Here is a 224,332-nt window from a genome sequence, read left to right as displayed (position 1 = left end):
CGAGAACCCTTTTGCAATTATGTAAGCACATAATGTAATCTGAAAACTGCTGACCTGATTAAAAAAAACAATGTAACTGATCTCAGCTGGTGTTCTGTCTGTAATTGAGTGGAATGGATATTTCTAAGTGACTCCAAACTTTTGACCGGTAGTGTATTTGACAGCTCTTTTGATTTTTCCACTGAGAACGTGTTGCTTGTATTAAATATATCTCTGAGAAAAGAAAACACTCCACCTCTGCTGTACTAACAGCTCCCTCAAGTGGTCACAGAGTTGACCACATAAATGTTTTGTGTGTGTGTCCAGGAGACTGCAGGTGTCCAGACCCATGGCTGGGCTGTATCATGGAAGACACAGGGTATGCACTTTTTATGTTACAATAAATAATTGTACATTAAGAAATATTTCTCAAAATTAAAAAATAGAATTCTGTGTAAATAAAGATGGACATATTCTGCCCCATCACTTTTTGTGAGTGAAATATGTCTCAGTAAAGCATCCAAAGCATATTAATGTAGCTTGTCAAAGTTACCAAAGTACCCAACTCCATCTTTATTTGGATGATATTAACAATATTTAAGTTGACAGGTTAACAAATTGTTTTCACACTTTGGAAGGTTTTAAACAATATTTAAAATTCGTCCAACAAATGTAACAGTGAGTCATTTCTGTACTTGTTTTTGTATCACTTAGTTACTACCTACCCAGGAAGTTCTCTCGCTGCAGTATAGACGAGTACCTGCGCTTCCTCCAACAGGGAGGAGGCAGCTGTCTCTTCAATAAGCCCAGCAAGGTGAGAGATGGTCAGTCATCATCAGAGAGGCTCTGCTGAGGGGTTTAATCACATCGATAGATCACACTGAGGCTTCTGCTATCTTCTTTCATTTGCTCCCTTAACTCTTGACATTAATTTTTTTGTTCCATTATCAACAAACAAAGCAACTCCGCTTACATTAAAGACCTGTTTTACATCGGTTAAACATTTTCAGTTTTGAAAACACACCAAGTTTTTCCAAATCCACAATACAGAGCAAATCTTCATCATCTCCAAAATAACACACACACACACGTATGCATGTATGTATGTATGTATGTATGTATGTATGTATGTATGGTCTCTGTGTAAATATATATATATATTAAATTGGTTTGAATGTATTTTCATTGTCTCTTCTGGTGATGTGCATTGTTTGACTCTATGGTTACGGTGCATACCCCCCCTTAGTTGTTAGACCCACCCGAGTGTGGGAATGGATATGTGGAGCTGGGAGAGGAATGTGACTGCGGATCACTAGTGGTGAGCACATTTGAATTAACTACTTTATTATTGTTTGTCTTATACACAAAGAGTTTAAGGACTAATTTTAACCCATTGATTTAATCACTGTTTTAGCCTTAAGCCTGTTAGTTTGTTATCCCGTCAGCAGGTTTTTGTAGTAATTTTTATAGGAATTTATTTAACAAACTGCTAAACTGTGAATTCTACTGGGGACTACGTTTATCCCACAACCCCTGTCTTTGCAGTATGTCGGATTGTAGTTGGATTGTTAAGTGTAGTCAGTTGTGTGTTCAAAACACCCTGACACTCATGATCTACAGATGTACTATAAACATCTCTCACCCATAGGAGTGTGCACGGAGTGGCGCCAACTGCTGTAAGAAGTGCACCCTTACCCACAATGCCATGTGCAGCAACGGGCTCTGCTGCAGGGACTGCAAGGTGAGCTGCTTTAATACATCACTTTAACTGGATAGTTTGTCACTGTTTCTATATGCTCTGACTTGCTCTGTTCCATCCCCTACTTCTTTCTCTTTTTCCTTCCGTCGTCTTCTATGGTTGTTGGTGATAGTACGAGCTGAGAGGGGTGACGTGCCGTGACGCTGTTAATGACTGTGACATCCCTGAGAACTGCATGGGAGACTCCAGCCAGGTACCCCAGACACATATGTTCCTTACAGAATCTAAACCTCTGATACCCACCGGGATGGTGAACTGACGGAGAATGTTCTCTCTCTTGCAGTGTCCTCATAACGTCCACAAACTGGATGGCTACATGTGTGATGCTGGACAGGTGAAGTCATACTATTTAATTAATTAATTTAATACATTTAATTAGTTGAATAAAACATATTTATCTTTTTGTCTGTCCTCCTCAGGGTCGGTGTTATGGAGGCCGCTGTAAGACCAGAGATGGCCAGTGCAGGACACTGTGGGGCTACAGTAGGTTTGGATTGGATATTGAGCTTTATATCTCCATGTTGCATTGGCCTTTGATGGTTAAAAGTTCGTGGCACACATTTTCAAACTTTTCTATTTTCTGAGAAGAGCTTTGTAACAATGAAAGCAAGGCCATGGGTTGTCGTGCAAAGACTGTGTTCTCTCTTGTCAGACTCAGCTGACCGGTTCTGCTATGAAAAGCTGAACTCCGAGGGCACAGAGAAAGGAAACTGTGGCCCGGACTCCAGTGGTCAGGGATGGGTGCAGTGCAACAAGCAGTGAGTGAACAGCATGGCTTCATAAAATAAATTTTGATAGAACATACATGTTTGTTGCTTTATTAAATTTAATTCGAGTTGAGTTTTTTGTTCTTAATTCTTTTTTTTTTTTCCTCCATTGTCTTCATCAGAGACGTCCTGTGCGGTTTGCTACTGTGCACCAATCTGACAGATAGGCCGAGGTTTGGTGAACTGCAGGGGAGACTCACCAGTCTGACCATCCACCATCAGAACAGATACATGGACTGCAGGTGAGGCAGCTTTTCTGTGGCAAATTGGCTGGTTTCAACAACAAGTTGAGTTAAACAAATACAGTAGGCTGCTTAACCAAATATAGATTCCCTACATGTGGGAAAGATGACAGAATTTGAATTTGTGGATTTGCATTTTTCTTGTTTGATTTGGTAGTCACACAGAGAGTAGTCTGGCATTGGCAGAAGTAGCTGTGTCAGTGCTGCAGTATGGTCTGGCTACACCACTTATCTATTCTGGGATAGGGAAAAAAAGCTCTGGCGTGTTTGTATTTCTTTAAATCTATCACAACTGCCCTGGGTGATGGTGCCCCTGCAAAATAGATAGTAGAAGATAGCGGAAGGGGAGGGAGATGGCCAGATGTCAGGCTTTATCTCAGCAAAGTACAGTCTATAAAAAACAAATGAGGGATGATTTTATGTGACCACCGGACCTGCAGGGGTGGCCATGCAGTGCTGGATGACGGCTTGGATATGGGCTACGTGGAGGATGGGACGCCATGTGGGCCAAACATGATGTGTTTGGAGCGTCGCTGTCTCCCCGTCACCACCTTTAACCTCAGCACCTGCCCGGGATCCTCGACCTCACGCATCTGCTCCCACCACGGGGTGAGTCTGTCACTGCTGTCTGACTTTTGCTGGTGGAAACAAAGCTTTGTGGGTAGTAAATAAGATATTGAATGCGTCCACTCAAGTTTCTCCTCTCTGTCTCGCAGACTTGCAGCAACGAGGTGAAGTGTATCTGTGATCCAGACTACACTGGGAAGGACTGTAGCGTGTTTGACCCTATCCCCATCCCCACCCCGCCAGAGGGCCCAGAGAAACACAGAGGTAACTACACTGAGCAGTTTGCCTCCACATAGTCCTTTTATCACACAGCCACAGTACAGTTACTCCGCACCTCTGTAAAATAACCTGCTGTGACAGAAAAATATGAACAAAACAAAAGTAATTTGTTTCCTCATGTTTTCCCCCAAAACACACACACACACACACACACACACACACACACACACACACATATATATATAACTTGTCTATACAGGATGTGCTGGAAATTTCCATCTGCATCTCGCTACAAAAGTAAATAACGCTCGGTGCCCGGATAGCTCAGTTGGTAGAGCGGGCGCCCATATGTAGAGGTTTACTCCTCGACGCAGTGGGCCCGGGTTCGACTCTGACCTGCGGCCCTTTGCTGCATGTCATTCCCCCTCTTTCTCCCCTTTCATGTCTTCTGCTGTCCTATCAAAATAAAGGCTGAAAATGCCCTAAAAATTATCTTTAAAAAAATAACACTAAATTACTAGATAATAATTTTTATTTTGTTACACTAATATTTACATGGCACACTGAATCAGATTTTTTTTTTTTTTTTTTTTAAAACTTGAACAATGCCCTAAGGCTTCTGGGTGGTTGTAGTGCAAATGGTAACACAAGTAGAAATCTCTTACATCTCATTAGCAAGTCTAAGAACATTTAAAAAACAAAATAGAAATATGTGAATGAAAATGGTTTAAATATATGAATTACAGCATGTTAAAGAATTTAGTGAGACACAAAATAAATGCATAAAAATACATAAATATAAAGCATAAAAGCTTAAACAAACAGCATATTAATGAAAAATTTCAACAATATGAAGAAAAATGAATTGACAATGTGCAAAATGAGCATCATATTTGGCAATTTGCAGGCTGCTGTTGCACAAGTCACTTGTTGTGCATCTTTAAAGGGGTATTTCACTGTATCTTTTGCCTAGGTGACAGTATTCTATATAAATGGTGCAGGACATGGGGCTGAAGGATCTTTTACCACCTAGGAATCTAGCTTTCACAGATCTAAACTACTTTTTGATGCTCGACAGAGATACAAAAAATACAATACAAAAAGATAAAGTATTTCTAATTTTTGGCACTCTCACATGTTTTTCTTTCTTATTTTTTCCCCCTCACTGGTTGATTCCATCACTCCCACAGGTCCCAGTGGTACCAATATTATAATAGGTTCGGTTGCTGGTGCAATTCTGGTGGCAGCGATAGTCCTGGGGGGAACTGGCTGGGGATTTAAGTAAGAGCTCTGGCATGTCTCCATCTGTGTGTGCCTGCTGTGTTCCTCTGTCAGCTAACACACATGCCTGTGGCTCGCTGCTGAATGCTCCTCTGCTTGCTGTCTGATCCATACTCACAACCTGAGACCATGGGGGTTTATTGTTAATGCTGGTGGTGGTATGGTAGGTGGGTTTCCATCTGTGGGTTTTGTTCGAGGAAGGGAGTTTGTATGATAGTACTTACAAACCCTCATTAGTCCTTTTGGCTAGTAAGCTCCTTGATGGCATTCCCATCATGGCATGAGATGATTGGCCACTTTGCTATATCTTTTTTTTTTTTTTTTTTTTTTTTGCTGAAAAAGGCTAGACTTTATAAGCTAAATTGGTATCATTGTAATGAGCTAAATGCTCTTTGCTGACATTTTATGGATCAAACCATTAATTTATTTATAAAGGAAATAATCATCAGATTTGTCCGTAATGAAAATAGTTAGTTTCAGCCATATTCAAGTATTTTCTCAACCAAAAATGCCAACAAGTCTCTGGCTCCAGCTCCTCTAATGTGATGATTTGCTGGTTTTCTTTGTTTTATATCATTTTGGATTAAATATCTTTTGGGTTTTGGACGGATGTCTCTTTGATCTCTGGAAAAAATGTGACGACTATTACCAGTACTCACTATTTCTCGACATTTTATAGACTCAAGATTAATCAAAAACACACAAGTGAAACTGCGATAAACTCTCACGCCATACTGTGCATCTGTTAAAGGAGAACTGATTTTACACATCAATCTTGAGTCGGCGCTGGTTGGGGACTAAAAGTTTAAAAAATAAAAAAGATGTGGAGTTGGAGTGAAGTAAGTTTACCAGACCTCTGTAGCCCGCTTCTAATCTCAGCTTGAAGTTAGCAGCTCAGGGCTACATTAGCCGCTACTGTCTGTGGTAGAGTTGCATTGTGGGTAATGTAGGCGCCAGGTTTTGACAAGGAATAGGAATATGTGGCATAATGAAACAATCTATATATTTTTTGAATCTGTCCCTCGTGAGTTTGACAGTGTTATAGAAGTGCAGTGATGCAGATTTCCTACAAACTCAAATAAAAATATGAATAGATTAATCAAGCTCTTTCCATGTTTTTCTCTGCACTACTGCATCTTCTTTCTGCAGTTTGTTTTTTTCACTCTACAATGCTGCCTTGCCTCGTGTTAGCTTTGCTGTGGCATGCCTGCAGAATGCAAAGAAACTAAAAAAAGGCGTGTCTGCAACTAAAATCTTTTGCCTTAATCTCATGACTGTGTAAAAGCTGCCTGGATACTGCAGTAAGTTGCTTGGTAGTAGAATTTCTGGATAACAAAAGATACAGAAGTTTCAAAAGCTACTTTAATGCTTTGCTTTTAAGGCCTTGGGTTCATTGCATGTTTTTGTTTTCTGTCACTCTGCTTCTTGCGCATATGAAACAAGAGTTGATGGTCTCGCCTGTCTTTCTACTTCACTTGTCACTTTTTGTCTGCTCTCTCCATTGTTCCTGCCTCACTGCGGATCCAGAAACATCCGAAGAGGAAGGTACGATCCTGCCTTACAGTGATGATCCTGAAAACGTTATAATCTTGAATCACCGTTCATTATGTCAACAGAATGCCATCTGTTTTATAAGAATCCTCTGCTTCTTCTCCGCTGAGCACCTTCAAGATATTTCTAAGTCCACACACATATATCAGTCACCTGCTTTATGGCCTTTTTTTTCATCTTTCAAACATTTTTTTTATCTAATGTTAATTTGTAAAGGGACAAGTATATAGCATGAACCAATGCCACATACCACACCATTTTTATAGCCTATGCTACTGTAGTTTGCAATACCCTTCCATAGACAGGCCTTTAAAATACACAACAATTAAGTCAATCATGATTTTACAATTTTATTTTAGAAAAATAACTATTTATATTCTATAATCCTTGTTTCATTATTATTTGTACTGCATGTCCCATAATTAACTTGGCTGCCATTTATAGAATATAGCTGCAGTGTCGCCTTTGTAATATTCATTTCATAAGACTTTCAATAATAAAAGGTGAACGCCTCTTTTAAGTTTTTGTTTTTGGTTATTTTTGTTATTTTTTTATGATCGATCTGCATTACAGCTGCAAAGATGAGTCGATTAGTCAATCAAAAGAAAATTAGTCTGCAACTAATTTGAAAATGAATTCATTAAAGTCATTTTTTTGTCAAACATTTGATGGTTCCAGGTTCTCAAATGTGCGAATTTCCTTGTCTTGCGTTGTAGTAAATTGAACGTCTTTGGGTTTTGGACAGTAAGTTGGATTCCAGGAAAATGGTCATGGAAATTTTTAAGTTTTCTAATGTCTTATGAACCAAACAAGTAATTCTAAAAGAATCATTCATTGCAGCCCTAATCAATCTTTTCCATGTTTTAATACATCTTAGCTGCTTATCGGTTCTGTCAGATTCCTCAATGTTTCTCTTTCTCTTCCCCCTCCTCTTTTTCTCTTCCCCCTTCTTATTGCCTCATCATTTTTCTCTACTACATTTCTCTTTATTTCCAGATCCTCGGGTTGAGTCGTATCTCTTTGCTGTCCTGTCTTCCTTACACTGTGTCCAGTCCATTCTGAGGAGACAAAACAAAGATGTCTTGCACTTACAGGCCCTCAGACTTTTCCGGTTTCCTTTTCTGATTTTATTAACGTTGTTTCAGTTTGTATTCTCCTCCTGGAAAGACTAATTATTTTTTTAAACTGCGGTATGGAAGCCCTGAAGACACATTCCTACCAGATATGAAAGGCTGTCCAGGATTGTCAAGTTCCAGAAGTTAACGACCGGTATCACCTCCTCTTTTGTGCTCTTTATTTATTTATTTTTCTGCTTCATTTTTGTCCTTGCAGGACTTACACACACAGCCCTTAACTTAAGTGTGTTTACTCAACTTTTCGGTTTTCTTGTCCCTTCCACTGGTTACAGCTGATCTTCTGCCATATGGACTGTTATTGTGCTTGTACCCCTTGAAGTGATTTCATGGAAGAAGGCCATGTACTTCTCCTAGTCTGGACTTTTTTGGGAAGCCTTCTGTTTTAAAACATATTTAACCTCATGGAGAACACACACCTCTCAGTGGTGTGACTTAAACTGCAATAGAAGTGTATAAATCATCAAATAGTGAATGTTGACATTTTATCTGTCTTGATGAGGGTTATTCTTTACATTTACATTCCACAGTAATAGCCATACTTTCTCCTTACGCTGCCTTTCATTATCAAACAGTAATCCATACTAAATCAATGCTTCTACATAATATGCATTAATGTATGAATGTATAGCTCAGGCCTGCAAGGAAGCTAGTTGTGTCTCTGTGTCAATGACATCCAAGTACTTTTCTGTACTACACACCAAATGTTTTCTCCCGCTGTATGATAATGTAATCCACATACAACTAATAATATGCATACAAGTATGCTGAATATGGGTGCTGATGTACATAGTGTATAATAAGGTTGACTCATTTAGACAGCAGTGACACACTGCCGCTATGAATGGAAGCACAATTCTGGAGAGAAAAGACTCTACCTGCCTCTCAGCGTAAAACTGCTCATTTTTGAAGATTTAATTATCTAAAGAGGATTTTGATCTTTGCAGTTTAGGGAAGTTTGAGCTCCTCTTGGTGTCTAAAATTGTTGGATGCCTGCTCATTTGGGCTACAAGAGAAAAATGTGCGAGTGTTGTATATTTCGTATATGCCTCTGAGCAAGATTCTCAAGCTGCGGAATTATGACACATTACAGATTTCCAAACTCTGATTTAACACAGGATATCCTCCAATGACACACATGCACATACATTATAATTTGGCTTATGTGTGCTCAGTCAAGCTAAGGTAATAGTAGAAATGTCAATCTCAAATGTGCTTCATCTCTAAATGGTGTCGGATAATTTATTTCTGACGGAACAGATCCATATGATAAGCAATAAATGCTGTATGCACATTTAAAAAATGTCAGAAAAATATTATCTTTAGAATGAAGAGTCGTATTCTGCAGCTTTCGTGTGCATCACTCGCTCTGTTTATCCTCTCTGGACATCTGAGAGTCTTAAATCTTAATGGTTTAGAAGATGTCCTCTTCAGATGTCCTTTGGTTGTTATTATGTACAGACTGCTTGAGAAGCTTGGTTTCACTAAATAACAATAAGGAACTGCACAATAGCACAGGTGCCGCAAGAGATGATCCAAGTTACACTGCCAGTGAACCTGCAGTAGCATTAAGGGAATATGTTGACATTTTCTCTGTCTCTAAAACAATAAAAAAAAAAGCTTAATGATATTCCTAATTGACAAAAAAAAGATGCTTAAAAAATGTCAATGTGCATCCCTTTTAATGATCTTAATTCCGTATACACGCTGTATAAAATCTAATGCTCAAGGACCGACTTGGCTGAAAGCTCAGGTCAAACTGTGTTTACCGCCACATTGCAGTTGGACTTATCAAAGGATTTTGGCGCAACATTGTTTAGTCTCACAGGAAGGTAACCAGTATTAGTTTATAATGTAAATACTCTTATTATTGTATATTAAATTACATATTAAAAACATATCTGAATAACTGTGACTGTGTGTTCCATTGGACGTGTGTCTGTTGTATAAATCCAGTTTTTTTTTTTAAAAGATGGTTGTTCTGCAGGATGTTTGTTGTGGAAACACTGTTGCTATCCGGATAGCAGTTTATCTCTTTTAGATCTGCTAAACTTCAGCTTGTTAGCATTTCCATTGTGTGCATGTTGCCATGTTAGCATTAGCATTTAGCTCAAAGCATCGCTGTGCCGAAGTACAGTCTTGCAGAGCAAGCAAAGACTCTTTAATTATTTATTTTTATCACGTTCAGTGAACTGAACACACGAGTTGCACTTAAAGGTGCAATATGTAATATTGTATGTAATACTGGCAGCTAGCGGTTAAAATTGTTACTGCACTACCAATTCAAAATACTGGAGAGTCGTTTCCCCCGCCCCCTCCTGCCCAGACTCGAAGATCACGGGGGTTGCCAGGCTGAGACCGCAGCATTCACAACAATGTTGCTAGACGCTTTTCTCACATAGCCAGACCTTACTCCACAGCACAGCGGAGTAGCTAACGGTAGATGCTAGTATCACATAGCCAGACATTACTCCACAGGTGGCTATATTGACAGTCATAAAAGCCCGTGCTCACGCGGAGCTCTGTAACCAACTGACAAACACACTTTTTCGGCTTAAAATTACAGTATAAACCGCTAAAAACACAACAACCTCACTGTCCTCTCCACACGCCAGTCAGGCACACTTCCTCGGCTTAGAATTACAATACAAAACGCTAAAAATACCACTACCTTGCCGACGGAACACACTTCATTGGCTTAGAATTACGGCAACAATCGCTAAACACACTGCAAAATCACAGTCCTCTCTTTCCGATTTACAGCCCCCCTCTCGTGGCTTAAAATAACTCACCTTTGTCGGCTCCAGCTGCTGAACTATACGTTGTAAACAGCCATGGGCTGCTTGCCTGGTCCTCCCGGTAACGTTAGCAGTTAGCAGGGTTAGCATGGCGGCGTTAGCCAGGACCAGTCGGGATCACTTTACTGGCTGTCTCAATTGTTTTTGCGAGTAACCAACTCAGGCACTCTAGCTACATAATTCAATGTGAGTACACAAATGTTGAAATGACAAAAAATGCCCATCCCTAGTAGCTGTGATAAATTAGCCTGAAGCTAATGCTTACCTGTTCAGGAGGAAATAAGCCAACTCTGCGTCATTTTGGGATCCAAGCTGTCTCCATCTTTCAAATACATTTCCAATATTTATCAGGGGGTTGTTACGTCTCTGGTCACGCAACTGCTGGAAACATGCTGTTTTCTTTTTTTATGTCATGTAGAATCTATCTCCGTTGATCCTGTTCGTTTGTTTGCTGCTTTCATGGCTGTACTACCGTTACAGCTGTAGCGCGCTGGGTTTACGTTTTTTACAGGTATATCTGGCAACCCGGCCTGCCTGTCAAACTGGGCAGTTGATAACAACACACAGATCAAACATAAACATAAATTCCGTCACGGAATGTAAATTTCAAAAAGAAACAATACTGACATTAGCATTGTTGTCAGAAAACATAGTATTTCAGTTTAACATGTTTCCTTAATATCTGATGAGGCATTGGTGTCATTTTTGGATTTATTACAGTACAAATATTACATATTGGACCTTTAACAGTTTTGTACAACATCTGCTGTTAAAATTGCTCATGAACAATTTCTGAGAAACTCACAATAGTGTAATAGTTCCATTAACATGTAACCTGTAATTAAAATATGACCCTGTTTAGCACTTAAAAGTAGTAATTACGGTAATGTCACAGTTTACCACTAAAATGAATCAAAAATGTAGTTACTGATCTGTTGATGTTATAACATATTCACAAACTTCACCATGATGCCATATGTGAGTATGTAAGTGTGTGTCTGGAGAAGGGTTTGGTCATGTCTATGCATGAAGCTATTATGAAAGTTCTCTTTAACCACTAAACGGTAATGATTATTTGTAAAATATTTTGTTGGAATTGATTGGAAATGTATTCCAGGATTAACACTATTCGATTCTTTATCTGCATTACATTAATAGTTACTTGTTATGTTTAAAGATGAAAAAGCTCTCATTTTAAAGCAATTAATGTAAGTTTATACTGTATGTTAAGGAGTCTGTGATACTAAAATAATAGATCCACAGTATAACAGTGATCATCAGCAGTGATGATCCTGAAGTGGTGAAGAGTTAACTTGAAACTGGTACTTGTAGTTCTTCCCACTTAGTATTCAGGTTGTATTTGTAAATATTTCTAAATATTTACAGGACGTCGGTGATGTTTCTACAGGTTGTGTGGCGGACTGGAATGGTATCTGTGTATCTGTTCCTCTCGCAGTAACCTAAGTATTTTGTTAATAAAAGTACAAACAAAATTCATGCTTAGTTTGCCATATGGAAGTATGAATTACAGCAATTCACAAGTTAAACATGCTTTATAATCTACTAACTATATACTATACTTAACAGCATAAAGTAAATACAGTGCTTCTGATAATTGTGCAACATTTTGTTTTGAACTTTGCCAAGTAATTCACCTTTATGTACATACAGTATGTATAGGTTATTCACTCATCTGTATGGTAATGTACAGTATTTTACTTTGATAAAAGTTTTCCATTTGTGAGCTTGTTGATTTGTTACAACCTTGAGCACTTGTATAGAAGACTCTAGTTTGGAGAAAGTGAAAACAGTTATTGACTTTTTCTTTTATTTCTTAAAAACATAGATACAAATGAGAAGAAGTCATCCAAACTGTGAGGACAGATTAGGGTTAGACCAGCATTTCTTTTTGTGGTAACTCGCTCTAAAATTACTGACTAACGAAAAATCAGACATTTTTCCAATCTACTGTCCTCACTCTCAGCTCTCTTCAGGTAGTTGACTCCCCAGCATCTCCTTTGCCCTTCGGCTGCCTCCAGTCAGCGTAGAAGGATTCCTCGTAGTCTCCCATCTCTTCAAACTCGACATCGGGAGACTCAGAGGCCAAAAGTGCAGCTTCCTCTGTACCAAAAAAATCCTGAGAAAAAGGATTTCTCTTTTTAAGTTTTCTTTATTCCAACATTTAGCAAACAAGCCTTTTGTTTTCTTGTCACTAATGAATAGCAGTGCTACTTAAAGTCATTCTAAGGTTTTTTTCCCCTTCATTTTTGGGAAATCACATGCATTTTTTAAAAGTAATGTAGTTTTCCTTAATCTCACCTCGTCATCCAACTCTAAGTACTTCTTTGCAGATGTCAGCATCTGCTTTTGAGTGACTGTGCGGTTGTAGTGTTTGAGAGCCTCCTGTTTAAACGGAGACACATCATCGACACACGACAAGAGTATGAGAACAACAAACTCATTTTCAGTGCTTGTCCCAGCTGCTGCTTCAAAGTAGCTGAGAACAAATGTTTAATTAGTGGCCTTCAGCAGACACAGTAGTTTAACATTTAGTATTGTTAAACAGGTTGAACTTACCATTTTTACTCTAACTCGACAGTTTAAGTTTTTATCTCGGCCATGTTCTTTCTGTTGTAGTGTTATGATAGTACAACTGGCAGATGAGGGTAAACTGTCTATGGTTACTTAGCTTGTTTTTTTGGGTAGGGGTTGAAGTTAAAAAAATCATTAAGAGTTCCTGTTTTGAAAGTAATTTTGTTCACATAAAACTCTTGGCATAAATACAAAATCAGGAGCTGTTGAGTTAGATAGTGATATTTCCTCTCACCGTCCTGGGTGTGAAGTGGTTGTGCTGAAGGCCCCACTGTTCACTGTAGGCTTTATAATACAGCAGGTTCTGCTTCATGACCTGGTCCTCAGGTTCAAACAGGAAGTAGCTGTACGCACAGGGCAACGCACTGCGGCCATCGTTTACTGGTCAGAGAAAAAAACAGCAGATACACAGATGAGTGTTGGTATTATTCAAGAGCGGTGATGGAAAGCTCAGTTGTAGTTGTAAACTTACACTTATAATAGGCATACTGGAGGTAGTGGTAAATAGTGGCCACAAATTTCTCCACAAAATAACCCCCAATGTTAGGCAGCAAGTTTTCTTCACACTTCAGCTTACAGTGTAATACGTCAACAGAAACCTCTGTGGAAAAGCATAGCAGAGATTATTTATTTAGTAATAAAATGAAACCAGAGAAAGTGGTGGAAGTATTCACATCATTTACTTAAAAGTAAAAGTAATACATCAGAATCGGAATCAGCTTTATTGGCCAGGTTTGCGTAAACAAACAAGGAATTTGACTCCGGTTAATCTTTGCTCTCAAAGTACAACACTCACTTAACCTATACATAATAAAAACAAAGGACAGTATATAAAAAATATACTGTTAAGTATACAGTATAATAATACAATAGAATTTACAATTTTACAAAATAATTACAAAAGAGAGGGAGAGAATACTGCAATATCGGTCAATAGACTGAGATTTTAGGATTTAAATATGAGTACAGTGCAAGGCAGATCAGTGCAATGGTAATATATTAACAATATTGTAATTGTAGGATTGAAATAGACATGAGGAAGATGAGCAGAACAGTGGTGGTTGGCTTTGTTCAGTGTGAGGGTGGGGGCTATTTCCAAGTGTTCAACAGAGTGACTGCTTGGGGAAAGAAACTGTCTCTGTGTCGGCTGGTTTTGGCAAACAGTGCCCTCCCTGTATCGCCTACCAGAGGGAAGGAGGTTGAACAGTTTGTGCCCAGGATGTGAGCGGTCTGCAGAGACTGTTGCTGCCCTTTTCCTGACCCAGGACCAGTACATGTCCTGGATGGAGGGAAGGTCAGCTCCAATGATCCTCTCTGCAGCCCTAATTGTCCGTTGCAGTCTGGCCCTATCCCGTTTGGTGGCTGACCCAAACCAGACAGTGATGGAGGTGCAGATGACCGACTGAATGATGGCTGAGTAGAAAGTGGTCAGCAGATTAAACTTCCTTAGCTGTCGCAGGAAGTATAACCTCTGCTGGGTCTTTTTCTGGACAGAGTCAATGTGGGGAGACCATTTTAGGTCCTGTGAAATGGTTGATCCCAGGAACCTAAAGGAATCCACAGTGGACACTGTTAATCTGGATGGTGAGGGAGGGGGCTTCTCCTAAAGTCCACTGTCATCTCCAAAGTCTTCTTGGGGTTTAACTCCAGGTGGTTCATTACAAGTAAAAGTTATGCTTTCAAAATCCTACTTAAATAAAAAATACTTGTTTTGCCGAAAAAATAGCCCCAGTGACTGATATATTGGTATGTATCAGGTGAAGCTAGTATTATTTACTAGATAGTTTAGTCCTGTGGTTACCAATATAGGGGTCGTGCCCCTCCAAAGGATCACAAGATAAATCTAAGGAGTTGTGAGATGATTTATGAGAGAGGAAAGAAGAAAAAACAACTAATAGACATCTGAAACATGACGATGGGAACCCAACTAGACTGTTCACTCTTGTAAGGGCTCTCGAGCCAAAAAGGTACAGAACCACTGGTTTAATCTTTGACAATGTGTTGTATTTTATAAGCTTGTCATGTCTTTATGTTAAAAAAGTAACCAAAGCTGTCAGGCAAATGAAGTGGGGTAGAAAAGTACAATATTTTCCTTCCAATTCTTAAAGTTTTCATCTTAAATCCAGTTTTGCTCTCTTTTGCATCTCTTTCAGAAGTGTTTTCTCTTCATTTTGAAACCATTTTTAACATTTTACAGCATACTAACCTGCTATGACTGCATAGAAGTCACTGTGTGGTGAAAGTTGACAGATCCCTTCACAGTCTGCCTGACAGAGATCATACTCCTGGAGGTAGAGCCTCAGAGCTTCCTCCATGTGTTCAACACTGCTGCTGTAGTCACCTGAATTGATGAGTTTCACTCCTCTCAGAAAGGAGGCCTAGAAAGGACATGATTGATCCACTTTTTCACTTCAGAAACTGAGATGGGAAAATTTGTATTGCTGTTAATTCAGTATTAAACTGTGGAACTCTATTCTGTTGTGTATTCTCAACAGAAAAAAAATTGTAACAAAGGACCGAGGCTAGGTTGTCTGCACCTCAAATGGTTGTTCCTCATGGTCGGTGAGGTAGCCGCTCAGGTCGTACTGGCTCTTGTACGTCTCCATCAGCTGGTGCATCTCCTGGTCTTCGGGGTTCTTCTGGAGGTAGGTGTAGGCACATGGGACAGCACTCTGCAGGTCATTCAGCTGAAGGAAAAACACTGATTTACCTTGTGATAAATACATTCAGCATTTTGTTTCTCTTGGCCTTAAACTGGGTATGATGCTACAGGTTAACTGTCAAATATAGGAGCCAAGATTATCAAGTTTGTTAATTCTAATAATCCCTACAAATACCTCAATCAATGGTTATTTGGGGGCACTTTGCCTAGTATAGAGGAACTGGAAAAAGACTAAGTGATCATAACAGCCCTGAGCCAGTAAATATAATGTACTTTGTGTTAATTTATCCTTGCAGAGATGATGTATATAATTTAAATCAATTTTGTTTTTAAACGTCCTTTAAGGTTGAACATCTTTCAGGGATGATGATATAAATATGGCTGTGGCATGTGACATATGTGTCTCACCCTGGAGTGCGCAAAGTGCAGGTGTCTGTAGGGAGATCTTCTGCTGAAATCCTCCAAGATCTCTCTGCCGGGAGGAGGGAGCTGCAGTGCGGGGAAGTGCGCTCTGCACTTCTTCTGACAGGACGCTGTCATCATAACGTGCCAGTAGAAGCGGAGGTCCCGGCTTTCTGTAAAGGACGGTTCTTCGCGTTTGCTACTATTGCAGTGCCTCATGCAGTATCTTACACTCTCTTTAAGAAGCCGGTGCAAACGCAAACTCAATTCCAAATACGTGATCGACTCCGTCCACTTCTCTGCTGCGTAATTGTCCAAAGCCAATCCATACGCAGTGGTGAGGGGCATGAGCTCCTCTTTGGGAAAATTTCTGAAATTGTAGTTTTCATATTGCGCGGCTGTCATAAAGACTAAGGTCGAACAAAGCAACGTCAACAACGCGTCTCCTTTAGCGCAAAATGCAACCATGATGAGATGATATCCCACATATTAGTCTGCTTCTTCGGTCTGCTCCTGTTGGTTTCCTGTGTCTGTGTGGTGGTCTGCTGAAGTGCTTAGGGGTCTGTGGGAATTCCGGGATTGGGCCTTTCAGAGGCTACTGTCTCGGGTTTCTACAGCTGACACACTGCTGTGTTTCTATATTTGGCACAAGAAGCGTGCGTAAAAGTGACCGTTTGTGCGCTTTGTCCTGTTTGTTCTGGTGTTGATTGCTCACTAATGCAAGCTCACTTTCAACAAATATGATTAATAAAACATCAGATGAGATTTATAAGCGTAAATCCCATAATTATGAATGGTTTCTATCGGGTTTTATGATTAATATAGATTAATTACGTGTTCTGTGTAATGTAGCGGATTAAAGGCTTATTTTGTTTTAGCAGTTCTTGCTCTGCCCACAAATAGTTTGGGTTATTCATATTGAGACGGATGCTTGACAGGATGCAAATTCCCTCGCAGACTAGACTGGCCCTTTTAATCCTCTTCGTCGCTACTTGAGATCGCTTCTTTTTCAGAAATCTTCACGGCATTAGTGGAAAAGCTGAAACTTTGGGGGCTATCTCGGGCCACTTTACGGCTCCGAGAGGCTGATCCAGAGAGGCGGGTCTCTTTGTGATCTGCAGAGGTGATGAAGAGTAAACCAAATATAACAATCGGCGACTTGGTTTTCAAAATAAAAGCGGAAAATTGGCAATTTTAAATAAAGAAAAAAAAAAAACGAATCCAGTCATAATTATCGACCTCAAAATAGGTCTGCGTTAAAAAAGATTACATAGGCTACACCTATTGTGTATTAGAAATACGATTTGAGTTAAAACTGCAAAAAAACAAAACAAACGTTTTGAATAGTTCTGTTCAATTTCTTCTATTGTGATTTTATTTTTTTAAAGGAAGTAGTACTCCTGCATATTGTGGTTAACTCGACAAGGCGCTTCCCTTTTCCAACTCCGACATTCCTTCCCTCTGGTAAAAAGTCCTCACTGCAGCCTGGAGATTGTCCACGTTTACAGCATTCAGACAGACACTGCTACCCAGATCCACATCTGCAGCCTCGGCCCTCTGCGAAAAGAGCGCATACGACTTTAGGCCTTGCGTCTATTTTGTGGCTTTTCTTATTGTTACTTGTTTTGAATCCCTCTATCCTGTAAAGATGTTTGCCTGTTGCATTGTTTTTATCCTCCTCACTACGTGGTCTCCCGTGGAATGTAATCCCAGTCCCGTGTTAGGAGATGTAGTCGTGGACAGATCCTTCATCCCCCAAATCTGTGCAAGAGAAGCGAAAGAGGGAGATTATGTTCGCTATCACTACAACGCCACATTTGTCAACGGGAAAACATTTGATTCCAGGTAAGTTAAAACGCATTTTATCTGAAATTCGGAATGCATTAATTTCACTTTAGTTTTCTTTACTTTCAAAGTTGGTAATTATGCTGCAAAGGCCATACAACTCGATGCAGTTAGGATAGTGTTAGTTAAGAAAAGTAAAAAAAAAAAAAAAGATTAAATATAGGCCTATCTAACGTCATCAGTTTGCAATAATTTATTAATATATATCTACACGCATCTCCTACAAACATAGTCCTGCGTTTTCCCCCAGTGTACAACTTCTTAAAGCTGACCAAGTTCTGACATTTCCTCGGTATTTGTAAACTTTTTGGTTTCCCTCACAGCCATCAGAGAGGAGACGCCAAGGTGGGCCTGCTCGGGGAGGGCAAGCTCATCGCTGGCATTGATAAAGGTCTGCAGGGCATGTGCGTGAATGAGCGCAGAACAATCACTGTCCCGCCCCACCTGGCCTATGGAAGCACCGGTGCAGGTAAATGCACATTTAATACCGCTTAATACAAACGTTTAACATGAATAAAATGTTCAAGTTTTTGAAATAACTCGATAGGCTACCGCACAGCAGTTTTTCTACAGCAATCATAGTATTTGAGTTTCCAAGTGGCCCCAGACCCTCAGGGCCCCCGAAGGCTTCATGTTGTCTATGTGGCAGTTACTTGTTACCCCCCCTCCACCCCCACCCACCCCATCCTCTGGCAGTGAGAGTAATTACACAAACACTGTCGACGTGCTAGGCTGTACTTTAGGCACAGTGTTTTAATGTAATGTTGCCATGTTCACCATCTTAGTTTAGCATGTTATCATGATAAAAAAAATGTATTAGCAAAATGTTGGCCTGGTAATGCATTAGAAGTGATCACCAAACCTAACCTCATGGTGGCGCTGGAGGAAAAAGTCAGGGTATCACCAGTCAGAGGGGTTAATCCTCTGGGGACCATGAATGTCTGTATCCAAATTAGTGCTAATCCATCCTGTAGATGTTGAGATATTTCACATATAGGTGAAAAAATTGACATGCCGGTGATGCCCGATGAAATGTCAGGTAATCACCAAAGTCAACAGACCAACATGCTATGAGCCATGCTGCTACTTGGCTAAAAACTGTATTGATATATCATATTCCAATTATTACCACGTAGATAGCACATTAAGTTAGTTAATCATCAAGTACCAGTAAGCATAAATACACTCAGATGTTTGAGTGATCTTTACTGCCATTACAACCCTATCCCAAAATCCTGTTTCAACTGGGGTGCTCATTTAAGGAAATAAGACGACTTAAGGTGTAATTTCACAAGCTTTCACTTAAGGTGGATGTGGATTATAGTGTTGCGTTTCCAAAAAGTTGGTAACACTGATGTCTTTGCTGTGTAATGCCACATAGTTCATCTAACCATGTTTACAGGCGACGTGGTTCCTCCAGACGCCACCCTGGTGTTTGACATCCATTTGTTGGATCTGTGGAACAAAGCCGACCTGGTTGTCACCAAAACCATCACCACTCCCAAAGACTGCCAACGCTCGGTGATGCGCACTGACTTTGTGCGTTACCATTTCAACGGCACTCTGCTCGACGGCACCGTCTTCGACTCCAGGTGAATTATGGCTTGGATGACTGTTGGCGTCCAAAATGCTCTAACAAAATTCTGACCTTTTGATTAAACAATATAGAGCGTGATGAGCAGTTGTAACCCTAAAAATAGTAACTAAATAAATCAGTGACCAAAGAGGTCCTTGTTTGAAGCTAAATCTCATTCTCATCTCTATGTTTAGAAACAAAGCCCTTTCCAATTGACTGCTCTTTGTTGTGTTTACTGTGTCATCCAGGTATGTTGTGTGTTTGACTTTGCGCTTGTATGAGCCCTACTGTATGTAGCTACACCAGGAAGCAGACCCACAACTCCTTAGTGGGTGAGGGTTGGCTGATTAAGGGTCTGGATGAAGGCCTGCTGGGCATGTGTGTGGGAGAGATCAGAAATATCGTCATCCCGCCCTTTAAAGCCTACGGAGAGAAAGGATCAGGTAAACACAAATGATGGTTAACTAATGGCCCTGACACACCAACCCGGTAACCGGCCGTCGGACAGTCTGGCGAGGTCAGTGACTCGAGTCTGTTCGGTGTGTTCCGTGCCGTCTTCCGTCGGTGGAGCTGTCGGCCTTCATTTTGGTTGACCTGACTTGCACAAGTACAGCATAACGTATAAATACATTGAAATGTCCATTTATTCTGTATTTAATCAGTTAAGTTACTTCAGCATCTTGTTTTGTTTAAACGTACACATCTTGTACCATTTTCCATCTTAAATTTCAATATTTAGCTCTGATTCTAATTTGTTTTGGATGTGTAACGCTAAGCATCCTCTGCTTTCCACCTGAGGCTTGGCAAAACACAAAGAGATGGTCCGAGGTCTAGCATGGTTATATACATCCAGTCATTTTAGTTACACCTCTCATATCTGTGTGGAGGTCAGTCCTCACTCGTTTTAAAAATAAAATAACTGAACTGTAAGTATCCTTTCCAGACCATATTTTACCTTTAGTTTAATCAGTAATTCTTATTTTATACTTTGTTATATAAATTGATCAGATTGAAATAAGAAATTAAGGTAACATAAATAATAATACTTGTCTTTCATGTTAATGTTGCTAAGATGTCTGTCAGTGTGAAACTCTCCGCCCTCTGCTCACCAGGTACAGAGATTCCCCCCCAGGCGACCCTGGTGTTTGACATCCTGTTGGCTGACATTCATAACCCAAAGGATAACCTCACCATTGAGAACCAGGTGGTGCCGGAGACGTGCACACGCAAGTCTGTGGTTGGGGATTACGTCCGGTACCACTACAATGGTACCTTCCTGAACGGAGTCACCTTTGACACCAGGTGAGCTGAGGTCACACTGACATAAAGCTGTAACTCAGTTGCCAGTTATATTGCAGCCTGTAGGTACACACATGCAATCCTATTTTAAGCCCTTTTCTAAATATCAGCCCATCACTTCAGTATAATCGTGCTGCACCAATACTGACACATTTTGAGTCAAACACAAAACATGTCATGATGTGTATTTTTGGCCTCAAGGTGTAAATTTCCTTTAAGTATAATTTTAATGAAAGCCACGTTTATTTTTTTAAAATAAGCCATTCTTGTTACTGCCAACAGCTACCAGAGGAACAGCACATACAACACCTACATCGGGATGGGATACGTGATTGCAGGCATGGACCAGGCCCTGCTGGGAGTCTGCATTGGAGAGAAGCGGAGGGTCATCATCCCTCCACACCTGGCGTACGGAGAGGAAGGAGCAGGTGAGTTACTGTAGCTTTATTGCAGCTTGCAGCCCAACATAATTTAATTGATTGCATTGACACAAAGCTAAGGTTCTGGAAAAATAACCCATTAAAAACCAGGAAAAATGTAATTGGATTATGATATAAATATACAAAAAAAGATTGTTTTGTTTTAGCAGTTGTTGAGTAAATATTAGTGCTGACAGAAAATTCATCAACCAAAGTTTTAAGAATCTCTTCACCATTCATTTATTAAATGTAAGGAATTTCTGCTTCATTGCATAATATCATTATAAATGAAATACCTTTGGACTGTCAGTCGAACAAAAAAAAACAATTTGATTTGACTTGTAAAATTGTGATGAACATTTTTCCACAATTGTCTGACATTTTATAAGAAATATCGAATAATTAATTAAGAGATTAAAAGATAATGACAATGATGAAGAGCCTGATAATCAGACTAAACTATGTTAATGTCAGGAAAAGCTGATGACATAACCATAACGATTTGCATACTTTCATGGTCATACTTTAGGTGCATCTGAATTGAATTCAAATTGAATCTTTTATATATATGTCTAATTATATATATGAATATTTCACACTGTTGTATATTAATGTAACACTGAGAAACTACAGAGATTAAATAATTGTGTGTGGTCTGTCCAGGTGGCGTCATCCCCCCTTCTGCTGTGCTGGTGTTTGACATTCTGGTCATCGACTTCCACAACCCCAACGACACGGTGAACATCCAGATCACCCACAGACCCGAGGCATGTAACGAGACCACCGCCGAGAACGACCTCGTCCGCTACCACTACAACTGCACCCTAGTGGACGGCACACCGCTCTTTTCCTCGTGAGTCATCCAGACATCCCATGTTTTCAATACTGATATTACATAATCACTTTAGTAATCATTTTAATTTGACCAATCAACCTTTTCCTCAGACACGACTATGAGAGCCTTCAGGATGCAGTGCTGGGGTCGGACAAGGTGATCGACGGGCTGGACGAAGGCTTGCGAGGCATGTGTGTGGGAGAGAAGAGGGTGGTAACGGTGCCACCTCACCTTGGCCATGGAGAAAAAGGAGGTGAGACTTACTCTAAATATCAGTATTGTTTTTATTTATTATAATTTTATTTTCGAACCCTCTCAAAGGCCTCTTTAAGTCCTGTGCTCTTAAGTTTAAATTCACTAAAATACTATTTTTTTGCTTTCTATTCATCAGCTACTGGTGTGCCAAGCAGTGCTGTGTTGGTCTTTGACATTGAACTGGTGAGCTTTGAGAAGGGAGTGCCACCTGGTTACCTGTTTGTGTGGCTGGAGGATAGCCCTGCAGACCTTTTTGCAGCCCTGGATTTCAACAAGAACGAAGAGGTGCCACAGGAGGAGGTACGTTCGTTTTATTTCATTTCACAAGGGCCCTCAAAAGTAATTATTTACCACATTATAACGTATGCTATGTCATGTCACAAAAGTAATTGTATAGTATGCCATAAAATGATCAATGATACTCTTTTATCTCTTGACACATTTTAGTTTGGGGAGTTCATCAAGCTGCAGGTGGCAGAGGGCAAAGGTCGGATAAAGCCTGGACAAATCATGGAGCACGTTATTAGCGACATGTTCCACAACCAGGACCGCAATAAAGACGGAGTGATCACGGCCGACGAGCTCAAACTGAAGGTTGATGAGGACAAGGAAAGGGAAGCTGCGAGGCATGAAGAGTTGTAATGAGGACAAATGCTTTTATTCTCTCAGGGATCAACCCCAACACCTTTTTAAAAAAAAGCAACGAGAGACTTTTTCCATACATCATCATGGTTTAAACATTTCTATACCACATTGGACAGTCTTCTTAAATGACAAGAAAATATTGCAAAGGGTCTTTTTTGTGGATTTCTGTGTTGTATGATTGTTTGTTTTTGATAGATGTATTTCAAAATATTTTCAAACCAAACAAGCACCTTTTATTTGTCCTTGAAAGTCACATGAATTAAACTGTTTGTAAGAAAACGTCTGACATCTGAAATAACTGCACATGTATTTATGACAAAAAGAGAGTTGCATATACCAAAAAATTTTGGTAGTGGCTGAGTTTTTAAAGCTTCACTTTTTGGTGCAAGATGCAGCCAGGAAAAATCTTAAGGCATAAAAATGTCATACTATAGGATGTCATGGAATGTTTTTTCCCCGACATACTATACTATTACTTTTTAAAACTTTTTTTCGACATTCTATGACCTTTTTTCGACATACTATACTATGACTTTTTTATGACTTTTTCAGACATACTATACTATGACTTTTTTCGACATGCTATATTATGACTTTTTTCAACTTTTTTTGACATACTATAATAGGAATTTTTCGGACATACTTTATTATGACTTTTTTCGATATACTACTATGACTTTTTTCAACTTTTTTCGACATACTATATGACTTTTTTCGACATGCTACACTATGACTTTTTTCAACATGCTATAGTATGACTTTTGTCAACTTTTTCGACATACTATACTATGACTTTTGTCGACTTTTTTGACATACTATACTATGACTTTTTTTTTCGACATACCATAAAAAGTCATAAAAAAGTCATAGTATGGTATATTGAAAAAAGTCATAGTATAGCATGTCCAAAAAAGTCATAAAAAAATCATAGTATAGTATTTGCAAAAACAAATGTCATTAAAATTCATAGTGTAGCATGTAGAAAAAGTCATAAAAAATCATAGTATAGTATTTGCAAAAACAAATGTCATTAAAATTCATAGTGTAGCATGTAGAAAAAGTCATAAAAAAGTCATAGTATGGTATATCGAAAAAAAGTCAGTATAGCATGTCGACAAAAGTCATAGTATAGTATGTCGAAAAAGTCGAAAAAAATCATAGTATAGTATGTCGACAAAAGTCATAGCATAGCATGTCGACAAAAGTCATAGTATAGTATGTCGAAAAAAGTTAAATAAGTCATAGTATAGTAAGTCCAAAAAAGTCATGGTATAGTATGTCGAAAAAAAGTCTTCTATATTAAAGTAGTGTCACACAGGTATCATGAGACCAAGTTTTATTGTATGATGGTGGGAAGTGTCTGTCTTGTGTGACTTTTAAAAAGAAGTACAAACATAACACATTTAAAAGAAACACATTTTTATTGACACATTATTGCAAAAACAAATGTCATAAAAAGTTATAGTATGGTATGTCGAAAAAGTCATAGTATAGCATGTCGAAAAACAAGTCATAGTATAGCATGTCGAAAAAAGTCATAGTATATTATGTCCGAAAAAGTCATAACAAAGTCACAGTATAGTATGTCCCAAAAAGTCGTAGTGTGTAGCATGTCGAAAAAAGTCATAGTAAAGTATGTCCGAAAAAGTCATTAGTATGTCGAAAGTATAGCATCTCAACAAAAGTCATTATGTAGTGTGTCGAAAAAGTCATAGTATAGAATGTCCAAAAAAGTCATAGTATGGCATGTCAAAAAAGTCATAGTATAGTATGTCTGAAAAAGTCATAGTATAGTATGTCAAAAAAGAATTGCAACATAAAAAGTCCTAGTATAGCATTTCGGTATAAAGTCATAGTATAGCACAGTATGTCACTGTTTCCTGGTTGGTTGGAACTGAAGGTCATCAAGGAGGCAGCTTGCCATTAGACTTATTTGAGATGAGCTGCGATTGACGGTGATCGATTCTGCACAGGCCTGGCTCATCTCGAAATAGCCTGTTCCAGCCTACAAGACCCGCCCCATCCTGGTTGTCTGTGTGCTCCCTATTCCCTGGCAACACTTTTTGTGCTATGTTGTACTTTTTAATTTGCTTTATACTATTGATAGCCTGGCAGGATGTTTCCCTGCCAGTCTCATTTGTTAGACTTTATATTCTGTTACATTTCGTAAATTATGTTAAACACAGTAGTATTCCTTTAACATGAACCCTTATGTGTGTGCTTCCTTTATTTACTGTGGTCTTTAAAAATGCTGCAAAAAAAATAATTGTATGGGTCGCAATAAAGTCACAGTATGTCAAAAAAGTCATGGTATGGCATATTGAAAAAAGTAAAGAAATGAAGTCAAAGTGTAGTATGTTGAAAAAAGTTACAAAAAGTCATAGTATGTCAAGAAAAGCAAAAAAAATCAGAGAATGTTGAAAAAAGTCATGAAAAAGTCATAGTATAGTATGTCGAAAAAAAGTCATGAAAAAGTCATAGTATAGTATGTCGAAAAAAGTTATAGTATGTCGAAAAAAGTCATAGTATAGTACATCGAAAAAGTTGAAAAAAGTCATAGTGATGTCATAGTATAGCACGTCGACAAAAGTCATTGTATAGTATGTCGAAAAAAGTTATAGTATAGTATGTTGAAAAAAAGTCATAGTGAAGTCATAGTCTAGCATGTCGACAAAAGTCATAGTATAGTATGTCGAAAAAAGTCTTATATTACAGTATTTCTGAATTGCTAAAACACTAAAATCCATTTGCAAAACCAAAGTTGCAAGTGTACAAACACCTTTATTGATTGAATCACACAGTTTGCAGAACTTTAAACACTTCTCATGTGGTTAGACACAACTAGCAAATCAGAATCACTCTTTGTGCAAAACTGTAAACACATTGTCATTCACAAAGCACATGTAGCATTGTGTTGCACTTCAACTCAAAATGGCACAACACAGCCCCCAAAAATGAAACACAAGCAACACACTGTTGTCATCGGTAACACACAAACACTCAAAATTGAACACACCTGTTTCAAATCAGTAATCAGGATATAAAGCCATGTCAAATCCAAATGGCATGTGTGATTTTCACAATGGAGGGCAGGAGAGAAGGAGGAAGTGGAAGAGGACGAGGACGAGGACGAGGACGAGGAGGAGGAGGAGGAGGAGGAAGAACAAGAGCCATCATTTCCAATGAAATTAGAGCAACAGTCATAGACCATGTTCTGGTTCATGGAATGAGTATGAGGGAAGCAGGACTACGTGTTCAAATATAAGCAGGTTCTCTGTGGCCTCCATTTTTAGGACATTCAGAGAAGAGAACAGGTAAGTGTACCATCATTTGTGGTCCCTCAAACTTACAGTACAGTATGTGCAGTCGTGGAACGTCTCAGTAAATTACTGTAACATAGCAGAGCATCCCATGTATGTGGTAATCTGGGACAATGTGAACTTTTACCATGGTCCTAGAATTCGTGAGTGGTTAGAAAATAACCCACGTTTTATAAATGTGTGCCTCCCACCATACTCGCCCTTCCTCAATCCCATTGAAGAATTTTTTTCTGCATGGAGGTGGAAGGTCTATGACAGAAATCCTTATGCACAGGAAAATCTCATTCAGTCAATGGATGCAGCATGTGACAACACTGGAGTGGAAAGGATTCAAGGTTGGATTCGGCATGCTAAAGGATTCTTTCCCCGTTGTTTAGCAAGGGACAGGATTGCCTGTGACGTTAATGAGGTCCTGTGGCCTGACCATGCCCAGAGGCATGATGCTGAGTCAGAATGATTCCAAGACAGTGCTTGCTATCGATCTGCTGCATATTTTGTTTGTGACTACATTTATGTGTGCAGGATTGTGCAAGTTCTTCATAATAAATATAATTTTTCCCCTGCTCTGCCCTGAGTGCAGTGTTTTGCATTTATCTCTGTAGTGTGTAATGACTGCTGTGTAGTGTTTATGCATTAGCTGGATGTGTGTGTGTGTGTGTGTGTGTGTGTGTGTGTTATCTGAAAACAGTGTTTGGTTTTGGGTAAAGATAACATAGTTCTGAAGCAATTGTTTGATATAGCAAGACAAGTCAAAGGTTTTGACAGTGTAGCTTAAGTTTGGTGATTTGTGTTTAAGGTTTTGAGAAAGCAAGAGAAACAAATGTGTTTTAGCAATTCAGAAATACTGTAAAGTAGTGTCACACACAGGTATCATGAGACCAAGTTTTATTGTATGATGGTGAGAAGTGTCTGTCTTGTGTGACTTTTAAAAAGAAGTACAAACATAACACATTTAAAAGAAACACATTTTGATTGATGTGTTACAAATTATTGCAAAAACAAATGTCATAAAAATTCATAGTGTAGCATGTCCGAAAAAGTCATAAAGTCATAGTATAGCATGTTGAAAAAGTCATGGTATAGTATGTCAAAAAAAGTCCTAGTATAGTATTTCAAAAAAGTTGATAAAAGTCCTAGTATAGCATGTTGAAAAAAGTCATAGTATAGTATGTCAAAAAAGTTTTAAAAGTCATACTATAGCATGTTGAAAAAAGTTTAAAAAGTCATAGTATAGTATGTCGAAAAAGTTGAAAAAAAAGTCATAGTATGGCATGTCGAAAAAGTCATAGTATAGTATGTCCGAAAAAGTCAAAACAAAGTCATAGTATAGCATGTCGAAAAAAGTCATAGTATAATATGTCAAAAAAGTTGACAAAAGTCATAGTATAGCATGTTGAAAAAGTCATAGTATAGTATGTTTAAAAAGTCATACTATAGCATGTCGAAAACAGTTTAAAAAGTCCTAGTATGTCCCAAAAAGTCATAGTGTAGCATGTCGAAAAAGTCATTAGTATGTCGAAACAAGTCAATGTATAGCATCTCAACAAAAGTCATTGTGTAGTATGTCGAAAAAGTTAAAAAAAAAGTCATAGTATGGCATGTCGAAAAAGTCATAGTATAGAATGTCCGAAAAAGTCATTAAAAGTTCATAGTATAGTATGTCGAAAAAAGTTGAAAAAAAGTCATAGTATGTCCGAAAAATTCATAAAAAAGTCATATTATAGTATGTCGAAAAAAGTCATAGTATAGCATGTTGAAAAAGTCATGATATAGTATGTCAAAAAAAGTCCTAGTATAGTATTTCAAAAAAGATGACAAAAGTCCTAGTATAGTATGTTTTAAAAAGTCAAAACAAAGTCATAGTATAGCATGTCGAAAAAAGTTTAAAAAGTCATAGTATAGTATGTCGAAAAAAAGTCGGTGTATTAGCATCTCGACAAAAGTCATAGTATAGTATGTCAAAAAAGTTGACAAAAGTCATAGTATAGCATGTTGAAAAAAAGTCATAGTATAGTATGTTTAAAAAGTCCTACTATAGCATGTCGAAAAAAGTTTAAAAAGTCATAGTATGTCGAAAAAAGTCAAAGTATAGCATCTCTACAAAAGTCATTGTGTAGTATGTCGAAAAAGTTGAAAAAAAAATCACAGTATGGCATGTCGAAAAAGTCATAGTATAGAATGTCCGAAAAAGTCATTAAAAGTTCATAGTATAGTATGTCGAAAAAAGTTGAAAAAAAGTCATAGTATAGTATGTCCGAAAAATTCATAAAAAAAGTCATATTATAGTATGTCAAAAAAAGTCATAGTATAGCATTTCGAAAAAGTCATAGTATAGTATGTCCAAATAAAAAGTCATAGCATAGTATGTCTAAAAGTCATAGTATATAGGATATTGAAAATATTCAAAAAGTCATAAGTATAGCATGTCGAAAGTCTTCTATATTAAAGTAGTGTCACACACAGGTATCATGAGACCAAGTTTTATTGTATGATGGTGGGAAGTGTCTGTCTTGTGTGACTTTTAAAAAGAAGTACAAAAATAACACATTCAAAAGAAACACATTTTATTGATGTTACACATTATTTCAAAAACAAATGTCATTAAAATTCATAGTGTATCATGAAGTCATATTATAGTATGTCCAAAAAAGTCATAAAAAAATCAGTATAGTATTTGCAAAAACAAATGTAATAAAAATTCATAGTGTAGCATCTCAAAAAAGTCATAAAAAAGTCATAGTATGGTATATTGAAAAAAAAAACATAGTACGTTGACAAAAATCTTCTATATTAAAGTAGTGTCACACACAGGTATCATGAGACCAAGTTTTATTGTATGATGGTGGGAAAGTGTCTGTCTTGTGTGACTTTTAAAAAGAAGTACAAACATAACACATTTAAAAGAAACATTTTATTGATGTACAAGTGTTAACACATTATTGCTAAAACAATTGTCATACAAATGTGAACTATACCTTCAGCTGAGAAGAGCACACTTGCACGTCCATATTATGTCCATTTTAATCTTTACTCTGACACTCATAGTAAAGTGCAACTAGCTCAATATTAAGTCCTAATTTCTAGCAGCCACCGTGTTTCAGTTGTAAGACAAAATACTCATTAAGTATACTGCAGCATTGTGTTTGATGCTGGCATTAACATGTTTGTCTTCACTGTAACAGGTAAAGAAAATGGCTCTTAATAACTACAGTAGCTTCAAGACCGATAGCATCACTGTCAAGTTAGCTGCACCCTGCAAGTAAACTAATAATACTACATTATAATGTAATATACAGTACACACAAAACACACCAGAACAGCATCAATATGTAGTAGAACGCTTGGCAGATAAAGAGACATTTACAAAAAGTGTTTTACATCTTTGCTGGTACGCAAGCTTAATGTAAAAGATATTTAAAAGCTATCCTCGCACTGTAAACCAACAAAGTAAAAATTAGAATTTGCTTTTGTGCTGAAAAGAGGACAGACATTTAGAAATACACCCTGTGGATATTTTTAAAAGGTTGCTGAATTGTTTTCAGAGGGGAGGGCTGCTGGTACCAATGTATGTTCTTTTATGCATTTGAAACAAGACCATATAAATTATCCCTGCAATAAGTTCTGTTATGGTTGTACGTTGCCATTCTGGCAGTAAAGTTTTCATCAAAACATTGTGAGGATTCCATCAAACAAATTAAACAGCAGGAAGAAAAGAGTTTTACCCAGCCCTCTAATAGTCTGAGAAATTGCAATACTGGCACAAATCCTAGATTCTTCTAAACTAAGTTGCAAATGCATGACCTAATTTAGATCTTTTAAACATCTGGACTTTGGTAGGATGGTTTTGATATACAGTAAAAACACAGAGTGTAATAATAAAAAGTTTCAAGTCGGGATTTGAGGTAAGTGATGATGTGCAATTGTCCAGCATGCAGCATGGTGAACGGAGTGACCAAGTCCATCTGTGTATGTTGTCATGAAGTCCCTCCTTGTGCCTCTTACTTCCTGTATCTTGATGAGGTAATGTATCGAAGGATGGCATTGGGAACGTCCATCGTCTCATCCTTCACCAGCACAATGTCAAAGGAGTTCATGTACGACTCTTTTCTCTCGTCTACCTGAGACACAAAACGCAGACACTGACAACCTAAATTCTAAACCTCAATGTGTTGATATAAGGAATAACACCATACATGAGTCTGACCTGGTCGTTGAGGAAGCCGATGGTGAGGAGGTTCTGGTGCTGAGACACGCCGTCAGCCATGGTCAGGTCTCCTAAAGAGTCTCCCAGCAGCAGCACGTTGGGTCGACCCTGCAGCGCCCTGAGGCCAGCTGCATGTGACAGAGCACCTTCCCTTTTGTTGAAGGTGTGGATCAGTTGGCCTTTAAAGGCTCGCAGGACCCCCTTATTAACAACACAATGTGCAGTAAAGGTTACTGTAACTCTCAAACAAAGACTGAAGCTGGTGGAGTAAACTCATGTATGTTTCAGGACTTTTACCAATCTCTATTAGCAACCAAGAGGAACTGTAATGTGCTAAATAGAACAGATCAAAAAGAGACATAGAAACGTAATATCATGAAGGAAAATACCAGTATTACTGCTTGCTTTTATTAGCTCCAAATTAGCTTGATGTAATTCGTGTATTCTGTTACTATGTTCCATGCCTTGAAATCAATAAACTGATAAGGTTTAAGGGCTCAGTGACTGGCCTGTATTTTTTTTTTTTTTTTTAAAAACGTTTTTTTTTTTTTTTTAAAAAAAAAAAAATGCAGGGCATTTCATACAATAATTCATATGACACAAAATCCCAGTAAAGCTAGGTGTGGTCAAACTCACAGTCTGGTCAAAGTCCATGTAGTTGGAGATGACGTGGACATTGGGAAGGAAGACGTGGTTCTGTCGAATCACCTCCTCCAAGACGTCTCCAACACCAGCCGAGAAGATCAACAGAGGGACCTGCTGCTCTGTCAGACGGTCAAAAAACACTTTGTAGCCGTCCCTTGAGAAATCACAAACACACACACACACACACACACACACACACACCACCCATTAGATACAAGAACCAGTGACTAATTGAGAAAACATTTGAATTACTGCATGGGAGACATTTTTATTATCCTGAGCAAGTGTTCCAGAACATGTTGTCAAATAGTAAAACAAGACGTTAGATTGGTGTAAACTATGTTCAACATGTATTTGTTTTCACTAATGCACAACTTATTTTTTATCAATTATAACCAAGACAATTATCGTGTTGTAATGTTTTCAGTTCAGAGTTGTTTTTGTGCATGACAATGGAATAAACTTAACATGTTCACTGGTAGAAATCCTGCATTCAAAACCTTACTTAAGTAAAGGTATGTACGTATTATCAGCAACATGTATCAAAGTAAAAGTACTAATATGTGCAGACAAATGTTCCCTGTCAGTGATTTCCTATTACATATGATGTCATTGGATTTATATCACTGTTGCATTAATGTGTATGTTGCAGTTTACTGCTGTAGATGTTTAAGGTTGTGCTAATTTTGACTCCTTCATATACTTTAATCTACAGCAATGCATCATATTCTATAAGATCATCATATGTTTGTAGCGTCGCTGTCCTGTGAGAACAACGTATCTCTAAAAAGTCAGCTTTTCATGAGCACCGAAAAACATTCCTATTTTCAGCTTTGTGACAATACCAATAATAGTTTATTTAGCTTTAAAAGTAGGAGAATTTTCTCAATCAATAAAGGAACACTTCATCCTTCAGTTTATTGGAAAAATTCCAAATCGCCATATTTGGAGATACATGGTTTTTACTGGACAGGAAGGTCATGACAGTTTGTAATATAATAAAGCTGTCAGACAAATGTAGTGGAGTAGAAAGTACAATATTTGCCTCTGAGACATTGATGAAGTACTCAAGTAAAGTTCAAGTCCCTTAAGTTTGTACCTAAGTACAGTACTTGAGTAAATGTACTTGGTTACTTTCCACCATTGGAACCAGTGAGATTTGAGCATAGTGCATACCTGAGCATAGCGCTGGATTCCCTGACAGCCTGGGCCAGCATGTCCTTCCTGATCCTCTGCGAAATCAGCAGCTTGTGTACTTTAGTCCACCTGCAGAGAGCAGCACAACACAAATGTAACATCTCAATCAGGCTTTGGGTTTTTCACTTTTCTTTAGTCCTTTCAGGAATTGGAGCTTTAAATACTGACAGTTTGACAGTTAAAATGTTATCATGTCTGAATTCAACTGCTCCACTGAGACAAATCACAGTGCATGGTTTGTCATTGTGAAATTAGACTTTAATCCAATTGAAATAGACGGGTGCTATTAATTAGATCGGTCTCTTTGTTTCTTACCACTCCACCATGAGAGGCAGCTTTTCTTCAGCAGTCCTGCTAGCATCAATCTCTATGGGATAGTAGGTGTTCAACAGCTCCCTCATCTGCAGTGGACCAACAAAACATACTGAACATATTTACTGACCTCCTGCAAAGGATGTATCAGCATGGACTTGCTGAGAGAATAGCAGTCCAGCGAACATTAGTTTATCTCATGGTCTGAATTTGTAAATATAATTTTGCATGTCACTGCACAAGCACACACAGCTGCAGTTACTGCAGTGGGAACAATTATACAAGTGTAAAATGGGCCCTTTATCTTTCAAATTGTGCACTTATTAATGACATACCATTTACCTTTTTAGTGCAATCTTCATCAATCAACAATTGGTTATCCAGGATGTCTGGTTAAATGAGGGGAAACCGGTTTGTAACAGTTTCAGAAAAGCACTCAGACAAAAAAGTACAAAATAATGAAAAAAGTAAAGAATGCACAAATGCAAACTGAGTCAATTAACAAATGATTTGGATCTAATAATGGAAATGTGCAGATTCCATCATAAGAACACGATTTGGCCAAGATGCAAAAAATATTTTCAAAGAGCTAGTTATCTGTGTGCTTACTGTGCGTGGTGGGAACTCTCTTTCCGTTGTGGGCAAATCTGGTCAGCGTCATATCAAAGTCTGAGATTACCTGTGGAAATATAACTATTTAGATCAGAAAAATAGTACTCTTTTACTCGGCTAACACACATGTATGATACAATCGCACATAAAGTGCAAATTGATTTAGTTGAAACTGAGCAAGGTTTACTTTTGCATTTTGTATTTATTCATAAAGGCTCTCAACTCTCAGTTATTACTAAACCGTTTATGAACAAAATTCAGTAATGTGTCTTTCTGTGAGGTCTAAGATTTTGTCGATAGTGCAGTTAGTAGTCAAATCTAACTTCAGTCCATATAAATTAATTCTAATGTAATGCGCTTTTTTTGGACTCTATACCATAGTCTCTTCTCTGTTGGAATGCTGGCTGGATGATATACCCATTATGTATACCTTGCTAGTAATATATGTTGATATATTCTCTTATATATTATACACCACTTAGTGTACTATATTATACTTGCTATGTTATACTGTTGTACTACATATTATGTTATATTACATTAATACCTTTCACCTTTTACTATACTGTATGTTATATCCCATACCATCAACCTTGATTCATTTTATTAAAGTAAACTTTCCAAGCATGTGTAACTGTTGGCTATATGTGTCACAGTCCACCTCTTATGTTTTGCTGTTATGTTTAATATGTTTAGGTGTAATTTCCTGTATTTGACTGAATTTTGATCTGAAAGTATTCTTACTGCTGATGAAATGCTGCACAGTTTACTCACCTGCAGGCTGCCTGCACCTGCTCGCTGCATGGCGTAGATTGTTTCCTCCACTCTGCTGCGCTCCCTCATCAGCACCGAGCACTTGGCCAGCTCTGGGATCTGAACAGAGAAGAGTTTAGTCTTACAGTGCATGTTTATCCAGAGAGCAGAACAGTAAGAGAGCGATGGGAGGCAAAAGCAGACTTCAGAAATATGTTACATGCTTGCACTATAGTTAATATCGAGTTCATGTAAGTTTTAAGACATGTGAACAGGCATCTTTTTTGACTGTGTGCACATAAATACATTAAAGCACATAAAGTATTTGTGCTCAGTGCTCCTAAGCACAGATACTTTCAAGCCAGAATTACAGTGAAGTTTCTGAAATAAAACTCCATTTGTTTTTATTCATGAGAGCTTCATCACCTCAGCCTTCGTCAGCTGGTGCCAGATTGCCAAGACGGACCGCACCGGTGTGTAGATCGAGGGAATATGGTATATCTGCATAAAGCCAGGGAGAAAACTCGTTTTGGTAATGCTTTATTTTACAGGTCTGCATTTTCCTAAGATTTTTCCTGGACAAAAATGGTAATTTGGTACTCATTTTAACATAACTCATTTAATGTATTGGCTTTAAACAGTGCTCATACCTGAAAATATTTTAACTTTAATAGCCTGTTTTGACCTTTGAACACTGTGACCACAATGATTAGCTAACAAGTACGTTTACAGCTGGAAGTTACAATTTACCATTTTCAAACGGAGAACGGACGCGTCCGCGAAGTGTTCACTGTTATTCGGAACAACCGTTAAAAGTGCATAATGTTAAACAACAAGCTGTGTGTATCTACAAAGATATATCATAGCGTTAGTACTGAAATAATATAAGTTTACAGTCGACTGGCAGTTTGGCTTATTTGTTTACGTTCTGTGTTTGTCGGACGCGCACGCAGCATTCCACCGCTTCAACGTAATAAACACAAAGGTTCCGACGCACTTTCGTTCCTATTTAACTGAGGACATTTTCGCCCTAGTACCGCATCACATCACATTATTAGTTGTCACTGAAATAGTCTTGCATTGACATACCTATCCCCACAGCGCTGAAAGTATATTGAAATTAGCCATTGGCTAGCTTAGCGTAAATATGGCACATTTAGCTACATCACATTTATATTCTTCTTCTTCTTGGGGTTTTATGCCTGTATCTCTATTTCAACATATATTATGCTGTCTAAATTACTGTGCTTCAAGCTGGTTAATGATGAACCGGAATCCACATTGATATTAAGGATTGAGGTCACTGATAAATATTGTAGCTATTTTTGTGCCGAATCCTCAGAGAGGGACATAGATTATCATTACAGCTGCAATGAGGAATATTTTTTTTTTGTATTGATAGTCAGTTTCCCCAAAGTTCTGTAATAACATTAAACTATATCCATATTATGATTTCCTAAAGTGTATTGTAATATTACTTTTAATTTTTTTTCTTTTGAATTAGAAACATTTTGTCTCATGAAAATTATTTGTACATATAGACCAATGAAATCACCATAACTTGTCATAACAAAGTTGAAGATATATAGATTCAGAGATGACAACTGATTTCATTTATTTCAAATGTCTAGGTACACTGTCTTGCTCTTGCACATACATATGGAATGGCACCATATGTAACAGTCATACTTTAATCAAAATCAACTCTCCAATGATCAAACTGGGACCAAAATCTGAACTTGAAAGCTTGATCTAAAATCTGCCTGTGTCTGCTCTGTTCCTGTGAATTTGTGCACATTACATTACATTAAGTTGTTGAAAAATTCAAAACTTCAACATACAACTGATCAAATTATTTCTATTGGTAAGTTAGTAAAACATGTTATTGATAACATTCATAGAGAGCTTGGCCGGGGATACCACAGGCACTAGCAATTTCAACAGACAATGAACTCAGCAACTGTTCCACACAACACTGTTTTGAGTCAGAGGATTGTAGTCAAAAAAGCAACACTGTATAATGTTAAAGTTAACATTCAAGGTCATTTAGTGCAGGAAACAGTTAATTCAACTGTTGTAATAAGGGGCAGGTGGGATTTTATGGCACATTGGGAACATGGTGAGAACCATGCACAAAAACATGTAAAACTCCTGATTTGATGCGTTTCACACATTTCATAGTACAGCGAAACAAAGTAAGAGGCAGAGCTAATTCTGCCAGAAGCACAAAGGCAGAACAAACCAACCCACTAATACAGTACCAATTAACAAAATAACTCACCGTCTTTAAGCACTGGAGTCATTAGTCAGAGTCCTAACAACATGAAATGGCATAACATATTTTTTGCCAAAAGGGACATCTCATTATTATGGTGGTTTATTTTTCAAGCTATGCAACAACTTTGAAATAGATAAATCAAACATTCATACACATCCATTGGAATGGTGAAGTAGTGCACATATTTTAGTCCAACACTATAAGTGGGAGCTTGTTTTAATGAGGGGGAAACATAATCACTGAACACTATACTTTCCCCAATATGTGCTTGGCTCAATACTTAGATCTTGCTACAAAAATTCTGATACATGATTGTCTGTTTTTAAGTGGGGCAAACAACATAGTTCAACATTTAGATATTTCAACCCCCACAGTGCAAAAAAGCATGACAGACACTGGAGGTAGAAGAGAAATTAGATGCAAGTAGTGGGGAGTAAAAAGTTAAAGCTCAGCTCAGGTTGTTACAGTAATTTATCCTTGTTTTTCCAACTTACATCACAATAAACACACATAATTTACTGTGCTACGTTGACATCCCAACACTGAACTTGACCTCACTTTTATTCTAACTTGCACCACAACATATGCTAACATCATTGGGTGTTAACACAGACCACATTTAAAAAGCTAAGCTAAGTGGTTTAGAAATGAAATCAACAATCTTACCAGACAATGTCACAGAAATCACAGTTTCATTTACAAGCAGAATAAAAGACATACGTTAATAAATGTAAGGCCCAAATTATAATGTAATCAATTTACTAGTAGCATGTCTGGCTAATTCTTTTTTTTATTTTAACCAGCCCCAGTTAGCCCATGCAGACATTTCACCTAAATAAAAAGGCAAAAAAATAAGATCAAAGTTTTGAGGTAACAACAAGGCGTTGATCAGTAGATTAAGTGCTAACAAGACAAAGCTCTCAACATTCGATTTGAGACTGCAGCTGTCTGCGCAAAGTGAGCGTGCGGCGATGGAGCTGCTGCATCTGTTGCATGCGGTCTCGCTGGCGAGCCAGGTTCTGGGGCATGGGGTAGTGCTGGCAGCCGCGAAGATAATGGTATGGGATGCGAACGTGGCAGGCTGCGGCTCTGCAACGTGGCTGAGGTAGGGGTGGCAGCAGCATCCAGCGCTTCCTCTCAGCACAGTAACTGTAGGCCTCCTTGCGGTACTGCTTGTCCATGTTGTTGCAGTTCCTCCACCCGCCAATGATGAATATGTCTTCACCCAGGTAGCAAACAGCAGTACCTTCCATGCTGAGGACCTCTGGAGGGAGACTGTCGAGGATGTCGTCAGAGATATTTCTGCTTATTTTCTGCTGAGCGGCCTCAGCTGTTACCTTGTAGCTCTTTGCACAACAAGAAGCTGTGTGGTAGAAGTTGGTGGATGCAACAGCCATTTGAAAACTACAGTAATTATCGATAAGCGGTAAGGACTCCACTTCCTGCCACTTGTGACTCTCTGTATCGTAGCAGGTGGTCACAGTGCTCAGTCCATCCTCATTGTCCATGTCTACAGGAGTCCTGGCCATCACGTATATGTACCGGTCCTCCACGCTTACCGTTTTTACATCTCGTAGTATCTTCGGTGCTGGCTCGAGATTGTGCCACTCATCCTGCTCAGGCTCGTAGACAGTAACATCCTTAAAGCCTGGACTGAAGTTGCCATGACCACCGATGCTGTAGAGTAAATCTTTGACACACGTGAGGCCGAAGGAGTGCTTGCGGGTGGTCAGGCTGCTGACCTGCTCCCAGGTGTTGAGGCTGGGGTTGAAGCGCTCCACCGTCTTGGCGAAGCCTGGCTCCATGGAGCCTGCCACATAGACATGGCTGTCACTGACTGCGATGGCATGTCCGTCAAGGTGGTTGTGAATGTGTGGCAGGTTTACCCAACGGTCCTCAGCAACAAAGTAGCCCACACACTCACTCAGATAGTCTCCACCTTCTGAAACACCACCCACCACCATGATTACATCCATGTTCTGGCCAAGACGGGGCTGCATCGCTGCCATGTAGGACGCACAGAGCTCTAAATCAGCTGACTTGAGGTTCTCGAAGTGAACAGCGTGGACCTCAAGGGCGTCAGAGACCAGCTGCTGACAAGCTGCATTGTTTGCCACAAAGGGTTCTTTTCTCACCACCTGTGTCAGGTAAGTAGGAGAAATCTGAGGCAGCCTTAAAAGTCTGAACAGCTCGTCAAAATACTTCTCTCTCTCCTCTGCGTTTTGGTGCACCCATTTTACTATGGCCTCAAACAACTCCTGTTCAGAATCCACAGTGATTCCTGAGTCTGACAGCCAGTCCCGTACCAGGTGAAATGGCAGCGTGAAGAATTCCTCGTTGCGGATTATTTTGTGGAAGTTTCTTCTAATCGTCTTGGCAGCTCCCTGGGCCAGCTGGTCCAAGGTGTACATGTGGGCGAGGCTGTGCACTGCTACACAGTTGGATAAGTTCACCTTCTTCATCAGAAACTCTCCGCAGAAGTTCTTCAGCTGCGCCAACAGGAACCTGTGTGAACATGTCGTAATTATCAGACCAGTAATGTATAAAAACTTGGGAGTAGACAGGATTAAGGAACTAAGCATTACAAGTCGATGGGATAAAACCTAGTACACTAGGTTACACACAGTACACTGAAACTTTAGTTATCCCCTTGCCATGTAAATGTAAATGTTCTGTAATAAACCGTTTAGAAACATGGATTCCCAAGAGAAACCAAGACACTATCTGCTAGCAAACCTTTTATGTACTGTGGTGGTTTACCTTTTAATTTTTGCACTGGCGAGACATCTTGCCTTGCTGTTTCTTGAAGTACTATGCTTCTTTAACCTTAATTGCAGGTCTTAAACTGCTGCTTAAAAATCTCATTAAAAGTGCAGTATTATCAAATAATCTCTTGATGATGCAATCAAATATTGTAATCCATTACATGCATCGTGGCTCAATAGAGTTTTTTTCACATCAGATATTTTCACTTGTCATAGAAGGAAAAGCACTAATACCATTAACAAATGTCCCAATAAGCCATGGCAGTATGACAGTGAGCCAGCATGCACAAAACTGAAGTAGCTAAATGGAATTGGAGCCTTCGTTAACTTCATTATTTACACCTGTGCTTTTCAAAAGTCCTATTATTTATTTAGTTTTCAGTTATTCTGGCTGATTAGACATTTCAACCCAGGTTCAAGAGGAGTGTAGCAACAATGGGAATAATGTGAGTTCAAAGTCTTGTATTAACAAAATAATGAAAATTGTCCCACCTTAACAGGTGCAACAAGACAGGAGAACAAGGCGTTATCAATCAAGCACACCCTAATCAGTCCTGAAAATAGGTCTAATTAGGCAAAAGTGAAAACACCTGTGTGGGCATACCATGTGTATGATGTGTAAGGCCCTTAACAGTAAAACATAATGCGTAACTTGCAAATATTGATCTATTCCTAGTAGGCTCACTCTGGTAATAGTATGGTCATTTTTTGGGATTGAAAATAGTTAACTTCAACCCTAAATCTTTTTCTGATTTATTTACATACATTGCTAAACCATGGGCTGCCAAGTTCCACAGGTGTGTGAAATCCAAACATGTCACACCTGCTGATGTAATTAGGAAACAAAAACCTGTTACTGCCCAACACTTCCGTTTATAAGGAAGTTAATGTTCTTACTCTGATGTATGGTTTAAAAAACAAATACCTGTCGGCAAGTTCCAACACTTCATGCACATTTGCAGTGGTTACCCCGATTTGTCCAGTGTACATGAACTGTAGGACACTTTCAACAGTTTCTGGGTCGGGTCCCGTTGACGAGCTCCATCCTTTGAGCTCCACTCGCCCCGACAGAGACTCTGAAAACTGTCCGCCCAGCAGCAGCGTGAAGTACTGCGACGCCGCGGATAACACTGAGCGGTGGGCGGTTAAGGTCTGGACCCTCTCCTCAGACACCCCACAGGAGCTGAAGACCAGTGTCACGTCACAGAACAGCCCCGACTTCCTCTGCTCGTTCTGCCTCCGGGAGAGCTCCGAGCAGTAGGCCGAGCAGGTGAACTCCTCGGCCTCCTCAGGTTCCCCGTCACCTGTTAGCGCTCCCTGTGCGCCGCTGCTCCGGTCCTCTGGCGCTTCTGCTGCCGCTGCCATACCGCAGCGTGATAGACTCAGAGGCAAATGAAAGCTCTGAACTATCTTCGGGAATAACTCATAGGCATATAGAACACACGTAAATAGACATTCAAAAACGGACATACATGCGCAGCGTTCACAGCCGCCCTGGTCGGAAAGCAGGACTGCTCACTTCCGTCTTTAAGAATTTTCCAAATGTACTCTATTTCAGCTGGAGAGTCAAGGGGAGTCTCTCGGATTCACGCCAACACAAGAGATCCATATCCCGGACGCAAAAACCGAGAAGTCCGATCTATCCATCTATCAACAAAATAAAATGTAAATGTTATGACGCATTTACACGTCTTTATTTTAGCGAAATGTAACTTTGTTTAAAGGGTGCATCGTATTTGCGCATGCGTGTTGATTTTACCTACAGTAACTGCTGGGGATGTGCACTGGGTTGTTGCATCCTAGAATTACACTAAAATCATCTAACTGATACATCTGACTTACGCCCTACCCTGGCGAGTATAAAGCATACATTCAATGTGTTATCAGTTATATTTAGTGTTATTATAGTTTGATAAGTCACCTCTGGCAAACGCCCCTAACCTTTTTTCACAATTTTATTTTGATATAGGATGCTACAAAGTTGGTATTTATGCAACACACACCTTATTACATTGTTATTGCAGTATAAAAAGTGTTGCAAATACCTATATATGAGAAACTATACTTTCAATAAACCTTATGAGTCTTGCCAGTGTAAGCCATATTTATAACATTACTATTTATTTTAGGGAGTTTTAAGCCTCTACTGTATTTTTAATCTTGAATTAAAACAGTCCCTATTCCTATGTGCATTTAATCTGGGTGATGACTCTTGAATCATAGACCCAGACAGTTCATTAGCAATTATTTTCTGACTGAAGATCAAGATTGAACTAACCTAAAAATAATTTCACAAAAGGGCATTTGAGAAAAAAAAAATGTTCACGTTAATGGAATGGGGGGTTGCACTATGGTAGATAGTGGCTATCACAGACAGGTTGTGTCCTTGCCTATAGCTCCTCGATGATGCTCGCCCCCTCGGGACAGAAATAAGAGCTTTGAGACTTCACCAAGGAGGGACAAAACAACTTCCGGTTCAGCAGAGGACAGAGGAGATGAGATGCAGCTATAGTTTCAGGCTTAATCACCTCTGTTCAAAGCTCACACTTCTTCACCTAGAACAGATTTAGACATTACACACTTCAGCCAAAATGAAAAGTTAAACAATACGTTCTTTATTATTATTTTACTACTATGACAGCATTTTACAAAAAACAAAGCATTTTTTTCACAGTTAAATAAAAACAGGAAAACAAAGATGAAACAGCAGGCCTTACAGTGGGCGGTTACAAAGCGTTTTGAGTTTGTGTCAAATCTTTAGTGATAGTTTGTGACAATTATTTTACAGAGCCGTATTATGATCAATAATTTCCCCAAGTAAAGCAAAGTGCTTTCATGGTCCCTCACCAAAAGATGCTTTCAAAAGATTCAAAGGGCTCATTCATGAAGCATTTTGTTTGTCCCCTTTTGTCCCCTACATTTTCCTGTTTTTGAAACTGTAATACAGAATAGCAACAGAAGTAGTTCCATTCATACTGGGTGTGAAAGACTTGTTTACAACCAGGGTTGTTCTAGGAAAGGCAATAGTGAAGTGACACCTAAATTAGTTTAATTCCTTTATCCCATTACAATGCCTCCATTTTCAAAACATAAGATCTAGATAAACTCTGTAATATCAACCACTGGACCGGTTTTATTTTTTTAAACTTTTAACAAAGACAACAAATTCCTATAAATAACTTTGGTTTATCTTGTGATGACAATGGTCTTTTTTTAGTGGGATTGAAACTTGGAATTTAAAACTGACATTTGCTAGTGTCACTAATGTGCAATACTCAGAGACATAGCATAATTGAGCACACTTTATGGCCTAAAATAGGCAAATGCTGATTAAAAAAAAAAAATCAATTTTTATACATTTTTGCAAGTAGAATAAAAGAAAAAAAAGAAGATTGAGCTTGAACAAATTTTTACATCAGCAGCGGTTACTGCAGATTACCTAATCGGACTCCTTAATGCAAGAGTCAGTTTTTAAAATGTGCTTTGAATCCTGCCCTTTTTTTAAGTACTAATTAATTTTGTGCTTCTGCAACTGCTAAAGTTTGTATTGGTTTGGGTCTGTGGTCAAAACTGAATTAAGTAACTCAGACTTAAAATAATTAGTAAGAAAATCAAAAAATGTACTTCCCCTTTTTCTCCGTAAAAACAAGATTGAAAACTTCTACCCAGATCCCTACTTCCATTTTCCAGAATCACCCTGCCGCTGTTGTCATAACCGGAGAGTACATATAGAGTGAGTGAGATGCGTAATGCTGCCTGACCTATTTGGGCAGTCGCATCTGAAAGTGCGTCCCATTCTGTAATGTGGAGATCACATGGACATATGTTCAGGAAGCACATAGGAGATGTCATCCCAGGGGTGGCGGTACAAACCCTGTTTCAGCCTCTTCTGGTCCAGGTAATGTCCTAATGCAAGACAGACACTAGTTAGAGGTCTTGCTTTAATAATACTTTGAATCTTAGTGTCATGGCTCTCTCTGAATGGGACTCACCAATAAAGCCCATACTGCGGCCAAGGACAAAGATCCCATTTAGTGCACCAATCTCCACAAACTCGTCAGCCTCGTCTCTGGAACCAGTTCAACATTCATGTGAGAAACAATACTGAACAGTGTGCTTGCTATCAACAGTATGCTTGCTATTATACCACACTGTAATATAAGTCGTAAGCACATAAGTCTTCATTTGTCAACTACTTTAACTCCTCCTGTGCACTCATACGTGGAAGGTGGTGTATTTACAGCTAATGAATGACAATATAGTAAAACAGTTATAATATGAAACATATCTTGGAGTTTGATTCTTACCTTGTGAAGCCCCCACACGTCCTAAGCAGGTCTACAAAGGCAACACCAATAAAACCGTCTACATTGAGGATCAGGTTGGGTTTCTGAAAATAAGAAAGGAAAACTAAATGTCAGAGGATTATCAGTAAGCCAACCAACTTGCCCAAAGGTCCAAAGATGTCACATTGAAATGTTGCGTGTTTGACAGTAAAATGTTCTCATTGGAAGATTTGGACACTATGCAGTATCCTTTACTTATTTAATTGTCCTGATGCTGGCTTTTGTGACAGACCTATCCCTCATGACCATTTGATTTTATTGGTTTTATTGAGAATTGATTGAGTTGTCACTTGTTGTGCTTCACTCCTGCTAATTAATTAATGAATAGATAGATAGATAGATCTTTATTGTCCATATACACGGAAATTTGTCTTGCAATACAAGCTCCAACAATCACCACACAACAACCGAAAAAGATAAAAACAGAGGCATCAATAAAACATGGATAATTGATATGAGGGGGGCCCTGCCCTGCGAGAGTAGTCTTAAATAGCCATAAATATATAGATAAAGGTAAAAATAGATAAAAGTAAAAATAGGGGGGGGAGAAACTATCACTTCTTTGCTTTTGTGTGTTGATTCAGCAGAGATATTGACAGAGGAACAAATGAGTGTTTATATTTGTTCTTTCTGCAGTCTGGGACCCTATAGCGCCTCCCGGAGGGCAGGAGTTGGTACTCCCCATGCAACACATAGGAAGAGTCCTGGGACAAGTACCTTGGAGGTAGTGATCTTCTCTACATCTAGTGCGTAGTCGAGGAGCTGGGTGGAGGGGAAATGCTGCTTAACAAAGTCCTTCAGAATCTGCACCCGCATGTCTGGGTTGTTGATCTGAAAACAGAGACAAACTGTGTTACGGCTTTGTGTCTTGTTTCTTGTAATTAAAGCTGTTAACTGTAAGGTATCCATTTGTTTTAATTATAATCCAAAGAAGAATTATTCAGATGTATGATTTTAGCAATTGTCTACTATAATCTAAAAATGCCACATCATTTATGGATCTTGATAATGCAACTTGAGGTAGTGTAAAAACTGAGTGCTGCCTACTGATTTGACTCTGTGGCCAATGCCCATGATCAGCTTGCCGTCCTTCTTCATCTTGTTGACAAACTCCATGGGCAGCATGCCACTATCAAATGCCTTGCTGAACTGCTTTGCAGCTGCATCCAGAGCACCTCCAAAACGGTCCCCCTGGAATTTATGAATAAACCATGATTCAGTAGAAAAACAGTTTTAACCATGTGGTCCAAGCAGTAAAAGACAGCAGATAGATAGAGAAGTGAGCATTTTCATAATTTCTGTCCTTTTTTCTGGTTAAAGATGGTGGCACAGCGTATGTACGTTAAGTTTGTGTGTGAGCAGTACTGACGATAGTAAGCAGGCCGGAGGTGAGGCTTGAGATAAGGTCCTTGCCAGCACGAGCACAGACAATGGTGTTGTGTGCACCAGAGACGGCTGGCCCATGATCAGCAGTCACCATCAGGCACATCTCAATGAACTGGCAAGCATAGCGCGGCAACCTAGACAGAAACACAGCACAGCTTATTCCACTGAAAATATATTTGTATAACACTTTCTTGTCTCAGTAACCGATTAACACCAGTTGTTGTCTAGTCGTCATACCAACCTGCGTTGGAACCAAAGCAAGCCCAGCACTCCTCCTAAACCCATCTCCTCTTTGAAGACCTCGGTGATGGGCATGCCAGCGTAGATGAGCTCCTGGCCTCGCTCGTCACAGATGCTAGTCATGAATGAGGCTGGCTTACGGATCAGGCCCAACTCCTGGAGGAAATCCAGTGGAAAGTAAAACCGATTTAACACACAGGTAATAAACACAGTGTGAAAATGTTTCTACAGTGTGAAGGAGAGATCAGTATCAGGTATTTGCCAGCTGATAAGTAACAGTTAAGTGAAATGCCACCGATATGTTAGAGGTAATAGAAACCATGGCACCATTACATATTCTCTCCACCAGAGAAGACGTAAATACCTCGATCACAATTCTTTAAAAAAAATAAAACAAGTGTACGTCATGTGTATGCTTAAAAAATGAATATTAGCCAATACACGTAAATAGTTAGTGGCCTTAAAAAAAAAAAAATGTATCTGTCGGTCGCTAGTTTTAATAATAAAAATAAACAATGCATTTCCATGAAAATCATAAGCCCTAAATTGTTACTATACAAGACTTAACTATTTGATTCTTCAGCGGCTAAGACAGATACTGTTGAGGTTTACGAAGGAGTAATGATGAAGTTTCTTACCCTGGCCCAAGAGTAATCCATAGGCACTGTTGGGGGAGGCACCTCGTTGGCAGGAATGATGGTACCATTGGCCACCAGTTCATCATAAACGGTCCTGTTTCACCATATATTCACAGTATCAGTGAAAAACCCTAAACATTTCAATGACAAACTCTGGCATGACTATGTGATGAATTTCTCACTTAATGACATCCCCCAGCTCATCAAAGCTCTTTGGTACATAAGCGCCAGCGTCCCTCAGAGCCTGATTCTTGGCTACTGCGGTCTCTGAATCCTGGTTGGCACAGGCCCCTGCATGGCCAAACTGAACCTGAAAATACAGTATGACAGGTTGAGATCAAAAACTCTGTGTAAGATACAACAACAAAATCCAAAGCAAGTTATTTCAACATAGCAACCAAACCTCTGAAGTGAACATGGTGGCGCAGGTTCCAATACACCAGCACACCACAGGCTTGGTTATCCTGCCCTCTTTGATTCCTTGGCAGATCTTGTACTCCTCTGTGCCTCCAATCTAGGTTGACAGAGTGAAAGAGAAGCATATGGCATAAATTAAAAAAAACGATGTGTTGTTGTCACGTTAATGTGAAAATATAAACATCCGTGGAGCTACTCCCACCTCTCCCAGCACTATTATCATCTTAACCCCTGGAGTGTCCTGGTAACGAAGGACGTGGTCCATGAAGGTGGAGCCTGGATATCTGGACAAAGAGGAGAAAAACAATGATTTCAAGAGTCTTTCAGACGACAACGCGTTTCTGTGGAGCAGGGAAAAGTAATACTAAAACCAACAGTTTCACAACAGGCTTTAAAAAGGACAACGTTTCTCACTGCTAAGCAAATAAATTTGCAAATAAGTTCTTGTACCTGTCGCCTCCGATGGCCACACCTTCACAGACGCCATCTGTGGTACGGGAAATGATGTTGTTCAGCTCGTTGGACATGCCCCCAGAGCGCGACACATATGCCACGCTGCCAGGACGATAAAGTTTCGAAGCCAGGATGTTGTCCAGCATGCCACCTGTGTTACCGATCTTAAAACAGCCAGGCTTGATGCCACCTACCTGGGAGACAGAAAGAAATGGGTATCAAATTAACTTATGTGTGCCGGTTGAAATTGATCATTTTCTGCTTACATACATTGTTGATTAAACACATATACACTGTCGCTCTCTTTTATTTAATTTTTTTAAATAAATGGTCTCTGTTGGTAAGAAATGACTGCATACCGTAGCGGGGCCGATGATAGTGACACCTTTCTCATCAGCCACTTTAATTATCTTCCTTGTCTGAGCTTCAGGAATGCCCTCAGCTATGATTGCGATAGTGTGGATCTGAAAACACAATCGGATAAGAAAGCAGACTTTCATGTCTGGCTGAATCTCACATTTTTATGCAGTGTTGTATGGGCTTATATGTTAACATATTTTACAGTATGTCTTTCTACCTGTGGGTACTGCATGGCCTCCATAGTGCTGTCGAAGGCTGAGCGCAGTGAAGCAAAGCTGATCAAGACGTCCACCTCAGTGTGCTTCTTCATGGCATCGGCCATGTTCTTATAGACTGGCACCAGGATCTCCTTGTGGCCCCAGTAGAACTTCTGCTTATGATCCCCCCTGTGCAATACAGAAATGTAAGGTAGAAGAAAATAATAATAAAAAAACTAAAATTGTATTTGAACCAACTCAAGAGCAGTCTGATTTACAAATTTGGAAAACTACTGTCACCACTTCCCGACAAAAAAAAGGTGCGAGTAGGATAATAAAGTTCTTAGGTTTGGTTTCCTACTAAAAGTAGGAAAGTTGAGCTGAGTACAGGTTACCAAGTTAGTTAGGGTTTTTTTATTTTATTAAAATCAGGATGAAAAATGACAAAATATGATAAAAGATATGGAGTCTTGACAAGTTAAAGCAAGTAATGAGGATACAAATGTCACAACTAGAAGTTATTAGTTGCTTAAGAACTATCGTAATACTGGAGAGATGTCCTTAATCAGTGAATATCAAGTGAATTTAACTCATTTCAGACAAACTTGAGATCTTGAGGAACCTACGTGAAGGGGTAGACCATGGCTGCCACAGAGGGTTCGTCCCGAGAGCATACATAGTCGAAGTCCAGCATGCCCTGCACGGCACGTGTCTGCATGCCCCAGACAATGGTCTTGGTTTGTTTTCTGAAGAGTGTGGTGGCTTTGGCTAAATGAACAAGAAGGCAGAGAGAGTCGAGTCAAGTCACAGCTGGAAGCAGAAATACACATATCACAGGCAAGAGACGAGGGTCAGGCTCAGGAAAATAGCAGGAATGGGGATGGCAACAAGCAGAGTACAGATAGAACTCACTCTGAGGAAAGAGATACAGGAGGTAGAGAAAATAACTTTTCACCACTGCAAACACAGCTTCAAAAGGAAAGTCATCTTTCTCTTTGTTGAAGCAGTTTGCCTGCATTAAGCATATGGCAGGGGTTTTTACCGATGCTTTATAATCTGGGAACCAAATGTCTGGTTTTAGTGTTGCTATTGTATTTAACCTAATATAATTACACACATTTTTAAGTGTAACCAAGTTACTCTGAAAGTCCATTTTTATGTTCACCTCACAGTTAAAAAGGATACATTTGGTGTTTTAAAATGGAACCACTGGTTGTGTGGTAGAAGATTTGGAATTGGGGACATATTGTTTGAAGTTAGATTAAAAACTCTTTCCGTTCTCACATGACACTAACAACTCTAGGTTCTGCACAAGGCCTGTGCAGTTGCATTGTCTCAGATAGACAACTGGCAACTTGGTTTGACCATCAAGGGCCAATGTATTTTTACAGTGTTTTTCTGACCACATAATACAATACAAGACATTTCCCTTTTGTCAATGCATTTAATATTGCATTCCAATAGTAATTTTACTTTACCCTTTTTTAATGCAATAAGCTTTTTCTACTGTATGTTTGTAAAGTGCTCCTAGAAACCCTACTAGCCCATTACCAAGCAGGAATACCACATAAGCCTTGACAAAGCTTCTACTAGTAATTCAATAAATAAAATGCAAGGCAAGGTTCAGACAACAAAGCAACCTAGCAGTAGAGCAAGAAAAAGATCAGATTCTATGTCACGTATTCCACTTAAAATGCAGAATGTCATGTTAGTGTACAATATGGTTTGAAGCATTTGTTAAGTTAATCACCATCTTGCCACACATTTGTTCCAGTCCTCCCAAGTCTCTCCTCTCTGTCCAGACTGACTGCCTTCTGTGGTTCTATGATCTGATCCAAAGAGGTTGTGCACAGAACTGTCAATTGTCCAACACTATTACTGCCTTTACTTACTTCACAGAGGGCTGTAGAGTGACGAGTAATGTTTTACAGGATTTCTGCAGGGTTCACGATAGAGATTTTAATTTAATACCTGTGAGACTATCATACCGGTCAAATTATGACACTAATATGGAAAACCAGTAGGATTCTTTAGACTTTTCAAGACCTGCAGATACCCTGGTTTTAGGATGAAGCTGGTCTTAAAGGGAAAGCAATGTTGAAATGATTGATACCCCTACAATAAATTTTTTATAATATTAAAAAAATGTCTGTCCTGGTTTATTTTCACAACATATACCGTACCAGATGATTAACCAATGTCATTTTGGATGGGAATGGTCTTTGACGTTTAAGTTCAAAGACACAAAACAGCACCCCTTAAAGTGAGTAAGCCACTATAAAAATGTGCAAAAAGAAGGACAGACAAAAATGGGAAGGCAGGGGGAAGTGGACAGAGGGTGGAGAGGGCAGGAGGACAGGTTTTTCACACCCTTCCATACCTCCGCTGCAGCCTGAAGAAGCTTGCGCTTCTGTGACCCCACGGGACGGGAACACAAAATACGACATAGTGAGCACAGAAAAAGAGAAAACCATGAGTGTAACTTTATCTTATTTATTGAACAGACTTCAGTGCATTCTGTAAACTGCGTGTCAACTCTAAAAACACTTCATAAAAAGCACACCAGTGGAAAGACCATGCACATCTCAGCTGCTACAGAGAATGCCTTTACTGTGAAAAGCAATCTAAAAAGTATGGTCTCGCCACAATCTAAATTTCAATCCACATAGCCTGTGCTGAATGTTCTAATACTACAATAAAATTTGCCCTACAAACAACACACTACTCTGTCTAAAAGATGACAATTCTTTTCTAAAGATCCTAGTATTTATGAGTCTTAGCATTAGAAAACAGATATGCTAAATTTGTGGATTATCTACAACTCTTTGTACAGTTTTTATTTATTCCAAGGATGAAAAAAAAATACAAAACTCTTATTGCTAAAGAATACAATGTCCCCACTGGACCACTGAGGTGATGCAAACGTGTAAGCGACACACACACAGTGCGTTTCACTATCTTTATGGGGACCCGTCATTGACATAATGCATTCCCTAGCCCCTTACCCTAACCTTAACCATCACAACTAAATGCCTAACCTAATTCTACAACCAAGTCTTAACCCTCAAACAGCCCTTTAAACTTGTGGAGTCCATTATTTTGGCCCCACAAAGCTGTCTGGACCCCACAAGTATACTGGACTCCCGGTTTTTGTACCCCACGAATATAGTTAAATGAGCATGCACGCACACTCGCACTTCTAAATTGGGAGGGTGAAGGGTAAGGCCAGATCAGTGTGGAGTGGGTGAGCAGCCGAGAGCAGTGTGGGCATGGCACACCTATCACTTACCTTTCCAATTGCCTGTGACCACATTCTTCAGAGGCCACAGTATAGAATGAAGAGAGTCTTAGAGAAACGAGCATGAAAAAATAAGGGGTGAGTGGACAGTTTGTGCAGCAAAACAATAAGAGGAGGAAGGGAAAAATAGAAAGAATATTAAAATGCAGAATAGCAGCATTTGGGGGAGGAGAAATACAGGATGCAAGGATAAGTGAAATGAAAAAGCAGAAGTGTATAAGTACATATGGAGTCTTGCTGATAAGACGCACTAGAGAGGTGAGTGCTACTATGTTAGTTATCTGCTGGAAGACCTGCTTTAGACTTTTTGGCTGGGGTGACATCGTTAGATTTCCTTGATTCAGAGAATGAAGCTGTCCTTGTTGTAGCGGGAGTCTGGTACAGAATGTAGAGAGAAACAAATATGTTATTTAAAGCTATACAGAAGCTTCCAATGAGCATTGTTAGCAGTAAACTAACAATTTCCCTCTGATAAATAATATTTTCAAATTTTTACTATACACGTCTTGCCACATTTGAGCTTATCACCAGTAAAACATAGCCTCGACATTTATGCATTGTTTCAAAGAATATCAAGGACCACAATTAATAAATAATAAAAAAAAAGACTAAAAAGCACACAGACTATATACAAAGAAACATGTAATGCTATACAATAGAGTTAATCAAAACAAGTTCCAAAATCCAAACCTTTCAAAGCTAAAATAGTGTTTGCAAGTATATGCAGTTTTTGTTCACATGTAGCAAGAGGTATTGCAAGTTTAAAGGCATTCACTTACCTGTGATACAATACAGTCATGCATGTTCAATCTCTAATGTTAATGCATCTTAGAAAATTAATTATTCAGCAGTAATAATTTTCTTTAACTCTCACAAACCGTAAAGAAGTACTAGTTCACAATTTAAATGTCTATCTAACTCAGCGGACAATTAGCACATGAAAATGTGGTGCCTGTCTCAAACAATAGGACATCTGAAATGTGTTTAAAATAGAAGCAGAAGACCTGCAGACTATCTTAATATCCCCTTAGTGTGTGACTGAACGAAAATACCATTGCACTGCTGCTGGCATTGAGGAGGAAGTTCGCCGTATGTGCGTCCATTGGAGGCTGGTTAGGGATTGGCCGGTGGCCCAGAGCCATTCCAACAATGGCCGTCATATGGGTCTCAGTACCAAACACATGGATGGGAATACCTGTGGTCTTCCCTGCAGAAAGAGTTAAACAACTCAATTTAAAATACTTGCTAATAATTTGACATGCATTAAAAACATTATTATCCATCTTTAAGGGTCATGTGTAGTCCAATAAAATCACCTGAAAATAGTTTGACACCAATTTTTTTCCCATTGAACAAATTATATAATACAGTCATCCAATTCTCAGACTGGGCATTTACTCCTTCATCTCACTCACCTACTTCCCCCATGACCCTCAGCCCCTCCTGGTAGTTGGGCCCGCCACGTCGAACAAAGATGGTGACCTCGTGCTCCTTCAGAGGACCTTGGTAATCTTTGATGGCCCTGACAATGCCCTGGGAAGGGAGACAGGCAAGTCAGCTATGTGGTTCAAAAACCATGAATTCTTTAAATATCTGCATGGGTAAGTCAGCCAGTAAGAGCTGCTTAGAGACAGGAATGCCAGTGTTGGTTTAATTAACACCATGTATACTGTATGTCCATATTAGAAAGCAAGATGCAAAATCTTAATATGTATGTGCATCAAAATAAGGTGACATTTTGTCATTATTTGGTCTCAGTGTGTTCAGACCAACAACCACCGAGTGTCCCATGTAAGATAGCATCGTCAGTATTTAACATAGGGGCAGTACTTAAGGCATACTAAGTAGCGTTTCCCTAATAAAACAATGTATAGACTTATACAAATGTAATCCCTCTCAATCCTCCACTATAAGTGTGTGGAGGTGTATCTGCCAACACCAACCGACAATGCTGCTAAATATACCTTTAATGTTGTCTTCTATAAGTAAGCTTAGGATGTTGTGTTTTATTCATGGCTTATGGTGCTGAATTAATCAAAGGAACATGGACAATGTACTTTAATATCTTCAGGGGGAAAAATGGTGTTGAAGTTTTTTTTTTTTTTTTTTTTATTAAAAATGATTGACGTTTCAGATAATTACGTTAATGTGTTTTACCTTGAATGTGGCTGCCACATTGGTGAAGTTGGCAATACTTCCTCCGATGATCAACACTTTCCCTGCAGGATACAGAGAGATGAGTGTTGATATGTGCAGAATATGTTATTGACTGAAATGTGACACCCCAGTAACATAGTTTGGTGACAGCCAGGAAGTCTATTGCTGGCAACATGCACACAGTGAACAGGGGCCTTGGGACACACTAAAGGCGAATGAGCAGGTCCACATTGCGGAGGAATGATCAAACACCAACTTCCATGCTTCAGGCAAACTCTGTCAAGTTTATAAGAAATGTCTAATTGAACTGAAACAGTCAAGATTGGTTTCCACAAGTGTGTGTCTCCCCCTACGTTCACCTTAGTGTTGGCTGTACCTACCTTGAGGATGTTTCTCCCGTGTCATGAGAGAGAGGATGGTTTTAGCGTAGTCGTAAGTCTGCTGTTCACTGGGAGCGCCAGAGTACTCGCCATAGTTGGCCAGTTCATCCACACCGCCCAGGTCACAGATAGTGTCGCTAAAGAAGAGGGATGGTGGACAGTTATAGCCTGACAAGCTAGACCCACATCAAGATGTTGGGTCTGGAAACTCACCATTGACAGGACTCAATCCGAGGGGCAGGATAAACGGTTGTCTATCAAATTCCCTCTGCACGCAATAGGATAGTGCTACAACCAGGCAGAGCAACGGAGAAGGAAGAAGAAGCTAGTTGATAGATTAAACTTTTGCCGTATCCGGTCGACAAAACTTTTTAAAGAAAGATTTCTGTGCCGTTTTTTGTTCTTTTCTCCAAAAAAAGCTTAACTCCAAGTCTTCCAGAAGACCGCTGTTCCCAGCAGCAGCAGCCATAAACCCGCCCACCAACTCTATACACAATGTGATTGGCCTGACCAGAGTTTGGTTTTTCCAGCTCGCAAGTCAACGGAGAGTGCCTAGACCCCCCTGGCTGCAAAATAAATTTGCTGCTGCTAGGGTGTGACTAGATTTCTAGGCTAGGACAGTTAGGTACTGTGTCCTGATTCTAGTTGGCGTTTTTAGTTTTAATCAACTGTGCCCTGTGTAGTTTTCTTTACATTCAGTTTCTCACCAAAACACATTATGCGTATCCTAGAGTCTAACAAAAGTCGCAAAGCCTATTTTTGTTTTTTAAAGAAAGTATTTTAAGTCTTAAAAAAATGGTTTATATCAATGTTTACTAGCTTGCAGTCTTCCTCTTCACTTGCTTTGTTGGCAAGTTACTGCCACCTATAAATCAGTGGAATAAGGGGAAACCATTGGCAGGAATATGTATCGCGTCAACTGAACACACAAACGTCTCCATGTGTGTGTGCACAGGACAAACAAAACAAGGACCCACACCTAAAAAAAACACCACTCCATAGCCTTTGTGTCAACATGAAACAAGATTTCAAATTTCAAGGCAAAGAGCAACACAAGTGGCACACAATATTGAATATATAGTATATCCTTCATCCAAAAAAACACTTTGAATGCTTCTGTTACCTAAAAAGGCTTGCTATTAGTATAAACCCTTGTTAACAAATGGAGTACCTGTAGACTACTGAAGCCCCTCCTCCAGCCACCATGGTCCAGATCCTGCCATTTGGGTTCAGCAGGGTCAGCTTCAGACTGGCACCACTCTTTGCATCCAGATCAGCTATGTATGCCTCCTGCAATGGACAAATTGTTGTAATAAGGCCAAGGACGGATGCATAAACTGAGATCAAGTTTAAAAAGGTGCCATTTCAAAAGGTTGGGCTGAGACTATATAATAATTGTTCTTAGTCAGTCCAAAAAAAATAAATAAATAAATAAATACTGTTAAATTACTATGAAGGGGTATGCATTAGGGATGCAGAACAAAAGTTACTCCTCCAAAACATTGAACTTGTACATGATTCAATTGTGTAAAAGACCCTTTTACTTAAACATGCTGCATTATTATAACCCAATAAACCTTAATACACACATACATTAAAAACCTGCTTTATCGTGCTTCAGAACTCACCTCTGGATATGCTTCTCTGCCAAAGGGTGGTGGAAACTCCACATCACCCCATTTAGCCTTGCAGATGTAATCTGCTGTGGCATCAATCTTGGCTGCCATGTCGAGGACGTACACTCCATCTTTGGTGACGACTTGTTAAGAGAATAAAAGTTGTGTTATCCATTCGTTTGACATTTAAATGTTTTTCTCAGATACAGATGTTACAGAAGAGAATGTAACCGTAGTAAACTGTTAATTTGAATTTGATCATAAATATGCACACATTAGTAACTTGTTCCCATAAATTAATAATGAATCCCCTCAAAGTACTTAATTCATTCTATTGAATTAATAATGCACAAATGGAGCCATTATAGTGATGAACAGTTCCCATCTTCCTTCCCAGACTAAAGAATAACCCTTCTGAGAGTCATAAAAGGAGAAATTAATATAAATATGCCCAGTTGAGCATGGGTCTTTCAAGTTAATAAAAACATACCTATAGGGTTGATCTCAAGGTAGGTGAAGTAGAGGTCCTCATAGAAGTTAAAGAGTCCAACTATAAAATTGGCCAAGACTCTTCAAGAAGGAAAAAAAAACAACAACAAGTCAACTAAACTCACTATTCAAGAGAGGACAACAAGTAATGAAATCTTACTAGAAAACCACATACAATAATAGAAGTGTAGATCACACTTTGCTTCTAAGCTTGTGAGAAACTAGTCCCAAACAGAAATGTTATGCTGCATAAAAGAGAAATCAGCATGATCTCTGCACACAGGGGAGGGTATTTGGAAAAGGGAAAAACTAAAAACACACTACTCAAGGTCACACAACAGGAAAAGACTAACAAAGTACACTAAAGACAGAGAGCTTCTTTGATTCACTGGCACGCAAATATAGGTAACGTCAACAAATGAAATCCAGCAAAAAGAGGTTTCTACTGTGTATTTGTAGCAATAACAGCCTAAAAGACATGAGGGAGGGCACCTCTTATCAAAGTCTCTCTGAAGTTGAGTTAAGTTGACTGCTGTAGATCTTTCAGTGTGGATAAAAACAAATAAAAAAGGATGTGTCCGTACTCTTTCTTTTCATCAGGAACGTGTGGGAGGAGCTGCTCTGTGATTTGGTCCTCACTCAGCTTCTCATCCACTGCAACCATCAGCCTCTGGGCCTTGGCGTCCACATCACCCACTTCCACTCCTCCCTCGTGGTGGAAAAGCACATGGTCGCCCTCACGTGTGGCATAAATACACACATAAAACTCCTCATCCTGGGTGGACCAGTAGATGTTAAGGTACACAAAACACATATTTACAGATTTATTTTGCGAATTGCAGAGTTTGCATTTTCACTTATTTACAAAAGGCTGACAAGCTTGTTTGAATGTCCAGAACATACAGTTCTCTATTTTAACAAAAGGCACATTTTTCTCAATTCACAAATTTTCAAACAATTCACACACATAATGCAACACTATTCACCCTCCATTTGTTCACTTCACAAAACTGTGAGGAAATCAATTAATCACATGCACACTGACCTAAATACAAAACACAACAATATTGTTTGTATCCTGGCCCTGGAGGTTTCAAAGACCTGCTGAATGGGTTGACTATTTATTTCTTTAGTTAGCCTGGGTTAAATGGGCTACACAAATAAACTTAACATGGCTTTCAAACATAACAAACAGGATGTGGAATGACTTAAGAAAACTAGCATACATTACCTGTGGGTGTGGAACAAATGGCTCAATGAGGAAGTTCTTCAGCACACCCTTGGTCTTTCCAACCTATTCAAGACAAACACAAACCAAAAGCACATTAGACTAACCTAGTTATAGATTTGGAAGTGGAGTCTGCAAATTACATTCTGCTTCCAAGGTTTAATTCTTATCACCATCTTTACACACCCTGTTTATATTAGGGCTGCTCGATCATGAAAAAAATAAAATAAAATAAAGAAATAATCACGATTATTTTGGTCAATATTAAAAATCACAATTACTTGACTTTTGGAAAGATGTTGCAATTATTAAATTTAAAAACAAAATGAAAAAGAAAATTCTTAATACTTTTCCCTTCCCCCCCACATTCAGAATACCAGACAAAATAAGAGTTTACTTGCCAAACACAAATAATAATTTTGTATAATAAATTAAATAATAAATATGTTTTTGTGATCATTAATTATATTAAAAAAGCAACAACTAATTACATGGCTGATGCGTATATTCCCTTTCGTATGTACTGGAAGTTTGGCGGCAGCCTGTTTGAAGTACAGCACAGCATGTTTGGTGGACCAGAATAGACCACCCTCCAACATTAACCTCTGACCTGGCAAATCTAAACATAAGCCCATGGCCTCTGGCACTGGACACAGCAACCTTCTACAAGCCGGTCCATAGGCTGGGACTAACGGAAAAGGAACTGTAGCTTACATTCTCTTCAGATGCTGTAAAAAAGTCAATGTGGAAGTCATGTGATTTACTACACTGGTCAGACTGCAATGTTATCTTTATTTATGACATAATTCGTCTGAACAATCACACTGAGGATCAGGGATCCTTTGCTAAACATATCTAAAATGCAATGCAATTTGATCATTTAAATTAGTTGTCTTTGTGGTATTTATAACATCACATATATAGGGTTGGGTATCGTTTGGGTTTTTCCCCCGATTCCGGTGCCAAAAACGGTACTTTTAAAAACGATGCCTGAACCGATACTTTAAATAAAAAAAAATAAAAAAAAATGGGGAAAAAAAAAAAGAGGGAATTTTACAATAACTTTGAATGCACCACAAGGCTTACTAGTTTCAAGCGAATGCACAATTTGTGTTGTTTTTCCGACAATGGCAGCTGTTTGAATCCTCTACAGTGAATTACAGTCACACCGTTTTGCAGTCAGCATTTTAACTATGTTTAATCCAGCTGCTAGCTAACGGTAGGCTAACGTTACCTGCTGTGAAGTGATAACTAGTGTCACGTGCAGCGATGCTTCTGTTGCCTCCAACATCTGTTTGAGCATCAGAGAGCAGCGCAAAAGGCATTTAATTGGCACCGAAATTTGCCTTGCAATTCGTTCCGGTTGATACCGGTCGGTACCAAACCCTACACATATACCATTAATGCTGTCTGCTGTTATATCCCAAATTCCCTTCATGGGGGATAATTAAGTTGCATTTCAAACAGATGACAAAGATTAATAAACAAATGAGGAATGTGTTTTAAAGTCTAGAGAGATGGAGAACAAATTAACCGTAAGTTATTGGTGAGCTGGTACACTGGCAGAGTAAGTATCGGGTACTTATCTGAGCAGATTCTGAGCAAATTAAAAGAATGTCATTTTGAATGGGGATACGGACACAGAATGCTGTCCCTTCACAAAAGACAGACTTCTGTCCTTTGTCTGGATCACAAGACAGCTAAGTGACCAGTAAATCAGTGCTCAGAACGGTGTGAAAAAAATGCAGCGCATGTCAGTATTAGCCAATGAAATACATCCAAATAAATTTTTCTGGTAGATTACTTTGCAACAGCATAGTTCTACTGTTTTACGTGCCGATCATCACAACAAACAATAACCTAACAGATATGTAAATCATTTATCTAGTATTATCGGATAGGTTTTTGAATCTAGTATTCGTAGGTGTGATTGGCAAAGGACAAAAAAAAGCAGGAAAATATACGGCGCACCTACCATGACGCGGCAACTGCATGATTTACTAGAGCCTCATTTTCAGGTCGGAAAAGCCGGATTTATCCGGAAGAATCACACCCTTGAGTATTATAAACAACTGTGCTGCGTTTTGTTGTCTGATACACCTTCAATCTCTTGGATCAGTTACTTCCGCTGGACTTCCTGGATTTCATTGTCTTAAGGGTAATTCTCAGCTGCTTTTGGTCTGAACGCTCACTAAGACAGACAACTCACAGTGGTCTCTCTCATGAGACGGTCTTTGAGCCACTCTCGGACACCCTGCAGGTCCAGGTTGATGCCGACCAGACCGAGCTTCCCACGCCGCTTGATTAGTTGATCTGGCTTTACCACCAGCCGCTATAAGGGAAGCAAGTGAAAAAACAGACCAGCCACATATTAAACATAGACCACAGATTTGCAACAATACTGATGTGACAAACAAAACTCATACCAGGCTAAAATATGATACTGGTATCACAAAATGTTCCCACAAATAATATGACACGCTCTCCGTGTGAAGATATTACTTGCTAGTAAATTTTAATAAAAGTACACGCACACACAAAGGTATCCTTGTTTCAGCTGTATGTTAATGGCACTCTTTATCCATTCGTTCACCCTGGTTCAAACTCTGCCTTCGATATGTGGTATCTTCTAGTATGCTACTAAAACAATTTTGAGTATCATAAAAGTTAAACGCTCTAGCGTAAAACATTTCCACAAGTACACACACTATCATAACAGTCACTCAATGCATCCAACTACAAAGTCACATGCCACTGTGATGGTAATTAAATACTGTCCTGCAACTCATGCACACAGCGTTTCAGAGACATACAGTACATAATTAACCTCATGACTTAAATATAAATTTTGCCAGCAGAGGAAACAATCTAAAACTACGACAGGCTGAGAAGAAGGCTGTTTAGGTTGTGTTGAGTCTGACGCAGTAGCTTCACCTCTGTCAGCAGCCACGGATGCTCCTGTGAGAGGCGGTCCCAGTCAGTCTCAGCAGTGACACTGGCATAGCGGAAGCGGTTCTGCACAGCCGCTGAAGTGCAGATATACTTATACAAGAACTCTTTTCCTGTCTGCTCTGAGATGGCTTTCGCCGACATGGTAGCACTGGATGGCACAGGACCTTTGGGAGAGGGAGGTCAACAGTTAATTTTAGAGTTACAACATTGTATTGTATTGATGGACAGAACAAACAAACTAAGCATAGGTGCATTTTAAGCACTTAGAAACTACAGGCCAAGTTAATTCTGATTTTAAACCAAGATGGGGGCTATTGCATGCCTGTCAAAAAATCTGAAGTCTCATCCACATGTTATGTGGGACACTGGATTAAATGATATGCATGCTACTGGACATCTTTTGGTTTCCTTGGCTTGGGGTTAAGATGAATTGGGCATACTTGTACCTCTCCCCCCCTCCGTGTATGTGTGTATGTGTGTGTGTGTGTGTGTATTTTGGGTGTTGATTTTTATTAAGTTGTCAAAAAAAAATCTTTAAAAAAAGCCAGTCTGACTAGCCTAATGGCGTTTTTCCATTACATGGTACCTGCTCGGCTCGACTCGACTCTACTCGACTCTACCCGCCTCGACGTGCATCCGTTTTCCATTGCAGATTTTAGTATCGCCTCAGCGTGGCTGGTCGTCATAGCAACTGCCGTGGGCGTGGCTTAGTAGCTTGCTTTCCCATTGACATATCCCCGACGCATTTCCTGGTTCTCCGTCTCCGTAAACAACATGATATCAAAGAGATAGTTAACGTTTACTGCTCCAGATTTCCCACCGTGGTCACATATATATGACTCTAGAGTCGCTACTCGCTTTGTTTCTCTCACATATATGACTCTAGAGTCGCTACTTGCTGCGGAGATAATCGCCGTCCCTCTCTCACTTCTCCCTCGCTCACTAGCTCCCCACACACACACACGGCGAATCGACACACACATATCACACATGCACACACCAGTGCACCAGTATAACCATCAGGCCACTTGTATGCTACGGAGAAAGCTCTGCGTGGAGCCTCCGGTTGGCCTTGACCAACTGCCACTTTGCTTGTTTGAAAGCCATGATGTCTCTCTCTCTCATGGGTGGGCCAAATTCTCTTGGCGGGCAAAGCAGAGAAAGGGGAGGTAACCTTGCTCCTTTTGACCTCATAAGGAGCAAGATTCCAGATCGGCCCATCTGAGCTTTCATTTTCTCAAAGGCAGAGCAGGATACCCAGGGCTCGGTTTACACTTATCACCTTTTCTAGCCACTGGGGGACCATAGGCAGGCTGGGGGAACGCATATTAATTAGGACTGGGACGATTTGTCGACGTCATTGATTACATAAATGCATCAACACAAATAATTTGCGTCAACGCGTCACTAAATAAAACTGCAAACTGCATGCAAATTAATTAATGTAATGCGGAACTAATGTAATACGGTACTACTGTTAGATACGCCGGTTCTAGGGACACCCGATCTGTAGCCCGGCCTTAGCTCTGAAACTAGCCAAGCTCCTCTGCCTCATGCTCCGCCTACATGCAGTGTTTTGTCAGGTCGATGGTCCAGTGAGCAAGTCAAAGATAGCAGCACGAAAAGACGATTATGGCGAGTGGTGGCGACCCACAAGATTAAGATCCACTAACGCCTATCAGACGCCATCACCTAGATGTACCAATCACTGGAACGAGACAAAAAAACTGTCCAACTTTTCCTCCCTACAGTGCTTAACCAGCCTTTAGATACAAATAATTAAAGTTAAATTAAAAAGGGAAAAGAGCTTGGATGTTAAACAAAAGCTTATTCATTATTTTACCTACTGTTAAAAAAGCAAATACAGGTTAATCTTTCATACACTACTGTTTTTGCACTTGCTCCGTTTACTTTAAGTTTGTATTTCCCCCTATTTTGTGGTTGGATTGATAGCCTACATCTGGATTCAGGCTGCACTAAAAATTTATTTTACTTGAACAGTGCAGTGTTAAACAAGTTTATTAAATAGAGATTTTAACCTTATTGAAATTTGTTTTGTGTAAATTGTTAATTGAGCAATGGGAAAATAATCGCTCATTGAAAAATGAATCGTTAGATTAGTCGACTAATCGTAAAAATAATCGCTAGATTAATCGTTTAAAAAATAATCGTTTGGGCCATCCTTAATATTAATGTTAAAAAACCTCAAAGTGATATTTTGATGCCATGGGACCTTTAACCTAGACACAGTTATGGTCCAAGATCTACAGATGATTTTATACACCAGAACTGCTGAAAATGAGCTCAACTTAAAAACTGCATGAACTAATATCCTTTAGGCATAATAAATCCTAAATTTACCAACTCATCATAGCTCCTTTATGCTTGGTTAGTAGTGAGCATAAATGCATAAATTATGTATCCTCCACCATGCTTAACTATTGGTAGGGTGGTCTTTTCCTTGTAGGCTTCATTGCGGCATTTGTAAACAAACGGTTTGTGTGCATTGCCAAAAAGCTCTATTTTTGTTTCATCTGTCTACAGAACATTTTCCCAGAAGAACTGCGGTTTTTCAGGCGCTCTTTGGCAAAGATCACTCGTTCCTTTTTATGTCTTTTCCACAGCAATGGGGTCTTCCTTGGCCTTCACCCATGAAGCCCTGTTTGGTTTAGTGTGCGGTGTATGGTACTTGTTGAAACCATGACCCCAGACTGTTCCAGGTTGGCCTTTGGATGTTTGACGTGGTGTTTTTTCCCCCCATTTGCACCAACCTTCGAAGACTTCTCTCATAAATTTTTCTCTTACTCCCCACGTCCAGGGAGGTTCCTGACAGTTCCATCCTTGGCACACTTCTTAATAACATTACGCACTGTTGAAGCAGGGATACCAAGGTCTTTGGAGATGGCCTTATACCCTTTGCAGGTCTTGTGTATACTAATAATAGCCCTTCTGATGTCCTCAGGCAGCTCATTTGTCTTCACCATTGTGACAAAGGAATAGGAAATAACAGGTGGCTTTTTAAAACAGTCAAACAGAAGTCCTTTTTTGGCTAATTCATGTCACATGGGCACAGACAATTTATCACAGGTGATTCTCAGTTGTAATTTACCACTGGTGAGTCATAATGTGTTTCCATACTGATTTACAACAAATTTACAACACTGTGCTGAGTTTTAAGGTTCTTGTACGTGATGGATGACAGCTCAATTACTCTTTCTTCCAATCCTAAAAAGCCTGAGATCCACACTGAATTTTTTTTCTGTACCTCCTCAGTATTGTTGAATGTTTACCAACAGAGCTATAGATTGGTGTCAGTTCACTAATGATGTCAAACTGTCATGTAATCACATACTTTCATAATCGAGAAGGTAAATATTCAAAGTGATTAGTCCAATTCCTTCAATTAACAAACTAGCCTTTGTCTAACATGAGGATATCAGAAATAAAGGGGGAAACCGAAAAAGACAAAATCCCAGTTAGTACTCAGAACAAAAACAAAACTAGAGCCGAAATGATTAGTCATTGACCAGAAAAATTAATGTGAAAATATTGGTTAGCCTAATTGTTTCAGTCATTTTCCAATCTTCTGCTTCCAGCTTCTCAAATGTGAATATTTTCTGTTTTATATCAGTGTAAATTGAAAATCTTTGGAGTTTGAACTGTTGATCAGACAAAAAATAAGAGACATCAAGCCAAAAAAGGACACTGAGGCCAAATTCAGAGGCATGTTCACACTGTAGCAATTAAGTTGAACCAGTGACCACAGCAAAATGTGATCCACAATGACAGACAATAAGATCCCCTCTTACTACTATACATTTTCATCCAAATAGATAGTTTCACATAAAAAAAAAAAGCTATTAAGACTTGCCATTTGACATATTTTGGAATTGTACACTGGATAGAACACTATGTGTATTTGAGGAGAGAAAGTGAAGGATAAGATGAGCACATGTTCTACTGTTGTCTTGACATTACGGTTATTAACACCACTGCATGTTGTCAGACCTGCCCATGCTGATTCAGATACTTACACCCATGCATTTACAGATTTCCTTTAGCCAAGTGCCTGAGGTTAAATCTTATGAAGCAGTGTGTGGAAAAGCCCAAACACAGGTCCATGAAGTACCTTTACTACAAACAGATAAGCAGTGATCATTGAAAAGCACGCATCCTATCTTCTTTGCCTTTGTACAGCTGATAACATTTTATGGTGGTTTTATGTCAGCTTCTGAATTACCAGCTTTATGGTAGCAGCTTCTGCATCAGCTGCTGCACTTCAACACAGAAATACAGTCTGCATGATGTCTGTGATGATCTAGCCAGGGGGAGTCTGGCTAGGATTTAGCTTAGCAATGCTATTCTGTCATGCTTTCAGAGCCAGATGTCCCAGTATTTAGCCGGCCATAATCCACGGGTACAGTCCATTGTTTAAAGCTATCTGGCCGTGAAATATGTGTCACTGTACAGTGTAAAGGCTCCAGAGATGGAGGAAACTGGATTTGGAGGCGGCAGCATCAGAGGGGCCCGAAAGGTGGTACTGCTTCAGACACAGCTGCTGTTTGATGAGCCTGACAGCACTCCAGCATCACTTTTCCCGTGCAAACTTCCGTGCCACACCATGCGAGTCAGGCCAACACAACTGAATAAAGCTCTTTTACCAGCTACCACACCCACTCACAAACTGTTCACTAGCTAGCCAAACAAGTTCGATAACTTTCGCTTGGCTCGCCGTGCGTGAAGGAAGAACAAGTTCCTTGCAAGGAAACAAGATAGAAAAATGTAATAGCTAAGCGTAGACAAACCTACGGAGTGATATAGAAAAAGGAAAACACAAGCTTCATGAACATGCTATAAAGGTTTAGCCTGCGTTAGTGATTAATATGAGCTCTGTTTTTCTCCACCGGCGACTGATGAGTCTATTTAAACTCTGTTTCAAAGAATAGCAGCTAAGGCAAACGATGTAGGAAACAGTGTTATATTGTCTGACTCTGGCAGGGTGACGGCAGTTTTAGCAGACAATCTCACACCTGACTGACTGGCTAACTGCTGTAACGTTAGCCTCATACTGCTGTCGCTTGCTAACGTTAACCGGTAACGTTAAGGAGAAGCTACGTTGGCGTTTAAAAAGAACTCAGCGCAAATGGTTACCTTGTCAATGAAAGTAGCACCTCCTCGAAGTACAGGAATCGTTCCCCGGTCAAAACGACACAGCTAAAAGTCACTAACGTTACTTGTTCTTGTACAGGAGTCTGCTGCTGATGCCAGTTGCCCCTTCACTCTCGTCCTGTCTGTCGCACCATAATCTGACGAGCGATTGCACGACGATACCGGCGCCTGATTGGTTTAAACTTGGTCACGCGGTGATGTCAGTCACACCCACAACTTTAAATGAGTACTTGAGTAATGAATGTACTTAATTACTCACTAATGGAATCTGGGGGAAATATTTGATCATATTTGAGTTTTTAAGTGTTTGAATATTTTCTGTTGTATGTGTGTTTAGGGCCCAATCCGAAAAGGTTTTAGTAGCTCATTTGGGGTTCCCCATTTCACACGGACTACATATGATCATTGTACCTTCTGAAAGTGTGCTTTAATGATACGATGACGTGAATAAAAAAAAAAAAAAAAAAAATCAGAGTATTTCACAAATAAATTTCAAATAAGTCCAACATTACAGTAAAAGACGAGCCTTTATTTTTCGCATTAAAAAAAAGCATGTCGATAATACTGTGAAAAGTTTTACAAAATGATACATAGTTCAGTGAAAGAACAATTAATAGAAGCGTCCAACCTACTATCTGTGCCCCTTTAAAACAGGTAGAACAAGTAGGGAAAGGGCTGTATTGACAGAACGTGCATGACAAGTATGGCTGGATAACAGCTACTGTAGGTGAGATTGACGATGACATAAAAGTGTTTTGTGTTAGACGGATGAAGAATTAACTTGCAAAAACTCAATTTCATTCACTGGCCAAATATGACAAAGGTCCTGTGAAAGACCATAAAAACGTAAACGACTTGCTCTGCAGCTTTTGATGTACTTACTGATTTGTTAATTCAGGTAAGGCACCACTTAAATTTGAATGGGACAGTGGGACAGATGTTTGGTCGGTGCTTTCAAGAGAAGAAAATCTCTAGGTGTAAGTGTTCTGATTTTAGCCTGTTTCAGGAAAAAATATACTTTGCACAATCTGAGAGCAAAGATGATGTGTTAAACGTTTACAAATGAGTCTCTTAAAAAAGAAGGAAGACGAACACTTGCATTCTGCTGTATACAGGTTAGAATATGCAGTACAATAAATATAAATAGACCAAGGGAAGACTGAAGAAAAAAAGATTTATGGACACAAACCGCTTTACATTCAAATCAAATATACAATGCAGCATGGAGAAAAAACAAAAAACCCTGCATGTCTATTCTATCTGACAAGTGAGCCAATAAAACCTGAACAAACGCTCCCAAAAGACTGGCGTCCTAAACAGGCTGTCCTGAGGTCAGTTTTGACATTGAACTTCCACAGTACATTGACACGCTATAGAGACATGCTATCCCAGGAGAACCTTAAAAAACGTAAGCCATGTTATGTCTTCTAAAACTAATCAACCATGATGTTTACACTTCCAATGTATTTCTTCCTACTGATCACCTTTATGAAGGTTGAGGCAGTGTTACAAGATTTTATTTAATATCATTTTGATTTTGGCAACAGGGACATGCTCTGATCAGCTGATCCAAACCTCTTAAATAAGACTTCTTAAGAACCTTTTTTTATTTACAATGATAATTCTTAACTTAAGTCTCTGAATTATCGTTCCCACTGTTTGTTAGCATCAATGCGAGGAGTAAATTTAGAAGTGAATGTAATAATGAGAAACCTCTTGAATAAGAATAGTGGGGAGATTTTGCAAGACACTCAGGAGTATGAGCATCAGGAGATGACTGTGGGTCCATTTTAATTTTGTCCACTGCGGGGCTGCATGTTCCAACATGCTCCTTTACTTTAGCCAAATTGAAAAAAGAAATTTCCAGGTCCAGAGTCTTGAAAAAACACACAAACAAAAGTTAGTTAATATGATGCATTTTCTCTGATAGATTTTTCCATGATTCAATAAACTAGTGTTTGTCCAAACTGGAAAAAAAGAAGAAAAAAACATACCTGGACTGGAATCAAAACTATATCCTCCTCCTCCTCCACCATGGCCGCCAAAGAAGGCCCTGAAGATGTTGTTTGCATCAAAATCTAAAGAAAAAGCAAAAGGCAAAAATATAGCGGGATTAGCTGGTGATGATGAGGTTCAGTAAGAAAAAAATGGAGCAAAAAGTTGGAATATCCACCAAAACTTCTAATTTATGGATAAAAAAATAAATAAAAAAAGCTATGATGCATGTTATGATATTATGTGTACATATGTATTGTGAATAATCTGTGAATCTGTTTTGGTTGCAATTGAATATATCCTTTTGTAGTTACTGGAGATTTAGATTTATTCCTGCCGACATAATATGCTCACATTGCAATTTAACAACAAGTAGAACTATTCAGAGGTTATTGGGCCCGTCCAGTTTAACTCCACATACTGTTGTGTTGATGTAGTTTGTTGTCAAAACGTTCGCTTTCTTCAGAGTCAACTATTACGACTATCAACGACCAGCTCCACCAAAAACGTCACCGCGGGAGATGGCTTTGAAACGCAGACACCAAAATTAAGGTAAGAAATAAATAACTAAGGCTAACATTACACGAAACATAAACAGGCTAGCTAGCTAACAGTTATCGATCTCACGACATGACTAATTGTCCGAAGACAGCATTGTTGAGAGTGAAATGGGAGACTAGAAAAAGGCGTTCAGGTAGTGTGTTGTTAGGATGGCTACAGTACATCATAGGCTCCTGGTATCTAAAAGATTTTCAATGTAATGGCTCAGTATCTAAATGATTTCAAAAATGTGGATGAGATCGTTATAATTGGATGGCCTGCAGCTTCAAGCACAATTCATTTGGATACAAGCGTTACATTTTGGAAGATAGACCGAATTCTGAACAGCAATGCCCGCGCTGCTGTGAACAAGGTCTATCAACTAAGGGTCTTTGTCATCTTTAAAAACACCTAATAATTAACTCTCTAGAGAAGCATATCACCATGTTTACATCCGCCAAGCAGGCTATGTTTGCCCATTTGTTTGTTTGTTGGATTGTTTGTCAGGAGGATTACAGAAAAACTTTTGGCCTGATTTTCATTAAACTTGCTGGAAGGGTGTAGCATGGGCCAAGCAAGAACCCATTAAGTTTTGGAGCGGATTTGAATCACGGGGCGGATAGATGAAATATCTTTCATTAACAAAACGAGATAGACAGACCTATTAGATAGATAGATATAGATTATTGTGGTGCTGGAATAATCAGAACAATGTTCCAGACTGGGAAGATTTACACCGCATTAACATTGTGATGGAGCATGCCTTAGCAGAGGTATGCACTCTCAAGTGCTTTTTTTTAGTTTGAAATGTATTCCTTTAAAATACCGTAAGTAATATAAAAAAAAAACTGATATGTTCTCTTTCATCCCACCAATGACCTACAGGCGGAATGTAAATCTAGCCAAATAAAAGATTAAAAGCAGTCACCTCCGCCATCACAGGAGCCCTCATCTTCCAAGTCGTGTCCACTATCGTAGCGCATCTTCTTCTTTGGGTCAGAGAGCACAGTGAAGGCCTCGCCCACCTCCTTGAATTTCTTTTCCTCCTCCTTCTGCACCTCTGGAGTTGCCGCACTGTGGCGGTCTGCAAGAAGATGATACAATTAAGATTTTAAAACATCATCAAACGTAATCAAAGTTGGTAACCTGCATGTCTGTGCAAAGACCAAGAGGTCTACCTGGGTGGTGCATAAGGGCCCGTTTGCGATAGGCTTTTTTTATCTCGTCCTCAGTGGCGTTCTTGCTGACCCCCAGCACCTTGTAGTAATCTTTCCTTTTGCTCTTCTTCAGCTCCAGCTGTGCTGTCTTCAGCAGATGTTTGTGATCTAGAGGGATAAAATGTGTGAGTGTGTGAAAACCTGACCAGCTAGTGTATCAGTTAAGACGGGTGAAAATGTAGAAAGACGCCAGCTTACCTGATGTTTTTTCTGTCTGGTAAACTTTTTCATAGTCTCGTACGGCCTCCTCATACTGCTCCGTGTTCATGTAACTATGGGGTTACACAAAGTCACTCAAAAACTGCACAATGTGGAACACACACACACGAGGAAAAATGTACTCCTATTGAATGTGTATCATACCACTGAGCTCTTCTTAAGTAGGCCTTGATGTAAGTGTCATCTAGTTTGATTGCGCTGGTGCAGTCATCAATGGCTTGATTAAGTTTCTTCAGCTGTTGATGAGGAAATAAGTAAATGTATGAATGAATGAGTAAGAAGAGCCCAAGCACTATGCAAGGTTGCTACTTTTAAACAAATAACCAGACAGCATTATTGATCAAATGCCTGTGACTAGCAGTTTGCTGATTTGTTGCCTTTCACCTTTGCTCCTGCCGTGGCTCTGTTGCAGTAGAGTTTAGCGTTGGTCTTGATGTTGTTGGGGTCTATCGTCAGGGCCTCGGTATACAGCTGGTAGGCGGCTTCATAGTTGCAGTTCTTAAATGCTTGATTGCCCTCCTCTTTCTTGGCTTTTAAGGCTTTGGCATTCTGATTTAGAAAGAGAACAAGTCATTATGTTTCTCCTACAACAATTTACTCACACTTGAAGTGAAATTTAAGCCATGTTAAAAGATGTTCTCTGTATTTCAGCATGTCTCGAACCGTGGATTTACTGTGTTGAGCTGCCTTGTCATGTATGTGAGCTGTAGGAAGAGATTTTTGTTTTTGTCTATTTGTGTTAGCCTTTTTAAAAAGGTGCCCTGTGGAGTTGTCTTTTAAACAAACAAAAGTTCTGATTACATTCAGTGTTTTGCCTCACGAAAACGCATTTTGTGTATACGTCAGTGTCGACATAAAAAAATGACAATCTTACCCTGCAGGCTAGCCGGGCCTTTTCGTGGTCAGGTGCCATGCGCAGAGCCTGGACGAAGAATTGTACAGCTTTATCGATGCAGTCCTCGTAGTAAAGACACAGGCCTCGGACGTAGAGTGCGTCTGCGTTCGTGGAATCCATTCGCAGGATATCGCTGTAAAAGAAAGTTTTGTTTTCATCTGCTGTGGAGAATCTGCAAATCAATTCCATCCTTCTTATTGGAAAGCGACTAAAGCAGACCCTGTACTCATATTAAAATCTTATATGAAGCCAAGAGAGATTTGCATAACTGTAACAAAACAATCATACACCATGAAGCTAACACCAGTTGTTCCTACCTCGCTACAGACTGGGCTTCGGGATAGCGTCCCAGCAGAGCCAGACACTCGGCCTTGAGGATTTTGAAGCGGTGGCAGGCAGAAGCCACAGCTAAGGCCCGGTCCATGCAGTACACCACCTGGATCAGAACAGAGCCAATTCACCTGTTACACTATTCATTTCATTCATTCATGCAAGAAATGCAGATATTTGGAGCTTTGAAAAAGCTAAATATTTGTTTTATTATTATTCAATGTAAAAAAAAAAAAAAAAAAAAAAAAAAAAAAAAAAAAAAAAAGCTGTTCAGTGTAACTTTGAGAAATTTCGAGAGACAAAATGCATGTGTGTGTAATAAATTAAGCACAATTTAACAGATTTTTCTGTCATCATTTTGATTAGTTGATATATCATATTTTGATTAATTGATATATCATATTTTGATTAGTTGAGGAAATCTCTCGCTCTCTTATATTTTCCAGCTGACTGACCATAGAAATAACTTGGAAAAAGGTGAAAAAAGAAAATGGGTGTAAATACCTTTCTGAAATCCCGCTTCTCAAAGCCAAAATCTGCCATTCGTTCGTACTCCAGTAGAGTCCCTGCAGTCTTATTCTAAAATACGACAACAATCACCTATCAGTCAATCTTTCTTTACAATGTTAACAGACGGGTTTGAATTGCATGTCTTTAGCTCCAAGAATGTAATTAGTACGCAATTCAATTCAATGCTTTCCTATACTGTAATTACATGAAATAAAATGCGAAAAGTTCAGGTGATCCTCACCTCCTGCTCGGCCTCTTTGTTGCTGGGCTCAAGCTCCAAAACCTTTTGAAAGCAGCGATTGGCCGCCATGGCATTTCCCAACAACAGGTGGCACTTGCCCTCACGTAGATGACCCTGTGGGACAGGAGGGGCACAAGACTATGTAAACAACTGTACATGTTACTCTCTATTCTGCAAGTGCAGAAAGGGGTTTTGAGACAATTAGTGGCGGGCAAAGCTGAGAATGTAGAGGATGTTCAAACCGACCTTCATGAAACAGTCATCCAGCCGCACAGCCTGCTGGGAATCTTCTAGGGCCTCTCGAAAGCGACAGAGCATCATGAGGGTGGCTGCCCTGTTGCCATAATAACTGGCATTTTTGGGGCTTACATCTTGAGATGAAAGAAGAAAAAAATGTCGCAAACTGAGATGCGGGTACAAATTACAGATAAATATACTCTATGTCCATACAAATGGCAGAAGTCAAGTCTTAAAGTAGATGTGAGACAAGATGAAATCATCAGCATTTCTCAACAGGACAGTATAAACAAAGATTGGTCAATGGGTTAAGAGAAGTTGGTGGTCACCTATGGCTTTAGTATAATAGTTGAAAGCCTCAGAGTATTCTTTCTTGCTGTAGAATGCATTTCCTTGCTCTTTGAAGCCTTCAGCCTGACTGCAAAGAGAAAAAACAGAAACCAGACAGTAACTAGCTGATGCAGTATAAAACAAACTGTTCTGAATTTTATTGAAATTAAACTGGAGACAAAAGGCACCTTAAAAAAGTGCAGTTTTCTACTGATAATCTCTTTCAGTTAACTAAAAAAAAAAAGTGTCTCTTCACAATGTCTTCATTACGCAAGTTTGATTTACTGTGCAGCCCTACTACAGACTTAAGGAAAAATCTTTGTTTGGTACAGATCAATCAATGATGCAAAAATGATCATTCCCTCCAATATTGTGATTCATATTACAATATTAGTTGAAATAATTGCAATGAGATATATTTTCCAAATTGTTTAGCCCTACAACCAATTAAAGGCACGGTTGTTAATATTTTCCAATATACAGTATGTACACTTTTTAATATATTTTTTTAAATGGTCTTTACACACCGACAGCAATCAATAACGTATGGGCTTTGAAAATGGAGTGAAAAAGATCTGTCATCTGTAGCTGCTGTAATCCTTTAAAAACGTCCACCAATCAAACCGAACGGACCGATTTTTATGAACAAATGGTTTGCTCATACTCATTTGTATCCTTAAGAGAATTTCTTGCAAATGAGGCAGAGCCTGAAAGGACTGGAGTGTGGTGTGTTACACTTGGAACTGGGACAGCAGAGCATAGCACATACTGTACAGTCCTGATAGCTGTAGTACTAAACATAGCAGTGAAATTCACCTGCTGCAGACCTTTCAAAAAGTGCCAAATGTTAAAGGGCAAATCAACACTGATTCACATACGGAAAAAAATGCTGTGCTGCTCACTGTGGGATGAAGCATTTAAAAGTGTTGCTATTTAGGCCGCAACTCAGTCAGTGACATAACAGTGAGTGTGTTCAATCAGCCAAAAAAAAACTTTAACTAAGGTTGGGTGCAGATTTTGTTTTGTTTTGAAAAATGCATTCTGATAGATCGAATTCAGCGGTTAGTCTAAAAAAAAAGTCAAGAAATGGGAAAAAGCAAAGATTTCTTAGCATGACTTGTTCGTTTTCACATGCTTTTGCCATGGCAGATAACAAGCACATTCACCCTTAGTGTGTATAAACTTTGTTTGAGACAATAACATCATTTTAATACATAACATTGTCATAATTCTGAATAGCATGCTGGCACAGGAATTAGAAGATAAGTAGGTTTTAGCTTAAGATGACTAGAACACTGTACAACAATGTTCTATTGTTTATATTTCCTTTATATAACAGCAGCATTTTGTTTTGTACAAACATTGCAGCAATGCAAATCTTTGAAATAACTAAATTAACAGTAGAACATATAGAGAGCCGAAGTCACGCCCTTCTACTTCCGGTCCATGGGACCTATCTTTTAAAAAAATATGGACAAGGGCCAATGGAGAGATAATAATTATTTTTTTATCCCGTTTGAATTGAGCCATGGATTACAAATATGATGTTCGTCAATTTAAAACATTATTTTTCAACCGAAGAAAGTCTCAGTTTATTGTTAAACTGTGAAGTATAAGACTGTGAAAATACGTAATTAGAAAGACTACAAACTTCATGGATGACGTCTGGCTGAAGCTACAATGTCTGTGTATCGTACCGGGGATGTAACGTTACTCTAATGAGCAGAGGATCTCACTTGTTCTTTTGCTTATCTGCTGAAAACACTTCACTGGATAAAACCCAGCAGGTAAGATAACGTTACATGTGTTGTGGAACAGAGCTAAGCTAGCTAGCTAGCAAGCAAACCAAGCATCAAGCTAGGTGAGGTAGATTGTGTGAAACGGGGATGTAGTCCACGGAGTGGTTTCACACAAAACTAAGTGGTACTATGACAAACCTACGGGTAACTAAGACTTTCTTCGGTTGAAAAATTATCTTTTAAATTGACGAACATCATATTTGTAATCCATGGCTCAATTCAAACGGGATCAAAAAATTATTTGCTTCTCGCCGTTCACTACCGTTCATATTTTTTCCGAGTTTAGGTCCCATGAGGTCCACCAGAAGGGGCGGGACTTCGGCTCTCTATTGCTATTGTGTACATCTCTCTATCTGCAAATATAGCACTAACAGTTTGAGACATTGCCAATTTACTTATTATGGTACTTTGTATTATTACATCTCAAACAACTGGAAAAATCACTCATACAATGTACTGATTGCTATATTTTATCTTTCATATGTGGCATATTCTAAGCCCAGTAAATACTACCTAATATTCATTAATAATTGTTTTGTAGACACATTATACATGTTAACATTTTATACATGTGTAACATTTAACACTCTTTTATTAGAACATGTGTTGCTTCAAATTTTGCACAGATCACATTGACAGTAATGTTACATTTTGCATTTAATTCTGAGTGTTTGATTGCCTACCAGAGAGGTACATTTTTGGTTTGCTTTAAAAGGTCCCATATTGTAAAAAGTGAGACTTCCATTATGTTTTTGATTATTTGATTATAAAGCAGGTCGAGGTGCTATATAAGTACTTCTACAGTATTAAAACGCTCAATCCACAGAGAAATGCACACAGCCCTTATTAAGAAACTGTGCTTTTAAACAATCTGTCAGGACTTCTGTACAGTTGTGATACCACAACACACACTATATCTTTTTTTGTTTTATTATATAGGTAGAAAGTGCCACTACAGTGCCATCACAGTCATTCCCCAGCTGCAATTACGGTGCAGATGTGGAAGACGGTAAACGTTGACCAATCAAAAATGTGGTTTTTTTAACATTAAAGCATGTAAACATGTTATAGAAGAAAACCAAAATACAAGTATGACCCTGATGAGGGTCATATGAGCATAACATGGGACCTTTAACTATTGAAGACTGTCGCATCACAACCCTGAATATTATAATAATTGAGACAGTTTAAAATGTTTCGGTAAGTTTTGAAAGTTTACTTAGGGAATTACGGTAACCCTGATGGTGATGGTTTGAGCCTCTTGTGGAACTTTCTTGAAAACGGACTGCTACCTTACGGTCCAGAAACAGACTGTAGTGATGCTTTATTCTCCGTACAAGCAAGTCTATTGACCCAAAAAGTCTCAAAATACAATATAGCTGTAACGTTAGCTGAGGAGCATGTGCCAAGACACGCTAATTATCTTAGCTAACGTTAGGTTTTCTTGACGAATAAGTTGCGAAGCAAAGTCAATTTGAAGAATCCACAAATTGTGGTCTAATTTGAACTGTCGAAACTATGATAACGCCAACACCTACTAATCAAATCTAAGATTTCGCTAAATGTTCCGTTTTCCCCGGACGGATAGGTAACGTTAGCCTGGTTAGCTTGTCTCCAGGCTGATCGCGCTGTTGTTCCCGAGGCTTGTCAGGTAACGACGGTTGAGTTCAGTCAGTGAATCCCCGGTTATTTTCATATTATACACGCAGCACAACAAAACACAGCGGACAATTATATATATTTTTACCGATCCATGTCCTCTGGATTGTGGATTTGAGGTTCTGTGTCCACCGGCACGTCGATGTCAACAGCTGCCATTTTTTCTAGAAAGAACGAACACGAACCAACGTCATTTCCGGGGCCTTTTTTTTTCTTCCTCTTTTTTTTGAGGTCTTGAGAACCATAGATGAAAAAAAGTAAACGTTGCATCAAAATATTACATGTTTTAATATAACTTTCTCAAAGCAGGACTTGTGTGGGATGCATAATTTTCTGGCTTTAAAACGTACATACATTAGCTAGCTTTTCAAAATAAATGTTACAAAAAATGAATAAAAAATAAATAAAACAGAAATGTACTGCGGTTTTAACCAGCTTCAAACCTCGCCTGAGTCTTTGAAACATTTAACTTCATTTTAAATTACCCCATAAGCTTCTACTTGTAATCATTTTTCAATCAACTAATGATCAGGCTCATATCACAAGGATTTACTGGATGATTCACAAATGAACAGTTGGACATGCTGTGGCTATTTGTGTATATTAGACATTCTCCATATCAAGAGCTGAAAAAAACACTTCTAACTCCTTAGCATGTTTTTCGTTAAAAAAACAAACATTTACACGTTTTTATTTACAGTTAATCTCCTACAAATATGCTACAATTGAACATCAGTCAAAGAAGGCAGTATATCACAATTGTCTTTGTCGAGATGCAAAAACACATTATCTATCCAAAAGTGACTAAACATGATTTTAACTTGGGTTAGTGTATCAATAATAAAGAGATTTAGATGTTGATGGTAACTACTCCTTTTCACAATTTGCTGTTTGTTAGATAGATACAAATGGCTATTGCAGGAAATAGCACTGACATCTCCATGGTTATCCTATCTATTATGTACAAAATACCACTAGAGGGCACTAGAGTATCATAAAGTATGGTGGGGATACATCAACAATGACTTTGTTACCAGCCACAACAGCAATGCTGGTATTGTTTTTCACCTTGTGACTCTGTGTGCATGCTTGTGTGTCGGCTACTGCAGTAGGAACTACCACAGAAGAGGTTTTAAGTACTTTGCATGGTGTTTATGTCTGCCTGTCCGAGTTGTCTGTTATGGAGTTTAAAGATGCAAGTGATCTGAGCAATGGCACAGGTCGTCACAAATCTTTACAGGTGGTGTGTTGTTGAGATCAAAATTAAAACCGAGTTCGAAGTTGGGTGTAGTCCAAGCATACCTATCTTGATCTGCATAGTGATCTGAAATAAGAACAGTGCCAAACTGACAATACAAGTTATTACTGACTGTGAGCCTTGATCAAGGACCTTTAAGTGTTCTTGTCGATATTCATACATGAATTAGGTCTATATTCTCCGTAATGAAAGCTGAAAGAAACTTATATTTGCATATGAAGAAACTACCACAACTTTGTAAAAACAGTACTATTTATATGTTCATATAGAATACAGTATTGACATTTTCAGCACATAATCATTTACATTATTGCAATTGATGCAGTTACAGTTAGTCATTAATTTTACCAGGTGACACTTCAAAAATACATATTGCTTAGGATGATTCAGCACTATCAGGTCGGAGTGGTTTTCTAAAGTGAAAGAAAGTTTTTTTTTATTAAGCTATATGAAAAAAATTGAATAAAGACGTCAAATACATTTAAATACTTGTGGATAAATCATAATATATAATTTCGGGGAACAGCACACATCAGCCTGTCTCTTCATCTTCCACAAACTTATTTATCAACACAAGTTTTCAATTTTATAACTTTAAATGAAACTATCACACTGTATGCATTAGCTGTAGTCTGTCTCCATATGGCGAGTATTCTTGGCATCATATCAGGATGGTGATTGATTGTCACTTCATAACACAGAGAGCAAAAGAGAAACACATACACAGAGAAATGAATGTAGAGAAAAATGAATGTATGTATTTATCTTAAATAAATTATTTAACGAAAATGCATCCACATAAGACAACGGTTGTAAAGATATACATTTGATGAGATAAACTATCCTTAGCAATCCAAAGTTATGGGTCTCCTTTGTCTTTTCATTGGTGGAGGGCGGTTATATATGAAAATAGCCACTTTCATGGGAGATTAACACAATCTGGACTTTCTTGATCTTGGTTATAAAGACTGAAGCAGGAATTAAGTATTGTACTTGTTCTCCCAGAGTACAACTAGAAAAATCTGAAATTGAAAGCATTTTGGCAACAAACACTTAGTAACATTTACACACCCATAGTGTATTATATAATTGTCTTTTAAATAAAACTAAAAGATGCTTGTCATTATGGCTTCCAGAGGGGTCCAGACCCAGGTAACATGCACTCAACAGTTTGTTGAGGGGAAACAGCTGAGCGATGGTCCTTCCATTTTTAAAGGGGTGAAGACACTGGTCAGTCAGCACTGAAATCTCAATCTAGAGTACACCAGGGGATTGTGCATACTGTTGTTACGACTTGAAACTGCCAAATTTGACATGTTTATATGCTGCCATCGTGGTCGCTGCATAGTGTCCTAATGTCCTTCAGGGGGTCCCGTGCTTTGTCCTTACTGACCAAGCTAAACTTTTCTGCTAGTCCAGCTTTGGCTAGTTTATGTCCACTCTACTGTAAGTCCTCCAGCCTAGCCTGGCTCATTGCTAATAAGGAGAGAAGATAATAGGAGCATGTGTAGCCCTCATAGGTCCTGGGGCAGGCCTGAAGAGTGTGGGGCTGATCAGGGGACCATGGATGAAGGCTGTGGGACCCGGCGGCAGCCGTAGTGCCAAGGGTCCAGATGCCATGGTGCACAAGGCAGCTTGATTGAGGGGGCTGGTCAGGAACCCTGCCGGCAGGGCCTTAGATAGCTGCTTGTGCAGGGCCAGTTTAGTCTGAAACCAAAGACAAGAGACATATTTATTCTAAACAAGAGTCTAAAGCCAATCTAGCAGCTCTGTGAAGCAGTACTTAGACACAGTGGTGCTTTGAGCTAAATTATGAAATCAGCATGCTACTAGAATTTGCTAATTAGCACTAAATGTAAAGTACAGCTAAATTACATAGGAATGTCACTAGTTTTGCAGGCATTTAGATTTGGTCATAAACCAATGTATAGGACAAATTAAAATGTTGGCTTGATGATGGTGCCAGATAAAAAGTCAGAAGATCACCAAAGTCATTAGGGTTAAACATCTGGGAACCAAGAATGTCAAAAATTAGGATATTTCAGTCTAGATCAAAGTGGTGGTAGTAGTAATTTATATATATATATATATATATATATATATATATATATATATATATATATATATATATATACTTATATACAGTACAGGCCAAAAGTTTGGACACACATTCTCATTCAATGCGTTTTCTTTATCTTTGTGACTATTTACATTGTAGATTCTCACTGAAGGCATCAAAACTATGAATGAACACATATGGAATTATGTACTTAACAAAAAAGTGTGAAATAACTGAAAACATGTCTTATATTTTAGATTCCTCAAAGTAGCCACCCTTTGCTTTTTTGATAGCGCTGCAAACCCTTTGGGTTCTCTCAATGAGCTTCATGAGGTAGTCACCTCAGGCACGGCGTTATGGGTGGGCCTGACGGGCCTAGGCCCACCCACTTTTCAACAGGCCCACCCAAAACATTTCCTCAAAAAACATTAATTAATTAATATATTATAATTTGGTGAAGAATTATTAAAAATTGGAAAATAATCTCATAATTTGTGGTAAAATTGTCTAAATGTTTAGTTTTCAAAAACAATTTAAAAAAACTGGTCATGTCTATTTTTATGTTTCTGCCCAAGTTCAGCAGACAGTGAGGTTCGGATCGGATATAGCTTGTCTGTATGCTAGGCTAGCTCCCAGTGATCTGAGAGTGTGAAAATCATTTCCAGTAAAGGACAAGGTTGCAACAGCCGTTGTTTAGGTACCTTAAACGTGCACGAACGGTCTCAGAGTCATCGCTACAACCAGGAGATGAAGGAGAGCTGAGATCCACAACGCCTAGCACATCTTTGTCTCGGACACTGCAGGATGCTAACGCGGCTAGCGCGGCTAGGGTGCTATAGCCTTTGCCTCTGCCTCGCGAGTGGATGATATAGCCCCTATGGATATAGCCCTGTGGATCGGTCTTCCGAGGATGAGCCCGCAACTCAACCAGTGCTAAAGTATCCGGTCACTTCTTCTGCTGAGTTTAATTGTGTAGGACCGCCAGAGGATAACAGTAAGGTATGTGGCTACTCTGCCTGTATTGTATTATGTCGTTATATGACATATATGGATTAAAATAATCAATTCATAACCCGCTACAGAAGCTGCAGGCGCAGTTCTATTTCTATAACAGCTTGTTACTGTTGTCAAGTTGTTTTTTCCGTCATGGTTTTCTCTTGTTATGGCCAATAATGGTTTAGGGCTATTAATGCGATTTATTTATTTTTGTTAAACATGTTTTTAACATGAATCATCACACTAAAGTAAGGAAATAACTTGAGTCTTGTTTTACATGACAGTTGACGTTGTCAATGAACACGTTCTGTGGCCGAGTATTGATTGAAACTGTCGGGCAGTGTTGTTGATTTGTATATTGTTGAAAACTTAAAACAGTTGAAAAGAATTGTGAAATATTCTGCCTCATGTTATACGAGCAGAACTAAACTATGTTTTGGGGAAATATTAGATTCCTGACCACTTTTACAGTCTATAGGCCTTAGGTTAGGAGAGATGCGCTATAGCACAGCCAGGTATGGTGCGTAATGGAGAGTCCAAAGCGCTCTTCTTTTGGGCAGAACCAAGGAGAGCGATCGCGGATAGGTCTGTCCTTTGCACCGATGCAACAATGCAACAACATATAAATAGCATCAAGCTATTACAGTCTTTATTATGTAAGCACATATAATATATATAATATAACAGTATATTAGCCAGTCATTTTTATTAGGTTAAACAGGGATTTGATAACGTTTTTAATTTAAGGCCCACCCACAATTGGTCTGGCCCATCCAAAACTGGAATCCTGGCGCCGTGCCTGAGTCACCTGAAATGGTTTTCACTTCACAGGTGTGCCTTGTCAGGGTTAATTAGTGGAATTATTTCCCTTATTAATGGGGTTGGGACCATCAGTTGTGTTGTGCAGAAGTCAGGTTGATACACAGCCGACAGCCCTATTGGACAACTGTTAAAATTCATATTATGGCAAGAACCAATCCGCTAAGTAAAGAGAAACGAGTGGCCATCATTACTTTAACAAATGAAGGTCAGTCAGTCCGGAAAATTGTGAAAACTTTGAATGTGTCCCCAAGTGCAGTCGCAAAAACCATCAAGTGCTACAACGAAACTGGCTCACATGAGGACCGCCTCAGGAAAGGAAGACCAAGAGTCACCTCTGCTGCTGAGGATAAGTTCATCTGAGTCACCAGCCTCAGAAATCGCAAGTTAACAGCAGCTCAGATTAGAGACCAGATGAATGCCACACAGAGTTCTAGCAGCAGACACATCTCTAGAACAACTGTTAAGAGGAGACTGCGTGAATCAGGCCTTCATGGTCAAATAGCTGCTAGGAAACCACTGCTAAGGAGAGGCAACAAGCAGAAGAGATTTGTTTGGGCCAAGAAACACAAGGAATGGACATTAGACCAGTGGAAATCTTTGCTTTGGTCTGATGAGTCCAAATTTGAGATCTTTGGTTCCAACTGCCATGTCCTTGTGCAACAAAGAAAAGGTGAACGGATGGATACTACATGCCTGGTTCCCACCGTAAAGCATGGAGGAGGAGGTGTGATGGTGTGGGGGTGCTTTGCTGGTGACACTGTTGGGGATTTATTCAAAATTGAAGGCATATTGAACCAGCATGGCTACCATAGCATCCTGCAGCGACATGCCAACCCATCCGGTTTGCGTTTAGTTGGACAATCATTTATTTTTCAACAGGACAATGACCCCAAACACACCTCCAGACTGTGTAAGGGCTATTTGACCAAGAAGGAGAGTGATGGAGTGCTGCGCCATATGACCTGGCCTCCACAGTCACCAGACCTGAACCCAATCGAGATGGTTTGGGGTGAGCTGGACCGCAGAGTGAAGGCAAAAGGGCCAACAAGTGCTGAGCATCTCTGGGAACTCCTTCAAGACTGTTGGAAAACCATTTCAGGTGACTACCTCTTGAAGCTCATCAAGAGAAGGCCAAGAGTGTGCAAAGCAGTAATCAAAGCAAAGGGTGGCTACTTTGAAGAAACTAGAATATAAGACATGTTTTCAGTTATTTCACACTTTTTTGTTAAGTACATAATTCCACATGTGTTCATTCATAGTTTTGATGCCTTCAGTGAGAATCTACAATGTAAATAGTCATGAAAATAAAGGAAATGCATTGAATGAGAAGGTGTGTCCAAACCTTTGGCCTGTACTGTATATTATTTGTATCAACCACCAGCCATAGCATACTTGCATACTCTCTCCCCCCCTCTATGTGTGTGTGTGTGTGTGTGTGTGTGTGTGTGTGTGTGTGTGTGTGTGTGTGTGTGTAAAAGAGAGACAACCCACCGCTAAGATAGCACTGGGCTGTAGTTTATTATAGGGGGTGAACTTGGCCTTGACAGGCTTCCCAGCCAAACGCTCTTTGTGTCTCCTGCTGCTCATGTGCTAAAAGAGGACAACAATATAAAGTAAGTTTTAAGCTCTAACAAACCAAAGAGCCAACAAACTGGGTAGTTTTCCTTGAGAACACAAAGGTTAGGGATTCCATATTTTTTGTTTTTATACTGTGGTCAGGGGTTTATACAAGAGTAAAGTCAGTCACATTTATTATATCAGGATAAACCCACATACCTGCTTCAGCTGTGTCTCTGAGTTGACAGACACCCGACACATTTCACAGTGAAAGGGCTGGCTAGATACACCCATAACCGCTCTGGTCTTGCTGCTCATTCGCTGCTTAATTCGGCTGGTTGGCCTGGGCGATGATGTCATCTTGACCCTGCGTTGTGACTGGCTGCTGTTGTGACCATCAATCATCTGTTTGTGCTTTGAGCCTGATTCAGCCAAATAAAGAGGAGGAATATCAGAATCCTAAACTAACCAACATAATATCAGTAGTATTGTACAACATACCACTACAGTGAGCCTCCAACTGGGAGCTGGAATTGACCGTCACTTTGCACGTAGGACATTGAAGAGTTTTTTTGTTGCTCTTGGCCTCTTTAACCTCTTCCACCTTCACCACCTCCTTCTCCTCACCTCCCGTGGAGCTCCCCTGAGGGTCAGAGTGTGGGGCTGAACCGGTGGCCGGGCTGCACCCTTCCACCGTTGGACTGTCTGAAGGTATATCGGAAAGCTGAGAGCCAGGGGAGATTAGTGGGGACAGCTGAGGAGAGCGAAGTGAGGAGGAGTCTGTGGATGAAGGCTGTGAGGACAGAGTGTGTGCCAGCGAGCATTCCTGGCTGCTTTCTGGTTGCTGCTGTGCAGGTTGGGAAGAAGTACTTGGGCCTGTGGACAGATAAATAAACATAGAAGTTGCACTATGAGCCCATTTACACTTGGTATAGCAATATAATATTTGTCTTGGTATTTTTATTTATTTGTTGGGCATTTTAGACCTTTTTTATAAGACAGCTTAGACATGAAAGGGGAGAGAAAGAGGGGGAATGACATGCAGCAAAGGGCTGCAGGTCGTAGTCAAACCCGCGGCTTCGGCGTCGAGGAGTGAACCTCTATATATGGCCGCCTGCTCTACCAGGTGAGCTACCAACCCTTGTCTTGGTCCTTAATCCGGATAAGGGTAAACATTTGTTAATGTGAATGTTACAATAATTTAGATTGGTACATAATAACAATGATAACAATTGGTGCTCAGAATACAATTATTTATTATAGCTACTTCAATTGTATCCAGTTTGAGAAGTCAGACAAGAAATGAGCATTTTCTGAACGCTTTTTGGTAACACTACACATCCCCCTAGTTAGCATTAAAAAGTACATAGACATACATAAACATTTACAAAATGGTTTATGACACACTATAATGTAATTGTATTAGTATATATAAACACACCTATGTGTTTATTTTTGTTTGTGTTATAATATACAGTATTTGTCAACAATTATAACTTTTCAGAGGAAGACATATTTTGTGTTATATGTTTTACTTTAATGTCATTCACAGTCCGTTCATAATCCAGCCCCCACTTATGAGTGCCCACAGGAAGAGTTTTAGTTGTTGAAAAAAACATTAATCAACACTTATATGTGCTTACAATTCCATTATAGTGTTATAATGTATGTATTACATGTTTATATACTGCTCATGAAGCTTATATCATTTGATTGTTTGTTTTCTTAGCTTTGTGATTATTAATACACCTGTTCATCTGGATGGAGAGCTGCAGCATACAATAGCCTGTACTGATATAAATAAAGTTGTGTTGGATTGAAAATGTAAGAATTGCGCTGGTTCAATTTAGCTACCAACACTGGATGTGCCATCTGCAATATGAGCGAGAGAAGATGCACTCATGAGGTTTTATAATACCACAACAATACATGAATTATACACGATCAAGGTATATGAATATATCTTCTTGACTGATGCAATCCCCTTGTTCCTTCTTGTTCTTATCAGTCTTTTTGTGCAGCCGACCTGCCATTTTTTCTTTGTTCTGTTTCTTTAATATAACCTTGTTACACTTTTACTTCTCCTCACCTACTTACTTCTCTCATCATCTCTCTTTGATTTTAGTATCTTTTTCCTCTTTTTCCTCTTTTTTCTGCCATCTCAATCAATTTTCCTCTCTCTCTTTGTCAACTGTCGCTCCCTCTGCTGCAGCTCCCTCTTTCACCATCAATCAAAAACCATGGCAACCGCTGAATGTAACAGGCTAATCATTGTGTGGTTTCAAGGAAATAGATAGGTGCTGGAAGAAAATGGGAGGGGGATTAGCAAACATGAAAAGGAAAGCTATCCAGAGTATTGAAAGGAAGATGGTGGTATTTTTTTAGTCAGGCAGAATGAGAAGCGGCGTGAGTAAAAAAAACGCCAAGTTGTTAATCTTAGAGCATCACTTGTGTAGGCAATGTTGCAGAAGAATATGGAAGTACATCTGTTTCATTGGACTTTGAAATTAAAAAGCCATTGAATTTCTAGCACTGAATATTTATGCATTGAAATTATGTATCTGATTTTTTTGCCTCTAAATTTTACCCTTCACATTTTCAACAATTCTCACTTTTATTTTTCTAATTTAATAAATTCAGAATCGAAAATACAACATAAAAAAATTCAATATACCAAATTCAGATGCAAAATACAATGTAATATACTAATACTACAACTAATATATTTTCAACTTCCTCAAATTCCATCCATCCATCTTCGTCCGCTTATCCGGTGTCGGGTCGCGGGGGGAGCAGCTCCAGCAGGGGACCCCAAACTTCCCTTTCCCGAGCAACATTAACCAGCTCCGACTGGGGATCGGCGTTCCCAGGCCAGGTTGGAGATATAATCCCTCCACCTAGTCCTGGGTCTTCCCGAGGCCTCCTCCCAGCTGGGACGTGCCTGGAACACCTCCCTAGGGAGGCGCCCAGGGGCATCCTTACCAGATGCCCGAACCACCTCAACTGGCTCCTTTCGACGCAAAGGAGCAGCGGCTCTCCGAGCTCCTCACGGATGACTGAGCTTCTCACCCTATCTCTAAGGGAGACGCCAGCCACCCTCCTGAGGAAACCCATTTCAGCCGCTTGTACCCTGGATCTCGTTCTTTCGGTCATGACCCAGCCTTCATGACCATAGGTGAGGGTAGGGCGAAAACTGACCGGTAGATCGAGAGCTTTGCCTTCTGGCTAAGCTCTCTTTTTTCGTCACAACGGTGCGATAGATTGAATGCAATACCGCACCCGCTGCGCCGATTCTCCGACCAATCTCCCGCTCCATTGTCCCCTCACTCGCGAACACAACCCCAAGGTACTTGAACTCCTTCACTTGGGGTAAGGACTCATTCCCTACCTGGAGAAGGCATTCCATCGGTTTCCTGCTGAGAACCATGGCCTCAGATTTAGAGGTGCTGATCCTCATCCCAACCGCTTCACACTCGGTTGCGAACCGATCCAGTGAGTGCTGAAGGTCGCAGGCCGATGATGCCATCAGGACCACATCATCTGCAAAGAGCAGCGATGAGATCCCCAGCCCCCACCAAACTGCAACCCCTCCCCACCCCGACTACGCCTCGATATCCTGTCCATAAATACTACAAACAGGATTGGTGACAAAGCGCAGCCCTGGCGGAGGCCAACCCTCACCTGAAAAGAGTCCGACTTACTACCGAGAACCCGGACACAGCTCTCGCTTTGGTTGTACAGAGATTGGATGGCCCTGAGAAGACCCCTCACCCCATACTCCCGCAGCACCTCCCACAGTATCTCCCGGGGACCCGGTCATACGCCTTCTCCAAATCCACAAAACACATGTAGACCGGTTGGGCATACTCCCAGGCTCCCTCCAGGATCCTTGCGAGAGTGAAGAGCTGGTCCGTTGTTCCACGACCAGGACGGAATCCGCATTGTTCCTCCTCAACCCGAGGTTCGACTATTGGCGAACCCTCCTTTCCAGCACCTTGGAGTAGACTTTACCAGGGAGGCTGAGAAGTGTGATACCCCTATAATTGGCACACACCCTCTGGTCCCCCTTTTTAAAGGGGAACCACCACCCCAGTCTGCCACTCCTTTGGCACCGTCCCAGACTTCCACGCAATGTTGAAAAGGCGTGTCAACCAGGACAGCCCCTCCACACCCAGAGCCTTGAGCATTTCTGGACGGATCTCATCAATCCCGGGGCTTTGCCACTGTGTAGTTGTTTGACTACATCAGTGACTTCCGCCTGGGAAATCGGCGACAATCCCCATTATCCTCCAGCTCTGCCTCTAACATAGAGGGCGTATTAGTCGGATTCAGGAGTTCCTCAAAGTGCTCCTTCCACCGCCCTATTACCTCCTCAGTTGAGGTCAACAGTGTCCCATCCTTACTGTACACAGCTTGGATGGTTCCCCTCCCCCTCCTGAGGTGGCGAACAGTTTTCCAGAAGCACTTTGGTGCCGACCGAAAGTCCTTCTCCATGTCTTCTCCAAACTTCTCCCACACCCGCTGCTTTGCCTCTTTCACGGCAGAGGCTGCAGCCCTTCGGGCCCGTCGGTACCCTGCAACTGCCTCCGGAGTCCTCCGGGATAACATATCCCGGAAAGACTCCTTCTTCAGTCGGACGGCTTCCCTGACCACCGTTGTCCACCACGGTGTTCGTGGGTTACCGCCCCTTGAGGCACCTAAGACCCTAAGACCACAGCTCCTCGCTGCAGCTTCAGCAATGGAAACTTTGAACATTGTCCACTCGGGTTCAATGCCCCCAGCCTCCACAGGGATGCACGAAAAGCTCCGCCGGAGGTGTGAGTTGAAAGTCTGTTGGACAGGGGCCTCCTCCAGACGTTCCCAATTTACCCGCACTACACGTTTGGGCTTACCAGGTCTGTCCAGAGTCTTCCCCCACCCTCTGACCCAACTCACCACCAGATGGTGATCGGTTGACAGCTCTGCCCCTCTCTTCACCCGAGTGTCCAAAACATACGGCCTCAGATCAGATGAAACGATTATGAAATCGATCATTGACCTTCGGCCTAGGGTGCTCTGGTACCAGGTACACTTATGAGCATCCATATGTTCGAACAAGGTGTTGGTTATAGACAATCCATGACTAGCACAGAAGTCCAACAACAAACAACCACTCTGGTTTAGATCAGGGAGGGCGTTCCTCCCAATCACGCCTCTCCAGGTGTCTCCATCATTGCCCACGTGTGCGTTGAAGTCCCCCAGCAGAACAATGGAGTCCCCACTGGAGCCCCATGCAGGACTCCAGTCAAGGTCTCAAGAAGGCCGAATACTCCGAACTCCTGTTTGGTGCATATGCACAAACAACAGTCAGAGTTTTCCCCCCCACAACCCGCAGGCGTAGGGAGGCGACCCTCTCGTCCACCGGGTAAACTCCAACACAGCGGCGCTCAGCCGGGGGCTTGTGAGTATCCCCACACCCGCCCGGCGCCTCACACCCTGGGCAACTCCGGAGAAGAAAAGAGTCCAACCCCTATCCAGGAGTATGGTTCCAGAACCAAGACTGTGCGTAGAGGTAAGCCCCACCAGATCTAACCGGTAGCGCTCCACCTCCCGCACCAGTTCCGGCTCCTTCCCCCACAGAGAGGTGACGTTCCACGTCCCCAGAGCCAGCGTCTGCTGCCCGGGTCTGGTCCGTCGAGGCCCCTGACCTTCACTGCCACCCATGTGGCATCGCACCCGACCCCAACGGTTCCTCCCACAGGTGGTGGGCCCATGGGATGGAGAGGGAGTTGCCACGTAGCTTGTTCGGGCTGTGCCCGGCCGGGCTCCGTGGCAAACCCGGCCACCAGGCGCTCGCCGACGAGCCCACCGTCTGGGCCTGGCTCCAGACGGGGGCCCCGGGCTTCCTCCGGGCAGGGTCACTCCATCTCTGCTTAGCTTTTTCATTGGGGTTTTTGAACCATTCTTTGTCTGGCCCCTCACCTGAGACCACTTTGCCTTGGGAGACCCTACCAGGAGCACAAAGCTCCAGACAACACAGCCCTCAGGTTCACAGAGACACACAAACCTCTCCACCACGATAAGGTGACGGTTCCTCAAATTCAACAGCCCAAATTCAGCTGCAAAATGTAATGTTTAAAATTCAGTGTTCAAATTTGAAGAGTAAAATTCAGAGGCAAAAAAAATCACATACATAATTTGAATGCATAAATATTTAGTGCTAGAAATTCAAATGGCTTTTAATTTCAAAATCCGATGAAACAGATTTACTTCCACAGAAGAACTAATAGCTATAACATTAAGAATATGAAAAGGATCAAGGGTAGTAGCTACCAATTTTTTTTTTTTTTTAAATGGGACTCAAAGTGCAGTTTTGGGGGGATATTAATAAGCTAAATTGCAGTTTACACCTACAATAGAAAATTACACATGGCAGTTTTTACAGTGTTTTTTTGACACAATTACAGCGGCAAGTAAAAGTTAGGTCATGTGCGCAAGGAAGTGAGGGCATATTCGAGCACATCTTCATTTTTGTGCAGTACACCATGCACAAAGGGGTTGATAAACTGCAATATACATTAGATGGCCCTCAGTTTATACTTCAGATCCGAGGGGCTGGGTCCTCAGACATTTATTCTCAGTATAACTTCAATGACCCAATTTTCACCAAAATGCCCACACCTGGCCTCAAGATGCCTCATCTACTTGGAATGCACTATTGTTGCACTTCTTCTTCTCTCTGCGGTGGGCATCAAAGTAACTCGCAAAGCTATTTTTAAACTTGGCTTATCTTTCGAGCTGAAACTATTACTTGATTATTTGAATTGGCAAAAACTTTCCTAATCGATTAATCATTTGGGTGTGTTCATCAAAAATAAAAAGACAAATATTTGCTGGTTTCAGCTGTGAGGATTTGCACAACATTTGAAGACATCACAATTTTTTTCCTCCATTATTTGCAGCCTTACTTCCTAGTCCTCGTAGATTAAAGGCCTGCTTATTTCCCTTTATTGACTGACGGAGGAATTACTCAAAACTCTACTTCTCACATTACCTAATTACCTACTACCAACATGTAAATTTCATCATCTAAACTAAAGTGAATCTTTAAAAGTAATTTTGCATTAAGAGAGATATTTGCTTACATTTCTGTGCTATTCTGTTTGACTGACATTACATAGGCCTCCTCGCCTATCGCTGTTTAGCCTGACTTTGACATAAAAAACATGTAGGCACACAAAACTCATACTTCTGGGCTCTTTTCCATAATTTTCTACTCCCTTTGACATGTCCATTAGCAAAGTGACCACACACTTCATAATAGGAACAAGGAACTGTACGTGGGAGTTGTGTTGAGCCACTGTTGATTTGCAACCAAAATCAAACTCAAAGAAAGTAACACAACTAAATCTCTCTTTGGATAGCATCCCTTCACAGTTGCTTGAAGGCTTCCTGTCTTTGCTTGATGGGAGTAATTACCTATCTGACAGAGCCAATGATAGCAGGGCAGGTAATAACTGGTAATTAGCCAGCTGAGTGGCAGCTACCCAAGCCTTGGTGCTTACGTCTCTCCAATTACCACTCATTACTCAGAGGATAGAGAGACGGGTGCCTTTAAAAAAAGAAAGATTTCTACCTGTTATGTCTTTCAAATGTGAGACTGTGGACACCGTTCCTCCTCCCATCACCCCCCTCCCTCGCTCTCCGTCTTTTCCTGTTGTGGATGGACTGTGTCCGTTCTTCTGCCGGTTCCTCTGGGTCTCCAAGGCCTTCAGCTTGCGAGCATGTTTGTGACCTTTGTAGTGGGCTTCCGCCTGGGTCTGACCATCACACACCACACACACACACACACACACACACACACACACACACACACACACACACACACACACACACACACACACACACACACACACACACACACACACACACACACACACACACACACACACACACACACACAGAGGACTAAGTCAGAGTACAGTAAATGAAAAGAATCACTGACATGATTAAATTAATGAAGGGCAGCGTGAAATCAGTAAACTGTATTATTTCCATCTGTTCCATCTCTTTGGCTTCACATGCTTCCATGGAGTTAGGGAAAAATTATGTGATTAAGCATTTGACTCAGAGGAAGAGTCACATTGCCATTTTGATCATCATCATCGTCACGGTTGTGCACAAATGAGCATCAGTTGGACTCATGGCATCTCATGACCATCCTCTGAGCTCACTGGCTCATCTTTCCACTGATTCGTTGTGACACAAAATGGCCCATGTCCGATATTTTGCAGCACAAAATGACCCCTGTGCCTTCCTCTGTGAGAGAAAACATGTTTGTGGCAGTGCGACAACAGATGCATGCAGATTTGGATCCCGAAATGGCTGTGGATGGCTCTCTATAAAGCAAGATGTGCTCTACAGAGGTAGATCCAGCGAGTAGAAGTGCACCAACAATGAAGCAAAGCAACTGAAGCAAAACACATTTATCTGGTAATCCATAATATCTCCATACAGTACAGCAAATCTATACATTTGATATGCTCTACTTAGCTCTAGGAAACAAACAGCAATACAGTAAAGCATTTTGTTAATTGTTTTGTTTCTTATTTGTTTTGTTTCTCAATACTGTATTGTTGTATTACATTCAATACTCTATTTTTCTCCTGTAAGAAAGTCCTATAACCTACTCCTGGAAGGTGGAAAGTTCAAATACCTTCATCAATTTGAGAAAACTATACATGAAATCAAGTGTACAAAACAAGCAGAAGTCAGGAAGACCTCTAGCTCACCCAGTAGAGTGTGCTCTCTATATAGACAGTGGTCGGGGTTCTAGTCCAAACCAAGGCCCTTTGCTGCATGTTGTCCCCCCTCTTTCTCCCCCCTTTCTTGTCTTCAAGCTGTACTTTCAATTAAAGCCCAAAAGATAATCTTTAAAAAGACAAGCAGAAGTCATAAAGGATAGGTCTGGTGATATTCTATATTTTTGTTATTGTCAACAAATCCCATGAAAAGCCAACAATGAATCGATCTTACTAACAAGTATAGCCTGAGTAGCCAAAGCCTAGTCTCGCATTGCCAGACCTTCCTCCACAGCGCTGCGCAGGAGGGTCTGGTTAGTCCACACAACATTGCAGCATAGGAGAAAAACGTGCTCTGGTTTTTTGGCATTTCTTCCAACCAATCACAATTGTCTTGGGCAGCGCTAAGCGCCGGACGCAGGTACAGTGCCGCTGCAAAATAGCCTCAGGAAGGAACTGGTTTTGGTAGCTCTGGAATTAAAATGGCTGTTGAGTGTGCAATGAGAACTTTACTCAAATATTTCGTTTCCTGAATCGTTTAGAATGCCAACACCAAGAAAGCGGAAGGTGAGGACAAACTATATGTAGTATTTGTGACACATTTTTTTATATTTACATAGGAATGAATTGGCTTAAGTACCACAGACAAGGAAGGGAAACTGGACGGACTAAGGCATTGTCGGTTTTGTTCTTTTCATGCGAACATAACCAGCATCATCCTTTAAAGCACACGTTTGCAACACTAGTGCCTTTTGGTATATAATAGACACAAGTGCACTAGTATAAACAGGTAGTCTGAGTTTGGAACAGTGTAACAAGACTTTAGGTATCTAGCTTCACACAAGGCTGTTAGATAATTTGTCATTGCTCAAATTATCCAGTTTCCCAGGCACAGGCTGTACACAGTACAGTGCTTTGTGCTCAGTGTGTAGAGGTGATCTTCAGTGACTGTGTGCATAGAGTGGTGGGGTACGAGTCTCCTTATCAACACTTTAGATGAAGCTTGGGCTGCTACACAAACAGAAAGGGTACCACAGTGGGTCAAAGTGTGTGCTGGGGGATACAGGGCTGAGCAAAGGGTGAACGAGCCCTTTGGCTACGTTGAATGTCAGTGCACACTAACCATTCAGCGTGATTTTCAACTGAGTCAGAGGGATGAATCTGCTCCCATCTGCATACTACCATATTATCTGGCATGCCAGTGTAGTATGAGTTCACTATGTTCCACCATAGTAACGTAAAGAGAGAATAGCATGTACAGTAAGTGTCCCAGGACGGCAAAGATCCTCAGTTAAAGACACCTAAAGAAGACTGTCAGGACAGCTTGGCCTCCGCTGACCTAGATTCAAGCAGCTTTATGCATTCTCACACCACTGATGCCCAAACTCTTTATACACAGTGAGCAACAACTGTCCTCCACAAAAAAGGGCAGCAAAATAAGATAATGTGTGATCCTTTAGGCTTGAATCGTTCATGCTTTTTTTCAGTGAGTTTAGCAGCCTTAAAGGAATAATTAGAAAATATTCAAGTCTATTCCTTTTTATGCACACCGGTTATGTAATATGAACAATAGATATAATTTTCACAGTCACACGTCTTTGTCTTCATACTGAGCAAACAGATCCGGCTTTCCATTTTCAGTACAATAAAGCACTCCACTGTAGAGGCACTTCATTTTATGAGCAACTAAATATTGTATATTTTGTATATAATGTCATACTATTTCCATCACTTGTACTTATAGCTGCACCATACAGTATATTTTGCCTACTGTAACTGCTGCACATGTTCATACTGTTCATATTAAACTTAGGAAACCATCTCTCTCTCTGTTTATGTGGTTTAAAATCCCCTCTTTAAAACATAAAGTTTTTTTTCAATTTCAAAGACTAGATTTTTTCATTACCCTCGTTAGTGGTGTATATCTAGTGATGACGGTCTGTCGGTCCAAACTGAAATATGCATCATTTATGCTTACCAAAAATGTTATCTTACTAACCACTTCAATTCAGCATGATAGACTACTGTTAAATCAAGTTAGAAATCATGTTAACTTTAGTTGAACTTTTTAGATCCTAGTTTGTATCAAACTGCGGATTCATAATTGGGTTGAACATTGAATGGCATCTGAAGCTGTGCGTGCAATATAAAAAATAAATAAAAATAAATATGAGTGACTGTGAAAATTAAAGCTACTGTATGTACCACACAAGCATCAAGTATAAAATATGAAGACTTGACATATTCTTAACTATTCCTTTAGTCAATTTTCTCTTTCAAGTGCAAATTCCAGCTGCTCAGTGCAGCTCCGTTGGGACCTGGTACCTGCCTGTAACCTGGCATCCAACTCCTGGGTCAACCAGCACTCTCAGCTCAGCTGCAGGTGACACAGAGGGGAGGAGGAGAGATCCTGTTAGCTAGAAAACAAACTACTTTACAGCATCACTGTATGTCCAAAAGTACAGAGCAAAGAGTGGGAGAGACAGATGAGGAAGTAAGGGTAAATGTGCTCGCGCCAGTGTCCTGCCTTCTTTAAGTTTCACAATTCACACAAAGAAAAGTCATTGTCATTCCACGAGGTTCCTCGTAACAATATAAATGCAAATATGTTTAAATGAACTCCATAGGAATCAGAGCCAAATGAATATGAAGAGGAAGGTGTGATAAGCAGGAAAAAAGCAACCAAACTAGCTGACTGGTTTCCTTTTAAGAACCCATTGGTTAATTAAAAAAAATGGAAGCTGTAGAAATATAATGATTAGACTGATGAGAAGCATAGCCTGCTTAAACATTGATTGTACACCAATAGAATGCAACAAATATTAAATGAGCTGCAACTATGTGGGCACTTGGCTGCAAAAATTATCCAAAAATAAGCTTTAGATGGCAGTTCATGAGACAATTATAAACATTGTTTAGAAAAGCCTACAGCAAACATCAAGAGGGTCAGCAGGTATCACAGTGAGTAAAGTGAGATACTGTTTATTCAACACAACCCTTCACTTTATCATATAAAAATGCACCACATGTTGATGTAATTTAACAAATGACTACATTCTGCAGAAAACAGGCAGATAAGAGTGGTCAAAGGTATTATTCCACCTTACTGCAGCGAATGAACAAGAAATCCATTGAACTTTTGTTCTATCCAGTCCATCAGGAAAGAAACAAACCTTTCCCTCTGTGATATCAGGGGAAAGGATTGAACGAGTGTCTGACTCACAGTGGAGTTGAAGCGCAGGTGACAGATGTTACAGGAGATGATGGGTTTCTTCTTGGGTGGAGCCACGCCAAAGGTGTGGTTGATCACAGCCTTCTGCACTGGGTCCATCTACAAGATCACACACACACGGACATACATAAACATGTTAGTCCTGCTTCTGTGAGAGTAGAGCAAACAGGCAATTTCATTAAAGCAGTGATTAAAACCATAAAGTAACACAAATGCCATAAGACATTTTGTTTTCCTATACCATCAATTAAATGACTTAAGTACACATCTTTTCTGAAACAGATGGTCACTGTCAGCACCTGTTCGGACATGTTTTAACCCGCTGTGCGTTAAATGTTGTCATGTTGTGTTCCCAGATGAGTAGCATAAACTTTTATCTTTGATGAGTAGGTCAGAATAAGCACAGATATACAGAATAACGATTTAACCTACTACCAGCACCTTTTTAGGTCAATGATGAAGAACTTGTCTTTTCTTTTCATTAAATAATATAATCTATTGTATAATAATAGAGTCATCCTGTGATTTAATGAAATATTGCACGGTGTGATGTTATTTGGTGAAGGGAAATTAGTTTGCCTTGAACATCGAGTCCAAAAAGGTCAAAATTAAAATGACAAATTAACAGCATAAAAAAAAGAAAAAATGCAAGCTGTGTATATTTTCAGAATAGAAGTTTTACAGAAGAAATAGAAGAAATTACAGTTCTGAATTCACATGTTTGATCACTTTTTATGACACAGTGGAGCTGTGTTAGTTGATTGATTGATTGATTGATGTTTTTAGCGTTAGGGGTCAGACAGGAATTTTTTCCCACATGCCTGATAGATTTAGTGCATTCCTACTGAATTGTCAGCGTAAAAGCTAAATGTAGATTATGAAAGTCTGCCGCTCCAAACATGCATTTATGTGTGTGAGAGAAAAGTGTTGTATTTGGGATGTCTCCATCATGTATTTTTATATTTTATATTTAAGTTATATTTATTTGTCTATTAATATTTTCCTATATTAAATGGCTACAACGTGCACATTTCAAGTTATATAAAGTTGTTTACTGTATGTAAGACATGCCGTACAGTTTAATAGTTCTGCTTCACAGCTTTCGTTTAATAGATTTCTTTTTTTAAACTAAATTAAGGGTAGGATTAAAAAACTGTTATCTCAGACCTTAATACCAGTCTTATATATACACAAACACATACTGTATATATTAGCGTTTTTGCATTTTTAGTAAAGAGTTGCCAGGGAACAAGGGGAACAAACCCCTAAGACTAAGTTTGTTTTGATGTGGTAATGTGATATGGTATCTTACCGTGCTGAAATTGGGGAAGAGGCTGAGCGGCGAGGAGCTGTTGACCCTGAGCGGCAGGAAGTGCTCCAGCTGGGCATGAGTCTGCGGCTGGAGGGGTCGACCTGGCAGAGACAGGGAGCCCAAGAGTGGGTGGACCTGGCTCTGGGAGAGGGCACCTACAGCAGGGATGATCATATTTGAGTAAGCACATCACTGTTAAAATTCTCCATCTTAAACACAAATCTGGAGAGAGACACACATTTCACCATTTTTCTTTTGAGGCCACCAAAGCTGAACATCCATACTGTATACACTCGCAAGGATAAAGAGAAGAGAAGAAGTTTAGCACACAGCATATGAGATGAAGAAGACCCATTCCCACAGTGAATGATTTACTCAGTAAAGCTTTAATGACTGCAGTAATAGAAGGGGATAAATGATGAGAGGCTTTGTGTGGCCTTTTCCTGCTTTACAAGTCCATAGTTTATCTTGACAAATGTCTCTGGCCTTTCATCACAGCACTAGTGTGTAATTGTGTAGTTTTGTTCTTCCTCAGATCCTGCAAATGGGTCAGTCAACTTAAAGAGCAAAGAATTGCAAGGAGGTTTCAAGGCCCAAGGTGACTGATAAACTGTACAATTTATTTTTTATGTATTATACGTATACGTTTGTTTTTTTTGTTGCTCACCAGTTTTCGGTCTTCTTGCATACATTACAGTGCTTGTTTTGATGAATCCCACAGCAATTTCACAAACACAATTTGCTTTGCAAATATGCTTCCACATGACCTCTCATCTCATCACGCTTCATTTTGGTTGGCCTAAATGCTTTTAGACTGCTCATGCTTTAAAGAGCAGCATGGCACTGACCTTTGTCTAGATCCAAAGTAAACATTAGTAGGCTCAAATTGAAATGCACAGTGTCTTACATAAGCATGGAGATTATTGTAATGCCTGTATGTTGAAAATCCTGAGGTTTTTAAGTTAGAAGGTCATGTTTAAATGACAGAAAACAAGTTAAAACTAATATAAGTGAGCAATGGATCAGGATTCAGTTTATGGGGGAATGTTGTTTTAAGCATTTTTTCTGTCTAATGTACAACAGGTGAGGATTGATTGATACTGATAGATAGCAATATAAATTGAAATATTAAAGAAAAAAGTGTTTTTCATAGAGATCCCAATATAAATGGAATGACACTAGAAGCATGGCCTTATTGAGTACAAGAAAAACAGTTTTTGCACTTGAAATTTGAAATTATAACCCTAACTGTGAATTAGAAATGCATTGTATGCCTTCATGTTGTTTGTGCATGCAGGACTGATAGTGGTAGAATAGGCATTTTTCTTGAATGTCTCAATAATAAAGATTTGACTTTAAAACCTGTTTTACACAGCTACATAAAAAAGTAAACTTTACTAAAAGATTAGTTTTTTTAAACTCCATATTAACATTTTAAGAAACATTTTCTCTATCTCAAGGTAAAATAAAAATAAAATGGGATGAGAATCCAGACATGTTGCAAGAAGCTGTTTTCTCATACAATAGGCCTACAATATCAGGTGTTTTTCTTTCATTTGAAAGACAAAGCTTGACTTGGTATGGATTAAAATCTGTGGTTACTGAGGGTGGAGTGGAGGTTTGGCCCTACTGGGACGGAAAACGTCAAGCGAAGTTTGACTGATGAATCCAGAAGTATTAACATACCAGATGATGACTGGAAGATGAAGAGAGACGATTCACCAACTTTGGATTTAGGAAAGATATATGAAGAGACCGTTGTTGCACATAGCACACAAATATTACGAAGTGTATTGTTTTTTTTTCTCTAAATACTGCATGTTATTGCAGTCAGTCTTAACGTTTGAATCTAATGATGTTATTTCATAGTACTAAGAAAGCACAGCAACAAGAAAGCAATATTCCCTGATTTTCTGCTTCTTTCACCTCTGGATTTCAAGGTCTTATCTCCAGGGATGAGGCAGATTTGAAAGTCCTTGAGCATTAGCATGATTTTACTAATCTGGTCCCATATTCAAAATGGTTCTTAAAGCCTGAGCAGAACGGAGAGACATCACAGAGGAAGGGAAAGGGAAAAGAAATACAACATTTGCAGATTCAAACATGCTCAAAGAAATGTTATGAACAGTACTGCTGAGGGAAATGATTTTAGGAGTCATACAAAAAGTGGTTAGGTCAAAAAAGTTAGGCAAAAACTAACAGAGCAGCAGTAGTGGATGTAACAAAGCTTTATTTATTTTTTTATCTTCCCTGCAGCTACAAATGCCTTAGGGTACTTTTTTTTCTGGCAGTCAGTATGGCAAAAGCCTGCCAGAAATTGTATTAAATCTGATTCAAAATACCTAATTTGGAAGTGAAATATGAAAATGTATTTTTTGAATATTATACAAGACTAAGATCCTACAGACATGAGACTGTAATCAACATGCTAACTTGCTATCAATGACAATGCTTATATGCTAATGTTTAGCACATGTTTACCATTTTAGTTATAGTGTGTTAGCATGCTAACTATTGCTAATTAGCACTCAACACAATGTACAGCTGATGGGAAAGTCATTAGTTTTGCAGGTATTTAGTCATAAACCAAAGTATTGAATAAATCAAAACGTTCACCTGATGGTGGCGCTAGATGGAAAGTAAAGGAATCACCAACAATTCATCCTGAGGGAGATATTAATGTCTGTACCAAATTTATGACAATCCATCCAATAGCTGTTGAGATATTTCAGTCTGGACCAAAGTGGTGGACCGACCGACCAACTGTTGTTGGCATCTGGCTCAAAAGTATTCCAAAAATAATCAAGAAATGTTATGTTCTGGGAAGCGAACTATCACAAAAAGATGAACCACTAAAAGAATGCATTCCTTCAGCTGGTCAACAGACCGACCAACCACATAACTCCAGCACACCAGTGAGGGATTAACTTCAGACCAGCGCTGCGTCACAATCTCAAACCAGACAGACACAAAACTGAACAAACTGAAACTGCCTGTCTGAAACACTGAACAGCAAACACAAAGAAAAGGGAATTTCTATCTGATTCAAAGCCATGAATAGCAATTGGCAGTTATATCTCTGTCCCTACAGATAAGAGACGGTTTTGACCAAAAAAATACAGCCAGAATCACCTCAGTCAAAATACAAGCCTAAGAACAAACAAGTCCTGGCTACCAAAAAAAAGGAAAGACTACAGGCAGGTTAGAAAGACCAAGAAAGAGGTGTGAGGAATGATTAACATGTGAAGAAATTTTGATTTAATAATCTGTAATTCGGGAGTAAAAAACAAATCTGTTAGAATAACATCACAGAAAAACATCCAAAAATGGGGGGAAGCCAATGCTAAAGGTAACCCCTAATCAACCCAATAAAGCCAAGTTGTTTCATCTTAATCTTTATTAAATATACATTATATTACTTGTTATCTTATCTTGTTTTAGCATTGTTATTCTGTTTATTCAGTGATTTATAGGCACTCAACATGTATTATTTAGATTAGAATTTGAAATGATTAAAGCTGATTATACTGTTTATTTGATCCTGCATGTGTAATGTGCACCAAAGATCTCTGTGGAAAACAAAAATATTCAGACAGAACATGTGTTTACTGATTTGATTTTGTTTTTGATGAATTCCAATTTCATTTAAATGCTCCACCAGGACCGTTCATGTACCACTGATGCCCATAGAGTGTATTGACTTGCATTACACTGACTCGAGAGCAAATGACAGGGTTACGAGAAATGAGAAAAAGTGAAAGAGAGACAACCACTGGCGGATGAGATACTGTTGTTCCCTCCGCTAGGCCGATGTGCTTAATCTGCCTGTCAGTATGACTTTTGGGGACATTAATTCCCTCTCCTACACAAATCTGAAATTGATCTCATTAATCTCCCATGCATATATTCACAAAAACACAGCAGGCCGAGATGTTTAATAAACTGTGTTTTGTGCTGAACAAACTAGAAACTGCCATCATCTAGAGAATTTGTACATCAGGCGACAAGAGGAACGTGCTTGATGGGACTGTCCCTTTTTAAGTTACCCATCTCATTTGCATCCAGAAAGGGCAAACTTTGACAAGATGGACTAAAGCTGCGGCTATATTAGTTTAATCTAATCATGCTGGAAATGTGTTAAGCAGCAAGGCCTTGATTAGTTTTTTATAAATAGTCATTCATCACTTTAGAACTTAATGAACTCAAATTCATGAAGTCAATGACTGTACCCACAACCTTAAAAAAAAGTTGAGTAGCGGGATTTAGTTAACCATTTAAGATAGAAAATAACCTCATATAAAAGGGGGACAACCCCAGCAAAACTACGATACTTGTATTCTGTAAGACAGAAAATATTTATAGACACCATATCATGCAGTCAACTATGCATCTATCCGTAATGGTTTTAGCTTGTAAAAAATAAAATGGCTACATATATGATGCAAAAAGAATGAGGCTAAAGCTACATGTAAACATGGCAAAAATAAGCATTTTACTAGTTGATGACCAACATAGAAGACATGTAAATAAAGAAACATCATTACTCTTGCGGTGTTTTTTTTGCCTGGTTAGCTTATAAATTTGTTTGTATTTTTTAAACGGTATGTTTTCACCTTTAATGTTAATAGTAAATGCTTGAATATCAACATCCCAAAGTCCATAAAAGAGCAGAACAGAGCTGCTAATGTTACCCAAACTAAACTGTAGGTAAGCTAGTTAACTGGACATGCTAACGACTATGGGTTAGAGCAGACAAACACCCTATTTAATCCATTACACTTTTGCTCTTGGCAGGGGCTTAGCAAACAGTCAAATGAGCGGGGATCATATCATTTTTCATCCTTTCTACAATAAAAATAATTCCACATTTTAAAAACGAACCAGTTCCTGCTCGTTCTAATCTGTATTCACTTTATTTTTCTAAGTAGGAAGATAGGTTCTTCATGGAAACTGGGAGTATAGGTCCCAGCAGCCATACATCCCGTATTGAGAAGGGATAAAAGATTATGAGCTGGAGAAATTATAGCACCTTGAAAGAAAACTGGGGGAAAAGCTTAATCTCTATTATTTCCAGGATTAGTCTCTGGGTGACTCAACATCACAGCAATCACAGAGGGAAGGAAATGGCATCTTTTCATGAAGGGTGGAAAAAAGTGGGGATGAGAAGCTTTCATAGCAGCAAATCAGAGTGAAAATATCAGAGGAAAGGCCGCTTTGGTTCGTTTCAAGGCGAATGCATTTCTGGGATCATCTGTCTGAGCCACCAGGCTCTCTGTCTTCAGTCTGAACCAACATGGTGGTGTGGAGGCACGCTCTCATTTCTGACGCTTACCAGCATCCCCTGACGAGCTTTCTCTGTTTGGTGTTAATGCTTTGTGACATTAACAATGGAGTTATGGCTGTTTCTTAATTTCACTGAATTTAATGTGGAAAGACATCAAACATATTTTGCTATAATATTATCATTAAAATAATAATAAATAATGCACCTCTGGAGACTGACAGCCATGATGTCAGAGACCAGAGACAGGGGCGTAGCAGCAATATCCAGACCCTGTAAATAGGCATTATCTGTGAGCCCTTCCCTCTGGCTCTTCATTCTAGTATTTTTGTGAGCCCTCCTCATATGAGGGCGCTGTATATTTAATCACCCCAATCATAGCCTGAGCTAAAAATAACAGTCCTAGTTTCAGCTTTGTGACAATGCAATTTCTTTTGAAATGTTTTATTGAACCCATAGATGAACACTTAACCCTTATGTTTACCTGAACATTTCAAAAACCTCACATTTGGAGATGGCTTTCACTGGACAACAATGCTATAATTTCTAGTAATTTAGGACCATTTATTTTTTTCTTTTTAAATAAACTGTTAGAAAAAAATGCATGTAGGCGTGCATACAGTATATGTAAATGTACATACATTAATTTTTTTTTTTACCTTTTCCTTTGAATGTTACTATCATGTATTGTGATGCTGCTTCTATGGTATACTGTGATGAGTTCCAAGGATCAACTCCAAGGATTGGGGTGTTTTGGAAAGCGGGATGAACAACTGTAAAATAAAAATAAATAAAGGAATAATCAACATAATTAAAATCTGAATGCCCTGTAATGTCATTTTTTACTTCTTTTTTTACCATCTTCTAAGCAAAAACATAGAACCTACAGTCCACTGATGTCTGTAATATCACTGAAAAGGCCAAGTTATTTAACAAAACTAACTTCAATTTAACGAAAAAGAATTTAGATTAGATTTGTCAAGGGTTCCAGCTCATGAAATGCTCCAGTGGTCCAGGCACGTGTTGAGTTATTTCACAAGGTCAAATACAATCTATTTTTGTATGTGAACCATAAAGCTGCTAATGCGTTTATTCAATATCTGGTGTTGACATCAGGACATCGACACATCATAAATCTGAATCTGGGTAGTGTCATTTTAACAATCTGGTTGACATCAGCAAGACAGTTACAAGACATTCAATTTTGCAACTCACCCTCATTAATACTTCCTAAAAACACAAATTATATAAAACATGATGAGTATTTGGGGCATTTGGAATATTGTGTTACTACTGCTGACAATATATTTAGTATCATTATAATCACAGTATCAGAAAACAATTAAATAAAATGTATTCAACATAGAAATATGTACAGTAATTTAAACATATTAAAGAATTACTTGAATATGCCATTATGATGACTATATAAAACAATGTTGCGTTGACGCGTAAGTCACTATAACTAGACAGTGTATGCTGTAGGTGCAGATCGGAAAATCCCACTCATTCTATCTTTAACCAACAGTAATCTTTCTATTTGCAGAATAGCACTCAGTCATTCAGACGGTTCAATCAAGTAGTCAGGATTAAGCACTGAGGAACGTGGAATTGAAATGCTAAAAAAGCGTTGCCTCTTCTGACAGGGTTTTGCTGTTAAGCCTGCAAAACACATTGTCGAATGATGAAAATTGAATGGTATGTTTTCCACTTCATAATAGCATGAAGCACACAGCTTTTCTGAGTCATAAAACAGAAGTGGTTAGTGCACTGCGCTTCTGCTGTAATGGTGATGCCATTCATTGCTTACACAACAGGCAGCGAGCTAGGCATTTATGATGAGCTCTGGAGGATGAATTAGCATCCATTAAAACTGCCATTGACAGCTCCGCTTAGCTCCCTCCACTGGAAACAAAACGGTGGAAGTGAAGGCCTAATTTCCATGATGGCTTAAAATGCTGCCCCCGCCTTGCACTGTGTGGTCTTTAAATAAATCATCTTTATTGTGACAAAGTACATTTAGGCCACGACTGACAGCCAACGGGCAAATTCTCCCGCTGGCTGTCACTGTCTATTTAAACTCACACAGCCGCAGCTTGAAGCGCCAGCGGCTTCTTGTGAATTTCTACCTGCAGGGCAGCATCCAGCCCAGATCAGGCTCCCCGCGGTAATCTGTCCTACTTTCAACTGGAGCACTGTGGGCCCATTTTCACCCCAGGGTCAATAAACTTCTTTTGAATTTGTTCAAGGTGAAATCCAGGACTAGTGTTGTCTGATCAAAGAAAAATCACAGGGTACTGTGATTACTCTGCAAAGGATACACGCTACTACAGTAATGTCCACACAGGAGAATTAAGCTAAAAACAATCAAGAGAGTCAAAATTCATCATATTTTCAAAGTCTTTTCATCCCCACTGCTGGCATGAAACAGCAGATTAGATAGCAAACGTGATGCATATCTCTTTAACCAGAACTTTGGCTTGCTGGGACTTTTTATTTCCACAGAGTTTCCACAGGGCATCATATTTAGTCGAATGTTAATACTGGCACCAAATTAGATTCAATAACTGCCCTGTCTGGTATATTAGGAAAGTAATATTCTTGGTAGGCTATGTTCTAGTGAAGCATGATTTGAGTTACTCTCACTAGGATCTTCCATTTACTCATCTTGTTTACGTCGAGAAGACTTTGTCTTTTGACAACAGGCAAACACCAAATTCAGAGTTAATGCACATGATGTACTTTTCGATTCTGTTTCCATAAAGGATAAACAAACACTAGGAGATAACGTTGATCTGCTGGAAAATGAGCATGAATGCACTATGAGTGCAGCTCAGATAGAGCAGTTGTGTTTGTTTCCTTTTCCGACCCTCTGCCCTTTCATAATATTCTGCACGTCTTTATCAAGCACACTTAAAATAAACTGCCACCATCTGTTTGAATTGAGATAAGCCTGAGTCCAATCAGACCTGCTGAACGGCATTCAGCAGATGTGCCGCACATACTTATTGATATTTAAAGTCTGTCGCAGCTTTATCCGCCCCACGAACTTAGTAATTAGCAGCTTTCTGTCTGGATGCTCCTCTCTAGCTGTCTGCCTGGTGGAGTGAGTTTGAAGGATAATACATTAGCAGATTTAGAGCTGAGAATCACAGGATCTTTGCTTATTGGTGCATCTCAATAGATATTTATCAGGGATACATTAAAGAACACAAGCTAACATTAGCAGTTGTATTACAAAGGTGAAGAGCGTGTTGTAGGGCTCTTTCTAGTTTAGCCTGTTTGTTAAAGGAGACAGCAAAATTTGCCAAACCTGCGTTATTGGGTAATAATGCTGCAAAATTATTCAACTGATCGTTCAATAAACCCCTCCCTTGAACAGCGATTGTGCATTAGGACCCCTTTCACAGGGTCGAAAATCTTTTAATTAGCAACATACAGACTTTTAGTGGCTGATTTCCGGTGATCTTTGAAACATCTTTTAATATAGACCCTTAGAAGTGTAAGACCTCTGTTCACTCCATGAAATGTTAGCAAGGAAAATGTAGATCCTACCAATAACATCATTTTAAATTAAAAAACCTGTCTCTAAGGACAAGGTCAAAGGCTGTTTGAGTGAAAGACACTTCACCAAAAATAAAATCTAACATACTTCACTGAGTCTGCAGCTACCATAATTGTGCACACATCCTGACAATGTATTGCATGAATACTAATAGAGAGCACTTGAATTTGTAGTCAAAATTTGTCATGTCTCAAGGCAGCTGCATATTTCAGCAGATTTTGCATTTTCTGCTTGATTTTTAAAGCACGTTGACGGATTTGGAAGCAAAATATTTTCATTCAAGTCAGCATTTCAGCAAATTCCAAAACATGTATCCATTTTTGCTGACAGAGTGTATAGTGTGAGTGTGCCTGCTTGTGTGTGTGTGTGTGTGTGTGTGTGTGTGTGTGTGTGTGTGTATCTTAAATTGAAGCATGTGCAACATTTGAGCCATTAAGAGTTTCTGTAACAATTGACCTCAATCTCCAAAGAGAGATTAACTAAAATGTCGTGAGTCAGCAGCCGTTCATGTACAGTAGCCAGCAGGAGGTAGAAATACTACAAAGCCAACTTCATGCATGTCAAAAGTTAGAAATAGTCCATATCATAAGGAGCGGTTTTTGAGTAACCATTGTACTTTTCCTTACAGTTTACAGGAAGAGGCGATGGGCTTACAACTCCTGTTCGAAGGACATAGAAGGAGTCTCAATTCCAGTGTCCTTGAGAGTCCCTTCCCCAATACTTGTGAGCAAAGTGAATATTCAAATACAAATTTAATGACAAGATGTTTTGAAAATATGAATATAATCTTGCCATCTATATAGTATAATCAGTGACATGGGATCCCTCACAGCTTCCTCACACAGATAAAATACAATATGTACCAACTCATAAGCAGAGAATTTAAGAAAAATATAGAAGATAGAAACTATGCAAGTACATTTCTAAATTAGATATGTGAATAGCAATCTAGGGTAGTCTGCGTTCACAGTGCAGGCAGCGTACTTCAATTTTCTTAGTATGGGACAGGTAGTATTATACAGTCTGATGGCTATTGACACAATAGAGAGCCTCAGACACCCCCGTCTTGCACCTTGAGAGGATGGTGATGATTGTTTAGAGTTCAGTTTATCCTTTATCCTCTCCTAACAGTTTCTAACTCCATGCTGTGCAGGCTCATTTTGTTTTTTTGGTTTATTACTAGTTTATTCATCCCAACACTGATGCTGCACAGCACTACATCACCAAGAAGAGGGCACAGGCCACAATGAGTATGTTAAGCAGCCTGCTGCATGTACTGAAAGCCCTTATTGTGAGGTCAGACAAAGAGGCGGCGTAATTGTATACAAAGTCAATGAAAAAACACAAGTCGACGGTTCAGTGGTCAAATTCGTGGAAATGATGCAAGGTGAGAATTAGCTTTGCTTTCTGTCTGAACGCAGCTTAAGGGTTTGTTCATATCAACTTGGCTGAAGAGCTGTTGAACTGTACAGCAGCTACTTTACAGGGGTTTCTCTATTATTATGTCATGTCGCAAAATCTTTAAATTGCTGCTGCTGGTACCTCCACACCCAAATGTATTTAATTTGATGAAATCACTACTATAAAAATCTACTCATCTACTCTTAATCTCCACCGTACTATACTGTTCTCCCAGAAACCCCCTTATTTATTAGGGATTTAGTAGAAATCTAATTGTACTTATGACACGCAGCAGGTGATGTAATCTGTAATGTATTGAAAGAACCATTCAATGTCCTCACTATGTGCCCAACAGACAGTTCCACATGGCCTCCACAGACCCTTGAGATTACCCCGTCACAGTCCTGGTTGCCAGATATCTTAAAGCTGCATGAGTTCTTGGCAAATCCCAAAAACAAATAGATAGAAATAATAGAATCCATGGCATGTGTCTAAACCATTAAAATGATTTAATGTAGTTGGTTTTGGCATGAAGCTCCATTCCCAGGGCACATTTGGAAAATGTTGCCCTCATTTTGATGCATGATGTGAGTCACTCTGAGCTTCTATGTACTAGACGTTTGATATGATTTCGAAGAAAAATCCTTGCCAGCTTTTGATGTTTTTAAACGCAACTATGCCACTATCAAAATGCTTATTACAGATTCACTTCTCATATATACTTATAGATACTAATACTATATGCAGGGAGTCTCAGACAAAAGTCAGGTCCCAACAAGGGTTAAAAAAAAACCCATTTAGGGCTAAAACTTATTTTTTGATTAGGATTAGATTAAGATTAAGGTTGGAATTCATCATATTATGCATGGTTTCGATAGTAGTAGTAGCATTTAGGGAATATAAATCAATGCAGCGTCCTCTTAAGTGACAGAAACAAGAGTGTGTGTGTGTGTGTGTGTGTGTGTGTGTGTGTGTGTGTATGTGTGTGTGAACCTCCACAGTCATTAGCAGTCAGGCTAATCAAACTCACACTATCAACACTCTACAATGACTGATTGGGGCTGTCATTCTCTGTTAGCAGGGTTGAGGTAAATGAGGGAACGTCTTGTAATAACACACAACATTAGACAGGATGCCACATTTATTCATTCAGATTATACCAAACTGTATTGAAACGAGTTACTAGAAAATCAAAAGAATTTGTGAAATGAGCATGATGTGTCGTACCTGCTCTATGTACAAGATATTTCCCAACCATGAAAATATGTTGTGAAAGAGTTATAACTACACCAGGAATCTAGTTTTACATCAAAAACTGACAGCGAAAAGTAAATGAGTTGGGTGGTGGATGGGCACCCATTTAGCTTCAACTCTCTTAAAGGCATACTATGCAGTTTCCATTTTTGTCAAACAGCTACCCCTAGAGTCACTGTGGAGTACTTGTATTTAACGTTACTGTCGTAGATACCACTCACGCAGAGCTGTCTCTGCGCTCACGGCCTGATCCCCTCCCACCTGTAGGACTGGTATTATTATCAACAATGGATGAATCAACAACTTTGTAAATTAGATTAGATTAAACTTTATTGTCATTGTGCAGAGAACAAATACAAAGACAACAAAATGCAGTTTGTGTCTAACCAGAAGTGCAAAAAAAGCAGGCAGGTGGTGTTAAAAACTGACATACAACAAGCAAGCGCAACAACATACAACATGTAATGCAATGCAAGCAATTTTACTTGACATGTTGATAAAATGTTTGGAGTACAGTCTTCAAGTTGGCCTTATTAAAGTCTCCTGCAATTATGTGAACACCATCACGTTGGGCCCACTGGTTATTTGAGGTGTATGAGAGTGTACTTTATCATATCATAATGACCAGGTCATGAGAATATTACTGAAACTACAGGCGTTTATGGTGTCCAGCAGGAGAGAGAGCGCCGTGTTTACATTGGCGTTGGGTGGAATATACACAGCCGTAACGATCACTACTGTTAGCTCTCTTGGTAGAAAAAAAGGCCGGCATCTGAAGCTCCTTATACACCAACCAGACGGCCAAGCGTCGGCAGAAAAGGCAGTTGGACTAATCAGTCTCCCCGAGTTGGTCAAAAAAATGCCTCAGAACACACCGAAGAGACGAGACGTAATACGTCTCCATAACAGCAGGTGGCGCTAATCTGTATTGTTGCCCAAAAACATTAAAACCGGCAGCTGATTGGACAAACGCGTCACGTGGGTCTGTTTTCTTCGGAAATTCAAAGACAGACTGTCATGGCAGCTTGTTCAGAATACGATCTCATATTGTACTAAAATAGTTCACCGAAACGTGTTTCAGAAAACATTTTAAGCGAGAAATAGGCCATGCAGTTGCTGAATCTGTCTTCATTTCAGCTCAACAAAGGTCAGTTTAAAAGATTTTCGTCAGATTTTGAGAGACTCTAGTCACGCTCATTCCGCTCCCCGTTTCTGGCTTAGCCCTCTACCAATCAGATGGGTCATTTGAGTCCGACTGCCGGCAGTGCCCGCCCCGCCGATTATACATATCAAATCGGCCAAAAAGAAGGACGACGGCCCTTCGGACGGACAACGGCATGAAACATACCGTACAGACTCAAGTCACTGACCTCGCCAGACTGTCCGACGGCTGATTATCGGCTCGGTGTGTCCAGGCCTTTACAGACATGTACTCCAGGTCAGGGCAACAGTGTTTATCTATAATTGTCTTGTTATTACACCAGTTCTCATGCACGTACATACAGAGCCCCCCTCCTCTGCTCTTACAGTCCTCAGTCCTGTCCCAACGGAGCATAGTGTGGCCGGCTAGCTGCACCCTAGCATCAGGTATCCCCGTGTGAAGCCAGGATTCAATGATAATCAAAACACAGCAGCACTCTGTAGAGGTGGCTTGTGTGCTATGCTAGCTTTAGCATAACACCGGACCTGCGGCCCTGCTATTCCTCTCCCTCCTCCGTCTACGCCGCCTCCTAGACCCGACAACAATCCACGAAGAGCCCGGCGGTCTTGCTATGTCGTCTGGGATGTTGTGCGTATAATGAAAGACACTCGAAATAGAATTACATTTTTTTTATTTCTTACTTTTTTATGGACATGTACTGACCCTTTTGTTTTGTGTGAAGCACATTGTATTGCCATGGGTATGAAATGTGCTATATAAATAAACTTGCCTTGCCTTTAAATACACAATTCATGCAAAGATGTAATCGTCTTTGTGTTTTTGGCACGACACAAATTATGTCGGCATATCATACTTCAAGACTGTCCTTCCCTGAAAAATGCTCCAAGCAGCAATTACACTCTAGTGACCATAGTAAGTATGACAGGAGCAAAGCAGAAAGTAATGTGACAAAGTATAAGAGCACCAAATTCTGTGTAAGGAGGAGAGAGGTAGGTTGGAGTGGTGTATGGGTCAAACCAACACAGGACTTTCACCCAGGAGACCGAGGTTCGTGTCCTGTTTGATAATAAAAGTAAACAGGAAGTTTTTTTTAGCTTTACGGAACAAGTTACGTCCCGTTCAGCATCGAATGCGTAACCGAAAAGTAAAGGAATGTCTGATTTTAACCCAAACCGTGATGTCTTTCAGAACCAAAACATAGCAGTTGTGGTGCCTAAACACAACCAAACTGCAACCGTTTCACAATGTTAATGACGTGTTTAAAACTGCAAATGTTTTGTTAAAAAACGCAACCATTACGTTTTATAGTTTAGATATGAGGACGGAAAATGCTCCTGTGGCTCCTGTAGGAATAAACAACCTGTATCGTCGTATGGTTTGGAGGACTTGCGGCATACCGGTACTTCAGATGCACTGAGCTTGCAATCCTGGCTCCACGCTGATGACGGGTATTTCAGATACTGCTGTGGCACAAAAAAATCTAAATGTTCTCACCAACACAAGGCATTGAGTCAAAGTACAGTAGCCTAATTACATTTGTTCTCTATGATAATCGGCACTATCAGTATTGCAATTAAAACCATATTGCGTTACACTCATTACCCTATGATTAGAATAATGAGTCATTAACGCTGCTGAATAGTGAATTTGAGCCCCAACAGGAAAATGAATGGTCCCATCTAATCTGACTCATGAACTGTCTAGTCAAACATTTTGAAAAACTTTTCCATAACATAACAATAAAATAAGGACTTGCTTTCTCTCTCCATCCCCACAGAACAGAGATTAATGTCTCATAGCGAATATGATGGGTCATATCATCCCACTTGCTAATATTATTGGTTCCATAAAGTGAGTCATGCACTCAAAGGTTTTTTTTTCTACAGCATTAAAAAACTTTACCTGGTTTTGCTCTAATTGCTAGTTTTGTACTTTGTCATACAGACCATTTAGTTTATTATCTACACTTCAGGTGAAATCGAATAAGATACTTAAACAGCTTCATGCTGTGCTGCAGTAGGTTATTTCAAGCTGATCAGATAACTATCATTTTAACTATCATTTGTCGCGACTTAAAGCAATTCTGTAATGTTTTTTAAACTCTGATATATAGTAAATAATTTGTATGTGTGTGGGTGATAGAATGTGTCACAGGGTTTTACTAATAAAATGCAAATTGGGCTTTTCACAAGCACAAATATGATTTTAGTCAAGTGTAGACTTTTGTTTGCTTACCTTTTAAAAGGGAATAAAGAGGTTAGATGTCACAGCTCAAGCCAGCCTGTGTCACACTTAATGATAGTATATTCATTGTAGTCACAGCCAATTTCATGTATTTCTTTTTAAAATAAATTAAATTAAATTAATATGTTGACATTTTAAAACATTTGTTAGTAAGTAGAGGGCAAGAGAGGAGGAGGAGGAACAGGGAGCTGATGACTCAACTAAAAACTATAAGAGACAATGTGCCCCAAAACACTGGATTACATTATTTTGTCATAATGAACGCATTTCTTAATGTTTTAAATCTTGGTTAAAAGCTCACTTTAAGAAACGTGGGTTTTTTCATTGTCCTGCCCTGTTTATTGTGTCTATTTAAAAAAAAAAAATTGTTTAACCCATTTCTACAAAATGTTTATATTTTTATCGTCTTGCTGTATTACCTGGTACACTTTATCACATCAGTTCTCTGTTCCATGTTTTCCGCAATTTGGATTATGTTTTTAAAAAGAGCCAAATAAATATTGCAGACTTTAACCAACCATGTGGCAATCACATCTTAGCCATCTTACACCACTGGATGCAGTAAATTTCCAACTGTGGTGCAATTGTGCTGTGCCCCTCTGAACATGTAAACCAGTCACCATTTCATACTGTGAGTCACTGCAATTTGGATCACTGACGGCGTAATGTGGTGTTATGCACGGAAACAGAGCTTGTAATATGTGTGTTATTACACTATTGTGATCCTGGTGTGCTCTATTATAAATGTTTTATTCAATGTTTAAGGCCTCCCCCAGTTTCTGCTGTGCTACATATAATTGTATCTCTACTACTTTTCAACAAAAAATTTATAGAAAGATATAAATCTCAAAGCTGAGAAATATGTTCTTAATTCTAGCTATCCTAGATTAACACATCATTACATCTATTTCATGTTATAGAATGAGATTTATATACAGAGGCTGTCACTGCAGCTCTTGACTAACGGTGGAGGGGTGGGGACAGCTGCAGCATGGCCACCAGGCAAAGGTCTACAGCTATCTCCTCTCCAACTGTTTCCCTTTGATCCCTCTAATCTCACATTAAAAGCAGACAGCATCCAGAGCTGCCACACAGACACTTCTTAGTATTTCTAACCAGGCACACGCGTATATGTGTCCATAAACTACTGGAGTATATCACAAAATGCAAATGTATAGACATAATTTTTACACATAAGTTTGCGTTAACTCTATGAGATGACATGTTTCTTTTTCATCCTCATATAAAGACTAGAATTTTTGCCTCGGTTTTCATCCAAAAAGAAAAACACAAACGTAAATCTAGGGCTGCAACTAACGATTAGTTTCATTACTGATTTTATTTTCTTGATTGATTGTCTATAACATGTCTAACAAACAATGAAAACTGCCCATCACAACTTCCCAGAGACCAAGGTGACATGTTTAAATTCCTTGTTTTTCTAATCAACAGTCCAAACCAAGATAAGCAATTTAAAGTGATATAGAACAGATAAACACAGAACATTCTCACATTTAAGAAGCTCCTACCAATTACTTTTGGCATTTTTGCTTTTAAAGTGACTGAAACAACTAATGGATTATCAAACTAGATGCCCATTAATCATTTCAGCTGAACTCTTGTTTACTCTTTCATTTGCATGCATGTATCTAGAGGTCAAATTTTGAACTTGAGACTGGTAAACTGTCTATGCATACTACCAACGTATGCTGGTGAAATGAAAGAGCTTAACTTGGCAACACTAAAGTGGTTCTAAATTTAAAAACCCTAAATGCAATCAGCATTATGCTCCCTTAGCCGAAAAAAACAAACACAAATGACTAAAAAAATCCCCACACTGCCTTTATCTTTAACAGGTTCCAATTATGCGAGCTAATCTGGGCATATTTCCCTCGGGAGGCAAAGACATAATTGCCAGCAATCTGTGCAGTGATATCAGCGCTGTTCTTGTGTGGCTTTAAAATGACTTGACACATCTGGGAGCGACTGTGTTGTATTGGTCTGAACTCCACATTTGGCTTAATCAAAAGGGGTCAATTAGAAAAACAAACAGGCAAGGGACTCATTTTGGATGCAGAGGAACTGAAAGAGGGCAGATGGTAGGCAGGAGACTGAGCTTGTCCTTGAGCAACGATGTAAAATCATTGTTGTAAAAACACACTTTGACAGAGGAGTACTCACATGCATTTAGGCAGCTGGATACATGAAAAACAACACATCTCAAGACAAATACAACCTGATTAAACCTCAGCTATTTGTGAGGCTATTGCATTCCCATAAATAAGTGGTACTGACACATACTGTAAGAGTAAACAAACAATCTTACCAAAAAGCATCTCCGCGTGTTTTGGGATACCTCTGCTTGCTACTCTCTTCTGTGTTTGACTTAGGTGTCTCCTGCCAGTTTATCTCCCATCAGAGAAGTTGAACAAAAACCAACAACGTGCCTCCTCACAGATAACCTTCTCTGTCTCTCTTCTGTGTCTATCTTTCCTCCACTTTGATTCTCTAACTGGAACGAAATCCTTTCTCGGTCAACGACACATGTTGGCTGTGATCCAAACTGCCGCAGCTGAAGAACGACACATATGTGCTTCAATTAAAAGCCTTGTGCTCTGCTGATCATGCTGCCCTTTAGGAGACGAAGGAGAGAAGCACCGAGGCGGATAGAAAAACAGCAGAGAAGGGAAAGAGGCTGGTGAGAGTCTAAAGAGCAAGTGTGTATTCTTCTGTATGCGTGAGTATCTAAGAGAGTGCAAGTGAGTGAGTGAGCGAGGGAGCGAGGAAGAGGGGGGAGAGAGAGCTGGCAGAGGACTGGCTATCAACAACATTAACATCCCACCTCTCTCCCCCTTCTTCTTTTCAGTACCATTTTCTATTCAGGGTTCACACCTGCATGTGCCCTAAAGGACAATCAAATGCAATTTCCTTCCTTGCATTACTTGACAACAATAGGCATCATTTATCAATCTATTTCTTTTCTGCTTAAAATGTTACGGTCCTGCTTAAAATGCAGCTGTGCTACATTGTCACCCAAAGTAATCAACATCGTGGGCACAAAGATGAAACATTTACAAGCTTTTAATCCACATCTAAATGATACACTTTTTATGTTTACATCAGATACTGCAGTACGGTGTTTGTGATGATTGATTGCAAGGTCCTATTTGATTAGAATAAATGGTTTCTACACCCCTGTTTACATGTCCAATAGGTTGAGTGTGCAGAGTTTTCAATCACAATACCCGAGTCACTCAAGCAGAACATAGTCATTATTTTTTCCACCACCACTTTGGTGTGACTGATGTAATCACCAGCATAATTAAACAGTGGTTTAGTGTTCAGCCAAAGTAAGCAGTAGAGTAATATTTAAATGAATTGTTTGTTCTGTAGTTTTCCTACATACAACCCCAGTATTGTGTTCTGAAGCTTAACCCTCTCCTGCATGTCATATCTATATATAGACGCTCTCATTTATACATTTTTACATGACGATCACAGGAGTGGCTGATGTGGCTATAATGTTGCATTTTGGGGAGGAAAAGGAAGAAGCGCCACAAGGGGCACATCAGTGCCAGAAAAGGGAAACATACATTTGAATATTCAAAGCGACACTGTGTAACATTTGTTGAACAAGACTGTAGCACAAGTAGAGAAGAGTCAGAAAACTGACAGTTACACGACAATATCTATCTAAGGTCTGCTAACATTAGCCAACATAAGCCAAGGGTGGAAGTAAGCATTAGATGATAATAATGTGTAGCCATTCAAATACATTATATTTCTTATGCAAATGATACATTATCAGAAGCCCTCAATCTATCCAATGCTTGCATGCAGTAGAGGGTTTTGACTCTGTAACGAGTTACAAAAATCGGAATCATAAATCATGGAAGCTTAGCATATTGATAGTTCAGCTATTTCCGCACTCAACACTGATTTAAACTATTTGAGATCAAGCAGCATGCAGCTCTAGCAGAGCGTTTATTTAAATGAGCAGGTGGGAGAGATTTTTGTACACCTAATCGCTCGCTCATTTTATGGACTAATCTTTCGATGATTACTGTATTAACACTCTGCAGAGCAGAGTTAGATTCTGTGTCACCCTTTCTGTGTGATATTTAGCTCAAATGTCTCTTTGAGTTGCAATGTATTTGTATGTATGTATGTATGTACTGTATGTATGTATGTGTGTATGTATACAACAGCGATGGTCTTGGTGTTACCATTGAGAAATTATGTAAAGTATATTCATTCAAGTACAGTATTTAAAGCTATAGTGCGCAACTATTTTATATGATGAATGCCCGTTACATTCAAGTATTGCCAAATGAGTTGATGCAAAGCTAATTAAGCCTATCAGCTCCACAAAACTCTGTATTTCTCATAATGGCTATGTTTACAAAATGGTGTTGTCCAGTGACTTTCGCGCGCAGAAGCTCGAGTGATGCGTTTTACATCACCGCTGAGAAACAACAACATCAGCGTTCAGCTTTGGAGACAAAGAGGACATAACAATTACAAGATAATTACCTCTTCTTTTTTAATCCCCCGTGTTAGCAACTGCGTGGAGGGGTGGGGGTGCGATCACAAGGCTTGCGGCATGTGGATGCTACGACAGTGCTGTTGTCATTACTAAGAATTTGTCATGGGGGAGACAGAAACTATGCACTACATCTTTAAATACAATGTTTATGTAATACAACATTATACTTACATTACCTACATTTCAAAAATAAATATTCAACTTTTACACCACTAAATTCAGTTTTACAGCTATTCCAACTAGTTACTTTGCAGATTAATATTAAATATACATCGGGTGCTCTCGTGGACCGAGGGCTTTGTCTTTAGTTCATGTCAGCTGGGGACCTTTGTTGCATGGGGTTCTACTGTCTCTCTTATAAAAGGCATGAAAATGAATAAATTAATATATGAAAATGTAATTTACAGAAATTTCTGTTCCTTATATAGTAATGCATAGTAATAATAATCAAAGTATCGTAACCATTAGGCTGAGTGGCCGCATTTTAGAGTATAAATATATAGTATATTTTTGCATTGTGGTATACATTTTACTTAAGTTAAGGATCTGAGAACTTCTTACAGTTTGTGACCATTTACACCATGGACATGTTCTTAAATATTAAGAGTATACATACATTAACTTGAGGATTATCTGACATGTGCTTTAAGTTGTTGAAGAGGAGGAGAGGAAGAGTTCCAGTGCATCTGAAATCTCGACTCATTCCAGAAGCACGTAGCTGGATATTTGTAGATACAACAGAGAAGCTTGTACACACCGCTGGGGAGGGCAGGCCTTCAATGCATTGTTATTCATTCCACAGTCACTATAATCACTTCAAATAAACACGATTATTCTCACAGTGTCTGCCCCGGAACCCTGGCCTCAAATGTCATTTACAGTGTCGTAAACACACACACAGACACAAACACACACACGCTGCTTGTGTCTGCCCTGTGTGCTCCTTGGTGGCTACATGTCCACTTGAATAAGTGTGTTGTGGAAGCACAACGCTGACAAATCCTGAAAGTCATACACTTGATTTCAGCCTGCTGCATTCAAATTAAAGTGCAGTGAGCCTCAAGCAGAATGGTTGTGTGTCGGCTACACAGAGGATGCTTTCATTCTCTGTGGACCTACTACTAAACATCGGCTATGCATACCTCTATTTACCTATATGGAATCTGTATGTGTGTATGATTGTCATGCCATGTTACTTATGGAAATGACTGAGACAGAAACAGAGAGGGACAACAAAAGCCTCTTTACTCTCAACCTGATTCACCAAACAAAAGATTTTTTTCTGCATTTTGACAGTATCGCAGCCCAATGCATTTTAACTTATTGCTTTTATAATGATAACATTTACATACATACATACATTTACTTATTTTATCTAGGATAACATCCAAAACCAATCTCAAAAAGTTACACTTTCACCACCAAACAAATCCGACGTTTGTCATGTTTGTATTCAAATGTATTGACACATGCAGGATAATGGCTCTCTGCCACCTAAAATAACAAAAATTAACTATTTACGTCTAAAAACCAAGTAAAGCTCCTTGGGTAATTTTTGACACATCTCTGACCTGTAGATGACACAGTCATTGGAAAATACTGTAAAATAGGTGTCTGCTTCAACGCTATCAGCCCCTGAGGGTTTTGGTGCCTAACTGTGAACAAGCCAGCATCACTCCTTATTTATTATTATTCTGTATCTCAGGCTCCAGCTCCACTCCATCCTGCAGGCCTACAGACTGTGCAGAATAGCTGTCAATGACAGATCAAGTGACATCTTAAAAATGGCTGGTTTTTGCTAAGCAGTCTCTGCTGTATGAAATGAGGCCAAGCAGCAAAAAAAAAAAAACACCTGATAAATGTCCTATTTCACCACTCACACAGTTTGTTTCAGCGTGTGTGTGTGTGTGTGTGTGTGTGTGTGTGTGTGTGTGTGTGTGTGTGTGTGTGTGTGTGCACAGACATACCACTTTTATGGTTGTTTTTGTGATACTATATATCTACTGTAAGTGGGTATACAGGAGGAGGAACAATTCAACCACCAGGTAAGTATTAAGCCAAGTCAATCTGCAGTGGAGCTCTGGTTGAGAAACTTAGAGGAGATTTTCTATTAGTGAGGGGAAGCTTTGTTCCAGAAAGAAGAGAGGCTTCATTTTCCCTTTCAGTGAGAAGATTGTTATAAACGGTGCAGTAAATGGTTTAGGTCACCTCTCTGACCAACTTTATTTTTCAGGATTTAGGATGTGTCTGCAGAGTCTTCATTCAAAATAATAAAATGAAAGAAGACTGAAAATCCAAGTACAGTCACATTAAGTTACTCTGAAACTTGGCTTTTTAGCCAGAGGTGTGGTGGTGCGTATATACGGGAATACGACGAATACCTAAAAATAGCCAAAGATGCATATCAGTGCACATCTTGCAGAGTAAGCCTGCAGGCAATGATGTTACAGTCTTGTTCATGTAATCAAACTGTGCACAATAAACCTTTATCCTTTAAGGCTACACCTCATCACAGGCAACATAAACACTCTTATAAAACAGCACCACTTGTCTTTAGGAACGTTTTGAACTTGAAAGGAAAATGTTTGTGTTCTCAATTTTTAAAGACACAATATATTCACTGTTAAGGACTTCACAGCAAAACCTGCTGCATTTGTACTAGAAACTCCATCACCCTTTCAAGGAATTTTTGTTTGTTAGAACTACATTATGTCATTACGCCAAATTATGTGCAGTTAAGATGTATTTGATATATATCTTATATATGGGAAGACACAGGAGTTGAATAAAAGAAAATCTTGAATCTCGTTTCTGTGTTCTTACTTACCAAAACTCTGAGTTATGCATCAAAAAAGATAAAGCAGAATGCATGTTGGACAAAAAAAAAAGCTTGAAAAGCAGTAAAAAGTAAAAACTTTCAAAAGGTTCAATTATATAACCTTAAATAATGGACCAAATTGGACCTATAATGATAAGATGATAAAGTTTTAGACTCATCTCAAATGGACCCATGGAAACATGACATGCATATATTAGTTTTCAAGTTGTGCTACAAAATAAATGATATATATTTTTAATAGTTTGTAATTATTTAAATGAAACCATCTGAGAAGTTTAGAGGGCAAATGTCTCTTTGTTGGAACTGTTAACAACTCAGACTTCTGAAATCCAGACCCGAGACTGACAAGTTAAATTGCCCTCAGATTAACGTAAAGGGGTGCATCTCTGAAAGGGGTTATTATCTTTAATTCACACCAAATTGTGCAAATTGAACCTTAAAAGCACTAAACATCTGGGGCTGACTATGTCCCCTATTTCTCCTTTACCTTGACTTTTGAGTTTGTCTGTGTGTGCAGTATATACGCATATCAGAAATGGCATTTTCATGTGAGTTTATACGCATGACACAAACACACATCATACTGAAAATTTGAAAACCTCAACCCCTGAACTGAAACAACTCCACAGTGGTCCAGATCGCTCAGTGTGGAGTGCAGGAAGTGGAAACTGCTTTGGTACGTTCCCTTTTCAAAAGGCCCCCAGTGAGAAGCACCCTATTAAAATCTCTTTTCATTTGAGCAATCACTTCATGAGGCTAAATAAAGGGAATGCTAGTTCAGCTGTGGGAAGGGAATGGGTATTGTAAGGCTGGTTTCATAGCAGCACAGACTGAATTATACTAACAGTCACCATAATTGACTTGGCTCGTCCTCCTTTTCTTCTCTCTACTTGGAAATAGGCAACAGGAAGAATGGCTTGTGAGACATTGTGTAAACCTGCCATTTGTGTGTGGGAATCCTCCTTACTATTTGTTTGCATGGTTTGACAGAAGATCTGCTTGGCTGCCATTTTGTGCAAGAAAACGGTTGATGAATCCATGAAGAGTCATGATGTTTTTACAAAATGTTGCCACCACAGGGATGCTTAGTGCTCCATAGGAAATACAATCCTACAGTTCACTTGTTCTGTTGGTTAGATATGAAACATTACAGCCAGTGAAATACAAAATACATTCTTTTGTTTACATGTTCAAGCAAAAATGACAAATACTCTGGCCTAGTTTCTTAAAAAAGAAGATGTAATGCTTTTCTTTGTCCTGTGATAATAAACAGAATATCTTTGAGTTTCAGACTGTTTGTCAGACATAAAACGTTGGAAGATGTCACCTTGGATCTCCAGGAACACATGATTGGCATTTGTTTTTAATATAAATGACTTGAGTAAGAAATTGTTGGATTAATAACATGCTAAATACATAAGTAGCAGGTTTAACATGACAAAGAACAGGATACTGGCAAAAAATTAGTGTCTTTGAAAGGACAATTTGCGGTAACACTTTACTTGAAGGTATGAACATGTCATAAATGTTATAAACAAGTCATAAACGTTTATGACTTCTGTCATTAAGTGTCATTCGGTTTTTGTCATGACAAGTTGACATTGTTTGGGTTGTCTTGATTATGACAACTTAACATTAATCAAAGTGACATTACCAGAAATTGTCTTGGTCATGACAAGTTGACATTAAATTTCTTTGGGATGGGCCCCTGGTTAGCTCACCTGGTAGAGCGGGTGCCCATGTATGGAGGTTTGCTCCTTGACGCAGCGGCCACAGGTTCGACTCCGACCTGCAGCCCTTTGCTGCAGGTCATTCCCCCTCTCCGTCCCCTTTCAGGTCTAAGCTGTCCTGTCCAAATAAAAGGCCTACAAATGCCCCAAAAATAATCTTAAAAAAAAGATGACATTACCAGAGGATGTCTTTGTCATGACAAATACATCTTCTGGTAATGTCACTTTGATTAATGTCAAGTTGTCATAATCAAGACAACCCAAACAATGTCAACTTGTCATGACAAAAACTGAATGACACTTAATGACAGAAGTCATAAACGTTTGTGACTTGTTTATAACGTTCATGACACGTACATGACAGTGTCATGTCATAGTTATGACAGTGTCATGTCATGATTATGTCGATACCTTCAAGTAAAGTGTGCTTTTTTCCTGTCTTTAAGTCGAGTTGCACGTCTGCTCCAAATAAACCCTTTCACTGCTATTTTTAGGCCGGGGAGTTGTTTGACTGTGGTATTGTCAATTTCAAAACAACCCAAACAAACACTGTAGGGTTCATTTAACCGGTTTCAAAATGGCAGGTGTGAAATCACTCTGTGTCCTGTGTGGGAAAACAAGAAGCTTTTCACCCTGAGGGACTGACACAAGCTGCCCATGAGTCTCATCTTAACTATCAATTATTAAATGAGATAGCTCTGACATTGTGGTCTGCAGCAGGTTGGCTGTTTAAACTCTGTCAGTGCTGATGCTGTTGATGTTTAATCAACACATGCACATTATGTAAAGCATGCAATGATGAACAATAGACAATGAATTGTGACAGCGCCCTAAACCAAAATGGAAACAAACACATTTTAAAACAGTGGTGGTAATGACTGCAGTGAGTCTAAATATGTCACCGAGTGGTAAATTAAAATTCTGTGTATGTCATACTGTAGAGTGTTCATTAGGGTAGGAATTATGGTAGGGAACCATTTCCTGCACAATCCTCCACTTGTTTTAGAGAAATGTGTCAGTAATGGCAGCATTTTATCTGAGAGAACAAATCGCTCCCTGCTTTCTTGCCAGCGAACTGGAGCAGAATGGAGGTCACCTTCACACTTTCTCAGATTGTTGTGGCACTTTCAGACACTCATAGTATGCTAACAATTAGCAGACTTGAGATTGCCTTATAAATATGTAGCATTAACCAGTAGGCTGCCGAAAAGCCTGCTCACTAAACCATTCTGTGCTTCTGCTTTTGGCTTTCATTTTGGTTTATTTAAGCAGACAGCATGAACTAACTCCAATTAGGAGACATCTACAATGGTAAACTGATAAAGCTGTCTTAATTATAACTGATGGCTAACTGTACCAAAACCAGTGTTCTTTTTCATCTTGGCTATGTCCAAAATTGGTATTAAGTGCACTAGGGAGCAGTGAATGAATGATTTCAGACACAGTTCTTGTCTGTAACTCCATCTGTAGTCTTGGAGGAGGAGTCACCAGATGTTCGTTTTCAACTGAAATGGAGTAACATTCACAGAAGTGTCTGTTTCCGCACCAAAATGCTGGACAGAAGCCAGCCATTGACCTGGATTTCCATAAAAGTTACTGGAGTTAACATCAGAGCTCCTAATCAGACAGTCTGGAACTAAAAGTTTGGTGCTGGATAGTCCCAAATACAATAGGTAGATAGATAGATGCGCACACACACACACACACACACACACACACACACACACACACACACAAACCAACTTATGCCCGGGATCAGTCTCATACTTCTAAGTATGAATGATGATCTGCAGAGGCTATTATCTGACACAGAAAAAGTCAATAACATTCTGATGATAACAAAATGAGGTTGAAGTGAGGGAGAAATTAAACAATGGATATACGTACGTACTATTAATTTATTTCATGTGTTAGATGTTAGATTGAAACAGCTAAACGTGTGCTAAGCCAACAGAGAGAGAGACTCATAAATCAGCATTAAAAAGTGCCATCTTATTGGCCAGTTGTTCATTAGAGGCTCTTTTTCTGCGATTGCTGAGTCCTGATTGATCAGCGCAGCAGTGACACAGGTGGTGGTGAATGAAAGTGATTAATGGCCCCTCGTCAAAACAGGTGTGCAGAAAATGGGCTTTTCTGGAATAGGAAATATATACTGAATGCATAACACCTCCTCATGGTTTGCAAATGGGAACATTTACACAATTGTGACTAGTATACTACAAGTCAAAATAAATAAACAACTGACTAAACAAGGTGTGTTAGGTATTAGGGTACAGTTTCCGAGTCTGCTGAAATACTATTTCTCCAACTTTTTGTGTGTGCCAAAAACACCAAACAACACAACTTCTACTGGAAAGCCTATATTTGCAGAACATGCATAGTCAGTGCAAAGTAAATACAAAGCTTTTCTGACAGGCTGTGGGGGGCTCCAAAGTCCAAACCTTACTTTTCGTTGTTTTTTATTCAGCATTTACTTGTAAAATATTTTGTCTATGCAGCAGAAAAAAAAACAGCAGTGTCAAAGCCAGAGCCAGTACCTGCACGGTCACATTCACTCACACTGTTAGCAGATATTGGGCAACTTTTTTTGATATCAAACTCCAGCAACAAGAAGCATGAGGCTTAGACACAAAGCAGCATGTTTCTAGCACTTGTAAACAGACCCTCTCTGGCGGAAAAGTTGATTAAAACACTGCAGATGACAAAATAACAGAAGCACTGACAATACAACAGCCCTGCAGTAAATAGCAATTTGAAGAAGTTCTTTTGTCCGGAATATAAGAGGTGCTGATTCAACTATGATCATTTTGAGGCAGTTTGTAAGTAAATATAAAGTTATGAGTCTTTCAGTCAATGTTGGTGAGGGTCTACATGTTGTTTCTCTCTAGCAATTAGTGTTGCACTGTTGTTTTCTGCTGCTTTATTGCATAATGTTTCAATCATTGAGACTTAAGCATCAATAGACATTTTTCACAGCAGACATTTTAACTTGTCATCGGATGAAACACACAGGTGTAATTAATGTTTTCTGTCAGAATATCTGAAGTAGGAAAGGTCCATTCATTTGGGACTACCTGTCCTTTTTCTGTCTCTGTAAGTCGTCTTAATTTGCTTTGAAAAGTCAGTTAAAATGGTTATAGTCTGCTAAAGCTCCCACTTATTCTCATTTGTATAAATATGACTCACTTTGAAGTAAAGAATTGTACAGCATTGCAAACTACAACCTTAAAAAATTATCCATAGAGTTAAGCATGAAAGTGAATTCTTTGTTAGCCTTTTCTGGAGCTTTCAACTGTGTCACACAGTCTTCTTTATTGGGAGCAAAGTGCTATGAATGAAATCATGACAGCTACTGAGCTTGCATGTCAACAGATCTATCTCCATGCCAACAAAGAAAACCCCATTCACCGATGTTTGATATGGTTGAAAACTCTGGAAAAAGCTAAGGCCCTGTTTACACGATGTGCCTTTCGTTTAGACGGCGACAGCGTTTTTGGGGCTTAAAAACGCAAAAATGTGCACCCTCCAGAATGGAAATCTTAAAAAACGATCCACCGTTGCGTTCCCATCTAAAGGATAAAAACGCAAGTCTGCAGCCTCTATTGTTGTTGGCTGGCGACCCACCCCATATTTCATTACATAAATCAAAATATAGAGTGATTACTCACTCATGGCTACTCCGCTGTTGGGTATCCACAGCCTGCCTATACTTGGTCCAGATGGCTTTCAGCTTTATTATATCTGACTTTTACAGATAGTGTCTTTCTCGTGTGGATATGACGTCCCTCCAGGTACAGGATACTGCTGAAGAAATTCGGTCCATATGTCTATATATTTTGACTGGCAGGACTCCCGGTCCATGCCCTGTTGTGGTACCTCCTCGTCTGTCCAGACAAAATTGTCAGCTTTTGCTTTGCCATGTTTTGGTTTTGCGCTACTAGGGAGAGGACTTGGTGGTGTTGTGTGGCAGTGCTTCACACTACCACCTAGCCGCCTGGTGTGCATACTACATCGACTTTCACACACTTTTGCGTCACCATATACACACAGATTTTCCCCCCAAAACGCTCATCTAAACGCGGAATTAAAAAGTGATAACACAATGCCACTTTTGCGTTTTCTCTTCAGATCATTTCCGTCTAAACATAGCCTAAGTAAGTTAGAAACACATTTCAATATACTACTGTAACGCAGTCGAGTACAACACCACCACTAACTATGACCTCAGTAATAAACATATAGTTGAATTAACAAAACCTGGCCACTACAGTAGTGAGGACAGCAGAAAAGATCATTGGGTCGTCACTGCCTTCCATCCAGGACCTGGCACACAAACGCTGTCTGACCTGGCCCAAAAACATCACAACAGATCTCACCTATCCCCATAATGGACTGTTTTCACTGCTGCCCTCTGGCAAGAGGTTTTGCAGCATCCGGTGCAGAACAGCTTCTTCCCACAAGCCATCAGACTCCTGAACTCAAAATAGCCCCCCTTAATAACCCCCTGCAGTGGGCCTCATGTGGACTATGACACTATGAAACAGGATTTTTTTTACGTGCAATAACAGCATCTATTTTTCATAAACGTGCAATAACTATTTTTTTTATATGCTGCCACTCAATATGTGCAATATTAATGCTGCTTTTTAATTTTTTTATATCATATTTAAATGTTAAAATAACACTGTAGCATTTGTATTTATTGATTTTATTTTTTAAACTTTTTGTTTTAAGTATTTACAAGCAGTATTTATGAGCCAGTGGAACAAAATGTCATTCATGTTTGCTTTGTAAAGGTAGAATATGTGGCAGGATTTCATTAGATATAGATGTAGTTAATAAAACGGCCTCTTTTGCAAGAAAAACCATAATACAGCAGAAAAGAAATCCCATGACAGTCACACCACATACAAACAGCATCAGAAAATTTAATTTGAGAAGAGATGAAATACAATGAGAAAGCATTAGTAGGATACATTTACAAACCAAAATTATCTTAATGTGTGTAGTTCTGTTCTTTGAGACTACTTTTAAATCTCATAATTTGCAGTAAATCAACAGGTAACTCAACCTTTGTGCAGGTAAGTGAAATAAGTATTGAGAAAATAGAAGGCCTCATGGTACGATATAATCACGATACTTATGTTACGATACAATATTATTGCGATTTTAAACATATTGCAATATTCTGTGATATATTGCAATTTTACCTTTTTACCAACTTCAAATTTTTCCCAATTTCAATTTATATCTGTTTCATCTAAAAAGATACATTTCTCTGTTTGTGTATCTCACTTCGATTTTATTGCTTCAAAATGGGATTGTTACGCAGACAAACTGACAAACATAATAAAAGATCGATACTTTGCGTCTGTGTATCGATATAGTATTGCCACAGAAAATATCGCAATACTATGCTGTATTGATTTTTCCCCCCACCCCTAGTGAATACCTGTGCTGACAGCTTTTGCCAGTCGGCGCAGCCTCCTCTGGTGAGTCTTCCCTCGGTAGTGGATCTGGGCCTGGGCACTAGAGTTCAGCTGTATGTTGCACACCTGGCATATAGTGGCACTGCTGCTGCCTTGACGTCGCTCTCGTTTGGCCCTGTGCAACCTCCTCTCCTCTTCATCTTCCTCTTCTTCTTCCTCCACCTGTCCCTCCTGACTCTTGGGAGGAGGGCTGCTGTCCAGCCAGTCAGGGCTCTTTGGACGCTTCATATCTGGAGAAAGAAAAAGGTCTTTAATCAGAAGTGTTGCACAATGCTATGTGAAATAGAAACAATACAGTCCCCATGTGAGACACTTCATTCAAAATGTATGTTGTTAAAGTCTCCACAGGGGGGCAACAGAGCAGCATGGCTCCATTCAGGGCGGAGTAGTAATGGTCTTTTTCTTTAGTGTGATTCAAACTGCAATTTTATGTGCACCACCATTATAGTGCTTGATATTTCATTGTACCAAAACGGAGAGATTTCATAGGCAGACAAAAGATGCTTATCGCTTGGATTTATCAACATCCTTTGACCAGAGTGTTAACTGTCAGAAAATACAACATTTCTATATGTGATCCCATTAAATTAGTATAACCTGGCGCTTAAACATGCATTAGCTGAAAGGTGTGGCCTATCTCTGGCACACATCACAGCATTACAACAAAGATGAGTACAGTGTGCAGATAAGCATCTCGTTCCAGCTTCTCTCTTTTTATCAGATAATAAAAGCCGATTCCACACAAAGTAACATATTTCTATGTGTGAGCACTTAATAACTGTAATGGCTAAGCGAAATGAGACTGGCAGCATAAATCAAGCGGCAGCCATAATGTGAGCTCTGCTGTGATTGTGGATCTGTCACCCAAAGTCTAACTGAATTCTTTGTTTGGTTGCTGTTCATATGATAATGGCATCAATTAAGTACTCATGGTGTTGGACATTCTATCCTCCCGCCTCGCTGAACACAACCCCCACCAAACAGAAACCATCACTTGAAAAATCTTTGCCGTTCTGTAAATTCAATTGGACTGGTGGAAAGATGAAAGTGGAAGGGAAATGTGTTCATTGGAATTCATCAGCCTCTGACTAGCTGCATGGACTTCAAAGCTGTTGCAGCCCATCACCATGATTATTTGAATGATGTTCTACTACAGTCTGGCAGTGGATAGGGACATGAGTAACTGCTGGTGAAGATGGTGATGGAATAAAATGTGTTTAAAAGGTGTATGAAAAAAAACTATGTACTATGTACAACTACTGCAATATGCAACAGCAGACTGAATTAAGTTTTCTTGTAACATAGTTGGGAAATGTCCACCGGCTGTTGTGTACTTTGACAGAAAGTCCAATCCGAACTTGATGTATTCAAATAGTTTTTTTTGTCCATCCAATTGAAATTCAATTTACAGTTAATTGACTTAATTAACTAATCTTTTAACTTGGCCTGTACATTTTGATTTGATTGATTACCATAAGCTAATGAATGCAGGTACAAATGATTTGAAGTAACACAACACAAAATACACAATACATTCTGAGGCCGAAATATGCTGCTGCTCTCTGGCTGTCTCAGTTCTGTCAGAATGATGCTAGATAAGAGCTTAGACTTTTGCTTGTTGTCATTAAATGGCTATCACAGAACAGTACTGATGTGTAGCAGACAGGGCCAGTCAGAGGGAGGAGTGGGCATCTAACTTACTTTAAGGTGGTTTGTATCGATATGGTCCCTCCAATTAAGGGATGAAATGAACGTAAAACAACCGGAGGTCAGTTTAGTCATCTTTTGAGGCTGTCTTGTACAGTTAATTCTTGTGACAGATGTTTTTAACTGATTAGTCTCCTTTTAGTGTGTTTTGGGATTGTTGTAAATTAGCTGTTGAAGTAACTCCAGCATATTAACAATTAGCCTATGTTTTTAAGTTGATTATTATGCACTGTCCTCTAAAAATAATAATAAAAGATAAATGATGACCAGTTTGTTTAGTTATGGAGTTCAATTTTTAAGTTACATGATGACAACTATGCAAACTACATTTGCTGATGGAGACAGTGAGATGGGCAGTGAGCTCAGGAAATAGCTAGTAAGTATGAGGTAGAGAAACTCTGAGACATACTGCAGCCTGTATATAAATGTACGGGAAATATAATAGAATACAATTAATTAATAAACAATACATCAACATTATGAAACATTTCACAGAGTTTTTAGTGTCTGCTAAATGTGAAACCTATATCAAACCATATAACAGGTGTTAAAATAGCTTGCCAGCACATACAGTGTGAAATATCTGTGCATCTGTAAATATTATTTCAAAATGTACTGTAAGCATGTTAGATGCTGTGGTGTATATGCCTTATGGGCCATGTAGATTTGCAGACGTCAAGTCAAAAGTCAAAAGAAGATGCCGTATCTGATAAATATAATACATCCAGATTATACAGATATAAAATAAACTAGTAATTTTGTTTATGTGCCTGCCTACTTTGATTATTTTATGACAGTAATATGCAACTTCAAAATGTGAAATATAAAGAATAATAAATATTTTTATAATTCAAGTCAAGCAGTGTTTAGCTGCTCCTGTTGGCTAATGTCTAATACTGCACAGTGATGCCACTAGTTCAGGTGGAAATCTTTCAATACACAAGAGCCACCGGAACTGCTCCACTCACTCGTCTTTATGTGGTCAGCTAGAGTTGGCACCTGACAGCCCCATTATAAAACAACTTCTAACAGGTTGCTGGCCGACTGGCCAGCAGCTGCTGGTTTCTGTTGGCACTGTGTACCACAGCCAGGGCTGCTCTGTCTGTCTGGCACAGGAGTGTTCAGCTGGGAACAGCCCAGTCTTCTGCTACCAACCCTACAGGCTAAATGGCTTAAGTTATTGGTGCTCCACCAGTGTTGCAGTTGACCCCTACAAGACAACACTTCAAAATGGCCTGTTTAGATATCTGATGTACTGGATTGTATACCAGAGTGAAATTGTTGTGTGCTGAAAGTGAATGAAGCCCCGTGAAGCTAAAAAAAATAAATAAACTACACAGTGCTGTAGCTGTTCCTCTGGGTCCTTCATTGATTGATTTGATGTGTCACATGTATTTTTACAGGACCTAACACCTAGGGGGCAGGTGTGAGTTTTAAATTGTTGACTTGAAATTACATCAATAAATGAAGCTGAAATTGGACTTAATGACCTGAATTTGATCATTTAAAGTGAGTGTGTGCAACAGGCAACATTAATCTTTATTTATTGGTCATGTCTTTTGAAATAGGTGTTGGACAATCAAGTTATGTTATACTAACAAAAGAAGAAAAAAAATGAATTCCATTTTGTGCCAGTGAGACACTATAATCTTTTAAAGAACAAAAATAATAATAAAGAAATGAAGAATTCAAGAGCACACAAGAACTGCATTAAATCAATTAAACAAGATTCATTAAGAATAAATGAGCAAAAAACAAACAAATATATGACAAAGAATAAATTACTGTTCTATGCTCGTGAAGAAAATAGGACCTAATGAAGCATGATTATGAGCAAACGAGCATGTGCACTGTGACACACTATACATATCTAACTCCTATCAGCAAAAGATGCACAAATAATTACATATCATGATAAAATCTGCTACAGCAATACCACATGGAAATCAAAACTTCTTGCAGATAGTCTGTATAACATCTTTTTTTGATGTACAGTAAAGCGGTATGATTACTTACTGGTTGTATTATCCATGCAGGAGACATTAGCACAGTTTCCGGACCCCTCGGTTTGAGATAAATCCCAGTGAGCCGGCAGTATGATCTGTGTATCATGGAACTACTGGAACAGTTTCATTATACAGAAAGCTCTGAGAGGAGCTGAAGCATCAGCAACGCAGAACCTTTATCTGTAAATGCAGTATCTGTTGTGCTGTCCTCTTAATAGTGAAGCTATCTGGCCCTGGCAGCTCTTTACATACCAGCACTCATCAGCCTGTCTGGCCTCTCTCTCTCTCTCTCTCTCTCTCTCTCTCTCTCTCTCTCTCTCTCTCTCTCGCTCTCTCTCATAAACATACCAGCATGGCCATAGTAAGCATGAGATAACTTCTTATTCATAGCAATGTGTTAAAAATCACTGAGCCATTTCCAGCTATCCTTGTGTAAATACGGTGAAAGAAATCACACCCAATACTGCAACTTTTAACAACACAAACTGAACTGCACTGTGGCGAAATAAAAACACTGTTGGTTCCATTTTTTGATGATATAATAACCATTATCTCTGAGTATTACTTTGGTCTTGAAGACAAATCGAGAAAGGTCTGAAATCTGTTATTTACAGCTGTTATCACAACTGCAGAGTAGAAAGAGTCAAAAATATTCAGTAGTATAACATCCTGCATTTGCATCTTGTTAAAGGATCCCAACTAATGATTTGTGTCACTAGCCAAATAAAACATCAGATTAAAAAAATAGTTCACCTGCCTTTAAGTCCCATCTCTTTGTGTAACACTCTACCAACTTTCCCTGCCAACTGTGTGCTCCACATCTTTGCTTTATGGGCTGGGACAGCTGCATGGAAATGACCTTCATGAACTACTCTATCAGGGGACTCACTTGTAGTTATAGTGTAATGGTCTCCACATGGGTGCCTACATAAATGAGGAATCATTCATTTTGCTCTTAGACATGTATGATTCTTCCCATTTTCTACCCAATTTTTTGGTAGCTGACTGTCAAAACTATGGGTGCTTTCCAATACCCATACTACCATACTATTTAGTATGCCAGAAAAGTGTTTAGTATGTCCAAATACATAGTATGTCAAATGCAGTATGCCAAAAATACCAGGACCTATTACCACATCCGGTTGCATTTTGCAGTATGCAAGTCGCCATTCTTTTCTGGCTATTCTGACCCACGATCATCTGCGTAGCGGAAGGTACGTCAGATCGACTGAGCCGCCGATAGATCAAAGACAGCTCATTAAAATTGTGCGCTACGGACTGCGACGGAAGCAAGAGGGTCAAGTTCAAGGCGCAATGTTACGACAAAGTGGTATGTCTAAATTGTATGCATACTGCATGCAGCAGTAAGGGCAGCTGCCAAACATACTAAAAGTATAAAGAGAAAGTGTGCGATTTGGAAAGCACGATATATGTAATGCACAATTTTAGTGTCCCGGCTGAAATAAGATTGGGTTTACATATTTCGTAGTAAAGGAAATCATATGCGGAGGAAGGGACTTTATTTTAAGGTTGTTGCACAGCCACACAGGTGTTTTCACCTATCCTGATTACACCTCTGCTCAGGTTGGAGGTGGTCAGAGCTATGCTTGGCAATACATGACCTGGGCAGGTGCAACAAATCTACAAAAGGTGAGGAGGAAGTCACTCCCACAGAGAAGAGCTCTAATCATCAAAAATAAATGAAATCACCTGTGTGGTTGTGCAGGGCCTTTCCTGTTTAGTTTTTTAGCCATGCTTACTGTAGGCATGCTAAACTACATGGTAAACATTATGCCCCGCTTAACATCATCATGTTAGAATTGTCATTGTAGGTTAGCATGCTGACATTAGCCTTTAGCTCAAAGCACCACTGTGCCTACGTACAGCCTCACAAAGCCGCTAGCATGGCTGTAAACTCTTAGTATTGTTTCTATAGAAAATTGTGTACATACAATCTAAGCTTTATTCTTTATGTCTTATGTCATGGTGTAGAATAGCTGAGATGGTGTGTAAAATTGTTGTGAAAAACAAAAAAAACAAGACGTTACAGCCACTAAAGAAGATTCTTTATCAATGGTTCCAAAAAGGTTTTCTTATTGCTAATCTGGCAACGTGGGATGATGGTTAGAGGCTCCAATCAGGTGGGTACTGAGCTGACAGGCAGCTATAAAACTGGCAACTTGTTCAGCCTGTTTTCTCCAAGCTGCTCTCCCCATCTTTATGATGTGCTGCCTGCCTTGATGTGCTCTGGTTTCACACCGGGGGCGAACTTGTTTATCACTGAGCTTTGACAAATGAGGGGAAGAAAGCTTTGGCATTGTAATGTGTAAAAAAAATGATTTGGAATAAAACACTATCAAAGACTTTTTGGAAATTTCCCATTTTCTCCAGGAACATACAAATGTACAATATGTATAAAATGTTTGTAAAATTAGCAGGTGCTCTACAGAGATGAGATATGGTTCCATTATATTAATTATATGATAAACTCACTTGTCAGCATGTGGATCATTGTCCTAGATCTTCTCAAGGGTACTTAGTATAGCATGGCACTTCTCTATATATAGCTACACTTGATGCACTGCAACTGTATCTATTACACTATAAAGGCTTCATGGCAAACTAATGTTTTTTGTTCCTTAACTGTACACTCTGCCTGTTTGTCTCGATACAGTAAAATCCTGTTAAATCCATAATCACACACAACTACAAGGTGGCCTAAGAATATATTTCCAAGAAACAAGTCTTCTTTTTAGACTGGCTTTAAAGAATCAACACAGAACAAATCCAACACCCCTCCAGGATCTTAATCCACCTGAACCTGAACAGCTGCAGCTCTTTCTGGTCTATGATCTAGTAAACTTCCTGGAACAAGCAGGTCTAATCCAGATGTGTTAAAAGGTGGACCAAGGCCTTCAGCATTGATACGCAAGGCAGCTGTGAACGGGATGCAGCGGCATAAGCATATGTTCCTTTAGAAATGGCATTGTTCCAGATGCCCAGGCCAAGATGAGCTCCCACGTTGCAACACCTGTCATCACTTTTCCATTACGTCGACAGCAGATACAGTGCTCGGCCTGACATGGAATAACTGGACGGTAAAAGAAGATGAGTACATTTTTCCTGTTTCTAATAATCACTGCATACATTTGCATGCATACAAGTGATGAATGTGTCCAAGTGCAATAAATTCTGATGATTTTTTTTTTGCAAAGAAACACACCTCATACAAAACGCCAAACGCCTACATTTCTTTTCAGTCTTGACAGTCAAAATGAATACTGAACAGGTGGACCACAATTACAGTTGTGTTGCTAGGCTACCCCGCACATCCGCTGAAAACGTGAATTGGAACCTTTTTCACACAAATTACAGCTCAATTATGCTGTAATTTGTGCAGACAAGGCAAAGAAATGGACAAAAGAGGCACATTTTACCGAATAGTGGGCAACACAGACTATAAAGTCTGCAGAGAGCTGGAGGTGAGTGAACCATGTAAGATTTAAGTGTGACGAAAGAAAACGTATTGATCTCTGCGCTGAAACATGCACAAATTAAATTAGAGAATTTTGTTTCAGTTATCGTACATGGTGCAATTTTGACATTTGCTCAACAACCAACCTCGTCTCCCAGAAATTTATAAAAGAAAAACATTTATACACTAATTTGTTTACATTCTGTAAAGAAACATAATTCCTGCAGGGTTTTTGTTACATGGCAACATTTTTGTGTGTGTAGGAAGTCCTATGTTTATGTTTCCTACACAGATTGTAGGGAAGTGGACGGTAGGTGTACAGAGCATCCTAAATTCTGCGGTTAGGTTTAGGCAACAAAAGCACTTTGGTTAAGATTACGGAAAGGTTGTGTTAACATTGGTTAATGTTCATAGAGTAGTCTCTGTCAGTCTCTGTCTGTCTGGAGCTTCAAGTCACTGTGACTTTTAACCTATTCCACCATCTTTCCCTAACCTGTAGTCTAGAACAGGACTACTGTTTGCGGTCAGGTGACACTGTATATGTCAGAGCCGAAGCGATTATAAGTCGATGAATTAATTATTTTAACAATCAATTCATGGTTTTAGTCATTTTGCAAAGCAAAAATGCCAAAACATTCTCTGGTTGCACCTTCTCAAATATGAAGATCGCTGCTTTTCTTTTTCTTGTGACAGTAAACTGAAAATCTTTGTGTTTTGGAGTATTGGTTAGACAAAACAAAGAATTTATGTGTAGTCTTCACTATTTTCTGATATTTTACAGACAAAAAATTAATTGATTAATTAACCTAACTGAAATAATCCGCAGAATAATAAAAAAATAAAATCATCTTTAGATGATAAACTGAGAGGAGTACTGTATCCACATGGGTGTTGCTTGATGTGGAAATGAGGAGCAGGTGTGCAAATAAGTTATACATTGGTTAATGAATTAGTTAAATAACCAACTTATAAACACTTATTAAACAGTGGTGGTGCAAAAGATTGTCTTAGTTGTGTGAAGAGGTTTCTCTCTGTGCTGCATTTAGAGTAAGAATGACAAAAAAGCTCTTTATTACGAAAGGAGCCCAAGGAGAAGCATGACTCAGCGTGAGGGCTCAATGATGTATAAATGCAAGACACACGCAGAGACACACAGGTGCATTCAAGCCATTAACATTCAAAAACATGGTGCATGACCCTCAGAACAATACGCACAGACACATGCACACTATTACACACACACACACTGTATATTCTGTGTTGGCATACATAATCCACACAGCATGAGTGGTATTTTGTGTGTCAGATTTCTATGACAAGGTCATTTGCAAAATGTTCCACTCATACAGCAAATGCAATGATTCACCATGTTAGGTAAGTGAGTGGGAGCTGTTAAGAGGGTGCATATTTTTAGTCTCTACATTTTCCTTGGACTCAACTGGAACTGGGAACATGGGACGACAACACTGTGCATGTGCTCGTGATTGTATGAAACATAAAGGCAGTCAACCTGAACCATTCGTTCAAAAAGCTACAAAAAGTTAAGCACTGTAATTCACAAGCGTTCCACGTTGTTTTGTGGTTGTATTCACAACATTGACGGTCGCTGTATAAGAACGCAGCTAATGCTGCGACCGCTGCCTCCAAGGCACCTAACCCTAACCCTAACCATAACCATAACCATAACCATAACCATAACCATTGCCTAATTCACTTCAAGGCAGCGCTGCGACCGTTGACTTCAAGGCACCTAACCCTAACCTTAACCCTAACCCCAACCATAACCATAACCATAACCAGTGCCTAATCCTAGTGCCTAGAGCCGTTGGGGGCAAAAAACACCAATAAACCCTTTTTCCTAATCTTAACTAGTTGTTTTGGTGCCTAATCTTAACGGCAAAATGCTGATATTTTGTGGACTAAATTTAACCATAACAACCGGCTCAAAGTTACCTCCTTTCGGGTAACTAAACCACCAACTACCGCTGATACGACGGAGGTCTGTAGCCGGCTTCAAGAAGCTCTGTGGCATACACTGTAATAGACCATGTAGGCTATTCTGTAAATTAAATAAGCCCTGCAATAACAAAAAGACAGTTTGTGTGTTTATCAGGGGCAAAAGAATTTGAATTTTGTTCTGATTTTTAATTATGTTTCCTAATTCAAATTACACTTCCAAAAGTAGTTAATTTTCCAAATTCCAGTAACCATACACCTTATCAAAGTTTAGCCTGAACACTTAAAAACGCTACATTTAGTAGTAGTATAAACAAAATACCTCATGCATTTCTCACTGAAGCTATAGTCTATATTGTCTGCATGAATCAAAAAAGATGATAAAAAGTGGGTGGTTGGGAAACGAAGAAGCTTTTGGATACTTCCTGTTCAATCTGGTGTTTAGCAAAAATGATATAAAAAATAATAAACATGGCAACAATTAAAGAAGTAATTTGTGATTATTTTTTTACCGGAAAAAAATCATCATTAGCAATGTTTTCCCATAATACACAAACGTGGTGCAACAGAACATGTTTTAATGCACTACATGTGATGCTGACTCGCACAAAGCCAGATTATTGAGCAAAACACATATATATCTATGAAAATACAAGATGCTGTGAAGCCCCAGGAGCACGGGTAATTCATGTGGAAATGTAAAAACACACACACAACCACACAACACCACACACACACACACACACACACACACACACACACACACACACACACACTCACTCTCTCTCTAACACTCCTCTTGGGTAGCTTGGCTGGGTTCCCAAAATGTCTGAACTGGTTTGGCATCGATCTTGTAGACACCTCACAGCAATCACCAGATAACACACACACACCCCACTCTATGTTGCAGATTAGGTCCAATGTTAAACAAAGAGGGAGAACAGGTTTCTGACATGCCAGCTCTTTAATTAGACCACTGGTATCTGAGGACGAGGAGACACACACACACACACACACACACACACACACACACACACACACACACACACACACACACACACACACACACACACACACACACACACACACACACACACACACACACACACACACACACACACACACACACACACACACACACACACACACACACACACACAGCTAAGTGTGTGTCTATTTGTCCCAGTAAGGCGGTGCGACAGCCAGATAGGAGGTGAGGCAGCCAATCAGCTGTCACCTTCTCTGATGTGTTGAGAGGCTCCACAGAACCACAGCCCTGCATGCCTCCTCTTTGGCAAAGTATTGAACAGTATTTGCCAGTACAGGCTACTCAACCAATCCAACAGGCTTACTGAACATAAGAATCCATTAGATTATCACTAGAAAAATGAATAATGTGATGTTTAAGCATTTTCAAGAACAATCAAAAAGGATTTTTTTTTTTTTTTATAAATCCTGATGCTGGGGAAATGTTTTATACACTATGCCAAATTAGTCTTCTCATTACATACCACTTTTGGTCTCAACAAAATCAGGAGAACAACACAAGTATTTTTTTCAAGGAGAATTTAAATCAGTGGTGAGATAAAATGTCATTTTTACCATGATCTCAATTCAAACTAAGTAATGCATGCCACCTAAAGTGAAAACCCAGCTCCAATTTTCTCTACTTATTGAACAGTAAAGTTATGGATTGTGTCCTCTGTGCGGGAGCATCTAGAGAACACTGAACCCTTGTCAGTGGAATCATTTAGATCGGAGGTTACCAACCATTTGTGCACAGTGGACTGTTTTCATATCAACAACTTTGTTGCATAGGAGGACGTGGGGTGTCACGACTGAAGGTTAAGCAGCCAGTATGCTACTTCAGAAGTGCTTGTCGGATAAGTGAATAGCTTCGGAGAGGAAGGATTTTAACTTATCTTAGTCTAGCTCTCTTTTTTTCAGTGCAACACTGAATTCCCTCCAGGAGAAACTGCGTGAAAATGTACTGGTCGGCAGCCCCGTGATTGGGAACCACTGATTTTGATGATGCCTATGTGTTGAGGCTGAAGACAAACTGAAGATACAATTAGTGAGCAGTTAACAGGAAAATACCATCATATCTTTCCACAGAGAACTAAAAGTCAAACATTAATGATGGACACACACAAATCACCAATCAACAACAGAATGGTGTGAGGTGTGTGAGAATGAAGTGAAGAGCCCCTCTTTGACATTTGATCCTGACTTTAGAGAAGCACCTGACCGATGTCGCCTCACCCCTAAGGTAAGACCCCATTCTTGGCATTGGACTGGCGATTGGCCAGAAGAAGAGTGTGTTTGAGTGTAAAGTGTGTAGTGTAGTGTAAAGTTAGTTACTATTTAGTATTTTATATGAACTTTTTTTTTTTTTTTTATTCAAGACTTGTGAAGACCAACTCAATAATAAATTTGCCATTCATTTACAAAACTGAATCTTTTCAATTGTCCAAAATATTGCCACTGTTTTCTTAAAAGTCATTGCTTTGGTAGAGGAAACTAGAATGAAATCTAAATATAGGCCACAGTTTGGCACAAACTATTTCATAATTGGAGAAACCCAACCTGCCTATTTAGAATAAATCCCTGTCCTTGCACTTAATCTTCTTTCAGCACAAACCTTGACACGCTCCTTTAGAGGTAATTGTTTGCTCCACGTAAAGACTGCTGAGGTAGGCCACAGTCAGGAATGACAAAATGTAATCTCCTTCCCCCAGGTGGAGTTTCTTAAACTGAACTCTTCTAGCATGTGGCCAGGCAGACTGACTGTCATATGGAGACAGAAATAAAATAACCCACGCAGGGAAGAATTTACACTGGACAAATTAAATTTGACCAGAGAACCAATATATTTCATTATGGTGTTTTTTACTTTTTAAGGACCACATTATGTTAATCGATGTTTTAGCTCATTTATTCTAAAACATTATACTTTATATACGTTATATACGTTTATCATTGCATATCACTCATCACAAGCAAACCAATAGATGCCACTAGTTTCCATTCATTTATCTTAAAATCCATTATCACAATGAACATCATGCCTGTTCGTTTTTGTCAAAGCTACAGTACCTTATCACTGTGCAGTGATGTAGTTGTACTGTAAGTGCCTGTGTAAATTCTGCACTGCATAATCACACCACAGTAAGACACAAAAACAGATGTTCCCTGTATATTCACACCATGCAGAAATAAATGGAAATGGAAAAAAAAAATCATTTTAAACCAACAGTGTCTTATAAGGATGAAAATACACATTACAAACCTACAACACTTTGGCATGTAATGTTGCAGAAAATAGGCTAAAACATGCAAAAACACTGATATGTCCCTTTACTGAAGTGCTAATTTGGTATCCTTTGTTTGCAAATATTACAAAGACGATTCAATACCACAGGGTTGTTTGGCAGGGTTAAATAACAAGATGAGTCTCTATGCCATGTTTTTTACCCAGTGACAGGACATTAAGGATATAAGAATGGACACTTCGTTGTGGCTAAAACCCTCTGGTAAGCATCCAGCTCTATTATGAAAAAGGAGCAGAGGATATGGGATCAAGCCAGGGCCAAAGAATGGTGCAGTAGGAAGGGGGAAGGATGTTTGGAAATCCTAAACGGAATAGAGGAGCTCAAATAAACGGAGCTATTTCAATATATAAGCAAAGTAAAGGCAGTAGTTAAACAGGCCGAAACAAGAGATACAAAACATGATGGAAAATAAATCAGGCTAGGACAAATAAGAGAACTGGGACGTTGGGGGGGGGAACTTGGTAAGGACATTTTTTTTTTTTTATCTGGAGGGAGGAACTGCACTCAAACCAAGGGCAACAGCAATTGTGGGCATCTGTCATCGGCCATCTGGGAGAGCCCTAAGGCTGCTATGAGGACCAAAGCAAATGTGACCTGTGCATGAATGACAGTGCTTATGCAAACAGAGGAAAAAAGGAAAGTGCCTTGGTTATCAAAATTAGAATTTACTAATAATCTAAATTGTAATTAATGCAAAAATACAACACAGCATTCAATACTTTCTATTTAATACACCTGGTGAATCAAACAATACATACGTACATACAGCTGTTTTGTTCAAAATATGATATAATGCAATTCAGTCAGGTTGTTAAGCTAACCTTGCCATGTCTGTCTGGTCAGTATAAAGCTACAGGCAGCAGCGGGTTAGCTTAGCTTAGCATAACAACTGGAAAAGGGGATAACAGCTAGCCTGACTTTTTCCAAATGTAACCAGGATATCGCATGCTTTTAATGTTTAGATTTGTAATGTTTTTTGTAATACGCTGCTTTGAGCATGTGTTAAACTACTAAGAAACAACTTTAAACTGGTCAATCCAACATTAATTTGTAATTTAAAATGTTTTTTCATTTTATTTGATCGTGTTACAGTAAAAAACTGGACAGGACAAAGGTTATCAGCCAGGATTGTACCGAAAACTTTAAGGACTATGTGGTACATTTTCTAAACACGCAACCATCAGGACACACATATTTAATAGTGTCAATAGTGTAAATGGCAAGACAATCACTTATTTTTACAGCACTGAGTTTGTCCACACTCAGGACACTATAACGTATTACCATAAATGCAACTTTTGTGATTCATAACATCCCAAACAAATACTGTAAGACTGACTTCTCAACAATAATATGTGCTAAAAAGAATAAAAAAGATAACAAAAATGAATGAAACAACCTAGATAATAATGCAAAGTCATTTGGTGCTATAAATAAGCTTTTGATAAACAACCTTGATAGAATCACCTCTGTGAGTTTTCACTGCTCCGTCCTCAAACACACTAACACACCACGCATCAGCATATGCTTTAAACTGACTAAATATGGCTATTTTAAAGATCATTTTAGGCACGTTGAGGGACATAAAAATGTGGCGAGGGAGTGCTGATTATAATGGGATGGATTTGTTGAGACAACTGTGCTGTTCTCCTCTTCCTTCCTTCCACGCTCAAACAAGACTTGACCTAAATTCTCTTTAATGTTTTTAGATATATTTAATTAAAAGGGGGTTTATTGCAAGAATTAGCATAGCTAAGTGATGCCAAAAAAATATGTCAAATCGTGAAATCAAGCTATTATCCATTCTGCCATCGACAAGGAAATAAACATACTGGCTATTTGGAGAATTCAGCAGATGCTTAATTATCTGTTGAAGATAAAATGCAAAGCCTGTTAAGAAACTTTTTGGAAGACACTATTGGAGTGGAAATGTCACTGTGATTTATTCTACATCACATTTGCTTAACTTACTTAGTGGTGCAAGAACAGATTATTTCTTTTACTGGCTGTAAAAATGTGCATGTACAAGGTGAGGAGTTTAGTTGACTCAATTAACAAGTTAATCCAAATCTCTAATTTTCCTCTTATTGAGTGATTTTCAAAATACGAAATGTGTTAGACCAGATTTTTTCTCTCGGCCATTTTTTTCGTATACCTGTACTCACAGTTGAATGTGTACACTATTTACCTTCTTTGCTATCACCTGTGTTTGGGCAAAGCTCTACATCTCAATGACTTTGACAAGTATCTTTTGGAATAATGTCAACACATGATCAAGTGCCATTTATGGAGAAAACGTCCTTAGTCAAAAGTTTCAGTTTCTGACAAACGGTTTTCTTCACAAGCTCATATGCTGTCTGACTGAATAATGCTATCTCGTACAAGTTTAGAAATAGATGTTTCACCTTTAACTCAGAATTTCAATTTATAACCAGTCTGCCAAATGTCTATTTTGAACTGTCAAGATAGTGAGGTTGTTGGGTCCATTATTACAGTGCAAATTCTATAAATAACTTTAATTATAAACTTGGCAATTAAAAAAAACAACCCTGGTACCCATTTGAGGAATTTCAGCTGACGACTATTCAATTGTCCTGTCACCGACACACGGGTGTGAACACGTGTTCACATTTGGATCGGACCATAACGCAGAGCAGGGTTAAGCCACTTCCTGCCTGTTTTTCCTTTGGGCTTCGTGCTCCTGACAGCTCTCAGATCAGTCACTGCATGACACTGATAACACAGGCTGAAGCAGGGACTGGTGACATCTCAATCAGAGACTTGCACCATATCGCAATTTGTCTCTCTTCCGCCCTTTTTAAGTGCATTTTTAGCTTTGGCTCCAAGTTACTTTCTCACTGTTTCTAGAACTTCAGCAAAATGCAAAATATGTTTATGTAAACTGATGGCATGCCAAATAGAAAATTCTTCCATTTGGAGGGGAAACATATGCTTTCCATGTGGAGTGATAGCAGGAGGTGGGAGGAGGGAAGCACGTAGGCAGGGATGACTAATGAGGATGACTAAGAGATGTGTTCTGGGTGGGTTTCCATGTCATTTGTCTAGTCCATGTCTAGCTTTATCAGTTGATAAATATACATTGTGTGGAGTTGGTAGTGAGACTCCAGTGTAACAGCTGACTATTTATATAGACAGATGGCATCAAGTGTGCAAAGAATAAGCAATACTTGAAATGTATGGTCATTCACATTGGGTGCCAAATTCTTTTTCTTTCCCCAGGGGTGACAGATACAGCTGAATATATATATATATATATATATATATATATATATATATATATATATATATATATATATATATATAGACACACACACACACACACACGTACACATGTACACTAGAAGAGGTGTCCCGATAGTGTCTGGGCTGATCCTGGCATATTTTAATGGATTGCTATTGGCTAAAATAAATCCAATCATACGCTGAGTTTAGACAATGTAGCTTTGCAAAATGCAGTGATTCACTAAGCTAATTATTATTAAGAGTACTAAACATTTAGGTTGTAGCTTCTTGGTTGTATCAGCTGTTATTTCCAAACAAGCCTTAGCGATAAAGTTGAACATTATATATAATTATATAATTTATATAAAACACTTAGCTGTCTGAAATTTCCCTCTGGAAACAGCCGGTGGCGCCCAGAGTGGCAAGGCCCTGTATTTGGACCGGGATGGCACGGTTCTGGCGCGTTGCCCTCTCTACTGGATCCAATTCAGTACATAGATCCAAGAGCACAGCTTTAGGGAATTTAAATCAGCAAATTAGCATATTAGTCATCGTTATGGTCCATAACGATGGCAGTGCCAGCAGTGCCATCATGCAGCATTACGCACGGGGGTCACCGCAGTATTTATATGTTTACAACAATTTGTGATTGTTAACACCTTGCCAAAATCACAGCATCAACTAGTGGTATCCCCCACCCCGAGATACAAGTTGAAGACGAAAGTCTAATAGGCAAACACACTTTTCTTCATGCAGGTTTTGTCACAAACAGTATTAAAGTTTGGACCGATAACGAGGACATTAAGTGTAACGATTGCGCAAGAGCTTAACGGCTGTATTTCCAGACTTTGATGATTTGATGATATATGCACAGCATTAAAGACAGATATTTAGTTATTTACAGTGTTCTGCCGTTATGTAATGCTAGGGTATTTGATGCTATCCTGTATTCCATGGAGTCAGGCCATCCCTTCCTCCTGCGCTCCGTAGCAGACAATGTGACGGTGAGACAGCGCCGATTACAGTTTTTCTCAATTGTTTACACACAATTACTGGTACTTGAGACACAATGAGCACAACATGTAACTCATGCACCAACCCCCTTAACCAATTCTGCTGAACTACAAGCACAATTCCTGCTTTACACTCAAATTGCAGTTCTAAAACAAACTTTTTTCAAAACACTACACACAATTTCTCTGCATTTGGCACAATTTTCATGCATACAATCTGTTGTTTTCACAAGAAACACACTGACATTCAAATATGAACACTGACTCATCACATGGGCAAACACCCATCACACAGTTTTACGATTAGCAATCAGAGCTTTAGCATAAAAGGGCAACAGGTGAGCTGTTCTGTTTTGGAGCAATGGATGCCAACATTGGAAACAGAGGCAGAGCCAGAGGAGTGAGAGTAAGAGGAGGAGGACGAGGACGAGGAAGGGGAAGGCCAAGGACCGTAATCTCTGATGAGATCCGAGCCACTTTGGTCGATCATGTGGTCAACCATGGTCTAACAATGAGGGAAGCTGGGCAAAGAGTACAGCCAAATTTGAGCAGGTACACTGTAGCATCCATCATCCGGACTTTCCGAAATGAGAATAGGTAAGAAATACTCTCACTAAAAAATTGCAATACTACATATCAATTCAGTACTCAGTGAGTACAGTAGTACAGTATTGTCTGTGGACTGTTCTGTAGGACTGTAAAAATAAAGTATGTTTCAAGTATTTGGGAAATGTATTCCTACTTTTTATTTACAGTATTTTACTATTTGTTTGGCAGAACTGAAAGATTACCAACACAAGGTGGTCGGGAACGTCTTCTGTCTCCTGAACAGGAAACTGAAATAATCAACATGGTCCTAGAAAATAACGCCATAACATTAAACATGAAAACAATGAGATGTTTCAAAATATTGATAGGGTAAGCTTATCAAGACTGTGTCTTGCGCAGAAATAATCTGAGGATGAAGCAGGTCTACAGGGTGCCATTTGAACGCAATTCAGAAAGAGTCAAAGAATTGTGACATAACTATGTGCAAGTGAGTCCTATACAATCCCGCAATTGATGCATACTCTCAACACTGTATAAATTATACATATTTCAGTATTGTAATCATAATGATTGTGCTCCACAATAGTGACCACTCATGTCTATTTCTGATATTTTTATGTGTGATTCAGAGAGTCCTCGAGCTAGAGGTGGCTGCAGTGGAGCACCAGTTCATCTTCACTGATGAGGTTGGATTCAATCTCACAAAAAGACGAAAGAGGGGAAGGAATATCATCGGCCAGCATGCCATTGTTGAAGTCCCTGGCCAGCGCGGAGGGAACATCCCAATGTGTGCAGTGATTACCCACCAAGGCGTCATCCATCACCATGCTACCCTTGGCCCCTACAACAGTGCCCATCTGATCACATTCCTGGACACCCTACACCACCCACTCATTCCACCAGATCAGGTAGATGGCCCAGAGCAGCTCAGGTGCGTTGTCATTTGGGACAACGTAAGTTTCCACAGGGCTGCTCTGGTTCATAACTGGTTCACTGCCCACCCATGCTTTTTAGTCCTTTATCTCCCGCCATATTCTCCATTCCTCAATCTTATTGAGGAATTTTTTTCTGCCTGGAGATGGAAAGTGTATGACAGAAATCCACAAACGCGTAGCTGCTTGGCCAGGGAAAACATTGCTTGTGACGTGGATGAGGTGCTGTGGCCAGACCGAAACAGAAGAGAGGATGCAACATAGGTTTTTTTAATTTTTTTTATTACGGTATTATTTTATGTAACTGTATACAGTAAATTCTTCTGTTTTGTATGTAGACCACTGTATGTGAAACTTTGTGTTGGTTTGGAATGGGATGTACACGGTGTACATTGTTTTTGTGGGAAAAATAAAATATTTGTTACCGTGTATTTGTGTTTTCTGAGTATAAGAACAATATTCTCAATTTTTTTTACAACACACTTATGTACTGTCTGCAGTAAGTGTAACACTGAACCAAAAAAAGGCCTAAGTCATTATGATGAATGGAGAAGTGTTTTCAGTGTTTTACATTGAGCACATCTGTGTTCATCTGGTTCTTATAAATGTCTATTCATATGATGCTTTGTGTGTGTCATTTGAAAACAAAATACCCTTTTGAGAAGAAATAACATTATTTTGAATGTAAAGTTTAATTTTGCAGGAGCATTGAGGAGTTTTGCCCATTGTGTGTGTGTTCTTTGGAATTGAGTGTAGTGTTCTGAGAATATGAGGCATGCTTTCAGAAAATGTGTGTAAACAATCGAGAAAAACTGTAAACAAATAACACTGCTGGATTTAATCTTCATGATAACGTGGATGATATGGAGTGAAATAATGTGCGCAAGACATCAGTTCTTGAAAATATTAATCGTTCCACATTTACTTTCTGACTTCTGACCATCTGTGTCACCAATTCCCATTGTCTTCAAAATGCAGACTGATCTCATTAAGTGGCATATGTTTGACACGCCAATTCTTATGCCATTTTGGCATGCTATCAAGGCACATAATCGCTTTTTAGCATGTTTATCAATGCCGTTTGGCCTCCATTGACCTACATTATGTGTGAATTATCACCGTAGCGAGTAGTATGAAATGACGGAAGTCCGTGGAGGGATGTTGGTTGGGGTAGCGGATGGCTAAAACACAGGACTTTCATCAAGGAGAGCCGGGATTGTGTCTTGCGTGTGGTGTTTATCAACCATTTAATTTTTTTCAATAAATCCTTCCCCAATGTTCTTTTCCTAAACCCAACATTTCTTTTTTTTTTTTACGTTCTCGCAATAGCACGCCGTGTGTATGTTTACATCCGCTGTATAGAGCGTAGACATACATGTGGAAAGCTCAAAATTATAAAGATAACACGCCATTTGGCTTTAGGAAAGTGGCGTGTATGTTTATGCAAAGTCATAAAGCCATGTTGCCAAAATGTGTGTACACATGGGTCAGAGTTTGCGTGGAGGACCGCGCATTCTCCTGTCAAGTTTGTTTTTTATACATCACAACCTTTGCTTGGGAAGTGGGATAAGCACATTTTCAGCCCCGTTTTGTGCGTACGCCATGTTTATAAATGAGACCCCTGGTCTTTATGGTTGATCGTATAAAATTCTATCATATTGGAATTTGTTTTGCCTGGACACCGTGACAAGACATATCCTGTATTGATATGGAGGCACTGACTGTTTGTCTAATTTTCTGAATTTTGAGAAGGAGAAGAAAGAAGGAGGCAAATTCATCGCAGGCCTTGGTGGATAAAAGTTCAGATGCTACTGGTACTGGAGGGTTTGTTAACTTATCGACAGTAGCAAACAAAGCACTTGAATTATTATTGTTTCTGGTGATAATATCAGAGAAGAAGGACCGCCTTGCATTCCTCAGTTCCAAATTATAAATGCAAAGTCTCTCTTTATAGTTGTCATAATGGACCTGGAGATTAGATTTTCGCCACCTGCGTTCAGCTTTTCGACACTCTTTGTTTCTGTTCTTGGAGATCTTTTCTCACCAGAGACAGCTTTGATCTTAGTGGGAGCATGGCATCAATGACATTTGTAATTTTACAATTGAAATTATCTACAAGCTCATTGACTGAGACCTAAGAGTATGTGGAAGAGAAAAGCTGAATGAATGTTTCACTGGTGTTTTCAGTGATATACCGTTTTTTGATTATCTTTGTTTGGACACTTTTGTGGACAGAGATAGTGTCGTTAAAGAAAACACAGGAATGATCAGAGATAGCAACATCAGTCACCACAACCCTGGCAATGTTCAGACCCTTGGAGATAATCAAGTTCAGAGTGTGCCCCTTATACAGGACAACTGTCAACGAATCCAAGTGAGAGTTCCGTTTTCAGGAGTCCTCAGAGGTCTTCTTTTAAACTTTCATTCATATTATTCATTTAAGCTTATAAAACATAATAGTTTTAAACAAGTGCCTTCTGTGTTTGGATCAAGTAGCTTGTGTATAATATGATGTGTCAGTTCTAAAGTAGTCTACAGCTGTTCACAACTTGTTTTTCACTATTGAAGGGTTAAAGAGAGGAATTGCTGCTGAATGACAGTAATTCATCTCATATTCCAAATAAAAATCATTGTTGCAAAAGTTATATGTACTCACTCATTTTTTTTTAAATTACTTAAAACAATGTGGAGAGTTCCAGTGCTAATCAAACCCTGTAGCAGCAGACATCAGTAATAATACTGCTTCCAATGTGTAAGAAAATATCTGTGTTATATAGTTGATTCTTAGCTACCTGCATTAGTAATTATCTAGCCAGTCTTTTGTTTAAATTACTTTTCACTTCAATGAGAATTACTGAGGTGTCTAATCACATGGTGAAGAAATTCAATGGTGTTTTATTTCTGGAGCAAATCATCCCAATGTTGACAGGTGACTGCAGATAAGATCACTGCTCGTTCCCGCTCCCTTTCCCCTAATCATTCATCCTCCAAGTTCTTATCTGTGCTGACTCGTATTGGAAACCTGACATGCTAAATTGGATTGACTTTTAATTAGTTGCACTCCCCAGGTAAAATGGGTTTAATTGCCTGAATTATCTCACTGGTTCTTTAAGGTGTTTGGTCAAGGAGAAGCACTGAATAGTGATTTTAACAAATAAATCAGTTTGAATCAAGTTCTTGTCAGCCTCTAACATAGTGTAATGAAAATCAGTTAATGCTGACAAGCTGATATGTCAATGTTGTGTTCATAATTCTTTTTCTGCTGGCCCAAAAATACATTTTATTGCAGATTTAATGTCTTCACTTTCAACAATCCCCACTTGCTTTCAGTTAGACTCAACTTTCACCATCATTGAGACTCAACATCACTGATACACACTTAAATCTAAATCATGTCTCATTTCAACAAAAAGGTCATTTTTCTTGTGTAGATTTACAGTAAGTTAAGTGTTACCAAATATTAAAAGCAAGTCTTGAAATTGATGAGAGTTGCACAACACTGAACAAAAACATAATTTTTAACTTTGATATTCCAGTAGTATTTTTGCAATATGGGACAATATGGAGCTCTCAGCAGCCCTGAAGTGTTCATATATCACCTGATTAAATGCTCCACAGGAAATGGAGTAGCAGGAGACTTTAAAGGACACATTTGCTTTACCTAACACAGGTAGAAAGAAAAGTGTAACTGTTAGAATAATTCATTATCAGGACAGTTGACAACACTGCGTTGTCATAGTGAACATTCAAATTATATTGTTGAGATGACTGATGATCATAACTTGTTAGTGGACATAACAGTCCAGAGGCTTCACCCTCAGCTCCCTTGGTTCACTCATGACTGAAACAGACGGCACTAGACGAGCAGCAGAGCCTGCTTTAATGGCTCCTTCAATTAACGACCATTTCATTTGGCCTGCTTGACTGGTCTTTTGTGTTCAGTGGTAATGGCCATTAGAGAGAATATAACACACCATTTAATGGATGAACAAAGAGCAAAATAACTGCAGAATAAGAGACTGCATGACAAATCAGGTGCGAAGCAAAGCTATTTGATCCAAGGAAAAACGAGGAAGAATGAAATGGTTTCAAAATGGCCAGGGGGCTGCTTTTCTAAGCAGAAATCTGACTTCCATAGTTTTACTGTTGGGGTTTCTGCTATAGGTTGTGGCATGACAACTGTTTTCTCACTATGTCTGGAGGATATTTAAAACATGTTTCATCTCAACTAGACAATGTTGTCTCTATATGAAATAGATTACTGCTACTCCTACCTTTTATTTGTTTTGTTGGATGATGTTAACTCATTTGTTGGGGATTAGCCAATCGTGCAGGCAGTCAAAATCATTCTTATAGATAAAAATCATATACATTTACAGAATACTCTTTATGAGGACTGGACAGGATTTTTACTGTGGCCATGTCAAAGTCACACATGCTCACTACTGCGCACACACACACACACACACACACACACACACACACACACACACACACACACACACACACACACACACACACACACACACACACACACACACACACACACACACACACACACACACACAATGGAGAGGTAATGGACCGTAAAAAGATCTAACTTCCCACACACACCTCAGGGTGTCTGCCCATCTTTCTGTCCATATGATGGGGACTCAGAGAGCAACTATCCATTAGAGTTGCTATGTTACAGTACATACAGACATCAAGGAACCAGAGTGGACATCCACATATCAGAAACATAAAAACAATTGTATACAAGTGTTTATCCAGTAAATTCAGGTAAAATGTTATATGCAAAATTCCCATTTTGGGTGTTGCTAACTTAACTGCCAGCATTTTTGAAAAATACTCTGAGACGGAGAAATTAAGGCAGTATCTGTGCTATACTAGTGTTTACTTTAGCACCTTGTGCGTTGCTATTACATGACACAAAGACAGGAAGCCCTTTTCTTTCTTTTTTTACACAGAAGAACAATGTGTGTGAGTAAGAGGAGAGACCGTGTCGGTATGTGTTAAGTTTGTGCCTTGTAAGGATCAACAGTCCAGCAGCTTATAAAAACATTTGTATCTTATGTGGCTCCAAACATGGAAGCTGATGATTCAACCTCAGGGAAGATGATTCATGCGGTCAATGTAGTGATATACGAGCTGTGAAAACCTAACCAAACATTTAACTTAGTCTTATAGACAGAAAGCCTGTCTCTCTACACTTTTCAGTTTATTACAGCACAGTATTGATCTGCTTGTGTTGTCATTACATGTCTTCTATTGATCTATTTTGGCCATTTTGATATTCTTGCAGCACAATGAAGGATTGTTTTTCACCCTTGGCTCCAGCTGACAGACATTTGTTAGGGAGGGGGTCAGTAGAGTTGGGGAGGTGGCTTTACTTCGGAGCAGCCAAATAAAGATCACAGTTATCAGTCCAGAGGCAGGTTTAAGCTGCCACTGTGTGAAGGAGACTGTCATCTGACTTGTAATGACACAACCCAAGAGCCATTACATCTTTCATGGGAGACGTAAGCAGAAATCCATTTCGGTGTGTCTGAGATGAGGCAGGGGTAAGAGCAATCTGTTGTGGGTCTGTTGTGATAAGGTGTTCGCTGCACATTTACTGCTGGAAGCCTCCTCTGAGGGTGACCGTGGGTTGTAATTTCAAAGATAGTCCATTTAAAATTATTATTGATGCTTGATAGAGAATCTTCTTTTGCCAGATTAGCCATACAGAATGAAGACAGATTGGTTGTCTTAAGTGTCACTTTTTCCATGTTACTATCGGACATTTGCAGAGGAAATGTGAGTTAACAACCCAGGCAGGGGAGGCAACAAGAAAATCCTACAATAAAAGCAGAAGATGGCTGCTATGGAGCACTCTGGTGAATGTGACACAACAGTACTCTGGCTTTATCTGTCTTGGTCAGATGCACAAGTGATCAAAAATACAGGTGAGACAAAAGGGTATATATATATATATATATATATATATATATATATATATATATATATATATATATATATATATATATATATGAATAAAAACATCTGTTCAATTGAGCTGAAACAATTGGTCAATTAATCGATTGACAGAAATCAATTAAGATGCCAAACGTTTTATGGTTATAGCTTCTCAAAAGAGGTCTTTTAGTTTTTTCCCCTGTTGTATTATCATTTTAAACACAATATGTTTGGGTTTTAGAGTGTTGGTTGGAAAAAAGAAGCAATTTCAGGACAGAAAATTGCAGTGGTGATTTTCACATTTTTCTAAAGATTCACAGACAGAAAATAATCGAAACATTCTTCATCAAAGAAAACAATCTTAGTCACATCCCTCCTGTGTAAAAGCACAGGGGTAATGCAACATGTCCAATACAATTGAATTTGTTTGTTAAACTTGCTGAAAAAATAGCGCCTTTAAAAAGTTAATTTGATAACAATGGGAATTGACCAGGTTTCATAAGTCTTAGCTGAGAAATAAACATATAATCCTTCCTTTTAGGTAACAGTAAGTAAGTAAAACATAAAGCAGGCTTCCGCTTGAAAATTATGTTAAAGGAGTATTAATGAAGATGTATTGTGAAATTAGGGAAATGAAATCTGTGATACATCCAACAGATGGAGATTACCATGCTGAGAGGATCCTATTGGTGGACGGCCCTGACTGATTTAAGACCTGTGGTCCTAGACACCACAGAGCAGGCGGTACACTCCATCTGCACCTTTATCCTGCTGTAAGCTACAGTATATCTGTAGAAAAGCAATTTACTGCAAGGAGGTAAATACCTCAAACATGATGAAGTATTTCTAATGCACTACTGTTCTTCCAACCTCGCCCTGAATGCTAGCTCAGCATCTGGGGAACCCAATCGTCACAAAGCTACAGACTGAGCATGTTTTAATGTCACACATATTTTCTGAAAGAGACCTGCAGCTGCAACCTCGCAGGGTGTCATGTAAGACTGGGCGAAAAGTCCAGCAATGGCAAGTGGATTTAAGCCTGTATAACAGTTCTTTGTATTAAAGAATGATTATTGCAGTATCTGTAATATAATTAAATTGATCACTTTTACATAATTATTAGTTATGCCAAGAAAAGTGTTCAATAAGCGTTCAAGACCACGAATATGAGATTTCAGTGTGATATCTTGCTTTGGGTTTTGTGACAGAAAGTGGTATTAACCCCTCTGAGGACAAAAGACGCAACGGCGCGTCCAAACAATGTTTGACAAAACTCCTACTCAAAAAAGCGATATTACAAAATTTCATTTCACATATTTATTTAATATTTTAATCATCATACATATAATATTTTGGTAAACTCATGTCAAGTACCAAAACAATTCGTACAACACATCATAATTTAAGGTTGGTTTTCAAAAGAGATTTGAGACGCTTGAGCTTTAGCGCCAAATTATCTCTTTACACATTGCTCTAGAAATGTGGGCATCGCTATACAGAAAGCTGAGTTTGTTCTGAACATTTTGACACATGGATACATTTTTTGCAAATATCCTAAAAAGGTGAATTTAAGAAGATGTGTGAAAATGCCCTTAGACCTCAGAGGGTCAAAACTAAGTTCTCTAGTGTGTGGGTGATAAAATGTACAGTACTTGTAGAAATCAGACATCACACAGATTAAAGCAGGTTTCTTTCATCTTCTTTTGAAATTTGAAATTTGAAATTAATTTTATCTCTGAAGTGTCATTTTTGATTAGACTATTATCTGCATTTAGAATGCAGCACTTTTGAAAATGCCATTGAAAATGTGTTAAAACTGTAATTTGATTCAGCGCTACCCATGGCCTTCATATAGTCTGCTCTCTGTAATTTGGTTAACTATTCAGGATGTAAAGAAAAGGTTATTGCAGGGACAAAATAAAAACGTGTACAGTGTACAAGAAGAGTTTTAATTCAATTATATTTTTATTTCAAGCCGTGTATAATATTCCAAATATGTCATTCCTAAAGGGTGTCCTTTTTTATCTAATAAACTCTTTTGTGTAATATATAATGGCATTACAATATAGGAAAATGTTTCCAGTTAGCATACAATGATGATTGTTGTTTCTACATATCTGTATTTTTCTCATGTGGTTTCAGTACAACGTTTTAATGGTAGTGTTATTGTCTGGGTTTGATTTCATTTTATCTTGCCAACTATACCCAGAGACTCATCAATTAAAGGAAATATGTGTGCGCCAATAATGCATTAGTAAAACTTTTACACTTTCCGTGGAATATTACTACCAAACACTTAGCAATAGTATTTGGGAGTACCAATGGGATATCTCCTTAGTGTCCATTTAAAAACAGAGATAACACAGCTCTTGGTAATTAAATAAGAATTAGAAGACTCTTTGCTATGTCATGCTGATGACAAATACAAATATTCTGCCCACGAGACAAAAAAATGTTTTGTGGGTGATTGTTCAATCCCTGGTGGACTTGATCAGCAGGAGCCATGAGTCCATTGACAGCGAAAGGCTGGAGCTCAAGCTGCTCCGGTCCCAATCTCGTTCCACATGATTATTCTCAATTTCACAGCCGATGGTTTTTACTGAGACAGACGGCGGCGGCCAAATGCCAAAGGAGGAGGAGACCGCTATGAAGTGGGAGAGAAAGTTCGAGAAAGAGAAAAGAATATAGGCTGGCCATTCAACTTCATCACCAGTGTTTGGGATAAAAGATGTAATCTGTGAATGTGACCTATTGCCAGGTGCAGGATGGTGAGCAATTTGAGGCGCTGCTAGATCTTGGGTGTGACAGTACAAACCTGACTTTACGTGAAGGTAAACGCGGGCTCTGCAGGTAGAAACTAGGGTAAAGCCACACATTCACAACTGCTCTTTTTTAATCTTTATAGATCATTGTTGTCATTTCTCAAACCATTCCAGAAAGATAGCTGAAGATAGCTGGAGTGACCTATCCTCCCATCATATCTCAGAGATTACGATGAACTGTGCACTGTAGGTTATATTGAGTCGATCCGACATACCCCATCCTGCAGCTGAATATAATCACTAGCACACTGTTTCTGCTGCTGAAAACAGTCCCCAACGAGTACACAATTTACTCCTGTAAAAAAAAAAAAACTCCAGCGTCCAGCTGTTTATGGAAATTATTTGGCTTTTTCTTTAACAACAAATTAAATGTTTCTGACCTGTTTTTAAAAGACAAAAGGCTAAGTGCCAAATACAGGCTGGAGAAGTCTGAAAGTTTTGGTCTTTTTATGGGTTCGATGACAATAAGGAGAAGGTGGTGTATTGACAGCTTTATTCTTTAAGAGCTAATGCAGACTAAAGCCACTTTCACACATGCACTGCAAAACTGAACTTATCTAGACATTATCTGGAGGAGCTGTATGTTAGAACTCAAATGTCTGTATCAGTGTGACCGGAAAATAAACTGACTTTACCGTGCCAGCTGCATAGTACAAAGTATGTGTGTAATGTCCAATTGAGCCCAAAGCGTGAGCAGAGCAGGTCATTGTCCGGAGAATTCACAACAGTTTCAAACTAATCAAAAGGCATGTGTGTAGGGCTGCAAGTAACAATTATATTTTTTTTTTTTATTGTGTTAATTATAGATGAAGCTCCTGATTATTTTCTAAATTATCAATTGTCAATTGAATGTCAGAAAAAAAAAATGGAAAATGCATGCTACAATTTCCTAAAGCCAAAAGTCATGTCTTAGCTTGTTTTATCTGACCAAGAGGTCCAAAAAGATATTCAGTTTACCATCACATCACACAAAGAAACGTAGCAAATCCAAAAAATTTAGAAGCTGGAACATTAGGGAACGTCTGGTTCTTGTAAAATTGTACTTGTAAAATGACAAATGATTAATCAATTAATTTGATTATGAAAATATTTGCGCTACATATGCGAGAGCACATTTGCAAATCACTTTCATGAAATGAGTTACTGAACCAACCTAGTAAGCTCTAGGCAGGGGACAATTAAGAGTAAGATTGGCTTATTTCATATATATATATATATATATATATATATATATATATATACATAGACATATACATATATATATATATATGAAATAAGCCAATATATATATATATATATATATATATATATATATATATATATATATATATATGCAGCTCTTGTCCACCAGTGCTCCCTAGAATATTCCTTTGTCCACAAAGCATTGGATGGCCTTGCACCACAATTTGTTGTACGTCGGCTTTAAAAGCTATGAGCTAACCAGACCTCTCAGATCTTATGGCAGTGGTCTGGTGAAACTCAAGGTTTTATGCTCCTCACTGAAATTGCCTTTTTGAGGACTTGAGATGTGCTCAGACAGTCACTTCTTTTAAAAGCAGCCCAAATACCTGCAGTACTGCCTCTCAAATATACTGCAGTGTTATCAGTCTGTTTCCTTAACATTTTTAATGTAACGCGTATTTAAACTAAGTCCCAGTGAGTTCATCTTATGTATGAAATATTATATATAAAAGTCAGCTACTTTAGGAAGATCATTTTGTGAATTTAAGTCTTCATGCTGCTTAGAGAGTGAGTCTGTCCCAGCAGTGTACACACCTCAGAGCCCGACAGAATCACACAAGGTATGACAAAAACACGACCAACTCTCCCAGCCTCACACAGGAGGAGTGCTAGTGAAAATTACAGCATCACTCTGGAGAGTGGGCAGTAGGAGGCGCGGGATTTGATGAATCAAGGACCTTTTGTTCACAGCAAAAATGACTGCTTGCATGCAATTGGGAAGAGCATCTCTTCAGCGATGCATGCGGCGGTGCTTGGCAGGCAGGCGGGCGTCATTTGGAGTCATTTGGGTTTGAAGCTGACGCAGAGGGGGACGGAGGAGAGCAAGGTCATTTAAAGAGGATGCAGAAGATGATGATGTGGCCAGTGCTGGGTATCTGAGTGGGTCTACTCTGCTTGAATTGAGTAGCAGCTGAGTAAGCCATGGCAACAATCACAGTAATGACAGTGTGAGACACACAGGAAGAAACGCAACTGAACTGAAATATGACAAGCAAGGCTGACACATAAGGTGTTTCAACATATGTTGAATGATGTATTGAGACTTTAAATCGCTTACTGGATCACAAAATAAACCAGTAACTACTTTTATAATCAATCATCCTTTTTTTCAGATTTCTCTGAACTGTGGATTTTTGCTGTTTATTTTATTCTTCACTGACAGTAAAGTAAACACCTTTTGGTTTTGTCTGTCTGACAATACAAACACTATTAACACACAAATTAGGATGCTATTTCTTCTCTATTTTCTTGCATTTTATAAACCAAACAATCAATATTCAGACAGAGCAAATAACCACACATCACAGAATTCACTCTGTTTCTTCTTAGCAGGATATTACAATGGAGTCAAAGCTATTTGCATTTTGCAAAACACTCCATGAAAAATGTATTTTTTTTTTGTGCTGACATTTAAAGTTGTCAATACATTTCTATCTCTGATCATCCCTCTATTTTCCAACTTCTTCTGCAGAATACTTTAGGTGACACACACACACACACACACACACACACACACACACACAGTGTGAAAATGTGTCAGACATGACAGACTCTTGTGGACAGAGCCAACAGATCCAGTAAGTCAAAAGGTTTAAGTAATTACTCCATTTATTAACCTGTTAATAACATTTGACCTCATCTACAGGAAGACCACTGCTGTCAAGACATTATTATACCATAAACATATATATATATATATATATATAAGAATAACTTCATGCTTGTGCCTCCAAAACACTTACTATAGAGAGTAAACTATTTTAAAGTAGTGATAACAAACGTGACTGGAAACTGAAATTAAAAGGGCAAAATATTTGCATCCTGGCACAAAGGTTCCTTAAACATTTACAAGTTCTTTCAACTACTTTTTTTTTAGCTGTAGTAGTATTTTAACACACGTATACGCATTTTGAGGAAATATCATGTTGATGGTTTGTGACAGCTTTAGCCAAAACAACTGCATTATACCCCATGAGAAAGAGAGATATTGTAGAAATATTTGTAAAAACATTTAGTCGACACACAGTCTACGAGTGTCCTAAACGACTCACAAACAGAGAAACCGCTTCGACATGAAGTCTACGAATTAAACTCGTTTTCCTACCTGACGGCTTCATGGTTCCTCCGTTGCTGCTGTCCATTTCCAGTAGTAACAGATTACAGCGCGAGCTCAGCTGCAGGCATTCAGTCGCGCGAGCAAGTCAAGAACACGTGTGCGCGCTGCGTTGTGACACTGCCGCCTATGCGACTGATACCAGATACCACATCGTTGCGCGCGAGGATGTGAGAGAGAGAGAGAGAGAGAGAGAGAGAGAGAGGAGAGAAACGAAATCAGCAAGAAAAACTTAAAAAAGACTACATTTGCTTACACTAACATGACTAACTTTTAAAAGCCAAACAAATGTGGCTGCAGTTAAGACACAGCAATGATATGAATATGAATGTAGAGGGTAATGCAGTAGCTATTTCCATGTTTTTTCCCCAGTAAATTTCAATTTATACTCAATATGAAATATAGATTTAGTATTTTTGTGTCCTTCTTAATGAGACATTATAGACTCCCAGTTGGAGAGCCTGACATACTGGGTTTTTTGAGGCCAATACAAATATTGTTATTTAACTTGTCAGTGCTCTCTTATAAACAAATGTGTTATATAATGTTGCCTGTTTCTAAACTACCTGAAAACATTCAGTATATTAAACATTTCTGTACTGCAATTTCTTGTTACGTATGGTCGTGGTGGTGTAATGGATTTGTAGTCTCCAAGGCCATCATCAGGGTTATTTTCTCTCTTCCTCCAGAGCCACAGATGACGATATAAACAGGCTGAATAGTGACCTACTCCTCATGATGAGTAAACTGGTCTTCATATGTAAAGTCGGCGGGATACCTCTTTAAAACGTTGCCTTCTTTTGTTCCAAAGGCTAGACCTTAATCTAAAGAAAACATCTTGGTTCTATTATTTGCTCATTTTGTCCAGTGAAAGTGTTTTATTGCGTGACCTCACTTAAAGTCTTTGTAAAACACCTACTTGCATGTTTACAGCTTTGAAACAATGCAAAGGCATATCCCTAAATCTATTATAAACCCCTACCACATAAGATAAGAGCTAGAGTAAGATGAATTAGTTGAGGGGTCAAAGGAAAATGTTGTACTACTCAGACATGTCAAATCCTCTCCACCTTTGGTTTCTGTTTGTGTGCTAGGGGGACCTATCACCAGCCATAACTCCCCAATCCCACCCCCTTTAAAAGTCCTCATTAACATTGTTGGGTTTTGTTCAAAAGCAGATGGCTGCAGAGGAACTCGAGAGTACAGTGACTCGGGCACATGCTGGAATTTGCTTTGGCCAACCTAGTGGTGTGTCTGGGTCAGCTGTCAGCCGGACGATGATGGATGCTTGGTGGAAACATACTTGGAGTTTGAGCTATGTCCTTCTCACCGCAGTCCTTTGGCACCCTGCTTGACCCCAACACAAGGCAGCTGCCCTAAAAATAAAGGTGCACATGTGCTTGTGTGCACATACAAGCAGAGACAAGGGTGTAAGATATCACAGCTTATCAAATGATGTCTCTGGTTGTGGATACAAAATAAAACAACGCATATGCAGATACACACTGAGCTAGCTTAAACTGGATGCTCCCACAATAGTAGAATCTGCCTCCTGTTGTTAAGGCTGGATTTATAAGGTCTAATTGGTTGCTCCATTTCCATGAAGCTCAAGTCCAATCAAGCATCAAAGTTAATACCAACGCTCGGCTCCATTATCATCTTGAGTGCTTTCATTAAAGGACTTATTCCTGTGGTCCCAGAAACACGCCGCACATTTCAGTTTAACCTGGTCGCTTGGCAACGTTTTCTGGTTTTAAAGTTGGTTTGAGATAGCACTTTGAAGGATACGAGTGGTTCATTTGAAAAAAAGATGGAGCGAGAATGTGGAAGAGAAGAATAGCATCATAGTGAAAGCTGGAGCTAGATAATGACTGCATCCAACAGCGTAACCCTCTGCAGTAGAGTATTTGAGCGTGACTACACTAATCAACTTCTGACTTAATGGGACATACAGTTATTAGTTCACTACACTAGCTGAAGCATATAGCATTTGGCTAATTTATTTCTCAGAAGACATAAATGATTTATTGGTCTTGATTGAACTTACATCACAATATCGACTCTTAAGCTGTCTATAAATGGAAGATGACGGAAAAATGTATCCTTTCTGCTCAATGTGACAAATGAATGGACATTTCTAAATTGTTCTGTCCTTCCTCCAAAGTCAAATGAATTTTAATGTGATGCATAAATCAATGCTGTCAAGTAGTTTTTATTGCGTAAAGTCCAGTCAGTCATTTTGAAAAGGGATTTGATAATTTCAAATATGAAATATGTACATTTAAATGGTTCAGAAGACATTTATTCAAATTGTTTAAACAGTAGCTTGTTTATCTACATGACTTTGCCTGATCTTCTCTTTTGCTTTGAAAAACCCTTATGAAGCCATCAAGGCCGGACATGCAATGGGTCCCAGTGCTCATTTAATATGCATTACTTCACTTCCCTTGGACACTGAGCAATACCAACCTACATCGTACATGGACATTGAGTGAGGAGGGGAAAGTCTGAGGGGGAGCATTTCAAAAACCACACAATTACTCTTAGGCAGACCTAACAATGAGTGATGACGAAAGCTTCTCAGAAAAATGACAATGCATTCTGGGTAAGATGTGCTCCCTGAGTGTGCATCAGTTTTCTATCACCCCTGCTTTGTCCTTGAGGGTTAATGCCACTGAAGTCCACTTCAGTTTTCTCAGTAATAGGAGAACACTGAAGATGCCGATGTTCCTTGAAGAGAAAGTGCCTAAGGGAGTAAAATGAGAGCTTGAAACACAACTGTTGAAATTCATTCAATTCAGTCATTAAGGATTTTTTTTTATGTTTTGGGCTTGTGAGTCTCTATTACGAAGGATAAATGTTTTTCAAAAACCAGGAGAGTCATGGAAAACATTGTAGGTATTTTTTTTTTTACCCGGATCTTTAAAGTTGTGATTAAAAATTGACTTCATGACAAAACAAAAATGATAAAAATCTTGCAGTGTGATATACTATATAAGCACTTCAATATAATTTTAGTATATATAGGTATACCTTATTCCTGTCTTGATACTACAGAAGAAGAAAAATCTTCCCCTCACCAGCTGTGCTGTTGTGTTGTTGGATGTTAAGTTTATATACGTTTATATTGGGAAATACATGTATATGCTGAAGCTAGCTGCTGGTTAGCTTAAAGCTGTTCCATTGTATTCCTATGGGGAAATCGGTACCGCCCAACTAGGCGGAAATTGCTGCAGAGCGCTGCGCTCAAAGTTCAAATTATTTCAACTTTGACCTCGTTGCCACTGACCTTTCAAGGCGCAACCAATTCCAGGAGCAATGATGGCCTATACCTGTGCTGTGCTTTGCCTCGGATCATGTGCAGGCGGCTTAATGTAGCATAAAGACTTGAGCAAAGACTGGAGGCAACTTTACAGTCTGCTAAGCTTACCGGCTGCTGGCTGTAGCTTCATGTTTACCGTACTAATTTTTCCCATTTCCCAAAATGTTGAACTATTCCTTTAATATTTGACTCCTTTGTATCAGGAAACAAGAAAGCAGGCCTTGTCTTCAGTATGCAACTGAACGTGAATGTATATATTTGAAAGAAATCACTATTCATTCAACAACTGTTTATTGTGCTTTATTCTGGATCCTTTCTCACTAGCATCCTATCTGGTGGCAACACAGTTGGATGTTTCATTTTAGATAAGAGACAATTATTGTACCGCATCAAACTATTGCTATCAGCAGAAATCTCAAACCACAGAATGCAATCCAGATACCGTGTCCCTGTGCCCTTGGTATTTAATGACATTTCTTTCTGTCCAGGAAGATAGAAGGAATCCATCAGAGCGAGCATTGGAAATGTCTCAGTGTCTGTCTCTCTTTTTGAACTGCTATACAATATGGCCAGTGATTTCACAGTAATCTGAAAATGTTTATTGTTGTTACAACCATGCTATGCTAAATCTATGATTTGGCCATTTTACCGGTTTAATTTTTTGCACTCTCAAAAAAATAATGTGCGCGTGTAAAAGGTTGCATTTATTTTCAGGGCAAATTCCCTTTTTTCTGCAAATCTCCTCCTCTAAACGCAGTCAATTTCAGTCCAGCTCACACTATTAGGATTCACGAGGCCAAGTATGAAATGAGTTTCTTTTTTGACAGAACACTTCTTGATTGACAGCTTAACAAATGAGAAATAATTTACTGTGAACAGAGCGTCCCTATCTCTGAAGCGAGTGTGTGCCTCTGTGTGTGTTTGTGTGTGTGAAAGTGGATTTAATGTTAGGTTTGAGGCATCAAAACCACAATAGCAGGACTGTCAGCCAGTTTTAACCATTTTCTGGTGTAAAAACCTTTACATGGTTGTAATTTGTCTTTTTACTTGTTCACATGGAGGGTCAGACCAACAGAACAGACTTAAGTCTGCAACACCTTTAAACATTTAAAAGCAAACATATTGATTGAGGTTTAACTGATGACGTCATTTTGTTGCATACTTTTCTCCTACAATGGTTTATTGGTAGCCTGGTCCTACCAGACTCTCGTACATTTCATTTGTACAGAGAGTCTGGTGGGTACTCTATTGCAGTTTAAAACTATTGGATCTGCCTAAAGCAACTCTGGATCGCTAACGTTTGGTCGTGACATCGGTTTAGCATCGCTAGAGTTCGCTTTAGCCACTCCTTCACCACTAACGGAGCAAGCTGGAAAATCTAACTTTTCCCGAACCCCGTAGTGAGGAAGGCCACCAACAAAACTCAGCAAAGGCTGTTCTTGCTCGGGCTTTAACTTCTGGATATTCGGCAGAGTTGCCACAATGGACCGAATGGCTTCGCTCGCATCTTTCTCCGCCGCCATTACGAACCTCAACGTCACCGTTCTCAGCCACTCCCTCTGTTCGTTGATTGGACCAGTAAAGATTTGACTGGAGAAAACCCAAGACTATACCCCAAACCCAAATGTAGTACTGATGGAAAATGAAAATTGAACGGAAGTACATAGGAGGGTGGAGCCAGGCTAGTTTAATGGCACCCTACTAGAAAGTGAATGCGCCCAACGGTTTATATCGATACAACCAATTCTTAACGTTCACAACACAGCAGTGGAATTTGCAGATTTATTAAAAAATTTGATGGAAACTTGGCTTCTGTCTTAATTTAAAACACAGTCACTCCATAATTACCGACCATGAATTTATTATATTAAATAGTCAACACTAGGCACGACACTACCACAGGTTAGGACTTCTACTACCACTGATTCCATACATACATAGAAATGTATCGATATAATGGGATGACCAAAATATTATATAACACCAGTCAGTATAACGCAATACAATTCAACAGCAGCACAAACTAGAGCCTCCAAAATGGCCATTACGTGAATCAACACCGCTCTAAAATGGCTTCAACAATAACTGAACATGATAACCTTCCAACAAGGAAGGTTTATTGCATTCTTGCACTAGACCGCATTATTTTTTAGCTAGCTGCACCTTATACTGACAAACTGACATGGGTGAGTGTATGTTCACAGAACTTTCCTTATTTAATACTGTAGTGTGCATAGCTGCAACAAACACATTTTTTAAAACCTTAACAGACTGAGAACACCTCTGCATGAAATATATTCTACAGTTTCTTTAACTAATAGACTTAAAACCTCAAAGAGCATCAGGGACCTCTGTTGAAGGGCACTGTTCATCACAACAAAGTGAACTGCTGCATTAACCCAGAGAAACCCTGCTTTAAAATGAGCTGTAGAATAATCAGTTGAGCACAAATGAAGCTTCTGCACAACAGCTTTTTTTCTCCTCTTTGCCAGTAATGGCTTTTAGCATTGTCAATCTGCATACTGTCCACTTCCACACATACGGCTAGGCATACAAATGCAAAGACCGACTGTGTGCTACATTTATTCAAGCTATTAAATTGTGGGTAAGAGTTATTTCCTTCACTGAAATATAATAATATTTTAACTAACAGCTCTACCAAATGTTTGACATTTTTGCTTGAAAATATATCAAAATAGTTGTCAATTAATTTTATTGTAATTTAATGGGTTTTTTTTTTTACTGACTAATTTGGAAATGTTGACCACATGTAAATGAATGGCCACCCATGCCTTCGAAAGGACCCATTTGTAATAAGTGAATCTAGATTAAAGTGTGATGCTGCCATCTAGTGGTTGGAAATGTTTACTCATGTTGTTTCTGTTAGATTATTTCAGGCTCTTAGAAAAGTACATTTTAGACTTCTAATCATTTTAATATGTCTTTGCATTGCAAAACATGTGGCAAAAAAATCTAATTCAGACATTTGTTAATAACTAGATTAAGGATCTCTTCCCAGCATTTGCACATTTAATAATGATTTCTTTTATTGGCCCAAAGCGCTGTTCAGAGCTGTAACTAACAAAATTAAGTTTAATGAATAATATTTAAAACAGACAGAAATGTCTTTTGCTCCAGATCAGTGCATTCAGTCCTGAATAAATGTTTTGTCAAGGTACAGAGTTGATGTATTTTGTACTGAATCTACTATGTTAAAGCCCCTTTGTGTTCCAGAAAAGGTGAGAGGCAGGATAACAAGATACAGGGACACTGAAGACTAGCCTTGAGGAGAAGGCACAGAGGGACATATCTCAGCCATCAAACAAGAACAATATATAGAATCAAACATGTCTTTAGCAAAACAATATATCCTTTTAAAGTAGCATCCGGTACGAGTCAGAATCAGTCCTACAGAAGCCAGTCAAGTTATGTATTGCACCTTGTGGCAGTCATATTTTGGGTAAACACACATGCTATATACTGTATTGTTTCTTCTTCTACGAAATGCTTCCGATTAGAAAACGACAAGGTGAAAAGAAAATACAGGACAGTTTTTTCTTGTGACCAAATTACTTTTCATTGCTGTATGCACACTTGTAGTGTCACATACTAAACGTGTTAGCTACCACGGCACACTTACATTTGCATACTATCAGTATGTCATATAGAAACAGAACCATACTGACCAAAATATAAGACAGTCCTGATTATAAGATGGTCCTCCCAACCACCTTTTTGCAACACCTGTTTAGATAGACTTTCTTTAAATATGGTAAGGAAATCCATACAGAAAGAGGCTGTACTGCTTCTTACACCAAACCGGGCCAGAGTGGTTTGAACCCACCTGCAGTTCAAACAGCCTTAAAAACATACATGCAAATAACCATCTTCCAAAGCCAATCCAAACAACTCAAAGCAGAATGAATCGTCCATGTTATTTATTACTTTTTTAGATTTACAAGTTATTTTCACATTTCTTTTAAAAAAGGCTAACAACTCTCTGGTATTACAGGTATCAATACACAATTAATGCAAACTGCATTTGTTGCACAGTTCAGAAACCTCTTCAGATGTGTGTAGCCTATTAAATCACAACCTGCTTCAATGGGCAAAGTCTAGAGCTTTCCTTATAACTGTGTCATGTCTGGGTCCCTAATAAGAACACAATGCTGTGGTCTACATTGCAATAAGACAATAAACCTACAACATTAATTTAGTTAAGCATTAGTAGTTGGGCATTTGTATCTTTTATAATGATGATCAATGTAGAGGGAAATGACAAGAGTAGAAAAGTAAACTGCCAATATACAGTACGTGTGTGTATGTACTTTATACATACACACACAGTACATACCATAGACACACACACACTCAAACAAATAGGGGAAAAGGCAAACAACCTCAGCATCACCATTCAAAGAAATTCATTTATGACAGAATTCAATCAACTGAGACAGAGGCTGAAGATGAACAGGGAGGTAGATAGATAGATACACGGGGGGGGAAAGACAGAGGAGAAGTAGTGAGGGATCTTGGTAATTCCCTCTAGCTTATGATTCTTTAATCAAAGTGGATCCAGATAATCTCATCTGTAATCTCAGTTTAAGTGCAGGGGCGGCGAGTGGCTCTGCCCTCTCCTGCCTCTCTGGGTTTTAGCTACGTGCTGTCCTTAAAACGATGTTCAGGGCTCGCCCTCTAAGTTCATTGTTTTGTACTTGCTAATTGCCGCCGCCGCAGCACTGGCTGCTGCGGCTCTGAGGAGCAGCTTCTTGTAGATCCACTCCTGTCTTGGTCCGCCCACCTTGTCCAGCTCCCCCCTGGGGGTCGCTCTTCGGTAGCTTCTTTGCTGCAGGGACAGAATAACAGATGCTTTATTAAAACTTCTTTTTTTTCCCCTTTTCTTTTTTTAAATTTAGAGGTGCAACATACAGAAGGTGACAGTAGTCTATTCATTGAAACTTTTGTCACTAGGGGGGAAAAAAGTGCTACCAGCTGTGTTTTGACAAATACTGAATTTCTTCCTTCACTTTAATGCTGTTTGTTCACAAGGTTTACCATTAAAAATAAACTTAATATAATCACACTTCATAAACTTTTAAGTTATTGGTCCCTTCAACCAAAATCTCAGACAAAAGCAGCTCTTTCATATCTAATCTGAGTGGGTTTAAAATAGTTTCTTTTGATTTGGGATGAAGCAATGTGGATGGTCAGCTTTTGTCTGTTAGACACAGTTGTGTTTTTGTTGACATCCCTTAAACATGTTTAAAAATTAACTAAACAATATTGTTGTTAATTTGTGCGCACAAGTCATTAGGTCAAGATCTGACCATAATTACACTTGTGTGTTCCATAAACTGTCGTTGCTTTAACCTATTATTTCCGTTGCAACCCTGGCACTGGTAAGCGACCGTGAGAGAAAATAAAAATTATAAAAACATAATTCAAACCGATGTGCGCATTGACAACACACGGCTCAAGAAGCCGACAAATAGCCTATACGTAATTCCCTCTGCTGAAAATCTATATCTTTCATAAAAATACCCATCAGGGAATGTTAACGGGGTTGTCGGTCTTTTAATGTTTTAACTTTAATGAGCTCACCTCTCTCTCTCCGCGCACCAAGCTCCACCTAATCTTCTAAGAACGGTGACGCCGTTATCAATCGAGTATTGATTGGTCAGTAGGCAATTCTTTTACACCGGTTGATCTCTGATCTCCAACATAACCTGCTCCCAAACAGGTTAGGTGTTCAGCATAAGTTACCACAGCGATTTAACCCAGTAACAACTGATCCACTGTCGTGATACACAAAACCCTGGATTGAACCTGAAGTTACCTCGTTAACGCCAAATCTTGCTTCATAGTACAGGCCTCTGGTATGCTCCATATTGTTTTGATTATTTATCAGCTGTCAGCTAATCAGCTTGTAAAGTACAATTAAGGTCAAATCCAACCAGTACCTTTTTTCCCGTCAGGAAAGCTTTGTCAGTTGTCTTGTTTTGAAATGTGTGTGTCATTTAACTTACCAATAGCCATGAAAATTTCATTGACATTCATGGCAGTCTTGGCTGAGGTCTCCATGAAGAGCAGACTGTTGTCATCAGCGTACGTTTGTGCCTCCTAAGAACATTATTTAGATATGAATATTTGTACAGCACTGGCAAGTTTAATACAATTGTATGATATTATAAATTCAGGATGAGGCTTTGAAGATCTGAAATCCTTTTGCTGTACTTTTTCATACCTGAAGGTCTACAGCTCTCTTGTTTGCGATGTCCGCCTTGTTTCCAGCCAGAGCGATCACTATGTTGGGACTGGCTTGTCTCTGCAGCTCCTTCACCCAGTTCTTGGCTCGTGCAAAAGTATCCTAATTGAGCAACAAACCTTATTAATATTGCTCTCACCCAATGTATTTACATTGACAACTATATTTAACCTTGGTGGAACAATTTCATCTACAATATGCACACTTCTGTGTAACGTCCAAACGCCCACACGTCTGAACACCTACAGGTCTAATTTTGGACTAAATTTACCTAGAATTGGAGAGTGGCTTGTACCTTGCAGTAATCTCTACTCTGCCCCCAAACAAACCCAATACACCTCCATTATATATTCTAAAACGGCCTCTAATTATCAGCATAGCTTTGCTTAAAACTTCGGAATTGATCTGTCTTTTACGGTTTACAACTCTTGGTTGCAATGGAGTCAACAATGAATTTGACAAACAAAAAGACAAAAATAGCTGCTGCTTAAACACGAGTTCATTCATCATGCTGCTACTGGGTGATAAGACTCTGCCCCCGCTCGTTTCCCTGCAGGTGAAACCTACTGTGTTGGTAATGTCGTAGACCACGATGGCCGCCTGAGCGCCTCTGTAGTACATTGGAGCTAGGCTGTGGTAGCGCTCTTGACCCGCTGTGTCCCAGATCTCAAACTTCACAGTGGTGTCGTCCAGACAGACGGTCTGAGTGAGGAAGGCGGCTGAGGACAGCAGGACAATGAAGATCAGTGGAATGATAATGTTTAAGGACCATGTACCTTTCCATCCTCCTGGAAGATCCGGTTCATGTATCCAGCAAGTTGAGTGTTTAAAGGCTCTCGCACACTCGTACCCCAAAAGAATGTGTGTGGAATTTGACTCAAGTATTCCTTCAATGTTCAACACGTTCAACTGGAAATACAACAAAGCCATTATCATAGAAAATATTGGTCCAATATTTTTATTTAATGAACATCATCTACACTGTGGCTAATTATTAAGCCCTACTACCGACCAAAAAAGTATCAAAAACTGGCAATGCCTGTCCTTTCAGATCTGTAATCCCCTTTACTTATTCTTTAAATAGTTCCTGATTCAAAATATTTGTATCTACAAAAAGGGGGAAAAACTTTGGGAACCACTGTCTAAGCTAATGTATTGGCACGGGTATTGATAAACTTCAAACAATATTCATCACTTACGTACACACAACAACCCAATCTACCTAGTGAGACTCCCAAAGCCCCCTTTTAAACAAAACCACTCCTTCAAAAGTGTAGAAAACAAGTTCTGTCTCTTACCACCAATGGTACTCTCCTGGAACTCATGAAACTGGCCTTTGACAAAGCGCAGCACTAAGCTGGACTTGCCCACCGCTGACTCCCCCAGCAGCACCAGTTTGAATTGGCAGATTTTGTTTGCTGCTGCGGCACCATTGGGCCTGGTTGATCCTCCACCGCGCCCAGCCATTGACAGAGACAGAGGTTGTTATGGATGAGATGGGCTGAAATAAACAGGCGAACGAGGTGCAAAGATGAAAGCCGAGTCTGGAGACACAGGCACTGATGGTGAGAGAGGTCAGACGCCAAACTACCGGTGGGAAGAACCGGATCGGGTGGGCAGTGGTGGAGTGACCCGGTCTACCTTAAAAAAATAAAATACCAACATGGAAAAATCAGTGGATCTACTTACAATACCTACACAAAACAAAAACAACAAATCAGTTTTTCAAGTTGCAGATCAAAATACATTATCTATAAAATGTCTAGCATTCCTTGTATTTAACCTATTAGGGTTGCAATTAAGTCATTTTCATATTCTATTAATTTGCTAAATACTTCTTCAAATAAGCAACTAATTGTTTTTTAACTGCAGTTCTAATCTGAAAGATATTCGGTTTGTTATCAAATAGGACAAAGATAAACTCATTCGTAATTTTATTAGAAATAACGAATAACAAAATAATTAATATTTAGAGAACAAAGTAGTCGATTGACAGAAAAATAATTGTCGAATCCTTTATAATTTCAGTCATTTTTCAAGAAATGCCAAACATTATGTAGGTCCAGCATGTTAAAAGTCAGGACTGGCTGCTTTCATATATGAAACTAAAAATAGGTGTCCGGTAAATTTGGGGGTTTTGCAGCGAAAGTTGAAGGTGAAAAATGTCGTTAGCTGCAGCCTCGATGCATTTTTATTTCATTATATCAATTTTAAAATGTCACTTTTCATGAAAATGTAGTTGTCAAGAGTCACCTAAACATCTAACCTTATTACTCTGCTAGTAATAATGATTTAAAACGTTAGTTGGATGACAACACCGACTGTGCACAGAGCGACAACAGGATAAACAGTTTCTGAAAGGACAGACACTTAAAAAGAGTTAAAAGCTGATCATATAGCTAACTGACACAGCTTGTATTATATTACCATCTTTTAATAGTCAAAAACACATTAAACCATGGCAAGAGAATAGATCATAGATATGTACTTCAATTCAAAACACAACAATAACAACCTCCAAACAAACAGATTGCACCACAAAAGCTGACCTTAACTTTGACCGAATAACCAGATAAAAACAAAACAACTGTAAGTTAGCTGCAAAGCTAAAGCTCAAAACGATTAGACGAGTTAGCAATGCTAACCTCGGCTAACAAGAAAAATCACTAAAAGGAAACAAATAACACGTTCCCGTTGTTACCAACAACGAAAAACAATATCCACTCCGCCCTGTGAATATTGAGTTATTACCTTGTTGCTGCTCGTTAACAAGGTTTTCTCCTAAAACAGTTTCAGGTTCTGTAAAATATACGCTTCCGCGTTGTGGAACCAAAATACTTCCTGGTTTCATCGGTCATGTGATGCAATGTGACAACCAATAAAATTGCCGGATAGTGGTGCCGTCAGAAGCAGATCCAGCAGAAGCAAACTCACCGATATATTTATTTTAAAAAGAATGGCTAATAATATTTAGTCATGTAAGTCGTTTTTCAGAAGGATTAATTTGGGGTGTAATGCATATTTTGTAACAATGACATTTAAACCCAGGAAAAAAATTTTACATTCACTGAAATTTGGCTACTTTTACATGACTTCACGTGACAAAAGACATACAAAATGCCAGGGACGGATTATCATGACCACGGGCCCTGGGCAACAGTTCCCCCATAGACTAGCGTGAGCGCTGATCGAGCAGGTAGGAGTAAGTTGTCGTCTAAGGAAAAAGATGGATAAAGCAAAAAATCAGTCGGGGACTAATAGAAAAAGAAAGAGGGAAAAGGAGATGGAGATGACAGCAGTTAAATAAGTGAATGGTTAAAGGCAACAGGTAGGATTTAAAGTGGGAGTCTGTGCTTGGAGGCTTGCAAATATTCAGAAATGTTGCTGCATACCCCTCTGACACTGAGTAGTTGCGCCCCTGGTTAAGGCTAAATGACAGCATTCAGACAGTTGCTGTTACACAACGTAATCTTCATCATCTGCTCTACTTACTACTGTCTTGCTTTCTTTTCTCATCATCCTTCTTTTTTTTCTTCCCTTTTTTACTCCCAGGCGGATAATTCCTCTTCGTTTTCGTTTGACTTAAATCAATTCAAAAGTTTGGTTATGGTGTTTCCAGGGAATGACATGGGGCCCCCTTGGGGAGGTTTCCGACTGAGATGTCATTGCAAAAAGTAATTTGTGTGTTGCAGTCACTGCGGTTGCCACATTTTGAGCCATTGCTATGGAGTAAAGTTTGTTAGCCCTCGGAGGGGGGGCTCACAGCCTGTGGCCCCAAGCAGTTGCCAAGCGTAGGCTCTGATCATACCGTGAATTAATTTTGGCGTCGCACAATGATAGTAAAATTTCAATTCATCAGATCGTTAGGGCCCCCCCCCTGGAGCGTCAGGGCCCTGGGCACGTGCCCACTTTGCCCATGCGGTAATCCGTCTATGCTAAATGCATTGATTGATTTTTGGACAAAAATAATTCCTCCTGTTTAATGTGCTTACCGGTACATGCTGAACAACATTTTTGCATACTTAGGCCTACTTAAAGTGGGATAATTGCTGAATTATACACATAAATGCGGATAATTAAAAGAAAATTAAACATTTTCAGCTGTTTAAAAAAGTGGATGACAGTATGCATATCACAGACACACACACTCTTCTCTTTGTTTTCTTTTCTTATATAGTTTTTATACTGTAACAAACAACATTTTATAAAAACAATGTGATAGAGAAAGAGATAATTATGTGCCTCAAAAAAAAAATCCACACACACACACACACGCACATACTGTATATCAATATCAACTGACTAGTTTGTTTGCTGCTTGGATTATTTACTGTATATGTATACAGATACAATACCATTGTTTGTGAACTGTTAATTGAAAAAGAAGAAAATGGGGAAAAAAATCTATTAATGGATTATCATCAAACACATCACCACATGACTAAGTGAAATCTACTGAACCAACAGAGTGAAAATACACTAGGCCTATAGGTTTCCTTTTTCTAACACTTTTTCAGCATCTTATTTACCACAAGGTGGTGCACTGTGATAGAAAAAGAGAAAACTCAGCATTTTATCAAAAATCCTGATATTCTTTATCAGTGATAATCTAAAATAAAATGAAATATGTGCCTCACAATCTTTTCAAGAACGGGTGGAGGTGTTCCTGTCGAAATCTCCCCTCTAAAACTGTCTAATGAAGGTAAAAAATGAGCCTTTAATAGAAAGTTGTTACTGCGGAAAGTGGAACTATGATGCTGTTGCTAATTGACTTTTACACTAACAGAAAAAGTATCTCCAGTCTGTTTTTTAAGTATTATATGTAACAAAGTAATTGTAAAACACAACAAAATACAATAATGTGTTTGGAAAAACATTGACAAACTGTATAAAAAGTGAAATAGGACATAGGTTGCAATTGATTGATCTTTATTATGACAATTCAAAAGTACACAACACATGCAAATTTATTCAGATTATTTAGTCAATGGAAGATGTGTTGTGGAAGATTCATTAATCACTGACACAGGTCAGTCCTGCAGAATGTGCAAGATGCAACACCAGGATAATTCAGCTTCCTGCAGTTACTTTCAGTGTAGCAACCCCAGAAGTTGTTTTTGTTCGCAGCTGTGAAAACATGGAAAGACACAGGATGTATTATTAGACTACTTCTACAAGTTTTCAAAGAAAGTAATCACTCTGAACTGGTATGTATTTCTGTCCCTATTGTTTTGATCTGAACAGTACACTGAAGGAGCGGCCTATACTTACGGTATTGAGCAAATCTGACACTGGCACAGACGTCATTGGAGCCAGAGCAGACCTCTGTACGGCCTGCACATTTCCTCGAGCCTCCACACCAACACGTCAAGGCTTCACCTGGAAAAAGACAGAAAAAACATGCTGAGCCATTGTATACAAACAATAATATTAATTTACAGCAGGTATTATTAATGAGCTGCAGATTTGTGTGGCTGGTTTTGAGGTTTGTTGTGTTTCCTGTACATGAACTCACCGTGGCTGACAACCAGCAACACCAGAAGAGCAAGAATCACAGTCTTCATGTTTTCTCGTGTCTGTACACCGATCTCTGTTTGAATAAAGCAGGCAAGGTAGAAAAGTGTGATAAATCAAATGTCACATTCAGCTGGGAGCACTTTAATCATGTACATATGAAAAATCTTAAAGATATCTTACCTGGTAAATTGTGCCTTGTGTAGTGTTGATACCTCAGATGGTTTCTGCCAGGCTGCTAGCTTCCTTTTATACTGTCGTTATCAGGCTGAGGACGGACTGTCCTTTTTATTTAGACTTGTTGCGCAATCTATGGAAATCCAGTGTGTCACTAACTCTGAAAGTGTCAGCTGGGTTTAATTCACAAACAGAGTCACATTTCAAGCAAGGTCAGACCCATTATGACTCATGTTTGTAAAAGAAAACACCTGACTCAATGTTGATATTAGCTTTAAATGGTCTGTGTAAGGTGTAAATGTACTTTTCCTCCATGACAACACCTGTGGAGCACAAGTTGCACTTACACCTAGACAAAATGTCCCAATAAGTGACATTTACACTACCATTTGGAGGGCAGTATGCAATGTTGAAATAGTAGTAGTATTTTATAATAAAAACAACAACAGATCACGCAAAAATGAATAAAGATCTTCAAATATAATTAAAATTAAGCTTGAAGGTTCATTATTCACCTTGGAAAATTTTGTTTGACAACTAATTTTTAGTACAAAGTCTAAATACTGGAATTTCTCCATGAGGTGTGGCTGAAAGCACCTGAACATTTCTAGGAAGTAAACCTTGTGATGAGATTGTTTTTGCCAAAATCCAAGAAGCTGTTTTGTAACAAGAGGTGTGAGAAGATCAGACACCACATTGTTATAATTAAATCAGAGCACTTTTATAATCCACATATCAATAGAAGACACAAGATATCTCCCCTGGACAAATGTCCTACTGGAGCATTGATACCCTGGCTTATTTTTTATCCAGTCTTGTAATTGTGTAAAAGTTGTTCTCTTGTTTCTCTTTGTTAGCTTTTCTTTGTTGACTGAATCTTATACCATTGGAAAGCCTGATTATTTCCCTTTGAAATGGTGCCCCATTTGTAAGGCAAGGCAGCTTTTTTTGTGTAGCACATTTCAGCAACAGGGCAATTCAAAGTGCTTCACATGAAACATTAAAGAGCTAAAAACAATAAAAAAAAATTAAAAACAGATAAAATACGAGAATAAAAACTTAAAGTGCAGTATAAGAAATTAACAAGAAAGTCAGCATCAAAAATAAAGGTCTTCATCTTTGATTTAAAATAACTGAGAGTTGCAGTAGACCTGCAGTTTTCTGGGAGATTGTTCCCAATATGTGGAGCATAAAAACTGAACGCTGCTTCCCCCTGTTTAGTTCTGACTCTGGGAACAGAAAGCAGAGCTGTCCCAGATAACCTGAGAGGTCTGGGTGCAGGGCCGGTTCTAGCCATTTGGTTGCCCTTGGCGAGATTGAGTTGGATTGATGGATTCATTTTAATTAATTAATAAACCCCTGGACTGTAATATTTCAGATGTGTTTGAGCAAGATTTCTGCTCATGTTCAAAACTTTGTGCACATTCAAAATACAGTATATCTCATCTGTGTTCTCTGAGGTTTGGAGGAGTCGTGATATTTTGAGAAAAATTAAGTGATAATACAATAAGCTATTACAAGAATAAAGTCACTATATTTCAGAAAATAATCCACCTGCACCATAGTCTGCTGTGCATTAGTGATTGCTCTGCTGAGACGGTAGATCTCAGACCTCGTGACAGACACAGAGCCCTGTTTGGGACACTGGTCTCTGAATGAGACAGTTTAGGGAAGTGGCTGTAGGCGACGCTGCTCTACATCGGAGGTGGAAACACAAAACTACGCAGAAATAGGGACATAGGGAGCACGTCTACGGAAGGCGCGCAACAGCAGCTCCGTGAGCGTAGCACAAGACCCTGGGCCATATACATAGGCAGTCCTGATGGTTTTCCCTCATTCTGTTGTTCTCGCCTCCTCCTGTCTTTCCTTTCTTTTTGGTAGCATGATTTGGCTTTCTTTGAGAAAGACATTTCTACTGCAGAAGTTTGCGCTCCACCAGATGCTCAAATGAACTAACATAAACAAAATGCGTGCACATGGACTAAACCATTTGGCGCAAGGGGTGATTGAGACCTTAGATAGCATTTTGTATACAAAATGTAGTCAGCCAATGTTATTCGGCCAATACACTAACTTTACATTTGATCTGACATGCATTAGGAAATTTTATTAGGAAATAAAAATATTCAACTAAAATTAAATATATTCCAGACTTTTCAAGGGCCCTGGTAATCAGTATTGGTTTTACCCCCAGTCCGAGTCCGACGCCCCTGGTGTCTGTGCCGCTGCTCGTCTCTATGTATCCAGACCCTATGCCGTAGCCTGACACATTTCTCCCATATATGTCAATGATTTCTCCCGACTCATTTCCTGGCTCTCCTTCTCCATAAACAACATGAAATCAAGGAGAGGGTTAACTTTTCCTGCTACATATTTCCCACTGTGGTCAGAAAGCACAGAGGAGACACTTTGTTTCTCTACTATGACTCTAGAGTCGCTACTCCCTCCGCGCTCCGAAGGTAATCGCTGGAACTCTCTCACTTCTCTCTACCACACACTCTCCACACACGCACACATGCGGCTCAACGCACACACCAGCGCACAAGTATAAACATCAGGTGTTGAAGTTAAAAAAGTTAAAACATTGGTGATGTCTGATAAAAATGTACTTTTAGTTGAATGAACACTGTAGCTGGAGGAAGCACTGAATCAACCGATTGCATCACACCACACTAATCAGCATTTGACTGCCTCACCCAAAACCTAGCTTCTAAAGAATTAATTAGGTCATGGCTGTTATTTAGCATACTGTAGGAGACTCATTGTCCCCACAGGAAAGGTAACTGTTGTCTCCTTTTGGGGAGCCATCCCCTGTTGAGCTAGACGTGATTAGAACAAAGGAAATGCATATTTCTGTAGAATCAACACTTCCATGATAAACAACTTTAGTCTGTGACTTGAAATTCAGAGGTGTGTCTTTATCCTGAGAGACAGGAATAAATGTGGGAGCAGGAGAAAGATTTGAGACTGTTCCAATGTGACTCCACAAGGAGATGCATGGATTCAGTCTGCTGTTTACAGTGTATTTGTTTTGTCATGTCGCATGGCTGCTAACTGTGACCCGACAGGGGAAGCATGTTTTGCAGTCTGCTACTGGCAGTGTTTTATGTTTTATGTTTGATTGTGTTTTGAATGTTTTCATGTTGTTTTATTAAACCTTTTAGTTAACTTTCAATTCGACCCAAGCCTCTCCTTCCTCCTCCAGAAATCGAAGAACACGTCTTTTAGATAATTTCTTAACAATTGTTGACCCCTGACGTGGATTTTTGGAGGACAAAAGGAAAAAGACAAATGGAAGGACGGATCATGGTGACTTGCTGAATTTTCACATGGGCCCAGACAACTGAGAGGTGAGCAGAAAACCTGTTTTTATCAAAACGCTGCAGAGCTTTTATAGAAAACGTTTTAGATGTGAAAATTCAGCAGCATCACCCTGCAAGTCTGTTAAAATCTAAAGTGATTTTAAGTAATGATAAATACAAAAGTAGGCCTATTGTATGTGATAGTGTGTGTTTGTATGTGGTTGTGTAAAGCTTAAAAGCCCGCAAAGAGGGTCCATGGTTAAGTGCACTAGAAGTCCACTTTTTTAAGCGGCCAGGTTTAGAATCCTGTAAAATTTTAGTGTTAAAAAGACCGAATATGAGCCGGCGACAGAGTACCTAGTCTCTGTGCAGTCACAAGAGGTGTGGCCATAGTGTTAAAAAGTCCGATAGAGCCGGCGACAGGAAAAATCATTTTCTTTGTGCGGTCACAAGAAGTGTGACCATAGTGTTAGAAAGTCCGATTGAGACGGCGATAGAGAAATAATTCTCTGTGAGGTTAAAGATAGGAAACAATTAAATATAGGGTTGTATATAGGCTACTGTAAATATTTTTGAAATAGAATGGTGTTGGGATTTGAGTCCGCAGCAGCGACTTGCGAAGGTGTGTTTTGATAAACTGTAAATAAGATGTGTTGAAATTGTGTGGTGATAATTTCATTGTAAATAAGAATGGTTTGTGGACGTGTTGAGGTTACAGACGCGGTCTGGTTGTGGATATTCGTTTGTGTTAAATTGATAGCATTGAGGATTCCATCCTCTGGGTGGCAGAACGAACAGCGTCTCCATTAGGTAGATCTATCTTCTGAGGAGATTGCAGTGTGAAAGCAGTACAGTATATTTTTGATTGGATGATTGGTTTGAATTTTGTGGAAAAAAAGTGGAAATGGATTAATCGGTATGAATGCCTTTGGAAGAGTTGGTCGCCGACCCTGAACGTATGAAGGATGTGGAACGTTTTAAAGTTTGAATGGAGTTTCTCAGTGAATGCATGAATGAGCAGCTAGCAGTTGAAAATGGGAGCAAAATGTCTGCTCAGAGTCTGTGAATTAATTTTTGTTGCTCAATGTTCCAGGTAGTTGAGATAAGTGCATTTATTTTTGAAGATAAGTGCATCTTATTTTGAATCATCTCATCTGTTATTTTTTTTATTTTATTTTTGGTTTTTATTCCCTAGGTTGTAAATATTTTGTTTAAAAAAAAAAAAAAAAAAAAAAAAAGAAGGGGAGAGTTGAGGATTTGTAGAAGTTTCTGTGCTGGCCACACAGAATACTACACAAATCTTCTGCTCAGGGTATTAAATGTGGCACAAAGATTGATTGGTGAATTATATAGAAATTGATTTGTTCAAAAAAAAAAAAATAGCAATTTGCTGACCAAGTTTGTCAAAAATGTTTGAAGTAATAGTAAAAGATGAATCACGCAGCCCATTTTCCCCCCTTGAGAAAGAAAATTGTGGTGTTTTTATTTGAATATGTTTTTGTAATTGATATGTATGTTTTCAATGGACTCATGACTTTTGGGGATCATTTATTTTGTTTTCGGACTGAAGTTTTTTTTTTTTTTTGCCCATTGTCTTAAGGACTTTAGAAAACACAGATGACAAAGGAAACATTTCTCCTCTATGAGAAATTAATGGACAAATCAAGGACAAACTATCACATTTTTTCTTCTTCATTGTTTTCACCCCTAGACATTGCGGGAAATGAAAACACCAATATGACTTTTTGCAAGGCAATGTATTGGCTTGTCACAGCCATTTTGTTCACAGGTGAAAGCAGCCTCCAGATTCCTGCTGATGAAGTCATTCAGCCTGATGATTACATCTGATCGAGGAGATCAAGGAATCCAGGTCAGATTCATGCAAGGTGCTGCTGGACACCAGTGATGACATCCACAGGTGTCAAGACATGGTTTACCAACGCCAACAAGGGGAGCGAGGAGAATTGGGTCAGCGGTAAATCCACAAGGAGACCCTGGGCTCCCCTCTGATCTGTCACCTTCCAGTCAACTGTTAAAGTGCCAGAATGTCCAGCCAATTCTTCGGACAGAAAGGATAAGGAAATTTTTTACAGAACTTTCAAAATCTTGATTTCAGACTTTTTTCCCCAGAATGGACAATGATGAAGACCGTTTCTTTGTGCTCACTCCATCTGAACTGATAGCATATATTGAAGAGTGTGTGTATCAGTTTTTAGCTCCTTTGAGATTAAGATCAAACCTAATGCATTCTTTCCTTGAGCCAGATAAAAGATATTTTCTGCCACTGAATAGATTTCAGCCCACCTGATTGCATTACAGATTTGAGACAAGTTATTACTTGTGCAGTATTTGAAGTGCAGTGTGGAATGTAGAATTTGGTTTTGTTTTCTTTGATTTCTAAGATTTTTTCCCTTCCATTGTTTTTACCTGGTCAACAACTTTTAATAGCTTCTGATTTAATTAAGTGTATCTGTTTTTGTTTCAAATGGAATGCTAGTCACTAATCTCTGTGTAAAACCAGCTAAATATATTTTGTTAGAGAAATAACCTTCTTGATACAAGATATGGAGTCAGATAAGATGAGGTCAGAGATGGAAAATAATTTCTTGTATAAATTAAACACATTTTGCTAATGTGTACATTTTTGTTGTATTTTTATGTTTATGTAATGACATCACACCACACTAATCAGCATTTGACTGCCTCACCCAAAACCTAGCTTCTAAAGAATTAATTAGGTCATGGCTGTTATTTAGCATACTGTAGGAGACTCATTGTCCCCACAGGAAAGGTAACTGTTGTCTCCTTTTGGGGAGCCATCCCCTGTTGAGCTAGACGTGATTAGAACAAAGGAAATGCATATTACTGTACAATCAACACTTCCATGATAAACAACTTTAGTCTGTGACTTGGAATTCAGAGGTGTGTCCTTATCCTGAGAGACAGGAATAAATGTGGGAGCAGGAGAAAGATTCGAGACTGTTTTGATGTGACTCCACCAGAAGATGCATGGATTCAGTCCGCTGTTTACAGTGTATTTGTTTTGTCATGTCGCATGGCTGCTAACTGTGACCCGACAGGGGAAGCATGTTTTGCAGTCTGCTACTGGCAGTGTTTTATGTTTTATGTTTGATTGTGTTTTGACTGTTTTCATGTTGTTTTATTAAACCTTTTAGTTAACTTTCAATTCGACCCAAGCCTCTCCTTCCTCCTCCAGAAATCGAAGAACACGTCTTTTAGATAATTTCTTAACACTACTCCCTCCGCGCTCCGAAGGTAATCGCTGGCACTCTCTCACTTCTCTCTACCACACACTCCCCCCACACACACACACATGCGGCTCAACGCACACACCAGCGCACAAGTATAAACATCAGGCCACTTTTTAAGGCTACGGCGAGAGCTCTGCGTGGAGCCGATGCACAACTATAAAAAGGCCTTAAGCGACGCACAGGTCTGCTTCAGAGGTCCGTGTGTTTGAATCTGACCCATAGGCTGTAAACGTTGCGTAATGAAAGGTTGACAAGTAAACGTGTGGCTGAGGGGGCGCCCGATGATCATGTTTAATAAACACGTTTTATTTCTAATTCTATTATTAATGGGAAGTAGACCTAAGGGCGACACGGCGCCCCCAACACTTTTGACGCCCTAATCACCTAGGTCGCCTATAGCAATCGCCGGCCCTGGAATCACATTCAATTCAATTCAATTTCAATTCAATTTTATTTATAGTATCAAATCATAACAAAAGTTATCTCGAGACACTTTACAGATAGAGTAGGTCTAGACCACACTCTATAAATTCCAAAAGCCCAACAATTACAGTAATTCCCTCAAGAGCAAGCATTAGCAGTGGCTATTGCGACAGTGGCAAGAAAAAACTCCCTTTTAGGAAGAAACCTCGGCAGACCCAGACTCTTGGTAGGCGGTGTCTGACGGGCCGGTTGGGGGCGTGATGAACAGTGGTGATAACAGTCACATTAGAAGTCACATTGACTTTGAAGGTTATCGTGGAAGTTCATGTCATAGCAGGGCACATCGTGTCATACTGAGTAGTGCAGTCTCCTATACCGGATCCTGACTACTCTGTGCGTATGAACATCACAGCAGGGCGTTGCGGGATGTAACGTGGCGCTGCAGAGCACGGGGGAGGCTGCGGATGCAGCAGGACGCAGCAGGATGCAGCCGAATGCAGAGAATCGCAGAGCATAGCTCTGCGAAGAAGAAATATAAGGACTCCGGGAGTAAACTCCCCAGAGCTAGATTAGTAACAAGCATTTCTGGGACAGGATGCATACAAAAGTAACAAGTAGAGATGAGAGAGCAGCTCAGTGTGTCTTAGGGAGGAACAGCCTCCCTGGCAGTCTAGAATTGTAATAGCATAATTTAAGAGAGGCAGGTTAAAGAGAGGTGCCTGGTCGGGCTAGAACTCTCACCAACCGGGTCGGGCTGTACTGGACCGCCTCCCTCTACTCTCGCTCGATTATTAATTATACAGTATAGAAAAAAAAAAAAAAAAAAAAAAAAAAAAAAAAAAACTGTGTCTTTACACTGGCTTCCTGTCTTTACACTGGCTTCCTGTGCCTCAAAGAATAGATTTCAAAATACTTCTGGTTTATAAATCACTAAACGGTTTAGGGTATGACCAGGCTGGTGACCAGCATGAGGAGGAGGTGCCAGGCTGTTGTGGCTGTGTATGGTTCTTCCACACGCTACTGATGCTCCTGTTTGTTAAATGAATAAATTGTGAAATTGCCAATGTGTCTTGTTACTTCAGACTTCAATCACCCAATCCACCAAAAAACACCAAACAAGAGTCAACAAAGAAAAGCTGTTTGGCATTGTCAAAGAAGATTCGTTGGTGCAACCCACATACTCAGCTCTGCTGCTCATCCCACAAATGCATGTTCCTTACAAATGTGGCACCATTTAAAAGGGAAATAATCAGGATTTCCAAAGGTATATGATTTATTGCCAAGAAACATTGTTAGAACAAAGAAACAATCTACTAAACACAAATTTCCTTACTTTTTGTGCATAGTTTAGTTTTTATACTGTTATAAATGTATTGTTTTTTTTGCTTGGACTATTTACTTCATATTTTATACAGATGCAGTGCCAAACTGTTAATTGTAAAAGAAGAAAGGGAAACCCCTTTTTATTGATTATCATGAACACATTATCACTACATGATGAAGTGAAATCTACTGCACCAACACACAGTTAAATACACAGTATGGGTTTCCTTTTTTTTTTAATTCTATTTGTTGTATCTCTTCCACCACAAGGTAGTGCAATGTGATAGAAAAAGAATAACTATGGGCCTCACAATCTTTTCAAGAGCAGGAGGATGTGTTCCTGTCAAAATCTTCTCCCTGAAAAAATGAGCCTTTAATATGAAGTTGTGACTGCGGAAACTGGAACTATGTTGCTTTTGCTTATTGACTTTTACACTAACAAAAAGTATCTCCAGTCAGTTTTTTGTATTCTATGTAACAAAGTAATTGTAAAACACCAACAATTACAATAATGTGTTTGGAAAAACATTGAAAAACTGACATGAAAAGTGAAATAGGACAAAAGTTGCAACTGATCTTTATTATGATAATGCAAAAGTACACAACACATGCACATTTATTCAGATTATTCAGTCACTGAAAGATGTGATGCGTAATCACTGACACAGGTCAGTCCTGCAGGACGTGCAAGATGCTACACCAGGATAATTTAGCTTCCTGCAGTTACTTTCAGTGTAGCAACCCCAGAAATTGTTTTTGTTCGCAGCTGTGGAAACATGGAAAAACACTGGATGTATTATTAGACTACTTCTACAAGTTTTCAAAGAAAGTAATCACTCTGAACTGGTATGTATTTCTGTCCCTATTGTTTTGATCTGAACAGTACACTGAAGGAGCGGCCTATACTTACGGTATTGAGCAAATCTGACACTGGCACAGACGTCATTGGAGCCAGAGCAGACCTCTGTACGGCCTGCACATTTCCTCAAGCCTCCACACCAACACGTCAAGGCTTCACCTGGAAAAAGCCAGAAAAAACATGCTGAGCCATTGTATACAAACAATAATATTAATTTACAGCAGGTATTATTAATGAGCTGCAGATTCGTGTGGCTGGTTTTGAGGTTTGTTGTGTTTCCTGTACATGAACTCACCGTGGCTGACAACCAGCAACACCAGAAGAGCAAGAATCACAGTCTTCATGTTTTCTCGTGTCTGTACACCGATCTCTGTTTGAATAAAGCAGGCAAGGTGGAAAAGTGTGATAAATCAAATGTCACATTCAGCTGGGAGCACTTTAATCATGTACATATGAAAAATCTTAAAGATATCTTACCTGGTAAATTGTGCCTTGTGTAGTGTTGATACCTCAGATGGTTTCTGCCAGGCTGCTAGCTTCCTTTTATACTGTCGTTATCAGGCTGAGGATGGACTGTCCTTTTTATTTAGACTTGTTGCGCAATTAATGGAAATCCAGTGTGTCACTAACTCTGAAAGTGTCAGCTGGGTTTAATTCACAAACAGAGTCACATTTCAAGCAAGGTCAGACCCATTATGACTCATATTTGTAAAAGAAAACAGCTGACTCAATGTTAATATTAGCTTTAAATGGTCTGTGTAAGGTCTAAACATACTTTTCCTCCATGACGACACCTGTGGAGCACAAGTTGCACTTACACCTAGACAAAATTTCCCAATAAGTGACATTTGGAACACTACCATTTGGAGGGCAGTATGCAATGTTGAAATAGTAGTATTATTTTATAATAAAAACAACAACAGATCACACAAAAATTAATAAAGATCTTGACATATAATTAAAGTTAAGCTTGAATTTTCATTATTCACCTTGGAAAATTTTGTTTGACAACAGATTTTTAGTACAAAGTTCAAATACTGGAATTTGTCCATGAGGTGTGGCTGAAAGTACCAGGGGTCTCATTTATAAACGTGGCATACGCACAAAACGGGGCTGAAAATGTGCATACGCCACTTCCCACGCAAAGGTTGTGATTTATAAAAAACAAACTTGACGGCAGAATGTGTGGTCCTCCACGCAAACTCTGTGCCATGCGTAGGCCTATGCACATTTTGGAGACAGTGGGAATTGGCAACGCAGATGGCGAGGTGGTGAAGTGATGTCAGACTGCAGAAAGTACATGGGGTAATAACGATTACTTGTAATATGTTCAAGTATTGATGCCTCACGCACATTTTTTCACTCCATATCATCCACGTTATCATGAAGATTAAATCCAGCACTGTTATTTGCGCTTGTAGCTGAGTTAGAATTGTTCCATAAAAACCTTGTAAAATCCAACTCAAATCTTTAATAAAAATTAGTTCTTAAAGGTGCAATATGTAATATTGTATGTAATACTGGCAGCTAGCGGTTAAAATAGTTACTGCACTACCAATTCAAAATACTTGAGAGTCGTTTCCCACGCCCCCTCCTGCCCAGACTCGAAGTTCACGGGGGTTGCCAGGCTGAGACCGCAGCATTCACAACAATGTTGCTAGACGCTTTTCTCACATAGCCAGACGTTACTCCACAGCACAGCGGAGTAGCTAACGGTAGATGCTAGTATCACATAGCCAGACATTACTCCACAGCACAGCGGAGTAGCTAACGTTAGATGCTGGCTATATTGACAGTCATAAAAGCCCGTGCTCACGCGGAGCTCTGTAACCAACTGACAGAAACACTTTTTCGGCTTACAATTACAGTATGAACCGCTAAAAACACAACAACCTCACTGTCCTCTCCACACGCCAGTCAGGCACACTTCCTCGGCTTAGAATTACAATACGAAACGCTAAAAATACCACTACCTTGCCGACGGAACACACTTCATTGGCTTAGAATTACGGCAACAATCGCTAAACACACTGCAAACTCACAGTCCTCTCTTTCCGATTTACAGCGTCCCTCTCGTGGCTTAAAATAACTCACCGTTGTTGGCTCCAGCCGCTGAACTAGCTACACGCTGTAAACAGCCATGGGTTGCTTGCCTGGTCCTCCCGGTAATGTTAGCAGTTAGCAGGGTTAGCATGGCGGCGTTAGCCAGGACCATTCGGGATCACTTTACTGGCTATGTCTCAATTGTTTTTGCGAGTAACCAACTCGGGTACTCTAGCTATATAATTCAAGTTGAAATGACAAAAAATGTCCATCCCTAGTAGCTGTGATAAATTAGCCTGAAGCTAATGCTTACCTGTTCAGGAGAAAATAAGCCAACTCTGCGTCCTTTTGGGATCTAAGCTGTCTCCATCTTTCAAATACATCTCCAATATTTACCAGGGGGTTGTTACGTCTCTGGTCACGCAACTGTTAGAAACATGCTGTTTTCTTTTTTTATGTCATGTAGAATCTATCTCCGTTGATCCTGTTCGTTTGTTTGCTGCTTTCATGGCTGTACTACCATTACACATGTAGCGCGCTGGGTTTAAGTTTTTACAGGTATATCTGGCAACCCGGCCTGGCTGTCAAACTGGGCCGTTGATAACAACTCACAGACCAAAACATAAACATAAATTCCGTCACGGAATGTAAATTTCAAAAAGAAAAAAATACTGACATTAGCATTGTTGTCAGAAAAGATAGTATTTCAGTTTAACATGTTTCCTTAATATCTGATGAGGCATTGGTATCATTTTTGGATTTATTACAGTACAAATATTACATATTGGACCTTTAATGTTTAATCGGCGCTGTCTCACCATCACATTGTCTGCTAGCGCATTAGGAGCGGATGGCCTGACTCCATGGAATACAGGATAGCATCAAATACCCTAGCATTAGATAACGGCAGAACACAGTGTAAATAACTAAATATCTCTCTTTAATACTGTGCATATATCATCAAATGTCAAAGTCTGGAAATACAGCTGCAATCGTTACACTTAATGTCCTCATTATCGGTCCGAACTTTAATACTGTTCATGACAAAACCTGCGTGAAGTAAAGCGTGTTTGCCTATTACACTTTCGTCTTCAACTCGGGGTGGGGGATACCACTAGTTGATGCTGTGATTTTGGCAAGGTATTAACAATCACAAATTGTTGTAAACCTATAAATACTGCGGTGACCCCCGTGCATAATGCTGCATGATGGCACTGCTGGCACTGCAAGAGGACTAATCCCCAATGGAAAAATCAGGAGAAATACAGGTCCTCGCCACTCTGGGGTCCACCGGCTGTTTCCAGAGGGAAATGGCAGACAGCTAAGTTTTTTATAAATATTATATATAATCTTCACCTTTATTACTAAGGCTTGTTTGGATATAATATATAGTTCTGTTAAATCTAGGTCTGGTATATCGAAGATGTCCTTGAGTGCCGAAATGCCTGCCATTTTGGACAGTATTATTAATATAGGTAGTCTATTAGATCAGGTTTCCCTACACTGTGCGAGAACAGGCCAAAATTATAATTCAATTTGCAGCAATTCCCGAGCGTCTGAAAAGTTTTTTGCTTTATCCCCGCCAGTCATCATAATTTGGCATAATGAAAGAACTGCCAGGGTCATTAACATACTGATGAGCATTCATGAGGTGATGTGATCCACTTTCTTGGTCTTAGTGAGGACTCAAACAGCAACATTGTCGTTCAAAACTGAGCACTCACTTTAAATTGTTCCTCTTTTGCTCCAGTTTTTTCTTCATTTCATTTAAGAAAGTTCTGGCACATCCAGTCATTAATTTGTTCAATGCACTTACTCAGTTTTTGTATTGGACTATAGTCCCCTGGCGATAAGGTTATGTAAATTTGTGTGTCGTCCGCATAACTATGGTAACTTATTTTCCATAATCTGAGCCAGTGGAAGCATTTAGATGTTAAGCAGATGAGGCCCCAGAATGGAGCCTTGGGGCACGTCATATTTGTATGCGCAGATGCATAATTACCTATAGACACAAAGTAGTCCCTATTCTTTAAGTAGGATTCAAACCAGTTTAGTACTGTGCCAGAAAGTTCAACCCAGTTTTCCAATCGATCTAGTAATACAGTATGTCAAGGTCGACCGTGTCAAATGCAGCACTAAGATCAAGTAATACTAAGATCGAAGTTTTGCCACTATCTGTGTTTAAGTGGATGTCATTAAAGACTTTAACAAGAGCCGTCTCAGAGCTGTGGTGTGGTCGAAAACCCAACTGGAAGGGATGAAAACTGTTGTTTAGTAAGGAAAATGCATTCGTGGGATGAGCAGCAGAGCTGAGTATGTGGGTTGCGCCCATGAAAAAATTGCCAAATTGTCTCTGACAATGCCAAACAGCTTTTCTTTGCTTTGGCTATTAGTCTATATTCTTGATTTTCAACTCCAGGATTTCTCCGGAGGCAGGAAATTCCGCCGTATTTTGCTCATTTCCTTCTGCCTTCTTTGTGTTGGAATTTTAAACTCCGGTGGATTTATGAGGACTATGGTTAACCGCTCCTCAGATCTCTGCAGGGTAAATTCAGACAGCTAGCTAGACTATTTTTCCAATCTGAGTTTTCTCTTGTTTTGAGCTTCTGGTACCCCCAGGTGCTGACAACATTGGAGGCAATCTCAATGCAGAGAGATATCAAGATGAAATTCTGCAACCAGTGGCAATCCCATATCTCCACTGTCTGGGACCAAACTCTATACTCTATGATGACAATGCTCGTCCCCATAGAGCGAGGTTTAATCAGAGACTACCTCCAGAATTTGGGAGAGGAGAGGATGGAATGGCCTGCCAGCAGTCCTGACCTCAACCCCATTGAAAACTTGTGGGATCAGCTTGGGTGTGCTGTTCGTGCCAGAGTGACCAACACAACCACGTTGGCTGACTTGTGACAAATGCTGGTTAAAGAATGGGATGCCATCCCACAGCAGTGTGTGACCAGGCTGGTGACCAGCATGAGGAGGAGGTGCCAGGCTGTTGTGCCTGTGTATGGTTCTTCCACACGCTTCTGACACTCCTGTTTGTTAAATGAATAAATTGTGAAAATGCCAATATGTCTTTTTACTTCAGACTTCAATCACCCAATCCACCAAACAACACCAAACAAGAGTCAACAAAAAAAAGCTGTTTGGCATTGTCAGAGAAGATTTGACAAATTTTTCGTTGGTGCAACCCATATACTCAGCTCTGCTGCTCATCCCACAAATGCATGTTCCTTACAAATGTGGCACCATTTAAAAAGGAAATAATCAGGCTTTCCAAATTGCCAATAAGCATTGTTACAACAAAGAAACAATCTACTAAACACAAATTTCTTTACTTTTTGTGTGTAGTTTAGTTTTTATACTGTTATAAATTTATTGTTTTTTATCATTATATCAATTGCTGCTCTGACTATTCACTTCATATTTTACACAGATGTAATGCCAATGTTTGTAAATGTTAATGGTAAAAGAAGAAAGGGAAACCCCTTTTTATTGATTATCATGTGGTAAATGAAATAATAATAATAATAATAATAATAATAATAATAATAATAATAATAATAATAATAATAATAATAATAATAATAATTTGCTGAGTTATGGAAAAGGGGTATGATTAAATAAGTGTATACTTCTTCCTACTCCTTTTCAGACATGTCTAAGTTGGCCAGTGTTTACTTATTGTTTATTGAATGTTTTGCTTATTTAACTTATTAGTATGTTTCTTTGATACTTTGTTTGGTTTATTTTTGATATGTCTGAAATACATTTATTCATTCATTCATTCATTCATTCATTATAAACACATTATCACTACATGATGAAGTGAAATCTACTGCACCAACACACAGTTAAATACACAGTATGGGTTTCTTTTTCCTTTTTCACTCTTTGTTGTATCTCTTCCACCACAAGGTGGTGCAATGTGATAGAGAAAGAATAACTATGGGCCTCACAATCTTTTCAAGAGCAGGTGGATGTATTCATGTCTAAATCTCCTCTGTGAAACTGTCTAATGAAGGTAAAAATGCCACATAAACATAACAAACAGGAGAGTCAGGGAGATGTCATCACGTACAGTCACACAGCCACACAGACTGGAGAACAAGGTCGAATCAGCCACATGATTACAATCACCTGTGTGGGTGTACTATGGATGTGCAGCCTCAAATGTTTTCTTTTTTGTTTGTTTTTTCGTGACACTCTTAAAAATATAAGCTACTTGTATGCAAAAATATCATAGTAAAAGATCTACCTATTGAATTGTAATGTAGTTAAAAAGACATACAAAAGGCCTATTAAAATATGAATATGAAGTTGTGACTATGGAAATTAGAACTATGTAGTTGCTGCTAAAACTTAGCTTTTACCAGCAAAAGTATCTCAAATGTTTTTTTCCCCCAGAACAAAAGTCTCCTTTATAACACGATTGTAATTAACAAGACACCAGTAAGTACAAGTACAATGTGGTTTTGGTAAACCTTAGAACAACATTGAAAAACTGACGTGAAAAGTGAAATAGGACAAAAGTTGCAACTGATCTTTATTATGATAATGCAAAAGTACACAACACATGCACATTTATTCAGATTATTCAGTCAATAGAAGATGTGTTGTGGAAGATTCATCAATCACTGACACAGGTCAGTCCTGCAGGATGTGCAAGATGCTACACCAGAATAATTCAGCCTCCTGCAGGAACTTTCAGTGTAGCAACCCCAGAAGTTGCTTTTGTTCGCAGCTGTGAAAACATGGAAAAACACTGGATGTATTACTAGACTACTTCTACAAGTTTTCAAAGAAAGTAATCACTCTGAACTGGTATGTATTTCTGTCCCTATTGTTTTGATCTGAACAGTACACTGAAGGAGCGGCCTATACTTACGGTATTGAGCAAATCTGACACTGGCACAGACGTCATTGGAGCCAGAGCAGACCTCTGTACGGCCTGCACATTTCCTCGAGCCTCCACACCAACATGTCAAGGCTTCACCTGGAAAAAGCCAGAAAAAACATGCTGAGCCATTGTATACAAACAATAATATTAATTTACAGCAGGTATTATTAATGAGCTGCAGATTCGTGTGGCTGGTTTTGAGGTTTGTTGTGTTTCCTGTACATGAACTCACCGTGGCTGACAACCAGCAACACCAGAAGAGCAAGAATCACAGTCTTCATGTTTTCACGTGTCTGTACACCGATCTCTGTTTGAATAAAGCAAAGGTGGAAAAGTGTGATAAATCAAATGTCACATTCAGCTGGGAGCACTTTAATCATGTACATCTGAAAAATCTTAAAGATATCTTACCTGGTAAATTGTCCCTGTTGAGTGTTGATACCTCAGATGGTTTCTGCCAGGCTGCAAGCTTCCTTTTATATGGACTTGTTGCGCAATCAGTGGAAATCCAGTGTATCGTTAACTTACAAACAGAGTGACTTATCAAGGCCAGACGTGGATGTTGGGAAAGCCAATATGACTCCACTGATTCACCAGGAGAAACTACAAATATTCTTAATATATGTCATATTTGTAAAAAAATAAATATTGTTATTGTAATGTTATACTTATATTTGCACTCTTCCCACTCTGTATTGCAACTGCTGCACAGCAATTTCCCCCGGGATTAATCAAGTTTGATCTTAGCTTCATTAACCCTTAAACATATTTTTCCTTTATGAAGACACCTGTAAAGCCAGTAGAAATACTATCCTAACACTGAAACTGGTGAAACACTGCCATGTAGAGGGCTGTGTGCAATGTTAAAATAGCACCATCATTTTCTCATAATAACAACTGATACAACAAAAGTGAGAAAAGATATTCAGATATAATAAAAGTTTAGCTTGAAGGTTCATTATTGACTGCTGAAAATGTTTGACAACAGATTCCTGAAAATTTTCTGAGAGGTGTGGCCAGGAGAGCAAGAATCACAGTCAGTGATCTTTGTTTGAATAAAGCAAAGGTGTAAAAGTGTGAGAAATCAAATGCCATATTCAGCTGGGAGCCCTTTAATTATGCCCCTATGAAAAAACCTTAAATATTATAATTGTCCTTTTGCAGTGTTGATACCCTGACTTTGTTTTTATCCACTATTGTTAAGTAATTTGCATTACCTACACATCAACTGTCATGGAGGTCTTTCTCCCAGTGACTTGTGTCAGGAAAACCCACTCTTACACCACTGACTTACAGGAAATGCATTGTACGGTAGATCATTTAACTAAAAGACAGTAACACCATAACCACACAGACAAGAAATATTACTGTAAGACAACTAATGAAATCTTTTTTTCAATAGTGTTAACTTTTGAAATAAGTAAATGACTCACCTGTAATGTTACTCTGAGTAATGCAGCTGCGCAAACACTGTGTGATTTGAAAGCACAGTATGATGTAATGTTGACATGTTTCCCCACAGATTTTCACAATATCAGCTCTTTCACTTGTTTCTTGTAAAATCATGTTGTAACAATCATCATGGTACTTTTTGTTACTTGCTGTTCCTGTTGTCTGACAGAAAGCTGTGTTTTGTTGACATAACCTGTTGCAACTGAGCCAATGGACATAAACAAACTTCTACTTGTGAGTGTGAGTGTGTGTGTGTGTGTGTGTGTGTGTGTGTGTGTGTGTGTGTGTGAAAAACCCTGAATGAAAAAACGAATACATTAAAATATGGATATAAAGCTTAAACATCCCTCAGTTTTTAGCAGGAATGATTGTGCTGAACTGCTGATGAAAGATACTGTACATTCACTTATATAATAGGATTGAGAGTCAGGACAGATCAGCCCAAAGAAAAAAAACGGATGTACCAAAAGCGTTTTACCAAAACCTCATTGAATTCACTAATGAGAGAAACAACATCTGCAAATCCTCTTTCTTGGAGAAAGCCAACTGATGACGTTCTGTGTTGCACAGTTCTCACCAGAGATTTTATTTCATTTGTGGACAATTTCTTCTGTTGAATGAACATAACAACAATCATCCCTTTAATAGTAGGGAAATTTGTCTTGCCTCAAATGCTCCGCACATGAAATATCCTCTTATCACATAGCAGCCTCCATAGTAGTAATAATAAAAAACAACCAACATATACAATGAGAAACCATCTTGTGATGCGACGTCAAATAGGGCCAGGGGCGTAGAATTGGGGGGCCAAGGCCCCTTCCCTACTTTCTACCCTTTAACTACCGGCGCCCTTGCTCAGACCACACACATTTTCAAACTCGGCCTTCATTCTGATCTCAACTACACACCTGTACATTTTCGGGACTTTATCTTACACGGTTGCTACGCTATTGTTGTGACAAAATCTGGCCACAGATAGACCTGTAAACCTGTAGACTTATTAACACCTGTCAAAGTGCTCAAAACCACCTCTGTGGTTGTTCCCGCTACAGTAGGTGTCTCCAGGAATAGCAGCGTAGCTGTCACGGCAGGTAAAAAGCAACATGTACTGAAGCACATCACACAACCACAAAGTACACATATTGCGCAGCCCCTTGCATCATGCCATGGAGCTATTGCACAATCCCTTGAGCCTCAAGCAACAATATTTAAAGTTAGGTAGGCACAAATTAGTTTTTAAAAACGGTCAAGTTTACATTGGCGTACTCTATATTGTCAGCCAGAGGATAAGCGCTATACTCGGCGTGGAGAATATGAGATGGATCAGACAATATTTCCTGTGCTTGCCTGAGAACAGACTGCTCCTATATTGACTGGAGGTACTAGTGTCCATTCCTTCCCATAACCTCCATGGCTGTCTGTACCAGACAAAGAATCTTAGATTTTAACTCTACAGATTGCCATACAGTACCATGCTAATATCCCATACCTGACTATGCTCTCTAACACAGCCTGGTAGAGTTAAAAAACAACTCTGACCCACCCTGAGTCTGCGTAAAAAGCATAACCTGTGCTGTTAACGAGAACACAAACTTTCAACATGGGCATTCCAGCAAAAGGGGTTGTCCAAGTGAATGCCAAAAAACTTGTAGGAGCAGACTCAATTGATTGGTTCATCATGCATGACCAATAGAATATGATCCCCCACCGAGATAGGTCTAGTACCATCTCCTTAGTTTTTTCTTATTTAAAATGAGATGGCTGGCATCACACCAGTCTTTAAAAATGTTTAAATGTGGCTCCTAGCCTAGGGTGGCTGTTTGTACACTCATTTGTGTATAATGTGCAAAGAACTGGTAAACTGACATAATCCTGTGGGAAACCTGTGCTGATTGATCTATTCTGAAAGGGCACTGTTAATCCTGACATGCTGGATTTGAATGGTTACAAAGGAGAAATACAATTTAAAGGTCCAATGTGTAGGATTTTCTCCCATCTAGCGTTGAGATCATATATCGCAATCAACTCTCTCGCACCACGCAGTTCAAAGTACGTACTACAGCTACGGTAGCCTTCACGCTTCAAAAAGCCGATCTCTTGCTCTTTTCAATATCCTTTTTCTTTTTCTGGGCGAAGAAGAAGACTCCTGTTCCTGCTATTTGGATTTTGAATACGTGTGGTCCTCCATGTTTCCTTCTTCAAACTTGCCGGGGCCGGGAAGCTACGATACCCATTAGCAGCATTAGCAGCTCCTGTGAGTTTATCATGGGACAGCGAAAACACGAAAGGCGGAGCAGTATGTCCTGTATGTCCCTTACTGGTTAACGTATTTCAAGATGGTGCATGAATATGGAGCATCTACCCCAGGTCATGCAAATGCAAATGTAAATTTCAAGCCAAAAGGAATACTTGGAATTGATGGTGGTGGCAAATATTCATGAAGGACAAGTTTGTGTACGGGCAACACAGATTTGATAATGAACAACTAAACATGTTACACGCTGGACCATTAATTATAAAAGGATTGACACTCATCTGTTTCAGTTTTGGGATTAGCAGATGGGGCTGAAGTGTATTAAAAACAGTTAAATTCAACAAATAGCAGGCCTGCAAAGGCCTTGGGGTCATCCATGTCTGCAACGATGCAACAACCTGAATGGAAATGAAAACATAACCTTGATCTCTCTGTCAAATAACAGTGAAGTGCCTGAATTACAACTCAAGAAAGTTTAGAGCATTGCCTCAGCAAAAAACTATTCCAACTCCTGTCAAGTTTTTCCAAAGCTTTGACACAAATATCTGAACATTTGCATTTGTTCCTGAGCTTAAATCAGAGTTGAGATAGATAAGCTGGATTTCTGAGTGACCTGAAATCTTTTATTCCAAAAAAAAAACAGTTGTTTCTTATTCTGACGTGTTTCTGAAAAAGATACACATCAGGTGTGATTAAATGTGACAACATAGTAAATTACACTTTCATACATTTTTGCATACTTTATTGTGTCAGCCAAACAGAACAATTGAATGAATATAGTATGAGTATCATGAGTTCTTGTTGTTTTTTACCAGGAGCCATTCATATTGTGTAAATAAATGACTGAATTTTTCATGGGACCCTCTTTTCTGCTACATATGTATTTATTTACATTTAATTTATATGGAGCTATGTTTATAGAATTGTAGATCCTTGACAAAGGAATTTTCAAGCTTTCATACCTTTATTTTGTGGAGAGAGCGATTAAACCTACTTCACAGTGCTATATTTAATGCCTTCAAAAAATTTATTTAAATCTCATGAAGAATCTTAAGGAGAGCATCAAACTGGAGATGTTCAATGGAATTATAATTGAAATCATAAATGATGTACTGCTTAGTGAAGTTTGGATATTAGATATTCATATAGTCCAAGAACTCACAAATAAAAAATGCTGAAATGAGAAAAACATTTAAAAACAATTACCAATCTACACTGTGTGATGCAAATAATCTATTCCCCTTTTAGGTAACACATTTTTGTTTGTCCGCATATTAAAACATCCAACCACTCTGACCTGTCTGCCTTACAAATACAGTTTCTGTGTACACAATCAACAGGTTGTCATGTAGAATGCTTACACATTAATTTGGAAACCTTTTCCTTAGGAAAAAGAATTAACAACTTTACCATGCAAGGAGGTAACAGATATTATCAACAATAAATTGCTCTGAGGATGTTGGAAAAAATATACAGTTTATACTGGAACTCTTCTTTTTTAAAGACACACTTTAGTAAATCCAAGATAATGCACAAAATACATGCTTTTGCATAGAAATTGAGTAAATTGTGTGGGGTGATGAATATGAGAGCCCAGGAATTAAGGAGGAGGACTACAGCACACACTGACAATCTCCAGCAGGGTCTCTTTAAACACTGTAAGAAGTTGCATGTCTATAACTTTTTTAATCTATGAGGTCCAGGCACCACGACTGCGATGTGATGACTCACTCTCACTGTCCCTGCTCTCCATAGACCCCCCGTTCCCCAGTAGGCACTCCAGACCGGTGTGTTCTATGGCAGATGGGTCGCCCAGTGGAAGGTGGGGCTCGATACCATCTGATTGCAGTGATCCTGAATCCAGCGAGGATCCAAGAGGGATGCCTGGCAATGTAGGAGGATAGATTGAGGGGTTTGAGTCCTCGATTTGGAAGATAGATGCGTCCTGGATCACATTATGAGATGTTGGAGCAGACATCAGAACACAATGGGAGGCTTGTGATAGGGCAGGCAGAGATGGGGGGTAAGAATTGGGTGGCAAGTCCAGCAGGCTGTGTGATGACGAGTACGACGAGTATTCATCACTATCACTGGGAGGCTGCAGGCACAAAGTGGGCTGGGACTGGCTGATGGTGCTTGCGCTAGCACTGAGAGGCCTGTTGTCAAAGTCCTCATGCCCAGCATGAGGTGCAAGGTCCGGACTCCCACCCTGGAAGCCTGCGCTGATGCTAAGAAGAGACGGGCTGATCCACAGATTTGTGGTCAATCTCTTAGAGCTGTGACACAACAGGTCTAAACTGGACGCAGAGTTAGCAGAGAGGGGCGGACAGGAGTTGACAGGTGGACCACAGGATTGAGACCGGTGGTGGCTCTCTGTTTGGGTTTCAGGAGCTCCACTGTAGCTCCAGGAGCCAGCGGGTGGGTCACTTTGGTAGCTGGGGCCTTCGTGGCTCCCCAGATCGTTATGGAGGTGGTAGGCTGAAGCTGGGTTGAAGGGCACGTCGGTGTTGGTGGCTGTGGGAGGGCCGGACACCATTTGGATGCCACACGGGCACGAGGGGAGGGAGGCTTTGTAGTGATGCACAGACAAGTGGGCCTGGAGGAGATGCATCATGTGGTGCAGGCTCTTTGTGAGCTCGGATACTTCCTGGTTTAATGTGCCCATCTGGGTAGAGAGTGCACACAGTTTAGTCGTGACATTCAAAAGACTTGGAGCATATTCTATTATTACACTGAGCAAATGTGTGCAGCTTCAAATAAATCTGCCCAATAATGTCCAGCACAGAGTAACAAATTAATCAGCTTCTATTTTGAGGTTTAGTATTGGATTCATGTCCCAATATAATTTTCTGATGGCCTCCCAAAAGAGGACCTTTTTTAATCCCCTCCATGATTCTTAGAAATGGCTTCTTACGCAGAAGTGAAATCCAGAGGGACACAGACTGAGGTAACTGACGCAAATAGGGAAGAAATTAGACAGAAAACTGGGAACAAGGGAGCGAAACAAAAAGGAAAGGAGGCCAGAGAAAGGCCACAAGTGGAGCTAGGTTGTCATCTAATGTTTTTTTTCTTCAGACCGTCGAGTCAGCACTCTTGACTATCCCCTGCATTGCAGAAGTACCCTGCTGATTAATTAATACCAACTTCAGACAGCACCTACATGGGCCCATCTGGATCCTCTCGCTGCACCTGCTTTCGCATATTTTACATTAAAATGAAGAGTGCAGGGGCAGACTGAGATACAAAGCAGACATGGAATCTACTTGATCTCACTATGTTTCCCCCTGTAAATGTGCAACTATGGCTGATACCGGATAAGAAGCCAGAAATGCTGCTATGAGAAAAGCTTATGAGTTTCTGCTTATTTTGTCTGGTCTGCACTGAAGATGAATTGCAGTGAATTAATTTCTACAGATTGAAAGAGGAAGACATATTTTAATGTTGAAATAGCACGCAGGTTGTATTTTCTAATCAATAAATCATTAATGCTTCCTGTATTTCATATTCAGTGTCTCCAAAATACTTAACAGACAGAAGGCAGACAGGAAGATGAGAGGGATATACAGCAATGTTGATTTGGATCTGTGAGGCTACATTATTTTTGGTCCAATCAATTCTAATTTAGGATAAGGGGCTGTACCTTACCTTTTGGTTGAGTTGACTGATGCTCTGTTTGACGTCTTCCGTCTCCAGCAGCAGAGTTACATTCGCTTGTGTGGAGACTGGAGAAATGAGCAAGAGAAAACAATAAGTGGCTGACTTAGTACAACATAACTTGGGAACACCACAAAGAGGATTCACCAATATTAATATGAAAAAACAAACATGATGTGTGACTCCAGAGGACGCCAATTTACATATACAGTATGTGAAAGTATTGCATATATCCATACATGAATGCATGTACTGTATGCACAAATGAATATTATACAATCTAATACAACAACACTGAAAATTACTGCCAAAACATAATGTTACAGAGCTATTGCATTGGATAGTGTCTATGTTATTATGTCTATTATCTTAAGAAATGGTTTAAACAAGCTTCGTAAAAAAAATCTTGACTATATGTTGTTGCTGCAGTGTTAGGCTCTACAAGAGGGAATCTTGAAGAAGACATGAAACATGACCAGTATGACAGTAGACAGACCACGGCAGCAATTATGTGGAATCTGTGAGGCAAAACACTAGATGAAAAATAAATTAAATTACAAGCAATCCTCTGGGAGGCGCTGTAGGATGGGCACAACAACCAAAAACAAATCAGGAGCTTCATCCTACACCACAGTTTTTAAAAACACTTTTAGTATTTAAGAAGCTGTATTGTACATAGGCTGTTACTGTGTACTGTTGTGTACGTTGATTGTCAAAGCACTTTATTAAACTAAAGTACATTAGTTGGACTTCAAGTGAACTGAATGTGATATTCATCGATCATCACAGTATAAAGCTCGGGTCAGATGGTCTGTACACTGCTCTGACCTGTGTTGTCCTTTAACATGTTCTCTGACTCTTTGGACACCTGGCTGTCATTTCATTATGCTGAGCTCTCATATTTCCCCCAGAAGGAGGCAGGGCAGCATTGTTGTATCCACTGTTTGAACTCTGGAGTTTACCTCCAGCCATCTGGCACCCAGGTGACCCTCGCAGCTGGGGGCGGTTTGGCTTACCTTGGGCGCTGCCTCCCGTGTTGGCTTTAGGCCTGCTGTGCTCCACGTTGAAGTGGAACGCGTGTCCATTGTCTTCGATGCCGTCTACAACCCTGGCAGGGGAGGGGTGAAGAGGAGGGAAGCTGGAGTTAATGTAACAGTAGAGCTTTTTCAATTATCATTGGAGCCAGTAGACGACCCAAGAATGTGCCATGAGAGCTGCGGCTGGCAGAGGCCCGTGCGGGTTTAAACATGAGGACAAGTGCCCAGTCTGGAGGGGTGGACACCTGAGCTCTCTGAACCAGCACTTACCCATATCTAGGACTTACTTGATGACTTAGGGATACATTATGAATACAGATGGTTGGGGCAAGAGGATAAGGTGCTCTGGTAATGAAATGCAGTGACATCTGTTGAAATATGCAATGCAAAAACACTCCATTTACATTGAGTGGCTGATGTAGGTTTATGTGGCATGACTTTAGGCATCTGTTACTGTAACACACCTTACTTATTGTAGATCATCTCAGACATTTTAAGGCAATCATAGCTAGGGTGAATATATAGACATAACATCATAATTCTGTCTATGACACAGGCAGATTAGACCACAACAAACACACAGAAAGAGAGGCATCAAGGCCCATGGTAAAGTGGTGCTATTTATGAGGCAAACCACTGTGAAATAGTTTTAAAGGGGACACAATTTTTTAATGCTTCAAAATTAATGAACTTCAGTCTCTGGGGGGGAAACCACAGTGTTTTAGAAGAAGGAAAGACACTACAATGTTGCTACTCATTAAAGTTGGAGATAACATAATGAGAACCACTAAAAAATAAACTCTTTTCATGTAATGAGATACAAATCAATATAAAAAAAAAAAAAAAACCTTTACATAGTAATGCAATCCAATACAACATTTTTTGAATTTTTATTTTGCCTTTGTGAAGCTTATTACTTTTTTTCTTTTGCTTTTGACACTGTGCCAGGTGTTCAATCTACCGTATGGTAATCTTGAGACTATAGTTTGAAGAGTTGTGGTGTTGGACTGCATTAGCAAAGTGTTCCGTTTCCTCTATCACATACTATACAGTATGGTATTGAGGGGGATAATTATTAGAAATATAATGAATGAATCCAACATTATTTAATGCAACATGGCACCCAAATAATGTACAGACTCTGTACTCAGATACTGCATCCTTAAACTGAATCAAAACACAGTGTGGCGTAAACATAAACAAGACATTTTAGTTACGGTAGCTGGTGTTTCTATTATTTCTATTTTGGCCAACCAGCTGCCAACATCTAAGAAGTAATTTAATTTAGGCTTTGATACGTTTTTGCGTGTTTGCTGCTTGTGTTAAGAAAAATGTTATCAATACCTGGGACTGAGATCTGGGGGTGCAGAGCAGGTGACAGTTGGGATAAGCAGCTTTGAAGGCTTTTGCGAAGCCCCCAACACTCCCTGAGCTGAAGTTGAGGCAGGGGTGACATTATGGAAGCCGTGCTCTTTTTTCGACGGTGGCTGAGGCGATGATCTCTGCTCGTGGACGCGGCTGATGATTGGTGAACGGCAGTGTCGCAGGGCATTGAACTGCCGCAACTCATCCCCCAGGAGGTTCCCCAGGGAGGTACGGCGAACAGGGCTGGTGAAGTTGGGCAGCAGGAGGTTGCGACGGGAGTGGGTAACCGGAGAGAGGTGGAAGGAGTCCTCAGGGTCATCCCCCTTTGTTTCCATGATAGAGGAGAGCCTGGATTCCTGCAAATACAACATGAAGCATAAATAACTGTACACTTACATGTTCACTAAGGGGTGCACTGGTCCTTAAACTGCCTGATTTGTGTTTGAGGATGTGAAAACAGATTCGTAAATACTGCAATATTAACTACATGAATACTGAAATATTTAAAAAATATCAGAATGATGTTAGAAAACTTGATTCATCTAAAATGCCACTCTCAATACACAAATCATTTCATGAGTAATCTGGCACATAATAACCTTTTTATTTGAAAATCTGCCGATAAAGAGCAATTATTGTGTCATTTAGATTTTAATGAGATACAGCTGGTGATATTTTAATCACATTACTTACATTACTTATTATAATCCTGCTACAAAGCTACCACGGCTGCCTGAGTGCTTGTGAGTAAAAACAACTGGTTTTACATAAAATTGAACTTTTAACAGCAGACAAAGCAAGCACTGTAAACAGTATTTTAATAATAGAAAAATAAGGCGGGGAGACAAGCATACAGTACATAGTGAGGAAAGTAGCTCACAAGGTTTCCTATTAGGAGAGCTACTGACCCAGTTAGCGGGCTAACTCCAGGGACAGAACTGTTCTCTCTGTTCCAAATTAGTTTCAACCTGAAGGGGGAAGTCCTTGCACAAACCCTCCCACAGCACTCACTTGCATTACAGTATGCACCATAAAAACACAGGGGTTTTACCTAAAAAAAAACAGACACGCCTGCTAAACCCCTGGAATTGATATGTATGACACAAATACACCTTTGACAACAATTGTGTTGTGCTCCTGCCTACTCCGATAGAATTCAGAAACAGACTTTGTGAATTTATTATAACTTAGAAGTAGAGCTGGGCATTATATATTGATATTATGTCGATATTGTGATATGAGACTAGATATCGTCTTCGATTTTGGTTATCGTAATATTGTAATATGGCATAAGTGTTGTATTTTCCTGGTTTTAAAGGGTGCATTGAAGTAAAGTGATGTCATATTATGAACTTACCAGACTGTTCTAGCTGTTCTATTATTTGCCTTTGCCCACTTAGTTATTAGATCCATATTACTGATGATTATTCATCAAAAATCTCATTGTGTAAATATTTTGTGAAAGCACCAATAGTCAACACTACAATATCGTTGCAGTATCGATATCGAGGTATTTGGTCAAAAATATCGTGATATTTGATTTTCTCCATATCGCCCAGCCCTACTTAGAAGTATTTTAAGGAAGTTGTGTCTGGTGGAAAAAGGAATAATGATGCCCCTGAGAGAAGAAGAAGAAGCCTTCATTTGAACTCACGTGATGAGGCTTGGGTGAACGTGAAAACCTGCTGAGGCCCTGCAGAAACAAAAAGAAAACAAGAGGGATTATAAGACACTAGCCTGGCTCCACCCTCCTACGTACTTCCGTTCAATTTTCATTTTCCTGTACAAATGAAATGTACAAAAGTCTGGTAGGACCAGGCTAATAAGACACAAAAAGTATTTATTTTTTCAACTTCATAATTTCTTTATTAAACCTTCAAAAATTAAAATGGGCCCTCAGAATGAAACGTTTGGAAATTAAAAGGTGCCCTGTGGAGTATTCTTATAAGCAAACAAAAGTTATATTTACTATCAGTGTTACTCCCCAAGATACATTGTGTCTATCTTTGATGTCTAACAAACGTGTCCAGTGCATTTTGTTCCTCATAAAACATTTGCAAAGCTGCTTTTTTGTTAAGTATTTTAAATCCAGAATTGTCTTTGTTGGTGCATTGCAGCATATCTTGCTTGTGATACCACCACCTGTTGATCAGTAAAACAGTGTAACTGTAACTAGTGGGAACTAGAGGTCAAAAACTTCAAAGGGAGCTTTTTTTTTTTTTTATTTATTATTTGAGTAATGGCTTTGCATTTAAAAAAAATACGCAAAATTTAAATTTGATATCTACTGTTTAACCCACTGGAATTCTAAATGACCGTGGCCAGTGACAGAGCCTTAGCTACACAAGCTGAAACACATAACCGATCCATTCTTTAAACTCGATTGCAGAGGGATTCCAACAAAGGTTTGTCTTTCTGCTGGCATGTGGAGACATTGGGAGAAATTTAGCATAATCACCAGCTGGATGGCAAATGAAACTGTGTGTAAAGTCTTCCCTCATGTGTGAAAAAATGTGCTTCTGACAACATGGCTTAATGTGACAACAGCAATTTAATCCTTCATTGAAGCACAATACTGAGTTTAAAAATCGTCACCACTAAAAGGCGGTATAAGCAAAAATATAACTCGCTGTGAGACTTTGCATCTCTTCGCTGGTATGTGAGAGGCAGAGGGGACAAATCTGAGTCTATTCAAGGCAGCAACAAATTCTGTCATAACGAAAACTAACCCCAGAGCAACATGGAATGATTAACTAGCCAACTAGGAATATTGGTGCCAAATGACATCAATTAATGGGGCACGGATCCCACAAGTGTCCCACATATTTGCAGGGACCTAACTGAGGGACATTTTTTCCTATCACTCACAAGTGTGCTTTCTTGTGTTTGCACATGCAAAGAACAGACCTACTTACAGATTGGCATGCATGTGCCCACAAGAGTATGTCAGGGTTTTGTATGATGTGTCACTTCTCTTTCAAATCCAAAATACATTTAGCAGGATCTGGTTTTGCTACCAGAGTCTAGAAAAAACTAACTGAGAATCAGTAAAACCCAAGACACAAGAGGTCAAATCAGCAGCTATGGGGGATGTCTACATGATGAAGTGACTTGTGGCCTCACAAAACTCCTAAACCATGTGAACAGCCAGCTAACACCAGATGTTATGGGTAGTAAATGAAACATGATTGAGCAAATCTTTACACATGTATTTTGAAACAGAAGTACAGATCAGTGACAGCTGAGTGAGTGTAAATTCATCCAATTAAGGGTAGGGGGAGTTCATCAAGATATATCTCAGAGAGACAGCTGTCTATGATCTATTGTACTGAAGGGGTGTTTTTGAAATGACATCGTCACCTGCGATAGTTGTTCTCTGTACTTTTCTCTGTATTTTTATCCCATCCAACATGTCATAAACGTCTCTAGCATTTAAAAAAAACTGGTTACCAGTGGCTGCCTTTATCAACTTTGTTAAACTGTTGTTGTCATATAAGGCTCCAAAGGAGGTTACATCCCTGTAACTCCTGACCGGTCAGCTTGTTCTTCACACTCCATGACTACTGACTACTTAACTCTCCCTGTGGCAACATGGTCATTATAGTCCAACACATTTGGACTCCCTGGTGGTGGAATGACCTTCCCATTCTGTCCAGGACAGCACAATCACCCCTTATCACTCAAAACTCACCTCCCTTAAGGAATAAGCCATGCTCCTAGGAATTTGACCAAGTGCATACCAAATTATTTACTTTTTATTAATTACTCTTGCCAATTTGGGAAAATGAAAACAAGATTTTTTTGCACTTTTTCACTGCCTGCTGCAGCCCAAAACAACACTATGAGAGCAGCGACAGTGAAGCAAAACAGTAAAGTTGCGGCCAGACAGCTAAACAATGAGCTGAAATGCACTATAAAGCTCTGTACGGGGAGGTGTGCAGCAGATTCAGGTGATAATTCTCTGTAGCTTCATCACTATGAGCCCTTTGTATTGTCTTACATGGTTGTAGTAAAATAGCAATTATAGCGGCTTTGAAAAATTATACTAATGTATAGTGTTTTTTATGCATAATTAGAAAGTTGGTGATCAATTTCAATTTATTTGGCTCATGCAGTTTTGAGTTGCTCCAGATAAGACACTCTACTACACTCATAAAATGCAAGCCTAAAAGTCAACTTGAAAGCAGCATGAAGGGTTTGTCTGAAACTACAATGTAAAAAAACTAAAAACTTTTTGTCTCTGTTTGCAGTTTGCTAAGTAAAAAAACCTACCAAAACCTATTGAAAAAACATTAATTGACACCACTGCAGTACAAGTTGAAATTCAATTATAGAGTTGACAAAAAACTAATTTTCCATCTGGCAGTCTGCATTCTTTCCTTTTTGACAAAATAAAGTAGTCCCTTTCGGATACCTTATACTTTAATAGGCATTCCTACAATCCGTGTCTTTGGCAGTATTTCACTACCAGTGACTGATTGCTGTACAGTCGGCATACAATTCTCAAGTGTCGCTTGAGTGTAAAAGGACCTCCTATCCTACAGCAACTCCCACCTTAAACCACCCACTGTGAGGATGTGGATGAGATCATTACTACTGTACTGTGTACTGTGTGTGTGTGTGTCAGGAGTAGTCTATGGGGCCTCGAAGCAGGTAGTTGGACCAGGTAGTTGAGCACTCCTTCATCCTGTCAGGGGGCGGCGGTGCCCTGGCTTTGTGCTTGAGCATAAACTCTGTGCAGATGGTCTGATACAGAAGTAGCTCAGCCATGCCACAGAAAAGACTGCTTGAATCACAATTAAAGACTGTAATAACACTAATAATGTGTACGTATATGGCCTCTGTACACACATAAATCCTTTGTCTTACGATAACCTTTCTCCAATATGAGCTATTCGGTCGCATGGATTCTGTAAGGTGCCAAATGTCTCTTTATAGTCCATGAGCCAGGGCCCCAAATTTGGGCCATTGGTATCATCTGGGGGGACAAAGGCTCATAGTGATTTTTGGCAAGGTATACACCCCTAGTTCTAGAAAAATCACGATAGCAGTGCAGGGGTGGTAGCGAATCACTTTTTTTCAGCTCATGAAGTTACCAACCCCCTAAGATAAATTCCGTTTTTGAAATCTGTCAAACTGTCAAAATCCCTCATTACGTGCATGAGCTACTTTCTGACATTCTAACTTAAAGTGGCTAAATATCAACAATTACTTTTTATTACAACTGTACATGAATAAAGAGGCTAATTGGCCCTGGACTAATAGGGTATTCTATTTGTCCATTCTATTGGCTCCATTCTATTTTGAAGACTTGTGCCGGTTGCATACGTCTAATTTAAGGCTCTCACATATAAATAGTATGGGTATATTATACATTTTCTGAATCATCAGAGTGCCTTGAGTATTGAAGTTGTTGAGTTTTATGTCCCTGGTGTTCTGTCATGCCCCAGGGATAAAAGAAAGCACACAGTTTAGGCGGAAATTGGGAGAAAATGTGTGTTATTTCTGGTTTAAAGAAGTCATGTGACCTCTGTGATTGACACACAGATTCAGTACTGGGCTTAAATGAAAACCTAAAAGCTCCCCTTTCCAACGATACCAAGCACCATATTATAGAATATTGACAATATCCCTACCATGAGCCTAAACCAGATATACACCAGATTTCAAAAACGGAATTTATCTTAGGGGGTTAGTAACTTCATGAGCTGAAAAAAAGTGATTCGCTACCACCCCTGCACTGCTATCGTGATTTTTCTAGTACTAGGGGTGTATACCTTGCCAAAAATCACTATGAGCCTTTGTCCCCCCGATGATACCAATCAACCCCCCTGGCTCATGGACTATTAGGAATGGAACTCATTAATACAGTTAAAGCTGATTCACTCAGCCTGACTGACAAAAATGCATCAAGTAATTAACACGGCCAGCACAGATGTCCTGTTCTTCATGTTTCAAACCAAAGAAAACAAACAAAAATAAAATGAATAAACTAATGAGCAACAAAACCTTCAGCAATGGGAAAGGCCTGTGGGAGCAAAAAGGAATGCTTGAAGCAAGTAAAAAATGCTTGAGACTGTCAATAAGGGTGAGATTGGGAAAGCCCTTGGGGAGCTTTGTCAGTTTTGTCAGTCACACATCAAAGATATGTTGGCGTTAATTTGTTTTGATCGTATGGTTCAACAAAATGCCATGCAAAACAGCCACTGAACTTGGTTACACGCTATTACAATATTCAATTTCTGGGTTTCGAGATGCATCTTTACACACATTATATAACAATGCCTGAAAACAACAACAGGAGCATTTTCTCGCCGGATTTTGGATAATCTAGCCTTAAGTAATGCTTTCTTCAATAACTGTGAGGTGGAACGGGTTACACTGAGAGGGGGTCAGTGTCTAGTTGTAATGTCATCCTGCTGTGCTTTGTGGTGACACGAAGAAGTGATACGGCTGCCTGACAGTGGCACCCACGCATGGTAATTGGTGTGACAATCAACCCCCAACAGTCCTTTGGTCGTTGTGGTAGAACAAGTGTCAAGGAGAGTGACAAAGGCACCTCAGGGGGGAACAAATGTGTTGTCTGGCATGTTGTATGGTCTATTCTGTTTTATTCTGTGTGCGTGCGTGTGTGTGTACGTGTGTCTGTGTGTGTGCTGGTTTTCTTTAAGCAGGAAAACAGCATCAGCAGATCAATGTGTAATAAGAGACATTTTTTTATTTCCTCAGTCCTCATTCCTCAGTTGACTAGAATGCAATGAAACTAGACTAATTTCTTTAGGTTTGAAAACTCTCACTTATGTATCCCCACTACTCGCCTTATCTACAAGACATTGGGTGAAGGTTTGTGCAGGTTTAAGCATATTGAACTAAGGTTTTGAGAGTTAGGAATTAGGGAATGAGTTTGAATAGACAGGCTCACAATTTAGAAAACCCTAACGACACATCTGATCAACACCGGTTTTCTGTGTGTGAGTGTGTCTTTACTGTAGTACCTCGTCCTGGCTGCCCTCACGCAAGTTGTAGGTGAGGTTATTGTGGATGTCAGAGTCAAACACGCTGGCGTACTCGGGGTAGAGATCCAGCACCTCTCTCAGACCACGCACACTGATATACTGGAGGTCACAGTAGGTCAGCGCCTTCACATCAGCATTGGTCTTGATCACCTGGTCTGTTCCAGGCAGGTCCGACCCAATCAGGTCCCCTTTTCCTAAAATCAAAACAATAAATATTCACTGTCTTGCTCCACTACATGAACACCCTAAACATGACGCTTTAAAAAATCCACATCACAATACAAACCTAATATTGCCAACACCATGCTGTCTTTCAGCACCTCCAGGGATCCAGAGCAGACAAAGTAGTTGGCGTGCAGAGCGTCACCCTGACGGATGAGGTACTCCCCAGGGACGCAGAAGGAGGTTTTTATATGGAGGGAGAGCGAGCGCAGGCAGCCACGACTAGCCCCCTTAAAGACCGGCAGTTGGAGGATGTCCTTATTCAGATGCATGGCAATGTCAGCCTGTAGCTCATCAGGGAAGTCATGCAGGAGCTGGGGATGTGTGATAGATGCAATGAGGTGTGACACTCATTGGTAATTAGGGAATGGGCACTGTTGCTACCAGTTACCCCTCTTACGAATTTCATTAGGATGTCAATTGCTGGTGTTGTAGGCAGGCATGTGTTGTGAAAGATCATAAACAATTACAGCTGCAAAGGGTTGTAAATGGATTGTAGAAAAGATTTCAGTGCTCAAACGCCATCTAAACATTGCTCTGAAGTTTCCTGAGGGCAGACAACACCATGTACAAAAGTATTACATGACAACAACAATGAAAGGGACCCCTACCTCGTTGGTATCTATTCCATTGTTGACAGACCATGTGGTCTGGAAGTACTCCAGCATGCGCTGTTTGATCTGCTTGGGCAGATGGTGGACACGAATGAATTCCTTCAGGTCCTTCATGCGTGTGTGGTAGAGAGAACGCCGTGAATACATACGCTGAATGATGGCCGTCACGTTACCGAAGACTAGGGCGTGCATCAGCGCTGTGTGATGGAAACAAATATAAAGGCTGAATATTTCTATTACTAGGTAAAAATAATATAAAAAACACTTTTGCTTCTTTAAAATAAAATTAAAAATGTTATATTGATCACTAGCCAATCATCTACACTTGTTACTGTGTATTTGCAAACTGATCCACAGTAATTTACTAGTTTGTTTATATCACTGTTCTGACAAGCAATCTGAGAAAAAATAATCACACAATAATTATCTTCTGGATTGTTGCACCAATAATTGCCACCTCAGCTTAAATAAACTGTTTATTGGTATATAAAGATGGCAACAAGCTGCGTTTAAAACGCCAGCCAAACCAACCCACTTCCTGCTAAATCTCTTGCACTGGCATGCCAAACTGGCGCACTGTTATGCCAGGATGCCAAAGGGAGAATGTAACCTGGAGTCAGACATACCGCCGACAAGCATGGTGCAGATGGAGAAGATCTTCTCAGCATCGGTGTTGGCACAGACATTGCCGAAGCCCACACTGGTCAGGCTGCTCAGGGTAAAGTAAAGGGAAGCAAGGTAGGCGCTGCGCGTTGTCGGGCCGCCCGCTGTCTTGTTAATGTAGGGCGTCTCCAGACGTCTGCCCAGGTCATACAGCCAGCCTTGAAAGAGGAGGTAGAGCATGAGTAAACAATGTCCAAAGGGTTAGGGTTCATGTAAGTGTTACGTCTGTAACGGCTCTGATACAGATGGTAGAGGCCGGATGATACTGCAATACCTGATCTAAGAGACACAGAAGTGTATGTTTAAGTCTTAAGTGTTTCAGAAAAAGATGTGAGGAGGCTGGCATGTTGGTGCGGGACAGGGCAGAATTAGATTGGCTCCTCCAGGGGTAAGGCCAAGTGTTAATTAGCAGTTATGACCTAACCTCCCTATAGACAGAATATACTGCCACAAATGTATGCACAATCACATAAACAGACACAAATACGAATACAAACACACACACACACACACACAGATAATGGGGTAGATATGGGTCTCAATTTTGAATCATTTTTAAACAGTGACACCAACAAGACATTACTGTGCTGCTTCCTACCAGTTTTTTTTTTAAATCAGCTTTTGATCTGGTTACAGACAGTCCTCATTAGAGCGTCAGAGTACAGTGTTTGCCAACATCTCACCACTAAGCAGAGCTAGATATCCCAATAGGTGAGTCATGACTATTTATAGCTGAGTGGGGACACAACAAAAGTAAAATCTGGTCTTTGGTGTTATTTATTGGGATTATGAACAAGAAAAAAACTGACTTAAAGAGCACCTAACTGAACAAGTCTGGATAGCCAGCACTGCGCTTAAGTTATGAAATGAACACTTTGAGCACAGCGAGGCCAAAGAAAAAATGATGGCACATGGTAAAAAATCAGCTGGAGCTATTATTGTACTACATTTGTCTGCCACCCTTGCTGAATGAAACACCCGACCTTACTTTCACACTTCAACAGCTTCCTCTTCAGCAAGGCCTCAATCAGACTCACCAACTTCAAAGTTTGTATCAACCATATCCTGGCGTCCAATTATGTACCAGATGCAGGCCATCCAGTGTCCCAGCACAGCAAACACAGACATTAGTATGGTCAGCACCAAGGAGCTGTACTGGGAGTAGCGATCCAGCTTCTGAAGCAGACGAAAGAGGCGCAGCAGGCGTACCGTTTTAAGCAGGTGGACAAGGGAGGACTAGTGACAGAGAAAAAGAGAGAGAAAGTGAATCCTTCTGCCTTGTTATATCTGGTAACACACTTTGACTGTACATATATTGCATTTACACAGCTGAATATCACAGCTTGGACAAGCTTTGCTCAAACAAATGTGTTTATATATCATTCACTATTCACGAAGAACGAGTCACAAAGGCAGGCAGGCAGCAACAGTAGCAGCCTTGAGGAAATCAAGGTAGTGTATTTCCAAAGGCTAAACAGTTTGGGGGAAATTTCTTGTAAGTAATCCATTTGATGCTTATGTTAGCAGACACAGAGGGGAGGAAAAATAAGAGAAGGCTGAACATATTATTTCAGTTGCACTCACCACTGTGATGTTGAAGGCATACAGCAAGTCAAAGGGCAAGGCAGCGAACAGGTCCACAATGAACCAGCTGGTGGCGTAATGAAGGCAAATGGAGCGCCCATCATACACCACCTGCCCTGACTGGCTCACATAGGTGGTGCGGAAGGTCAGGATAATGTCTGTAAACACAAAGGTTGAAGGTGATTTTTTTTTTTTCCAGTGACTAAAGGATGTTGTAGTCATATTCATATTCATTAAACTAGAAAAGGTACATTTGTGTGTGAATGACTGAAAGCTGAAAGTGTGAAAGGTCACAAGCATAGGTTCAATCTCAGTGGTTCACTTGTATGTGATACTTCAGACCACACTATGATGTTTGCAATTCACACTTTTGAGTGTATAGTAGAGAAAGTAGATAATGGATAGTGTACCAATTTTAGACATGTACTGTATATCTAAAATTATAACAATATAAATGAAAAGAAATGGATTATGCATGCAAATACAAAGCAGCTGAAATATGTGACTGTCTTAAGGCGTCCATATGGATCAGCGAGTTTGCCAGACAGATCATCTTCATCCTAGTGTCAGAATGTGGCAAGCACATAACAAGCAGACCTCTGGGTGTGTGGTCTGATGTAGAAAACCTCATCTGTCATCCAAGCTGTTGATATTTGTAGAGATGTTCATCATTCAATACAAATTTCAGTTATAGATAGAAGCTAAAAGAAAGTTAGATAACGATAATGATTTTTTTGCAAAATCAAATAATGATTGTCTAATTTTAGAAAGCACACACCGCAATGTGCAGACTGGTGGTAACTACAAAAATCATCAAAGTTAAAACAGTGGACACCTATTGTCCAATATCACATATTCCCTGAATGTTTTGAGCTGGAATGCTTTATTTTGAATTATGAATGATGAATATTTGATATGCAATCTATCAATGACATGACTTACAAATGAAAACAAACAAAGTCTGGGTATTAGCACAGTAAATGAGCTTGAATAAACATGCAGAAAAAAGTTTCTCCCTAGCATGGCTGTGTGCCAAGTTGAGGGACTTGGACATAAACTCCTAATTAGACCACTGTTCATCTACACTTAGTGGAGCACAGTGAGGTTCTGCCACCACAATTCTTCCCTTGGGTGCTTCCCTTTGGAGGTTAACCCGGCATTACCAACTGTGAGGAGTCCCTGGGTAAGACCCAGGTCATCCCCAAGGGACTACAAAACCCAGGTTGCCTGGAACTAGGGGTACTTTCAGGGGGAAAGGATGCCTCAGTGGCTCACCGGTGGCAAAAGCGGCAAGAAAATGGACAGATGGTGGATGAAAATCTCATGTCACCACATAAAAATAATATTTGAAAGCAATAAAATATTATGATTTAGAGTTTTAGAGTTGATTTGATCCTCAAAATAAGTGGACAGAATTGGCTTGATGGTAGTTAAACAACAACTTTTAACTTAGTAATAAGTTGGGCCACAGCACAATAAATTCAGGTAAAATTAGGAAGCCGTGACTTCTTTTTCAACACTCACCTATAATAAAGAGAAATTCCACTGAAATGTCGCTGATGCTGGAGGAGTGTTCAAGTGCCTCAGTGCTATTGTATTCCATGAAGCTGACGTAATAGGGTACGGTGACAGCCACATAGAAGGTGGCCAGTAGAATAAGCCAGTCCCACAGGGCTTTGGACACGCTGTAGTGGAGCACAATGAAGCGCGACTTTTGCACTGCTTCCACCTTGTACTCTGGTACCGAAGGCCTGTCAGTCATGTTCTGTAAGAGAAGTGTAGAAGTGCAAAAATATCTTGGTAAGAATACATACACACAGTCATATACATATATGTATAACACATTCACAGACTAATCTTCTAAACCTCTTGATTTTCAAGCTTAATACATTTACAAAACACTCAAAACACATTAGAGAAATAATGAACTTCATAACCAGATGGTCATGAGGTGGAGTGCTGTGAAAATAAATGGTAATCAAATGGACATTGCCATGCCAAGATTTGCAGTAACATGACAATATAAATGTCAACACCCTCTCTTGTGCTCTGACTGCTGATGATTTAGTACGGTAGGCAACTCAAGTGAAACAGATATGGTAATGCTGCTGGTTATCTATTCTTGACAGCCTCCTGAAAAAGACAGTGATACGCCTGTTAAATGGCCATGCAGTAATAATACAAAATGAAAGATAAGACTGTGGTCAGTGAGGGGGAAACTTATTACCAACAATTACGCCTGATAATCTCATATATTTCTTAGCCTTGGCTTAACTTCATCCTTCCAAATGCCATTAGTGTTTTAAGTCTCAGGTGGTACAGTACAATGGTCATCAGCTGATTTTCATTTTTTTAAAGTGATGCTTATTCATTCCACTCATTTAATTTTTTGGGAAAAGCATAAATTGCAGAAAGCATAAATTGCTATTGCTGATGAGATGGGGGGGAGGGGGATCCATCTGGCACATAATAAGAGTGCAGTTCTCAAATAGGGCCATGCACTTGACACATAATAGCCTTAACCATGTTTAGGAGACAGGAGGAGAAGCTATTACCTTCAACAGTGGTGAGAGGGAAACAGAAAGAAGAGATAAATGAGTAGTAATCCATCACAGAACCATGTGACAACTTCACAAACAGGTGTGGGCAAGCAAACAAGGAAGCTGGTCAAGTCTTAACTTGATTTTTTTTGTAAGGGCTATCTGAAGCTGACTTGGAGGGAATAGACTGACTATTTGAGCGATTAAGTAACTGCGAGACAATGGACAACCTTTTCTTGTACTTCAAAAATAGGAAAAAAAACGGTGAACAATGACACACTCTACTGTACGAATAAAGGCAAGGAATCTTCAAACTGTCGCGAGTGAAATAACTCATTCAGTCATAATATTGGAAGCAAAAAAGGTTCAAATTGTTTCTAGAGAAAAACACTTTCAAAACTGAATTGATAATGGCTGCTTGACACTGGACAATTTCCCGTTAAGAGATGAGTGATTCCTCACAGTATCCCTCAGTCACTTGTAACCACAGTGGAAAATCTAGCAGAAAGACAACAGCTGTAGCCACTTTAATGATAGTTCAAGCAATGTCAGCAAAAGCTGGACTGTTTTTTTTAATTTGCCTTACAACATAGAGATCAGTGCGTCCACCTGACCTTTGGCACTCGAGGCGGTCATCCAAGCACATCCCGATGATTAGAAAAGAAAAGCCCAGCACTGCGGGGACACATGGGACTGCATGTTACACAGCTACAGCTGGTCTTCGCACTTCATTAACTCACGCTTTAGCCAAGAGCTTACTGTTACAACTACATCTCCCAACATGCTTTGGGCTGCAGCACTGATAAAAGCCTGTCCTTGATGGGGAAGAGGCTGTCGTGGCAATTTTGTAATCCCACTCTGACAATGAGGAACGAGACAAAAATCTCTTACAGTATTGTCAAACTTTTAATGCTCAGAGCATGGTACACGAGACAAAGGTTAGTTTGTAATATGCACACCGATGGAAAGGTGCTCTCTCTCTTTATACCTTGGCTTGGTCCACTCCCACTGGTCAGGGTGGTTTCTTTCAGTTTGTGTATTGCATAACATTGTTCTCAAGACAAAGGGTCCAACCAACCAGAGGTAAGAATCTTCTGATGACATTCAGATGGGAAATGCCTTTGTATGTTCAATCAGGTCAAGATTCACTCAGGTAACATTGATAAATGATTCAGCATGATCAAATACAAGATAAGTTACTTTCTTATGGTAATTACATACTTATGGTCAAGTGTGATTTCATTACAGCTTGATCAAAGAAAATTTCCCTCAGAAGGCTCACGCATTTAGATTAGAGGATCCTCAGCCTCCAATGTATACCACAAAATACTATTTTCTTTTCCAACAATGCAGTGGGAGTACAAAACAATACAAACTGCAATATGACCACAAGCCTGTAAGCCTTAATTGACTCTGCTTTGCTTAGTACTTATTATGTGATTGTAGGATCAGTCCACTTATTTTCAACAATCCAGTTTTCTCCTTCAATAAATTGTGTTACGAGAGACAAAACATTCGCTGTCTGAAAGTGTTTGTGCGCGAGTTTGCAGAGGCAAAAATAATAAGAAAAACAAAAAGATAACTGAGGGAAAGATGTGAGAGCACCGGCCATGTATTTCACAGTCAGACGTATTTAAATCATAACTTAAAAAAAATGCCTCCGGATTCATAGCCCTTTGACAAGTGAAAAGAGGCAATTGTGGCTCTCCCCTGGGAAGTGCTTAAAATCAAGCCTGAGCTACTTGTCAGTGTGCATGGTTACAGTAGCTGTAGTCTCGCAATGCCAGACCTATCTTACAGCGCTGTGGAGTAGCTGATACAATCATGGGTTGACAGCATCAAAACTGCCAGAACAGACCAAACAGCAAATCAAAGCCTTCAGGCAAAGGAAAAACCCAAGCTAAACATGTTTTTGAGGAGGCAATTTAGTGTGTGGTAGACCATTTAAACCTCTGCGGTCTTAAAATAAAAAAGAAATTATTTTTAAATTAGTTAACAGATTTCCATTTTTAAATCTTTAAATTACTGATACTTAAAGTGGGAAACCTTACACATGATCTGCGGTGAACCTGCTCTGTGCTGGCCAATTAGGTGGAGCGCTACCCTTGGTGTCGCACACAACTCAGAATTGCCGCAGAGGATTCAAATTTGAATTATTAAAACTTTGACCTTGTTGCCGCTGACCTTTCAAGGCGCAACCAATTCCCAAAGCAATGATGACGTTTACCACCGCTGCGGTTCGCCTCTCTGCTCTGTGCCTCTCTGCTCCGTGCCCTACTTTGCATTTTTTGGGTATTTTGGAGCCAGAAGTGACCATATTTGGACGAAGCATTCTGGTTGGCAAAACGCTGAACAAGACATTTTTTGGTGACCAAAATGTTCTAATTAGGCTAACTTTAATGGAGTGAAAATACACAGTTAAATGTTTAAGATGAAAACATGGGCAACACCCAAAAACAAGTTTAGTTCAGCTATTTTGTTGTACACAGTGCCATTGAGTAGTATTGCTAAGCCTCTGTCCTAATTGACAGGTCGGCGTGTTGCCACGCCCCTAAAGCACCCTCTGCTTTAAAAAAAATAAATCAATGGGACCATGATTTACAAAATTCTCGGCATTTTTCTGGTAAATGTCCCACCAAAAATAATACTGAAAATATATAAATATTGCAAAACTTTCATCAGTGGGCTATAGGCTCAATCATCATTCTGTTACCTTCTTCAACGATAGTGACTAAACAGACATTTATTTAACTGAACATTAGGGATGCACCGAATATTCGGCCACAAATTTTCGAAAATGTTGTGATGACGCAAACAGAAACCGCGACCTGCTCGTGTGTCAGTACCCGATCCGTTCCACCTGCAAAGCGTCTCCTAAGCAAAGAGGTTGAGACGGAACACAGAGTGAAAACAATGAAAAGTACGCTCTTAGAGTCTGTCAGCACTCGTTTCAGTGAGATCTATTCTGATCCTCTGCACTTCATCGTGACTGTAGCTACTTGATCCGCGTTATAAAGACCATTACTTAGATGCGGAAATAAAGCAGGGCGCACGAGAAATGATCCAGGCCGCGATGGATGCGGAGAACCCGCGTGGAGACGGAGACGGAGACGGAGACTGAGACGGAGCGCGCACGGAGCAGCGCCAGGCACAGGAGGAGATCAGAGCGCAGAAAAAAAGACTCGTCTCTGCACCAGATAAGGGGCATGCACCCTCGTTGTCTGATATGTTCAGTGAAATCCTGCAAGAAAGTGTCTCAAATAATAATAATAATAATAATAATAATAATAATAGGTAAGCTATTCTGTTCTTAGCCTACTATTGTATGTGACTATTAGATTGTAGCCATATTTCTGCTAGATATTTTTTTAATTAAACTTTAATATTAATTTATACAATTGCAATGCCTTGATTTTAGTAAAGTTAGTACACAGTCATAGCCATAAATGCAATGGTACTAATAATTGGCAAAATTTCTTTCGGTGTTTCGGTTTTCGGTTTCGGCAAAGAATTTTCATTTCGGTGCATCCCTACTGAACATCTGAGATTACAGCTTTAAAGTAGTTATTTGCCACCTCTATCTATGTTTTATGACTGCACCATAGGGATGTACTCTCATCTAAAGATACAATGTGTTTTCCAGCAAGAGTATAGCTCCCCCCTTTTCTTCCTTGCCTGGCAGGGTGATGGGCTACAAATAGCGTTTTACTGTAGTCAGAGTAGATGTGGCTGGTAGGTGTGGAGGCAGAGGAAGACATTGAGACAGGGAGGGAGAGGGGGAGGGAGGGAGAGAGAGAGAGAGAGAGAGAGAGAGAGAGAGAGAGAGAGAGAGAGAAGTCTGAGAAAGATGGAGGGGCAGACGGACAGAAAAGATGGAAAACAGAATGGGAAAATGTATTCATATTCAGACTGGGAGGATGTCAAGTATTTTTTTCTAAATTAAAGCAGCAAAACCACAATGTAAAAATATGGTATTGCAAGTTAAAGTCCTGCATTTACCGTCTCAAAAGTAGGCTATAGGCCTAATCAGTAAAACATAGTATCAAAAGTACTGATTATGCAGAAAAATGGCCCTTGTCAGTGTTAATATTACTGATGCATTCTTGTGTTTAGCATCTTAATGTTGTAGCTGGAGCTAATTTGAACTTCTGTATTTAAGTAGGCTATATTAAAAAAACGAATCATGGATATTTTATATGTAGTATATGTTTAAATGAAGAATATTTCCCTTTGGATTGTGGCGATGTATTAACTTTTAGAAATAGAAGTTCTCGATTTCAGTACAAGTAGGCCTAACGTTACTAATTGCACTTTTATTCCACAATTATTGGAGGTTGGAGTGGATGTAGGGTTTTAATTTTTCAGCTGGAAAGAAAGAGGAAGCGGTAGAAGGAATTCAAAAGCAAGTGACAGATAGACAATAAGGGGAGAGACAGCAAGAACCAGAGGGATGAGCCAAAAGGAGAAGAGGTTAGAGTAACAGATGGAGAGGGAGAGAAAACGTGTGAAAGCAGTAGCTAGCTAGTTAGAGAAAGAGAATAGCGTTGAAGCTAATAACAGAGGGGGACTGAGGACACTGAAGAGGATGGTAATAAGACAGAGCCCAACTCTCTAGATTTCCAATTATAACATGTTTCCACCTATAATTATACAGTACCCCGCCAGAACAGAAACTTTTTTCTTTTCTTTTTTTTAAATAGCAAAAATACTATTGCGTTTCCCCTAGCTTCATTCATTCTTCAGTGACGCACTGCAACTGTCTGTGGAGTTAGTTCACGTCTGTATTAACAACAGGACAGTGGAGTGCGTTAACGTTATCCAACGTCAAGATAACGTTGTCGGTAACCTAATAAGAGTTACAAATAGGCTCGGGAGTGAACGATATACGCTAGCTAGCTGGCTGGTGGAAGTGTCTGGCTTGAGTGGCTCACTCAATTAGCTATTTCATTTAACGTTAGTAAAGTTAAAGTTACAGTCCATCGTTTTGCTTACCTGAATCCACATTGTCAAACGTGACTTTTTTTCCCCCATTTTTTCTATGTAGAGAGTTTAATTTACGTTAGCGTTATTGTTAAGCTAGCTAGGTTTTTAGTTTGTTTTTGTTTTTTGTTACATCCGAATCTTAGCTAAACTAGCCAACTGGCATAAGGGATCAAGTGCTGATGCTATGGTTACCTGCAGTTAAAAATAACGTCAGCATTGATCTAGAATGTGCAAGCGGTTGAAAATATAGCTAGCTAATAAAAGGCAAGATTCTCTAAGTCCTTCCCAAATCTTTACATTTTTCTGGTTGAATTCAATTTGTACATGATACTTTAACTCTTATGACAAACAAAAAAATAAAAGCATGCTGCTAACAGTATTTTAATTTTCTGTAGCCCCTGAATAACGTAGGCCTACGTAATATTGACTTATTGATGGCATTGTTTATTTATTATGTTTAGATAACGTTACATTATTTGTATACGTAATTTACTTTTTCATATGGCTGTCATTGGATATAAAAAATAATATATATATATATATATATATATATATATATATATATATATATATATATATATATATATATATTATATATATTATTTTTTCCCAGATATGCTTACATTTCATCTATTATCTGTCGTCTACTATGTGTAACTGTATGATTATGTTTTTAATATGGAGATAAAGTAACTGGTCCCAAACAAAAAAGGATAAAACAGAATATTTTCTTCTTTATTATAATTTTACTATCAGCAGCAGGAGGGTCATCCCTATGTTCCCAGGGCCCTAGGTTATTGATCTAAACTATTATTATAAGAGATTGGTAAATAAGGGTTATCTTTGCAGTTAAAATTGCAACAAAGGGAGATGGTAAAAATCTGTTCAGCCAATATGCCGATATCAAGAACATTGTCTTGCCTGCAAATCTAAGGGCGCAGGCTTCAAGGAGTATAACATCAGTAGACTATAAGCTGTATGTGGGTGATTTCAACATACTGACCCAGGGAAACATATTGAACATTTGATATAGGGAAAAACACAACATAAAACCCTTTAAAATGTGTCTTTAATGTGTCATATTAAAAATATATTGGCTAGGGAACATAGATGCGTTCCTAGCAGTAGCTTCATTTAGAATTTATATTATGTTTTATGAGGAGGCAATTTTATGAAATGTACCATCCGAGGAGTGCATGAAGAAAAAAATCCAATGAAATTGGAACTAATAAAAACTGATGCCTACACTTGGAAAATGGCTGTTTGAGGATAGCTGACTGGTGTATGTATGTGCAACCATATAATCATGAAACAACTGGAGGAATTTTACTTACTGATATGTTTGATGCAACATTAGCTGCACATCTGCATGGAACTTACTGAAAAGTGTCTCAAAAGTTGAAAAAGTAAATTAAAACAAGATCTTTATTATGCTGCGTTTACCACGCTACATTGAATTTTCTCTATTTTTATGTCAAATCTTGAGTTATAGGTTATTCTTGTGAGGATGCACAAATAAAATCTCAGTGGGAATTAAAAAACACTTTAAATTGGTAATTCGGCTGGTGGTAGAGAGAATGAGAGACGGAGAGCAGGCTGTAAACACACAGCTCACATTCCATTTTATTTATCTTGTGAGAGAGAAAGAGACATTGTGTTGGTGTGAAAATACAGTCTTGTACACCTTTGTACACCCTCTCACTCAGGGTGCTGGAATAAAATTTGAATAAATATTGTGCGTATGATTCTGAATGTGTTGATGGTTTACCATATGTTTGTCTCAAGCAATCATTTACTGTCTGTGTATGTATGTGTGTGTGTGTGTGTGTGTGTGTGTGTGTGTGTGTGTGTGTGTGTGTGTGTGTGTGTGTGTTATAAGGAAGGGTATGGTGTCAGTGAACAGTGCCATCTGTAAGTAGGTGGGTTTGGAAGCAGGGCAACAGGAGGTTTGGCAAACAGAGGGTGCTTTTTTTTTTTTTTTTTTTTTTATAAATGGAAATCATAGTTTACCAGAGGCCAAGGTGACCTTTTTAATTTGCTTGATTTGTCTGACCAACATTTAACAAAAAAAAACAAGGTTCCTCCTTACATTTGAGAATAAGATAAGACAATGTTTGACATTGCTTGATAAATTATTTAAATAATTAATAAATGTTTTATCAGTCGACAGAATTTTTCTTTCATTCCTTCACCTCTTTTTCTTTGTGTTATGAATAGCTGGTGTTGGCAAACATGTTTGACCGGTCACTGGAAAATGATAGCGTGTTTGAATGATAAAAGTGTGCAAAAGAAAAAAATTCATGTCAGATTCTCATCCTGTTATTGCAAGTTCTAGCAATATGTGTACTAGCATTAAGGAAGGAAGCTCAAAATGTCAGTAATAAGTAAGGGTTGTACCATTACCAGTAAAAGTTAAAGTGCTTTCACGGACCCAAAATACACAACAGCCTTTTTTTCTTATTGTTTTTCATTTTCAAATTCTAATATTAGCCACTTGAATCACACATCTCTCACATGTTTCCACCAATTTCGTTTACATTTTAAATTGCCCCTGAAACCTTCTGAATTGCTTTTAGCCCCCTGGGATGCACCGCCACATTGTGAATGACATGTCTGAGTACATACCCAGTTGGTAACTGAGCCTCTGCAGGGAGGGAGCGGGATTATCTCAAAATGGTGCTCTGCTAGAAAAACTGCTCCTCTTTGGTATCTGAGAGCAAAACAGGAGCTTGATCTAATGAATAACATTTGCTTGGAGTGTAGCACGACTTTATTATTCAAAGCCTACGAAGGCCTTTGATCTGTGGAAATAAGACAAGAGGCGATGAAGCAGACCATAGCTCAGGTCTATTTCACAATAACAAAAGGCCTCTTAATGTACTTGAAACACACAAAAAATAAATAATATACAGTAGATTGCAAAAAAAAAAGGGTTGCAATCTATATGCAATGAGACTATTTTATCCTTCACATTATCCCACAGGTAACATATATATATATATGATAATATATAAAAGTACTAGACACAGCATTTTGGCCTGTATGGATGATGCTGGTGATATAATGACCTACATCATGGAGCCCCTATGGCAAAATGTTGCCATGTCCTTACAATCCCAAAAAAAGACCCATAAAACCTCACTGTCACTGACAACTACATTGTGCCGCCCAGCAGTCACTGCTGCCACAGTGACCTCACTATGTGTCTATCTGAAGTAACCAAAAAACAGCTCCAACAGCTCCAGTGTGGCTTATCCAGAGATAAGCCACACTCTTGGGAATCTGGGTCAAGACGTCCCTCATATTGTCTTCTTAAAAACTCATCTTTTAGAAATTAACATTAATAATTCAAGATAAAGATTGAGGACGCTTCACTTCTGAGTAACTCCTGTTTATTTTCTTAGAGGGTATTTTAGGGCACACATACAAATGCCATCACAGCCAATTTAGGAATTATGTCAGAGTGGTATAAAATTACTCACGCCACCCAGGTTGGCCCCTCTTTTGCCTCCCCTTGAGAACTGGCTGGTCAGCTGGTACAACATGGTGCGTCCCCGCTTCCTGGCCTCGCTGAAGTGAGAGCTGCTCTTCCTCCTGTGCCTCTTGTCCTCTGAAACTGTCACACAGAACAGTGAGGAACATTGTGTCATTTAATGGCCAAACTCTGTCAGTTTTTATGCCAAACAATCATTCCTGTAATAGTTACACAAGTGACACAAAAACACAACTGACTTGACTTTCATTTGATTTCATTATATCAAAATGATTTCCCCTGGCATACTGCTTGATATTTGTGAAGTCCAGGTTCCACTCTGCTGCCCAAATCAAACTCCCCATTGGAAAAACATTCTCTGAGTTCAGCGAACGAATGCCAGCCAGAACAAAAACTGAGGGGCATAATGTGACAGTGATGAAGAAGAGTGCTTGGAGAAAATGAAAGCTGGGTGCCAGAGAATGACCCTTCGTAAATCAAGCTCATTCATAGTAAGCAAATAAAGGGTGTTTTTGTAATCAAGGCTTGTAGCCTACCATCCTTCTTGCTGTTGTGGTGGGCCCTTCCATAGGTGTCGGTGATGTCCTTGAATGAGAAGAGGAAGAGAACCATTTCGCCCTTCTCATTCTTTATGGGCACAATGTCGAGCAGACACCAGAAGGCCACACCTGGAACAGAAATCTTCATTTAGTGAATAAAGGCAACAGACAAGGTAAATATTATGCATCTCCTTAATGACATCAGTTCTTCATACCAAGGCCTGTGGTTTTCCAAATCATATCAGCTCTCACCATTTCTGAGCTGTTGATACTTGAAAAGTATGGCATAGCCTTTCTAAAAATATACCTCCAATTAGATATGGATCATGTTCGGGTGGATTGTGCACAAAGAGAAAGAGGAAGTCAGAGGATTGGTTATAACAAGTCAGGCAGGGGAAAAGCACCAAAGATCCAAGACCTTACCATAACCCAGCATGCTCATTAGCAACTCTGCAGATACTGTGCTCTGCCACCAAACAGATGTTTCACATCTTTTATATATGTCCCCAGTGTGTGTGTGTGTGTGTGTGTGTGTGTGTGTGTGTGTGTGTGTGTGTGTGTGTTAGGCATTGGAAGAAAACAGTGTAGATGGTGGTGTTTTAGCACAAGGCTGTGGGTGTTAATATTCAACATGAGATAAGCTATTTGTGTGTATTTTGTGTTTGCAAACGGCTAATGGTGGAATGTAACTAAGTGCATTTACTCACTAGGTACTTTACTTACAAATTTGAGGTTACTTTACAAATTAAGATTTTTGCATACAAAACTTACGAAGAGCTTGAAAAATATAATTCTGTGTTATAAATTAAAACGTGCCCAACAGTATGTACCTGTACAAGAACAGCTGAAACAATTACTTAATTGACAGAAAATGAATTGGAAACATTTAGATAATAGTTTAAGTCATTTCATGGTACCAGCTTCAAAAATGTGAGAATTTGATGCTTTTTCTTTTTAATAATTTCAACAATGTTTCTTTCTTTTTATAATTTTGAATGTTCTACTATTTTTTGGAAAAACAAGCATTGTGAAAATGACACTTTGGGCTCTGGCTGATTGTGACAGGCATTTCTCACTATTTTCTTTCAGACTCTGTGTGTGTGTGTGTGTGTGTGTGTGTGTGTGTGTGTGTGTGTGTGTGTGTGTGTGTGTGTGTGTGTGTGTGTGTGTGTGTGTGTGTGTGTGTGTGTGTGTGTGTGTGTGTGTGTGTGTGTGTGTGTGTGTGTGTGTGTGTGTCCTGAATTTCTATAGTGTCTGACTTCATCATTAAAAGCCTGCTAATACTGTAACTATCATGAATATCTGCCATTTTATAGCTTTTAAATTGAATGGCTTTTCTTTCGTTTTCACAGTTTTTGTTCTCTTTTCCTTTTCTATTGCTCGTGTGTGAGACTACATTATCTTACTTTTGGGCATGTTACATATTATCATGTCTTTGTCCTCATTAGTTGTACCGGCACTGCCATATACTGTTACTTACTGTAAAAAATACTACACTACACAGCAGATTTGTTAATCCATCAGCGTAGTTAACAGTTCACACACTTTGAGGCTGCAGCTTCGGGAACATAATCCTGTGTGCCCATCAAAAAGGCTTGAACTGTGTTCTCTTTTCATGCATGACATCTTATTTTGAGCCCAATACTTTGTCAGAAGGATGAGCTACAAGGAATGGATTTGAGCTACAGTAATAAACACACACATAGACAGTATGTACAGTACTCTGTTCAGCATTTTCTACATTAACAAAGTATGATTGGAAATATGCATATACATATTGCACTGCTGACCTGTTGTATTTCAAGTTCGGGATTAGTGTGCAGATTCATAATCCAACCAAAATGTCCAGCTCTTATCTAAAAAATAAATTTGCTCTTCGTGATGTTGAGAACAAAAAAGAAATCTCACAATGTACTGAAAAGACATTCACAGCCTGATCAAACCACAACAAGATCCAGGAAAAAGTCTTGTTATTTCCCCAGTTTATAGAAGAGTTTAATCAACTGAACACAAGATGAAAGAAATGCTAATTGTCATATACTCTATCCTCTTTGCCATGCACCCACCATTCTTCTTGCAGAAGTGGACCTCAGCCTGGTACTCCTCTCGGCTCTCCAGAGCCTTCTCCATCTGCTGGGCAACATGCTCACTGGTGTCAGCCCCGTACAGGAAGCGGCAGCTGCAGTTCTTCTGCATCACCTCACTTCTTGTGAAGCCCGTCAGTTCGCAGAAGCCGTCAGAGCAGTAGACAATGGGGTAGCCCCGGTGGCCCTGGGCATTTCCCAACAAGAAATTACTGTCTGTGAGAAGGACATGAAAAGGTGTTGGAAGAAGTGAAGCATCATGGAGGCAGAAAAAAACTGTATGTAACTGGATTTCTTTTCAGATCTGTAACAAATAAGGGACATCATCATGTTTCAGTCCGAAGTTGGGTGGAAATGTGCTCTTTGCAGCAGACACAAAATCGGTTTAGCTCTTTGAACATAGGTCAAAGCTTTGCAGTTCTGCATACTGTAGTTCAACACTAGTTAACAAGTTCAAAGCAAGCATGATTCAGACTTTGGTGTTAGCTAAATTAATTTCCCCAGAGCCGTCATCGTGTGATTTCAGGACTACTGATGTGGATGGTTGAAGGAAATGGCATCCTGGGCTGCAATATATAGAAACAGCTGACTGGAGTTTAAAAAGAGCACAAAGGTTAATGATTAGCTAACTTGAAGGGAAAGGAACAGACCGTAGAATAAAAAAAAATATATTGCATACTAGAGGAAAGATGAAAGCACAAAAGAACCAGAGGAATATAAATAGAAATGCGAATACAGTATATATTATAAAAAGAGAGGGAATTTAAGAATGACTGAACTTTACATCCCTTCACCTTTCACATAAGAAGGTGAATAAGTGACTTCATGATGTATTCAAATACATTTTGTTTTAATTCTTCATGTATTTGGATGTTAATATTGTAGAGGAACTAACCAAACACAAAACACAACCTTAAACCACATCACTAAACATAATAATATTCCACCACTTTCTTGTAAAAACATTCAAGTCCTTTGCAGCTCTTAGTCTGGACAAATGGGTGTATTTTATTTTCTTATTCATTACTCCAAATGTCATAAAGGAAATATAAGTGTGTAACGCTGAATTGATTGTTTGTAAAGTAAATGGCTTGAATTATCTTTGGATCCATGTAAGAAAGAATATATAGATTACAACATTAAAGTACATTATGTGCAAGCAACTAAACTCAACTTTCAATAATTTTCCTTCAGAATTTACTATTGCTTCCATGAATTACTTTTATAAAGCTACAAAATGTTTTTTTATTTCAAGCTGAATGACATCATGTCCTGTTTTATTTATTTGATTAGGACAATGCACATTAATGAACGTTTCTGTAAATGCGCAAGTGTTAGCCAGGCGGCTAATTTTCAGTTAGCCAACTGGTTGCCTAGTTGCATGCATGTCTTTATGGTGGGAAGAAACCGGAGCACCCAGAGGAAACCCACGCAAGCACGGGGAGAAGATGCAAACTCCGCACAGAAAAGACTGAGACGACCTGGGTTCAAACCCAGGTCGTCTCAGTCTTTTAACCTTCTTGCTGTGAGGCAGAAGTGCTAACCACTGAGCCATCATGCTTGTGACCATACCTTATCAATGTCATTATACAACTTATGAAAGTGGCTTGATATCAAGTAGAAAAGAGAGAGTTAGTTAGAGAATTAAGAAGACATCTGTGTTGCACCGGCAATTTTTTTACTCTACACTGGCTTGATATCAAATCCGTATTTGGGTCCTGTGGTGGATTGAACCTAATTTCCAAATCTTGCCATGCTTTCAGCACCACGGACAGTTCCCCAGCAGCAGCAGCAGCAGCAGCAGCAGCAGCAGCAGCAGCAGCAGCAGCAGCAGCAGCAGGCCTGTTTCCTGCATTTTCTTGCTCTGTTCTGGGATCTCATCCCAATAACGTCAGGCTGCAGTACATTTGTTCTACCTACATGTATATCAATCCCTGTAATAGGTATAGTTTGATGTCACTTTCCGGTTGCTGGAAACATGTGACCTTGATAAGCTATAGCAAGTTCTTGCTGCAGTGTGCTATTTTTTGTTAGACTAGATGCCAGAGCTACCAGTGGACGAGCTTTTAAATACAATACATTTCAAAACTGAATACACAGCAACAGCATACTCAGTGGTGCTAAAAACAAGATACAAATAACTACGGGATTTCCACTTAATTAATTTTGCAGTATTTGATGAACGGAGCAGACACAAAAACCTTAAGCCAGCTAATTACCAGCCAGCAGCATATCATTTATTTATTTATTTAAGTCAGTTTGGTAAAGTTTGCATTCATACATTCTGGAAATTTCAGACATCTATCCATCACGTTCAGCTAACAATTTCAACTTTTCTTCTCAGAAACTGTGCAGTTAACCTATTATAGCTGCAGGGTTACTTGTTATTGTGACAATAAATGTAATAAAGATCATCAAACTTATTTGTAAATATATTTGTATATGTACTATATTTGTTAATCTTTCTTCAAATGCCAAGTACACTCTATTTACTGCATAAGTACCAAATGGAGTACATGTACCCCTGGTTGGGAATCACTGCGTAAAAGGTGGATTAAAGCCCCAACACACTTACATATCTACTGATTAGGTGTAATTAAGGAAATATTCATGTATATTTTTTTCTAATTATTTGCAAAGGTCAGCACTGAGGCATCAAACTTTGCTCCAAAGCAACTGTCTTCTTTCTTCTGTTTAACTAAAAACATCAGACTCCAGATTTTCTTAATGCCAAGCAGAGAGGCAGCGCACACACAGTCTGAATTCTCCCGACAAGGAGCGTGCCTAAAAAGGAGGAGTATTAAGCAGCTGCTACAGCACTTTCCACAATCTAGCACTTTAATTGGCCAGACTGAGTAGAAAGAAGTCCATAGGGGATGTCTTTTCTGAGCGGTGACAGCCTTTCTTGGGTGGGTGCAGTGAGCAGCAACTAAACTGTCACTGTGGAATTATAGAACGAGACAGGCATTAGTCGGATCCATCAACAGGCAGGAGATTTTATGTCTATGCTATACCTTGCTATTGTTGCTGTTCCCCTAGACTTAAACATTGTATTTCTGTTCTATATGTCTGCTGCAGATCTTTCTTCATGTCATGTAGAGAGACTGATAAGTTGCTTTTTATCACATATAAGCTTTTATGCAAATACAGCCCAACTCTGAAGACTAACTGCTCTGGAACTCTGCGTCTTAAAGATTGCCCTAGAAACAATGGCTGAAAAGCATGCCCTCCTTTTCATGTTCTATAAATTTCTACCACCCCAGCTTGGTGAGCCAGCAAGTGTCAGAGAGCAACTCATTCATCTCTGGTTTATGTAATGTTTGCCTAAGAATAGGTACATCTCTACTCAGCATCCCTAAATCGGTCCTTAAAATAGGTCAAGGGCAGGTGTAGTTGTAAATCACTTTGTAAGGATGGATTAAAACCAGCAAGCCACAATGGGAAAAAAACTTTTATGCTGCGTTTGGAGGAATGCAAACTGTGCTGCTTTACACTGTGAGTAGTTATTGAAGTTATCTGCATTATTCAGAGCCCATTCATTCAAGTTGGGGAAAGAAGGTTTTGTTCAAATTATTTAAATCAAGTGGGGCCAGTTTTTAGTTAGAGTAGAATACATTTAAAGCAATAGTTTAACATTTATTCACTTTCTTGCCAAGAGTTAGACAAGAAGATTGATACCACTTTCATGTTTGCATGGTAAGCTTAAACCAGCAGCTGATTAGCTTATACAGACTGGAAACGGGAGGAAAACAGCTAGCCTGGTGAAGGTAACCACCTACCAGCACCTCTAAAGCTCACTAAATAACACGTTATATCTTGTTTGATTATCTGTACATAACGACCAGTTGCAGTTTTATGGAGCGTTACGTGCTGATAACGAGCTTAGAACTCAGGAAGTCACTGCTTACAGCCAAGAAACAGTTTGGCACATCACGTCAGTAAAACGGTGAATTGATGTTTTTATGCTTTGGTTTTTAGGACGGATTAAACAAAAATTAAATATCATGTTAATCAGTGAGGAGCTTTAGATGTGCTGGTAGACAGATGTTGTTACCTTGAGCCAGACTAGCTGTTTCAGCCGGTTTTCAGATTTTATGCTAAGCTAAGCTAACTGGCTGCTGGCTCCAGCTACATATTTACAGCAAAAACATAACAATGGTATCAAACGTTCCCAGAATGTAGAACTGTTCCTTTAAGATATTGACGCATGTGCTGGTGCTAAGTGGATCATTTTATATCCTGGAAGTCTTAACTCGACAGCGGTCTTTGGAAGAAAAAAAAGGCCCACTCAAGGCTTTGACTTTAGCTTTTACAAACGCATACTTATTTCTTCTCTGGTAACTTTATAAGCAAGCAATCCAATGCCCACATGAACCCTATTTGATAAACAGTTTCTGTGTGTGTGTGTGTGTGTGTGTGTGTGTGTGTGTGTGTGTGTGTGTGTGTGTGTGTGTGTGTGTGTGTGTGACAATGCCTCAATTCTTAGGCCGTAATCCTCTTGGGGATATTGCTTTGAGTGGCCGCTCCGCTGCGCCAGCTTCCTTAATTACACATCTGTGCTGACTCGCTACAACTGTAATCTGACTTGATGACGCTACATGCTACTGCTGACAGCGAGCTGCCTGAAACATGTCCATGTCGCACACGTTCCTCAGTGTATAAAAGACAGATGAAGCCCATGAGATGTGGCCACTGCCCCACCAGCTAATTACCACCCAGCATCATGTAATTACTTATTGGAGTAGATATGTGAGAGTGCGGGCGCCTGGGTAGCTCGCCTGGTGGAGTGGGCGCCCATGTGTGGAGGTTTGCTCCTCGACGCAGCGGCCGCAGATTCGACTCCGCTCTGCGGCCCTTTGCTGCATGTTGTTTCCCCTCTCTCTCCCCTTTCATGTTTCCAGCTGTCCTATATAAATAGAGGCCTACACAAAAAGATGAGTGAGAGTGCAAGAAAAGGTGGATTAGCAGGTGAAAAGGTCACTGGTCTGGTAAAGAGCCATGAGGAAATCATCACTCACAATGTATATTTTGATTAAGACTATTTTTCAACAGGACCAAATAATGATTATTTCAAGCTTTTTGACAAAAGAATCTGTGCTCTCTGAATCCTAAAAAATCCAAAAGGACTGCATTTATGTGGTGACTTTATTCTGAGAATGGTGCAAAGTTCTTTACAAAGCCTCACACCCACTCACACCTACAGTCACAAACTGATAGAGGCGGTGCTCTCACATAAGGTGCAGACCTGCACATCAAGAGCAGATTTGGATTTCAGTGTCTTACCAAAAAAATTCAATTCAGTAGTTACCAAACCACGAGTCCTGCGATTACTCAATAATCTTTA

At 39.4% G+C, this 224,332-nt stretch overlaps 10 protein-coding genes and 1 long non-coding RNA gene across 24 annotated transcripts in view; 2 read left to right on the top strand and 9 right to left on the bottom strand.

Annotated features, from left to right (window-relative positions):
- adam11 (ADAM metallopeptidase domain 11) overlaps window positions 1-9,329 on the top strand; it is a 33,304-nt gene extending 23,975 nt beyond the window's left edge. For 2 of the 4 annotated variants that reach the window (XM_028567773.1, XM_028567772.1), the window contains exons 14-25: window positions 307-358; window positions 694-793; window positions 1,226-1,297; window positions 1,628-1,720; window positions 1,851-1,931; window positions 2,022-2,072; window positions 2,158-2,221; window positions 2,391-2,496; window positions 2,628-2,747; window positions 3,188-3,356; window positions 3,464-3,578; window positions 6,342-6,890. In XM_028567773.1, coding sequence (XP_028423574.1) covers window positions 307-358; window positions 694-793; window positions 1,226-1,297; window positions 1,628-1,720; window positions 1,851-1,931; window positions 2,022-2,072; window positions 2,158-2,221; window positions 2,391-2,496; window positions 2,628-2,747; window positions 3,188-3,356; window positions 3,464-3,578; window positions 6,342-6,595 — 1,277 coding nt within the window. In that variant the 3' untranslated portion in view covers window positions 6,596-6,890. Of the gene's footprint in view, window positions 1-306; window positions 359-693; window positions 794-1,225; window positions 1,298-1,627; window positions 1,721-1,850; window positions 1,932-2,021; window positions 2,073-2,157; window positions 2,222-2,390; window positions 2,497-2,627; window positions 2,748-3,187; window positions 3,357-3,463; window positions 3,579-4,723; window positions 4,815-6,341; window positions 6,891-7,361 lie in introns of those variants that run through there. The other 2 variants (XM_028567775.1, XM_028567774.1) reach the window with 2 other exon arrangements.
- A 2,852-nt stretch (window positions 9,330-12,181) lies between these two features.
- LOC114548073 (endoplasmic reticulum protein SC65) lies at window positions 12,182-16,798 on the bottom strand. Its single transcript, XM_028567776.1, has 7 exons — window positions 15,959-16,798; window positions 15,426-15,575; window positions 15,095-15,266; window positions 13,361-13,489; window positions 13,124-13,269; window positions 12,616-12,699; window positions 12,182-12,433 (listed from the first exon to the last, which is right to left on the bottom strand). The coding sequence occupies exons 1-7, from the start codon at window positions 16,418-16,420 to the stop codon at window positions 12,287-12,289; spliced, it is 1,290 nt and encodes a 429-aa protein (XP_028423577.1). The 5' UTR covers window positions 16,421-16,798; the 3' UTR covers window positions 12,182-12,286.
- Window positions 16,799-17,377: 579 nt separating this feature from the next.
- On the top strand, window positions 17,378-23,108 carry fkbp10b (FKBP prolyl isomerase 10b). Its single transcript, XM_028567506.1, has 10 exons — window positions 17,378-17,797; window positions 18,121-18,266; window positions 19,200-19,389; window positions 19,671-19,816; window positions 20,486-20,675; window positions 20,955-21,100; window positions 21,755-21,944; window positions 22,037-22,179; window positions 22,318-22,481; window positions 22,629-23,108. Exons 1-10 carry the CDS (start codon window positions 17,601-17,603, stop codon window positions 22,821-22,823), a joined length of 1,707 nt encoding a protein of 568 aa, XP_028423307.1. The 5' UTR covers window positions 17,378-17,600; the 3' UTR covers window positions 22,824-23,108.
- A 5,954-nt stretch (window positions 23,109-29,062) lies between these two features.
- Window positions 29,063-34,838, bottom strand: LOC114548242 (7-methylguanosine phosphate-specific 5'-nucleotidase). Of its 4 annotated transcripts, none has more exons than XM_028568062.1 (10): window positions 34,620-34,838; window positions 34,296-34,370; window positions 33,891-33,989; window positions 33,114-33,183; window positions 32,847-32,893; window positions 32,508-32,593; window positions 32,172-32,261; window positions 30,987-31,149; window positions 30,351-30,551; window positions 29,063-30,264 (listed from the first exon to the last, which is right to left on the bottom strand). In XM_028568062.1, exons 1-10 carry the CDS (start codon window positions 34,620-34,622, stop codon window positions 30,145-30,147), a joined length of 954 nt encoding a protein of 317 aa, XP_028423863.1. In that variant the 5' UTR covers window positions 34,623-34,838; the 3' UTR covers window positions 29,063-30,144. The 4 variants fall into 4 exon arrangements, with proteins under 4 accessions (XP_028423863.1, XP_028423864.1, XP_028423862.1 ...); XM_028568064.1 differs by having other exon boundaries at window positions 30,159-30,260; XM_028568063.1 differs by lacking the exon at window positions 34,296-34,370.
- Window positions 34,839-36,230: 1,392 nt separating this feature from the next.
- Window positions 36,231-40,593, bottom strand: klhl11 (kelch-like family member 11). The gene is made up of 2 exons (XM_028566973.1): window positions 39,838-40,593; window positions 36,231-38,652 (listed from the first exon to the last, which is right to left on the bottom strand). The coding sequence occupies exons 1-2, from the start codon at window positions 40,380-40,382 to the stop codon at window positions 37,068-37,070; spliced, it is 2,130 nt and encodes a 709-aa protein (XP_028422774.1). The 5' UTR covers window positions 40,383-40,593; the 3' UTR covers window positions 36,231-37,067.
- Window positions 40,594-41,661: 1,068 nt separating this feature from the next.
- On the bottom strand, window positions 41,662-64,399 carry aclyb (ATP citrate lyase b). Of its 6 annotated transcripts, none has more exons than XM_028566967.1 (30): window positions 64,221-64,399; window positions 59,052-59,233; window positions 58,327-58,449; window positions 56,121-56,183; window positions 55,474-55,664; window positions 54,891-54,970; window positions 54,413-54,543; window positions 53,956-54,074; window positions 52,785-52,921; window positions 52,405-52,466; window positions 51,663-51,780; window positions 51,300-51,454; window positions 50,529-50,622; window positions 50,239-50,295; window positions 49,330-49,359; window positions 47,576-47,717; window positions 46,970-47,138; window positions 46,752-46,856; window positions 46,390-46,586; window positions 46,142-46,223; window positions 45,926-46,036; window positions 45,705-45,832; window positions 45,523-45,616; window positions 44,886-45,040; window positions 44,628-44,778; window positions 44,306-44,449; window positions 43,976-44,089; window positions 43,220-43,302; window positions 42,905-42,981; window positions 41,662-42,818 (listed from the first exon to the last, which is right to left on the bottom strand). In XM_028566967.1, exons 2-30 carry the CDS (start codon window positions 59,208-59,210, stop codon window positions 42,724-42,726), a joined length of 3,366 nt encoding a protein of 1,121 aa, XP_028422768.1. In that variant the 5' UTR covers window positions 59,211-59,233; window positions 64,221-64,399; the 3' UTR covers window positions 41,662-42,723. The 6 variants fall into 6 exon arrangements, with proteins under 6 accessions (XP_028422768.1, XP_028422769.1, XP_028422770.1 ...); XM_028566968.1 differs by having other exon boundaries at window positions 50,541-50,622; XM_028566969.1 differs by lacking the exon at window positions 50,239-50,295.
- Window positions 64,400-65,392: 993 nt separating this feature from the next.
- Window positions 65,393-74,408, bottom strand: LOC114547892 (dnaJ homolog subfamily C member 7). Its single transcript, XM_028567412.1, has 14 exons — window positions 74,299-74,408; window positions 70,752-70,840; window positions 70,432-70,556; window positions 70,186-70,299; window positions 69,939-70,013; window positions 69,422-69,540; window positions 69,084-69,237; window positions 68,594-68,758; window positions 68,354-68,445; window positions 68,189-68,262; window positions 67,952-68,098; window positions 67,702-67,857; window positions 66,233-66,316; window positions 65,393-66,114 (listed from the first exon to the last, which is right to left on the bottom strand). Exons 1-14 carry the CDS (start codon window positions 74,367-74,369, stop codon window positions 66,077-66,079), a joined length of 1,503 nt encoding a protein of 500 aa, XP_028423213.1. The 5' UTR covers window positions 74,370-74,408; the 3' UTR covers window positions 65,393-66,076.
- A 1,398-nt stretch (window positions 74,409-75,806) lies between these two features.
- Window positions 75,807-154,172, bottom strand: LOC114548288 (zinc finger protein 385B). 2 transcript variants are annotated; one of them, XM_028568139.1, is made up of 9 exons: window positions 154,077-154,172; window positions 123,701-123,967; window positions 94,227-94,381; window positions 92,906-93,013; window positions 88,518-88,701; window positions 81,404-81,778; window positions 81,122-81,324; window positions 80,837-80,935; window positions 75,807-77,175 (listed from the first exon to the last, which is right to left on the bottom strand). In XM_028568139.1, the coding sequence occupies exons 1-9, from the start codon at window positions 154,111-154,113 to the stop codon at window positions 76,945-76,947; spliced, it is 1,659 nt and encodes a 552-aa protein (XP_028423940.1). In that variant the 5' UTR covers window positions 154,114-154,172; the 3' UTR covers window positions 75,807-76,944. The 2 variants fall into 2 exon arrangements, with proteins under 2 accessions (XP_028423940.1, XP_028423942.1); XM_028568141.1 differs by lacking the exon at window positions 154,077-154,172 and adding an exon at window positions 127,461-127,600.
- Window positions 154,173-161,328: 7,156 nt separating this feature from the next.
- LOC114547890 (ras-related protein Rab-5C) lies at window positions 161,329-167,275 on the bottom strand. 2 transcript variants are annotated; one of them, XM_028567409.1, is made up of 6 exons: window positions 167,165-167,275; window positions 164,971-165,313; window positions 164,240-164,391; window positions 163,652-163,774; window positions 163,434-163,527; window positions 161,329-162,253 (listed from the first exon to the last, which is right to left on the bottom strand). In XM_028567409.1, the coding sequence occupies exons 2-6, from the start codon at window positions 165,137-165,139 to the stop codon at window positions 162,126-162,128; spliced, it is 666 nt and encodes a 221-aa protein (XP_028423210.1). In that variant the 5' UTR covers window positions 165,140-165,313; window positions 167,165-167,275; the 3' UTR covers window positions 161,329-162,125. The 2 variants fall into 2 exon arrangements, with proteins under 2 accessions (XP_028423210.1, XP_028423209.1); XM_028567408.1 differs by lacking the exon at window positions 167,165-167,275 and adding an exon at window positions 166,424-166,569.
- Window positions 167,276-178,237: 10,962 nt separating this feature from the next.
- Window positions 178,238-179,130, bottom strand: LOC114548550 (uncharacterized). The gene is made up of 4 exons (XR_003691375.1): window positions 179,020-179,130; window positions 178,838-178,912; window positions 178,594-178,701; window positions 178,238-178,449 (listed from the first exon to the last, which is right to left on the bottom strand). It is a non-coding gene; the product is annotated as an uncharacterized LOC114548550 (long non-coding RNA).
- A 10,778-nt stretch (window positions 179,131-189,908) lies between these two features.
- Window positions 189,909-213,145, bottom strand: kcnh4b (potassium voltage-gated channel, subfamily H (eag-related), member 4b). The gene is made up of 13 exons (XM_028568694.1): window positions 212,882-213,145; window positions 206,874-207,114; window positions 205,350-205,507; window positions 204,803-205,001; window positions 203,729-203,923; window positions 203,100-203,299; window positions 202,553-202,802; window positions 202,246-202,460; window positions 196,905-196,943; window positions 195,230-195,606; window positions 193,865-193,956; window positions 192,840-192,916; window positions 189,909-191,859 (listed from the first exon to the last, which is right to left on the bottom strand). Exons 1-13 carry the CDS (start codon window positions 212,918-212,920, stop codon window positions 190,885-190,887), a joined length of 3,057 nt encoding a protein of 1,018 aa, XP_028424495.1. The 5' UTR covers window positions 212,921-213,145; the 3' UTR covers window positions 189,909-190,884.
- Between the last annotated feature and the right edge of the window lie 11,187 nt (window positions 213,146-224,332).

Source organism: Perca flavescens, chromosome 21 (genome assembly GCF_004354835.1).
Source record: "Perca flavescens isolate YP-PL-M2 chromosome 21, PFLA_1.0, whole genome shotgun sequence".
Lineage (NCBI taxonomy): Eukaryota > Metazoa > Chordata > Actinopteri > Perciformes > Percidae > Perca > Perca flavescens.
Note: the sequence above shows the minus strand (reverse complement) of the source record. Positions and strands in the feature narration are given on the sequence as shown.

Bases quoted from the DNA above. Each gene is read 5' to 3' on its own strand.
- LOC114548073 (XM_028567776.1), bottom strand. From the start codon at position 16,420: ATGGTTGCATTTTGCGCTAAAGGAGACGCGTTGTTGACGTTGCTTTGT. The intron at 15,267-15,425 runs GTGCAGACAACC...TGTCCTTTCTAG, and splicing joins ATGAGGAACAACCATTTGAG to GCCTCCTTTCTGAGAGGAGT. The intron at 13,270-13,360 runs GTAAGTTTACAA...TTCTCTGACCAG, and splicing joins CCAGTATGCCTATTATAAGT to TAAACGATGGCCGCAGTGCG.
- LOC114547890 (XM_028567409.1), bottom strand. From the start codon at position 165,139: ATGGCTGGGCGCGGTGGAGGATCAACCAGGCCCAATGGTGCCGCAGCA. The intron at 163,775-164,239 runs GTAGGTTTCACC...TTGCTCAATTAG, and splicing joins TCTACGACATTACCAACACA to GATACTTTTGCACGAGCCAA. The intron at 162,254-163,433 runs GTAAGTTAAATG...CTGTCCCTGCAG, and splicing joins TGAAATTTTCATGGCTATTG to CAAAGAAGCTACCGAAGAGC.
- LOC114547892 (XM_028567412.1), bottom strand. From the start codon at position 74,369: ATGGCAGCTGTTGACATCGACGTGCCGGTGGACACAGAACCTCAAATC. The intron at 69,238-69,421 runs GTAGGAACAACT...TTTCTTTTACAG, and splicing joins GAAGCCCAGTCTGTAGCGAG to CGATATCCTGCGAATGGATT. The intron at 68,263-68,353 runs GTATGATACACA...GTAACCCCATAG, and splicing joins TACTTAAGAAGAGCTCAGTG to TTACATGAACACGGAGCAGT.
- aclyb (XM_028566967.1), bottom strand. From the start codon at position 59,210: ATGTCGGCGAAAGCCATCTCAGAGCAGACAGGAAAAGAGTTCTTGTAT. The intron at 52,922-53,955 runs GTACTCCATTTG...CCTCTTCTTTAG, and splicing joins GGGGCTTCAGTAGTCTACAG to CGACACTATCTGTGACCTGG. The intron at 43,303-43,975 runs GTACTTGTCCCA...TCTTATTTTCAG, and splicing joins AGAAGATCACTACCTCCAAG to AAACCCAACCTGATCCTCAA.
- LOC114548288 (XM_028568139.1), bottom strand. From the start codon at position 154,113: ATGGACAGCAGCAACGGAGGAACCATGAAGCCGTCAG. The intron at 88,702-92,905 runs GTGAGTCAGACA...TGTGATGGTCAG, and splicing joins ACCTGCGCTTCAACTCCACT to ACCCAGGCGGAAGCCCACTA. The intron at 80,936-81,121 runs GTATGTGGGTTT...GTCCTCTTTTAG, and splicing joins CAGAGACACAGCTGAAGCAG to CACATGAGCAGCAGGAGACA.
- kcnh4b (XM_028568694.1), bottom strand. From the start codon at position 212,920: ATGGGGGAAAAAAAGTCACGTTTGACAATGTGGATTCAG. The intron at 202,803-203,099 runs GTAGGGGTCCCT...ACACATCCCCAG, and splicing joins ATGGAATAGATACCAACGAG to CTCCTGCATGACTTCCCTGA. The intron at 196,944-202,245 runs GTACTACAGTAA...TTGTTTCTGCAG, and splicing joins GTGAGGGCAGCCAGGACGAG to GGCCTCAGCAGGTTTTCACG.
- LOC114548242 (XM_028568061.1), bottom strand. From the start codon at position 34,376: ATGCAGATATACCATATTCCCTCGATCTACACACCGGTGCGGTCCGTC. The intron at 33,184-33,890 runs GTGAGTAAACTG...ATATTTCCACAG, and splicing joins CAGGTGCAGGCAGCCTGCAG to GTAATCTCAGACTTTGATAT. The intron at 32,262-32,507 runs GTAAGAAACAAA...TGCTCTCTGCAG, and splicing joins CTGCCTCTCATGGTGGAGTG to GTGGACTAAAGTACACAAGC.
- klhl11 (XM_028566973.1), bottom strand. From the start codon at position 40,382: ATGTCCGTTTTTGAATGTCTATTTACGTGTGTTCTATATGCCTATGAG. The intron at 38,653-39,837 runs GTATTTGTTTTT...ATGTTCACACAG, and splicing joins GTGTTGGAACTTGCCGACAG to GTTCCTGTTGGCGCAGCTGA.
- fkbp10b (XM_028567506.1), top strand. From the start codon at position 17,601: ATGTTTGCCTGTTGCATTGTTTTTATCCTCCTCACTACGTGGTCTCCC. The intron at 20,676-20,954 runs GTGAGCTGAGGT...TACTGCCAACAG, and splicing joins GGAGTCACCTTTGACACCAG to CTACCAGAGGAACAGCACAT. The intron at 22,482-22,628 runs GTACGTTCGTTT...GACACATTTTAG, and splicing joins AAGAGGTGCCACAGGAGGAG to TTTGGGGAGTTCATCAAGCT.